Source organism: Saccoglossus kowalevskii, chromosome 21, assembly GCF_978046115.1.
Source record: "Saccoglossus kowalevskii chromosome 21, keSacKowa6.1, whole genome shotgun sequence".
NCBI classification, from domain to species: Eukaryota; Metazoa; Hemichordata; class Enteropneusta; family Harrimaniidae; genus Saccoglossus; species Saccoglossus kowalevskii.
Genome location: NC_140661.1, coordinates 24,223,689 through 24,428,947, shown reverse-complemented (window position 1 = coordinate 24,428,947; position 205,259 = coordinate 24,223,689). Strand labels below are relative to the sequence as shown.

General features: G+C 36.0%; 6 protein-coding genes across 6 annotated transcripts; 4 read left to right on the top strand and 2 right to left on the bottom strand.

Moving 5' to 3' along the window:
• Positions 1-17,443: 17,443 nt before the first annotated feature.
• Positions 17,444-25,585, top strand: LOC102803493 (macrophage mannose receptor 1-like). Its single transcript, XM_006815802.3, has 12 exons — positions 17,444-17,500; positions 17,626-17,693; positions 18,130-18,230; positions 18,874-19,137; positions 19,621-19,769; positions 20,775-20,874; positions 22,133-22,383; positions 23,004-23,169; positions 23,799-24,038; positions 24,326-24,496; positions 24,940-25,020; positions 25,287-25,585. The coding sequence occupies exons 1-12, from the start codon at positions 17,444-17,446 to the stop codon at positions 25,583-25,585; spliced, it is 1,947 nt and encodes a 648-aa protein (XP_006815865.2).
• Positions 25,586-34,950: 9,365 nt separating this feature from the next.
• LOC144350683 (macrophage mannose receptor 1-like) lies at positions 34,951-43,911 on the top strand. The gene is made up of 15 exons (XM_085495097.1): positions 34,951-35,102; positions 36,401-36,447; positions 36,567-36,731; positions 37,863-38,071; positions 38,677-38,744; positions 38,973-39,073; positions 39,574-39,834; positions 40,242-40,387; positions 40,475-40,574; positions 40,959-41,206; positions 41,328-41,484; positions 42,214-42,453; positions 42,827-42,991; positions 43,132-43,188; positions 43,643-43,911. Exons 1-15 carry the CDS (start codon positions 34,951-34,953, stop codon positions 43,909-43,911), a joined length of 2,385 nt encoding a protein of 794 aa, XP_085351223.1.
• Positions 43,912-48,618: 4,707 nt separating this feature from the next.
• Positions 48,619-57,945, top strand: LOC144350682 (macrophage mannose receptor 1-like). The gene is made up of 13 exons (XM_085495096.1): positions 48,619-48,687; positions 48,947-49,051; positions 49,163-49,229; positions 52,213-52,365; positions 53,208-53,416; positions 54,118-54,151; positions 54,517-54,777; positions 55,095-55,194; positions 55,403-55,514; positions 56,392-56,548; positions 56,708-56,947; positions 57,155-57,325; positions 57,842-57,945. Exons 1-13 carry the CDS (start codon positions 48,619-48,621, stop codon positions 57,943-57,945), a joined length of 1,782 nt encoding a protein of 593 aa, XP_085351222.1.
• Positions 57,946-78,367: 20,422 nt separating this feature from the next.
• Positions 78,368-124,077, top strand: LOC100376672 (atrial natriuretic peptide receptor 1-like). The gene is made up of 21 exons (XM_085495095.1): positions 78,368-79,022; positions 93,739-94,040; positions 96,894-97,029; positions 100,129-100,223; positions 101,478-101,616; positions 101,988-102,072; positions 104,699-104,807; positions 107,299-107,367; positions 109,151-109,231; positions 112,338-112,445; positions 113,214-113,285; positions 114,594-114,786; positions 114,986-115,138; positions 115,445-115,619; positions 116,662-116,808; positions 117,637-117,760; positions 121,405-121,473; positions 121,707-121,881; positions 122,568-122,666; positions 122,988-123,079; positions 123,532-124,077. The coding sequence occupies exons 1-21, from the start codon at positions 78,368-78,370 to the stop codon at positions 123,646-123,648; spliced, it is 3,195 nt and encodes a 1,064-aa protein (XP_085351221.1). The 3' UTR covers positions 123,649-124,077.
• A 1,881-nt stretch (positions 124,078-125,958) lies between these two features.
• LOC144352827 (uncharacterized) lies at positions 125,959-131,110 on the bottom strand. The gene is made up of 5 exons (XM_078009710.1): positions 131,015-131,110; positions 130,582-130,640; positions 128,570-128,704; positions 128,218-128,280; positions 125,959-126,234 (listed from the first exon to the last, which is right to left on the bottom strand). Exons 1-5 carry the CDS (start codon positions 131,052-131,054, stop codon positions 126,175-126,177), a joined length of 357 nt encoding a protein of 118 aa, XP_077865836.1. The 5' UTR covers positions 131,055-131,110; the 3' UTR covers positions 125,959-126,174.
• Positions 131,111-132,958: 1,848 nt separating this feature from the next.
• On the bottom strand, positions 132,959-194,422 carry LOC100376822 (atrial natriuretic peptide receptor 1-like). The gene is made up of 21 exons (XM_085495094.1): positions 193,768-194,422; positions 177,763-178,064; positions 174,935-175,070; positions 171,605-171,699; positions 168,864-169,002; positions 168,412-168,496; positions 165,315-165,423; positions 147,466-147,534; positions 145,352-145,432; positions 141,938-142,045; positions 141,099-141,170; positions 139,349-139,541; positions 139,002-139,154; positions 138,514-138,688; positions 137,284-137,430; positions 136,782-136,905; positions 135,305-135,373; positions 134,902-135,076; positions 134,468-134,566; positions 133,979-134,070; positions 132,959-133,516 (listed from the first exon to the last, which is right to left on the bottom strand). The coding sequence occupies exons 1-21, from the start codon at positions 194,420-194,422 to the stop codon at positions 133,403-133,405; spliced, it is 3,192 nt and encodes a 1,063-aa protein (XP_085351220.1). The 3' UTR covers positions 132,959-133,402.
• Between the last annotated feature and the right edge of the window lie 10,837 nt (positions 194,423-205,259).

Sequence of the window (205,259 nt, the reverse complement as noted above, 5' to 3'; positions counted from 1 at the left end):
ATACGGTACGCAAGCTGAAGTAAAAAAAACGCGAAAAGGGGGTGTTATTTAGTTATTTGACGCGCATATCATGCATGTACTGTGTTTAGGGTTGAATATTTAAATAAAGAAATAAAGTTTGGAAAAAGGAATCTCATGAATTCATTTTACCTCAACTTGGAAACAGTTTGATTTTAGTATGTATATAGGGTATCTATTTTCAGTTTTTGCACTTGTATTGGGAAATAATTTCACAAAAATAAGTACGTGTTTAGATGGTGTTTTGAAAAGCTATGCTTCAGCATGCGTACCAGGTCTGACAGTAAGAAAGGCGTTCGATCACGCGGCATCAATAGCAGCAGGTAGTGTCTCTACCACAGAGATATTGGATTTCCGATGGAGGTTTCTGGAGAAAAAAAAACGGGTATTAGAAAGGTTATTTTAATGTCAAGCTACAATTTCAATTTTGTAGTAATTTAAAAATAGGTGAGGCATGTACCAAGGGGTTGGGGAACTCTGAATACTTTGTTAAGCTCTTCAAACAGCGATGCTTGGACATTGATATTCAAAATTGGCAAAGTGGACTCGAGTTATTTCCGAAGTTGTGTTTTTATAGAAAATTTAAATATATATTTGGTCAAGAGAATTATTTAAAAACAGTCAAAAAAGACTGTTACAGTGAAGCATTGTGTCGCCTAAGAATTTCTGCCCATTGTCTACGTATTGAAACTTATAAAAAATTCCATAATACACGCACAGAAAGAGTTTGTATTTTAGGTAATACCAATTGTGTAGAGGACGAGTACCATTTTTGCATTATCTGTCTGTTTTACCACAGGGAGCCCAGGAACTATGATCAACTATGATTGGCGAAGAACCAATCAGAAGACTGGTTACGAACCAGTTGAGCAAGGCTAACCTCGATGTGGTTGGTAACCAGTCTTATGATTGGTTGTTGACAAATGCTGAACAGGCCACGCCTCCAAACTGTGCCGTGCGATCGGGCAAACCGTTAAGTATTCGTAAATGGAGTCAATTTGTGTAGTTTTCTTGATTTATTCTGCAGATATAGGTAGAATATAGGTAAGGCTTTGGTGAAATTTGAAAGAACAACTAATAATCTTCAACCTGGTATTTTTTATAGATTTTATTTTTCATTCTGTTCGTCTGTTTTTTCCAGTTTAAAAAATATGAGCTGGCTGGAGCCTTCATCTCTTGTCTATTTCTTACACGAGATACCAGCCGACCCCCCCCCCCCGCTCATAGGGAGTGCGTACAGTTGATCATAGTTCCTGGGCTCCCTGTGGTTTTACCAAGAGATCTAAATACGTCCCAAGTTATTATGATACATTTCTCTCACCCGAAACATTTATATCGCTATTACAATTACAAAATGTAGCAATCTTGCGTAATATTTCTAAATTTATTTTTCTCGCACAAAAAAAACAACAACGTAATACAATTATTTTGGACTGACAGTTCATGTTCTTTTCATATTTTCTTGTTTGTTTGTTTCAGTCACTGTAAAATGACATTGTCCTCTGAAAAATGTTATGTAATTACAATGAGTATACCTTGAGGCCGGAGGCCTACAGTATTTTGAATAAATTATTATTATGAAAAAGTATTATTATGTCAAGCGTTATGTGAGCGATTGAATTCAACCAGCCAATCAACGAACATAGAGTAATGACGTCATCAAAAAATGTCCATTCGGTCAGTCTAAACCTTCAAGTTTTGTACCAGTTGGAATTGTGAAAATTATATGGCAATAAGTTTTTTGTATCGTCGGTACTCCCTGAACCCTCGCAAACACTGTACCAGGGCCAATAAGGATCTTTATATTGATTGGATGACAAATATCAGCATTTCGCAACTGGGGACGCTTCGTCATTATCGTCAAGTACTTACAACTTCAAGTTGGCAAGGCCAGGTCTTTCGTAGCCAGTACGCTCAGTTTGAGTATAGTAGACTGTGGTCTGAGTGTAACTATTCAGTCTGATGTTTTAAGCTGAGACACCTTCATATCCAACTTGTGCGTTCATTAAGTCAGTTGAACAGACCGTGCGAAAGACACAAGTAGTATTTGACTCGACGAACAGTGACAATTTGTAAGAAGTTCCGCAGACTACAAATGGGGAAAATAAGGGTGGACTCGGCCCACGTTTGATACAGGAATTTGATAAAAGCTATTCTAAGTTATTACTTGTGGTTGGTTATTTGTAAGTCGGAGAAAAAAAATAGTATTTGGATTATTAACTTTCTTAGTAGACCGTAGGATTTTAACGCTTTGGAGAGAAGTCTCAACAATATGGTTTCCATAGCAACAATTCCTGGTATCTTTCTTTTATTTTGATTTTTGTCATTTATACGAGTAAACTTTTTGTTAAGAGAAAAATAACTACAATTTATACTGGTTTTAAATATCCTGCATTTGTATAGACTGCGTCCATCCTAATAAAACCCTTGTCATTTTGCATTGGTGAGTATGAGCACAGACGCTATAACTGATTGAAAAATTATGTATAATGGTTTTGCAATTAAAATTAATTCTTTCAGATAGTGACGTACTAATTGTTGAGAATTGATATTTGACATTGACAACGATTTCTGGTGCTTTAAAGTAAGATATGCACTGGCATGTTTAATTGAGGGATATGGTACACATTCAATGGAGGTCAATTTTAACAAAGTAAAAGTATCACAATGCCATATTCCCTTCTAAAAAATTGTCATTTCTACAACAAAAATTTAAGTTAGAATTAAATCAATCATTTTTTGTAGCAGACGTTTAGTTGGTGCCTATCTAGAAATACACAAGATCTCGCATTGAACGTAAAATCAACAATTAACAGCATTGAACTTTTTGAACTTGCTTAAATATTTCATTGTCTGAGCCATTTCTGTGGCAGCTAGTTTTATATTAAATTGTACATTTAAAGGGCGGCAGTCGTCGTGCAACGCATGCGCAAGATATACATGTATGGGTCTCATATAAACAAAGATGGTGACTTTGACTGCACAGATCAACGAATACAAGCCGAGACGTTACCAAGCTCTAATTAGGTCTTTTTAGGTGATTGCAAGGCACCGTAGGATTCATCAGCGGTAATTAGTGCAAGTTGCGCCCAGGTCAAACCTCATCCTTGTGATTTCCATTAGATGAGCGCATTGGATTGTGGGAAAATCAATGTTTATCAACAAAAGTGTTGCACATGCGCAACGCGACGACTGTCACCTTTTAAAGTCAAATGTGAACGATCACCCAGCACTGAAAATTTTTCAAATGTTTTGGACTTATTTCATGCAATCGAATACGTTTTAATAGTCATTATAGTAACTTTATAATCTAAAATGTATAAGTTAAATCCCATTGCTGTAAATGCAGTATAGGCTTGACAATCTCTGGCAGTGTGTACCTCCATCAGTTAATGGTAGTTGAAAAATAATAATGAAGGTCATGTGGGGGTCATCATCATGACAACCAGGAGTGAACGTCCCAGGTCATCAATGATATATCTCCAATTGTGTACCATCTACTACGTCCAAGTCCACCCACTATTTTATTGTTCTCCAAACTATTGTTTTATTGCTACATTATTGCAAGCATGATCATCCTTCGCTATATTTTTCTTGTTTTCACATTGGCCTCAGGTAAGCTCTTCAATATGGAATATACTGGGATTACCTCTGATAGTAATTTCAAAATGCAAAACGTCTCGTAAAATTGAAGGTCATGGATGAGTGCATACTCTGTAAACTTGCTGACTAACAGATTTTTGCATTAGTTGATATCTTGAATTCTACCTCGTTTTTCTTCGGGCAAATCACATGATCAGTATTTGTAAATATGTAAGAGGAATAATTTTAAGCATTGTTTAGTTACAACAACTTGTTATGTGAAATACCTAATGTAAACTTTGTAATATTCTCTGCTTCTCAATGTCCATCTTCTGAATTTTTAATGCCGTCATGAAGACAACATTTTGTAAAGATTACTATGAGAGCTTTATAATATAAAATTTATAAAGTGTTACAAAATATCATGATTTTCACTCACAAAATTCACAAAAATTGGAAGCATGTTACAGTGGTAGATACAAATTGCATCTGCTACGCAATGACTAGTGCTACCATATGCATACTTTCAGTATGTATTTAAAACAATGGGAATCAATGTTTGTATGTCTCCTCAATAAGTAAAACTTTCTGTCCAACTTGACTGGTGTCTTTAATCCTTAATTTACCAGTAGAGCCAGTTAAAATAATTGCAATAAGAAATCAGCATCTTGAAGTTTTTGTTTTTGTTCTATAATTAATCATTTTCAAATTATTGGGTTATAATTTTTCATAACATAAATCCTTGTTGCCCGACCCTGGATTTTTGCTACACTACACCCCCTTAGTCAAATACAGTTATCCAACAAGTTTCCAGGATCAGGCTGTCTAATAAGGTTAGTGGCCTAATAAAAACTATTTAAAAACACAACACTATAAACCTTAAAATTTGAATTTAATTTGCAGAGAAGATTTTAGTTACTATGTGTTGTAAAAGTTAAAATTTCACTACTAAAAATTGTCATCTGAAATTCAAAAATATTATCTTTTAGCTACTGATATTAGTGGTATTGATAATGTACAGGAGGCTATAGGCCGGCGGACTTTACCATTTGTTTACAACTGACAAGTATGAGCATGACAGTGTGATGTCTAAGCTGATATGACACGCTAAGATTTGCTGTAATGCAACTTGCTGTGCTGATTTGCTGGCTCATTGACAGTGTTCCTGCGAAACACCTGTACTAAAATTGTATCATGTGTAATTTGGTAGAATAAAATTCAAACGAAACAAAATAAGTGTGAAAATAAAGGAAATCATGGCCATTTTTCTTTCTGACTCAAGTCACTTACCAGTTACATACAATTTAATTTTTTCATGAAGTCAAAGCCCTTCCAGCAGATTTAAACAAACTAACTCAACTTGATTTGGAGGATTCCATTTTGCTAGAGGTCACTCAGATGCATGACAAAGTATGTCACAATCAATTATCTTGCAATCTCCAATGAAAACATTGCCCATAGCTCTTGTTTTAATAACCTGAGATACTCACATGTACATGTAAATAACAGTAGAAAAAAATATGTTATCTTAATCTTTGGATGTGATTAATTTGATGCCATTCATCCAGTTATATACTGCACATGCCAGCAAAATGTAAACAAGTACATCCTCCTATTGGTTCAATGGATGAAATTACAATACCATGGCTCACAGTGCAGTGATTTGGGACTGCTGCGATCCCCACCCACGCCTGACAGAATAGTGTAGTATATTTCCTCTTATCTCTGACATCTTTTTGTCGGCACCAATCAGATTTCAGAAACTGTTGAGTGGGGATCGCAGCAGTCCAGGGCGCCACCTCCACCAACTTGTCAGTCTATGACTTGAGGATGTTTTCAACGATACCACAGAAACTGTGAATATAAAACAGTCAATCAATTAATAAATTTTGTTAGTCTGTTTAGTGATTAAATAATCTGATTTCAGTGGAAGACTTCAAAATTTTAAATTGAATTTATTAACTAGCCAGATACTGAGGGTCAAGTAAATAAATATTATGGTGACAAGTGCTTGTTTTACTTGTTGATTATAAGGAGATATGTAAACTTTAATGCAAACACTGTAACTATCTGTCTACTGTATATGTACACAGTCACTCCACAGTCTATAGAGGGACTGTGATATGTAGAACACTTGATTGCCAGCTTCGCTATCCTCTATATTTGACTCTGTATCATTGATTTAGGAATTTTATTAAACAAGGGAACAGGGGCACAGCGCCCTCATGCCATGGCCATGCGCCCCCTTACCCTGGGGAGCAGATTCTCTGGGAACCATAAAATTCTGAATGACCAGGGATCACATGTGGCCACAGTCTTCAACTGTGACCTGTCTGATAGTAATTTTGGCCCCAAGGAACCTATAGAATGCTCCATTTACGTTAGAATTATCAAAAACTCCACACCCTGGTAGGGAGAACCCTATCTCCCCCACTTGGTGGCGCCACTGAATTGCAGTGCTCCCTCTTGCAGTTTGTTTCTAAAGAAACCCATGATGAATGCCACTATTACTGTTTCAATTTACTGTGTATTATGTATATCCCCATGAAAATGAGCCCAGTAAACTGGTTTCTTTCAAAATTGTATTCCATCTATAATTAGTTTTTGTATTGGGACCAGGTGAGCATAATTTTCTGTTGCCCATAGGTTCATCAAAAATCTCTGATGTCCATGATGTTCTTGTTTGGAGTACAGAGAAGTGGAGTGGGGTGATTTCATATTTTTGTCAGCATTGTACCGCATTCAATAATCCATTGTTTTTATTTTGTCAATATTTCAAACTCATTTTTGCCAAGTGCTTGCATTAAATGGAGGGAGCTTCACTGCTGGTATATAATTGCATTTTCTGTTTTTACAGTTTTGTTTTTATGTTTATAATTTTTCTATGCCATTTGAGCTTGGACTTTGAGGTTTTTATAACCATTTTTCTCATCGTTTTTCAGTCTTTGTGATATCCAGAGCTGTTGAAAGTGATTCTCATCAAGAAGTTAATTCACTGTTGACGGAAGAGACTTGTTATGATAATTGGATAGAATATGGAGATTATTGCTTTAAAGTAAGTATGTAATTTTGTTATAACAGCTTTTGCATCATGCTTATATATGCAGCTATTCCTCAATGCTTCGTTACTTTAAATTTTGCTGACTTGAAATACAGATTGTTGGCATCTCTTCCACATTGTTGTGAAATTTACTGGAGGTCCATCATGCAAATCATAATCAGTAATAGGTTTCATATGCATTCTAAATTATTTTTTGTTTTGATGAAATTTGTTTCGTCAAATGAAAATTTCACCAAATATAACTGAATGCACCAATGTTTGATTTTTTTTCTTGAGGATTCCTAGAAATGTGAGAAAGCTTAGAGGTGCAGCAGCACCTCTAAGCTTTCTCACATTTCTAGGAATCCTTTTGTTATGTCATTATAGGCCTACTCACGAGTATATGAAGAGAAACTTAACTGGTATGGTGCAAGATCATTTTGTCGTGGCATGGGTGCTGACTTAGCCAGTTTTCACAGTCAGGCAGAAGAACAGCAAGTTATTCAGCAGACAAATAAGTAGTGAGTTATTATTTGAAAATCTTCTAAATCCCTTGAACAATAACTTTTCTCTTCAATTTCATCGAAGATATGTTCATACAGGTGACTGACAATCATCGCCCATCAATTCATCTATCTGTCAACAGTTAGTCTTTTGACTTCTTGAGAACAATTAACCTGATTGCTTTTATATTTGATATGGACATGTATCGTATTTGTTTGGGTGTCATCAATTATCTTCATTTGAGATAGCTCAATATATTTAAGTGTTACAATATGCTAGAAAAATGGATAACTGAATTACACACACACACACACACACAAATTGTTTAGCAGAAAGGAGGTACTTTAATACAAAACTAGGCCTGAACATAGGCCTCAAAGTACCCTAGACTACAACAGGGCAGTAAGTAATTACTGAAACTGACTAAATTCACAAATCTGTTAAAAGTTTTACAATTCAGAAAAGGGGTGTGGGAAAATAAAATTACAAGAAAATGGGGAAGATGTTGGAAGGTTGAAAAATATAAGACAGCCAGAAAAACAAGAATACTGAATCAGACTGAGAATCTGCTGGCACTAGGTGGCGCTATATACTGATGGCTACAACAGAGAAAACTGAACAGGCAAATCTATATATGTGCAGCAATTAACCAAATTTATACTGAAAACAAATTTAACACATGTACTATGCTTCATATATGGATACCTTAGGTGGACCTCTATCACATTTGTTCAATTTGTTCTGATATCATATAAATTATTATTATACATCTGTCACCGTAACGCCATAAGTTACAGCGTGCCGTAATTTTGCGGTATTTTACGGGTTATTTTCATACTACCATATTAGGAAGTGCGAATTCCAAATATGGAATAATTACGTGCGTAAGCGTCCTATAATAATAAAAACAAACATGGCTGCCACCAGGATTTGACCGGACTCCACACAAATAAGTTCGCTGATTCTGTTCTAAACTTTTTGGATTTCGGCATGTATAATAATAAGGTTATTACAAAGATACCTCAAAGTATGCACTCAGACAGTACGCTGTCGCATCGACCTCCGCTGCGCGTCGGTCGATACTGCATGCCGCTGTACTGTCTTCGTGCATATTGAGGTATCTTCGTAATAACCTTATAGCATTCTTAACTATATAACTATTAATACATAATACTTAGAGGCAGTACTGTAAAGTCTGTATTAGAAGCCACAGCTTCTATTAAAAATGGTACAGTATACCAGAGCTAGAGGATGCACATATGAGAAATGGTGAATTTTTGGTTCTCAGTTTTTCAAAAAGAATGGGTGCGACTTCTATTAGAGATGCGGCTTCTAATACAGGTTTTACAGTACCAGCTATTTTGTGATGGATTGGGATTGGGAAATTATAAGTTTGTCATGTTTTACTTACTCATGAACCCCTTGAAGTTTAAAATGTATTTTATTTCAGTTATGAGACATATTGGTATGGTTTAAATGATATAGACCAAGAAGGAAGTAAGTGTACTGTACACATGACCTACTGATCCATTTTCATACCATTCATATCTGTTATCTGTTAAAATATTCTATTCAAGATGCCCGAATGGTGGCCATTTTAATGCTAAAATTTCTTCAGACATTCTTTAAAAGTTAATTACTGTAAGTATGCTACTATAACAGTATAACAACCTGTACATCATCTAAAAGCTTAGGTATATGTGAATACAGGTCTACAACTATGAATTTAGGTAGAATTCAGTATTTAGGTATTTTGAGCTGACAGGGCAATATTTTGAGTAATTTGAACAGCCAGCTGGGTATTTCGGTCAATCAGTCTCACATTATATACCTTGATAATTTGAACACTGGTAATTTTAGTCAATCAGGTCCATATTATGCACCTGGGTAATTTGAACACTCTGATATTTTGGTCAATCAGATCTATATTATGCACCTAGGTATTTTGGTCAATCAGGACCATATTATGCACCTGGGTAATTTGAACACCAGGGTATTTTGGTCAATCAGGTCCATATTATGCACCTGGGTAATTTAAAAAACCTGGGTATTTTGGTCAATCAGGTCTATATTATGCACCTAGGTATTTTGAACACCTGGGTATTTGGTCAATCAGGTCTATATTATGCACCTGGGTAATTTAAAAAGCCTGGGTATTTTGGTCAATCAGGTCTATATTATGCACCTGGGTAATTTGAGCACCTGGGTATTTTGGTCAATCAGGACCATATTATGCACCTGGGTAATTTGAACACCTGGGTATTTTGGTTAATCAGGTCCATATTATGCATCTGGTTAATTTGAACACCTGGGTATTTTGATCGATCAGGTCCATATTATGCACATAGGTATTTTGGTCAATCAGGTCCATATTATGCACCTGGTTAATTTGAACACTCGGGTATTTTGGTCAATCAGGTCCATATTATGCACCTAGATATTTTGGTCGATCAGGTCCATATTATGCACCTGGTTAATTTGAACACCTGGGTATTTTGGTTGATCAGGTCCATATTATGCACCTGGGTAATTTGAACACCTGGGTATTCTGGTCAATCAGGTTCATATTATGCACCTGGGTAATTTGAACACCTGGGTATGTTGGTCAATCAGGTCCATAATATGCACCTGGTTAATTTGAACACCTGGGTATTTTGGTCAATCAGGTCCATATTATGCACCTGGTTAATTTGAACACCTGGATATTTTAGTCAATCAGGTCCATATTATGCATGTGGGTAATTTGAACACCAGGGTATTTTGGTCAATCAGGTCCATATTATACACCTGGTTAATTTGAATACCTGGGTATTTTGGTCAATCAGATCCAGATTATGCACCTGGTTAATTTGAACACCTGGGTATTTTGGTCAATCAGGTCCATATTATGCATCTAGGTATTTTGGTCAATCAGGTCCATATTATGCACCTGGTTAATTTGAACACCTGGGTATTTTAGTCAATCAGGTCCATATTATGCACCTGGTTGATTTGAACACCTGGGTATTTTAGTCAATCAGATCCATATTATGCACCTGGTTATGTTGGTCAATCATGTCCATATTATGCACGTGGGTAATTTGAACACCGTGGTATTTTAGTCAATCAGGTCCATATTATGCACCTGGTTGATTTGAACACCTGGGTATTTTAGTCAATCAGATCCATATTATGCACCTGGTTATGTTGGTCAATCATGTCCATATTATGCACGTGGGTAATTTGAACACCGTGGTATTTTAGTCAATCAGATCCATATTATGCACCTGGGTATGTTGGTCAATCATGTCCATATTATGCACCTGGGTAATTTGAACACCTTGGTATTTAGGTCTATCAGGTCCATATTATGCACGTGGGTAATTTGAACACCGTGGTATTTTGGTCAATCAGGTTCATATTATGCACATGGGTATGTTGGTGAATGAGGTCCATATTATGCACGTGGGTATGTTGGTGAATCAGGTCCATATTATGCATGTGGATATGTTGGTCAATCAGGTCTATATTATGCATGTGGGTATGTTGGTCAATCAGGTATATATTATGCACGTGGGTATGTTTGTCAATCAGGTCCATATTATGCATCTGGTTTTTTGGTAATGACATGCTATGATAAGTGTGATAACTACTTATCATTTCAGCTTATCAATGGAGTGATGGTTCAACAGTAACATACACTAATTGGGTATATGGTTCACCACCTTATGATTATGATGGTACCAGTGATTGTGTTAGCTACTATTGGCAAACATACAACTCTTACTACAATGGCTGGGACACTCAGAATTGTGACCTTGCAAAAAACTCTTGGGTGTGTAAGGTTGCAAAAGGTAAATAAATGCTAACTAAATTTTGATGCATTAACTATTCATTGCTTATATAACCTACTTGTTACATCATTTTATAGTAATATTTCAAGATGATACATGCATCTATATGTACATGTACAGCATCACAGACACAACCATTTGTTGACTCTCTCTGATGGCAACTAAATGGTAGCCACACAGTGGAGGGAAAATGGTGGCCACTAAAAGATGGTCTCTAAAATATGGTCACAAAAGGATGGCTCCTACAATAAGAATTTAAATTGCCACTAAATGACAGTCACCAAAAGATGACCACTGAATTTTTTTTGAAAAAAAATTACTTTTTGTACTTATCCTAACTACATATCTTATAAAATGCATTTCAATGTATAATGTATGATATATATTATTAAAATGTATGCATTGCATATCATTTGCATAAATAATGAGGTCATTCAACAAGTGTACACACATACAATGTACTTTGTGGATTTATGCCAACTCAGTTGACCTGTACAAATAGTAATCCACTGATTATATGTGGCATAAACTGCTTTCAAATAAGCGTTTTTTACCTTTCTGAACACTTGATTTTTATATTAGCTAAAACAATGTGTCTCAGATATTAAATAAAGGTTCTAGATAAAACAAATACATATTACAAATTACAAGTTCTTCATGTTCCATTTAGTAAAACCTATATTTTGTAAGTGAACATTTAAAAAATGTCTGAAGTAAACAAAAACATGGTATTAATTCAACATTTTTTTATTTTTGTGAAAATCAATATATTTGTAATTTTTAGTAAAAAACAAAACTCTGCATGGATAAGATGGTTCCCACTTCTCAAACAGGATTTTTGTTTGATGTGCTATTTTTAATTGTGTTATTATACATATCTCCTACATCAAATCCATGCCTTCAATAATAATAATAATAATCTTTATTGCATAATCATATCCTTATTTGGATATTGACTCGGAAAAAGAAAATTACAATAAAGACAAAAAAACTGAGGAAGTAGCAAAATGGAAGCACTAAAATAGCAAAGAATGAAAAAAAGAAAAGAAGTAGTTTATTTATTTATGGGCAGCTGGTATTTTTTGAAATGATTTTCTCTGGCACTGAAACAATTATAGATGTAGCTTGCTAGTTTTGTTATTTTTTTGGCTTTTGCATGCTTGTTAGCATTGTAACCAAATTATTAGTATTTGTGTTGTTGCAATGTATTAAATTTATTTCCATCAACATTTCATACAGCTTGCTGCTGCAAGGAATTATTTTGTATCATCCTATCTCTGTTTTGTAAATTATTGGCAGACTGCGCCTTGTTTATGTTTGATTTGCAAGTGCTGGTGTTAATAAAACCTTTCATTTATACGACTATATGACACAATTGTGTGATTGTTTCCCGTCATATTTCCATCAAATTAATACGCTATCCTGGCACCAATCATGCCCAGTTAAATGTGCATACACGTACTGTAGATGCCAATAAATTCTAAAACGTGATTTTTAGTTTTTATAATAGACCTAGCTGAGAAAATATTGAGAAAAAATCATTCATAAAAACATTTGAAATTATAATATTATATATATTTTGTGTCTAAGGTGTTGAATTAACAACGCCAACTCCACCTCCTCCACCAAATTACTGCCATGAAGACAACACAGGTACAGATTGGTTAGAATATAACGGCATGTGTTACTACTACAGTGATCTATCTGGTACTGATGAATCGAGTTGGACTGAAGCACGAGAGTTCTGTAATTCTCAAGGTGGTGAGCTGGCATCAATACACAGTGATAATGAAACCGACTGGATGTCTGCACAGGTATAATTTACTGTAAAATACTTTATTTTAGCTGGAATTAATTTTCGCTGAAAAGACTTTTTGGGTGTTTTGTAGGAAATTTATTTTCACTGATTTTTGACAAGTTGAATATAAAATATATAAAAAAAGGTATATTCACTGGTTTTTATTTTCACTGAATCATTCCTTCAGTAAAAATTAATTGCAAGCAAAAATAAAGTATTTTACAGTACACTATTTCAGTGATCTTTGAATGGTAATATTTAATAATGTAAATGAAGCTACACTGCAGTATAAGTTTATTATTATCAACATTGCTAGGGAATGTGCTGTAATTGCTTTGAATGTTTCTAATCATGTACTCTGTAGCATGAGTGTAAATAGTTATTTGCACTAATGTTGAAGGTCAAATTTAGGAATCAACGAAGTTCATTCTGGTGTAACTAGCAAGTGCTATTTTCATAATATGGGGTAAAATTTGGCTGAAATGAAATATTTATTAGATGTACCGGTAGATTTAAGTGGACAGAATGAAGACATTTAATATATACTGCTGATCATGAGAATCAGATATTAGTAATATGGTCTCCAAGATCTATCAATAAGATAATTGTAGTAAGCAGATGTATTGTTTTTATTATGAGTATAAATTAAAAAAATAATAAGCCTTTTTCAAATCTGGCTAGTATTTTATTTTGCTTTATAAACTTAATATTTATTACGGCACTATTATTTGGGAATTTTAATACAAATTAATTAATATTATATATGAGATCTTGAGTTGTTCAAGTTACAGACATCGAGTAACAAACATGATCAAGTTTAGTAACTTGAATGTTTATTATCAGTTATTAAACCGAACATTGAATTATGGGAAATATACAACATTAAACGAAACAAAAATTCTATGTTGCCTGTAACTTAAAGTTTGGTTAACTGTTAATTGAACATAGAGTTACAGTTTGGGCGTGGTTTCTCAATAGTGGGCGTGGTTTTTGACTCCCGTGTTTCTGAATTATGTGTGGTCATTTTTATAACTCAATGTTTATAACTCCAACAATTCAGCATTTCGTTATATATGTAGTATCCTCGGGGGCGGAGCTACGTCACGGACGTTCCACGTTGCTACGACGCGCACCACTGTACCATGCATTTCTATGGGCTCTGTGCGCGCTGCTGTGGAACGCCGGTCGAGCCGGTGAAAATTCGAGAAAACAACACAAACTCAACTTTGAAGTAATCCTGAACAACCAAATTTATATATGTTACACACGTAAGGCTAATCTTGTTACACTGTTCAGAGGAGTCTCAACAATCATCCCAAAATACCGTTTTCTGCGAGTTTTGGGCCTTTGTTTTCACCGCCTCCGGTTGCCAGGCGGTGAAAATGCCCGGATGTCCGCCCCCGAGGATTATTTGAGGATTTTTTTTAATGTAATTATGATGACTTTATATTTTTCTTGTCTATTTTTAGTCACACCTAAATTTTAGCCACTGATTTTTTGTGCGAAATGTTCAGATACTTTATTGCATTGTTTCAGGACTTTTATACTCACTTTTGCCAATCAAACACAGGATCATTATCTAGATCCTCAATGAGCAAGGTTATAATAGTTATGCTATCATGGTGTTTCTTAGCTATAACAAATAATGACAGACATGCCACCGTCAATATGCTGGACAATTTTGACAGGCTGAAATTAGAAAACTAATTTAAAATTAATGTCGGCTGAGATAGCTCCGCTGTTAGCAAGACACATTTCAATTAAAGAACTGAAGATATCATTAGAAAATGAACAATATGTATAGTATCAAAGCAATCGAACTTGCTGTTTTGAGCAAGAATTCTAAAATATCACTTTTTACCAAAATTAGATATCATTACAAAATGAACAAATCGGAGGGAGATTTACCTGAGGTACCTATATGTATAGTATCTAAGCGATCAGACAGAATTACAAAAATATTCACCAAAATTAGAGATTTGAAGATATCATCACGAAATGAACAAATCTGAGAGAGGTCCACATGTAGTACTTATATATCTATATACATACGTGAACAGAGAAATTAAGACACGACTACATGAGTAAAGTTCACTCTAAAGTACTGTTTTGTAAGGTACATGGAGTACCTCACTCATTAGGAGTTAAGACTTTATTAAATAAACCACCAAAACAGACTACGTTATAAGCGCTACAGATTTGCATAACAATGGAGTGTGTTTACGATATTAAAACTAGTTGTTGCATAGCAACGATTTGGCTCTGTGTCTACAGGAAGAAAAAAGCTCATTTCTTTTATTTAAACTACAGTAATGTGGTTGGAAAATTATAATATATTTCTCTCTAATACATAAGTTGCAACGTTTGCTTGAAGTATTGTATGGTGCAGCATGCGATAACACTCTCCATTTGATGTCGTAATCGATGTTATTGTCTTTTAATGACCAAGTGTATTTATTGAGCTCTGTTGCGTTTCTCAATGATTGGTTGCGTAGCGATGCAGTGTGGTTTCTGTACCGGGTTTTAAATTCATTTCCTGTCCCACATATGTTTCACACTTGTTGTTGTCTTGCCGTCTGATATTAGCTTGGTAAACCAAGGTCGATTGTAAACAATTTCCGTCTAAGGGGCATTCAGATTTCTTACGACAGTTACATAATCTGTTGATCTCGGTACTGGGTGTATTGGTGTTGGCCGCTGTAAGTTGTTGTTTGTTTTGATTGCAGATTATTTGCTTCACGTTATTCGTACAACTGTAGCTCAATTTGATGGTGTTACGGCTGAAAATTTTCCTGAGTTTGTTTCCCTGTTGGAAACACTTATCAACCAGGGTGAGGAATCTTCTCCTGACGCTGTTAGTGACATTTTTACTGAAGGGAGGGTTAAACCAGAGGATGTTGTTACGAGGTCTGTTTGTTCTTTTTCTTCCCGTGGGGGGTTCGAATTTGAGGTGATAATCATATCCACTTTGATTTAGAGCTGTCTGGTAAGGTGGCGCGGCTAGATCAAAGTGTTTTTCGTCTGATGAAAGATATGACAATCGTTTGTTGATTCCTGCCGGTATATTCTTTGTGATGGAGGGTGGGTGGTTGCTCTCTCTATGTACGTATAGTGGGTGGCTGTTGGTTTTAATATATGGATTGTAAGACTGTCAGTGAGGTTGAATGTGACGTCCAGGAAGTTGACAATATTTTTATTAGCTTTGACTGTGACTTTCAGACCGTGTAGTTTGAAAATACGACAGATGGCTTTTTTTATTCTTTCAGTTTCTTTGGGTGTGTTGTCTACAGCGGCTAAGCCATCATCTCTGTACAGGCCGATCATTTTTCCGCAAATATCATGTAGCTGTGACAATAAAAAGCATCCAACTAATTCACACGTCTCTGCGCCGTCGAAACTGCCCATAGTTACGTCGACTGAGCTGGTGCTCTTCTTCTGCCAGTAGTGGCCATTATGTGATAACAGAGACTTTTTTGAATGTAGAATAATATTTATTTCTTCTTCCGAAATATGGTCGTATGAAGAGGCGAAGTGTAACGCTTTGAGAAGAAGATCTTGGTTAATGGATGGGTAGAATTCTACTATATCAAAGCAAATAAAACGATGTTTTTCTTTGTATTGTGTTCGATTTTGTTGAACCATTCTATTACAGATGCGGTGTTTTTCCATTGCTCTTGTTTCTGTAATAATTTTCTTATTGATCCTGTCTAAAATTTGTTTACTTACTTTGTCAATTTCTGGTTTGGTAGGGTTGATCAATCTGCACGCAGGATTATTTGCAAAGTTTGGTTTGTGGTCTTTCAGGGTGATGAAGGCCTATTTGCGGTGACGTCAACGCGGTCATCGATGTCTAATTTCACTGCAATATTCTTGTCTTCTTGTCTAATTTTTCTAGCCGTATCTTCTGTGTTTTTTTGTAAGACTTAGTTATGTTTTTCTCCAGTAGTTTGCTGTACGTTGTTGGGTCCATCTTGTAGAAGTTTGTTGTTTTGTCGGCCGGTACAGTCAATGTGCTGCTGTTTTGTATGCGTTTGACGTCGCTGTTGAGATCATTGAGAAAATTACTACTCGCTGGTTTAAACTTGGTGGATCTGATAATGTTAATCATGCCATCCTTGAATTCTTTTAGTTCGTCTATGGGTGGAGGGTTTTTTGTTGAATTGAAGCCGTAGTTCTGCTTGGTGGTTGAGGCCTTGTTCGGGTGTAGGAAGAAGTAAGCTTTCCATCGCATTCTTCGTATGAAGTGTGCTGTTTTCTCTATAAGGCGGTGTAGATAATCTTTCTGGGTAGGTATTGGTATGTTCTTCGTGGAGTAGCCAAGATTTAATTCTTCCATGTCGGATAATCGTAGAGTGCTCGACGAGTATATACAAGGAGCGTACTTAGGAATATATATATAATAGCAAAGCAATCAGACTTACAGTTTTCAACAAGAAGTCAAAAATATCACTTTTTATCAAAAAAGACAAAAATAATCATTAAAATTAAAGAATTAAAGATATCATCACGATATGTACAAATCTGAGAGAGGTTCACATTTAGTACCTATATTCAACAAGAAGTTGAAAATATCACTTTTTACCGAAAAAGACAAAAATCATCATTAAAATTAAAGAATTAAATTTGCTGTCAGGTAATCCCTTACACAAACATTAATTGGTACGGAATATGCATTACCCTAATTGCATCTCAGATGATGTAAATGTTGTTATAGTAGCATGTTTAGTAAGATCAATTTTCAACTCAGTGTTCTTCTGTTGCTACCTCAATTATTTTCATAGTGAGATATTGACTCATTTTATACATAAATATGTTTTATCTAATAGTAATTTTCATATTATCATCCACAGATACGATCATCTTCCACTAACCATCACTGGATTGGTCTCAGAGAATACGGCATAGGATCAGGATATGAGTGAGTTTGTCATAGATTTTCCCTTCAATTGTTTACATTAATTGCATATTACATGATTCTTCGTTACAAACATGTTGATAATTGAAGCGTCTATGTTGGTGCAAGAAATTTTCAGTCTCAATTTTGTGAGCAGTGTAATGAGAGGTGTAATTCATAGACTGTATTGCTGTTTCATCCATATGATGAGGAAACCTGCTTCGTAATCTATTCAAGTTTATATTTTTCTCAACCACAGAGTTCTAGTTTGAGTCTCACCATCACAGTTTGCAATTTTGACTATTTTTTTATATAAACGATGTGTATCATCCTGTTTTGTTTTGTGGAGGATGTCTACCTTTAAGAATGGTGGTGACATTTTATTTGTGCTTGCCTAGGTGGTCAGAAATTTTATTTTTGCTTGCCTAGGTGGTCTGAAATTTTATTTTTGCTTGCCTAGATGGTCTGATGGTACAGCCTTAGATTATCAAAACTGGGATGCCGGTGAACCAAATGATTTCAATGGTGAAGAACAATGTGTTAATTTCTATGCACATGATCGTAAGTAATACATTTTTCTGCTAGAATTAGTTTGATTTTGCAGCAATTAAGTGTAAGTGCATGTAGTAATGTAAATTGATAAACTCTTGATATGAAATATGGTGATTTGGTTTTCTTTATTACATATTAGGCCAAAATACAAAAATTATTAAGGTTTTTGGTCACCTATATGTCAGAATTTTCGAAAAATTAAAATAAAAGTTTAGTTTTCATGAAAAATCATACTTTTAATGGCTAAATTAAAATGAAAATAACAAGCCCAACCATGTACATCGATTTTATAAAACAAATTGTTCAGAATTAAGCCACTTCATTGTAACATTTTCAAATTGTGAACACTAATTTTATATAATTAGTACTTGAATAATGTAATTATGTACATGTACTGTAAATTTAACAGAAATGAATTTATGCTAAAAACAATTCGTGTTTATAATCATATGCAATAATCATATTTTCACATTCGATTTGCTCCCTTCAGCAAAAAAAAAGTCCAGAAAGGTACCGAACTGTACCAGAAGTAATTTAAAGTTTTCATTAAGCGTTTTATGATTGGGACTGTGCTGACAAAATTAGTTCGATCCTTAACTGCGTTGAATGACATGCAATCACACCCATTGTTTTTCCTTATATCGATTTACAGAAGGTACCTGGAATGACAAAAACTGTGGTGAGAGAATACCATTCATATGTCGAAAATTTGAGCACATAACCCACCCAATTACACGTATACCAACCACGCCAATGCCTGGACCATGTCCTGGGGGAGGATGGATGGAATATGGAGGAAAATGTTATAAGATATATAGTGGTGATGGGAGTGATTCTTTAACCTGGGAGGATGCTCGAACTGTTTGTAGAGATCTTGGAGGAGATCTAGCTACAATACACAGTCAGGCTTTGCAATGTAAGTTGCCTTACATTGATTCCAGAAACCATGTACATATATACTGAATAAAGTCGTACTGAAAAAGTGGTTTCAATTATATTGGTTATCACGCTCCAATTAGTCTCCCTCAAACATGATATGAAATGTTTTGCCAACTTTTCTTCCAGAATTTATTAATTGTGTTCGCTTAATTCATCAATAATATTTACTGTCAGTTACAATTATGTTTTGGCCACATCCATGTAAATGATTGTAAAACTTTCTAAAACATTCAATTTTTTTGGTCAAGTGTCAGAAAAATGGAGAAAAATCAAATTTTATGAAAAGTCATAATTTGATATTTTTGGAAAAATAAAATAAAAAAAGTTGCCTGTGTCTGCTCATTTTGAAAAACAAGTTGAGCAGAAAAATGTTTTTCTTTGTGCTTACTTAATGAGATATCAGATTTTGAGAAAGACTCTCATGTAATTCCAAATTGTTTACTTTGTATTTTTTAAATAGCATTCTTGATAAGCAAACTACGTTACGTGTCATCAGCATTATGGATTGGTCTGAGTGATATATCTTATCAAAATAGATTCATATGGACTGATGGTACACCTGTAGACTACACAAACTGGGCTGCAGATGAACCCAATGGGTACTATGCAGTAAGTTTTTTTTTTGCATTGTGCATGTTTGACTACATTCTTAACTGTTGTCTTACACATTCCTGGATCGATAAAATTTAAACTTCATGCATACTTATCATTTATGTGTTTCATTCAAATTTACTATGGCTGAATATGACATCATTTTCATCAAAATCAAGCATTTCTCTCATGTTGGAACTAGATCACAGTTTTTAATGAAAGGATTTTCTTCAAACTTCTTGCACATAAAACACCATTGATATCGATGCATGTCATTCTGTTTTGATAGATTGGATTCAAAATGGCAACTGTATGTGTGGTTGCAGTTTAGTTTTAATGATCACTGTTCCAGAATCACTGATGTGCTTTGGCTGATTATGTTTAAACTTCTCACATACATGTACAAATACACCTGCATTTGTTTCTCAGCCTAATTCAGAATGACTGATTGGCAGATAATTACTCAGATCAGCTAGATATATGGAACATACATCACGTTTTACACATCTGATTCAAAATGGCCATTGGGTGGCTATTTTGTTTTAACAAATCCCCTTATCTCTGACATGTCTCTTGTGCACTTATTATGCTCCTGCATTTGTTTTAATTCAAGATGGCCAAATGGCAGCTATTTTTAGTGCTAAAAATTAATTAAAATTAAGCATTTCTGTCATTGCTAACAAGATCTCAGTTGTGTATTGACAAATTTCATTCAGGCTTAATTGGCACATAATTATATATTTAATATACTGTAAAATTAAACATACTTTATTTAATCCAACAAATATACCTTTTTTTCTATATTATACATTCAACTCGTCAAAAATCAGTGAAAATGAATTCCATACAAAGTACTCAAACAGTCTTTTCAGTAAAAATTTGTTCCAGCTAAAATCAAATATTTTACAGTCGTACCTTAAGGTTGCAATAGAAGAAAAACAAATTAGTAATTGATCTGTGTGTGCTTGTGTAGAGTAATTTTGTACATGATGTTTTATTATCATACAATTCTTTCTTTACCAGGATGACTGCGTTGAGATGATGTACATCTCCTCCCATGCTGGGCAATGGAATGACATATCATGTGACAGTGAAAGGGGATACATATGTCAGGGAGATAAAGGTAGACAATTCATCTTTTATTATGAATGCCATCAAATCACAAACATTACCACTAGCCAAATTTTAGAGATAATAGTGTTACTGGTAAATAATAATTGGATGAAATCGTCAAGCATTTCTGCCATTTTCTTGTTTTTGTTTTGTTTTTTATGTCTCTAAAACTTTCAAGACTCCAAATTTGTTATTGCTATTATATAATTTATTTCATGCTTTAACTATGTCTTGTGAATCTTAGCTTATCACTACTTTATTATATATCTTGGATCATAAATCCCAGACTAGACAAGCTTGAATAAGCTATTTCTGTGACCCCACCTGAAACAAAAATATATACTATATTACTATCATTGTAATTACTACTATTATTTTTTGTTTTTTTATTTATTTATTTATTTATTTATTTATTTATTTATTTATTTATTTATTTATTTATTTATTTATTTATTTATAATTTAGTCAATGTATACACTGTTTCTGGTGAAATAAATGTCATTCATTCATTCCATTTCATTTCATTTCAAGCATAATATGATAAATTTGTTAAATTATTATTTAAAATGACACAGTCATTACACAGTTGATATACAAGTCTCATGAAACATACAATGTATATTTAGTGCATGTAAATTGCATTGTTTACTGTGTTGTTTTAAAATAATATAGGGTATAAGCCTGACCTGAGAAAATAAGTTGGTCAAAGTATAAGGGTTTTATCATATTTAAAATCTGCTACACTAAAACTTTTATTTCAAATTTTATAAAGACACATTTTATATAACCCCTAAACATTAATTATGCTTCTAATAAAATTGGAATATAGAAACTGTGGCAGGATGGACTGTATAAACAGAGGCTTATAACTTTGGTTCTGTGTGTGCATGTATGTGTGCAGCCGTTTGTCTGTTTGTTTCTGCATTTCATGAAAAGTGTTTCAAAGTTACTTACTGTTTTAGCTTTTGTTGACCAGAAAGTGAACTTTTGATCCAAAAAATTATACTTAACATGCACAGAATCAAAAACAAAATTGTTGTGAATTTGTATGCTTTAACAATACAATTCTGTAAGTGAATTTTGTGAAAATCGGTCAAAGTGTTTCAAGGATATGATGCAGCAAACATTTTAGCCCTTTTTAACTAAAAATAACACTTTTTGACCCAAAAAACATACTTAACATGCACAGATACAACAACAAAATTAATTGAAAATGTATGCAGGTTTTTTTTCATTGACATGTATATGTTATAATTATTATTATCCAGATGTTGACCCATCAGCTCCTGACCCAACTTATCCTTCTGAAGATGAATGTCAAGATGACTACATCCAAGAGTATCTTGGCTGCTACAAAGTGGTGAAGTCTTCACAGACACATCAAAGTTCTAATGATATTTGTGTCAATGATGGCGGTAATCTAGTCAGTATTATTGATGCATATGAACAAGGTTTCATTGATACATTGGTATTTGATGTTGATAGACCATTATGGATTGGTATGGCATATAATGAAGAGGTGGGTACACTGTGTATTTAATATATTTGTTTACAAATTACTTTTATTTATTCATGAAGACATACATAGATAATAGCAGAGGCAGATACACATGATCAAAGCGATTATTGGAAATCAGTAATTATACTAAATCTGGTGACAATGTACATGTACAAAGATGCACTATGTACACCGAAAATTATTGGCCTAACTAACAATAGACAAACATTATTGTCATTTACGCACTTTCCATGAGTAGATTGCAAACAGTATCACTCACTGGACACCCTCTGTGAGCTGTCTTCAAACAGTATAATTATTTTCTGCACTCCCTCCGGGAATTCATTGCAAGCAGTACTGCTCTCTGCGCTCTATCCGCAAGCTGATTTCAAAAAGTATTGCTGTTTCCACACTCTGCAAACTCTCTGCAAGCCAGTTGTAAACAATATCACTGTGCAATAAGTATGCAAATGCACAGTCTCATCACAAACTCTTTGTATGATAAATGATCGAAGTAGTCACTGCATATATTTTTTTGTTAGGGAAGTGCTCTTGATTAATACAAACAATATATCAATACTTTAGAAATGGTGGGCTCTCGCATCTCAATTGTTCATATTCCCTATATATTGTAATTACAGAGTAGTGAGTACAAATGGATTGATGGGACACCAGTATATTATACCAACTGGGGATCTGGTGAACCAAGTGGTGGTGACGATTCTGGATGTGTACAGTCGACAACTGATGGTTGGGATGATACAAATTGTGCTGAGCTTACTGGAGCTATCTGTAAAATTTATTTAGGTACAGTACTATGAGGTTATTACAAGGATACTGCAAAGTATGCATGAAGACAGTACAGGAGAGGATTGACCAACGCGCAGTGGAGGTCGATGTGACCACATACTGTCTGAGTGCATACTTTGCAGTATCCTTGTAATAACCTTTTTATTATTATTATACATCTTTTCATCCCAGGAATACATCATGGAAATGCCGAAATCCAAAACTTTTAGAACAGATTTAACGAAATACTTTGTGTGGGGTTCAGTCAAACCCTGGGGGCTGCCATGTTTGTTTTTTTATTATTAGAGGGCGCTTACGCGCGTAATCTTTACATATTTGTAATTCACATTTCCTAATATGCTAGGATGAAAATACCCAGTGCAATACCGCAAAATTAACGACACCCTGTAACGTATGGCGTTACGGTTACAATGTTAAACCTTACTGTAAAATACAATTATATATAATAGTTTTCCACATTTAGCTAATAAAATGAACATACAAGAATATCCAAGAAGTGCCTGAAGTACATAAGTCTTATTAGAAACCATTCATAATTATATTGAACAGGAACTTGTGATTAATTCTTATTTAAGTTATATTAAGTATTCCTGTCCATTTAACCATTATCTTTCTTTGATTTACAGCACCTCCTCCAACCACTCCTGAATATGTCGAGGGCCACTGTCCTGCAACATTTGTTAGCTATGGTTCAGATTGTTATTATTTTGGAGGTGTGAACGACTACAAATCATTTTCAGATGGCCAGCTTGAATGTATTAGACTAGGAGCAGATTTAGCAAGTATACACCACCAACAAGAAAATGACTTTGTGTTTGCTTACCTAAATAGTATGGATGTATACTTAGGGTTAACAAGAACTGGAAGTAAGTTACTTTCTACTTAGCGTGTGGATCAAAGATGAAGGTCGAGGTGTATGAGAGGAAAACGTCTGTTCAATAACTATGTCTGTTCAATGTACAATAACTCAAACAGTTTTTGTCTAATTTTTTTTCAAACCTGGAAATTATATAAATCAATTTGGATCCATGTTTTTTAAAATATTGGTTAAATTTGTCTTTTCGCCTGTGTGTTGACATGTTACTGTTTTGGGCATGCATTCTTGACTGTTCTTGCACTTATTAATAAAGACTGTAAATAATGCTTCCTGTAGATGGATGGAAATGGGTTGATGAGAGTGTCTTACAGTATACAAACTGGGCAGTAGGTGAACCTTCTGATAGCAATGGTGAGGAGGACTGTGTTGTTATGCTTCATAACCAAGGCACATGGAATGATCTTGTTTGTAGTGGATATAAAGGATACGTATGTAAACGACCAAAAGGTATCTATCATTTACTCATTTATAACATTTTACCATAGTATTACAAATTTGGTTTTATCGCCATATTGAAAATCCATTCGGGATATAGATTTTTGATATAGCCAATACCAAAATCTAATTCCTTCCAATCTGTGTTAGAAGCTACAGCTTCTATTACAATGGTGCAATGCAAGAGAGGTGATGCGGCTTTTATTACAATGGTGCAATGCAACAGAGGTGATGCGGCTTCTATTACAGCATCTACACATATGAGAAATCTTGAATTGTTGGTTCTCAATTATTCAAAAAGAATGGTTGTAGCTTCTATCAGGGATGCAGCTTTTAATGCAGATTTTATGATAGTACGATTTTGGACTAAAATTTATTTATTTATTGTTTAGCTAGTTGCTAAAAAACACTTGATTTGTTTTTATGTGACTTGATGTAATATTTGTATTATACAGATGGTGACCCAGTTGAATCTTCAACAATAACCAATAACCCTGGTGACCCTGTTATGGATGACCCAGACAGTAATAACAGTGGTAAGATTTCTATTGCATGTCTTCAGTACTTCCAGTTCATGGGAAGTCATTCTAGCTTTCATTGATTTCTTTGGTCTATCAAACCTGCAGGATAATTTCAAAAGTATTTTTATTCATTATCATCATTTGAGAATATGCTGCATTAAACATGTAAGTTTTCAATTTGTATGCTTCTGCATATCCTCCTTGTGCAAGCTCACAATTATGCATGTGGATATCAACTATGCATTACTCTTCCAATACATTAAATATGATTTGTTTTTCAGATGTGAATGTAGCTGGCATCATTCTTGTATGTGAACTAATCATTGTTGCCATTGTTGGAATAGCTTTCCTTGTACGATGGTTTGTGAAGAAACAATGCTACGGTGGCAAACAAGGTGAATTCATGAGTGGCCCAGCAGCGGACTTCAGTAATTCTATGTACGAACCATCAGTAAATTCCACGCCATCTACAATACCTAGTATCAGTGCAATGTCCGGCAGTCCAGTTGGTCCTGTCTATGACAATCCACAACCTGTGCCACAGTATCCAGAGGACACAATATATTTTAGTGTGGCTTGAGTCTATTCTGTGTGAGTCCCACTGATTGATAATTATGTCTATGCAACTTATGATAGGAGGAACAAATACACATGCTGCTTGGTTGTGAAGACCCATGTATCTATTTCACCTTGACAAGAGTTTGTGAATTATCAAAAGACAGATTATAATGTTGTAAAAGTTTCCTTGAGATCTTTGTTTTAAATTGTTCAGTACAAAAGGTAAATTTTTATCTGAGGTTACAACTGTTATGGGAAGTTTACAATTCAAAGTTCAGACACTAAAGTGAATCTAGTACAATGTTGTAAACCAACAATTAAAACTTGCTTACATCTGTGTTGAGAAATATATAATAATACAGCAATTTTTAATTCAGTAAACAGCTCAAATGTCTGTCTTATGGAGTATGTTACATTGCCAGATTGTAACCTAATGTTTTTGCTGGGAAATGATTGACCAGCTTTTTTATATCATTTTGTAGTTACCTTATCATCCATATTGTAGACACGTACTACTGGGTTATTGTTGTGAAAAATGAATTTTTATTTTTGATTACATGTGTTTATAAACAAGTTACAATTTCTGTCCTATGTAGTCCTGAAAATCTACTTAAATTAAAGTTCTGATAGCATCTGATATCCATCAGTGATGCTCAATGACACTCACAGTTACGGTTAGACTTTTCTTTTTAGGTATTGTGAAATGCAGCATTTTTACGAAGTAAAATCACATTTATTGAAGTTATTGTTCATACACATTTTGTAATTTCATTCAGCTGCTTTCAGTCATATTTCTAAACACACGAAACTCAATCATATTGAGAATATAATTATGTTTTGTTTATAATATTTATGTGTAATTGATATTATGAAAATCATTATTGGTGTGCATATGGAATACATATCGTTATGAAATATTCTTAACATATTTCTGTATTCACATGTCAAAATCAGTTGTTTTCAGGTTTCTTCCCCTCCAAAAGAATTTCACAATGCCCATTGATACATGGAAGTATATGCAATAATTTGGCAGGAACAAAATCTCGCTCTCGTTCTCTTGTCAATTTGGATAACATGGCCAGTCTGAAATGTAATGAATCAATAATAAGAAAATGTATACATTCAGGACCTTAACCATCCAACCATATAGATTATACATATTAGGTTACATGTCCATGGCGATTTATTTCGCAATTGGATCAAAGATGGTCGACTGGCAGGCATCTTGTTTTTTTTATGCGGTATCTTGGACGTGTTCTGTAAGTTTTTATTCAAATTTGGCACATACATGTACTTTATACATGTTAGGATGCATGTCCAAGACAAGTTGTTTCAAAATCTGATCAAGGATGGCCGATTGACAGCCATCTGACTTTTTGGCCTGACTACTATATTTCCACAATTTGTGTACCATTTTCATTCATATTTGGCACATACATCATACATATCAGCGTGTTTCATAATCAGATCAAAGATGGCCGAATTAAGGCTGTTTTTATTTTTGGCCATATTACTACTACACGGAACACATGTTTTGATGTAAATAAACAATCTGTTGTATACGCCACTTGGAACACAAGTTTCAAGGACACGCTCGAGACAACCCCTCTGCTTTAATATGACGAGCACAAAGAGAACTTTCAAAAATTTAACGGGGACTGTGTCATTTTCAATGACTTGTTGTAATATGTTGTGGGCATTTCAAAACATAATGGAATTCATCCGTAATTGAATTTGTGTTGCATCTTGTACAGATCCTGTGTTCAACTTTAACCTTTGGCCTTAAGTGCCTGCCTTTCTCAATCATTAAGGGATGGTCACTTATTCTTAGTTTGCATATTCTTTTTCTTATTCCACCGTCCTTAACATTATTTAATACTCCTCTATTTTAAATTCTGTTTTGAATAATTTATATGTTCTTAGTTTATTCTGTTCCCCTGTCCCATCTGTATTTATATTTTTTCCAATTTGAATCATAGTCGGTCTCTAAACGTTTACAAATTTCTTGAATGTTATTTTCATTCCCATTCCAAAAGTTACCCACTTCTTTTTTACCAGTAATTTCTTGCATTGACTTAGCCCATGAGGATTGATTTTCCATCGTACTCATCATTGCCTCATGGACTAAAGTATTTTTGTTGTGCTTGTTCTTAACCAAAATTTCAATAACATTTTCTTAAAAAACAATGACAGTGGGTATCTACGTAATTCTCCTTTTACTGCTAGATTGGTGGATGATTGATTTATAACAACTTACATAATTTTAGATTTAATTTTTCCACTGGTGTTTTGTCAGTATATTTTTCAATTCCCCAAATTTCACACCCATATGTTAGTATTGGTCTAATGACATGGTCAAAAATACTGATCCATGTGTTACATGTTACATCCTTGTTTTACACCCCCGAGTGACTTAAGGTAGAGATGCAGTTTACCTGACAGGTATTTTAATTAATTAGGAAACCAAGATGACCTCCCTTGTCCACAAAACTATATATTTTCGGAAAGCTTATTGTATGAATTTTAAAATTGTTAGTTGTCTGTACGATTGTTGTAACACTGTTCAATGAAAAAACAATGCCCCGACGGTGTTTTGAAGATAAACACATTGTCAATCATTTGTGAAGTTCTGGGATGTGCATTAAAAAGAAGCTGAGATAATTGTTAATTTGCATAACAATTCACTCAGTAAGAAGTTTGCTAATGCTAATAATTAAAATGGCTGTAACAGTTCCAAATTTAAGTGTATTATCGTTTTGTTAAAAGTTAAATATAGTGCATAATATGGAGATCCCGTCATTTCGTTTTTGAGTATGTTCCACTATTCACAATTCTACAAAATGTTAACAGTTATAGTCAAGACTGTTTGGATAATAATAAAAAAAAAACCAAAAAAAAAAAAAACCTGCATCTCTACCTTAAAAGCTCTAGTTAATCCTCCTTTTAATTTTATACTGTAGTTTACATCTTCATACATGCTTTTAATTACATAACAGAAATTGCCATTGATATTGTTTCTTAATAATTTATAATACATCCCTTTACGCCAGACACTTTTTTTTTAAATCAACAAAGCCAACAAACCCTTTCTACAAAATGTTAACAGTCTATAGTCAAGACTGTTTGGATAATAATAATAAAAAAAAAAACTGCATCTCTACCTTAAAAGCTCTAGTTAATCCTCCTTTTAATTTTATACTGTAGTTTACATCTTCATACATGCTTTTAATTACATAATAGAAATTGTCATTGATATTGTTTCTTAATAATTTATAATACATCCCTTTACGCCAGACACTATTTTTTAAATCAACAAAGCCAACAAACCCTTTTTTTTAATTTTCTTGTGCGTTTCATTATTATTGATGTATTTATCTATATTTGTTTGTTTAGAATAAATAACCTGGTCTGAAATCAGCCTGGCATGGGTTTAAGATGTTATTGCACTCAACATAGTTATGAAGTCTATTATTGAGAGGGCTATCCCTCTATAATTATTCGGAATATTTTTATCACCCGATTTGTGCAATGGTTTAATGTAACTTGTACGCCAACTTTCTGGAAATTGTTTAAGTGTTATAATGGTATTAACAAGTTTCATAATTGGTGTAACTAGAGCAGATTGCCCATATATAATCATTTCATTGGTGATTCTGTCATCACCGGGAGATTTCTTTTTTATGTAATCGTTTAATTGCTTTAATTATCTCATCAACAGTAATTTCCCTATTTAATTCTTTATTTGTTTCATTATTTTCTAATGCTTTAATTGTTGTTATAATGGTATTAACAAGTTTCATAATTGGTGTAACTAGAGCAGATTGCCCATATATAATCATTTCATTGGTGATTCTGTCATCACCGGGAGATTTCTTTTTTATGTAATCGTTTAATTGCTTTAATTATCTCATCAACAGTAATTTCCCTATTTAATTCTTTATTTGTTTCATTATTTTCTAATGCTTTAATTTCCTCATCTAAAATTGAATCATTCTTACACCATATTAAATTTTTTAAAATGTTTAATCCATTCATCTTCACTGATACTTTCACTAATATCATTGTTAGATGGTAATGAATTAGTATTTTTTAATTCTTTAATAATGTTCCAAGATTTTGTTGGATTATTTCTTTCACTTCCATTTATATCATTTAATAGTGTCTCTTGATGCACTCTTTTTTCAGTCTAATTAGTTTTTTGTATCCTTTTTTCAGTTGAAAAAATATAGACCTTATGTACGGTTCTCTGGGATGTTTTACTAAAAATTTACCCATGCCAGTTAACTCTCGTTAACATGGCATATCATACCATTTATTTTGTTTGGTGCTTTTTATTATTATTATTATTATTATTATTATTATTGTTATTATTGTAGACTTATATCTGTCTCTATGCTGGCCATCTTCTGTAAACATAACACTCTTCCAATGACTCAATATTGACTCGCGTTATTTCAAATCAACAATACATAACGTTTTCTTAACATTTTAAAGTACCATGGCAACTCAATCGGTTCTAATTCATCTCAATATTTTAGTTAACAGCACATTCAGATTTGTTGGCAAATTTAACATATTAGTAATTTAGTTTTGGATATAATAATCACACTTAAGTATCTTTGTAAGACATGTAGTTAAACCCAAGTGCCAAGAGATTGCATAGTTAGGATGCAATACATCAGGAAACCATTCGCCTGATTGCAATAAGGTGCATCACAATAGCTTTCCTTTGAAGCATGGCTTGTGTATAGTATTTTCACCACAACAATGTGTGACATACAATATGAAGAGAGGGGATCCTTTCTAAAAAAAACAATAGTCTTCATAAAAATAGTCATTTACAAGATTTTAAAATTGAGTCTTTGCTTATATTGGTGATTGTAGAAACATAAACACAAGGTTGGAATCATCCAAAATATTTATATCAGTGCATCATGGAATACGTTTTTGTCATCTCTGTCAGCGAGGGTTTATTTGTTGGTAGGAATTCACAGCTATGAATGGTCGGTGTCAGTGAATCTATGTAAATCGAATGATGAAGTTTGTATATGATACACTTGTAATTTTCTTAAATAACTGACTCGTAGCAATCAACAATATGTAAATCTGTGCACAATTTTTATGAATGAATAATTCGTTGACACTTCCGCGTCATGTCATCAGTCTTGACCTAAATTATTGTAGCTGAAATTAGCCTGTGAATAATCTTAATCTCATAGCTGCACACACAGTGCCATTTGAACACAATTCTGGATAGTGCAGCGATATACAAGTAGGGTTGTGCAAAGTTCTGGATGTTGACTATATAAAATACTTCCATACACTCCAGAGGCAGCCAACCACTGTGTGCAGAAATTGATCTATACCCTCTTACGTTGTGGCTTGAATGGTAGCTCTGATCCCTTTAATACTTCCTCAATTGTTTCACCGTAGAATGAATGGCTGAGATAAATAGTTTCTAGATCAATGTACTCACCAGCAAGGATATGTCATAACAGCAGCATGCGACCCTCCAGCTTGATATTGTTGAGATGGAATGACTGGCTTGGTTGAGGTTGATATGGATGGCGGTTTATCAGTTCTCTTTATTATGTGTGCAATGTTTAGGTCGTAATCATTGTAGTTATTTGACTGCAGTGCATCACTAACTTGTACCTTGTAACTGTGATCTTGTTAGATCGTGTTTCTATTTTGATATAAAACTAAAAAAAAAATATTTTCAGTACACTGGAAAAATGAAGTATATGATAACAATAGAAGAAAAGATAACAGAAGAAATAAGAAGATTATTTGACAAACTTTAAAAATAGTGAACTCCGGGAATTAATTAGTAAGTTTCGTTTAATGGAGATTCAACAAACACTGTAAAGGTGTACATGCTGCATTCTACATCGTTTCGATCCTATTTACTGGCTTCTTTGCCAACCGTGTGTTGTTTCCTTGTCTATTATATAGTTGTTTTGCTTGCAACGATGTGATGGTCTTGATCAGATTCCCGTAACATCGTAGTTTGTTTTTGTAGATGTAGATTTTTAAATCTACATTTGTGTGCACTTCAGGGGATGCCAATATTCAGTTGTGTTGTTGCCGGTTATACATGATTGGCAAAACATATTGTTTTTTTCCGGTAAACTTTCAGTCGATATTATCTCGAATAGGTGTCATCGAATCATCAAAGTAATTCTCAATTTGCCATGTCATTGTAATGAAAACTGCACCATTGCACCATCGTTTAAATATTGTTTACATACCGTATCAGTAGTGATATTTCACACTAAACGTCATAGCTGTGAATGATTTGTACCATAATTGTGTTATAAACGTGAATATCAAACTGTCATCGTAAATAAAACTTCTGGTCTTTCAGTAATCTACTTATTCCAATTAATCATGTTGGTATATTATTCAGATTAAATATTTACTGACAAATATTGACATATTTGAACTAGCATACATCAGTAGACTAGAATGCGTATAGTAAACAATAATGCCTTACGCCTACTATATACTCTTTATACATTTGTTTTAAAACATAAAACATCGTAGTTGTCATACTGTGTGGCTTACGACTATGACGCCTTCAAACAATATTTGATATTATCATTTGCAGATAATATCATCCACCTTGTAGAATATTGAACTTGTACCCCAACTATTCTGTTATAACCACGATGACGTAACTATCACATGGTTTTGAGTGTATAAAAACCTTCAATACCCGGCAATTGCTGTGTTATCTCGATATCTGATTGCCCAACCGCTGTCCGAACCGATTACTGACAATTGCAAATCCGCTTCATCGTTTTAAGACCGATGATCTGTTCACGACTTTTAATAATTTAAAACTATTTATACTTAGTCTGCACTCAAATTATATGTAACTGAGTTCTGAAAATAGACATGCTGTACGTATGACCTGATTCGTATCATACTTCTCGGTCACTGAGCTCATCACCTCGGACAGATGACACTTATATATAAGTTACTTAATAACTTTATTTGTACGCAATCCGCCCACCCGTTGTATATCTCATTCAAGCTTGTAAACTACTATGGCGATATACCAGGCATTATTGTGCTTCTTACACATATTTTCAGGTAGATTCTATGGTTTATTCTATTACGATTTCAACGCGGTAAAAATTCTCAGTCAATATGTATATGTTATTATTTTCACGACTGGGTTTTCTCGCCAGAACTGCAAACATTCAATACTAAAAAGTGGGCGTTCCAGAATTGTTCTAAATCCCACAGTACTGAATCAGTGCATTGTTTTGAATTTTAAAGCGATGAATTACATGCAGTTTTTATTTTAATATTATTACGAGGTTGTAACACCTGCGAGAGATCATAACTAAATGACTACAAGATGTTTTCGACTTACATATATAATCATATTAGTGCTTCTGTCGTCACCGATTCGAAATACGGTCATAATTGCAGCGTTTCTGTTTGCTCGACTAAAAAAGCAGTTTGAGATGTTGTTTTATATAACATTATGTCAATTCTATATGTTTACTATGATTTTCAAGGGTGTGCACTTTGAACTTTACATATATGTCACTTAAGAAATTTGCGCACAGTGAACAATTGGCCTGACCCACGGTGCCAGGAGTACAAACTTCAAGTATCCCACTCGTACACTCACCGACCCCATCTCCAACCGCATGTGATAATCTGACCAGTATAACTTGTGTGACTTTGATTATCAAAATGACAATAACACTTTGATAGAGCCAGTTCTCCAGTAAACACCGTTGGTCAAGTTCATGTACTAATAATAACAATAACATGCTTCTTGACACCTCATTAACGTTGTTTATCTTTTGTTATTTCAGTATATTACGTAACATCGGAGATGGTAATATCGGACACGTGCCCTGGTGGATGGATAGAATATGGTGACAATTGTTTTATGGTAGACTACATATTTGTATACAAGTATACAAATAATAATACTAACACTATTATTATTATTATTTCTATACTTTTAATATGCGTGATAGATGCGTGCAGTTCAAACCTCGAGACAAATTGCCGCCATTTCTAATTTGATATCAACAACACATGTAAATTTGCTACATTCAAGTTTCTGTACTTTCTGCCATTCCAGAAATCTACTGTCAGCGACCATTTTAAATGTTTTGTCAACAACGTAATGGCTATTTATATATACATTTCATTAGTGGCCTTACAATATCAGACGAATGTAGAAATTTGATATTAACACGAGTTAATAAATCTAATATTATGGCGTCCCGAATTCGATGTCCTGTTTATTCTATATATCTACAGCTTTAAAATGCCAAATACAGCGCAGTGATTGCAATGTATGAGCGCTTGTTGAAGCGCATGGACCAATCATATTACAGGAATTAGTGTTACAAAGTATGCAAATTAATATTACACTAAACTGCCATAATACAGACAAATATTAAACTGCTGATTTACTAAATTGCCATGATATATGGACTAAATGATCTTATACACTGCTAACATACTAGATCATTTGATTGTTTCTGGTGCAGGTTTTATTGCGTTCAAAAATGTTCCATTTCAAACTGCGCATGCACACACATAATGATTTCTCGAAATGCATACTAATTTGGAGCAATAGTACTAGATTGAATAATCAACGTTCCTCTACATTCTCCATGAATTTCGTAATTTACTATGATCACGTTGAAGAATAAATATGTGATAACTTTTAATAGCTTGTGTCTCAAAGACACTTTTACATAATTTTTTTGATTATTTTTTCAGCTCGCAGCGATAGAATCACTCAATTTAGAATGACCATGATGGCTATCGGAAAGCATTTTGGCACAATTTTTCTGAAAAGACGTGTTTTTCATTGCTCATGAATATTATATTATATGATTGGTTGAAAAAATCACCTATTATGGAAATTAGGCGATTATTTAAACAAATCGTGTCATGCAACTTCCCCCTGGGTGAATGTGATAATTTGCCCGATTAGCCAACATCTTGTAGGCTCGTTCGCAATTGATTTAGTACGCGCACGGTCACCGTCTTCTATATAGTCCAAACAAACAAACTAACTCAACGTTTTCATTATCTGTCATTTCTAAGCAGTAGTGCGATATACACATATAATTTGGATTGTACGATGAAGACCCACAGTTCATTGATGGTATCTTCTACTTTATTTCTACTTTATATCACCGGATACACGTTGACGTGCTGTGTGGTGATTTATTGTCAAATAAAACATTGCGTCTACATATGCTTCAGTACCTCTAATTAATACTATTGTTTGTATGTGACACGTATGCACGTTCGTATTCTGCGGCAAAGCATAAATTACACTTGTTTACATGCCAAAAAAACAACACATATCCTGAAAAATACTCCAACGCAATAATTATGTTCTCTTACATCAAGGTATACGACAAATCTTACGACGACCGATTAAACTGGCACCACTCACAGTCTTACTGTCGTTTAATGGGATCTGAGTTGGCAAGTTTTCACAGTAAAGAAGAAGAGGATTACGTCATATCACAAAGTGGTGCATGGTTAGTTTTATTCTCATAACGTAACTGGGTGAATAATGCTATCTTGAGATTTGCTTTTTAGCTGAACTGTACCGATTATACTGTCTGTCTGTCTGTCTGTCTGTCTGTCTGTCTGTCTGTCTGTCTTTCTGGATGTCTGTCTGGATGTGAGCGACTTCTCAAAAATCGTTGAACCGTTTGACTCCATTTTTTGTTGTGTAGTTGCGTTGTGTAGATGGAATTAGTAGTTGATCTGCCAAATATTATGCAAATTGTACACCAACAACTATAAAAATGTTTAAATGACTTCTAATTCGTACTGATATTGATATTGCGCATGTATTGGGTCGACCTTTATTAACTTTGTTAATTATGTGACAAAATCTTCATTGCATCTTTTAGTGCATATTTCTATTATTTTTGCTATTTTCGACTTCTTCTTAAAAACTACCAGCTCAATTGCCTTGATACCTTGAGTGGGCCTAAAAATTTGTCCATTTTGTGATGATATCTTTAATTCTCTATTTTAAGAAAATACCTTTATCATTTATAGTAAAACATGCTATTTTCGACTTCGCCTTGAAAAATACCATCTCAATGACTTAGATACTTGGTATGGTTTGTAGCAAGTTGATAACAATTGCCATACAACTGCGATATAAACTACCATGGCTGTGATTTAGAACATTGTAGAAACAATAATCATGACAAATCTCATATATCATTATATAGAAGATTATCAACTTGGATTTTAGGAAGACACTCTACAAAGACAGTGGAGCTATCTAAACCACGAGGTCGCTTGTCTTAGTAAAGGGTAAATCATTAAAAACTCTGAAGTATAGAATTGTTGTGCAAAGTATTATTTTTTCTTTTCACCTAATTTTGAGATGTATATGGCTGATAACTACCACTATCTAAAGACCTGCTAATTCAATTCAATACATATATATACCTGTATAGAATTAATGCTAGAACTGATAATGATAATCATAATCTGGGAATCTATTTGTTGAATTATTGTGATTGGTCAGCAAGTCTTTTTATTTTATTTGTTCAACATATTCTATGCTATGTGCAAACATTGGGAGTCGTTCCTGTTTAGTTCATCCGTGTAGGTATTTATGAATGTCTGTGTATATGTGTCTCTTCCAACATTATCTCAAGAATCAATCATCGGATTTCAATGCTGCTTTGTGATAATGCACAGACTTGATGAATTTTCAGTAGAATTCTGTGCATATTTTATTATGGCAAACATATTTGAGCGTCACTCCAATTAATCTGATTTTTGTCATTTTACGTTATTCTTATTTCAGGTCCACCTGGTTTTGGTATGGATTGAATGATATCGTGGTGGAAGGAAGTAAGAAAAGCGACAATATTTATTCCGTGTGAACATTTTGTTAAACCACTGTTTCTCAGATAAATTATTTGCAGGGTGTTGATTTTGTCATTATTATTTTTTTACTTACCACTAATTAGCCTTTGAATGGAGTGACGGATCTAATATAACGTACGTGAGAAACAATCCTCAGAATATGGAATATAAGGACTGTATAAGTTGTTATTTAAATAGTGCAAGCACAGAATGGTGGATAGAAAACTGCGATACAGTGGTGAATTCGTGGATTTGCAAGATACCTAAAGGTGAATATGTTGTTTGTATCGATGAACGTGAAGTTGTCATTCTTTAGGCATTGAGGTGCAGATTCAATCTTTGTACAGAAGTTATAAATCGCCGTAAACGTTGACTGCGAGCAAAAATTAAAGCGGGAGGGTCGTCACCTGCGCACGCGCGGGAATTGAGTCCCAAGCGACGATAACGACACATGATAAAAACGCAAAGGCTCATGGGTAGACGCTTGTTTGTAAACAATGACACGCTATGGCTATCTGACGCATGCGCAGGTGACGACTCCCCTGAAATGAGGTACATCTGTTGCATTCATTTTTTTTTCATTTTGGGGTAGCATTGAATAAAACATCAATTAACTTGCACAAGGCAGGTTGACACTGTGTTATTATTCAATGCTAGAAGTAGCCAAAAGTCATCGAATCAACGAACAGTAATTTGATTAGGCGCTCTTGTTTTCTTTGAGAAACTAGTGTTTTATCGAATATGGACCCTTCCCACCAAACTTGTTAATACGGCAGTATCTGTAATGCACAATATACGTGGGATCTGTGAATCATCCCACATATCTTGTCTGTCTGTGACCCACAGTACTTTGGCTAGCTCCTGTCCTAATAGCAGTGAATAAGGAAGGGTATGGCTGTGATCATGTACGCTTATTATGGCATCATTACCGTAAAAAATATGATGCCTAAAATATTGAAATACGAGTAAACAATACCTGGACCAATCATCCAACACACCTTACCCGTATTATACTAGTAGTATATATTTAGCTCATTTCCAATGGCATCAATTTCAATTCAATTGACGTATTTTCGCGTGTACTTTGTTCATGTGACTGAAATACAAGAATCATGACTATCATTACTTTCTATAATTATCATGAGTAATACTTAAAAAAAAATACACAATAGATAGCGAAGTGTTCTTGGTGTGGTAATTGAAATAAAAGACTCCCACGCATCATTGCTAAAAGCATAGCTCTGATGTAAATGTTTGTTACCATATGCCACATTGATCGATGGGTTACCTTTTAACAAAATATTCCTGAATACATTCTGAACGTATGACCTCGTATATTTATTGATATACATTCGTATATACTATTGTAAACCATTGACTTAATACATCACTCCTCACAGGGCAAGATCTAGTCACCCCTCCACCCCCAGACTACTGTTACCAAGGCAACACTAATTGGCTGGAGTATGATGGAATGTGTTATTACTTCAGTGATTTGTCTAACGCAGAAGTAATGGGTTGGAATGACGGACGCTCTCACTGTAATTCACTGGGAGGTGAACTGGTGTCAATTCATAGTCAAGAAGAAAATGACTTTATCGACCTGCAGGTAATATTACAATATATTGAAAACCTATCTAACACAATGTTTTTCAGATGTGTTGTATTGTAAATGGTAAATGTCTACACAACCAAATCACTATGTTATTTGAACATTATTGCTTATTACTATTTACGTCATTTTGGCGTCACAGTAACGATTCGTCACAGAACAGTTCTAGTATGATATTTGGTATATATCCTTTTTAATAATGTTCACGTTATAAGATGGCGCACTTTTGTTATTGCGATTTTTTTTCTTTTTTATCTTGACCCCCAAATATCAATAACGACGTTGTGCACTGCATAGGTTCAACAAAACAAATAAAATCACTGCAGAATGCGAGGTAGTGTTGATCTGGGCATGTTTGATATGTTTAATTGACATGCACAGGCGCATGTGCATGCTAGTTGGCGAACGCATAAACAAACGACGTCACAGTGCGTAGGGTATTATACTCTGCTTATTGACATTCAATGTAGTATGAAATTAAAATTTTGTATTATGTATACATATGAATCATTTATAATTGTAGAACGATAAAAGAGCGATATTGATATTGTCTCACATCACTCAACAGAATTACACAATTATCTAACTTCTTTAAATATTAGATTAAAGGATCACAATATACCCATTATTGGATAGGTCTGCGAGAATATGGGATAGCAGCTGAATACTTGTAAGTAATCTGCATGCACCGCATGGTGTTTATCTATATTTGAGCATATTATCACGTGATTATTTTTACGTTATTTCCTGCACAATCGTTATACTGGGTGTGGTGTAAATTATATTAGCCAAAAAGCAATTGATCGATTGTGTTTTTAATAATTGTGATAAATAAAAGGCAGTAAATGCATCATTATACGGAAGTCATTAATATATAGTAATAAACATCGTATCATAGATGGTCCGATGGAACGCCAGTGGATTATGTCAACTGGGAGACCGGTGAACCCAATGACCATAATGGGGAAGAAGATTGTGCTAATATATATCCTAATACAGGTAGGATTGTGTCCAACACGCGCCCACCAATTGTTAAAATGGCGGTGAAAATGTTTGGATAAATTTGATTAATACAGAATTCTGATTCCGCGTCACGCAGATTGTCACTCATACTCAAATGCTGCTCCAAAACAGCTACGTTTGGATAACGGTTTATACGAACTTAGATATTGTCATGCATTTTGTTCACGCATTTTATACGCTCGTACTATATCTCCCAACTCTCCATGGTACCAGACCACTACGATGACTGGCACTTCTATACGGCATGTTAGCCTACTGTAAAATGAAATTATTTAATATTAATTGTTAAAAGTAGCAATATTATAATATGTAATGCATCACTGCGTACCTTGTTATGCTCAATTACCTTGAACCTTTTACATATATAGTGTTTGATATCGAGGTAAGATTTTGGAAGCATTTCTATTACATATAAATGTCAGTTTCTAGAAAACAATATTTCCCATCATTGACATACCTTCAAATCATTTATCCAGCAACATGGAATGACGCACACTGTGCGGATGCTTATCCATTCATATGCAAGAAATTTAACCATACTACCAATCCTATCACGCATGTGCCAGTCACGCCCATGCCTGGTTCCTGTCCCGGGGGAGGATGGATGGAGCATGATGGGAGATGTTATAAGATTTTCGGCGGCGATGGGAGTGGTATGTTAGCCTGGGAACCGGCAAGGACTGTGTGTAGAGGCCTCGGTGGAGATTTAGTCACCATACATAACCAGGCATTGCAATGTAAGTATCAGTGTATATGGCCCATTGTTATTAATGTAGTAAAATTACACGACTTCTTGTACTTGTTTGGATGTGTGTTTGCAGTAGTACGAAATATACTCATTTCATTTGGCCATGCCAAATATGGCATTAAACGAAACGCCGCAATGCTGTATTATAGCTTCGCAGGGAAACTAACTCAGTTAGAAATATAATGATCGTTAAACTATCAGCTATTATATTATTATTATTTGTAATATTTCCTAAATGTATATGTATGCGGAAATTGATGATATGGATTCTGGTGTAGTGTTGAAGTTTGTAGAAGAATCCATTTTTATATTTATGTAGAGGTTGATGGTCATGTATATGATATAGATGTATTTTTTGATGTAATTAACAACTTAATTTTTACTGTTAATCTTAAGCATTTTTAACCAGCAACTTACGGGGCCTGGCATCTCCATTGTGGATTGGTTTAAATGCTCGTACAACTAGTGGTACTTATAAATGGACTGATGGCTCATCAGTGGACTATACTAACTGGGCAGCTGGTGAACCAAATGAATATTATGTAAGCATGGGTTTAACTTATACTCACTAAAGATTATACGAAAATATTATTCTAGTATTTATGTATTCATATCACTTTGTTCACTAGGACGCGTGTGTAGAAATGTACATACTATTAACAACAGCTGGCACATGGAATGATCTGAGTTGTACAGAGGAGAGAGGTTTTGTCTGCCAAGGACGGAAAGGTTTGTTGTGTGTTACAATGGTTATTATGAGTTTTTTGAACACATGTGCATCAAGTTCTGTCCTATAAAATGCCCACAAATAACCAATGTAGATGGTAAAGCGATCTCGTTTTGTGGTTATGTATGATGTTCCTCCATAGAAAATATATACAGGTTTTATTTGTCGCAAATTACGGACAACAGTCTTCCTAATTTAAGTTGATGTTCAAGTGCTATGCTGCTCGGAAAGTTACTTTGACATGACATTCATATTTTGTGTAAATGTAGTCCCAGAGGCCCCTGCACCAGTTCCACCGGATGGCAATTGTTCACAAAGGTATTTTACAGTTTTTACACAAACTAGCGCTTTGGTGTAACGATCTTTGAAATTCCTATTTCTTATAGATGTCGACCCGGCGGCCCCTCCGCCTGTCACGCCGGAACACAATTGTCCGGAGGGGTATGTGAATTACTACTTAAGCTGTTACAAAGTGTTGACGTACTCCCACACACACCAGACTGCTAATGATATTTGCATCAGTGAAGGTGGTAATTTGGCAAGTATACTTGATGTCTACGAGCAAGGATTTATTGACACACTGGTGTATGATGCCGAGACCCCGTTGTGGATCGGACTTTCATATCAAGAAGAGGTAGGTGGTTCCACTGCTTTATAGGTCAGTGCAAATATCAGCAAAACATGGCATTTTAGATAGTACCATGTTTATATAAACAGTCATATCGTAATATTATTTAAATTTGCTTGCTTTGCAGTATAATGAATACAAATGGATTGATGGTGCCCCAGTGTTTTACACCAGTTGGGCATTTAACGAACCAAATGACAATGGTTGTGTACAGAGTACAACCACTGGGTGGATCGATACAAACTGTGATAGTAATACTGGTGCTATATGTAAAATATATCTTAGTATGTAAAGTATGCAATAATTATATATGAAACATTACTAACTAGAATGGCAATTTACCATTTTACTTGAGGCTAATCTGTGGTGTTAACCATCGACTTTCATATTTCTTTGGAATGTCAGAGCAATTAATGACAATCACAATGGCTAGTTTCACGTATCCTGCTAGCAACTTACTGTAATACATATTTGCATCACTAATCATCCTGGACGACCGGTGACGACATTTCGTGCGTATCTGGCTTTCACTGGCAATGATCGCAGAGGCCAGTTTTTGTTGTAGAGTACCCATCACGTATAGAATCAAAAATGTTAAGGGTTTGGGGAATTCTGCGTGATCTAATTATTTTTAGTTCCATAGTTTCGGGTTGGAAGCAAAGTATTCCCAAATATTAATGGGAGAACGCAACTCATTGATAAACATTCAGTCCGATATTTGATTTTCATAGCTGCTGATAATAGAATGCGACAGTGAATGGAATATTATTTTCCTCAGCTCTGTTGGCGGGAATTCATTAACTGTCTATAGATTGATTGTGTCTTCATCATTAATATACAGAAATTGCGTCCGCATATAGCGTTTGAAAACGCCCAGCTTATACTGAATTATGACAATCTTTCTCGGTAGTGTATACGTGAGGCATTTTAATAGACATCTCTATTTTTTTCTAATCTAAAACGAGTCATTAAATGTGTATTAGTGGAACTAATGTATTACGCCTTTTTTTCAGAATCACCCCCTACAACCCCGGATCATATAGAAGGGGAATGTTTGATTGGTTTTGTTCCTTACGGAAGTGACTGTTATTATTTCGGTGGTGTCAATCGTGTCGAGACATTTTCGGAGTCGCAGTTTGAGTGTGCTAGACTGGGTTCAAATTTAGCATCTATACATCACAGTCAAGAGAATAATTTCATCTTTAGTTATCTCCATAACGAGAATGTGTATATTGGTCTGACAAGATCTTACAGTGAGTTTTATTTATAGGTATTTATATGATTTTGTGTAATTTTCCTTTTCATCAAAACACTGTTTTATACATTTCACATGTGAAAAGAAGGGGATATAGATAACACATGTTTGTATATGGAATATAACTTTTTAATTGACATCCATGGAAAAAGAAACACTTTTACAAGTAACGGATTGAATTTCGGACTCTACCTAGTGTACCCATTGCCCACCACGTATATGGGATATAACTTTTTAATTGACATCCATGGAAAAAGACACACTTTTACAAGTAACGGATTGAATTTCGGACTCTACCTAGTGTATCCATTGCCCACCACATTGCCCACATTCGTATAGTTGTCAGAGATATACATTTTGCCAATTTACAGATGGGTGGAGGTGGTTAGATGATAGTCCTATACAGTACACAAACTGGAACGCAGGTGAACCCTCAAATGGCAATGAAAACTGTGTTACAATGCTCAACAACCACGGTACATGGAACGATGTAGACTGTTCCCAAATTAACGGATTTGTATGCAAAACTCCGAAAAGTAAGTATCTTTAAAAATAGAATATATATCGTAGATGTGGAGTGATGTATTATACATATTTTTTTATTTATTTATTTGGATGACAACCTAAATTTGTTTCATCGTAGCAAGAATTCAAATGTATATTACAATATTTTCAGTTGTACCGACGTTTGAAACTTCCACCTTGCCGATAAATATTGAAGATTCGAGTGACGGTATGATATATTTTTACACAAATTTTAGTTAGAGATATTATGATACAGCTGCTGTAATTCTTGGTGTGTTTTAATTTCGTATTGATAGTATTTAACCAATCATTGCGGTACATTCGTCTGTCTGTACTGAAGTCGAAACATTAAAAATGACGATGTGGTTGTTTTACGGTATAATCATGTCAGTTTCACTGTTGGAAACTTGATTATAGTATATTGCAGTCTTGGCAGCAACTACTTTCACCACCTGACACGTGTCTGAAATAATACACGGATACATTGCGTAAGCCATCGAATCTAAATGTCTTATGTTACATGGTTAACACTGTGGTACTGCACGTGGTACTATAACTGATGCTTATCGACATACTTGCGTGTTGTCATCGCTATTCGTATCTAATATGATATTCATCTTAAATTCTCATAACTGGAAAAATTATTCATTTTTTACTTTTAGGTGTAAATGTCGCTGCGGTGATTCTTATGGCCGAGATTGTTATAGTCGTCATATTGGCAGTCGCGTTTTTTGTACGATGGCTCATAAAGAATGGTCAGTCAAAGAGAAATCAGGCGAGCTTTAATCCTGGGCCGCCTGCAGGACTAGAAAATGCAATGTACGAGGACAACGGCTTGTACACACCCTCAACCACGCCCTCAACCACACACACCATTTATGCCAATGACACGGAACAAGTACAGGATGGTACTTACACAAGTCTGGCTTGATAGAGGGCGCAGTTATCGGGACATAATATCTGACTCAACGGAATGTTTATTTACTAATACACATTGCTATATTTCTTGCCGACACGTGGCAAATATTCAGATATGTATTTCTACCTATTATAAGTGATTGGAAGTAGTCTTCTTGAATATATGTTCGCCACATGATTACGTCACACCTGAATTAAAATATCAACAACTGTGATTTACGCTGTGTCCAATTTGTGTTAGCTGCAACAATATATTCCAAGCAATATTTTGGTCCTGGGTTATTATTTGAACCACGTGACCCGAATCCAGAGATTGAATCCTTGCTTGTGTGAGTGTGTTAGTGTCGGTAAATAAGCAACCCTAAAAGTGGAGTCGATGAGATCTTATTTACATTGGAACGTACCAGTCTGGCAACAGTCTCGGACAATTCCATTCCTAACTGTTATGTTCTAGTTATGCGCATATTTATTTAAAATTGTTCGCATTATTAAATTTAAATTCAGAAATTTACTCAGTATTTTGCAAAAAATCAGAAAATATTTAACAATCACTAGCTTTAGATATGTTGAGTCAGTAATTTGGCAAATCAAATTATTTGATGTTCCATGTTATTCCCACATCGCATACTTGTGTATTCTACAAGAATAACGAGTACACGTATTAACACTGTACACCGCCGCCATGTCTGGTCCGCTACTGTTTACGCCCGTTCTTTTTCTCGTGACCAATTTACCAATTGTGTGTTGTAGTGTTGATGCAGTTGCAATAAAATGGCGAAGTGAAATTCTCTATAAGATTTTTTTTTGCTTTTATAAAAGACATAATAATAAAATAAGGCCCGATGTTAGTGTATATATATTTCATATATTTCGATAGCATAATTCGCGAAAATATTAACTAAAAAACACAAGTAAACATGGCCTACATTTCGTGGTATAAAATACGGTAAAGGTCAGAATACAGTCTGTGTGATCAATGGTCGACACAAAAGGTGACCCACAACTCACTGCTGACACGTGGTGATTAACATGACAGGATCAACGTTGTTTAAATACACTGAAGTCACCGATAACAAAGACAACCAAATCAGTCCCAAGGAGTGTGGATGTTGTTTATACAGCTACTACATACTGGTATAGAGTTAGGCCAAGTCACGTGAATGACAACTTTGGTCACATGTTGCAATACACTAATCTTTATGACCTTCATAAAAATAACATTTACACGGTAAAGCTTATGTCACATTTTCCTCGCCAGCTTGCTTCCCTCTTTTCCCCTTTCACCTCAACCACCTCCTCACGCCTTCAATCAAATGTGATGTTATATTATAAATTGCTTTGTTGAACTTCAAAATTACAAACAATAATGCAAGTTTGATTTACATTACAATCTACTCAGCTCAGCACATTATATGATATGATCACTGACATCGAGACAGCCTTATTTTAGAAGAAGTTTTAATGTGGGAACCAAAAATATATTATGCAATAGAATATTTTATGATTTGACAAAATTAAAAGTCGGTGGTCGTCGCGTCGTGCATGTGCGACATTGTGTTGGTAAACATTGATTTTCTCACAATCCAATGCGCTCTTCTAATGGAAATCACAAGTACGTGTTTTGACCTGGGCGCGATTTGCGCTAATTACTGCCCGAGATTTCGATACCTTCCAATCACCTGAAAAAATGCCTAATTAAAGCTATGTAATGCTTGTACTCGTTGTTCAGCGCAACTGTCATATCGCCATCTTTGTTTATATGAGACCCATATCCCGCGCATTTAAAGACGGGTTCCAAATAAAGCTACGAGGACTAGAACGAGAGCTTTCTGTTTGGCCTACCACTCGATGAAATGCACAAAACAAAGACACAAATACCGCTATTCAAAGTACATAAATCCTGAGGAGGGATTTTAATATAAATAGAAATAAACAAAATGTTGAGATTTTGTTGTAAGTGTTCGGTACTATGTTTTGTTTCGATACCTATAGAACTGTTGTATTTATGTTGTTTAGCAACGTAGGCAAGTCGTATAGTAACATAAATGACAATTCAGTGTTGTTTATTTTAAAAATTCTTAATCGCTCTGGCCATTTCTAATCAATCAGTCTGTTGCTCAGTCCATAAAATTAGTATTTGTCTACCCATACAACTGACAGGCACGTCTTAGTCACTTCAAACCCCCAGACTGGGACATAGCTTTATTATACCGAATCTACTTCACCTTTGTCACGATAACGACTAATGTAAACTTCACCACCCCTTTAGCGTTGTTACCGATAAAGATGCATTCCGATCGTAACTCGCCCACAGTAGTAATATATTATATATCTCATATTCGGGAGTATGGCTAAACGTTGTATAATCTACCTGTTGTTGTCACTTGCGTTGTTAGGTAAGTATTTAACTTAACATATTCATTGTGTTAGCAAGATATCCACCATCGTTCTTTCCTCAGAGTGGGTGGGTGTCCATGCATTCAGGCTACAATACCGTCGAATACTGCGTTGATGTACTTGAATAATAGTCAGCAGTTGGTAGACTTTGCTACTTTTGACAGAGATCAGCACGTGTCGCAAGTCCTTTCTCAAATGAGATACCATACCAGTAAAAAATTTCCTAAATTCTCGAAAAACTTTTTTAAATTAAACACAGTGGTTAAATGATGTGAACAAATTCTTTCAACCTTTATGCAAACGTAGCAAACGTTAGCAAAGGCAACATCATGTCACTCATTACTAATTATCTCATGTACTTTGATGACAATGGTCCATGATCTTTCCATCCTTTATATTGGAATATTTTAATATGAACAGACTGCATATTTTACACGGTAGCTCAACACAGTATGGGATTTGATCCTGCCCTTAACCTATATTATTTTAGGAAATATTTAACAACGTGTCACATGATTATTTGTAGTATTTTATGAATTCTTTCGGTGATTGACTTACTAGAGAGGTCTGTATTTGGAGCTAATACACAACGATCATATGACCCAGAAACAAGTACAATCAATCATTGTCGCAAACAATATTAGTGAGATGAAACTTACACTTATTTATTTAAATCGACAAAACACGACAAAGCAAGTTAATAAATTTCATGTCACACTTTACGCGTAAATCTCGCCTAGCAACAACACACGCCATTCAATACCAGCTGTATGTGCTCCAGTGTGCTAACTATTTACACAATTAATATGCAAGTCAGCTAATTATTATTCAATAACTAATTGAAAAAAACACTATTATTATACATCATACACAAAGAGCACACTGAGAACGTTCAGCTAATTAATATGCACAAATCTAAATTAGCATATACTAAACAATATAAGCAATTCATTTGAGTATCGAGTTTCAATCCATTTGACATGCAAATTAGCTAATTAATATGCACATTTCGTATAGAAAATTGGAAAATAAATCGTTATTTTAACAACCGCACACTTGTTAAACTCCAAAATATCCAGTTCAAACAATAAATCATTTTAATCACTGTAATGTTAAATCATGCATATTTGCAAGTAGAACAATTTGACGAGGTACTATTGCTGTAGGAGGCGGTAAGCATGGGAACGATGGTCACATGTAACGTTTTGTCGTAAGCGATTCCACGTTCAAACACTGCGCGTGATATAGATATTATCCGGTCGCAATCTAGATACAAATTCAACACTCGTGTTAATTTTAGACACCATGAATGACTTGTAACCCTTGTGTATTTTATAAGAAAATACGAAATTTCGACGCAACGTTCTTGCTTAGGTTAGAACTCTATCAGGAAGTCGTTGTCAGTGGTCGGCCTTCGAACCTTGTCACGTTCAAAAAGTTGGTTTTGCAGTACAGTGTAAGTAGTGCACCTGCGATATCTTGAATTTGTAAATATATGTGAACAAGAAAGACACAATCCGAAGCGTGTGTACATATTTAACCAACACAATCAGTTGAATGCCAATCTTAAGATACGGTTTACGTTTTGTGAGTCATGTGTAGACCGCCCTCATGTAACCCGACTCGGTTAGAGTTTTTAGAACAAAGAATCAAATGTCATAACCAGGGTATTTGCGTAGGTTCACAATATACCTAAAAGGTAAAAAAGCTAACGCTTTAAGCCGTACACACATGTTACGTGAATTCTAAGCGTAGGTTGGCACTTCCCCCGAGTGCTGTCTAGTTCACTTTGTGCGATCGCATTACAACGCAAATAGCGTGTCCCACCAGTGTGACGTGCTCAGTGAAGGATTAACACTGTAGAAACCAGGTCACCCATCTTGTTGGTTACTGAATATGATATATTAAAAGCCTTATGCATTTATCATGCCGTGACAGTGAAAACATGTATTATGTCATTAACAATCTAAATCATTTTTACCTCACTTCAGTACTAAGTATAAACAATGCCAATATATATGCCAATATAAAAAATATATAATCTATAATTATATATTCCCAAATTGTTATATAATGTAAGTTGCCATGGAATTGTACTGTATACAGTGCAACACGTCATCAATATGTGATAAACATCTCCTGATTTATTATGATTGGAAATTATTGGACAATCGGACACTTCGAAAACATATTGATAATGACATCCGGTATATATCACATATCGGGCATCGATCGCCAAACCACAATGCCAATACATCGGCATACATAATGTATCGCATTCATGTACTTTTACATGGAATTGTCTATTTCTGTAGATCACGTAATGTCAGAGATGGTAATATCGGACACGTGCCCTGATGGATGGGTAGAATACGGTGATAATTGTTTTATGGTAAACTGGATATTTGTATATTAGCTTAACATTGTGATATCAATTGCACATTTAGTTATCGCTAGGTAACTTCCACCAGTTCAACACATTTGTGTGATACTTACATTTATTTACGACAGTGCAGTGACGAATTTAGATAACACAGCTAATATTTGATTTCTCCACGGTTATGGGGCATTATCAACATGCATTATCTCGCACAAAAAAGGGACACTAAATCACTTTAACACTTCCATCCACTTTGTCCCTTAATTTCCAGACGTATAAACAACATGATAAACGTAACTGGAACGACTCCCAGGCCTACTGTCGTGAGATGGGAGCTGAGTTGGCGAGTTTTCACAGCAGAGAAGAAGAGGACTACGTCATATCACACATTGGAGGAATGTTAGTTCCATGTTAACATTTAAATATATACAAGACCTCGCTAAATTGTCGACTTTTAATATTTGTTCCTTGTTTCTGTAAACTAAAGTGTTTCACTATACTGTCTACCAGGTACTCAATTTGGTGTGGACTGAATGACATTGAGCAGGAAGGAAGTAAGAAAACATAAGATTTTAATTATTTTTATAATTTGTATTATTACACACCTGTCACCGTAACGCCATAAGTTACAGCGTGCCGTAATTTTGCGGTATTTTACGGGGTATTTTCATCCTACCAAATATGGAATGATTAAGCGTCCTCTAATAATAAAAACAAATATGGCTGCCACCAGAGTTTCACCGGACTCCACACAAAGAAATTCGCTTATTCTGTTCAAAACATTTTGAATTTCGGCATTCCCATGGTGTATACTTGGAAGGAAAATATGTATAATAATAAGATTATTACGAGGATACATCAAAGTATGCACTCAGACAGTACGCTGCTCATCGACCTCCGCTGCGCGTCGGTCGATACTCTAGCTGTACTGTCTTGGTGCATACTTTGATGTATTTTAGTAATAACCTCACATTAACACATTAAAAGCGCTTCCGGTTTGTACCAGTGTATTAAAATGTGATATTAACATTCTATTACTAGCTTTTAAATGGAGTGATGGGTCGGACGTAGATCACCTGCGAAGCACTTCAGATAATACACAATACAAAGACTGTATAGTTAATTGGAATTCGAGTTTTATAGATTGGTTAGTAGAAAGCTGCGATGCACTTAATTCGTGGGTTTGCAAAATGCCTAAAGGTGAGTATGTAGTTCGAGATTCCCTATTTTCATCTAACATTCTATCCTCCCACTACATAACCATATTGTATCAGATTGAGGAAATGCTTTGGGACACGAATGTACAGTGATGACCATGTATAACTTGAATCATGAAGATGTGGGTTTGATTTCTCTTATCGGTGTAAATTCACTTGCAATGTATATATCATCTATTTCAGTCATACTATCTCAAGTTTTAAATCTGTCAAGCCAAGAAATCGCAATTCCAGATACAGAAGAGATTTAATGTAATGGTGAGAAACAATATGCTAAATAATTTAAAAAATGCATATATTCTGAAATTCTATGGAATTCATATGCAGCCCATCCTCAATATGTAATGAAGTAAAATATGAAAACATGTAGAACCAATAAATGTATAAAAAAAAACGACACCCGAAGCATGCTTTATAATTTCCCGACCGGAGACAAATTCCAATCTGTATGTGCTTTGTACTGTGAACAACCAATCACAAGCCACCTGTGCATATTTAGATTTTGGCTGGTCAAGTTTACTGTTCCATGGTGTAATTCAACACTAGCCGGGGGCCTCGGTGGAATTCTGCATATCATATTTCAACTTACAAGAATACATTATATTTCTATCAGTAATGATTCAGAAGTTAATATTCAGACGTTTAGGTAAATAATAAATTTCTCCAGGGGCATTATTACTGTACAATTACCTACTCGATAATTTCACGATCCTGAACTGCCCAGGAGCATATTTATTTACACTCGGTCATTAATAATTCAACCACTCTAATTCTATGTTCATGTTTTCCATTGAAATGATATTCATAGAGTAATATCTATAATTATATCAAACTACGCACACTAAACGCGCATATTACCTGTGTATAATTTGTTTCTAACCAATTTGTTCCAATACAACGAAAAGTCATCTAATTATATCGAATGAACTTTCAGGTGTCAATCAAAGTCATAATGACTTGATAAGTTAGTACTGTATGACAAGTCATGTATATGTCAATAATTATTATTATTGAATAATTTCATAGCTAGAGTGGAAATGTAACGAGAGTAAAAAGTGTTATCGTGATGCCTATTACGGTTGTCAACATTTAAACTAATTCTCCTCGTGTCTAAATTGATCATTTCGAAATTGACACACAGAGCAAAAATTGCACAAATCGCGTAATAATTTCTAGACTTCTAAGATCCAGTAAATATATTATAAGACAAAAAAACATGTCATATGTATATGAGATTGACGTAAGTTTTCATTTCAGTAAATTACATGACGTCAGAGACGGTAATATCGAACACGTTCCCTGATGGATGGCTAGGTTATGGTAACAACTGCTTCAAGGTAATATACCCATGTCGGGTCATGATGTATTTTGCCGCACGCGTCTAGATAGATTTCTGTCTCGACAACCCGCGACATTTATTATTGTTTAGTACTCCACTTCATGTACTCAATATTATTAAAATATATGGAAATGCTCTCCAAGCAGAAATTAGCCCCTGAGAGAGAACCGTTCTGGCCAAGGTTTGTTTATTATGCCATCAGGTCATCGTATTGTCAACCGCTGGGACCTCCACACGCTGACGAAAGTGCGATTTAACCCGCGGGTCGAACAAAATGGTTAATTAATTTACTCCGAGATTACTTTGTGTATTCAAATATAGTATATGAACACAGAGACATTTGTTTAAAAAGATTAGGAATGTTGTGATCTGTAATGAAGGCTATTTCGGTGAAAAAATACCTCTAACCGCGGACGGGAATACACGGATTGTTTCTGTTAGCGAGTGTATATTAAAATGTGGCGTGTTGACCAGTTGAAAAAGACTGTGTGTTCCATGTTAATTGACAGAGGCGCGTACAATTAGATATATGTATTGTTATAGGTGCAATACACTGGCTCTCGGACAGTTCAAATCAGACGGCATTGTCTAACAGACCTCGTTCTTTAACTTAAAGGCTTATGGCGAATCTAGCATAGACCGACTCAACTGGCACAACTCCCTGTGGTACTGTCGTTTAATGGGCGCTGACTTGGCAAGTTTCCAGAGTCCAGAAGAAGAGGACTGCGTTATGTCACACATTGATACATGGTTAGTTCTGTTTTCATATTCGACAATAAATTAACTCTCTGATTTTTAACTAAATTATTTTTTATCATGCCCAACAGGTATTATTGGTTTTGGTATGGATTGAATGACATCGAAGCGAAAGGAAGTAAGACAAACTAATTATTTTCATAATGTGTGTAAGCACAGATAGTCACGTAAGAATTACTCAACTTTGCAATGTGTATCACCAATATAAGTGTTTCTATCAATTAGATTTTGAGTGGAGTGATGGGTCTAACGTCAGTTATAAAAGAGGCTATCCGTATAATACAGAAAGTCAGGACTGTATAAGATTTTATAGTACAGACTGGTGGATAGAAAACTGTGATTCTGTACAGAATTCGTGGGTTTGCAAAATATCTAAAGGTAAATATATGAATCGAGATCTGTACTTCTCATGCATTGTAACTTTATTCCACAAAATAGACATGTTGTGTTTTGGCGATGTAATGCATATTGATGACCGATGTGTACCGTTTAATATATATTACTTTTAAAATCCGATATACATTCCCTATATAACATATTTATTTTCACTTATGCCATGCCCATAGAAACTGCGTCATCTACATACATATCACAGCTACTTTAAACTGTTATGCCTCGGTTGTAGGCAAGACTGGCAGCAATTTTCTGTGACATAGAGCTCACCTTGAGAACCGGGTTCACCTCGAATCAACGGGTTGTGATTTTCTCGTTCCTTTAGCTGCTTACTAACTCCGTAGTGTATATTTCTACTAAACCTGACAAAATGTTTGGCATCCCGGCTGATAAGGACAGACAAAACCAGCTATATATTCTGGTTCGGTATGGGTTCCATAGCGACGTATACGACACGAGTAACGTAAATTGTTTACACACAATTCGAACGCGCGCTTCGCAGCGACCCTTTAAGCCGATGTTAAAGGGGGGGGGGGTCGTCACCTTCGCACGCGCGGGAATTGAGTTTCAAGCGACGATAACAACACACGCTAAAAACGCAACGGCTCATGGGTAGACGCTTGTTTGTAAACAATGATACGGTATGGCCATCCGACGCATGCGCAGGTGACGGTTCCCCCGCTTTGAAAGTGGTGTTCTTGTTAGCAATGTCGGTTGGTGTGCAACGTCATACTTCTAAACAAAGCCTGGCATAGAAGTGAGGTCCTAAGGTGTTTGTGCTTAGAATATTTATTGCTATTATATTAAATTTGAAACGTTTTTCATAGGGCAAGATCTGGTCACCCCTCCACCACCTGACTACTGTTACCAAGGCAACACAAACTGGCTGGAGTATAACGGGACGTGTTACTATTTTACTGATTTGTCTAACGCAGAAGTAATGGGTTGGAATGACGGACGCTCTCACTGCAATTCACTAGGAGGTGAACTGGTGTCAATTCATAGTCAAGAAGAAAATGACTTTATCGACTTGCAGGTAATATTGCAATATTCTGACAAGTTTGAGTGTGCCTACATATCTGACACGTTTGTGCAAGACACGTTTATCGAATTCAACTCGCCGTTTCAGCACAACTAAAATATTCTTTCGTGAAATAATAAATATCAAAGATGGTGCTTTTTCTATTATATACATAATAGATATCACCCTTAATATGGCCTTTAGGTGACGGAGAGTGAACTGAGATTTAACGTCAGGTAATGCGCGCTTTAGGTACCAATAAATCTGGGGTTCGCGGTCACGATCCATTCAAATCTTCCCGACACTGTAGCAATATTGTTTCCTGTATCCTTGTTAATTGTCAAGAATTTACTGTGTGCATTGAATTTCATGTGGCATTGAGTTTGTTTCGATGTTTTTATGTATTCTGCTCCCAAGTGATTGATTCTGATTACGGCAAATACAAACGATCAACGCACACCGAGTAATATTACATATTAAAGCGGAAGATAGTCACCTGCGCAGGCGCAGGAATTGAGTTCCAAGCGATGATAACAATACACTTTAAAAAAGCAAAGGCTCATGTGTAGACCCTCCTATAGCCATCTGACAAGCTATAGCCATCTGACGCATGCGCAGCTGACGACTCCCAGCTTTAAATTTACATATACAACACCAGCCTCACCAGCAGAAATGTGTATTTGTTTTCACAAATATTTTTTCTTCATACAATTTAGATAAGAGGTTCACATTACATTCAGTACTGGATAGGTCTGCGAGAATATGGGATAGCAGCTGAATACTTGTAAGTAATCTGCCATCAGTTTTTCATTGATAGTCAGATTGACATTGGACTTGATAAGGACAAATACACAATAAAGCTCAATTGAAGTTGTATTTTTCAAGGAATAAACGAAATGAAAATAATAACACGTCAAGAGTTTATACATTTATACAATATCTCACAGACCCGTATGATAAATATATTTTCTTCATCCAAAAGTCTGTTTGAAGAGTGTTTACTCGCGCATTTTACCATTGTCAGTTTGATGCGTGCATAGGGCCTGGTTGATTCATTTAAATAGCATTGTTCGTTGGCTGCATATATTGAGTCACTGTTCTTATATTATGCGCAGCGACGTGGAATGATGCACACTGTGCGTATGCTTACCCGTTCATATGTAAGAAATTCAACCACACCACCAACCCTGTGACGTATGCGCCGACCACGCCAATGCCTGGACCCTGTCCCAGCGGAGGATGGATCGAGTTTGAAGGCAAATGTTATACAATTTTCGGCGGCGATGGGAGTGATTCGTTATCTTGGAAAGATGCTCGAACTGTTTGTAGAGATCTAGGAGGAGATCTAGCTACAATACACAGTCAAGCTATGCAATGTAAGTGACATTTTCAGTGTTGGTCACATTAACAACATGTTTATACGGCACATTTAGTTATTGCACGAGTTAGTGATTGAAAATGACACAATATAAATACTGTTTACATAACAAACTAGACAAATCGCAATATATTGATAAACCATTCGAAGTTAGATTTCCAAAAGTCAAGAAGACGAGTCGTTGTTGTTGAGATTAACAATCTGCAAAAAAAAAATACACATTAATGACCTTTGCATGTAAATATTAGGGTTTATTAGTCTGCAAGTGTGGATTCACTGATAGTTAACATATGTTTTTTTACTTTTAATTTTAAGCATTTTTAACCAGCAACTTACGTGGCATGTTATTTACATTGTGGATTGGTCTAACGATCGTACAACTAGTGTTACATACGCATGGACTGATGGCTCATCCGTAGACTACACTAACTGGGCAGCTAGTGAACCAAACGGATATTACGTAAGTGTGAGACGACCAGTCATTTTTTAATTTACCCAGCGGCCCCTCCGCCAGTTACACCGGACCACAATTGCCCAGAAGGGTATGTGCAATACTACCTAGGCTGTTACAAAGTGTTGACGTCCTCCCACACACATGATACTGCTAATGATATTTGCATCAGTGAAGGTTGTAATTTGGCAAGTATACTTGATGTCTACGAGCAAGGATTTATTGACACACTGGTATATGATGCGGAGACACCGTTGTGGATCGGACTTTCGTATCAAGAAGAGGTTAGCCTATTTTATATCCTTACACATCGCTATACACCACACACTCTTACATGCATTTGACTAAAAAATATATATAAACTAAATCTTATTCTTTGTCAATGTAGACCAGCTAAAAGTCCTGCTCGCCGGTCCGGCTTATTTCACTTTAAATATGCACATTCTAACTTGATAATTTTGGAATATTGGACCCGCGCATTATCATATTGTATTGACGACATTAAGCCGGTCATTAACAACAGTACCATTGACGTAATCACTTTGATGTCATATTAGTTGAAAAATCATATTGTTGTTCCGAATAAACTTACAAAATTATGACACCAAAAAGAAAAACAACACACCACAGCTTTTGTATGACTACACTCATTCATAATACCGCCAATAGTTTTACAACGATGAGATGTTCGGCTCAAAGTACATATACAACGTCATCTACTTGTCGTTCGTCTAATTTCGGTACAATTACACACCGTAATTCATTTGTTTTGACAATATAATCACTGCAGTGACTAAAGTGAAAAGACCAGTCACGTGACTTATACAGATATTGACCATAGATAATGAATATGTTAAAAATGATAGTAGGTAATCGTAGTTCTTGGTAATTATTCAATATATTGGTAACGTAGCAACCAAATATTTACACGTTTCATGACAAATGCATAGAATTAAGCCAGCAATCATTAAATTTCCCCATATCTAGGTAATATAATCATGCATTTTTCGCCCGTAAAAAGAGTCTTATCTCTACGAACGTTTCATGTCTTTATTATGATAAAAATAAATGTTATATACTATCTCGCAATGTAACAATATTCATATGGAAAATAACATCATTTAATTTATGGCACCGTTTTATTATTGTTTTTTTTTACAGTCTGCCGAATACAAATGGGTTGATGGTGCCCCAGTATTTTCCACCAGTTGGGCATTCAACGAACCAAATGACAATGGTTGTGTACAGAGTACAACCACTGAGTGGATCGATACAAACTGTGAAAGTAATACTGGTGCTATATGTAAAATATATCTTGGTATGTGAAAGCGGCAACGTATTGTAACTAATTTTGTAACTTTGAATACGACTGTGGAATATATTTTTTTAGACTTACCTGGACACAGATTATGTGTTCCTTGGTCAATATTTTCGAATCGAACAACGTAATACATATGTTTTTATGTCTTTCTGACAGAACCACATCCGACAACCCCTGACCACATAGAAGGAGAATGCCCGATGGGCTTTGTGCATTACGGAAGTGACTGTTATTACTTCGGAGGTGTCAATGTTATCAAGACATTTTTTGAATCCCAATTCGAGTGCGACAGAATGGGTTCGAATTTAGCAACAATACACCAGGGTCAAGAAGATAATTTTATCTTTAGTCATCTACAAGACGAGAATGTGTATATTGGACTTTCAAAATCTTACAGTAAGTTTGTTGTTTGATTTGTACAATGATATATAAACATGATTTTCCAGTTAACACGGCGTCACATGAGTATTTGTAATCTTGTTTATGTGTTGTCGTGGTGGTGATGAGCGGAATGTATTTTATAATTGCCTGCATTCATGTATCTGGACAAAATCGTCGTATCGTGTCAATTGCATGTGGACTTGTATATTTTGCAATTCACAGACGGTTGGTCTTGGTTAGATGCAAGTCCCATACAGTACACTAACTGGAACGCAGGTGAACCATCAAACACCGACGACGAGGAAAACTGTGTGATAATACTCAACAACTATGGTACATGGAACGATGTAGACTGTTCCAGATTGTCAGGGTTTGTTTGCAAAACTTCAAAAAGTAAGTGAGACAGTGGCAAATGTAAAGCAATATATTACGTATATTATTATCATACTACAATCAATCCAACTCTTCGAAAAATGTTGCTTGTTCTGCAACAACACTACATATAAATAAAACTCTGTTGACATATCAAATAAAACATAAAACCTTTCAAAATATCAAATTATATATTTTGACTTTTAGTTATATTATACTTTAAACTCGGTGATAAATAATTTTGAGTATGACAAATTTTGTACATTTGGATTACATCATAATAAGATATTTTGGTCGCACTAATTCGAATAATTTGTATTATCATCATCATGTATTATGACATAGATGTGACAAAGCCATTTTTTTCCATATATAATTTGAGATTGTGACGTCAACGACTTGCCTCTTAAAAGGCGCCTGTGTGCAAATGAGTAGGGTGTGATACGCGGTAACTGACACGTGCCCACGAATAACGATTTTGATGTTCCGTTCCAAGCATTTCCATGTTTCAAACATGATAAATATACTCAATTTCAGTCGTTCCAACGGTCTTGTCAACTCAGGAAATAACAAATCTGGATACAGTGGAACCACAAAGTAAAGGTGGGCATAAATACATCAATTCACTAATTGCTAAGTAGTATTGCACATAAAGATTACTGATGCTTTTATTTATTTATTTATTTATTTATTTATTTATTTATTTATTTATTTATTTATTTATTTATTTATTTATTTATTTATTTATTTATTTATTTATTTATTTATTTATTTATTTATTTATTTATTTATTCTTTCTAATATAATATATTATAACCTGCTCTTGTATAGAGTAGGTCAAAAGCCTAAACCACAATATTTAGTGATGCACGAGTCTGTACGCGCCAAGATAAAAAGCACAAAAGAACTGTGCGGCAAAATAAAAAACAAAATAACAAAAGTTTATACATTTGTTTATTTTCCTCTCAAGAGTAAATTTCGCAGCCATTCTGCTCGTCGATCGTAATAGTGATATTTTCGATCGTGTTTTACTGTTATTACAAGAAACGTGTTTCACGCGCTGATCCGAAGACGAATTTTGTTGATGGCACATCACCGGGGATAGTTGGTTTCCACAACCAAATGTACACCACTGAGATTGTGAATGAACAGAATAGTGTCAATGACAAGGGACACATCACAGAGCCGGCTGTTATGAATGTGGATGACCAAATGTACGTGGTATTAGCTTAAAACGCTCATTTATGAACACTTTCCACATTTTCTTATGTTTTTACAGTTGACCATATAACAAATATTTCTGGAAATTGTAATGTATATTATAATGTTATAAATTGTATTTGATATTCTGAGCTAGTAGAGATTTTTGAAGTAGATTATCGGGTATTTTTTACTTGACTATTTCATTATTTCACTCGGTCAATTCACCAGTATCTCGTGTACAATCCCATGTAATAAAGCGGACGTGTTTTCTGTATTTAGATCGTTGTCTCACGGGAAAAAACACTACAAAAAAATTCTAGGTCTTTGGCACCAACTCGCTGTCGTATTTCGAGATACTGAGCATCATAGTGTATAACATGCACTTACATTAATTGCCATGTTATGGATGCTGCACATTTTACGCGTCACTATGCTAGCTGTATTTTTGATTGATTCATGATTGTGCTATGTCGCAAAACGTTTTCATATTATTATCCCGTGTACGTTTTTATGCCCTAGAGCAGGTAATTTCACGACTAGCAGTGCGAACCCATGTAAACCTTTAATCCTCTTATTGCTAGTGTTTTCAGAGTATTTTAATGATGCGTGGATGAGCACAATCTTTTTTCGCTCAGTGTTTGGAAGGATAACACAATACTGAGAGCGAGAGACCGTATGCAGTTCAATTGAATACCATCAACATTTATTTTAACCTCACATAAAGCAACGATTGTTAAAGCAAGCTTGACTGGTTTGTCGTCGAAATTCTCAAAGTATATTCTGAATAAAAGTGATGTTGTCTGATAATATTTTCATGCATGAATGTATCATTAAAAACATCTTGTAATATAATACTAGTATTTCAACTTTTCCTGTTGTCACACGTAGTATTGGCGTTGACTAGGTAACTGAGTTTACTATTATTCAGTAGTTAAGTGATGTACAAAATGCTGTTTTATTACCGGTTTATTGACCGAGTGTGGATCACTTTTTGGGTTAGTATTTATGTGGAAACTGGTTGCCATGGTGTTTGCCCGATGCCATGGTATGTGGCTTATTTTAGATTGTTAGAATTCGCCGTGTACAGGAACGAGACATGGGTTGGTGATGTCTTTCCTAAATTTGAAGTTTTATGCTAATTGAGAGTAGTCGACCTTTGACCTGGAGAGGCGAGTTGTCGGATTTGTTGAAGGAACGCGCTAAAAATAGGACAGGAAAATAGTCGGAAAATCTGAACTTGGTTACAGTTAGCGGAGTGAAGATTCATCTAAATAAGGCGAATAGCTGCATTGGTTTTTACTGAACACTTGTGGGAGAAAAGAGGAATCATCTGAGTCGCCGCTGGAGTCAGCTGTGAGACTGAGGGAGCCCTGAATCCTATGACACGAATTTTCCATGATTGAAAGACTTTGCGCTTCTACAAGCCACGAGGCTGACGTTGGAACCCCGATTGATTGCCTGCTGTTGTGTGGTAAACTTGGGACATCGACGAGTAATCAAGACGGCGTGGGAGTAAGTCGAAAGAAGACTTTGAGGTAAACCGTCTGATTCATGTGTGATAGGCCGACTTCGCCATAACCGAGTATCACATTTGTCACGATAATAAACTGTAGTGATACTCAGGTCGACGACGAGTTGGATTTGATGTAATGACCGTTTATTGAGGGGAGGCAAGGGGGTAGCTGGTACGGTTTTACGGGAAATAAAAAAGGCGTTTTACAATTTACAAAGGAAAAAAATTCGTTTTTACAGTTTACAGTGTTAAAAAATGGAACATTGAATGGTCCGAAGAGCTCTCCGGCTCAATAGTCTGGTTCCCTGCCCAAGTTTTCACCGCTGAAATGGGGCAGGGAACCAGACTATCCGGCTCAAATTCTCCGCCATTGCTGCGCCGTGTGAAGAGACGCATGCGCATATTACCCTCGTAATGCTCTTCATTCGGTTAGAGGGCCTTTTACGTCTTGACATTCAATTTTGTAGTGAATTTTATCATCTAGTCGTTTTACAGTTTCTATAATATAATTTCCCTGGATTATTCTTTACGATTTTTTTATTTGGATGTAAATCCTTGTACGTACCGAGAAAAATAACACATTTTTACAGTGTACGAAAACAATATTTGACCGATTACGTTGTACGTCTAGCCTGTGATTACAGAATTACGGAATTCATTTTTTCAATTTACGTAGTACGAACAAAAAAATATTGCAATTACGTTGAACGAAAATAACCCTTGCCCCCCCTCTTTATTAGCGAGCTTGAAATCACTCTCTCCCTTGGTTATTTCCCAACCGCTCCTGTTTCGGTTTCCCTGGATTAATTATTGTTTCAAAGTTGTTGTGCTGAGATATTGTCCGTGTCGGATCTTGAGTGCAGACGCATTTTTGATTTGTGGATTATCTGCCGCCAAAATTGTATTCGCCAGCGCGCGAATTTTGTACACAAGTTGAACGGAAAATATGTCAACAACATGGTTGTTGGTTTCCACTGATTTAGTTTGATGTGCATAAGTTTGACATTTGCTGACTTTTGTTGAACTTGTGATTTGTTATTTTTCTGTACGAGTTGTTTTGTGGCATGCGTTATTACTATTAGTGAATATTGTGACGTCATTATGACTATTGCCATATAAGGAGTTGCACACAGTTTGTAGCTGATCGAGACTGTACTGGTGCAGAGCGTGGTGTGGTGCTGACAGATAGTTTGTACAGTGGTATTTTCAAAGAGACATTTGGTTGCTTGTTTTCACTGAACTGTAGAGATATTTTTATGCTTTGAGTGCTGTTTCAGTCACGACTGTGTAGTAGTAGCTGTGGTTTATGACTAATGTTGCTGTCGATGTATTGAAGTTGGCAATCTGATTAAAATCTGATGTAGTGTTCGGGCTTTTATTATTTTGGCTATAAATTTATTTTTATTTTATTTTTTATTACTTTTGTTATTAATGCCTTTTTATTTCATTATTTTACTTTGATTTTGATTTTGTGATTTTTTGTAATTCCGCCGTACATACATCTGAACCGAAATAGAAATATGCATCCTTGTTGTTTGCTTTATTTTATGACCGGAAGTCTGAAGAAAGCACGGTGAAGATAATCTTGTTTGGGATCAGCACTTAAACTTTAGAAAAATTACAGCCCAATATAGAAACTTGTAAACAAACGAGTGCATTATTAGTCCCCGTTCGGACGTAGTCCGAAAACGGGGACTTATGTTTTGCGTTGTGTGCGTGCGTGTGTGCGTGCGTGCGTGCGTGTGTGTGTGCGTGCGTGCGTGCGTGCGTGCGTGCGTCCGTGATCACCTGTATCTCGAACATGCATGGACCGATTAAGTTCAAACTCCACTCATACATCACACATTATATGGGACATATGCACATGCATTTTTATCATGATCCGATTAACGATAGCCGAATAGCGGCCATTTTAAGGCCGAAAATGCATCAAAATCACACATTTTCACCATTCCGTACCCAGATCTCAGTTATGCATGGACGGATTTCGTTCAAATTTGGTACATACATTAAACATAATAGGACCTTGATGCACGTCATTTTTCTTTTGGATCGGGTTTGAAATGGCCGACTGGCGGCCATTTTGTTTTAAAGAATTCAGTTCTGGATCCGTATCTGAGACATGCTTGGATTGATCGAGTTCAAACTTCACACACACAAGGTACATCATGTCACAAATATGTATGTGCATTTGTTTCATGATCTCATTAACGATAACCAAATGGCGGTTGCTTTAAGGCCGAAAATGCATTGAAATCGCACATTTTCACCATTCCGGATCCGGATCTCAGTTATGCATCGACGGATTTTGTTCAAATTTGATACATACATTAAACATAATAGGACCTTGATGCACGTCATTTTTTTCGAATCAAGTTCGAAATGGCCGACTGGCGACCATTTTGTTTTAAAGAATTCAGTTCTGGATCCGTATCCAAAACATGTCTGGATTGATCAAGTTCAAACTTCACACACAAATAGATATGTGCATTTGTTTCATGATCCGCTTAACAATAGCTGAATGATGGCCATTTTAAGGCTGAAAATGAATCAAAATCACGTATTTTCACAATTCCTAATTTCCGAGTTACTATTTGTCGCACGAAATTCGATAGAGGGCGTTCTCAAAGTACCCGGATGACAGTCCGTTCAACGTTCGTGGTGGGGTTGAAATTTAAGCGGCGTCTGCTGTAAGCAATATACTAGTAGTTACTGTTGCCGAAGTCTTGTTTTTTGCAAACGTTTTGCAAGAATTGGTCAAAGTGGTTAACTGGCATTGTAATGCCCCAGGCCATACCCGGGGTTCAATTCAAAACAAAATTAAAATCAAAATTAAAAAAAACAAAAAAACAGCGAAATATCCTGAGATGAAAGGCGTAACTTTTCATACATTTCTTTCGTCCAAGAAATCAATACTTCAACGCCAGTGAATTCGAATGCGTCGTCGGGAACCTGAGTGGACGCCAAGCTATATTCCCGGGTTTGTTCACGGAATTTTCCATCTTGCGCCAGTATTTTTTAGTTCAATAACTGGAGACAGCCGTCTTTCAACCCCAGTTATACATCGATTGAAAAACGAAGACTCTGTCAGCTTCCCGAGACGAGCGCAAACGAAAACATTGAGCCGGATTTGATGGAAAATTCGCTCGTTGCCGATTCCCACATCGATTTTCTTGTTCAGAATCCTTATGATGGCATTTGTTGCGAAGTTGAAGTTAAAATAACCACGGAAGGAAAAATCGTGTGTCCATTTATGGTAACTGCATCTGCTGATCGCCTGGTGAATAAAATATTAAATCTAACTTACTCTACACAGTTACACCAGAAACTATTTTAGAGTTTGATTTAATAATAAACCATGGCTTGTAAGGATTTTCCTTCATGGACCATTGCCGAATACACTCTGCCATAATGAAAATAACTTCTGTATTCTGCACATGATAAAGCTTTACGAAAATGATGAAGTAATTAACCATTATCAAGTCGATATTCTTTCAGTCCAGTCACTTCGATGCAACAAATATGCGAACATATCAGCTATTTCAAACAAAGGCAAAGTATGAAGGTTTTTTTGCCAAGATTTTACGTTACACAGATCTACCAGAGTTATCGTCGACTCACCGTGTTTTACAGTACGACGATTGTTTGACTCTTGGCGAACATTTAACATTTAAGTTCAACAAGTTTAGCTTTATGAACATTGCTGCAAGTTATACTACGATCCTGAAGAAATTTGCGGAGTTCTGGAACTTTTTTGCTTATCCAATCTATTGATTTACGCATGTAAGAATATAGAACTTCAATAAAAACAACCCCACTCAGGCTCGTCATCCGGGTATTTTGGATGCGCCCTCTAGCGGAATTCCGTAGAAAACTACCAACTCGAAAATTAGGAATTCCGGAACCGGATCTCAGTCATGCATGGATGGATTTTGTTCAGATTTAGTACAATGTGTTGTACATATGCAGGTGCATTTCGGTCATGATCTGCTTTGAATGTATATGTCACTCAAATATGAACGGAACGGGGACGTGTCATTGACAATGACTTGTTTTATTTTATTTTTTATCATACTAGCTGAAATACATATATATTTTTTTCAAAATAAAATTACATAATCAATAAATCATTTGAGTCACACCAAAGACATTATTCTGTATTTAATAAGTCGTAAAGAATTTATTGGGATGTATACTGAATAGTGGTTACATGTGAATGAAGTAGCAGTAAACGAACACATAATACCTGCACAGAGAGAACCTTGACTCAATCACAAGCTCAACTTGTATATATTATTGCTTTCCAATTTTCAGTTATGTTCAAGATTCGGCATTGAATCATTAAAATCTGAACAGAAGAAAGTGTTAAATTATCTATTGGCAAAGAGTGATGTCCTTGTCATTTTACCTACAGGGTATGGAACATCATTAATTTACCAAATGTACCCACTCTTGGTTGAAAATGAATCTGTCATTATTGTTTCACCTCTGGTTTCTCTTATGAAAGATCAAGTAAGTTGTTAAATTACTGTAATTACATGTCATGTCCACAATAGAATGTGCAGTTGCATTTTTTGAAGAATATTCATTGGAAACCTGTATTTTATTATTTTGATAGAAGCCCAAGGTACTAATTTTACACTTCCCATGTTTTTTAGATGTATATTAGTCTGCAGTCACTCTTGCCTGAGCAAAATGTGTAGCTTGTAGCAACAATCTTTTGTACAGTATCCAGAAAATGTTTTAAAATCATTTGTTTCCATATCTTTCAGAGTTTCACATCTCTCCAGATTTGGGGGGTCTAGGATGCGACCCCGTACAAAATTGAGGTCCAAAGTTTAAATTTAAGGGTCCCTTGACAAGATTGGGCACGTTTTCGTATCTCCATGATATAGTTATGTATTGTGTGTTCAGCAGCCAACTGTAACTAATGTAACCCTGTCTTTCTGAATAAACATACAAATAAATGAATTTGTATGTTATTTATGGAATGGTAAATTTAATATTTTGGTATATTTGACATCAGTGTATGTTAGAATTTAATAAAGTAACAATAATATTAAAAAAATACTTTTTTTCAGATATCAAAATTGACCACAAATGGTTTTAATGCAGGAAAGGCTGTTGACATAAAGGCTGGTACACCTTTACCATCCTATGTGTTTGGTTGTTGAACTTTCGTTTATTGCCCTTCAATAGATGTTACAGGGGAATTGTATCAATATTTTAAAGAGGAATTCCCAGATGCAGTAAAATATATTGGAAGATATCACAGTGAAACAGATAGCGACATTCAAGCATCACATCTTGATGAAATTACATCAGTCACATTCTTTGTTAAGAATTATCTTCTGCACCACTGCACTTGGGATGAGGATTGATGTAAAATCAATACAGCATGTGGTGCATTATAGGCTATCATTTGACATTGAAAGTTACATTCAGGAAACTGGACGTGTAAGGAGAAGTAACAAACCATTGCATGCAATATTGCTCTATAATGGGCTAATGTTGAAAGATAGTTGTCCAAAGTTACAAAAATATCTAAAAAATAATGTAGGAGGGCTGTTTTATTTTAGGAATTTATATCAAATGAGGAAAGTAGCCTCATTAAAAGTAAGAAACCAAATCACACATTAAGTGCAGATAGATGTGGTCTCTGTGAATCAGAGGCAAACTACTTTGAAAAGCATTTCTTATATTACTATGCAGACACTGAGAGTGACAGTGACGAAGTGTCAGATAGTAGTCGTAGCTATGAATCAGATGCTGAAATTTCCAATTCATCAGAATCAGTTGAAACAGGGGTTTGACACTGCTGGTTGTATCCCCAAATTACAATATTTGCTCTATTAGTTGCGCATCAGCAGATAAAATGCACTAAATCCAAAGATTCCAAGTACTTGCTTGTATTTTGACTTCAAATACCAATGCTATTCACCTAAATAAATGCTCTAATAATAGTGCAAATATTAAGGCATTTGAATTTTTAGCACAGTGGATCATCTGGCATCCAGTCAAAATATTTCACTATAAGACTGATAATTCTACAAATTAGGTACAAAAAGCATGTGGGGGGGGGGGTGTTCTGTCATATTTGGTGGTATTTTAATGTTTGTTTTTCGGTGATTTGTATTTTCTATCCAAAGTTTACATATTTACTATGGGGAAGTCCTCTCTTATTTTTCTTCAACTAAAAGTAGTAATAACATTATCATTTTTACATTTGTGAAAGTCAACTGGTTTCTTATTTGACAAGTTTTGCAGGAGTACATTTATGAATTAAAATATGATTTACTAGTAATTACTGAGTTATTCCAGTTTATTTTATTGTATGTAGATGCAACAAACATTTGTACAGAATAGCCTGAAACATTTAGACAGTTTAATTCACAAAATGTTTTCATGAGCAGAATGAATTCTTAAAATGAAAAAAAAAATAGATTCCTGTACAACTTCAACTGCCCATATTAACTAATACAGCCATATACCCTATATTAGAAGAGCTATGGTAATAATTACATGAAATGACAAACCTCCAAATTTGTTCTGTAAAAAGGGTAATATTTCAATCCCAGGGATTGCATGCACTTGATGCTTATTTGTCTTCCATTGTAATCTCAAACATATTTACTCCAAAATAAATCCAATTAGAAACTTTCCCCTTTAAGATGTGTCCTTTTTCATATATCAGTGGCCATCGTGATACTTTTAAATTTCTCATACTATTCATAGAATGATAATGTTGGTGTCAAAACTACCATTTTATGGGTCAACAAATATATTTCTAAAAGTTTCAGCTGTCAAAGGCTAAAGAAACTGGCTGCTTACCAAGCAGATCATGTCTGGTCACAAATACCTATTCTGTGGGGCTGAAAGTACGAATGATTCACGATTGTAATCTTTCTGGACTAAACTACCTGAAGCATCCTTTTCTTGCCAGTAGCAGATTCACTATGGCTTTAATAAGGGGTGTAAAACATGTGCAAGAGTTGATCGACAAATATTCCGTGCACCATGTTTTCGAACTGCAAGGAAGCTTGTAGTAACAAACAATTTAAGATTACAGTTTAACAGTGTCTCATGTTACAATTGAAACATGATCACATTGCTGCTTACTGTATTCAGTAATTGTGTATGCCCTACAGATTTCAGTTAATTTGTTTTATTCATTACAATTAAATTATTGTATTCGAACCATACTAACACTTTTGTCAAACTACATAAGGGTATGGGCTTCTAAAAGAGAGGAAATACGGTACTGTCAAACACTAAATCTTAATTGCCGGAAAGCTAAATGTCATCTCTCCAACCAAAACGGTATTCAGACATGAACGTTTTACTAAATTAGCATCTTAATTAAGGCAGAGGGTTCTCTGAACATAGTAAATCAACTACAAAAACATTTTTTACACTCCTAATTCACATATACATGGATTGCAATACAAAAGTCTGACTTATTTGCCCCCACATATCTATATATAGCAATCAAATAATTTAGTTTTGTGTCTGTGTAACATCTCCGGCAACTTCTTCTCTGAATTTTTATAAATATCTTAAATGAATATCTGTTGCTAGTTTTTTACATTTAATTTTCCTACCGGGAATAAATTCAATAGCCATATTTTGCTGCAACTCTTCAACTACTTTCAAAAGGTGAAAATCTCTCTGTGTAAGTTTGTGGATTCCTATTCTATGACGAAAAGCCATATGCACATCGATACTTCTAATCATAGACATTTGAATTTTGTAAAGAGGGGCTTGGTTCATGTACGATTGCTTTGATTGATTACCTTAGCAAAACGTTTTTACCTCCCTTTTAATAAGTTCTATATGTCCGTCAATGGCTTCATTGTTATTAGTCCCACCACGGACATTGACAGTGCGATTCCATACAAGTCTATGAGCTTGACCTTCACTGATCTTACCCTGCAAAAGGGTCTGTAATTGAATACAAGCTATCAAATACTTCAACTTATGGGTTCTATTATAAATTCCCAATTCGTATTTACTTGATCGTACAGAACGTTCTCCATCTCCAGCATCTATGGGAGTGTCCAAATTGTGATGTAGCAAAGTTAACCTAAATAGAGGAAATCTGGTAATTAAAAATGTCATCTTGGACAACACTAGATGTAGCTGCTCTTGATTTTGTAACTTCAGGCACAACACTATGGATATCCTTTTCATGTGCTACTGCACTCAAGTTCACATACGATTTTTCACAGTGATGATACTTTTACCTGTCAAACATAGCAAAATGTAATAATGGTTTGTCAGTTTGAATTTGAAGTAAAAAAGTATTTAATGTTCAGCACTTTTAGCTATGCATGCAATAAAAATTCACATTGATACATTAAATTAAAGAGATATGAGCATCACGCCACAGTAGTTCACAGGCTTGAAAATATGGTCGCAAACTGTATTTACCGATTTTCATTATCTTCAACATCTTTCAAATGCTCACGAACATCGGAATATATATATTCTTTCTTCAGGAAGTATTTATCTACTATACAGTTACACACTTCTTTATACCATTCAAAAATGAGAACAGACCATTGTCTATTAGAAGCACATTAGTACCATTTTTTTATTATGGTGCAATAAGTAAAACAAATTAAGCTGGTGCATGTACATCCTTCTAATAAAGCAAGTATGGTAAACAAAATTATACAATTAAACAAAACACAAACTGAGAACTGAATAAAACTGCCCTACCATAAATTATGATGCCTGGTATTCTGAACAAAGCTAGAAATCTGAAATCAGTCTGAAGCGTGTTTACCTTTTTATTGAATTCTTTAAAATGGCTACACTTTCCTTGACAACTCTTAAATAAAGTTTTAAAATTATGACATGTTAACTCTTGACATTTACTCATGGTTATGGTAAAACACGTCATACATGTATGGCCATTAGCAAAGCGGATAATGCCCAGTGAACACCATATATAATCTGATAGCAAAAACAGTACATCTGTGAATGGTCAAGATGTCAGCCATAAATTTAAACACTATGAAATAAAAATATTGCATTAATTACCTAACTTATCCTCTGTAGTAGTAGCATTTGATGGAAAATCAATATCTGTATCTAAGGTATCCATTTTTAATTCCTTTAGCAGCATTACACATATTTGAACATCATTGACCAAGTAGTAAAACCACTTGTTGGCTTTACTTTATCTGTTACATTTGTGTATTTTAACAGATTGCGCAAATACACAACAGTGCACACGTCTACTGCACTTGCTTTCATGTATGTATGTTTATGTGTAGCCTACAAGAAAACAAAATAAATAAATAAATAAATAAATAAATAAATAAATAAATAAAGAGCTTATTAACGCTTTGCTACGTGACTCTCCCCCACACTCTGTTAGGCCTTTTAAGTGGTTTTCAAACGGTTGCATCATTGATTAGTAAAATGATTCTTATGTTTTTCTATCATGGTTAAATATACATCTTTAAAACATGAATTTTTCCAAATTCGTCACATTTTGAGGAAAAAAATTTACAGACACACATTGTCATAAATTTGCCTGTGGGATGATCACATTGGCATGTCCTACTTGATATTAGATTAATAAATGTTACATGTATGTATCTCAAGAAAGTCATTTCCCCGTGGAAATCTTCGCATTTTGGAATAATGCCATCAAGTCGTTTGATTGAAGTACTACTATCATCCATATTTCTCTTGGCTTCTTGTGCTCTTTCATCGGTAAGCCTGTCGCCACCTGAAAATTTATGACAGTACCTTCAGCTGTTATTTCATGGACAATACAGAAAAAATGATTAGTCTTGATACAATAATATTCATCTGAATAATTTACTTCACAATTAAAACTAAATTTGCAGTGTGTATATTATTAGATAAAATTTAAAACTGCTTTTACATTTTGGAAGTTATTTAGAATGTAATAATCCCATAAATACTGCTGCCTTTCAATTACAGCATACTGTATGTTGGTCAAAACATTTCAATCGTTGGGTGCAACCATGGGTTTATCAAAGTACACACCTGCTCACAGAATTGTACTGTTATTCCAGTGCTTTTCATCAGTAAATGAAAATAAAAAAAACACAAAACTAAGCCATTGCAATAATGAAATAGGAAAATTGCTAGCAGTGTCACAATAATCTTGATTACACAAATAATTATTACCTAAACATACAAGTAGATAGGACTGAATCTTTAAAACAAAGGCATTTGCTGATTAGTAAACAAAGTAATAATACAGCACTGTTCTATTGAAGATGGGCAATTTTCAGCTCAGTAAAACAAGCATTATATTTCACGTACCAAAAAATATTGGTTCAGCAACTTCAACCTCACCAGTCAGACTTATAAAGCTTGGTCCATATTTCTTGGATATCATTTTTAACAGTTTTATCATATCCTTTGACTTGGTTTCATTGATGTCATACAATCCAATCACAAACTGAAAAAAAAAACTTATTAGCAATGTTCTCTATTATTGCCATTGCCATAATATGAAATTAAGCATACCAGATGGCAGGACATATGGCAGACATGTTACACATTCAATGTTTTCAGGAGTATTTTCCAGCTGTGAACTTTTCACTAAAATGAACAAACAATCTACCAGAGTGTGCCAACAATGACACCGTAGTGAGAAGGTAAAATGCCAGGTTAAAAGTCTGCAAGCAGGGTTATCCCATGCTAGCAACATCACACAGTGCAGGTACGGTAGTTAGCAAGAAAGGGTGAGATAGGGAATTTCACAAGTACATGGATTGCAACCACCAGTGGATGAATCAAAATTTAATTGTAAGCATTTTAACAATGCAGTAACTTGTTTCTCAATTTGGGGTCATAGAAGAAAAATTGCTAATTTATTGATCACCCAGTGTGGTTAAAATAATAGTTCATACTACTTAGCCTTCATTTCAGTTATATTCCTGTAAAATAAAAACAACATTAACCTAAATAAACATAACCACCCAAAATGCAAATAGCAATAATCTTTATCTGAATGTATTCATATACACTAAACCACTATTTCTTTACATGCAAAAAATATAGGACTTCAAATGGGTTTTGCATTTCATGTTGTGTATTTTAGTATCAATATTGGATAAGGTATGTACCAACTTGATTTGAACATGTCTTAAAATATCTGAAATTTCTATTTTTATATTTTAGTTTAATGTGTAAACCACATTAAAAAAATATTTTAGCATACTGTGGTATACTGATAAGAAGAAAACTAGCACAATAAAATGTAGAGCAAAATACGATTTCACATCAATTTCTTACCTGGATAGACTTTTTAGCCATGATATCAGTATATTTATGAGGCAGAACATTTGGGTAATGTTTCTTGAATGAAGTTTTTAAAGCTAGTATATTTTCTACTCCAGTCTTTCCTATGATGTGTGATAATTCAGTAATAAGTATTTTCTATTCTTCAACAGACGGTGAAAAGTCTGTGTATTGAATGTCTGTCACTGATTTCTGTGGTTTTGTATAATCCAGATTGGGTACTGGTATTCTATCAATGCACAACATCAGCATAAAGAGGTGGAGGTCCTGACTACTAGCAGTAGAGCCCATGTACGTGGGTATTATACTTTTATCCCAGTTATCACTAGCCAATGAAAAATTGCTCACAGGGTTTGCCTCAGCTTTAGCACATGACGCACAATTAACTCGGATGTCTCTGCATGAATATTGGCATCAATTGAGTACTGACTCACGGGGAAACCATTTTCAATCAATGTCACCAATGTACTAAGGTCACTGGCAGCTGGCCCAGAGAGTTTAATTTCTTGCAGCTGGGCTCCAAGAAGGCTCTGATTCATAGACTGTGAGAGCATAAGCGGACCATGACTGATTTGATGGAGAATTTGGTTGCCAACCTTTATTACTGTACTATTCCTTGTCCATGAACTTAAAAGGTGTTGCGTATGTTCATCAATGTTCTTACTTATTTCTTTAGCATTTTTATCTATGATACTTGGATACACACTATACCCCATCTTTGCAATTCGTCGGTGTGACTGAAAATTAAAAATATATTAATAAATCAATCAGTAATCTATTAAGTAAAATAGATTTGCTGTCTAACCAGTATTAAATTTACTTCTAAAACATGTGTTGGCAAATTGTGTTTACATTTAAGAGCAGTTAAAGAAAACTTATAAAGCTATCGATGATCACTAGAAGTGTCCAGATGTGTAATTGGTAGTTATGTCATTCACTGATAAATAACATTTCAAATACACTTATTATTCAAAAAACAAGCATCTGATTCTCTGGCACCAAGTTTCCAAACAGCAAACTGTCTTGGCAGTCTAATTTCCTAGCTGGGTTTGCAGAAAATTGTGATGATCACTATAAAGCCACAATTACCTTTTTAATTAGTAACAAAGTACACTTACTTGAGATAGTCCACCACCTTTTATAATAAACCCCACATGATATGCCAAGACTGACATAGTTTGAGCAGCATGTTTCAAAATTGGAGATAAACAGGGAACTGTGCGTCTGGCCCCCTTTTAAAACAGTGAGGAAAAAATTATGCTTCCCATTCGTTCACTTCGGATCCAAAATATTGGTCCGATAGCCTATTTGTGTTTGGTTGCCTGGCGACAAGTGGATGAGGGCGAGGCACTGTGTTCAGATTGTTCCATTCACCAATGAACCTTGTCAATTTATAAATAACCCTGTTATCGCTTTCTGAACACTGTATTGTTATTCTAGTTATTTCCATTCGATACGATGATCGGAAGCTTGTCGTCCATGCCATAATAGTAAATTCCTATGGTACTCCAGAATCCGGTGTTTGTTCTGTTGTCGACTACTAATCATTTTGCACAGTTGCTAGGGCTGGTAGGTTTTGAGGCTTTGAGGAATTTACGAGAAATGTTATCCGCATTTTTTTTTCGAACAAGTTTGCTTATTTACACGATTAACACTCGTGAATGACGGAAGTTTAGGCAAGCTGATCATTCTGAGCACGAACAGTAGGAATGCCAAACTATGCAAATTATATTTCAATCGATAATTTTCGCGTCAATAAAACACGGAACGCCCATCCCATCTACAGTTAAAGACTTCAATCTTAAAGTACTGGCGGTAATCAAACATTGAATTGATCCTGCCTTGAAAGAACTAAATTTCACTTGTCTGAGAATATATTTTGAAGAATGAATGATTGAAGAATAGACTTAGAGGGCTATAATTAAGACATGTGACAGCGCCCTCTATTTACCTTTTCTCATTAATCTTTATAGGTATTGCTGTCGCAGGGTTCCCCATATCAGAACCATCTACGATTGATGCACTTCAATCGTAATTTCACGTACATCTTAGATTGTACTGATCACAGGCCACAAATCACTGTTTACCCAAACTATTTAACATGCCCTTAATGTTGAGTAATATTGTTGTGGCAACACCACAATGATCTGTTTTCTTATGCTCTCGCTTCTGTTGGCTGCGTTTAATTCAATCAATCAGCTGTGTACGCGTTTGGCCACATCTATGGATACAATGATTGTGAATTACAAGGCAATTTGAGCCAGGAGTTTATTACAATTATAGCCCTGAGATTTCTATTTCTTTTTCTTACAATTTAGAATGGTAATTGTCTCTTATGTAATTCGATTAGATTTGGTAACGATCTGGATCTAATTACCATGGAAACATGTTTTTAGAATTCCTCATCTAGGAATAGGGAAGATAGGGTCAATGTAAGGATACGTAACTTTGATTGTATGTATATTTTACATATAACAAGTCAAACGATCGATGACAGACAGAGTCGATGACTCGCCATAGTATCAGAGCGCAAGCATTACCACGAAGCTTGCGATATAAGTTGAAATCGAGTTCACAATTAATTCTTCATACGTCAATATCATTCTGTAAACAACCCTTCTTTAGATACTGGTTCACTGAGATTATTTGCATATGAAGCAGCGACGAATTTTCATTAGTAATACAAATATTCATTGACGTTTATTATTTCGAGTTTAATTTTCTTTATTACAAAAGTCAACACAGCGTGCTCTTGATACCTTAAGCTAATACCTGAAATGAGTTTCTTTGTCCTTCTTTTGATGTGTTATTTGCAACATTCTCAAACGCTGTGTCCAAAAAAGAAACCAATCATTTCAGTCGTATGGTACCAACGTTTTGTGGATATCGATATTCTTTCCGGGGTTGAAATCTACATGGGCGCGAGCATTGGCACAAGTATCATACGTCATTCGTGTCGACAGAGGTAATGTACTGTTCCTAAGGGGTCGTTATACGTAACGTGTATGTCATTTGTATATCGTCATCCACTCATTAAGGTATTGATGAATACAAATATGTCATATCCCAGTATAACTAAATTCAACAACATATCTAGACAACATTTAAAGAAGAGAACATCCCGAGTCAGATAGGAATATACATATCCTGGTTTTACAGTCATGACGGGAAAAGTGTTTGCTTACCCTGTGACACAGACTCTTGATCACACAATTTAACCAAGTCTTGCGATTCAAGTGGATACCGTGATTACAGTTGGAAAGCGACAGCCATTTCTCCCTCAGATTTATTTATTACGAACATGCGCACACACATGACTTTGACAGTTATTATAACCTTTCGCACAGTTAATTATTCAAACGTACGTATGAATTAGTGCACATGCGCATACAAACATTGAAGCTATTTTGGTAGACATTTTGTCAGTGTAATTAGTCATGGCTCATGCCAGAGTGAAGGTGACTATTTCTAATGTATTCTACGTTCAAACGCCTGTGTTAAAGTCATACCATTGTCTACGTTAAACATCCAACTGTACATAAATAGTATATGCTTTTGTGAGTTCGTGTTTTGTTTTAGTTTCATTTTTAATTCGTCCATAATATTCCGTATGATCACGTGACTATGATCGAATATGAACGACATCACGTATTTATAGAGCTATTTGATAAATGCTATCGAATCTCATAACCTCATACCATGAATTCGAATCAATTACAACTTTTAATTGATAGCTGCATCAATTTGTCTAACCGATTCCTGAAACACGATTACGTATCGTTCGTTTTTCAGATCAATATCACAATCGCATGGCATAAATGACTGCCAACAAGCAATAAATCAGATTAGAGACATTTTGAGGACGACCATTATATATATACATATTAGTTAACTGTATTACGTAATATACTAACGCAACGTACTAGTATTACGATTATACATATTGGTGAGGATATATATCAGGACTGGTTTGCATTATATAATTATAATTTGTGTACATCAAATACTAAAAACAGATAACATTTATAAAGTCATAAAATATCGATCTCGTTAAATACAAATGTCCGCCGTGATCTCGTTGGGAGCGAGATAGTCACGACACTATCAAATAGCATTTTATTCTCCCGTCATCGTACCCACGGCTCCAAATGCCATGGTCACATCCACAGTCAGCTTGCGTACACGTGATAACACAATAAATACGATATTTACTATATGGGGCCGCCATCTTGAATGCAGCATGAAACTAAATAAGAGACAAGTTGTGAAACGCGTTTTTCAGAATCCTACAAATCTGGACGAAAATACCAATCTTTCACAAATATGCGATCCGTTGGGGGTTATATTAAGCCAACCGATAACAAAATGTGGCTGAAAGCACGTTGGCGGAGGACATAAAAATCGGACCAATTTCCTTTTCCTTAGCTTCAGTTTTTTTATTTACCAAAACAACTTTAATTTGACGGCTCTTGTTTGAGAATCAATATAAGAAGCGGCTTAGAGTGACTTATTGAATATTAGATGACTCAGTTGTCGCACGTTCTCATTTAGCGTTAATAAACACATCTTGTATAAATCGATGTGGCTTTTTAAATCTTATATCATATACATTTTATAAACTGGAAAATAAAAGTTTGTAGTGGTTATTAGAGAACACTTTCACCCATTTCTTAACTTCCAAAATTACGGATATATCTGTACACTAGAATATATGGTTATACGGTTTGACAGTCCATTGAATGAAGCAAGGAAAATATTGCCAGAATAATTCAGTTTCTAATATGTCATGATAGCGTTTCAAAATCGATATACATTTCTAAACTAACTAGCGTACATGGGGATACATACAGGGAGATTTTTTTAATGCGATGACATTGACGGAATAAATACAAGTCTTCGCAATTTCAATATATAAACAGAGAGATAATCCTTCTCAGAGTGACGGTATCTTTCCATCACTCACCAGCCTGGTCTAATCATTGTGGGACATGTTGAATAACATGTCAATTGGTAAAGGGTATATGGCTATATGGTTCCATGTGTTCCACTTATTATTGTCTATCCATTTATATAATTATGCATCTAACGTACGTTTCTAATTTCGGAATCTAAATGTAGGCTTGACATATTTAGAGCGCCCTCTACTTGTCTGAATCACCTGAAGCAGTGATATTGATCAAGGCTTAGAAACATGTTCTAATAAAACATCTCCCCTTTTTGTAAACAGTCACCGAAATGGATTATTGTACACAATCAATGCATAACCCGGTGATTTAAACCGCCTTTGACACGCTAGCCATTAAAAACAGATGCAGCCGACATGAAGAGCTGGCCAAGTAGCGTAAAAGCTTGTCACCAATTCAATTTAGCAAAAGAGTAACGAGGGGAATCACTCGTGTGAGCCCTTTCATATTGTGTTTGTGCCCATATAGACTCTCTTGCTTCTCTGTCTGAAAATAAAGTTGTCTATATCCGCTGTGACCTTCTAAATTCAGAGTAGCGAGAGGTCGAGTTTAAATCTAACAAGAGTATCTCCGGAAACACTTGACTTTGTTTTTCAAATCCAAGTTCAGTGCTGTAGTATGACATTTTCAGGAAAAAATACACTTTTAGTGTGACTAATTTGGAGTGAATAATTTTTATTATGATTGTCATTAACAATTAACTCTTTTATCATTATACCGAAATTTAATAAGCCATCTATAGACCTATCATAAATCGCTGCGAACGCCGTCTAGAATAATTGCATTATGAACATACAGGTACGGTAGTTGCTCAGTGAATTGACGTTGATTGCCCCTGTCATTAAAAAAACATTTCGTGAAAATTACACCTTCATTAATAGGAACCATTGCTCTACGGCTACAAATATCTCAAACACAACGTTATTTACCTTTATTGCGCTCTGTTCCACACTGTTAATCCGTGAACATAAACTCACAGTATACATAAATATCTGACTTGTTTGTACCTATTCTGCCTATTCTTCATGTTACCTGACCTGCTTTGAATACTTTCTAAGTTTCATCAGTGACACGGTCGTCAAATGTGGCGACAATTTGGCCCTGTTACTTATAACTGGTTAAGTCATTAGATTAACATCGTCTGTAGTGTAAACACGTGTAGATTGTATAATTATAATTCTGTTCACGTGCGATCTCAAACCAAGCAGACTGACTGTTCACCGGAGTCACATAAGATAACTCAACTCATGTGTCGGTACATTAGTTTTGCATGGACTCTGATTCTGAAAATGAACCTCTCTCATGGCAATACTCATTTTCAATTCAATGTTGGTACCTTCAATAAGATATTAGCAAATATAATGGAATTACTATTTCGCCCAATATATTGAAGTACAAAACAATGTTACATAAAGTGGTTTAACACATGGTTAGTTTTCAATGGCAGCTTACAAAATACGTCTTTCATCAAATTCAAAAGTGAAAACGGAATATCTTTATCGATTTATTCCCACAATTAGAACTGGAATTACATTTATCTATCTGAAACTATCAATGCCAAATCGTTTTTTTCTTCTTTTACTAAAATGGCAGAAAACGTGTAGGCACGCTTACATGCACGCTTTATAGTTAGCCTGGTTGTCATAGTGACAGTCGATATATTTCCACTTCATTCAATACTTACAAAATTGCGCGAGGTTTTGCGAGAAGTGGAAGCAAGCGTATTTAAGTGTGAATGAATAATGATCTCATGGATGCTAACGACGCTGGCGAACACACGAGTTTAAAGGTACACATGTACAGCTTAGCAAAGGCTGTGTTTACGAATTGCTAACAATATCACAGTAACGGATTACATATACATTAATGTAAGTTTCAACCAATAATACCAGTTGGCGTTTGATGTAAGAACATTAACATGTATGTGTGTTAAACTGCAGTCACCGATTTAGTGTTATCATGCAACGTCAACACTTCCGTCTGTGAGTACGCAGTCGTAAGCACCGCTAAGTGACGGGTGCTGTTATATACGTTCATCGGTGAATGCTGTTTATTTTAGTTTCTAAACTCGCTCGGTGAACAGCGTCAAGGATGGCGATGCTCGTGTTTTTCTTTCTCGTCACATTGGTAGGGGAATCAGGAACCACCGATTACCGCATTTTGCTGACACTTTCAAACTGGGACATACCATACAGTTTAGGGAGAACCGGCGCGGCGTATTTCATAGCGCTAGAGAAAGTGAACAGTGATGATTCGCTTTTACCAGGACACCGCCTTGTATATACGCGATATGACTCCGAGGGATACGATATAGAGACCATACGGGCAATTCTGAATTTTACTGAAACCGAGAAATATGCCGCGTTTTTCGGACCTGTGTACTCTGTGGAAGCAGAACCCATTGGAAAGCTGGCAATGGTTTGGAATACACCTTACATGTGCAGTAGTTGCCCCGATGATATGTTTGCCATCAAGAACTTCCGATTCGAAACCATGATTCGAACGTTCGGTACTTTTGGACAACTTGGTGGCTTTGTCAAGGCAATCGCAGAGAAATTTAACTGGGATCGTTTTGCAGTGTTGTTGGAGCTAAACACCAAAGCCCGTCTGAACCTGTTTTCGCAGCCTGTGATGTCTATTCGAAACGTTGCTATGAAGAACAACCTGACGATCGCAGAATTCGTGAATTTCAATGAGAGCACGGACACAGTTACGATGATGAGAGACGTTTCAAAGATAGCACGTAGTAAGTACATCATATGTATTATATATAGCAAGCTTTTTACGGGAAAATTCAGATTCTAAAGAGGGATTCAATAATACATACTACCAGGCTTAGGTAATTCATTTTAATCCAAGTTTTATGTAGACGACCAGGGAGACGGCAACACCATATAGCTGTATTTCCTATATGCAAAATTTCTTCTAACCTAAATTTGCCTTAGCAAATGTCTGGAATTTTGTCCAAGGGCACAATAATATCGCATAGTTTTTTTCCATTCCTGTTTCATTTACACGCTTTCATGGGCCTAGTGAGCAGCCAATGCTAACCAAATATACTAGGGCTCAGACGTGTGTGTAATCATCTGTAAATGTACTTACTTATACAGTACCCAGAATCTCAGACAGCCATTCATTCAAAAGCCGTGTTTATTGACTTTTGAACATTTTCAGGAAGCATAAATGCAGTCGAGCACCGAACATTAACATCGTTTTGCTACTAATGACAAGAACTGAGTCAATCAGAATGGATGTAAATAATTGCATGTTTTCGAGCTTTGACTGATCAATTATCTCGATAGTGATTATATTTTATTAACACCGTTCTATTGTTAACGGCATATACTACTACATTAGCTATGGGATACACTCACCGCTAAATAATTGCTTCACTGGTTGAAATAATTACACGTTGCAGGAGGTTTTCACGGTGTTCTTTAGAAAATGTTCATATGCGCTGTTCAGCATTTCCCCTCGCCCACTGGATAACGACAATGATTCTAATAAATACATCATTAACTGTTTATACAATGTAACATATTTGTTTTTTTCTATTGAATTATTAGAAGTACTCCAAATCACGCTTAAGGCAATAGTATCCAATTATATTGCATATGCTTTGTCTGTGGCTTATCTATATACCGGTATTATACATAGTATAGTTATAATTGTCGCACTATATATACTATATGTATACAATACAAAATATGGGTTTTCGCACACCGCCGGTAGTAACATTTATAATTATAAACCTGTTTGACTGATACAAGGTTGTAAAAACTGAAAAAAAAGGTTAACAGCATTTGTCAAACAAATTTTATATTTAGTATATACACAATACGTCACAGCACAGTTTGTATGAATATATCACTATGAAAAATATATCATTTTACTGACAATATACTGCGTCTGGTATTCAAACATATTCTATACACGGGGGTTACTATACTGTTTTAGACGATGTTTCATCATCAAAACCTTTAGATTTACTAGGCTCAGAACATTTCAAATAAACTCCGATTTGTTCTGGCTGGCTTCATATTTGTGTTTAAAGTCTCATTCTGATGAACATTAATTGATCATCAAATAAATGGTTTTAAAATTAAACCATATTATGTGTGAAAAGTTTATATGTGATCTCTAGATCTGATCGTGAACTTACACCTTCAGTGGCAAAATGAGCTTGCATAATTATTATAGTAATAAAGGGTATTTCGAAATTGCATATTAAAATAACAGAATACAAGATAAATTACATTTTTTAATTGATTTATGGTGCAAATATATATTGTAAGGAACTGGTGGAGTGTATGTCTGTATATATGTGTTAACAAGACAGAAACACATTTTGTTCTTTAAATGTTAGGTTAATACTCGCTTTAGCCGGGGTTGATATTATAAGATTTTAGCACAGACAAGCACATATTGTAATTTCCCCAGAGTAAAAGCGTGACCATTTGTTGAACGTATATTCTCATGGTTGTTCAAACGACGCCGATTCTTTCCTCCACTGCGTAATATACAAGCTTTATACACGCGAACGGCATGCTCACATGACCAATATAATATTTTCGAACAGGAGGTAAATCTGCTCACTCAATACACGCGTGTAATCCTGCAGGCACGTGCTATGTGTGATTAAATCTGAGACTATAGAAATAAGTTGCAAGCTTGTAGCTAGGTCGGTCGTCACAAAGAATTCTCAAGATGTCCTGGGGCATCATCATTTTTAGTATTGCATGACGCGATTCCCTCATGAGCAAGTATTACTCACTTCTTTTTAATCATGACTGAAATATCGGGATAATATAAAATCACGGATGTGTGCTTTTCGCGGTAATATTTATAATAATATGTACAAAATTATTAAATATTCACATGCGGCTTGAGCATTCAGTTAGTAAATATGTTTAGCCTGGAGTGAATATTCAGTCTAAGCTGTCACAGATCAGCAATTAGAGCATATTTAAAGCAGGATGGTTAATAAATGTAATACTTCTAGAATATATAATTGAAACTTTCAACCAGTGTAGAGCGTATCTAAATTCCAATTAAGTGATCATGATTCAGAAATTGAAGAAAAAGAAACATAGAAAAAGGCAGAATTTTGTAAAAAAATGCTACCTATATAACTTTAATTACTAAAATGTATAATAAACAAGTTTTAGATGCAACGTACAATATAATGTTAATATTAATATAGAATGTCAGCATAACGTATGAATAAATTAAAATCAGAGAAAAAGTAATATATTAGTAGATCTTTCGAAAATTATTTTTGCGATTGCAATTGTCTAGGCCTGTTATTTGCCACATTTAAAAGCGCCTTCACTAGACACAATTTTTGCAAACTGTTTATGATCATGACACATGAAATAATGTCTCAATCGGGACATGTTGTAAGTCTTTATTGTCACAACATTATGAAATTGATTTCACTAGTTTGAAATCCAAATACTGGAAAGTGCTTGCATCAGAGACAATTTTTAAAACCATAACATTGTAACAAAATCATTATCAATACACATTTTCTGCTTAACCGAGTGTGTTTAGTGAAATTTAATCCTTCTCATGAAACTGTAGAAGCAATACCTAATAATTATGAACATCGACACACATAAACTGAAACAAACAAACAAACAATAACATATTTATTTTTCATAGATTAGATCACAAGAAAGCCAGTCTTGCGCCTTTTTACCAACTCGGGCATTGATTTACCATCGTGCATGATTAATGTCATCTGTCACTGAAATTATGATAGATACACGGTATGCACATGCGCGAAATCAGGATTATATAAAGGTGTTTATTATTGAAAATACTAAATTCAATAAATTTATCGCTACGTGCACAGTATGTCTACTGACAATGGTGATTGTGTGAGCATTGATTCTATATACTTATATATGTATGTATATATATATATAGTCGATAATAAGCATTGTGGCTATTGAAGATGCGTACCGTAGACAAAAGTGTCCTTGAACTTGTTTTCACTTATAATACTTGAAATAATTCATAAATGTCCTTTAACTAAACACTTAAATGACACATTTATTTTTTATTTTGAACAATTTTGTATTTACAATGTGTTTTAATAATTTCGACAAACACTTTTCAAAAAATGACTGAAATACTACTGTTTTGATGGAAAATACAATAATACAATACACATGTTTTTAATTCAATCAGTATGCCTTCAATTAAACAGTTTTTATGTGTTTTATTGAAAATCATGTTCCTGTGATTTACTCATTTCAAAACGTATCAGCACTCGTTCGAACTGCACCATACATGGGGTAACCTACACCGTCAAAATGACGAGTTTAAGGTTAGTGACGTCACATTTGAACGGCTGTTTACATTGGACGCAGATTCGCCATATCGCCGCGACGGTATTAGAATCCTATCATTAACGCAAACGTTCCTATAACGCAAAACATTTTTCGTTGGCATTTAGGGATATAATCTCTCATTAAAGTATGACTACAAGCCGGAAAAACATGTATAATACTAAGATTATCACGAGAATGTTACAAGATGTGCACTTAGGCACAATAATGTAAAGCACACGGAAACTTACAGAATTCTTCAGAGGATGCACTGGAAATCTCCCTAAGCTGAAAGACTATTTCGATATTGACATGCCAAACAAAAAAGCTTTGCCAAATTGGTCACTGCAATCCACTCCTAATGGAATTTAATATATCATAAACAACTATACAATATCTCATGGTTGCGGACTCGTTGAAAAAAAGGATCATTGAAGCCATGCATTGGTGGTGTAGGTTAAACAAGTGTATGAAGTACAGACAATGCTAATATAATCATCACAATGCATTACATGCAATGACCAAGACAGTTTTGCTTTTGGCAATGCAACCCTATTACATGTTGTTAGATAGTACTTAGGTATATTACATTAGCAGAGAGAAAAACAAGCTAATTCACAATTCCAGAAATAAACACGCCTAAGGACCGTAGTAAATGTGTATGTTTCTCTGTTTATATAAATACAATCTATCGAGTCGCTAGGTAAGGTGATTACGATGTTCATGACTCCATTAACGACTGATGAACACGGGGTATTATTATATTTTCAGATACTGGTCCATATGTACTTTTGGAAGATTATATTTGTTGTTGTTGAATCTAATTGTACAAGTGTAGTGATGTCGATATAATAATTCAGTACTAGGACTTATACGCACCAATGCACGTTTTTACACTCGGCTAGTTTTACGGATTCACTACGGATGACGACATTTTGATACCACATTTTATTTAATTGCACCACTATTTAGGTGCTTTAATTCCAAACTAGTTCAGTATATTGCATTCATTGTAAACGGTTGCAGGACACGTAAACATATTACTCCCTGAAGTCTAAAAAAGAACATCGCTGTTAAACTAAGTAATGAACTAGATGTATCAATGTAGTCCTGTTCATTTCACATAGCTACTAATCTATCAGGTAAAATAAAACTTGCGTAGTCGCAATGATAGAATTTTCATAGACAATCAACATATCATATGCTTCTACTATAACATGTACCTAGTGTTGTCTAGAAATACCGTAGTATCCATATCAACGTAACTGGAAATAAAATGTGATTTTGTTATGCTTCGAAACACATAGAAACTCGTGTTAAGGTCTCTGGACAATTGTTAGAGAAACACGATAACTTCCATAATTAGTAATGATGAATGTCTTTCATATCTAGGTATGGGCTGAACAATTGATAAGCATATTTCAGTAATGGTAATTTAGTGGCGATTCAATATAATTTACTGATTGGACTTTATTTTGTCTTTTGTTCCATGTCTATGAATTTGTAAATTCGATGGATTAGGAATTTAGACATCGAATTTTATTTCTATTGCCATTATATTTAAAATATTTATCCCATAATGTTGATGCAAGAATACGAATGTTTGAAGTCGGATTAATCGCTCTCTCCCCATTATTTTCACACTTTAGACATACACTGTCTATTTATTGCATCCGTATTACGAACACCTACTTGTCGGTTATGATAAAATATGATCTAGGAAAACAAGCGTGATATGTCACTTGTATGGTATATATAACTAATACATGCAAGGTCGATAACTTGAGCATTTGTTTATTTGTTCTATTCCGATTGATGTTATAGATTACTCAAAACAAAAATACGCATTTGTTCCGTCTAATCAGAATTAGACGCCGGATTTTTTCTATCAGATATCGATAAGTAAGATTATTGTGTAATGAACAAATATATACTAGATTAAATTGCCCAATGCAGCATATGTATCTTTAGGCGTTGTTGCCAATCCCTGACATAATTTGATCATTATCTAAGAAATGTCTACGCTGTGTATACTGCTTGATACTATAAATACAATTCCTCAAAGATTATTAAGTTATGCTGGAAAAGTTTTCCGTCCAAGAATTACATAGGTAGTAAAATTTACACTAATAATTTTTTCTCTGAGAAGAATTGTTTTAAAACAAGCTATATATTTTATGAAACCTCAACATTCACAGTATTTAAACATTGATATTACGTAATATTTACGTGAGTACAGTGATGAAATTCAAATATGTTGTTCATTTTGATGAAATATTCAAAATGAAAAAAAAATCCTTCTCAATTGATTGATTATATATTTTGACGTTAGAATTAACCAAATTTGCATATCAATAAATGAATAAGTTGAGTTGCTGCATTGGATTTTTAAATAATCATACAATTTTCTGTGATTAATATTTTTACGTCCAGTAAAATGTAGAAAATTGATAAGCATCTAAAAATGTTCTAAAATTAACTCATACTTAACAGTGTGATTTATTTTTTGACCCCCAAATACATGCAAATATGCAAACACTACAATATTCAAAAGTACAATCAATGATTAAAAACCGATGTAGATATAGGATACAATTTCTTCAATTTGTATATTTTCTTACATTTTTTGTTTATTTATGAATATTTTGATATCGGTCGCCTTAACTACCGGGATACGATATAACAAACATCTTAATAACAGCAAGTAAAGGCATAGAAAATAGTCAATGAATAACAAAACAAATACATACATGTGAATCTAATTTTATTGTAATCAGATTGAAGTAAAATCTCACGATGAATGTATCGTAAGTGCAATTGCAAAATCATACTAAAAATGGTTTGACCAAAGAAGTGAGTAGCGATAATCTCAGTTGTGACATCCACTATAACGTATAACAACATTACTCATTATACTAACATATCTTATCAAAGACGTAGGTGTTGTTATTACGAGAATACAGTATCGACTGTCACATAAACGGAGATCGAGATTACGAGAATAACGCAACGTTTGCTGCAGACATTATCGATAGACACATAACGGAGATCGATGCAGCTATATACTGTCTAAGAGTATATTTTTCTATTATTCACCTTTCTGGGCCATACGACCAGAACGTATGCATCTAAGCGATGGGCAATGTAGTGTGGCCGCCATTCAGTACACAACTACGCTAATATAGTTCATGGTGTGTATTCTCTTAGTAATGATTGATTCATACATCTCATTATATACCTTACAATTGTGACATGCTCTAACGTGTGGAAATTAAAATATATATTATTAGCAAGCGCGTAGTAATGCCTGGCAAATACTGTGGAAATATAACAATATTGAAACGTACAACAGGCTCACATTACATAGATTGATTCTACAACATAATATATTATAACATTGTCTAGCATATTACGAATAATTCCTAGCACAGACTATGCTTAATTAATACATGATGTCGAGCAATACACATTTATGCAAATATACACCAATAACACAAATTGAATCAATACAAAATTTAAAGAGGGGTTTTCGCGCACAACGTGTGTTCAAATTTTGTATACGCATGTGTACGTTACATATGGCCCATAACAAACATAACGTATTGCGACGACCACCCTTTTATTTTAATAAATATTAATGAAAACGGCCAAAACAAACATATACCGTACTGATTGTAATTGGGCAACTGCCAAGGATTTAAAGCCGTAATCACGTTATGGCATGGAAGACAAGATCAATAATTTAATTTGTCGAGTTTGGCGGAATATCCCTCAAATTTTCGCACTGTAGTACAATTATTAATGTTGAATCGATGACTGTAAACAATGGAATAAAGTGATGCCAATATTTTAAGAAAGAACAAATCACTGGAATTACTCGACTAATTTAAAGAAACTGCTGACTCGGGTAATAACATTTGTTATATGACTCACATCAAATGGTTTCCAGCGAAGTCTACGAGACAATGTAGCTTTATAACTATTCATTGTTATAATTAGTGTCTAGTGTTTGCTTACACTTAACTCCTACACTAAGATCTATTTCTATAATCACGAACAATCTAGTTTTAAATCCGAAATCAGTTTGGGTCTCGGACTTTCTGAATTGATAAATGTTAGTACACGGCTTGTTCGACATGATCCGATCAGCGCAAGTATCGCCGCTACATTCTATTTTAATCATGTACTAGATAGGTTTGATTGTTAGCATTTGTGCGTACCAATTAGTTACAGTTTTACATGTCTCAAATGTAAACTCTTACTAAATTCATTTGAATTATTTGATATAATTTAACAATATACACAACATTACTATTCTTGCTGCATATAACAGTTCTTTATTTCATCCTGCTTTAACTATATGGAGAAAGACGGTATTTTAACGCTTTTCAACAAAAATATATTTCGTAATAACTAGCAAGTATTTATGAAGCTTGTGTTTATTCAATCGTCTGTAAGCATTTATTAGTATACCTGTCGATGTACATCCACGTAAAAGATAACGTAACTGAAAAATTTTCGAACTGTTATTGTTATGTCTATGCATCAATGTGGTTCTCTGAAATGAGACAAGGTGTGATAATAACGGAGGCAAGTTCAATTGCAAGATTAATTGATAGCAGGACAAGACATAATTTAAATATATCCCTCACTTGACATAACTTTGTGTTTTCACATGTAGTCATCATCTCGAAATAACACTTCGCGCCACATCATACATTCGAATGAAATTTACGTTGTTCAGGGGTTTATATTACCGTTTATTTTTTATAACAACCTATATTGTAAACGCTATGTATAGAACATGCGCAAACCCTCCAGGATTTGCGCTATACTCACTGGTAAATTAACGCTGCCCAACAACTCACCAACAGCGTCGAACTGCCTCCGGTAAATAGTATAAACCTTAATGTGCTTCACTGGCCTCCATTAGGTGCATTAAGCAGAAGTATTGTGGTGTATTATTTGCGAAAGTTTCTTTTCAACAAGATTTAAAATATAAAAACATATTTTTTCCGCACAGGGAAATCAGTATTATGTGTGTTCTTTTCAACTATGCATAGTGACTACACTTTGTTATAAACGAAGACATATGTCAGTTTATTAGATTTATATATAGAGCCATTTCTCATTCAAGTGCACTCTCGCAATGGTGAATTGGAGTTTATTAATACGTAGGAGATGTATGAATCGCGTTCTACTCGTGCTGTCTTTTGTGGTGATATAGTCAAAGTGCTTTCCCGCTGTGTACAAATAGCTGGACTCACATGAAAGGAACTTGAGGTCTTTTGACGATGTGCACGTTTTCTGGCGATTCTGATCTGCGATAACGGATGAAAATACTTCTATTTCTCAGCGGTATTTACAAGAATTAATCATTAAAAGGCAAGCCGATCTACGCTTTTATGCCGAGACTCTTCAAAGAAAGGTATTGTCAGCAAATCAAACTGTTTGAATTGTGCTGTATTTAGTAGAATATACAGTAGTGTTGTACCAGCCTTGTTTTGATCTGAATGTGGAAAAACAAATCAATATGACATTTCGAGCAGAGGAGAAGTATTGATTTCGAAATAAATATATGCAGTGATTCGGGTTAAAACACGGTTTTTCACACACCACCTAATGTCATAACATGATATGACATTTTTTAGGTTATAAATTGCGAAAATATGTTTAATATGTAGTGATCTCATGACACTGCAATGCTATCGTATCAGAAACAATCAGGGTGCAATACAGTTTGCATTTTATGCAAAAAAATTTTGTTACTCCGTAAAACAGGAAGTAATCTTGCCTTCCTGTTTTACGGAGTAACAAAATTTGCCAAGTACCGATATCCAATTGATTGAATTGTCTTTGCTATTTGTAACATTTAAAGAATACTAGCTATAAAACATATTAGCTGTATTTGGGTAATATAATTTAGGCAATATAATTGCGCACAGATTCACCCATTAACAACGTTTTGAAAATTTATAAATAATGTTACAAACAAGAAATGTATGTACGCTTTCATTATAAGAGCAAACATACTTTTAATTCCAGTATACATCTAATCCTATTTCACAAAATGGTTATTTTCCAAATCAGTGAAGCAACATATTACATTCTAATTGTTATACACGTGAATCGATCAGAACACAATCAGAACACGTAAAGTTACAGCAGAGCATACACTGATGTTTTATGGCTAAACTTCTCAAAGATGATATCATTTAGATGAGGTCGTAGATTGGTTTCATAAAAAAGTGTGTCGCATGACTGACCTTGATGTTTAAACAGTTCGTAACATGTGACTAACTGACTCATTCCGGTGTTACGTAACATTATGTTTGGTCTAAAACACACAATTGATGTGATAAGAAGCAAACTATAACAGGTTATATTAATGTTTTATAGTGTTTTACAATTTGAGTTTTAAATTATGGGTAAAATAAAGGTGTATAAGAATAAATTTCATTTTCTATCAATATACATTTTTAAAAATGAGAAATAAGTATAGAGAATGTAAAAAATATGTTAAATACATAGAAGTACTTATTAGAGTGAATTTATTTTTAAAAGGCTTGGGGATTTTGTCAAATTATGATGAGCAAATCATTCGAGCCTTTAAACATGATGTGACAAATGTGATCGTTTATCTAGTTGATAACTGTCGACACCCTCGGTCGACACTCATCTGTTATAATATGAAGAATGTCTGATCAAATCTATGTGAATTTGTCTAAAGAGCATTTACTGTATGTTTAATATAATTAAAATTTCATGTACTAGATTCTATTTTTCTACTTTTCTTGCGATATCACAGTATGAAATAAATAAATGCCGCAACGTAGTTATATATAAATTTCCACAACACTTAATATTGAACAATTGCGCGAAAATATTGTTCTATATAACTATATTGTTCATTTCAAAACATCACATCAAAAAACTTCTTTTTTGCACGAAGTCGGCAAATAGCAAATTGTGATATCTCAATTCTCAATCTGATTCGATAAGACAATTACAAAGGAATGATTTCGAATAAGGTAAAAGCGATATTACTTTTTGACTTTGTATAGGATACTTGTGTCTCCTAACATAGAACAATCTCTATTAACAGTTACATTTTTACTGAAACGTACTAATGTCATATCCTGAATTATTTTAGTGAAATGTGTCCAGTTAGTGTCTATATGTGTCCAGATAGTGTCTATATCGAGTGTTTGAACAGTGAGAATTTCCAGTGCAAACAAATACTGCGAAGCCAGTGGTTTGCTGTTCAACAGAGAATTATCCATACACATGTTTTGGAAAGGAAAATATAATTTATAATATAAAATGTATTCCTAAAATTTAATATTGCGCTTATAACGTTTTAAATCACCTTCGGTAAAGGTATGTTCTAATTACCGCGCATCTAGGTTTGATATATAGTCGTGGCTACGGGCCATTGTTAAAATGTCAATAACATTACGCGAAAAGAACAGAATAAAAGAAATGAAATTACAGAGCCGAGGTCCAAATATCGGAGAGACCTAATCTTGTATTATATAAAAGGAGAAAGTATTTTTTTTCTCTACATAAATTCTTTTCATGGTACCATGGCTAGATATATGTGATATATTCATACAAGGGGGAAGCAACATTTCCCCTCTAGTCATTATGCTTGTGATTATTTAATTTAACTTGGCTTTGTCAAATGGAATCGTTCAGAATGTCAAACAGTACGTGTTACGTCATAGCTACATAGCATTTGACCTATGACTACTTGCAATCGAAGTATAATTCACATGTCTCCGGTTCCGATTATGGACATTGATAACACTTTGAGGTGGATTGATCTCCTCTTCTCAAAAGCCTTCTTCAAACTTGTCTTTTAAGAGTTATGATTATTCTCAATCGAATATCACGTGCATTGCATCTAATATATTGTGTATACTGTTTGTGTATATTGAAAATATTGCTGATTTGAAAATAATGGAAATTTGTCTGAAATTCCTGTTGAGTGATATTTGTTTTATTCTAATGGGATATGTTTGAATTCGAGTTTTACACGTACCGTTTTATCCACATGCCACGGCATTAAGAATTCGATGCAAGGCGCAATGTACGTGTACTTTGCTGAAATAAAATATTACAAATAGAATGACCTCTACTTATGTCTTGTATATGAAACTAAAACCTCGTAGTTCATTCACATTTGTGTCATGTGAATGAACAACGAACACGAGAGTATATCTCGAGCATTCTTACAACAATAGCAATTGACGTGCTGTCAAAGGTCTGAGCGATCATAAAAAAATCAACCTTACAATGACAGACTAGCGAAAAACTTCTATTATAATTGAGTGACGCATACACTCGTTGCTATATGATTTCGAATTTGAGAAGCATGGCTATTCTACTTAATGTTACGAACTGTCATATGCCAGAAAGGTTAATAATGACAATTATTACAGCGCTTAGCCACTTTCCATTGCAATCGAGAGCACTTACTCAAATGTAATTGAAACTCTGAAATGAGGGTACAATAAAACGCAAAACGCAGTATATTAAATATGATTGAAAAAATACGATCACGTCGGCGTCAGTCGTGGTGTAAAAGAAATGAACAAAGGTAATTTTCTGTAACTACACATGGTAACTTGGGAAAGTGTTCATGGCAATAGACTGTACACACGAAAAATGTTTAACACGATTTACCAAACGTCAAAGTAAAACTGTACAATAGAGTTTGGAGAAAGCTACAGCATATGCTGAATTTACCCTAAGTGTGCGTGTCTTCAACAATAGCAAAAAGCTCTTCAGAAATATATGAATATATGCTTCAATCAGTATCGCGTATTTCCGATTAAACTACAGCGGTTCTGACTGACGTTTTTTTTCGCGACACAATATTGTTTTGTTTCGTATAACGCCGTCGTCTCTGTGTGTGAATGTAAAGGAATCACTGATGTATTGTGGTATGCTTCGCACGATTAGTCGCTATTTCAGCATGTTTCCGCTCGTATTATTGATGGTCACGTCTTTCTCTATCGCGGGTAATCATGTGATGTGCGCAGTAATTTCTACAATATTGTGTGTTCTAAAACTCCTGATAAATAGCCGCATCACCCCGTAATGTAACACCTAATGTAATAGCTTATGATTGGTAATTCGTTTGAAGATTGTGATGAACAAGTGCTTACATCATTGCGCATGATACCAACAAAATTTAATAAAATAAATAAAAAAACATAAGTGCGAAGCGGCACCCTTGTTTTACGTCATACCTTGCAAATGTGTAGCATCGCAAACCAATACAGGGGTATTTTACAGGGAGTACATTAATGAAACAAACGAATAATATAACAAAAGAGAAAAACCATCCGACAGACTAAATCGAGTAGATGTACATACACTCGCTGTATATTAAATCAAATGCATTTGCAAGTATAGTTGCTAATAAAATGAATAAATAAATTGCACAATAGAAAGGTAGGTAAATTTATTATATTACGTGAAATGCCAGGGAAAAAATGAGAATGGTCCACTATGGGTGGCATTAAAATAGATGCAGCGGGGACAGTCTCCAGTTAATCCGGAAAAGGCCCTAACATATCATTTTTGTTACTGCTGTTAGGGGAAATTGTTTGCATTATTTATTTCTCATACTGTCTTTCTATGAACAAGAAATTAATTAAACCAGCAAATTTGAAGTCTTTAATATTATGAAATTGTTTGTTAAAATGTTGCGCAACTATTGTTGGTTTCGTCGTCTTGGTACTCGTCCAGTTCCCCCACATATAGTTGGTTGGTTGGTTGGTTGCATTTGGTGCAAATTATAATATAAAATTGTGTACAGATTATTTGTCTATAGGATGATTTAGTTATGTGATTGGTAATTCAAATACATGAATTGAAAATGTTTGCATTTACCCCAAGTCTCGCAACGTCAAGTTCATTTGTTGGTATGGTTGGCTCCCAGTGGTCTAGCTATTTTCTTGACGTCTAGACCCTGCTCTGGAAGACTCTTCTGTGTCTGCGTTGAATTCAATTCTGTGCCAGTGTTGTTAATAGTTGATAGTACTTTATGGAAATTAGGAACGTATTTAATAACGGTACGCGTTCTTTATGTGAAGCTTGTGTTCGTGTTGTGTTGACTATCTCTCTCTGATTCATGGTGCCTACTTTATTGATGTGAGCGGAAACATTCCAAGGTTGTAGTAGCGAGTTGTGAAATGTTTTCTGATTTTATTAATTATCGTATTCAATAGTAGGTATGTAAAACATATTCGTTTGAGTTGGCTTAATGAAATGAGTACTAGGTTGCCTTTTTTTATTATTTTTTTATCATTTGTGTAGTGAGCAAGATGGACATATTTCCCAACTGGCTGTATATCTTGATTACATTTTCTGATAGATATGCATCAACGTGTGTCTGCTATATGGTGTGTAAGGTGAGAGACCTTTAGTGTTGAATGGGTCAAAGTTCAAAAGGTTGATAGTAGCAGCACATCATGTTTCCTAGCACTGTATTAATAATGATGTAACCCCGTGAATATATGCGGGATGTAAGGTTTTGTTTTTATGTATAAATTTTGTCTCTATAAATGTGTTGGTGGCATTATATTGAAGCATTATATGTTTCAGTGAATGTATATTTCACTTCAGAATTGGACGACAAACAAACAAACAAACAAACAATTGTCTTGTCTATTACAAACAAACACGGATTTGTGAAGACCTATTTAGTTTATGCTCTGATGTGCTACTGACATTCATTTGACCCTCTTACAAAAATAATACCACTGTGTGCATCATTTCACCATATTCTATCGTTCTTCTCAATAAATTTGCATGTGTGTTTTGACATTTGACATCTATCTACATCTTGCGAGCTTTTCTGTTTATCTGTCATTCAATGTCATAAACTACGTGATGGCCTTTTAATCAAATTCCCTGAAAATGCACATTTTCAACCTTTCCCATCTTGTCTCAAGCGTGTGCTGATTACCCGTGAAAAGTAACGAGAATATTCTTCGAAAACGTTACCATTATTTACTTCCATTTCGTGAGACTGTTTTTAATTACTTGATACTTCATTAGTATCATTATTTGGCAATACAATTTAATGACAATAAACTGTATTTACCTTTGTAGTCATTATAATAGCCGCCAAGGGTGAAACGGTTCGAAATTTGATGCTGAACGCATATGATCTTGGTCTTATCAATGGTAGTTATGCTTTCTTCTGCATCGAGTTCTTCAAACAGAAGGATACCTTTGGCGATTTCTCGTGGATTAGTCAAGATGGTCGAAATGAGGACGCCAAGAAAGCATATGAAGCTTTGTTTAAATTGTCTTTCTACAAGCCAGCAAACAATGAATTTAATAAATTTGCCGATGAAGTGAAGCTACGTTCAAAGGCTGAATTTGGTTACGAATATGGACCAGACGAAGAGGTAAAGTAAATGTATATATAATTAATCTTTATGTAAGATATTACACTAATATAGTTGTCAGCATCAAATTCTGAAAATTTACGTCAACACACTTAAACTTTTAACCTACCACAGCGCTCAATAACATCAAAAGCGACAGATAATGGCCATTTGCAAGCTTTCTATTTAGAGCATTTACAATTAAGATCCTGGCCTCAGCTTTCAATCCATTACGATCAACTTGACGGTACACATCAAGAAAGTGATGCACAGATAGTTATGTTACCAGTGCTGTGTAGAATAATCATGCAGCAATTGTCACATCCTTTTCAATCTTCGGTCGTAATGGAAACGGTCGCCTTAGAATTTGTCATTAATTTGTCATTGTTGTTGATCTGTGGAAACAGTGCTGGTAACGAAAACAACAGAATGCATTGCATGAATCTCCAACATAAATCAAATAAATTTATGCACTTCTTTGTTAAATTCTCGATTACGTAAAATATACATAAATACACACAGACTGTGGGAAACATACCAGACGTCGGAAGCAATGAGATCGTCGGGAGTGTAACGAGTAACAAACACGATAATACATTCAATTATACTCTGATTTCAGAAATTCATTAGTATACGAATTTGGAACGTATATTATTCATAAATCAGTCACGCACATACTATACAGAGTAATTATACGACATAATATATATATATATAGTTCTCAGTTGGGGTCGGGACAATAACATGTGAATCATTGGATGTTATATACAATATCCGTTCTATTCTATCACATTGATGTTAGTGCTTTTAATATTTAAAAAAAAGGATTTAAATTCCTTTAAACCAAAAATGTATCATCTGTGAATCGCTTTATCATTTAAGAGGGTTATCCTTAATATCAATCTGATTATTTTCTGCATTTTCTATGTATTCATGAATGTACATTTACATACATTTTCAAAATTACAGGTACATTTACGAACATATAAATTCGAAACGCGAGATTCGAACTCGAAGTCGGCATAACCGTTATATGTAATGAATCTCTTTGAAAGATGTCCTTGATTGTATGTTACTCGAGATAACGTGCATTTCAGCAACGTAATGTTCCATTCAAGGTTCATCGATTGAACGAACGTCTAAGAACTTGTTTTACAATCAACTATGAATTGATTTCACAACTATTGATTATACATACTACTTCAACTCAACTTATTACATTGAATGATGAGCAGGACTCTAAAGTTACATTTATTCTGTCTTAAGTAATTATTATTTTCTGTGCATAGATATATCACACTGACAGTGAGCTAACGGTGAGGTATTGTTTGTTTTGTAAACAAACAAAGCAAATAAGTTAAGCAAATTCTAAATCCCTTATTCCGGCGTGTCTTGCCAGTCGAAAACACTTGACAGATTGGAACACGTTTGAAAAAAACCCCCAATAACATAGACGCGTTTGTTAGGAGATTTAGTCCAATAGTAAGATTCAGATCATGTACTAGAAACTATTGAATCTGAGAGTACTAGTCCAAAGGGAGCCTGGAGTATCGATCTTACGCACACCACTGTTTAGATAATAACATTCCTCTACACTTGTACGTTACGATATGAGTTAATCATTACCCAGTATACATTGCGCAGAATTAATGCGTCTTTAATGCATATATTATGAATATTCATCTGCTATCTTCGCTTCACATTATTTGTTAGCATAGTCGACATGCCTATTTATTTTTTCCTAAAATCCAAATCTATTATTGGCCTTAACTATTGAAAATTTACTCAATGGGAAGGCCTATTCCACTGGCCAAGATTCATTCACTAACGAATGCCACTTTGGGGAACACTGATTAAGAGCCGCAGGTGCTTGTATTCGACCGAGCCTGGTTGACGCCAGGATAGCGCATTAGAATTGCCATTTGATAGAGAGATGTCCACAGTCCTGTCATGTAGTCCCAAACATGAATATGACTTCTGTGGTAAAATGCACGAGGTGTCAGTACGAGCACTTGCAATTTGCACATACAAAAAAGGTCAGTAGAGACAACAGTGACATTTAATGTCCGGAACTGTCGTCTGGCACAAACAAACTCTAAAAAAGTAATTTAGAAAAGTACGTTACATAATTTGTATGATGTACGTTACATATTCAAACATTGGATGAGCATGGTCATTACTTTCATGCCATATGTGTTCATTGAAGAGCGGACTTTCATAATAGATAACATGTTCGATGTCACGATCATTATATACTATATATGAACATTTGTATTACGAAATACCGAAACAAACATGAACACATGCATGATAACAAAAACAAATAGTTTGCTTTCTATTTTACATATAAGGTCCCAAATCGCCGGTGAAATTTTAATAATTTAACATACTTTCATTTTTCGATTTTTTAATCGTCAATTGCACCCCTTTATGTGTTTGGGTGATTATATTAAAGTAACAGGTGGGTTGATTACATAGGTTCTACGATTAAAGCAGAAAATGGAGCTAGATCACTCAGCAATGTTAATAAATATATAAGTATAAAAAATGTAGATCTGTCGACTATTAACACGTTACAAGACGGCTTCGCGAACGAACTATATTACCCCAAGGGCATCTCACGCATTTATATTATCTAAACCAAGATAACTATGAATAGAATAGTGATCCAATTATTCCACGAAACGTCGTAGGCATACCAAACACGGCTCTGTTATTCGCAGTATAATCTTAGACAACGTTTGCTGACTTCTGGTCTGATCATACTAAGATAAAACTCCATTAGTTTTCAACGTTCTTTACCCAGGAGAATGTCGAGGTTGTTGTTTTAAGTTGTGGAGTATCTTTATTAAATCGTGTTGTATTTCCTTGTAGGTTTCAGTTCTTACAGCAGTTGCTCACGACACTGTAATACTATACGCTATAGCACTTAATGAGACGTTGTCGGAGGGTGGTGACCCGTATAACGGGACAGAGCTTGTCTCGCGACTTTACGGAAGAACCTTCAAAGGTAGTATATCACACTGTTATCAAATCGTAAAAGGCATACATATCGTTTACGCTGCGTCGTTTCGTAATTCATATGTGAGAATCACTCGGTTTTATAAATTGAACAATTATTCACTAACACCGCTGTGTATTGGCCGTAACTTGAACCTAATTTTCTTAATGCACTATATAATTAGCAATGACCGTGAACCACTTTGAACCATGTATTAAATTAAATTACAACACCATACGCAAATCAATATATTAATTTATATTCCTATAAACACAAAACGAACGACTAAAAACATATATTAAAACGAGGTATATGTATCATCGGTGGATAGTTGAGTACTTTTGCAAATAATTTGATTTTTATAGACAACTAGCTTGTCAGGCATACGTCTTGGCATCACATCCATTGAAAGTAAATGCTAAGGTTCAACAGTGCATATTACAGGTATCAAATAAAGCTATGACCCATGTGTGTGTATACACTGTTATGTGATATACCTACGTATGGCGTGACTTATTTAACATGGTCGTCGTCGGACAATTAAATTAATTATAAAACTTGGGTCGCCATTTGTGTTTCAGTGAACCTCATTGGTCGGTGCTAAACACAAAGTGACAATTCGGTCTGAAAACTAAATGAATAAAGTGCTTTTCTATTTTACACGGAGATGATTGATTAGGCATAATTGTATACGTAATCACTATAGCAACTTTCTAATGGGTACAGGTGGCTGCGTTTCAGTTGCCCATTACGAAACATTTGTCCAATCATGACTTTTTAAGGTAGGTCATTCACCTGATATGTAATTGCTTTATAGTGGCGATAGAATTCGACTTAAATTCATACAAATCCAGCAGGAGAGTATTAGAAACATCAGAAGTACTGATTTACAGATATAAAAGCACAATTCTGTTCAGAATCGAGTAAATAATATTGAAACAATCAGCACGTAGTTGCCTAGCCCAGTGTACTGTGCATTGATTTGCATAAATACAAAATGTATGTTGTACGCTCTGCCATTTAGTCATGATTAATTCAATTTATTTATTTAACACTTTATTTAAAGAGGGTAGGCCAATTTACAATAAAGTAATTTTCATTGGGCCCTCTGTAGGGACAAAACACACACTATACACACTATAAGCTTCAGCCATTTACAACAAATTTTTCACTAAGATAAATTTTGTAAGTTTTCTTAAAAATGCCTAATGAGGTTGAATTTCTGACATGGAATGGTAAGTTGTTATATAGGGTTACCCCTCTATACTGAAACGTCCTCTGACCCATGTATGTGACGCGATTTACATTGCATATGCATTCAAGTGTGGCCACTTTACAATTAGCATATATATTATAGCTTTACGGGTCCGGAGTATTAGTAGAACACTCGCTCGCGTAACCAAAAGTCGTCTGAATGTTAAAGGGGAAGTCAAGGCAAGCAACATAATGCTCCTTAAAAGAAGAACTTCCTAAATGTAGGAGAATGCAATTAACAGTTTTTATATCACTTTTATACTCTAGATATTCAACTTTTCATCAGTATTATGTAGTCCGCCATATTGATTCTCCAGAAAAGGAGTGTGGGGTGACGCATATCCACAGTTGTGAAAAATTGAGAAAATGTATTCATCAATAACGTGAGAAATACTGATGTATTTTTTTGCACATTTTTGTTGTGCATATTACTCATGTATATAATTATAGTAATGGAAATTAGAATGTTACTAATACACAAAAAGTGAAAATATTGTCAAAAACGTGAACAAAATCATTATTTTAGTCGCACAAATAGAATGAAACTTGTGTGTCCCAGTTTTGTGGTCAACAGGTTATATACCACCAATGTAATCTACTCACATCGATAAATTGTATACAACATGAGAAAATTAAGCATTTGGTAGAAAAACACAAAAATGAATATTTTCAGTTCTGTTGCCATGACAATTATTTTATATGCATGTTTGGAACTGGTACATGGTGGATGTTCTAATCTTCCAGCCAATTCAACTTTTGAAGTTATAGATAACATAATTTTCTCAATTTCTGACAATATTTGGAAGTATTATGTTGTTAGCCTCGAATTTTCCTATATATAGAAGTCGAGTGGTTCTGTTCTTAAATTAAGTATTCTCGGCGAGAGTCAGAATCGTACTTAATATATACATTGATATTGACTTAGACTATTACGGTACATCAAATCCTAGACCTTAGAAAACACGGACATGTAATTCCTGTCTACGACAAAGTATAATGCAAATTGTGTGAATAGCGGGTTACATGTTTTCTTCAAGTTAATCCAATTAATTTTTACAACTACTGAATTTATATGTTTACTTGTTACGCTTCTGTATATATGTGAACATTGATGCTATGTTAGTTTGTCACAGTGAAATATCGTGGTTCTAAATATTATAAAACAGCCCAATGTTATAATGATACACAATTGTAAGGCAATGTTGTTTACTTGCCCGTTATTGTTGAAATATTGGATTAAATAATTTTTCCATCGACGTGCGACATCGACATCTTCACTCTTATCCATGAAATCGACTTGGCAATTCAGTTTTATTAAAATGTAATTATTTTGATTATATTTAACCACGAAGTTTGCACGATCTGTGTAGCTGCACCATGGCAACATCAATTATTTGATGGAACGTGTCATGATAAATCATCGATATTGATATAGGTTTGTTAAGTGTTTCGGATAGCTAAGCTGTCATGTAAACAGTTGGTCGGCTCCTTGATTTAATATATGTAGTCAAACACCACATATAAATAATATCTGATGGATTATGGGTAATCCGGTGGATTATAGCCGATTATTGGACAATATGTGATGCAATAGGCATGTGAGTGTTCAGACGCGGCGAACTAAATCTCTTCAAAAGGAGTGCAAGATCGTTTTGATTTGAACATAATCCATTAAAAATAAGGCGGCGTAGCGTCTGCGCCTTCATATTGTCTGATGAAATGCCGCTTTGTTCATCTCATTTTACACGCTCCAATTTAGATTCTGCAGAACCATGTATGTGTCGTTGCTTTGTGTCCTTTGCATGACATACAAAAATAATAATTTTAACGCTTTTTTTATAATCTGATTTCCAGGTATCCAAGGCAATGTAACCATCGATATGAGCGGCGATCGCGATGCCGATTTCATGATGTATGACATGACAGATATAGAGAATGGCAAATTTGAGGTAATTGCGTTATCTTATTTTATCGGTCAAAGATTGAAGTATTTGAAATAATAATTTTCATAATCTCACTGCTGAAATTTAAATTTCAATACTATTGTTAAAAACAAAATATATCCACTTTTTTCAATTTCCATCTGTAGATTGTGTCATGCTATTTTGTGAGAATATCCCAGCATTATTATCAATTTTTTTCGCTGTAAAATATTTCTAAACAAGTGTGTTTGTTATTATTTCGTTAATAGAATAGTATTTGATGCTTGATGAAAAACGCCGTTTGGAGCTTGCGATGAATCATAATCCAGCAGCCATATCAGTGTGTAACATAAAAAACAGAGATAAACCATATTGCCTCTTTAAGCGTGTACGGCTCATTGATTGTATTTCTGCCATGTAGAGAGTCGAAAAGATTAGTTTCACTGACGAAACAACACGTGTAATTCTCAGTTATAACTAACCAAATTACGGTGATCGCGTCCACCATATGCCAACATTTCTATAGAACGATTGTGGTGAAACCAAGTAGTGCTATCCGTGAGGTTATATTTATAAAATAAAGTGATATGCACTCACATGATTACGTGAAAGTATGACAAGGATGGAGATATCATGGGCAAGACGTTAACGTACTCGCAGAATAGAAAAAAAGACTGCGTATTATTTGATAACATGTTATCTAACAATGAATGAGAACGCATTTTAACTAAAGCCGAATATTAGTATTCGTATTTTAATATATGTGTAAACTCATGATGTCACTACGCGTTATACGTTTCCATCATTTTTGTTTCTGAATCAAATGTGACATTTTGGCACAAAGTATTGTACATCCCTACGTGCCTTATTTTCGCTACATCGCACGATCGTGTCCAAACATGATTCGTTGCTCTTTTGAATTTTCGCTAAAAACCGTAGTTTATTGCAATGACAATTGATTTGTAATTATGCTGAAGTAAACATTATGGGAATTAACAAATCATGTAAATTCCCATAAACAGAGGGGCGTTAATTTTAATTGCCAACAGACATCCAGTCAAATGTCTGGATATAGACGACTATAAAAGCAACAATAAAATAATAAAGAACATCATGAAATGTATCGAAGTGAAGGAAACAATCATATATGTTAATATATATGATAATATATTTCAACACCACTGATAAATTTCAATGCAACATAGAGCAAAAATCACTGTATATTAATAACTTGGCGCAGACAATAATAAGCGATTACGTTTCTTTAATTAAATCTTTCAGGTTGTGGGTAATTACTTTGGAAATAGAAAGGTTTATGAAGAGGTGGAAGGTCGGCCCATTCATTGGCCTGGTGGCGCCACTGGTCCCCCGGAAGATGAACCTGAATGTGGATTTCATGGCGAATACTGCCCAGAAGAAGGTTTGAGCAATTTAATCATTCATCTATCACATTAGTTGCATACTGTTAGGTAGAACATCGAATAAATCCACATTTCCACATGTCTATAATTAGTACATCACATTAATGTGGGGTTGAGGCAATATAATTCACACTCATTGAATTTTATATAAAAATAACCGGAGGTACACGCAATTGCCATTTACAATTGCGACAGAGGCCTGGAAATAGCAATAATGATTAATAGGTTGATAAATTTTACATATAACCCTAGAAGGTGTATAGTAAACCTTGTCGAAACTTCTGAAATGGCGTGAATGTTATTACTCCACTCTGTCTTGTATTTATAATTAATGTAACCGTTAATGTAACCGTTATATCCACTGGTATAGAGCCTGTTAATCCAATGTACGTAGTTGCTTCCATCTTTGCTGTATGTTTAGTCGTATTGGCAGTCATTATAGTGGTGATGTACAGGTGAGTATTATTTATTTTATACTATTTCTGAGTTGTTTTCTTCTTTTGTTTATATGCCAGCATATATTGACCGTGATTGAAGGTGTATTATCAAATATTACTATTAAACTACAGCTAAATTGATCCGCTTTTCCATCCAGTCCCTCCGCCGGGATTAATGCGACAAAGGTTTTGCAAAATAATTCCATGATAACATTATATAAATTGTGTTACGGTTGAATGTAATGGAAATAGTTCAATATAGATATGCTGATAAATTCATAAATTGTTTGTATGTAAAAAAGGCGTGATTTACCATAGTTGTATATTTTGAAAGTGACGTTGGAGGCAATTGCTAAGAAAAGTGGAGCGAAAAAAAGTATCACTAAATTTTAACATATGACAAAAACTAATTTAATAATATATGGGTAAAAAAAGTCTATTTTGCCAAACAGAAAAGATATCATCCTCAGCACATAGCAAAAGCACGACCTTGACATTTCCAAAACTGAACCCTTTTTCAGAAATTATTTAAGTACTGTATATTGGATTTTGGTTTACTCCAATCAATTTTTATCTGACAGTGATATGTTTTTTTTTACATTAACATTATAATATGAATAATTCCATTTCACCACTCATGTGATCGTCGTGTCTCGTTGAACAGACACGGTGATATAACAAACAGGTGGTATATAAATACAACGATGTCGTACAACGATTTGATACAATTTGTATTGATATACTAGATATATTCATTCTGAAACCACGACCGAATTTTGAAAACACTGTAATAAATCATTCCAGTGTCGTTAGATGTCGTGTAATTACACGTAATTACATGTGACCCGATCTCGCAACACCGAGCGCACTGACAATGTTATAAACATATTTAACGGTTCTATATGTCCATAATAACTGTATACATTTAGTCCTCTTAAATGTAATATATGCGCATGCATTGCGTTATATTACCAACAATGTTCGTACATTGTCATGGATACGCGTGTTTTCCGGTATTGACAAACTCGAAGCATAATTGCACGAACGACGAATGGAATTAATGACGACGACGACGTCCCATTAAATCTAGCTATTCAGCGCGCTTTATATGAACTGGCAGCTCTTATGTGCGACGGAAAAGTAAAAGGCGAGATAGTTTTAACCCCTCTAGAAAATGATTTCGTCTTTTGTACAACCACGTCTTGTATGTGTTTCATTCAGGTCGGCAAACTTACTAGTAATGAGCACATGTGAAAAAAAGGAAATAATTGTTACGTTTCGGTTATTATTATTATTGAAAACAAACTGCCGGTAATCTATAACATTTTTGATCTATTAAAACGAAAAATGCAGCTCTGATGTTTATAGGCTTTGTGTTATAGTAGTGGTAAACAATTCATCTATATATGAATTTCTATACTCAGAAGATGCTATTTTCTTCCGCTGTCTTGTATATATGTACACTTAGACAATGAAGCGTGTGTGCGTATTTTTTCCCATTTTCTAAAAAATGACTAATTAACATCAAATGGAATTTCACAAACATTGCTAAATATTGAATGTGACATATTTTCTATCTCTTGTTTCTGAATGAGTGTTATAAACTCCCGGACATGTTCGGTAGGAACATTTCACGGTTTTAAAACGAGTATTTCTATTTACGACTTCTATTGAATATTGTGACGTGGAAGTTGAGAGATTCCCGTTTAAATTTGGCGAAAAGACACAAGAATAATCAGATTACGAAATTGTAATTACGTATTAATAATGTTAATTAAGTAAACAAGTACCGCGTACGTGCTACATACATGTACTGCACCAACTTACGTAACTACAATTGAAAAACAATGTGATAATATAGAAATAAGCAATATAAATCAATAAAACATGAAAAAAAATGAAAAAAAAGTACTAAAAGAGAAAAATATATATTTTAATTCACCAAAAGGTGTTGCTGTCTAAGGTTTGTGTCATTTTCCTTAAATTGGGCAACTGGTATTTGTACATTCAGGTTTGTATTCAATTTTTAAAATGTGTTGTAGTCATTCATATTCATGTAATTTATAATGTGTTTAGTAGTCTCTTCAAATAGCCCTTATTGCGATTTTTCGTAAAATGGCATTTAATAATAAAATGATACTCATCTTATGTAAACACAATTCGCAGATTCATTTTCCTATTTCGGTTTTTGGTTTGCTATACCTCCCCGTTTCAATTTTAGTTGTATGGTTACTCAGACGGTACCTACTGAAACATTCATGTAGTTCGGAAGCTGTTGTTAGCATCTGGTCAGTGTTTGCTCTATTCTAAACAATGCTGCTTTTAAGTGAAATTCGGGCTAATACTTTCTAGCTTTGAGGGAGGCCCGGTAGTTGAATAGAAGAGGCTTTACCAATGCCTAGTGCTTCATCCTCGACCCGCATTCTGAGTTAAACCCTGTCAGACAGTATGCGTCTGCTGTAAGGGCATTTTTTGCGACATATGTTACGTGGTTCCGAATACATTTTGCCGATCAACGGATTAAATAATCATTTATTTCATTTGTGTTATAGTTTATATACCACGTTGCACCCGGCCCACGAAACACCAACAATGAATAATAATAAAAGGAATAATGTTAATATGATATTTCTAATTTTCATAGAAAATATAAACTACAACAAGCTGTTGCAAATATGTTATGGAGGATCGATTTTGATGATCTGGTACTACATGGAATGAAAATAGGAACCACTCAGCAAACCCCGCTCAAGGTAGGTGTTTTCTTTTGCTAGTCCATTGCTTACATGTGCCAGGCATTGAACTTTCATTCTGAAAAACGAAATGTCTAGATATACACACGTGATACGTTCACAAACCAAAGAGAAGACACGCTTGTAGGAAGACATTCTAATAGCTAAAGATTCCATCAGTATCTTGGAGACGCATATTTCCAAACTCAGTCGTAAGAACAGTAACTGATGTGCTAGAGGCGACAACGCTAAAGAACTCGGTCGAACGCACGCACATGCTCTTCCTCACGGGCATTATTTCAGTGAATGACATTAGATTTAAAATTTGGATAACCTTTCCCTCTCAGTACATTTGCAATGTTCAATTCTGCTTTGACTATTAAGGTATGCGGTTATGACGCATTAATATTGGCCGAGATAGTATTTAACTGTACCATTGACTGGATTGACGGGAAATAACCAAGTATTTCACTCATACATAATCACAAATGCATACAGTGTTGTCCCTGAACGACAATGTCCATAGTGTCAATTAACGTTAAAAGAATGCAATAATCTGTAATCAGTGAACAAAGAAACGTCTTTCTCAAATCAACTAAGCGGATGGAACTGAATGAACGAACATTATATAATATAACCATTGAATAAATGCACTATCATAGAAAGCCATACCCAGGGGATTTCACTGCCGCGTTTTTTTCAAATATCAAATGGCAAAAATCCATTACAAAATTGAAACTGCTATTATGACGTATCTAGTCACAAAATTGATTTGCTAAGGGGGGGGGGGGTGAAAAATAGACAGCCAATATAAAATTGGTACGTCTTCCGATTACATTATGTTTACGTGACTATGTAATTTCAATCATATCAAATTATACTGGAATATATGAACGGGTCGATATGAGAATTATAACCAAGTCGAACCGATGACTATTTTTCCAGAGTTCTCTGTGAATATTAATAATGCGGCACGCTGTGAAGGCTGTACGCAGAGGTTAATACATCGTAGTGGCAAATAGCAATATCTCTAATCGTGTGAAAGACAATGTGTCAAGTCACTCTACCTGAAGTGTCTCTAGTGGGATGCTTTAATGTACACCGAACACTGTTGTTGCCTTCGTAGTTCAAGGAGGGAGATGACCCGAGTAGTCTATGAAATAGGCTGACGCGATTATATTGTATGTTGAAACACATACAGAGGGAATAATGAGTAGTTTTATTCGTTCACTCTCAGTAACGAGTTTTTTTGCATCATCTTAACCAGTTTCATTTCACCATGCTGCACCTTACCACAGCCCTCAACTACCAGACCTCACTTCACGTCACTTGTTCAACCTTACCTTAACTCAACTTAACTCAACTGTATCGTAGTCAACTCGCCTTACCTGAAATTATACGATCCTACATCAACATACCCTGGCACCAACTTACCATACATCACGTCACCTTACCATACATCACATCACCTCACCAAACTCCACGCCGCATTGTCATACCTTACCATATACCGTATCCTTACTATACCTTATATGTTCTTGCTATTCCTGACGCCACTTACATCAGGTCACTTTACCATTGACACCTCACGTCACCTTACCATACATCACGTCACCTTACCATACATTACGTCACTTTACCTTGCCATACACCACGTTACCTTACCATACACCACGTCACCTTACCATACCTCACTTCATCTTATCATATATCACGTTACCTTACCATAAATCACGTCACCTTACCATACATCACGTCACCTTATCATACCTACGTCACCTTACTATACATCAAGTAGTCTTACAATACCGCACGTCATCTTATCATACATCACCTTAGCATACCTCACGTCACTTCATCTTATCATACATCACGTCACCTTACCATACATCACGTCACCTTACCATACCTCACTTCATCTTACCATATATCACGTTACCTTACCATAAATCACGTCACCTTACCATACATCACGTCACCTTACCATACCTTACGTCACCTTACTATACATCAAGTCACCTTACCATGACTCAAGTCACCCTAATAAACATAACATCACCTTACCATTCACTGGCATAATTCTTGTTACCTTGCCATTTAACAAATCATATTACCAAACTCCACGCCGCCTTGTCATACCTTACGCTACCTTATCATAACCCGTGACTCTTTACTATATATTCCTCTCATTACTTTACTGTGTCCAAGGTCATCTTAATACACCTTACCATAACTCACGTCTCTTACCATACCTCACTTTAACATAACTCACGTCATCTTGCCAAGTCTCGATGTAGTGCATCATGAACGTTTTCACCTAAATATACATTGATTCATGCAAACATTACCAACCACGCATTGACCTTCCTGGTATTGATATGTGTTATTGATTTACTTCTTCAGTAATCCACAAAGAGAATCAGTCAACTCATGGTTGACCTATCCATAACGAATGCCTTAGTGGCTTCTCGTCCTGACACTCGTACATATTTTTCTTCTTTTCTCATTTCAGACATCTGCTGTATCCTTGAAATCAACAACAGATAACGACCACGTGTTCACAAAGACATGCACTTACAAAGTATGTGTTACCAATTGCAAACCTTTGACTTTTCTTGGCACATGCGCCATAACCCAGTGGCGTTCCATACAGTGTACACATTTAGATGTTCTCTGAGTGTGTGTGTGAGTGCATGATCCGAAAGCGACTTGTATAATTTCTTCTCACAATCAAATGTATTATAATGGCATTTTCCCCACAAGCAATAGGCTGACGTTTCTATTTTTGGTTGCATTCTTGTTGAATATAACATTGGTTGTAAATGACATCAAAAAGAAACACTTCCAGCCTCACACGCCAGGAACAACAATTATAGTGCACTGTAATGAAAAGTAAATCATGAATAAGAACGGATTGCAATTGATTTTTTTTATATTTCCCGATCTACCAGTTCAAAGCTAATCGATGTTAGACACAATGAGACGTTTACCTCAGTGCGAGAGTAAAGTCTTATTAAAGTGTCGACGTATCGTGGTTTGTGGCTATTACTCTTAGTAATTTCTGAAACATTAATCTTTAAATAGTTTATAACACGTCACACATTGACAAAAACCCTTCGACTCAGATCAAGATTAATGCAACAGAAAATTACAAACTATTTCTATAACATCTATGGTCGTTAGGCATGTAGAGCAATTTTGCTCGAATTATTTACATTGATTCACATTAAAGAGCCATAGTAATCGCATCGCAACGTGTATTCAACGTGTGTAAACTATATATCATTTGATTTTATACCAAGTTTTGAACGCACGCTGCATGCATGTCGAACGAACACAAAATACTCTTAAATACAAAATAAATGTCAGTCTAGACTACAGTAATTGGGGAAAGCAATCAAACGAGTAATCGTGGATAAATTAGCGATGAAATAAAACATTTCCTGCTGACTCTTTTTCTCCTAACTGGTATGTCAGCAGAGTATTCAGCAAACAACGCGATAACGATATATTGTGAATCACTTTGCGATGCAGGGCAGTTCAAGTTTATTCTCAATGTGCGTGTTTATAGAGTAGCAATGCACAGACAGTTATCCTCTGCAAACATGCAGAAGGCTTAATCAAGTAAGATTGTCTTGCACAATGATTTTAAGGGGAATAGTCATATGAGGATTTAAAATTCGAAGATAAATATTTATTATTATACATCTATCACCGTAACGCCATAAGTTACAGCGTGCTGTAATTTTGCGGTACTGGACTGGGTATTTTCATCCTACCATATCAGATAATGCGAATTCTAAATATGGAAAGATTACGCGCGTAAGCGTCCTCTAATAATAAAAAGCAAACATGGCAGCCCCAGGGTTTGACCAGACCCCACACAAACAAGTTCGCTCAATCTGTTCTCAGTAAACTTTTTGTATTTCGGCATTTCCATGATGTATCCTTGGGAGGAAAAGTTGTATATTAATAAGGTTATTACGAGGATACCGAAAGGTATGCACTCAGACAGTACGCCGTCGCACCGTCTTTGATTATGTTCACTCAAGTGACCAACATGTTTCAGGGGGTGTAACTTGTAGCGAAGGAAGCACGGTAGAATAATTCCTAATTTGTATTATGCATGTTCGAATTGAGAAGAAACTAAAAAGTGAATCGCAATGCCACAAGGATTACAGTATCCCCAAATCGCGATACACTGACGACGCTCGATCACTTTATGAAGAAAATAGGCTACGGGCACTTAACAATGAATCAATCTGGGGGAAATGACAGAATATTACCTCGATCAACGTTATCACCTTCGAATTGCACTTTCATTACTGATTGTTATGAGCCTAATTCCATTCCTCTCTCCCCAGGGTAATGTTTACGCTATAAAGTTCTTCAGTCCAGGAAAGCGGATCGCACTAACACCGCCATTACTGTTGGAATTAAAACAGGTAAGTCAATCTGATCACCGGACTGACGAGCTAGGATACTGTAGCATAGATTAGTACAAAGTGCATTGTACGTGCATTATTACACACAGTTCCATTCAAGCATGAATTATGAAATTTTTTTTGGATATTATTGAATTTGTATGACCCTATGCCCCTATATAGAGCTCTTACGTAGAAATACGTACAATCGGGTCACGGAACTCAAACATTCTTGTTATGCATTGCAAGAGCGTTTTTATCAGATCTCGATTCACGCTGATACTTGTTTCTGCTAATCGCCTTGACAGCTTGTCGTGTCGTATAAATACAGCATCGAGCACTTTGGCCGCGAGGCGGTGTACCCATCTCGTGATGTGTTGTTTTCCATGCTGTATTATCTATCGCTTTGCTTCTGAAAATACGAACACAAGACACATTGCACCACTTGTTAAAGGGCGGTGGTCGTCGCGCAGCACGTGTTCAAAATCCATGTAAACAAACAATGTATTTTACACGCGTTGTATACGTCACTATGAGTTCCATATTGAACAGAACGCGACGCGACGATCACCGCCCTTTAAATAATTTCCATTCCCTGCAAACGTCAGGGCATGGCGTCCAGTCATAAGATAAATTTTAAAAATATAATAAATGAGTAATTACAGTAACTAACTGCCAAATCAAGTTCATGTTTTACTTGCGTTTTTGGAAACAAGTCACTGTAGTAAAGATATGAGAAGTTAAAAATATAAAAACATAAATTTGACTATAATCTATTCGTTATATTTGAAAGGTGTATATAACTCCCAGTATCTTATATTCCTCTAGGATTCACCAGGAGTCAGCTTTAAGTTGAACTCGTTTGACATTTATTTGATTACAGCATATCAAAATAGTTATTATATGCCTAACTTACTCAGTAACTTGAGTTTGACCTGCCACATTTTCTGAAACCTTAGAATATTACATTAAAAGTGTAGCACTCATGTATTAGATTATTAGCGATTATATGCATAACTAAGTTAAGTAATTCAAAGTTGCTATGTACATTTCATCCCTGATTTTGTTTCACGAGATAGCAATGTAAATTTGCGTTGATATTCGCATATTTAAATTGGAGCAGAAGACCACATATGTGTTGACTATTGCTGTTAATGCAACTATTCATTTTGCGAAATAATATAAAATATAAAACGTTTAAAGCGAGGGAGTCGTCACCTGCGCATGCGTCCGATGACTATAGCGTGTCATTATTTACAAACGAGTGTCTACCCATGAGCCTTTGCGTTTTTAGCGTGTGTTGTTTTCATCGCTTGAGACTCAATTCCCGCGCGTGCGCAGGTGACGACCCTCCCGCTTTAGCGGCACGGTGTTGGGTAAACACCATATTTTCACATTAATATTTTTATTTTAAACTACAATCAAATAATAGAATTAATGATCAATTTAGATAAAAGGATTGAACATTATCAGTGTTTTGATTATAGCACATTTTGCAATATGGCATGACGATTAAGTACATTGCAGATTAGGGTTGTCTTTATTATTCGATTGAAAAGCACACATTGCGTAATTGGCGCGGTTTCATTTTGTTCATATTTCACATGAAAAGTGTGCATGCTGTTCCGTGCATGTAGTACTTCAGGGTCGTATCAACAGGCCAAACATGTAGTAGACGAATGTCCCATTTTGTTCATATATAATGATTAAATATGTTATGTACATGTACGATATGATTTCAATACAGCAACTATTATGTGATATGACAAGTCACTTAGAAACTGGTTATATGACATGAATGCATGTCTGACTGGGCATCCCTATAACATGAATGGTCAAGGAAAGAAGGTTTGTGTGGAATGTCGTTGTATGGAACTCCAATCAAATGATTGCTTTCATGAATCGTTGAAATTGGAAAGGAACGTTCATTCAATTGAATTTCAATACTGTTAAACAATAGAGCGGGATAAAGAACAATCCATGAACAAATTATCGAATTCTCCTTACAAAAGCAAACATGACACAAGCGGTATTCTAAATACAATCAAAGTGCACGTGACATGAATATTTTGTGCTTATGTTAGCTCAGAGTGGCACGGTAGTCACATGCTTTGTACTCAAATAGATAAACCCATGTCACCAGTTATATGTCTCAAATGTGCTGACGTATGATTAAGATTCACTCTAACATGTATTACTATACATCTGTCACCGTAACGCCATAAGTTGCAGCGTGTCGTAATTTTGCGGTATTTTACGGGTTATTTTCATACTACCATATACGGAAATGCGAATTCCAAATATAGAATAATTACGCGCGTAAACGTCCTCGTAATAACTTCATAGTATACACACCCCTACAAAGTTTTAAAATTAGCTCAAAGTGTTCTTCGTGAAAGTTCTGTTTTATGAACTAACAGTAATAACACAAATAAGTTGAATAGGTGGATAAAACATATTTTCGACTAGAATGTATCTACTTGCTGTTTACTAAAAGAATGTATGTTCGAATGTATGCTATATATGACTAAATATATATATGTGTGTATATTAGTTAGAATACATGGAGCAAGAAGAAACATACACTACACTGGGTACGGGCACTGCATTGGGCTATAAGGAATGTTCTAGAGGGAAAACATAATTTGAGTAAAAGATTTATTCTACCAACACAGTTAATGTCATAGATATTGTATCCATACGTATTCACATGCACTGATGTAACGTGATTTAGCATTTAATGAGGCTTTTACTATATTAAGCCAACATAATCTGTAACAAAATTAATAATTAAGTAATTCTAATTAGATTAATTTTTTGTAAGGTCGATGTAATCGAATACATCCACATGGGTATAGTAAGATACCCATTCATAATTTCATTTCATTAATATCCAAACCATACTCTAATTCCATCTTAAAATATACTTCGAATGCTCTTTATACAGTGTATAATATTTATATGTATTTCAGAACCATAATGTGAACTATTCATCTTGAAAGAATTGTGCAAGTGAGAGAGTAAGAATTCATCCGAAATGTCAGCAATAAATGTGCCTATTTTAGTCCGATGTTTTCTCATTTAACTCACTTCATCATAGATTACCTTTATTTTTATTTGTCAATAGATGCGAGACCTGAGTCATGCAAATATTACCAGGTTTATTGGGGCTTGCTTCGATGACACTGAAAGAAGTTGCATGATTACCGAATACTGCCAAAAAGGAAGTCTACAGGTAAGCATTTCTCCCTGTTAGAGTGTCATTGTATAATGTAAATTATAGTTTATTTTCATGAAATGGCGTTTTTAGGGTCTGGTCGGGTTGGCGGTGGTTGTATGTGCAATGCTATAATTTCCGAATATGCGACTACGAGTTAGAAACTTTTCTTTTTGAAACGACTTCATCTATATGTTTCAAATCTTCCGGCACATACAACTAGTAACCTGTTATTTTCATTAATATAACTTGTGGCAATTTGGCGCTAAATAATATAGAAATGAAACTCCCCATGGATAGCATCAGAAAGAACTGAATTACATTATTCCCTGGCGTTCTGTAGCCAAACTCTTAGGCCCTTGGCCCTCATACTTCAGTGGCCCACCGAAGTCGCGAATTTCCCCCTAATAATTACGACCAGAGTCGATACTTGTCCTCAAAAACCCGTCTATTCTTGTTTTAAATTGAATTGCAAATCTATAGATTTACTATTTGATTAACAGTCCTGGTCACAATGAAGACCATAATTACTCTGTCGTTTGAAGTGCGCAATTAATTTGATTGACCATTTTTACAGGGGGATTCATAGCGGATCGTAGCGGGTAATCATGTTGATGGTGATCGCTGGAGAGACTTGATGTCGGGGAATGTGTCATTAGGCTCCGTCCTCACGGGAGATCGTGACTAGCAGCTCATATTCGTGTGATTGGATTAGACAATCACCACGTGCCTCGTTTCACACATCCGTGACATCGTTGTTTTAACTACATCGTGTTTCAATTTCAGGATATTCTCGAGAACGAGGTCATCAAATTGGACTGGATGTTCAGATATTCTCTTATGCTTGACGTGTGCAAGGTAAATTTCATAATATCATCAGTATTGGTATTTCAATCGTATCAGATGGTCAATCACGTGATCTAAGCCGTGGAATAAGACGGTTCATACATGTTTCATTTGGTTTCACATATTTGATGATCATTGTTTTTTTTTAAATTATTGTCTAAAAAAGAAGCCATTCGCAATTAACAATACTTACCATTAGTTCCCCTCTAAAAGTATGAATATAAAACAAAACACAGTTGGAAAAACAATAATTTGTAAACAAAATATTATATAACAGCTGCTGCATTTCCTACCGCCATTCTGACAGGAGGTAACAGTGACGTAATACACTCACTTCGTAGCAAAGCCACTTCTTTCCAAATATCCCCATACCACACGCCCACTTACTTCACCCAAATGGTCACTTCGCACTACAGTCATTTCGCACCACACAATAACTTCGCACCACGCAGTCGCTTCATCCAAGTCATTTCTTACCACCCAGTCACATGGCACCACGCGATCACTCCGTACGGAACTGATTAATAACGATTAAAAATGCATAAATTACCAATCAGCTGCCCGGGAGTATGCTTTTAATTACACATACACTCCTTATTTAATAATAAAAAATAATTCAAACCTAAGTTTCTGTTATTTTTTAAATGTTTTACGTAATTTAAATTAAACACGTTAGTGCGTAATAGTGTCAGATTTTTAAAATACGCTGTCAAATATTCGTGAAGACACCCCTTGTATCACAATGCAAAATACCCAATGTTTATTAATTATTTTGAAGTGTATGTTACATATTTACAAAATGTTATTCTGAATAAGAAATAGTGTGCACATGTCATACAAAGTGATATGGGACGTAGTGATTGTATAGTACGATGTGGCTTGCCAGGTTTTAACTGGGGTCACAATGACAGTGCAAATATTTTACGATTTCACTGAGCAACTTATTAGGTGAACACTTGGATACTGGTTTGCCGATTTTAAAGATATGAATTAGTTTTCGTTATATGGCAAGTGAATCCTGCACAACCTGGATAATAGAACGATTATAAAAGAACTGGTAACGTGATTAAAACCGTGAAACAAAAATGAGTTCTTTTAAAGATACTGAATACTGTATTAGCAGATATAGTCTTTAGTGTCTCCGCGTGAATACAGCCAAATAATCGACCCAATTCCCCGAGTTACGTAATGCTTCATTAAGTTGATTACGCTCCAGGCAATCCAATCAAGTACGTGTAATGTACAATTATTGCTTTAAATTCAACCAGTTTCAAGAAAATCGAGTATATCAGCACGTGCTATTTTCTATTTAATTTCCAGGGATTAGAATATCTTCAAAACAGTTTTCTTCGTTGTCATGGTAACCTGAAATCGTCTAATTGTGTCGTTGACAGCCGATTTGTCCTTAAGCTCACGGACTTTGGTCTCAGTGAGCTACGCCCACCTGTTCCCACCTACACAGATACAGGCGGTGTCTTTGATAACATAGCGGACGAAGAAAAGGTATTTAAAAGTAAGTGTTCCACAACGTGGTATTTTTTGTTTAGCTATTAGTATCGCTCATATGTCATTTCTAATATTATTGGGCTGGTTGTTTTTTTTAAAAGAGAAAACATGAAAACAAAATGTGAGGAATAATTTGGCGTTGAGGGCGCTATGGTCATTTTAAAAACGTGGTACATAGCGACAACTTGTTTGTTTCATTAAAACAGGTATGCTTTGGAAGGCCCCGGAGATTTTAAGAGGAAGCGTCCTTTCAAGCGGAAATCAGAAGGCCGATATTTACGCATTTTCTATCATTATGCAAGAGATTGCAATACGTTGTGGACCCTTCTACACGGATGAATACAACCTAACGCCAGCAGGTGAGTCGGTTTTGCTAACACTGTTCTGATGAATTAGTGCGCGGTTGCGATAAGAACAACCTACAAGGCTATTCAAACTGACGTCATCGTTGTATTGACTGTCGTATTGCTTTGTATGTGTTGTTTCTATAATGTTAACAGCGTTTAGTTGTGTCAGAAAAAGACTTCGTATGCGACATTGAATGTCTACAACTTCATTATGGTTGAAAGGCAAAACAGAAGGTAATGTCTTCACTCATGCCAGGATGAAATAAACAAGGCGTGCATGTCAGTACAATAACACATGTGCAATACCTCTTATTACAGAAATGATTGAGAACGTGAGATCTGTGCATTCTCCTCCATTTCGACCGTTAGTAGGGGGGCTCGACTGTCCGAAAGAACTCGAGGGACTGATGACACGGTGCTGGGCAGAGGACCCAAGTGAAAGACCAGATATATCGCATATTAAAGGCATAGTACGAAAACTCAACCCCGCAACGTAAGTCTCTCATATGTTATCGATGTTGACACATTTGATTGGCGCGTATTGCTGATCATGTGACATATATTTGTTTGTCGCTGGACGATTTTTTTCCGATCTCGTCAATCATATTTATTTTGTATTACTTTTTCCCACTTTTGTTCTTGTAAGATTTGTTTGCTTCTGTGTGTTCGTTGTGCAAAATTATCAACGTATATATTACATGGCACAACTGACTTTCCCATATTGTATTGAGCGGTAAAGTCGGGTAATATTGCCTGAGTCTGTGCACTCAAAAAAAATATCTTAAGATAATAAAACGATCGGCGAATTGCTAATTTATTTGAGGTTATCTAGTGATGTCATCTTTGCCTAGTTACAGTGTAACCGTCAAATCATGACAAGTGGTTCATTCTTATAATCACACGTATATGACGTAATGTGGCATGGCTAAATATAGCATGCGAAACTAGTGTTTTAAAACGCATGTATTTCTAATCCAGTGATGGTCTAGGGAAAGATAGCATGGATCAAAAAATGTTTCTATCAGCGGAAGTGATGTTCGACTACTAATCACCGGTTTAATTATTGCATATATCGTTCAGACGGCGTAGCCAGTGACTATATAATAATTATGATCTGCGGGAAATAGATAATTAAATCATATTTACATAATAACAAGGAAATTTAGATAAATATACAAAATGTAGGATCAACATTTTTATCGGGAAATATTGTGGCTTCACAATAGCTATATTTGCTAACGTGCTGTTTACTAATTTACTCAATAGTATTCGTGTAACTTAGCAACCCAGTAAATGCGTAAAGTGTATTCTGAAACCTTGCATGTATCCATCTACCGCGGATGAGTAATGAACTAGTCGATCGGCGATTGCGATTTTGCGCAGAGGACGTGTGTTTGTGTACATTAATGCATGTGATATTGCATCAGGGTATTCCTTCGGGAACTCTATGATGTTCATTTATAACGACTGCTTGGAGTGTTTTTATCTAGAACATAATGACGTATATAATTCCCGATATACCGTGTTACTTGTAGTAAAAAAGGTGACAATATACTGGACAATTTACTAGCCCGTATGGAACAATACGCTAACAATCTAGAAGGTTTGGTGGAAGAGAGAACATCACAGTATTTAGAGGAGAAGAAACGAGCTGAAGATTTGTTAGACAGACTTTTACCAAGGTAGATTTGTTGTTATGTTTTTTTCTGTAAAAGTAAGAAAAAATATTCCACTCGAAAACATCGTGTGTGCACACAACATATATGTCTGTAAGTTATTCTATTTCGATGCAGTGCGAATGACTGTCGGTCACTTTGTTCTTGTACATACTACTGTTACCTTAGTTGTTGTTGCCCATTTAACTGCATGCCGATGGATGTGTAGATTATTATCATTAGAGATACTTTGAATACTGGTCTTTATTTCATTGCGTTAGTAAAATGAATAAATAAAACAATTTAACAGAGAGTTGCGCAAAGTTATGTTTTTCCGACTAAGGCTTGACTGACAATAATATAATGTTGACAGTGGACGTAAGATAAACACGCACTGTTTGCGACAGCAAGCACCCGTTATGTTACAATCGTCAACAACAGATAAACATTATGCAAATATCCACAAAACTACAGTTGCAGTTATTTGTGTTAGCATTTAAGATACTAATTGGAGCAGCGTGTTTCCAAAATGTTGATCTTTTGAAAAAATTGGATGATTTATCACGGTGTAAAGTAACCGTTTTATCAATTTTTGAAAAATCTAGAAAAAAAAATTCCCTTCTCGCTACCTAAAGACAGATTCACGGTTTAATGAACAAGAGACAATGTGTCTTCATTGAATAATTAAACATGTAACAAGTTGTCAAACAATCCGGCAGTAGTTACTAATACAGCTGTAGTACACATCCTTTCCATAACTTTCTCGTTTCGTTGACTGCAGCTGTACTGATATTGAACACATATGCATTCATACTTACGATAGTAACGTGTGCGTTGTTTTTATCTCCATGACAGATCTGTCTCCAGTCAGCTAAAACAAGGCATGAATGTGCAAGCAGAGTGGTTTGATGAAGTAACGATATATTTTAGTGACATTGTAGGTTTTACTGCATTATCGGCATGCAGTACCCCCATACAGGTAATATTTATAGAAGTAATTATTACCATCCAAGCCTCGTGCGTCTTCGTGAACAAAGACCTAATTACGGCAACTGATACATTCAATTCAAAACCTATTTATTTAATTCAATTTTATTTCACAGCAAGATAAACAGGAAAACAGCTGTGAAGTACTTAAAATATACACCATAAAAGAACACATGGCTACAACATTATTAGAACGCTATAATACACTCGAGTTAAAATAAGTTAACAATTCAGACTTCCTGATAGAACTGTCATCATATGACAAATCAATAACCGTGTAAAATAATAAGACTATCCTCTTGTCAAATGAAAGTGCAATGTTGAAAATCCTGTAGTTATCAGTGCGCCTAAAAAGCTAGGTTTTTTGTTACGTAGATACCAAGATCTTTGGTGACAGTAACTCGCTGTAAAGCCGAGTCTTTGAATGAGTAATTATCACGAGTAATAAAATAGTTACATCGATTTTGTTTGTATTGTCATATTTACCAATTTGCGCCTGGTATTTGTTTTTCTCGTATATACGAAATAGCATCGAAGTTGTTGCGCTTGTACGTCGCTATGCATTATGGGTAATATATTTGGGGATGTCGAATAATGCCGATGACGCATATAGTTGTTCATTAGTGTGAGGGTAGACGGCAAGAATAAATGTACCATACCTACACAAGGCCTGTGATGAACGAACCACCTCTAGTTACAACATTCTTTCAGTGAACGTGACCAAAAACAATGGACCAGCGTCTCCACTGTGAATGGTTTCGGGGGCTTGAAGGGGAGCACAATCGACTTGTATGTGGTTGGACATTATGTATCACAGTTTTATATGCACTGTGTATTAACGTTTCAGATGATTGTGATTTAATTCACAATTCAATACGACTTAACAATATACATTCCAAATTTATAGACATAAATGACTTATACGAAGTGAATAAACCTAGCTTCGAGTCCAAATCCCATCGGTTCGTGTGCGGATTATTATCACATTTGGATTTATTACTTCTCATATGAAAATTGGTGCTTACAAGTCTTAGTAGGGGATTTGGATTATAACACGATCTAAATCCAACGTTAAGCCTATAAACGTTCCATTGGTTTTAGTGCCAAACCCCTTTGTTAAGTACAACAACAAATATTTCGTTGGTGTTTGTGAGCTCTTGTGTGATTGGTCAATGCATGGACAGCTCTTCCACTTCCGTGTTTTACTCCCTATCAATTTGGGCCATGTTTAACCGTAGACAGTATAGTAGTATAGTAACACCAATGTCAAACGCCGTATGCCCAACGTAAGCTGGGCTGGAATATTATGATGAGCAAGTAAACAATGACGTCATATTTACTTCGATGCGATGTCACTACTTTCGTATCGAACTACAAGTATCTTTCCGCAATACGCATCTTCCGAACACACAATAGCTATCAAATGTTCTCGTGAACGTGGTTCACTAGTTAACAAATGTGACTTTTAATATATATGTTCCTGTTTAATTAAATAAAATTAAAAGTTAGTTTCAGACGGCAGTAATGTTTCCGTACATGTTATATTCAGTCTGTACCCCGCTTTCGACAAAATATTTGAATATTTTTGTTTTCATGGTGCATGAATCTTATTATGTTATTGTTTACCGACTATGCTCGTTTTTTTATTTTTCTCTGCCACGCATTTTTTTTTCAAACAGACTTTGAATCCGTATGTTCTCTCGTCTGTCACCATCTTGACTATAGCTCACACTCTTTCAACCGGAATTCATGTCTAAGGTTGTACGCCGTTTTCGACAAAATACTCGAATATTTTAGTTTTCATGATGCATGAATCTTCTTATTATGTTATTTTCCACCGACTGTGCTCGTTTTTTGTTGTTGTCTGTCTTGCACTTATTTTGAAATTAACTTTCAATCCGTCCGTTTTCATGTCTGTCGTCATCTTGACTACTTATTCACACTCTTTCAAACGTAATGCATGTCTAAGTTTGTACCCCGTATTCGACAAAATACACGAATATTATTGTTTTCATGATGCATGAATCGTCAATTTTTTTTATTTTCACTGACTACACTTGTTTTTTGTTGTTGTCTGTCTCGCATAATTTTAATAGACTTTCATTCCGTTTTCACGTCTGTCGCCATCTTGACTACACGTCCAGTCTTTCAGCCTGAATGCACGTCTACCTACGTTATACCCTGTTTTTATTAATAATTTCAACAAAATAACTCGAATACTTGTGAATAAATGAGGCACGATTGTCTTTATTATTTTATTTTCACTATTTTCTGTTTTTTGCTAGCGTTTCAAAGGGTTTCTTTTACGTGTCGATCACGAAAACGCAAATCTTCGCTATTTTCGATGTTGATGTCCGTGCTCTGAATCACACACACACACAGTTGTTAACATGAATTGCTGTGTCTACTGCGTTTGGATCTTCTTCACTATCATTTCCACCGCCATCAAAATCCGAAAAAAAACAACATCGAGCAAATCATCTACACACGGGAACTCGTGATCAGCAACGGCCATTTAGAATACCCATGGAATACCGTAGGCGACTCTCATCATTCGCGATGTCTCTCTCTGCCCCAAGGAGTTAGCATTGCCTGTATCACGTTATTGTCTCGATAATCATGTTGTTGAAACGATATAGCAGCCCTGGATTCAAACGGAACACAGTCCCGCTGTACGTTCGCGAACGAAACAAAGTATGATGGTTTGGAAGTGTCGTTCGAAATTAAATAATGGTTAATACTCATTGAATCCTCAAACTTTAGCACTAAAACAACCATTTCGACAACTCATGTGCCAGTGTTCAGTGTTTGAACAAGCGGTCAGTGTTTTTAATGAGCTAGTGAGAAAAAAAGGGATAAAAACATGGTCGTTTTTCCGGTCGGAAATTAAGTGATATGTTATAAAATGTTATAAAAGCGAAATATTGGGCGAAATGAGTATTGATGCTAATTTATAGCTTGACATGCGTCACCAAATGGGGACATGGTTAGAGTTGGTAGTACCATGGAAGGTACTAATCCATGGTAGTACCAGTACTAGTATACGCGGGGAGGGAGTCCAGAGAGGGAACAGCCAGCATCCCTTTTACGGGAAAACGTGAAATCTCGACGGATTTGTTTCGTTCTCACATGTAATATTAGGTTTTGCGGGCTTCTGAGTTCAAAAATGATGACTAAAAAGCAAGCGTTTAGAAAAATACCTATGCAGAAGTTGGTTTGCCAGTACTTAATCCATTTTTAACACCTAGGCTACTCTATTGACATTGGTTGTTTATTTCATGGATTTGGCACTTGAGGTAGCTGATAAGCCGTGTCGAAAACGTGCACAAAACGACCATTCTGTGCACGTTTTCGACACGGATTAAAAACCAGTTGTAAGCACAAATTTTCATATGCTGTCCATATCTCCCTTCTTTGACAATGAAGAAAGATTAATTTAATTGAAGAAACAATAAAAAAGGATTGTTACTAATTCGCAAACTCACATCCACGACACAAACAAATGTAGTCGGTAAATAACTCAATACATTGTATTAGGACACGTCATACAACAACCTCCTCCACAAAGCAGCTTGATTTCATCAAGACACAGAGTTTTTTATTATAAACTATTCTTGTTTTCTGATTCTTTTACAGATAGTGGACCTTTTGAATGATCTATATACGTGCTTCGATGCAATTATCGATAACTATGACGTTTACAAGGTGAGATCTTACCATTCAGTTATTCACGGGATTTGATGTATGTATTGTTAGTTTGGGTTTTACAAGGTGATATAATTAATGCGTTCGCAATAATGAAGTTAGAGGTGTATTTTGAACGTATTTACTAAACAGGATTTATTTGTATAGCTGCACCGTTTATTATAAGTTAAGAACTTAAATACATCATTATTATTTGTTACGAAACTAAGATTTTTTTAAAATTCTGCTCTTAGGTTGAGACGATAGGAGACGCGTATATGGTGGTGTCAGGGTTACCTGTTAGGAATGGCGACCACCATGTTTGCGAAATAGCCAAGATGTCACTGACCTTGCTCGAAGCAGTTAATACATTTAAAATCAGACACATGCCAACAGAACAGTTGAAATTGCGAATAGGTGTTCATTCAGGTTTGTTATTGATAATACTCGCTTATAAATTAGATGTTGATTGAACTATGAAAGAATGAATGTTCGGGACATACATCGATCAACAGTTCACCGGATTTATTATATTATGCTTCTGAATACATACGATTTGATAAAACAATGAACTAACAAATGACAAACACAAGAATATTATTCAAATTTAAACAGTAAGGTTTCAACAATACACATTAATGTATTCTCTACTCTGAGTTATATAAAGTACATATAACTTTGGAAGTGAGTTGTCATGGTGACATATGGGTGTGTATCAGTTTTACGTGTTTTTACGTGTTAAATTTTTAATTCTTATTAACACAGATATATACTACGCCAACTATGTCATATCGTGCAAGGAAGGCAGTTCGGACTAAATTGTGACTTATGTATTCATGGAGTGTCATGGTTTCTTATCAATCATTAAAAATATTTTCGAACTTTCCATACTTTACGAGCGAATATACATGTCAATCTGAAGTAAACTCTTTATTTTTATCACGAAAGCTTGTTTAAGGTTGTTGTCGCTGCCAAAAAATACATAAACAAGTGAAAAGCCGTGAACTACACTCATACATCGGTCTAGGGGCTGTTTACGTGTGCATGTATATTCTGTTACTTTGAATGGAAAAATAACAGTAGCACTGAAAACGGTGCAATATATATATTTTTAGGTCCCGTATGTGCAGGTGTGGTTGGTCTTAAAATGCCACGGTATTGCTTGTTTGGCGACACGGTTAACACCGCATCCAGGATGGAATCGAATGGCGAGCGTGAGTAAACCTTCTATTTAAAGATACTGATATATGCTATTTAAAGATGCTGAATAGTAAATTGATTGATGATGAAATAGTAAGACTGGGTACTGTCATTGTTTCTCATCCGGGCGACTAAATGTGGTACAATATTGCTAAGGAAAATAGGGCATCAACAATGCTAGGGTGGCTGTGCTAGGATCTGAATGTGATATTGCGGAGACGTGAGTCTGAATAAACAAATATCTCGTTCACATGCCTTGTAACACGTACTTGATAAGAATTGTTTTTATTATTATTATTATTATTATTATTCAACATTTTCTTCTGCTATTTCAGCACGCAAAATACATATTAGCGTTACCACAGCAACGCTTCTCAGTAAATTCCAAGAATTTGAATTAACGCTCAGAGGTGAAGTCAAAGTAAAGGCAAGTATCATTTTGTTTATAATCTGGTAGAGTTTTAACGCATTACGTCACGGTGTTATCTGGACCACTTGTGACGAGCACAACAAATGTACAAGTACATTATTTGCACGTAGCGCTTTAAAGCACGGTCAATTTGTTACAAGTAACAAAATAATAATATTTTAAAACGTGGTCGTCTATTAGTGATCTTTTCCTCGTCAATGACCGAGTTTTTATGATAAATGTTTAGCTCAAGATGTCATATGGTTATTATGACGCATATTCAAATATATTGTACACAATTTATTTTTCAAATAGGATCACAAACAAATATTTTTGTTTATAATTATTGAAAGATATATGCTAGTTGGTTCTTTGCCTAGCAATTGAGGGCGCACTAGGAAAATAGTACATCGTATTAACGTATGTAAAAACATGAAAGGACACTTAATTGTTTATATTTATGTCAACAGGGCAAAGGTTCCATGACAACATACTGGCTAATATCTTATAAAGATCCTGACAGAGGAATTAGTAGCGTCAGAAGTAACGTAATATTGAACAATCTGAACTCATCGTGTTGTAAATGACTGTATCGATTCACCCATTAAGTTGGGCAATCAAACCCGGAATTGTATCGGAATGTCACACGTGACCAGGGATTTGTCTCGACGTTTATATTACCCACAATGCCTGAAAGATAACGACATGGACAACATTTAAGGGACGGGACCAAACATATCTGGTTTCCAGCGCCCTTGTTGCAAAATACTGTGACCCTGTGAAAACACCACTGGTTATTTTGCGTGTAAATACATATATTATTCCTGAAGACAACGTGTTGAAAATTGCAAATAGTCATAATGTACATACTTCATTGCGACACTCAATCGAGTACGTGTGTCACCATAAACTACGCATTTTCATAACGCCTTATTTGTTCTTGTGAACATAATATGCCATTCATCCAAATATATTGTATATTGTTGGTTTTGAAATAAATGAGTCTTGATATTACACTAAGGAACGAGATTGAACACTTAACACATCACCACAACGAATACCCTCATTTTACCTGCACTATATATATATATTATACAGGTGGGTGAATTGTATACCTTCATTAATTAAAGCATAACTAGATACTCACTGCTTGTAATATTAAATCTGTTTAATTCGTTTAAAAGATTCCTCTAATTAGTAAATAGCGCCCTCACTCAACAATATTTAGAATGAGTGGTTGGTCAAAAGTTTGATGAGTCAGGTGCATCTATTGGCTAAGCTTGTTGTACATATATGCAAATGAGTATAGGAACCATTAATGCTGTAGGGTGTACTGGGAGGGGTGGAGGATTTCATGTTTGTAATGACTGGTTGTAATGCGGTATCTCGTTGTTTTCAAGATGCAGCCTGATATTTGTTGCTTTCTTGGTTGTTCAATTGTGGCTAAAATTTGTGTGGTGGGTGGAAGATGTGTTTATTGTTTGTTGAGTCATTGTTTAGACACCCTGCAGCTTGAAATGGTATGGTCCAAATCCAAATTCGATATGACGGTGTTGGATATCTGTGCGATATGGCAGTGTCGTCTAAAAAAACATGTCATCAAAATGATTTCTGTTTATTTATTTACTGTTGTAGATCCTGAGAACTAGCCATTGAATATGATGTCGGGAATAAATGGTTTTCTGAACAAGCTTTATTAATTATTGCTGGCAATATTCCAGTATGAATTGGGAGCAAACTGTGACACCAAATCTAGTCGTTGTAATGTTATGCTTCTTAAATAGAAATATTATGTGTATTTTTGTATGTGGAAAAATCGCTGGCCCACTCAAAAATATAAAGAAGTGAGGTTTGCATTTTTTTTTTCATTTTTTTATTTGCGAAAAAACTGGTATTTTACAGATTGTAAACAATAAAACACTCACAGTGTAAGGCTAGTTCACCAACATGTCTATTCTCTTGCTTGAGTGTGAAAGTACATGGTTTAGTGACTACCTCTTATGTTTTTAAATTTTAGAATTTTGTTTATTTGGGAAGGTTAAAATTAAAATAGACCATAATAGTATATTGATGTGGGAAAACGTTGGCACGGTATATGTATTATTGATAGATATATATATTCTGATATGTGTATACACGTCAAGATTGTGTTGGGCAGTAAAACTTGTCAACTGTCTTGAAGGGATACGTAATGAAAGCAAATGTTCTATGTAAATAAAACATAGACTAGAACAATATATTAGTATACCTTTCATAATTGCCACCAACTGTTAGAGTTACTCGGCACAGATTATGTATAAATATATCGGCTTGCATTCTTCATATAACCTGTTCTTGTATTGAGCTCAATTGGCACATACCGATGTAGTAAAGTGTAGTAAAATACGTTGTGTCAATGACTTGACGCTAGTATGAAAAGTTGCCTTTCCGTATGATATCTTATTGTAATTCAGAATCAGGAAACAAGTGGTCTTAATTATATTCTAGTAATAGACCAAATGGCCGCCAAGATTTCGTAGACAGTGCAGAGCCACGAGACTTGATTTTGCCATCAAATATTGTTCCATGCTTTCCCATCATTCCTTATTTGTGTTTGGAAAGTGGACGTAATGAGTGGGCAGTAGTCAAAATCAAACGCACTTTGATTTGTTTGGTTGAATATCTGATCCGATATCATTCAACTGCGCATGTCACCGCGATTTAATGCACGTTGTGTAGTGGCACACACTTCTTTGAACGAATTCTCTGTTAACTAGGCGAAATACTTCGTTCAAATTTCCACTGGATCCAACAAATTAACATACTCAACATGGAAGCGAACTGCTAAAAATTATTCATAAACAGGCCTAGGGTTGATCCAAACTTATATATTGCGTGATGAGTAAATCAGAAATTAATTTAGTTAAGTAAGACTAATTCGGAATACAGATTTTATTGTTGACAAATACTAGACAATACAGTAACTCGGGCTGTTTTAAATATTTTTTCTCTGTATGCAAACTATTCCTAGCCATATTTACAGTATACCGAAATTCAGTGGAACGGTGAACAACATGATGATGCTTTAGAGGATGTTCCTGGTGATATCGTTCCTCTAGTACATGGTGGTGGGGTCATTCTATGACATTCTGATTTGTGTCAACATTGTTTATTTTGTTCAAGCACCACTGAGGCTGTGAAAAAACAATGAAAACATTAAAGACATGAATTTCAAAATACGTAATACTATTCATATTACATATCCAAACAAGAGTAAGGCATTCCAATTAATTTTGATATGCTCTTTTTTATAAAAAGTGGAAAAGAAATTATGTAATTATTAATCATGCAATAACGATCACAAATGGAATGTTTAATTTTTATTTATTTTGAGTTATTTAAGATTACATAACGTAAGGTATACTCTCTTACTATCTTCCGAGTAATAAAATCAACAGTTTTGTGGAAAATTTTTTTTGCGATACCCAGAGAATATCAATGACGCCTAGTTTTGATATCAGGCATGTACACAGTAGTTTGAGTAAATGCGAATGTTCGGGTAGGTTGCCAACACATACAGTTTAACCTCAGATGTATCTATAAGTTATTGGAGCCGACTATGTACTCATCTCCAAAACTGAACATAATGATCAGCCGTTTATGCCTTAAAATCTAACGTCTTGAAATGCTCCCAATATTGCCTATTTGTGTCTCAGGATAGCCCTATATATAAATCTTTAAGTGTTTGGATTACGACGTCATATAGCAGTGGCGGATCTAAGAAGGCGGGGAGGGGTTCTTTGGGTCCAGACCCCCCCCCCCGTTGAAAAATTTATTCAATTTGTTCTTTGTATACAATAAAAAATCATTAACTTAGTCTGGCGATATCAAAGTTTAGACTCTCCCCCCATAAAATATCCTGTATTCGCCCCTGTATAGCAAATGAATGGATAATTTAATTCTGCTTCGAGAATAGGTAAATGAAATAATTACGATTCCACTTTTCACCTTTCCGTTGACAAAATGATTGACACGCAAAAATAAAATATTTTTCTTCTCAACTATTAGCCTGTCATTTACTCATTTAAGCGAATCAATCATTTGGGAAAAGCTCTACAGATTATGTATTAACCACAATACTAACAATTACATTTCACTGTATTTAAAACACCAAGAGTTTTTATTATCACCATCCTTTATTCCAGATTGAAACAGCCATATTTCAACTTATTGCACTTGTTAGACAGTGGAAAGTGGCAACCATAAATAAAAAAAAAAACAATATCCACTCACAATACGTACAAAATCTAGAATTACAAGATAGAATCAACATTGTCATAAAAACTTCATTATGGGAAACACTAACTATTGTTTTGACGAAAAATTCAAATCAGAAAAATAAAATATTCCCTAAATATATAGTGCTAAGACAAGAACAAAAAAATCAATTACATTCTAAAAATATGTTATTATGTTGATATGGAAATAAATAATTCCAAATAAAAATAAAAAACATATGCGAATGATTGATTCAATATTTAAATGATTTAGACTGAGAAAAAAATACAAAATAGAAAGACATAACCACGAAAAACCAGCAAAATAAGCCGCACACTTTTCGAATAATTTCCAGTTACATTGACACTCCTATATTTTTGACAACCATTCCAAACATTCACGTTTATGCAAACGTTTCAGTTTTCCTGCCTGAAGGCAGTTAGAATACATCGGTGTACTCACTGCCCTTTCTGACTGACATTTAACCCAATCAGAAACTAGCCTAGTCCCTTTTAGCGGAGCAAATTTCTAGACCAAACCTTAAAACCTTATTATTATTATTATTACTATTATAATTATTTATTTTTTTATTAAATCTGCATATTGTGAATGACACATAAAGTATAAAGTACTAATTTTTATTTTGGAGATTTCAATCCACCGACTGACTATTCAAGTAAGACTGTTTACGTTTAAGTAACGTCTTTTATGTGACATTCTGGGAATGTATAAAATGGTGAGAAATACTAGCAACCCTCATGTACGACTGCCTGAAATTCAATGATGCTGATTCATATTAATTTAAGATTTGGACCTAACCCGAATTATTCACAATTTAGTCACAGTCTAGTCTGGCTTCTGCTGAATGCCGTTAATTGTATAAAAGAAAGTGCACTTACTCGTCCGGGGTAAACAATATCATTCAACGAACCACTTCCGTTTTCATGATCCGGGGAATCAATCTGTGGGAGCAATACGCATGCGTCATTGGTCGGCACGTCGTTTTATCTAATCTGGTAAACAGTTGTTTTCACGTGAAAAATCAGCAATGATTTTTATTAGAGATAGTTCATTATATTCTTACACGTATCATTTCTATATTATGACCTTTAGTTAAAGTATAAAAAATAAATATTTCATAATTGTTTATTTCATTTGGAGACAAATCTATTTTTTTAATGTAGCAGTTGCGATACGATGCGTTTTACCCCCCCTTATTTTCTCGGACAAATACCTCTAAATTATACTTACATATATTATTGCGGCATCACACCAACCACCGTGTTTTATAAGCAAGTCTTGTTCACCCTTACACTTCTTTCTATCAGCTGCCTGGCATAGCAAACATTCGTTAGGATATGTGGCATCGTCAGTGCCACAGTCAGCCTGTGGAAAAGACATACTTCAGTGGGTTCGTCTTACAGAATTCCTTAATTGTGAGTGCAACGCATTTTAAAGCGGAATGGTCGTCACCTGCGCACGCGCGGGAATTGAGTCCCAAGCGACGATAACAACACGCGCTAAAAACGATGACACGCTATGGCCATCTGATGCAAGCGCAAGTGACGACTCCCCCGCTTCAATATACAACGACGCAATATATACACATGCTAATACCCCTTTTCTTATAAGTGGCGGCCTCTAGCTAGAATATGCGTTCGTGACGTATTAATGGCGTAATCGGGTAAAGTAATGTAGTTGAAATAACAAATATGCATGATTTTGAGTGAGTGTAACGCATTTTAAAGTGGAATGGTCGTCACCTGCGCACGCGCGGGAATTGAGTCCCAAGCGACGATAACACGCGCTAAAAACGATGACACGCTATGGCCATCTGATACATGCGCAAGTGACGACTCCCCCGCTTCAATATACAACGACGCAATATATGCACATGCTAATACCCCTTTTCTTATAAGTGGCGGCCTCTAGCTAGAATATGCGTTCGTGACGTATTAATGGCGTAATCGGGTAAAAGTAATGTAGTTGAAATAACAAATATGCATGGTTTTGTATTATTAGACATTTCTGTAAAGTATATTTTAATTTGTGTACGAATACAGACCAAAGCGATACAGATACTGTTTTACCGTACGTCATCTGAGTGTTTCGTCGATAGAGGGCGATATATAATGACAAATTGTATTCATTGATTGCGTAAAAGTTCATGATAGTAATTCAACATATTCCTAGTGAAGCTTTCAACTATGAACAACAGGGTTGTACATGTTACTTGAACTCTGCTGCTCCTAACAATAACATTACACACAGTACACAGATTGTCAAGAACAAACAGATGACTGATGTTTACACTGAGATTGTTAAAAATTCATAGTACATGCAAAATATGGCATAACTGAATCTTAATTCCATATGAATTTTGAAATTACGGTATTAGTAGTCACCATGAGGTGCTTATGTGTTATCCAATTATTTACACGTGTGAAGCTATGGACGTTAATCTTTAACTTCCGACAGTGCGAACAATATATATAAATGTCACATAACTGTATCGACTTATATGATTAACATCTGAAAATGAATAGAGGAAAATTGTACAGACACCAAGCTAGCTTTACAAAAGTGTAAGTACACCAGAAACAAAATGAAGATTGCTAATGCTGTCTCTGTGTCATACGGCAATGTTTGTTTTTAAGGAATGAGACTTTATAAACAGGGAAAGGGCCAAAAGGTTTCAAGTCAGTCGGAACAAAATAATGATGACCCTTGCTCAAAAGTAGACTAACATTCGAACCCAACCATGTATATTGACTTTTATCAACATTTGATCAAATTAAATATGGCTGGCCGCACACCATTTTACTAAGTTCTGATACCATTCATCAAAGATTATGCAAATATTAATTCATTACGTATTTTTTTTATTTATTAAAATTACAGAATCACACGAATAAAAACTATTACAGAGTACGCAAATATTCCTTGCCATAAGAGGAAGTAATTACAGAAACCTTAGCTGTTTTTTTTCTATATTGTTTTGTACGTGATAGATTAACTCATAATCTTCGTAGTTTTAAAAGGAAATTGAAACTAGATTTAGAGCGAGAAGAAAAAAGCACGCTTACAAGAGAAAATGGCTGCCTACTGAAAAACAATAAAATGTATTTGCGAGAGTTGCCATCGATGAGGTCTGGCATTGTGTGGTCACGGTGAGACATTGATTAATGGTAATTTATAATTAGCATATTTGATACAGACTGGTGCTTTCTAAAAAAAAAAAACATGTGCTGGTTATTACTCACCGTGTGTGGAGAAATGTCATTCTCATTCGCTTCAGACTCTATGAACGATGACAGCAGCACTGCTCACTGAATGCAAACTACATTAGTAATGATCGTAACGGTGGTAACATTGGCAAAACCCAGATAATTCGTACGTGTTGAACAAGCACATAAAGCGACATTAGCGTATGTCCGATAACATCATCAAACACGCCATATTGTCCAACTCATATTACACGAAAAAGCGAAAACACGCTGTGGCCGTTCTGCTTCAGTAAGCAGCTACAAATGACAGGCTAGATCGAACAGAACATTGCATGTGCAATGACTACCAGTTTGATACAGTGCAAACTCGTATTTTAACTAACAGAAAACGCTTAGAGACGACCGACCTTCTCAATAAATCGTTGTGAAGAGATAATGGATGCAAGTAAGACATAATCAACTTAGTCACCTTCAATAATTAGCAGCATAACCAAGATACTGTACGCCATGGTGGTAAGATGTTAGTGAGCTGACCGTCAGTTGGCTCGTCGATGACTGGTGTGGGTCCTCTACTCGCAAAACAGCGACACTCAGTCAATATAAAGACCAAAGGTGGGCGTAGTTTACATAATATTATAAAGTTAATATGACCTTTTGATAATATTGCTGACATACGATAATGCATATATTGTGTTTTAGGTGCCATGTATGTTTTGATTGTAATCCAAAGTTGTAGAATGTGACACAAACCCCAATTATTGTTTACACACATCGTAGCGGATATGACGTCATGAAATAAAACATAAATAGTATACCAGAAAAACATGAGATATAATGGTATAAACTATCACGGTTTTTGTTCTACGCTTAAATTTTATTGTAAGAATGATGTACGAGTAAATATCTGTTTTGCTCAAATTTTATTATAAGCTTTGTCTGTCATTGTTACTAAAAACTATTTAAACAACTATGCCTTCTATCTGATTTTCAAATGGACAACCCTTAATTTGAAATATTATTCAACATTCTCGAGAAATAGGAAAAATGTAATATAGTATGATAAATTAGACAAATTGTAGTAATTTTAATCACGGATTCAGAAGTAACCCTAATAAATCTTCTTACATTAACGATATTTTCTATCGATCCAGGTTTTCAATAATTATAGCACGAACTGAGACCGAGCAAAAAAAATTGACACTGTATGTAATCTGACCCTTATTTTGTTTAAAATGTATAACCTGCATATTTCTAACATTAAACATCCGTTGAAATGACCTCAGAATGACGTCACCCGGGTCAAATTAACATCAAACAAAATATAGTTAACAGACAGTAAGACAGTTTAGATTGACGTCATTCTGATTTGAATATGGCATGTAATAATGAATTCAACACGTCACCACGGGCCAACCTTCCCTCTCACCCAATGGTATGACCCAATGACGATGTATACAACCATGCAGGAATGTACAATAGTGTATTGAACTTTTAACGTCAATAACACCAATATACTACTGGTATATATTCTACATTTTAGCTATGCTTTTGTCTCGAGCAGTCCACAAAACGCAGTGATGTGCGTAGCGTGTTCCTTCATGTTATTCACACCGCTTTGATACAAATGGCGTTTGCAGTATCCTATACAAAAACAAGAAAAATGTAGAAAGTTGTATTTCAGCTTGCTTCCATCCATCCAAGGTTTCGCTGAAGGTCAACGTCTAGCCTTTCAATAACTCGCACCATATTTAGAGGCTGGTGAGCGTCTCCTACTAGTAAGCTTGGGGTACTAGTATTAAAAACCAGAGCAGGCTTCAAGAAAAGCCGCTAACGTAATTGGAACACGGGCGGCTGGGTACACCTGATACACTAACTCATTATGAAATACATTTGTATCTATACATTCTTGTTTCGCTGTGATTGTACCGTACTATCATGTCCAGTGAATGGTGGTTATACAAGTAATTGTTTTGTATTTCTGGAAATTGTCCATTTAAGGAGTGCGAATTCGAATATTGTCATCTCTACCTTTTCCGTAGCAACGTTGTTCCTTGAGTGAATCTGTTGAATGTAGTTTATTAGTGCCAAAAATATTAACAAAATAATATTCTTTTATTTTTATTTTGAAAGCAACCACTTATATTTGATATTATGTGTTTAGTACCCTTGTATGGAATAATAATAATATGGGGTTCTATTTAATATGTTGGTGGTAGTGTAGACAATATAATTATATACATGTCTCGTGGAGGATGGGTCGTATATATAAATAGACACAATGCCTAGAATGTGTCTTATTCGAGAATTGTGACGTGACAGTTCTTGACAAATCTTCTCCTGGACATAGAATTTACAGTACAGGTAAAATGAAGGTGTTCGTTGTGGTGGTGTGTTAAGTGTTCAATCTCGTTCCTTAGTGTAATATCAAGAGTCATTTATTTCAAGACCAAACAATATACAATATATTTGGATGAATGACATATTATGTTCACAAGAACAAATAAGGCGTTATGAAAATGCGTAGATTATGGTGACACACATACTCGATTGAGTGTTGCAATGAAGTATGTACATTATGACTATTTGCACGTTTCAACACATGTCTTCAGGAATAATATATGTATTTACACGCAAAATGACCAGTGGTGTTTTCATGCAGTCACAGTATTTTGCAACACTGGCGCTGGGAACGAGATATGTTTGGTCCCGTACTATAAACTCTTTCCATGACGTCACGTCGTTATCGTGCAGGCATTGTGGGTAATATAAACGTCGAGGCAAATCCCTGGTCACGTGTGACATTCCGATACAATTCCGGGTTTGATTACCCAACTCAATGGGTGAATCGATACAGTCATTAACAACACGATGAGTTCAGATTGTTCAATATTACGTTACTTCTGACGCTACTAATTCCTCTGTTGGGATCTTTATAAGATATTAGCCAGTATGTTGTCATGGAACCTTTGCCCTGTTGACATAAATATAAACAGTTAAGTGTCCTTTCATGTTTTTACATACGTTATACGATGTACCATTTTCCTAGTGCGCCCTCAAAAGCTAGGCAAAGAACCAACTAGCATATAGCTTTCAATAATACAATAATTATAAACAAAAATATTTGTTCGTTGTGATGCTATTTGAAAAATAAATTGTGTACCATATATTTGAATATGCGTCATAATAACCATATGACATCTTGAGCTAAATATTTATCATAAAAACCCGGTCATTGACGAGGAAAAAATCACTAATAGACGACCGCGTTTTAAAATATTATTATTTTGTTACTTGTAACAAATTGACCGTGCTTTAAAGCGCCACGTGCAAATAATGTACTTGTACATTTGTCGTGCTCGTCACAAGTGGTCCAGATAACACCGTGACGTAATACGTTAAAACTCTACCAGATTATAAACAAAATGATACTTGCCTTTACTTTGACTTCACCTCTGAGCGTTAATTCAAATTCTTGGAATTTACTGAGAAGCGTTGCTGTGGTAACGCTGATATGTATTTTGCGTGCTGAAATGGCAGAAGAACATGTTGAATAATAATAATAATAATAATAATAATTCTTATCAAGTACGTGTTACAAGGCATGTGAACGAGAGATTTCATTTTCGAACGATTTGATATTTTGTTAATTTTTCGTTCTCGTTCACCGTTGTTGTTTTTCCCAGAAAAAAGGGTGGAAGTGTTTCCCCTCAAGTAGACTATTTTCGAATTACTAGTATTTCAATCTCAACAATATCACATCCAGATTCTAGCACAGCCACCCTAGCACAGTTAATGCCTCATTTCTTAGCAATATTTGACCATATTTTGTCGCCCGGATGAAAAACAATGACAGTACCTAGTCTTACTATTTCATCATCAATCAATTCATAAATCAGTATCTTTAAATAGAATGTTTACTCACGCTCGCCGTTCGATTCCATCCTGGAAGCGGTGTTAACCGTGTCGCCAAACAAGCAATACCGTGGCATTTTAAGACCAACCACACCTGCACATACGGGACCTAAAAATATATTGCACCGTTTTCAGTGCTACTATTATTTTTCATTCAATTATACACTGTACCAAAATTACGTCCGCGCACAATTCCTCTATCACGGGACTGTGGTCCGCGGTATGACAAGAACGCACACGGATATAACAGGTATAATATACATACACACGTAAACAGCACCTAGACCGATTTATGAGTGTAGTTCACTGTTTTTATCTGTTCATAGTAATGTTTGCAGCGACAACCTCATAACACTAGATATCGTGGTAATAACAAAGTGTTTATTCATTTCTTCGTAGTTCAATCAAACCTATAATTAATAGCGAATGCTGTTAATAACAAACCTGAATGAACACCTATTCGCAGTTTCAACTGTTCTTTTGGCATGTGTCTGATTTTAAATGTATTAACTGCTTCCAGCAAGGTCAGTGACATCTTGGCTATTTCGCAAACATGATGGTCGCCATTTCTAACAGGTAACCCGGACACCACCATATACGCGTCTCCTATCGTCTCAACCTAAGAGCAGAATTAAAAAGAAATCTTAGTTTCGAAACAAATAATTTAAGTTCTTAATTAATAATAAACGGCACAGCAATACAAATAAATCCTGTTTAGTAAATACACCACCGCCTAAAATACACCACTAACTCCATTATTGCGAACGCATTAATGATATCCCCTTTCGAAACCCCAACTAACAAAAAATACAACAAATCAGTGAACAACTGAATGGCAATATCTTACCTTGTAAACGTCATAGTTATCGATAATTGCATCGAAGCACGTATACAGATCATTCAAAAGGTCAACTATCTGTAAAAGAGTCAGAAAACAAAAATAGTTTATAATCAAAAACGTTGTGTTTTGGTGAAAACAAGCTACTTTGTGGAGGAGGCTATTGTATGACGTGTCCTAATATTGAGTTTTTTTTACCCAATACAACGAAACTCGCGCAGACACTACTTACTCGTTACTTATCGTGTACTAGGCAGTCCGAAAGCTGAAGGACAACATTCGTTTTTGTCGTGAATGTGAGTTTGCGAATTAGTAACAATTCTTTTTTATTGTTTCTCCAATTATATCAATCTTTCTTCATTGTCAAAGAAGGGAGATATGGAAAGAAGAAACAAATCCAAATGTGATAATAATCCGCACACGAAGCGATGGGATGTGGACTCGAAGATTACATAACACGCCGCGATTCGTTCACTTCGTTTGAATCGTTCATGTTCATACATTTAACATGTATTTTGTTAAAAAATCGTATTGAATTTAAATCACAATCATCTGCAACGTGAATACACAGTGCATATATGATTGTGATACATATTGTCCAACCACATACAAGTCGATTGTGCTTCACTTCAAGCCCCCGAAACCATTCACAGTGGAAACACTGGTCCATTGTTTTTGGTCACGTTCACTGAAAGAATGCTGTAACCAGAGGCGACTCGTGTATCACAGGCCTTGTGTAGGTATGGCACATTTATTCTAGCCGTATACCCACACACTAATGAACAACTATATGCGTCATCGGCATTATTCTACATTCCCATGTATTACCCACAATGCATAGCGACGTACAAGCACAACCACTTCGCCCCCTTTTTCGTATATACGAGGAAAACAAATACCAGGCGCAAATTGGTAAATATGACAAAACAAACAAAACTATTTCATTACTCGTGATAATTACTCTTTCGAAGACGCCGCTTTACAGTGAGTTGCTGTCACCAAAGATCTTGGTATCTACGTAACAAAAAAAAATTTAGGCGCACTGGTAATTATGGAACCGTTGTATGGTTACCGCGTTAAAGGAGCTCTCCGACAACGTATATATTATATCATATATTTGTGAAATAAATCCAGCTGTCTAATCTATTACAATATTTTCAACATTCCACTTTCATTTGGCAAGAGAATAGTCTTATTATTTTATACGGTTGTTGATTTGTCAAATGATGACAGTTTTACTGGGAAGTCTGAATTGTATACTTATTTAAGCTCGAGTGTATAGCGTTCTAATAATTTTGTAGCCATGTGTTCTTTTATGGTGTATCTTATAAGTACTTCACAGCTGTTTTCCTGTTTATCTTGCTGTGAAATAAAATTGAATTAAATAAATAGGTTTTGAATTGAATGTATCAGTTGCCGTAATTAGGTCTTTGTTCACGAAGACGCACGAGGCTCGGATGGTAATAATTACTTCTATAAATATTACCTGTATGGGGGTACTGCACGCCGATAATGCAGTAAAACCTACAATGTCACTAAAATAAATCGTTACTTCATCAAACCACTCTGCTTGCACATTCTTGCCTTGTTTTAGCTGACTGGAGACAGATCTGTCATGGAGATAAAAAACGTACATTTTTAATTATCCAATAAAGGCACATTGTTATTTGTCCGTTAAACCGTGAATCTTAATCGAAACAAAGACCAGTATTCAAAGATATGTGGTTACACACAATTCTTGCAATCCGGATAGAGTTTCTCTAATGATAATAATCTACACATCCATCGGCATGTAGTTAAATGGATGAAAAACAACTAAAGGTAACAGTAGTATGTACAAGAACAAATTGACCGACAGTCATTCACACTGCATCGAAATAGAATAACAGACATATATGTTGTGTGCACGCACGGATGTATTCGGATGGATAATTATTTTTTCGTCCTTTTACAGAAAAAATAAAGAAATAAACTACAAAATAATCTACCTTGGTAAGAGTCTGTCTAACAAATCTTCAGCTCGTTTCTTCTCCTCTAAATACTGTGATGTTCTCTCTTCCACCAAACCTTCTAGATTGTTAGCGTATTGTTCCATACGGGCTAGTAAATTGTCCAGTATATTGTCTCCTTTTTTACTATAATGAAAACACAGTATATTGGAAATTGAATTATGTTCTAGATAAAACACTCTAAACAATCGTTATAAATGAGCATCTTAGAGTTTCTTAAGGAATACACTGATGTAATATCATATGCATCGATGTACACACACACGTCCTCTGCGCTAAAACTTTACAAAATCGCAATCGCCGATCGACTAGTTTATTACTCGTTTGAGGCAGATAGATACATGCAAGGTTTCAGAATACACTTCACGCATTTACTGGGCTGCTAAGTTACACGAATGCTTTTGAGAAAATTAGTAAACAGCACGTTAGCAAATATAGCGATTGTGAAGCCACAACATTTCCCGCCAAGTTGTTGATCCTACATCCTGTATATTTATCTAAATTTCGTTGTTATTATGTAAATATGATTTAATTTGCTATTTCCCGCAGATCATAATTATTATATAGTCACTGGCTACGTCGTCTGAACAATACATGCAATAATTAAACCGGTGATTAGTAGTCGAACAACACTTCCGCTTATAGAAACATTTTTTATTCCATGCTATCTTGCCCTAGACCATCACTGGATCAGAAATACATGCGTTTTAAAACACTAGTTTCGCATGCTATATTTAGCCATGCCACATTACGTCATATACGTGTGCTTATAAGAATGAACCACTTGTCATGATTTGACGGTTACACAGTAACTAGGCAAAGATGACATCATGACCTCAAATAAATTAGCAATTCTCCAATCGTTTTATTATCTTAAGATCTTTTTTGAGTGCACAGACTCAGGCAATATTGCCCGACTTTCCCGTTCAATACAGTATTGGAAAGTCAGTTGTGCCATGGAATATATACGCTGATAACTCTGGAGGGTCAATAATAAGACCACATCTGCACAAGGAACACGCAGAAGCAAGCACATTATTCAAGAACAAGGGTGGTAAAATGTGATACAAAATAAATATGATAGATCGTCCAGCGGCAAACAAATATATGTTACAAGATTCCAAATTATGTCGTCTATACACTACATCACATGATCAGCATTACGCGCCAATCAAATGTGTTAACATCGATAACATACGAGAGACTTACGTTGCGGGGTTGAGTTTTCGCACTATGCCTTTAATATGCGATATATCTGGTCTTTCACTTGGGTCTTCTGCCCAGCACCGTGTCATCAGTCCTTCAAGTTCTTTGGGACAGTCGAGTCCCCCTACTAACGGTCGAAATGGAGGAGAATGCACAGATCTCACGTTCTCAATCATTTCTGTAATAAGAAGTATTGTACATGTGTTATTGTACTGACATGTACGCCTTGTTTATTTCATTCTGACGTTAGTGAAGACATTACCTTTTGTTTTGCCTATCAATCATAATATCGTTGTCGACATTCAACTCATACGAAGACTTTTTCCAGTTCTGACACAACTAAATGCTGTTAACATTATAGAAACAAAACATATAAAACAATACGACAGTCAATACAACGATGACGTCAGTTTGAATAGCCTTGTAGGTTTTCCTTATCGTATCCGCGCACTGATCTATTCATCAGAACAATGTTAGCAAAGCCGACTCACCTGCTGGCGTTAGGTTGTATTCATCCGTGTAGAATGGTCCACAACGTATTGCAATCTCTTGCATAATGATAGAAAATGCGTAGATATCGGCCTTCTGATTTCCACTTGAAAGGACGCTTCCTCTTAAAATCTCCGGGGCCTTCCAAAGCATACCTATTTTAATGAAACAAACAAGTGGGTAGTACCACGTATTTAAAATGATCATAGCGCCCTCCGCGCCAAACTATTCCACACATATTGTTTTCATGTTTTCTTTAAAAAAAAAACAACCAGCCCAATAATATAAGAAATGACATCTTAGCGATACTAATAGCTAAACAAAAAATAACACGTTGTGGAACACTTACTTTTAAATACCTTTTCTTCGTCCGCTATGTTATCAAAGACACCGCCTGTATCTGTGTAGGTGGGAACAGGTGGGCGTAGCTCACTCAGACCAAAGTCCGTGAGCTTAAGGACGAATCGGCTGTCAACGACGCAGTTAGATGATTTCAGGTTACCATGACAACGAAGAAAACTGTTTTGAAGATATTCTAATCCCTGGAAATTAAATAGAAAAAAGAACGTGCTGATATACTCCATTTTCTTGAAATTGGTTGAATTTAAAGCAATGAATTTACAAATACACGTACTCGATTGGATTACCTGAAGCGTAATCAACTTAATGAAGCATTACGTAACTCGGGGAATTGGGTCCATTATTTGGCTGTATTCACGCGGAAACACTTATCTTACTCGTAGCAGTGCTGTGCATCGCAGCTAAAGACTATATCTGCTAATACAGTATTCAGTAACTTTAAAAGTACTCATTTTTGTTTTCGCGGTTTTAATCGTGTTGCCAGTTCTTTTATAATCGCTCTATTATCCAGGTTGTGCAGGATTCACTTGCCATATAACGAAAAGCTATTTCATATCTTTAAAATCGGCAAATCAGTATCCAAGTGTTCACCTAATAAGTTGCTCAGTGATATCGAAAAATATGATCGAGTCGTTTGCACTGTCATTGTCATAGTGGGTGTAATACTCCTGGTTGTTTACCATCTCGATGCATGTCCTCAATCTAAGCTCGGTAATAGCACTCTCATCTCCGACACAGGCAACAGATAGGGCGTTGAACAGGCAGTTACCGCCACCCATTACACTCACTGGTTTCAGACATGCGTCACCACCAGCCTTTTCCCATATCTTCAATGATGTACTGTCAACTACCTTTTCGCCCAACATGATCCCATTCTCCCGCATACTGATCTTCTCCACTCGTCTAATATAAATATCTTCCATCCTAGCAACATATCGTTGCTAAAACATGACAATTCACTCGATACTTTACAATTGCTACGTTCTATATCACGTTGTACGACACTATTATGCACACTATTTCTTATTCAGAATAAGATTTTGTAAATATGTAACATGCACTTCAAAATACTTAATTAAGCATTGGTTATTTTGCATTGTGATACAAGGTGCGTCTTCACGAATATTTGACAGCGTATTTTAAAAATCTGGCACTATGGACCAACTACCGTGTTTAATCTAAACTACGTAAACCATTTAAAAAATAACAGACACTTAGGTTTGGATTATTGTTTATTATTAAATAAGAAGTGTATGTGCAATTAAAAGCATACTTGCAGGCAGCTGATAATTTATGCATATTTAATCTTTATTAGTAATCAGTTTCGTACGAAGTGACGAAATGACTGTAGTGCGAAGTAACCATATGGGTGAAAGTAAGTAGGCGTGTGGTGTGAGGTAAATTGGGAAGAAGCAGCTGTATCACGTCACTGTTACCTCCTGTCCAGAATGGCGGAAGGAAATGCAGTAACTGTTATATAATGTTTTAATTACGAATTATTGTTTTTCCAACTGTGTTTGTTTTATATTCATACTTTTAGAGGGGAACTAATCATTATGGTAATTAATGTTAATTGCGAATTTTGTCTTTTTTAGACAATAATCTGAAAAAAACAATGATCATCTAATATGAATAACCAAATAAAATATGTATGAATCGTCTTATTCCACGGCCCAGATCACGTGATTGATCAACTGATACGATTGAAATACCAATACTGATGATATTAAAAACTTTACCTTGCAAACGTCAAGCATAAGAGAATATCTGAACATCCAGTCCAATTTGATGACCTCATTCTCAAGAATATCCTAAAATTAAAACACAATGTAGTTAAAACAACGATGTCACGGATGTGTGAAACGAGGTACGTGGTACTTGTCTAATCCAATCACACGAATATGAGCTGCTTGTCACGATCTCCCGTAAGTACGGAGCCTAATGACACATTCCCCGATATCAAGTGTCTCCAGCGATCACCATCAACATGATTACCCGCTACAATCCGTTATGAATCCCCCTGTAAAAATGGTCAATCAAATTAATTGCGCACTTCAAACGACAGAGTAATTATGGTCTTCATTGTGACCAGGACTGCTAATCAAATAGTTAATCTATAGATTTGCAATTCAATTTAAAACAAGAATAGGCGGGTTTTTGAGGACAAGTATCGACTCCGGTCGTAATTATTAGGGGGAAATTCGCGACTTCGGTGAGCCACTGAAGTACGAGGGCTAAGGGCCTAAGAGTTTGGCTACAAAACGTCAGGGAATAATGCAATTCAGTTCTTTCTGATGCTATCTATAGGGAGTTTGATTTCTATATTATTTCGCGCCAAATTGCCGCAAGTTATATTAATGAAAATAACAGGTTACTAGTTGTATGTGCCGGAAGATGTGAAAATATAGATGAAGTCGTTTCAAAACGAAAAGTTTCTAACTCGTAGTCGCATATTCGGAAATTATAGCATTGCATATACAACCACAACCAACCCGGCCCGCCCATATAAACGCCATTGCATGAAAAAAAACTATAATTTACGTTACACAATGCTACTCTAGCAAGGAGAAATGCTTACCTGTAGACTTCCTTTTTGGCAGTATTCGGTTATCATGCAACTTCTTTCAGTGTCATCGAAGCAAGCCCCAATAAATCTTGTAATATTCGCATGACTCAGGTCTCGCATCTATTGACAAATACAAATAAAGGTAATCTATGATGAAGCTCGTATATACTTATATCTTCAATGTAACTTCATCAAACAACGGGAGATTATGTGATATAATAATAAATAATAATAAATTTATTCATAATACTGTAGGCCTCCGGCCTCAAGGTATACTCATTGTAATTACATAACATGTTACAGAGGAAAAATGTCATTTTACAGTGACTGAAAAAGAACAAGAAAATATGAAAAGAACATTAACTGTCAGACCAAAATAGTTGTATTACGTTTTTTTGTTAGTCGTACCGTCGCGCCCTGTTCAATATGGGACTCATAGTGACGTATATAACGCGTTTAAAATACATTGTTTATTTACATGGAATCCGAACAAGCGCTGCACGGCGACCACCGCCCTTTAACGGGTGGTGCAATGTAACCTGTATATATATATATATAGTCTTAGCACATGGCCAACAGCCCTCGACCAATCAGAGTGGCGATAAAGTGTGGTTCTATTTCACCCTGAATTCACTTAGATCACGGCTGAAAAAACGCAAGAAAACAAAGGATTGTCATTGCAACAATTTATTCATAACACCAAGATCAGATATAAAGTATCCATTGAGTTACAGAAAACGTCTAGTTCATTCAACTGACACTACTGGCAGCACGTAGGCCATCGTTGCAACATTTTGACAAAATGTAACCATAATGTACTAAAATGTTATTTCACATGTTTGATTGCTGTCAAAATGTCATCATTTCATTGGCTATTACGAATATTTTCTCGGGCTGATTAGCCGGTGCTAAGTCGGTTTGATCACGCCACTCGGTGACTATGAGAATTAAAACTCAGGCCTACGTCTACTTCAAGTTCTCATAGTCACCTCGGACCGTGATCTAACCTATACATATATAGCCTAAGAGCATTACATTTGAACATTAACATTTTCTTCTAGTAAATAGCAAGTAGATAGCATTCTAGTCGAAAATATTTTGTATCCACCTACTCAACTTGTTGATATTATTATTGTCAGTTCATAAAACAGAACTTGCACGAAGAACACTTTTAGCTAATTTTAAAACTTTGTAGGGGTGTGTATACTACATGTTAGAGTGTATCTTAATCATACATCAGCACATTTGGGACATATAACTGGTGGCATGCGGGGATATCTATTTGAGCATGTGACTATCGTGTCACTCTGAGCTAACATATGCACAAACTATTCATGTCACGTGTACATTAATTGTATTCAGAATACCGCTTGTGTAATTTTTGCTTTTGTAAGGAGAATTCGAGAATTTTTTCATGGATTGTTCTTTATCTCGCTCTGTTGTTTAACAGTATTCAACTTTAATTGACTGAACGTTCATTTCAATTTCAACGATTCATGAAAGCATTTGATTGGAGTTCCGTACAACGACATTCCACGTAACCCTTCTTTGCTTGGCCATTCATGTTATAGGGATGCCCATTTAGACATGCATTCATGTCATATAACCAGTTTCTAAGTGACTTGTCATATCACATAACAGTTGCTGTATTGCTGTATTGAAATCATATCGTACATGTACATAACATATTTAATCATTATATATGAACAAAATGGAACATCCCTCTACTACATGTTTGCGAGGTAACCATCGGCATGCTGATACGACCCTGAAGTACTACATGTGAAATATGAACAAAATGAAACCGCGCCAATTACGCAATGTGTGCTTTTCAATCGAATAATAAAGACAACCCTAATCTGCAGTGTACTTAATAGTCATGCCATATTGCTAAATGATACACAGGCACTAGATAGGTTACAGGTGCTATACGCAAAGTACCGATAATGTCCAATCCTTTCATCGAAATCTATCATTAATTCTAATAATTGATTATAGTTTAAAATAGAAAATATTAATGTGAAAATGTGGTGTTTACCCAACACCACGCCGCTAAAGCGGGAAGGTAGTCACCTGCGCACGCGTGAGAATTGAGTCCCAAGCGATAACAACACATGTTAAAAACGCAAAGGCTCATGGGTAGACGCTTGTTTGTAAACAATGACACGCTATGGTCATCGGATGCATGCGCAGGTGACGACTACCTCGCTTTAAACGTTTTATATTTTATATTATTTCGCAAAAATGAAAAGTTGTATAACAGCAATAGTCAACATATGTGTGGCCTTCTACTCAATTTTAAATATGTGAATATCAACGAAAATTTACATTGCTGTCTTGTGAAACAAAATCAGGGGTGAAATGTACATAGTAACTTTGAATTACTTAACTTAGTTATGCATATAATCGCTAATAATCTAATACTTGTGTGCTACACTTTTAATGTAATACACTAAGATTTCAGAAAATGGGGCAGGTCAAACTCAAGTTACTGAGTAAGTAAGGCATATAATAAATTATTTTGATATGCTGTAATTAATAAATGTCAAACGGCTTCAACTTAAAGCTAACTTCTGGTGAACCCTAGAAGTATATAAGATACTGAGAGTTATATACATCTTGCCAGACGGTGAAAATGCCCGGATATCTGCGCCGAGCATATGCAAATGTATGTTATATATTTAACTTCTTATATGTTTACTACTTTTAAGTGTTTTCCAAAAAAAGCAAGGAAAGCAATAAAATGAACTGATTTTGCAGCTAGTGACGTGTAATTACTCATTTATTACATTTTTTAAATATTATATTATGACTGAACGCCATGTCCTGACGTTTGCGGGGAATGGAAGTTATTTAAAGTACAGTAGTCGTCGCGCTGCGTTCAGTTCTACGTGGGACTCATAGCGACGTACGCAACGCGTGTAAAATACATTGTTTGTTTACATGGAATCCGAACACGCGCTGCGCGACGACCACCGCCTTTTAACGGGTGTTGCAATGTAACCTGTGCTCGTATTTTCAGAAGCAAAGCTAGAGAAAATACAGCATTGAAAAACAACACATCACGAGATAGATACAACGCTTCGCGGCCAAAGTGCTCGATGCTGTATTTATACGACACGACAAGCTGTCAAGGCGATTAGCAAAAACAAGTATCAGTGTGAACCGACATCTGATAAAAACGCTCTTGCAATGCATAACAAGAATGTTTGAGTTCCGTGACCCGATTGTACGTATTTCTAGGTAAGAACTCTATATTAAGACATAGGGTCATACCAATTTAAATATATCTCAAACAATTTTCAAAATTCATGCTTGAATGGAACTGTGTGTAATAAATGCACGTACGTTATATAGACGAAACACTTTGTACTCATCTATACTGTAGCATCCTAGTTCGTCAGTCCGGTGATCAGATTGACTTACCTGTTTTAATTCCAACAGTAATGGCGGTGTTAGCGCGATCCGCTTTCCTGGAGTGAAGAACTTTATAGCGTAAACATTACCCTGGGGAGAGAGGAATGGAATTAGGCCCATAACAATCAGTAATGAAAGTGCAATTCGAAGGTGATAACGTTGATCGAGGTAATATTCTGTTATTTCCCCTAGATTGATTCATTGTTAAGTGCCCGTAGCCTATTTTCTTCATAAAGTGATCGAGCGTCGTGAGTGTATCGCGATTTGGGGGTACAGTGATTCTCGTGGCATTGTGATTCTGTTTCTTCTCAATTCGAACATGCATAATACAAATTAGGACTTATTCTACCGTGCTTCCTTCGCTACAAGTTACACACCCTGAAACATGTAGATCACTTACGTGAACATAATCAAAGCATTTGTAGTGTTACGTGAACCGTAATTGCTGTAAATTCTCCACATTTGTAGCGTACATTGTGCATCTCCATCCGTTCAATTAAAATATTATTTTTATCCGTAGTCGTCTGTTACTAAGAAATGATTGTATAAGCAATCACAGTTGTTTATTTTAGTGGCATTACTTTTATTCATATGAGTGATTTGGACGTTATTAAGATGATACCGAAAAGTATGTACAAAGACAGTACAGCGGGAGTATCGACCGACGCGCAGCGGAAGTTGGTGCGACGGCGTACTGTCTGAGTGCATACTTTTAGGTATCCTCGTAATAACCTAATTATTATACATCTTTTCCTCCCAAGGATACATCATGGAAATGCCAAAATACAAAAAAAGTTTACTGAGAACAGATTAAGCAAACTTCTTTATGTGGTGTCTGGTCAAACCCTGGGGGATGCCATGTTTTTTTTATTATTATTAGAGGATGCTTACGCGTGTAATCAGTCCCTATTTAGAATTCTCAATTCCTAATATGGTAGGATGAAAATACCCAGTGCAATATCGCAAAATTACGGCACGCTGTAACTTCTGGCGTTACGATGACAGATAAATATTTATCTTCGAATCTTAAATTTTCATATAACTATTATCCTTAAAATTATTGTGTCCGACAATCATATTTGGTCAATGACTGTCTGTGCATTGTTACTTTATAAACACGCACACTGAGAATAATGGTAATTTGGTGAGATTAAAGCAACTTGAACTGCCCCGCATCGCCAAGGGATTCACAGTATATCATTAACACGTTGTTTGCTGAAATACCTGTTAGGAGGAAAAGAGTCAGCAGGAAATGTTTTAATTCATCGCTAATTTCTCCCCCGATTAATCGTTTGATTGCTTTCCCAAATCACTGTAGTCTAGACTGACATTTGTATTTAAGAGTATTTAAGGATGTGTTCATTTTGCAGTCGTCATACAGCGTGTGTTCAAAACTTGATATAACATCAAATGGTATAGTTTACACACGTTGAACATGTTGCGAGGCGATGACTATGGCTCTTTAATGTGAATCAAAGTAAATAATCCGACCAAAGTTGTTCTATGTGCGTGGCGACCATAAAAGTTATATAAATAGTTTTAATTTTCTGTTGCATTGACCATGATCTGAATCGATGATTTTTGACAATGTGTGACGTATTATAAACTATTTGAAGATTAATGTTTCAGAAATTAAATTAAGAGTAATCCCTACAAACCACGATACGTCGTCATTTTGAACAAACACTTCAATGAGTCTTTAATCTCGCATTGAGGTAAATGTCTCATTGTGTCTAACATCGATTGGCTTTGAACTGATAGATCAGAAAATATCAAACGAATCAATTACAATCCGTTTTTATTCATGACTTATTTTTCATTACAGTGGACTATAATTGTTGTTCCTTGCGTGTGAGGCTGGAAGTGTTCCTTTTTGATGTCATTACAACCAATGTTATTTTCAACAAGAGTGCAAAGAAAAGTAGAATCGTTAGACTATTCCTCGTGGGCAAAATTCCATTATAATACATTTGATTGCAAGAAGAATTTATATAAGTCGCTTTCGGATCATGCACTCACACAAACACTCAGCGAACATCTAAATGTGTACACTGTATGGAACGCCACTGGGTTATGGTGCGTGTGCCAAGAAAAGTCAAAGGTTTGCAATTGGTAACACATACTTTGTAAGTGCATGTCTTTGTGAACACGTGGTCGTTATCTGTTGTTGATTTCAAGGATACAGCAGATGTCTGAAATGAGAAAAGAAGAAAAATATGTCAGGAGGAGAAGCCACTAAGGCATTCGTTATGGATACGTCAACCATGAGTTGACTGATTTGCTTTGTGGTTTACTGAAGAATTAAATCAATTACACATATCAATACCAAGGTCAATGCATGGTTGGTATATTTGCATGAATCAATGTATATTTAAGTGCAAACGTTCATGATGTACTACATCATTTACAGCCTACTCCGTGCCCATGTTATAAGATACAACAGAGTATATTTGTAGGACGGTCGAGTGCACGACGCTATGCAGTAAAGTGTTTTGTGTAATTGCCACCGATTATTAGCAGCGTTCAAAACTGTTGCTCATTAGTTACTACAGTGTATCGAAGTTTTTGTGACTTATATGTTAATGTGAGGTATGGTAAGGTTGCGCGAGACATGACAAAAGGAAGTATGGTAAGGTGATGCGATGTGTGGTAAGGTAACGTGATGTATAGTAAGGTGACGTGATGTATAGTAAGGTGACATAATGTATGGTAAGGTGACATGATGTATGGTACGGTGACGTAAGGTATAGTAAGATGACGTGATGTATCGTAATATGACATGAGGTATGGTAAGGTGACGTGATGTATGGTAAGATGGCGCGATGTATGGTAAAATGACGTGAGGTATGGTAAGCTGACTTGATGTATGCCAAGGTGACGTGAGGTGTGGTAAGCTGACTTGATGTATGCCAAGGTGACGTGAGGTATGGTAAGCTGACTTGATGTATGCCAAGGTGACGTGAGGTATAGCAAGGTGACGTGAGGTATAGCAAGGTGACGTGAGGTATAGCAAGGTGACGTGAGTCATGGTGAGGTGACGTGAGTCATGGCAAGGTGATATGATGTATGGTAATGTGACGTGAGTTATAGTAAGGTGACGTGAGTCATGGCAAGGTGATATGATGTATGGTAAGGTGATGTGCGGTATAGTAAGATGACGTGATGTATGTTAATGTGACGTGAGTCGTGGTAAGGTGACGTGATGTATGGTAAGATGACGTTAGGTATGGTAAGGTGACGTGATGTATGGTAAGGTGACGTAGTGTGTGGTAAGGTGACATGATGTATGGTAAGATGACGTGATGTATGGTAAGGTGACGTGATGTATGATAAGTTGGCGTGAGGTATAGTAAGGTGACGTGATGTATGGCAAGGTGACGTAGTGTATGGTAAGGTGACGTGATGTATGGTAAGGTGACGTGATGTGTGCTAAGATGACGTGAAGTGTGGTAAAGTGACGTGAGGTATAGTAAGATGACGTGATGCATGCCAAGATGACGCGAGGTATGGTAAGGTGACGCGAGGTATGCTAAGATGAGGTGAGGTATGGTAAGGTGACGTGAGTTATGGTAAGGTGACGCAAGGCATGGTAAGATGACGTGAGGTATGGTAAGATGACGTGATGTTTGGTAAGATGACGTGAGTCATGGTAAGGTGACGTGAGGTATGGTAAGGTGACGTGAGGTATGGTAAGGTGACGTTATGTATGGTAAGGTGACGTGAGTTATGGTAAGGTAACGGGAGGTATGGAAAGATGACGTGATGCATGCCAAGGTGACGTGAAGTATGGTAAGGAGACGTGAGGTATGCTAAGATGACGTGAGGTATGGTAAGGTGACGTGAGGTATAGTAAGATGACGTGATGTATGGTAAGGTGACGTGAGTTATGGTAAGGTGACGCAATGCATGGTAAGGTGACGTGAGGTATGGTATGGTATGGTGACGTGATGTATGATAAGATAACGTGAGTCATGGTAAGGTGACGTGAGGTATGGTAAGGTGACAAGATGTATGATATGGTAAGGTGACGTGATGTATGGTAAGGTGACGTGATGTATGGTAAGGAGACGTGAGTTATGGTAAGGTGACTGGAGGTATGGTAAGATGACGTGATGAATGCCAAGGTGACGTGAGGTATGGTAAGGTGACGTGAGGTATGCTAGGATGACGTGAGGTATGGTAAGGTGACGTGAGGTATAGTAAGATGACGTGATGTATGGTAAGGTGACGTGAGGTATGGTAAGGTGACGTGAGGTATGGTAAGCTGACTTGATGTATGCCAAGGTGACGTGAGGTGTGGTAAGCTGACTTGATGTATGCCAAGGTGACGTGAGGTATGGTAAGCTGACTTGATGTATGCCAAGGTGACGTGAGGTATAGCAAGGTGACGTGAGGTATAGCAAGGTGACGTGAGTCATGGTGAGGTGACGTGAGTCATGGCAAGGTGATATGATGTATGGTAATGTGACGTGAGTTATAGTAAGGTGACGTGAGTCATGGCAAGGTGATATGATGTATGGTAAGGTGACGTGCGGTATAGTAAGATGACGTGATGTATGTTAATGTGACGTGAGTCGTGGTAAGGTGACGTGATGTATGGTAAGATGACGTTAGGTATGGTAAGGTGACGTGATGTATGGTAAGGTGACGTGATGTATGGTAAGGTGACGTAGTGTGTGGTAAGGTGACATGATGTATGGTAAGATGACGTGATGTATGGTAAGCTGACGTGATGTATGATAAGTTGGCGTGAGGTATAGTAAGGTGACGTGATGTATGGCAAGGTGACGTAGTGTATGGTAAGGTGATGTGATGTATGGTAAGGTGACGTGATGTGTGCTAAGATGACGTGAGGTGTGGTAAAGTGACGTGAGGTATAGTAAGATGACGTGATGCATGCCAAGATGACGCGAGGTATGGTAAGGTGACGCGAGGTATGCTAAGATGAGGTGAGGTATGGTAAGGTGACGTGAGTTATGGTAAGGTGACGCAAGGCATGGTAAGATGACGTGAGGTATGGTAAGATGACGTGATGTATGGTAAGATAACGTGAGTCATGGTAAGGTGACGTGAGGTATGGTAAGGTGACGTGAGGTATGGTAAGGTGACGTTATGTATGGTAAGGTGACGTGAGGTATGGTAAGGTGACGTGAGGTATGGTAAGGTGACGTGAGGTGTAGTAAGATGACGTGATGTATGGTAAGGTGACGTGAGTTATGGTAAGGTGACGCAATGCATGGTAAGGTGACGTGAGGTATGGTATGGTATGGTGACGTGATGTATGATAAGATAACGTGAGTCATGGTAAGGTGACGTGAGGTATGGTAAGGTGACAAGATGTATGGTATGGTAAGGTGACGTGATGTATAGTAAGATGACGTGATGTATGGTAAGGTGACGTGAGTTATGGTAAGGTGACGCAATGCATGGTAAGGTGACGTGAGGTATGGTATGGTATGGTGACGTGATGTATGATAAGATAACGTGAGTCATGGTAAGGTGACGTGAGGTATGGTAAGGTGACAAGATGTATGGTATGGTAAGGTGACGTGAGTTATGGTAAGGTGACTGGAGGTATGGTAAGATGACGTGATGCATGCCAAGGTGACGTGAGGTATGGTAAGGTGACATGAGGTATGCTAAGATGACGTGAGGTATGGTAAGGTGACGCGAGGTATAGTAAGATGACGTGATGTATGGTAAGGTGACGTGAGGTATGGTAAGGTGACGTGAGGTATGGTAAGGTGACGTGAGGTATGGTAAGCTGACTTGATGTATGCCAAGGTGACGTGAGGTGTGGTAAGCTGACTTGATGTATGCCAAGGTGACGTGAGGTATAGCAAGGTGACGTGAGGTATAGCAAGGTGACGTGAGGTATAGCAAGGTGACGTGAGTCATGGTGAGGTGACGTGAGTCATGGCAAGGTGATATGATGTATGGTAAGGTGACGTGCGGTATAGTAAGATGACGTGATGTATGTTAATGTGACGTGAGTCGTGGTAAGGTGACGTGATGTATGGTAAGATGACGTTAGGTATGGTAAGGTGACGTGATGTATGGTAAGGTGACGTAGTGTGTGGTAAGGTGACATGATGTATGGTAAGATGACGTTATGTATGGTAAGGTGACGTGATGTACGATAAGTTGGCGTGAGGTGTAGTAAGGTGACGTGATGTATGGCAAGGTGACGTAGTGTATGGTAAGGTGATGTGATGTATGGTAAGGTGACGTGATGTGTGCTAAGATGACGTGAGGTGTGGTAAAGTGACGTGAGGTATGCTAAGATGACGTGAGGTATGGTAAGGTGACGTGAGGTATAGTAAGATTACGTGATGTATGGTAAGGTGACGTGAGGTATGGTAAGGTGACGTGAGGTATGGTAAGCTGACTTGATGTATGCCAAGGTGAAGTGAGGTGTGGTAAGCTGACTTGATGTATGCCAAGGTGACGTGAGGTATGGTAAGCTGACTTGATGTATGCCAAGGTGACGTGAGGTATAGCAAGGTGACGTGAGGTATAGCAAGGTGACGTGAGTCATGGTGAGGTGACGTGAGTCATGGCAAGGTGATATGATGTATGGTAATGTGACGTGAGTTATAGTAAGGTGACGTGAGTCATGGCAAGGTGATATGATGTATGGTAAGGTGACGTGCGGTATAGTAAGATGACGTGATGTATGTTAATGTGACGTGAGTCGTGGTAAGGTGACGTGATGTATGGTAAGATGACGTTATGTATGGTAAGGTGACGTGATGTATGGTAAGGTGACGTAGTGTGTGGTCAGGTGACATGATGTATGGTAAGATGACGTTATGTATGGTAAGGTGACGTGATGTATGATAAGTTGGCGTGAGGTATAGTAAGGTGACGTGATGTATGGCAAGGTGACGTAGTGTATGGTAAGGTGATGTGATGTATGGTAAGGTGACGTGATGTGTGCTAAGATGACGTGAGGTGTGGTGAAGTGACGTGAGGTATAGAGTAAGATGACGTGATGCATGCCAAGATGACGCGAGGTATGGTAAGGTGACGCGAGGTATGCTAAGATGAGGTGAGGTATGATAAGGTGACGTGAGTTATGGTAAGGTGACGCAAGGCATGGTAAGATGACGTGAGGTATGGTAAGATGACGTGATGTATGGTAAGATAACGCGAGTCATGGTAAGGTGACGTGAGGTATGGTAAGGTGACGTTATGTATGGTGAGGTGACGTGAGTTATGGTAAGGTAACGGGAGGTATGGAAAGATGACGTGATGCATGCCAAGGTGACGTGAAGTATGGTAAGGAGACGTGAGGTATGCTAAGATGACGTGAGGTGTGGTAAGGTGACGTGAGGTATAGTAAGATGACGTGATGTATGGTAAGGTGACGTGAGTTATGGTAAGGTGACGCAATGCATGGTAAGGTGACGTGAGGTATGGTATGGTATGGTGACGTGATGTATGATAAGATAACGTGAGTCATGGTAAGGTGACGTGAGGTATGGTAAGGTGACAAGATGTATGGTATGGTAAGGTGACGTGATGTATGGTAAGGTGACGTGAGTTATGGTAAGGTGACTGGAGGTATGGGAAGATGACGTGATGCATGCCAAGGTGACGTGAGGTATGGTAAGGTGACGTGAGGTATGCTAAGATGACGTGAGGTATGGTAAGGTGACGTGAGGTATAGTAAGATGACGTGAGGTATGGTAAGGTGACGAGATGTATGGTAAGGTGAAGTGATGCATGGTAAGGTGACGTGTTGTATGGTACGATGACGTGATGTATGGTAAGGTGACGTGAGGTATGGTAAGGTGACGAGATGTGTGGTAAGGTGAAGTGATGCAAGGTAAGGTGACGTGTTGTATGGTACGATGACGTGATGTATGGTAAGATGACGTGAAGAATTGTAAGGTGACGAGATGTATGGTAAGGTGAAGTGATGCATGGTTATGTGACGTGTTGTATGGTAAGATGACGTGATGTATGGTAAGATGACGTGATGTATGGTAAGGTGACGGGAGTTATGGTAAGGTGACGGGAGGTATGATAAGGTGACGAGATGTATGGTAAGGTGAAGTGATGCAAGGTAAGGTGACGTGTTGTATGGTACGATGACGTGATGTATGGTAAGGTGACGTGAAGAATTGTAAGGTGACGAGATGTATGGTATTTTGAAGTGATGCATGGTAAGGTGACGTGTTGTATGATAAGATGACGTGATGTATGGTAAGATGACGTGATGTATGGTAAGGTGACGTGAGGTATAGTAAGATGACGTGATGTATAGTAAGACGACGTGATGTATGGTAAGATAACGTGAGTCATGGTAAGGTGACGAGATGTATGGTATGGTAAGGTGACGTGATGTATGGTAAGGTGACGTGATGCATGGTAAGGTGACGTGATGCATGGTAAGGTGACGTGATGCATGGTAAGGTGACGTGATGCATGGTAAGGTAACGTGATGCATGGTAAGGTGACGTGAGTTATGGTAAGGTGACATGAGTTATGGTTAGGTGACGGGAGGTATGGTAAGATGACGTGATGCATGCCAAGGTGACGTGAGGTATAGTAAGGTGATGTGATGTGATGTATGGTAAGGTGACGTGATGTAAAGTAATGTGACGTGATGTATGGTAAGGTGACGTGAGGTATAGTTTGATGACGTGATGTATGGTAAGATAACGTGAGTCATGGTAAGGTGACATGAGGTATGGTAAGGTGACGAGATGTATGGTAAGGTGACGTGATGTATGGTAAGGTGGCGTGTAGTATGGTAAGATGACGTGATGTATGGTAAGGTGACGTGAAGAATTGTAAGGTGACGTGAGTTACGGTAAGGTGACGTGAGGTATAGTAAGATGACGTGATGCATGTTAAGGTGACGTGAGTCGTGGTAAGGTGACGTAATGTATGGTAAGGTGACGTAGTGTATGGTAAGGTGACATAGTGTATGGTAAGGTGACATGATGTATGGTAAGATGACTTAATGTATGGTAATGTGACGCGAGTCATGGTAAGGTGACGTGAGGTATGGTAAGGTGACGTTATGTATGGTGAGGTGACGTGAGTTATGGTAAGGTAACGGGAGGTATGGAAAGATGACGTGATGCATGCCAAGGTGACGTGAAGTATGGTAAGGAGACGTGAGGTATGCTAAGATGACGTGAGGTGTGGTAAGGTGACGTGAGGTATAGTAAGATGACGTGATGTATGGTAAGGTGACGTGAGTTATGGTAAGGTGACGCAATACATGGTAAGGTGACGTGAGGTATGGTATGGTATGGTGACGTGATGTATGATAAGATAACGTGAGTCATGGTAAGGTGACGTGAGGTATGGTAAGGTGACAAGATGTATGGTATGGTAAGGTGACGTGATGTATGGTAAGGTGACGTGAGTTATGGTAAGGTGACTGGAGGTATGGGAAGATGACGTGATGCATGCCAAGGTGACGTGAGGTATGGTAAGGTGACGTGAGGTATGCTAAGATGACGTGAGGTATGGTAAGGTGACGTGAGGTATAGTAAGATGACGTGAGGTATGGTAAGGTGACGAGATGTATGGTAAGGTGAAGTGATGCATGGTAAGGTGACGTGTTGTATGGTACGATGACGTGATGTATGGTAAGGTGACGTGAGGTATGGTAAGGTGACGAGATGTGTGGTAAGGTGAAGTGATGCAAGGTAAGGTGACGTGTTGTATGGTACGATGACGTGATGTATGGTAAGATGACGTGAAGAATTGTAAGGTGACGAGATGTATGGTAAGGTGAAGTGATGCATGGTTATGTGACGTGTTGTATGGTAAGATGACGTGATGTATGGTAAGATGACGTGATGTATGGTAAGGTGACGGGAGTTATGGTAAGGTGACGGGAGGTATGATAAGGTGACGAGATGTATGGTAAGGTGAAGTGATGCAAGGTAAGGTGACGTGTTGTATGGTACGATGACGTGATGTATGGTAAGGTGACGTGAAGAATTGTAAGGTGACGAGATGTATGGTATTTTGAAGTGATGCATGGTAAGGTGACGTGTTGTATGATAAGATGACGTGATGTGTGGTAAGATGACGTGAGGTATGGTAAGGTGACGTGAGGTATAGTAAGATGACGTGATGTATAGTAAGACGACGTGATGTATGGTAAGATAACGTGAGTCATGGTAAGGTGACGAGATGTATGGTATGGTAAGGTGACGTGATGTATGGTAAGGTGACGTGATGCATGGTAAGGTGACGTGATGCATGGTAAGGTGACGTGATGCATGGTAAGGTGACGTGATGCATGGTAAGGTAACGTGATGCATGGTAAGGTGACGTGAGTTATGGTAAGGTGACATGAGTTATGGTTAGGTGACGGGAGGTATGGTAAGATGACGTGATGCATGCCAAGGTGACGTGAGGTATAGTAAGGTGATGTGATGTGATGTATGGTAAGGTGACGTGATGTAAAGTAATGTGACGTGATGTATGGTAAGGTGACGTGAGGTATAGTTTGATGACGTGATGTATGGTAAGATAACGTGAGTCATGGTAAGGTGACATGAGGTATGGTAAGGTGACGAGATGTATGGTAAGGTGACGTGATGTATGGTAAGGTGGCGTGTAGTATGGTAAGATGACGTGATGTATGGTAAGGTGACGTGAAGAATTGTAAGGTGACGTGAGTTACGGTAAGGTGACGTGAGGTATAGTAAGATGACGTGATGCATGTTAAGGTGACGTGAGTCGTGGTAAGGTGACGTAATGTATGGTAAGGTGACGTAGTGTATGGTAAGGTGACATAGTGTATGGTAAGGTGACATGATGTATGGTAAGATGACTTAATGTATGGTAATGTGACGTGATGTATGGTAAGGTGACGTTATGTATTGCAAGGTGACGTGGTGTATGGTAAGGTGACGTGATGTATGGTGAGGTGATGTGGGGTATAATGAGATGACGTGAGGTATGGTAAGATGACGTGAGGTATGGTGAGGTGACGTTATGTATTGCAAGGTGACGTGGTGCATGGTAAGGTGACGTGATGTATGGTGAGGTGATGTGGGGTATAGTGAGATGACGTGATGTATGGTAATATGACGTGAGTTATGGTAAGGTGACGCGAGTCATGGTAAGGTGACATTAGGTATGGTAAGATGACGTGATGTATGGTATGGTGACGTGAGGTATGGTAAGCTGACGTGATATATGTTAAGTTGACGTGAGTTATGGCAAGGTGACGTGAGGTATGGTAAGGTGACGTGAGTTATGGAAAGGTGACGTGAGTTATGGAAAGGTGACGTGAGTTATGGAAAGGTGACGTAAGGTATGGTAAGGTGACGTGATGTATGGTAAGGTGACGTGAGGTATAGTAAGTTGATATGATGTATGGTTAGGTAACGTGATGTATGCTAAGATGACGTGAGGTGTGGTAAAGTGAGGTGAGGAATAGTAAGATGACTTGATGCATGCCAAGATGACGTGAGGTATGGTAAGCTGACTTGATGTATGCCAAGGTGACGTGAGGTATAGCAAGGTGACGTGAGGTGTAGTAAGATGACGTGATGTATGGTAAGGTGACGTGAGTTATGGTAAGGTGACGCAATGCATGGTAAGGTGACGTGAGGTATGGTATGGTATGGTGACGTGATGTATGATAAGATAACGTGAGTCATGGTAAGGTGACGTGAGGTATGGTAAGGTGACAAGATGTATGGTATGGTAAGGTGACGTGATGTATAGTAAGATGACGTGATGTATGGTAAGGTGACGTGAGTTATGGCAAGGTGACGTGAGGTATGGTAAGGTGACGTGAGTTATGGAAAGGTGACGTGAGTTATGGAAAGGTGACGTGAGTTATGGAAAGGTGACGTAAGGTATGGTAAGGTGACGTGATGTATGGTAAGGTGACGTGAGGTATAGTAAGTTGATATGATGTATGGTTAGGTAACGTGATGTATGCTAAGATGACGTGAGGTGTGGTAAAGTGAGGTGAGGAATAGTAAGATGACTTGATGCATGCCAAGATGACGTGAGGTATGGCAAGGTGACGTGAGGTATGCTAAGATGACGTGATGTATGGTAAGGTGACGCAATGCATGGTAAGGTGACGTGAGGTATGGTAAGGTGACGTGAGGTATGGTAAGGTGACGTGAGGTATGGTAAGGTGACGTGATGTATGGTAAGATAACGCGAGTCATGGTAAGATAACGTGAGTCATGGTAAGGTGACGTGAGGTATGGTAAGGTGACGTTATGTATGGTAAGGTGACGTGATGTATGGTAAGATGACGTGATGCATGCCAAGGTGACGTGAGGTATGCTAAGATGACGTGAGGTATGGCAAGGTGACGTGAGGTATAGTAAGATGACGTGATGTATGGTAAGGTGACGCGAGTTATGGTAAGGTGAAGCAATGCATGGTAAGGTGACGTGAGGTATGGTAAGGTGACGTGAGGTATGGTAAGGTGACGTGATGTATGGTAAGATAACGTGGGTCATGGCAAGGTGACGTGAGGTATGGTAAGGTGACGTGATGTATCGTAAGGTGACGTGAGGTATAGTAAGTTGATATGATGTATGGTAAGGTGACGTGATGTATGCTAAGATGACGTGAGGTGTGGTAAAGTGAGGTGAGGAATAGTAATATGACTTGATGCATGCCAAGATGACGTGAGGTATGGTAAGGTGACTAGAGGTATGCTAAGATGACGTGATGTATGGTAAGGTGACGCAAGGCATGGTAAGGTGACGCAAGGCATGGTAAGGTGACGTGATGTATGGTAAGGTGACGTGATGTGTGCTAAGATGACGTGAGGTGTGGTAAAGTGACGTGAGGTATAGAGTAAGATGACGTGATGCATGCCAAGATGACGCGAGGTATGGTAAGGTGACGCGAGGTATGCTAAGATGAGGTGAGGTATGGTAAGGTGACGTGAGTTATGGTAAGGTGACGCAAGGCATGGTAAGATGACGTGAGGTATGGTAAAATGACGTGATGTATGGTAAGATAACGTGAGTCATGGTAAGGTGACGTGAGGTATGGTAAGGTGACGTGAGGTATGGTAAGGTGACGTTATGTATGGTAAGGTGACGTGAGTTATGGTAAGGTAACGGGAGGTATGGAAAGATGACGTGATGCATGCCAAGGTGACGTGAAGTATGGTAAGGAGACGTGAGGTATGCTAAGATGACGTGAGGTATGGTAAGGTGACGTGAGGTATAGTAAGATGACGTGATGTATGGTAAGGTGACGTGAGTTATGGTAAGGTGACGCAATGCATGGTAAGGTGACGTGAGGTATGGTATGGTATGGTGACGTGATGTATGATAAGATAGCGTGAGTCATGGTAAGGTGATGTGAGGTATGGTAAGGTGACAAGATGTATGGTATGGTAAGGTGACGTGATGTATGGTAAGGTGACGTGAGTTATGGTAAGGTGACTGGAGGAATGGTAAGATGACGTGATGTATGGTAAGGTGACGTGAGTTATGGTAAGGTGACGCAATGTATGGTAAGGTGACGTGAGGTATGGTATGGTATGGTGACGTGATGTATGATAAGATAACGTGAGTCATGGTAAGGTGACGTGAGGTATGGTAAGATGACAAGATGTATGGTATGGTAAGATGACGTGATGTATGGTAAGATGACGTGAGGTATGGTAAGGTGACGTGAGGTATAGTAAGATGACGTGATGTATGGTAAGATAACGTGAGTCATGGTAAGGTGACGTGAGATATGGTAAGGTGACGAGATGTACTGTATGGTAAGGTGACGTGATGTATGGTAAGGTGACGTGATGCATGGTAAGGTGACGTGATGCATGGTAAGGTGACGTGATGCATGGTAAGGTGACGTGATGGATGGTAAGGTGACGTGAGTTATGGTAAGGTGACATGAGTTATGGTTAGGTGACGGGAGGTATGGTAAGATGACGTGATGCATGCCAAGGTGACGTGAGGCATAGTAAGGTGATGTGATGTGATGTATGGTAAGGTGACGTGATGTATAGTAATGTGACGTGATGTATGGTAAGGTGACGTGATGTATGGTAAGGTGACGTGAGGTATAGTTTGATGACGTGATGTATGGTAAGATAACGTGAGTCATGGTAAGGTGACATGAGGTATGGTAAGGTGACGAGATGTATGGTAAGGTGACGTGATGTATGGTAAGGTGACGTGTAGTATGGTAAGATGACGTGATGTATGGTAAGGTGACGTGAAGAATTGCAAGGTGACGTGAGTTACGGTAAGGTGACGTGAGGTATAGTAAGATGACGTGATGCATGTTAAGGTGACGTGAGTCGTGGTAAGGTGACGTAATGTATGGTAAGGTGACGTAGTGTATGGTAAGGTGACATAGTGTATGGTAAGGTGACATGATGTATGGTAAGATGACTTAATGTATGGTAATGTGACGTGATGTATGGTAAGGTGACGTTATGTATTGCAAGGTGACGTGGTGTATGGTAAGGTGACGTGATGTATGGTGAGGTGATGTGGGGTATAGTGAGATGACGTGAGGTATGGTAAGATGACGTGAGGTATGGTAAGGTGACGTTATGTATTGCAAGGTGACGTGGTGTATGGTAAGGTGACGTGATGTATGGTGAGGTGATGTGGGGTATAGTGAGATGACGTGATGTATGGTAATATGACGTGAGTTATGGTAAGGTGACGCGAGTCATGGTAAGGTGACATTAGGTATGGTAAGGTGACATTAGGTATGGTAAGGTGACGTGATGTATGGTAAGATGACGTGATGTATGGTATGGTGACGTGAGGTATGGTAAGCTGACGTGATATATGTTAAGTTGACGTGAGTTATGGCAAGGTGACGTGAGGTATGGTAAGGTGACATGAGTTATGGAAAGGTGACGTGAGTTATGGAAAGGTGACGTAAGGTATGGTAAGGTGACGTGATGTATGGTAAGGTGACGTGAGGTATAGTAAGTTGATATGATGTATGGTTAGGTAACGTGATGTATGCTAAGATGACGTGAGGTGTGGTAAAGTGAAGTGAGGAATAGTAAGATGACTTGATGCATGCCAAGATGACGTGAGGTATGGCAAGGTGACGTGAGGTATGCTAAGATGACGTGATGTATGGTAAGGTGACGCAAGGCATGGTAAGGTGACGTGAGGTATGGTAAGGTGACGTGAGGTATGGTAAGGTGACGTGATGAATGGTAAGATAACGCGAGTCATGGTAAGATAACGTGAGTCATGGTAAGGTGACGTGAGGTAGGGTAAGGTGACGTTATGTATGGTAAGGTGACGTGATGTATGGTAAGATGACGTGATGCATGCCAAGGTGACGTGAGGTATGCCAAGGTGACGTGAGGTATGGCAAGGTGACGTGAGGTATAGTAAGATGACGTGATGTATGGTAAGGTGACGTGAGTTATAGTAAGGTGAAGCAAGGCATGGTAAGGTGACGTGAGGTATGGTAAGGTGACGTGAGGTATGGTAAGGTGACGTGATGTATGGTAAGATAACGTGGGTCATGGCAAGGTGACGTGAGGTATGGTAAGGTGACGTGATGTATGGTAAGGTGACGTGAGGTATAGTAAGTTGATATGATGTATGGTAAGGTGACGTGATGTATGCTAAGATGACGTGAGGTGTGGTAAAGTGAGGTGAGGAATAGTAATATGACTTGATGCATGCCAAGATGACGTGAGGTATGGTAAGGTGACTAGAGGTATGCTAAGATGACGTGAGGTATGGTAAGGTGACGCAAGGCATGGTAAGGTGACGCAAGGCATGGTAAGGTGACGTGAGGTATGGTAAGGTGACGTGAGGTATGGTAAGGTGACTTTATGTATGGTAAGGTGACATGAGGTATGGTAAGATGACGTGATGCATGCCAAGGTGACGTGATGTATGCTAAGATGACGTGAGGTATGGCAAGGTGACGTGAGGTATAGTAAGATGACGTGAGTTATGGTAAGGTGAAGCAAGGCATGGTAAGGTGACGTGAGGTATGGTAAGGTGACGTGATGTATGGTAAGATAACGTGGGTCATGGTAAGGTGACGTGAGGTATGGTAAGATGACGTGAGTCATGGTGAGGTGACGTGAGTCATGGCAAGGTGATATGATGTATGGTAATGTGACGTGATGTATGGTAAGATAACGTGGGTCATGGTAAGGTGGCGGGAGGTATGGTAAGGTGACGTGATGCATGCCAAGGTGGCGTGAAGTATGGTACGGAGACGTGAGGTATGCTAAGATGACGTGAGGTATTGTAACGTGATGTGAAGTATAGTAAGATGACGTGATGTATGGTAAGGTGACGTGAGTTATGGTAAGGTGACGCAAGGCATGGTAAGGTGACGCGAGTTCTGGTAAGGTGACGTGATGTACATTATGGTAAGGTGACGTGATGTATGGTAAGGTGACGTGAGTTATGGTAAGGTAACATGAGGTATGGTAAGGCGACGGGAGGTATGGTAAGATGACGTGATGCATGCCAAGGTGACGTGAGGTATGCTATGATGACGTGAGGTATGGTAAGGTGACGTGAGGTATGGTAAGGTGATGTGATGTATGGTAAGGTGACGTGAGGTATAGTAAGTTGATATGATGTATGGTAAGGTGACGTGATGTATGCTAAGGTGACGTGAGGTATGGTAAGGTGACGTGAGGTATGGTAAGGTGACGTGATGTATGGTAAGATAACGTGAGTCATGGTAAGGTGACGTGAGGTATGGTAAGCTGACGTTATGTAATGTAAGGTGACGTGAAGTATGGTAAGATGACGTGAGGTATGGCAAGGTGACGTGAGGTATAGTAAGATGACGTGAGTTATGGTAAGGTGAAGCAAGGCATGGTAAGGTGACGTGAGGTATGGTAAGGTGACGTGATGTATGGTAAGATAACGTGGGTCATGGTAAGGTGACGTGAGTTATGGTAAGGTGAAGCAAGGCATGGTAAGGTGACGTGAGGTATGGTAAGGTAACGTGATGTATGGTAAGATAACGTGGGTCATGGTAAGGTGACGTGAGGTATGGTAAGATGACTTGAGTTACGGTAAGGTGAAGCAAGGCATGGTAAGGTGACGTGAGGTATGGTAAGGTGACGTGATGCATGCCAAGGTGGCGTGAAGTATGGCACGGAGACGTGAGGTATGCTAAGATGACGTGAGGTATGGTAACGTGACGTGAGTTATAGTAAGGTGACGAGATGTATGGTATGGTAAGATGACGTAATGTATGTTAAGGTGACGTGAGTCGTGGTAAGGTGACGTGATGTATGGTAAGGTGACCTGAGGTATGGTGAGGTGACGTGTTGTATGATACGGTGACGTGATGTATGGTAAGGTGATGTGATGTATGGTAGGGTTACGTCATGTATGGTAAGGTGACGTAGTGTGTGGTAAGGTGACATGATGTATGGTAAGGTGACGTGATGTATGGTAATGTGACGTGATGTATGGTAAGGTGACGTGATGTATGATAAGTTGGCGTGAGGTATAGTATGTGACGTGATGTATGGCAAGGTGACATAGTGTATGGTAAGGTGACGTGAGTTATGGTAAGTTGACGCAAGGCATGGTAAGGTGTCGTGAGGTATGGTAAGGTGACGTGATGTATGGTAAGGTGACGTGATGTATGGTAAGATAACGTGGGTCATGGTAAGGTGACGTGAGGTATGGTAAGGTGACAAGATGTATGGCATGGTAAGATGACGTAATGTATGTTAAGGTGACGTGAGTCGTGGTAAGGTGACGTGATGTATGGTAAGATGACGTGATGTATGGTAAGGTGATGTGATGTATGGTATGGTTACGTCATGTATGGTAAGGTTACGTTTTGTATGGTAAGGTGACGTGAGGTATGGTGAGGTGACGTGATGTTTGGTAAGATGACTTGATGAATGGTAAGACGTGATGAATTGTAAGATGACGTGAGGTATGGTAAGATGACATGATGTATGGTAAGATGGTGTGATGTATGGTAAAGTGACGTGAGGTATGGTAAGATGACGTGAGTCATGGTAAGGTGACGCGAGGTATGGTATGGCAAGGTGACATGATGTATAGTAATGTGACGTGATGTATGGTAAGGTGACGTGATGTATGGTAAGGTGACGTGATGTATGGTAAGGTGACGTGAGGTATGTTAAGGTGACGTGAGGTATAGTAAGATGACGTGATGTGTGGTAATATGACGTGAGTTATGGTAAGGTGACGCGAGTCATGGTAAGGTGACATGAGGTATGGTAAGGTGACGTGATGTATGGTAAGATGACATGATGTATGGTAAGATGACGTGATGTATGGTAAGGTGACGTGAGGTATGGTAAGGTGACGTGATGTATGGTAAGATGACGCGAGGTATGGTAAGGTGACGTGATGTATGGTATGCTTTATTAAGGTGGCGTAAAGTAGCGTCAGGATAGCAAGAAACGGTAATTATAAGGTATAATAAGGATGCGAGAGTTGTGATAAGTTGACGTAAGGTATGAAATGCGGCGTGGCGTTTGGTGAGTTGATGTGATGTATGGTAATGTGATATGATGTGATATATGGTTAGGTGACTTGATGTATGGTAATTTAGTGCCAGATGTATGTTGATATAAGATCGTGTAATTTCAGGTATGGTGAAGTGAGAACAATACAGTTGAGTTGAGTTAAGGTTAGGTTGGACAAGTGAAGTGAAACGAGGTCTGGTGGTTGAGGGTTGTGGTAAGGTGCAGCAAGGTGAAATTAAACTAGATAAGGTGATGCAAAAACACTTCAAATTCCAATTGCTACTGAGAGTGAACGAATACAACTACTCATTATTCCCTCTGTATGTGTTTCAACATACAATATAATCGCGTCAGCCTATTTCATAGACTACTCGGGTCATCTCCCTCCTTGAACTACGCATGCAACAACAGTGTTCGGTGTACATTAAAGCATCCCACAAGAGACACTTCAGGTAGAGTGACTTGACACATTGTCTTTCACACGATTAGAGATATTGCTATTTGCCACTACGATGTATTAATCTCTGCGTACAGCCTTCACAGCGTGCCGCATTATTAATATTCACAGAGAACTCTGTCATATACTGTGTCGGATAAATAGAAAAAAAATCATCGGTTCGCCTTGGTTATAATTTTCATATCGACCCGTTCATATATTCCAGTATAATTTGATATGATTGAAATTACATAGTCGCGTAAACATAATGTAATCGGAAGACGTACCAATTTTATATTGGCTGTCTATTTTTCAACCCCCCCTGAGCAAATCAATTTTGTGACTAGATATTTTATAATAGCAGTTTCAATTTTGTAATGAATTTTTGCCATTTGAAATTTGTAAAAAAAACGCGGCAGTGAGATCCCCAGGGCATGGCTTTGAATGATAGTGCATTCGTTCAATGGTTATATTGTATAATGTTCGTTCATTCATCTCCATCGGCTTAGTTGCTTTGAGAAATACGTTACTCTGTTCACTGATTACAGGATTATTGCATTCTTTTAACGTTAATTGACACTATGGACATTGTCGTACAAGGACAACACTGTATGCATTTGTGATTATGTATGAGTGAAATACTTGGTTATTTCCCGTCAATCCAGTCAATGGTACAGTTAAATACTATCTCGGCCAATATTAATGCGTCATAACCGCATACCTTAATAGTCAAAGCAGAATTGAACATTGCAAATGTACTGAGAGGAAAAGGTTATCCAAATTTTAAATCTAATGTCATTCACTGAAATAATGCCCGTGAGGAAGAGCATGTGCGTGCGTTCGACCGAGTTCTTTAGCGTTGTCGCCTCTAGCACATCAGTTACTTTTGTTACGATTGAGTTTGGAAATATGCGTCTCCAAGATACTGATGGAATCTTTAGCTATTAGAATGTCTTCCTACAAGCGTGTCTTCTCTTTGGTTTTGTGAACGTATCACGTGTGTATATCTAGACATTTCGTTTGTCAGAATGAAAGTTCGAGGCCTGGCACATGTAAGCAATGGACTAGCAAAAGAAAACACCTACCTTGAGCGGGGTCTGCTGAGTGGTTCCTATTTTCATTCCATGTAGTACCAGATCATCAAAATCGATCCTCCATAACATATTTGCAACAGCTTGTTGTAGTTTATATTTTCTATGAAAATTATGAATATAATATTAACATTATCTCTTTTAATATTATTTACTATTTCATTTATTATTATTTGTGTTACGTAAACTGAGAGCAGCGTGTTATATAAACGATAAAAAATGAAATAAATGAATATTTAATCCGTTGATCGGCAAAATGTATTCGGAAGCACGGTAACATATGTCGCAAGAAATTGCCTTGCAGCTGACGCATACTGTCTGACAGGGTTCAACTCAGATTGCGGGTCGAGGATGAAACTCTAGACATTGGTGAAGCCTCTTCTGTTCAACTACCAGACATCCCTCAAAGCTGGAATGTATTAGCCCGAATTTGAATTAAAAGCATTTTAAAGCAGCATTGTTTAGAATAGAGCAACACATCGTGAAGTCGATACAAACAAACACACACACACACACTGACCAGATGATAACAACGTTTCCGAACTACGCGAATGTCTCAGTATGTTCTGTCTAAGCAACGACAAACTACAAATTGAAGCAGGAAGGTATACCAAACCAAAAACCGAAATATGAAAAAGAATCTGCGAATTGTGTTTAATAAGATGAGTACAATGTTATTATTAAATGCCCCTTTTACAAAAAATCGCAAAAAGTACTATTTGAAGAGACTACTAAACATATTATAAATTACATGAATACGATTGACTACAACACTTTTTTAAAAATATATGGGTGATACAAACCTGAATGTACAAATACCAGTTGCCTAATTTATCAAAAATAACACGAACCTTATACAGCAACACCTTCTGGCAAATTAACATGAATATTTTTCTCCTTTAGTACTTTTCTCATTTCTTTTATTGATGTTTTATTGATTTATATTGCTTGTTTTTTATTATCACCAGTTATTGCAATTGTCGTGCTTTAGATTTATTGTTGTTTCTGAGGAATTTTAAGTGTTTCAATTGACGTCCAAACCAAAAGTGTTTAACAGTTGCTGCTTTCAACAGAAGTAAAAGAGTTTGATTTACAACACATAATATACAATATATATTTGCAGTATCTATACAACTCATAAACTGAATTAACTATTAATATGTACAGCTATCGAGTCGAAGACCCGTCGTAGCTACGTAAGTTGGTGCATTACATGTATGTCTCACTTCCGGTCACGTAAGTAGTACTTGTTTACTTAACTTACATTATCATTACGTGATTACAGTGTTATTGTCGTCATCTGATTATTCTTGTGTCTTTTCACCAAATTTAAACGGGAGTCTCGCAACTTCCACGTCACAATATTCAATAGAATTATACGTTTTAGAACCGTAAAATGTTTCTACCGAACATGCTCGCGAGTTTATAACAATCTTTCAGAAACAAGAGATAGAAAATGTGTCACATTCAATATTCAGCAATGTTTGTGAAATTCCATTTGATGTTAATGAGTATTTTTTTAGAAAACGAAAAAAAGGGGAAACAAATCATTCACTACATTTTTTTAAGTACACACACACACTTCATTGTCTGAATGTACATATACAAGACAGTGGAAGAAAATAGCATCTTCTGAGTATAGAAATTCATCCATAGATGAATTGTTTACCACTACTATAACACAAAGCCTATAAACATCAGAGCTGCATTTTTCGTTTTAATAGATCAAAAATGTTATAGATTACAGGCAGTGTTCGTTTTCAATAATAAAAAATATCTGAAACGTAACAATTGTTTCCTTTTTTTCACATTTGCTCATTACTAGTAAGTTTGCCGACCTGAATGAAACACATACAAGACGTGGTTGTACAAAAGACGAAATCATTTTCTACAGGGGTTAAAACCTCGCCTTTTACTCTTCCGTCGCACATAAGAGCTGTCAGTTCATATAAAGCGAGCTGAATAGCGAGATTTAATGGGACGTCGTCGTCATCGTCGTCATTAATTCCATTCGTCGTTCGTGCAATTATGCTTCGAATTTGTCAATAGCGGAAAACACGCGTATCCATGACAATATACGTACATTGTTAGTTAATATAACTACGCAATGCATGCGCATATATTACATTTAAGAGAAATAATTGTATACAGTTATTATAGTCATATAGAACCGTTAAATATGTTTATAACATTGTCAGTGAGCTCGGTGTTGCGAGATCGGGTCACACGTAATTACGTGTAATTACACGACATCTAACGATACTGGAATAATTTATTACGGTGTTTTCAAAATTCGATCGCGGTTTCAGAATGAATATATCTAGTATATCTAGTATCAATACAAACTGTATCGAATCGTTGTACGACATCCAGTCGATGACGCTGTGCATCTAAAATTGTATTTATAACAAGAAGGATACAAGGAAATGCCACCACCTGTTTTGTTATATAACCGTAACTGTTCAACGAGACACGATGGTGAAATGAGTGATGAAAAGGAATTATTTATATTAATGTGAAAAAAAATCCATAATACTGTCAGATAAAAATTGATTGGAGTAAACCAAAATCCAATATACAGTACTTAAATAATTTTTGAAAAAGGGTTCAGTTTTGGTCAAGGTCGTGCTTTTGCTATGTGCTGAGGATGATATCTTTTCTGTTTGCCAAAGAGACTTCTTTTACCCCTATATTATTATTATAATTAGTTTTTGTCATATGTTAAAATTTAGTGATACTTTTTTTCGCTCCACTTTGCTTAGCAATTGCCTCCAACGTCATTTTCAAAATATACAACTATGGTAGATCACGCTTTGTTACATACAAACAATTTATGAATTTATCAACATATCTATATTGAACTATTTCCAGTAGATTCAACCGTAACACAATTTATATAATGTTATCATGGAATTATTTTGCAAAAGCTTTGTCACATTATTCCTGGCGGAGGGACTGGAAAAGTGGACCAATTTAGCTGTAGTTTAATAGTAATATTTGATAATACACCTTCAATCACGGTCAATATATGCTGGCATATAAACAAAAGAAGAAAACAACTCAGAAATAGTATAAAATAAATAATATTCACCTGTACATCACCACTATAATGACTGCCAATACGACTAAACATACAGCAAAGATGGAAGCAACTACGTACATTGGATTAACAGGCTCTATACCAGCGGAAGATTAAAATGAAGTTTACATTAATTATAAATACACGACAGAGTAGAGTAATAACATTCACGCCATTTCGACAAGCCTCAATATACACTTTTCTTGCGTTATTTGTAAATTGTATCAACCTATTAATCATTCTTGCTGTTTCCAGGCCTCTGTTGCAATCGTCATAACTGTAAATTGCAATTTCGAGTTTCTGTGGTTATTTTTTATATAAAATCCTATGAGTGTAAATTATATTGCCTTAACCCCACATTAATGTGATGTACTGTTATAGACATGTGGAAATTTGGATTTATTCGATGTTCTACCGAACAGTATGCAAGTAATGTCATAGATGAATGATTAAATTGCTCAAACCTTCTTTTGGGCAGTATTCGCCATGAAATCCACATTCAGGTTCATCTTCCGGGGGTCCAGTGGCGCCACCAGGCCAATGAATGGGCCGACCTTCCACCTCTTCATAAACCTTTCTATTCCCAAAGTAATTACCCACAACCTGAAGGAGTTATTTATAGAAACGTAATCGCTTATTATTGTCTACGCCAAGTTATTAATATACAGTGATTTATGTTGTATGTTGCATTGAAATATATCAGTGGTGTTGAGATATATTAACATATATATTAATATATGAATGTTTCCTTCACTTCGATAAATTTCATGATGTTCTTTATTATTTTATTGTTGCTTTTATAGTCATCTATATCCAGACATTGAACTGGATGTCTGTTGACAATTAAAATTAATGCCCCTCTGTTTATGGGAATTTACATGATTTGTTAATTCCCATAATGTTTACTTCAGCATAATTACAAATCATTTGTCATTGCAATAAACTAAGGTTTTTAGCAAAAATTCATGTTTCGGCACGATCGTGCATGTAGCAAAAATAAGGCACGTAGGGATGTATAATACTTTGTGCCAAAATGTCACATTTCATTCAGAAACACAAATTATCGAAACGTATAATGCGTAGTGCCATCATGAGTTTACACTTGTATTTAAATACGAATACTAATATCCGGCTTTAGTTAAAATGCGTTCTCATTCATTGTTAGATAACACGTCAGCAAACATTATATTATACCAGTGTATCACTGTCATCAATGCATCATTGTGATTGGTTGGGAGCCTGTTTTAATTTATGCAAGTCATGGTTAAATTGAGCATAATGCACAGTTTCGGTGTTCCAAATAAGGCCCAAGATTATGAATGAAGTTCAACTCGTGAACAAATAAAGGGAAGGGAATTTAAATTTTAGGGAAATTTTGGGGTAATATTGATAGCATGATTTGAAGATATTATATACATGATTTATTTTGGCAGTGGTTTAATAAAAAGATACAACAATTTTTGCAGGATATTCTTTGCGACATGTTTTCGTTGTCTGCAAACATAGACATGGCCGACTATCATATTCGGGAGCTGGAAACACAGGCTAAAATGTATGCTACCGGCGGCGAAAATTGTCCCGTTGAAGCATTTCAAAATGCATTTGTCCAAATTGCCAAATGCGTTGTTTCAGGGCCCCCGTGTAAATGTAACACACACTGACAGTCTGGTATTCGTGAAAATAAATTGGGATCTATGATGAATGAGATTTCGACAGCAGCAAATTTGATGACAATTCATACACATCATGTGTTCGGCAGGAGTTGAAACCAGACACATTTATGTATTTCACGGCCTACACTAACAAAGTCACCAATAATCAGAGTCAATGAATATCCAGTATCCTGTCTCGCAGTTTTTGGTATAAAAACAAATCCTCTGATAGAGAAGTGACCGTAACGATCGAAGCGGGTGTTTCCGACAACGTCATCCGTACCCCAGAAAACACCGGCATATTAGCGTCTGGACCAACTCCCGCAGAATCTGGCACCGCTTCTATTTCTAAAACCCACAATCAAAGTACACATGCAGCATCTGCTTTGTTCCATAACTGCACCTTTAGTGAACCGATTAATTTCAGCATAACAAACACAAAATAGAAAATTCGACAACGATATTAAGTCCACAGCACATATTTTCAAAAATGGCGCACAGTGCTGATAATTGATGATAATTTATTCACAGCTATTCATATGTAAATTTAGCGTTCAGCTTGTTCAGTTTATTCAATTTCTAATTATCTGCTAGTTTCTTGCGTTGTAGAAATAAACTTCCTTTGATTGTGATGATATCTAAACTTGCTGTTCTGTGCGTTTCTGTGTACTGAGCGCGAGTGTGTGATAAGAGATTAAATATTGGTTCCAGGGCCCATTTCATCTGATCAACGTGTCGACCAGCCGATGCTCATTACACGTCGTTCGAAAACGACTCTTTCCGATTTTGTAAAAAGGCCGAGAGTGTCGAAAATGCTACAGAAATGAAGTTGGTATAATATAATAGCAATAAACCACCGCCTCCGGCTTAAATATACAGTCTTTTTTTCTATTCTGCGAGTACGTTAACGTCTTGCCCATGATATCTTCATCCTTGTCATACTTTCACGTAATCATGGGAGTGTATATCACTTTATTTTATAAATATAACCTCGCGGATAGCACTACTTGGTTTCACCACAATCGTTCTATAGAAATGCTGACATATGGTGGACGCGATCACCGTAAATTGGTTAGTTATAACTGAGAATTACACGTGTTGTTTCGTCAGTGAAACTAATCTTTTCGACTCTCTACTTGGCAGAAATACAATCAATGACCCGTACACGCTTAAAGAGGCAATATGGTTTATCTCTGTTTTTTATGTTACACACTGATATGCCCGCTGGATTATGATTCATCGCAAGCTGCAAACGGCGTTTTTCATCACTCATCAAATACTATTCTATTAAAGAAATAATAACAAACGCACTTGTTTATAAATATTTTACAACGAAAAAATTTGATAATAATGCTGGGATATTCTCACTGTTTTCGTACAAAAATATTCCCAACAAAATAGTGATAACACAATCTACAGGTGGAAATTAAAAAAGTGGAGATATTTTGTTTTTAACAATAGTATTTAAATTGAAAATTCAGCAGTGAGATTATGGGAATTATTATTTCAACTACTTCAATTTCTGACCGATAAAATAAAAAAAACGCAATTACCTCAAATTTCCCATTCTCTATATCTGTCATGTCATACATCATGAAATCGGCATCGCGATCGCCGCTCATATCGATGGTTACATTGCCTTGGATACCTGGAATCAGACGATTATAGAAAAGTGTTAAGATGATTGTTTTTGTAAGTCATGCAAAGGACACAAAGCAACGGCACATACATGGTTCTGCAGAATCTAAATTGGAGCGTGTAAAATGAGATGAAAAAAAGCGTGACTAACAAAGCGGCATTTCATCAGACAATATGAAGGCACAGACGCCACGCCGCGTTCTTTTTAATGGATTATGATCAAATCAAAACGATCTTGCAATCCTTTTGAAGAGATTTAGTTCGCCGCGTCTCAACACTTACGTGCCTATTGCATCACACATTGTCCAATAATCGGCTATAATTCATCGGATGACCAATAAGCCATCAGATATTGTTTCTATGTGGTGTTTGACTACAGATAATAAATCAAGGCGCCGTGCAACTGTGGTAATTCTTTACATGACAGCGCAACTATACAGTCCGAACCACTTAACACTTGTGATAGTCCAACAACAAAGCTATATCAATATCAATGATTTATCATGACACGTTCTATCAAATAAATGTTGTTGCCATGGTGCAGCTACACAGATCGTGCAAACTTCGTGGTTAAATATAATCAAAATAATTACATTTCAATAAAACTGAATTGCCAAGTTGATTTCATGGATAAGAGTGAAGATGTCGATGTCGCACGTTGATGGAAAAAATATTTAATCCAATATTGAAACAATAACGGACAGGTAAACAAAATTGCCCTACAACTGTGTATCATTATAACATTGGGCTGTTTTATAATATTTAGAACCACGATACTTCACTGTGACAAATTAACTTGAAGAAAACATGTAACCCACTATTCACACAATTTGCATTATACTTTGTCGTAGACAGGAATTACTTGTCCCTGTTTTCTAAGGTCTAGGATTTGATATACCCTAATAGTCTAAGTCAATATCAATGTATATATTAAGTACGAGTCTGACTCTCGTCGTAAATACTCGACAGAACCACTCGACTTTCATATAGGAAAATTCGAGGCTAACAACATAATACTCCCAAATAAAAGAGCTCCGCAAATGTAACTTTTCATTCACTTTCCATTCTCTAGATATTCAACTTGTCATTAAATCATGAAATCCACCATCTTGATTCTTCAGCAAAAGAGCATGGGTATATGACATCATATTCACTATTGTCAGAAATTGAGAAAATTATTTTATCTATAACTTCAAAAGTTGAAGATTAGAACATGGTGGCATACATGTACCAGTGCCAAACATGCATATAAAATAATTGTCATGGCAACAAATCTGAAAATTTTCATTTTTGTGTTTTTCTACCAAATGCTCAATTTTCTTATGTTGTATACAATTTATCGATGTGAGTAGATTACATAGGTGGTATATAACCTGTTGACCACAAAACTGGGACACACAACTTTCATTCTATTTGTGCGAATAAATAATGATTTTTGTTCACGTTTTTGACAATATTTTCACTTTTTGTGTATTAGTAATATTCTAATTTCCATTACTACAACTATATACATGAGTAATATGCACAACAAAAATGTGCAAAAAATTGCATCAGTATTTCTCACGATATTGATGAATACATTTTCTAAATTTTTCACAACAGTGGTTATGACGTCACCCTTTACCCACACTCCTTTACTGGAGAATCAATATGGCGGACTACATAATACTAATGAAAAGTTGAATATCTAGAGTATAAAAGTGATATAAAAAACTGTTAATTGCATTCTCCTACAATTAGGAAGTTCTTCTTTTAAGGAGCATTATGTTGTTTGCCTCGACTTCCCCTTTAACATTCAGACGACTTTTGGTTACGCGAGCGAGTGTTCTACTAATACTCCCGTAAACCTATAATATATATGGTAATTGTAAAGTGGCCACACTTGAATGCATATGCAATGTAAATCGCGTCAATTATTTTCCTGGAGTCAACTGTACATATACCGTGTTGTGTTAGCTACATAACTATACATAGCATGGACATTCCTAGTGCAAATGCTTGGAGTACACGAGGAGATATCGTACCAATTAAACTATTGAATACGTTGGCCGACGTTGGTGCTCGAACATAAACCATCAACTACAGCAGGTCTTTAAGCCTTTGAAAACTGAACTGATGGACGTTCTCAGCAACTGGACGTAATTTCTATTTCATGTACTACGCACTGAATTAATCATGACCAAATGGCAGAGCGTATAACATACATTTTGTATTTATGTAAATCAATGCACAGTGCACGGAGCTAGGCAACTGCGTGCTGATGGTTTCAATATTATTTACTCGATTCTGAACAGAATTGTGCTTTTATATCTGTAAATCAGTACTTCTGATGTTTCTAATACACTCCTGCTGGAATTGTATAATTTTACGTCGAATTCTATCGCCACTATAAAGCAATTATATATCAGGTGAATGACCTACCTTAAAAAGTCATGATTGGACAAATGTTCCGTAATGGGCAACTGAAACGTAGCCACCTGTACCCATTAGAAAGCTGCTATAGTGATTACGTATACAATTATGCCTAATAAATCATCTCCGTGTAAAAAAGAAAAGCACTTTATTCATTTAGTTTTCAGACCGAATTGTCGCTTTGTGTTTAGCTACCCAAGTTTTAGAATTAATTTAATTCTCCGACAACCATGCTAAACAAGTTACGCCATACGTAGGTATATCACATAACAGTGTATATACACACATGGGTCATAGCTTTATTTTATACCAGTAATATGCACTGTTGAACCTTATCATTTGATTTCAATAGATGTGATGCCAAGACGCATGCCTGACAAGCTGGTTGTCTATTTTCAAAATCAAATATGTCGGAAAAAAAAAATAGAATAAAAAAGTACTCAGCTCTTCACAGATGATACTTGTACCATGTTTGTTAAAATTCAGTTTAAATAAATTAACGCATGATTATATTATATATTTTCTGATTTATCCAAGTATTTAATATTAGTTGTTGGTCGTTCGTTTTGTGTTTTTAGGAATATAAATTAATATATTGATCTGCGTAAGATTTTGTAATTTAATTTAATACATGGTTCAAAGTGGTTCACGGTCATTGCTATTTATATAGTCTATTACGCAAATTAGGTTTAAGTTATGGCCGATGGACAGCGGTGTTAGTCAATAATTGTTCAATTTATAAAACCGACTGATTCTCACATATGAATTACGAAACTACGCAGCGTAAACGATATGTATGCCTTTTACGATTTGATAACAGTGTGATATACTACCTTTGAAGGTTCTTCCGTAAAGTCGCGAGACAAGCTCTGTCCCGTTATACGGGTCACCACCCTCAGACAGCGTCTCATTAAGTGCTATAGCGTATAGTATTACAGTGTCGTGAGCAACTGCTGTAAGAACTGAAACCTACAAGGAAATGCAACACGATTTAATAAAGATACTCTACAACTTACAACAACAACCTCGAGATTCTCCTGGGTAAAGAACGTGGAAAACTAATGGAGTTTTATCTTAGTATGATCAGACCAGAAGTCAGCAAACGTTGTCTAAGATTATACTGCGAATAACAGAGCCGTGTTTGGTATGCCTACGACGTTTCGTGGAATAATTGGATCACTATTCTATTCATAGTTATCTTGTTTTAGATAATATAAATGCGTGAGATGTCCTTGGGGTAATATAGTTCGTTCCGAAGCCGTCGTGTAACGTGTTAATAGTCGACAGATCTACATTTTTTTACTTATATATTTATTAACATTGCTGAGTGATCTAGCTCCATTTTCTGCTTTAATCGTAGAACCTATGCAGATTGCATAATGTTTGAAACCCACCTGTTACTTTAATATAAGCACCCAAACACATAAAGGGGTGCAATTGGTGATTACAAAAATGAAAGTATGTTAAATTATTGAAATTTCACCGGCGATTTAGGACCTTATATGTAAAATAGAAAGCCAACTATTTGTTTTTGTTATCATGCCTGTGTTCATGTTCATTTCGTAATACAAATGTTCATGATCGTGACATCGAACATGTTATCTATTATGACAGTCCGCTCTTTATTGAACACATACGACATGAAAGTAATGACCATGCTCATACAATGCTTGAATATGTAACGTACACCATACAAACTATGTAACGTACTTTTCTAAATTCCCTTCCGGACATTGAATGTCAAATCAAATGGCAATTCTTATGCGCTATCCTGGCGTCAACCAGGCTCGGTCGAATACAAGCACCTGCGGCTCTTAACCAATGTTCCCCCAAAGTCGTATTCGTTATTGAATGAATCTCGGCCAGTAGAATAGGCCTTCCCATTGAGTCAATTTTCAATGGTTAAGGCCAATAATAAATTTTAGGAAAAAATAAATAGGCATGTCGACTATGCTAACAAATAATGTGAAGCATAGATAGCAGATGAATATTCATAATATATGCATTAAAGACGCATTATTCTGCGCAATGTATACTGGGTAATGATTAACTCGTATCGTAACGTACATGTGTAGAGGAATGTTATCATCCAAACAGTGGTGTGCGTAAGATCGATACTCCAGGCTCCCTTTGGACTAGTACTCTCAAATTCAATAGTTTCCAGTACATGATCTGAATCTTACTATTGGACTAAATCTCCTAACAAACGCGTCTATGTTATTGGGGTTTTCTCAAACGTTGTCATGTTTTTTCGACTGACAAGACACGCCGGAATAAATACCTCACCGTTAGTTCACAGTCAGTGTGATATCTCTATGCACAGAAAATAATAATTACTTAAGACAGAATAAATGTAACTTTAGAGTCCTGCTCATCATTCAACGTAATAAGTTGAGTTGAAGTAGTATGTATAATCAAAGGTTGTGAAATCAATTCATAGTTGATTGTAAAACAAGTTCTTAGACCTTCGTTCAATCGATGAACCTTGAATGGTACATTAATTTGCTGAAATACAAGGACATCTTTCAAAGACATTCATTACATATAACGGTTTTGCCGACTTCGAGTTCGAATCTCGCGTTTCGAGTTTAAATGTTCGTAAATGTACCTGTAATTTTGAAAATGTATGTTTATGTACATTCATGAATACATATGCAGGAAGGAATAAGGTTGATATTCAGTATAACCCTCTTAAATTATTAATTATATAATTTCGACCTTTCTTGAATAATTACTATTTTTGCAACGGTTACTTTCTTATCGATAAAGCGATTTTCAGATGATACATTTTTGATTTGAAAGAATTTAAATACTTATAAAATATTGAAAGCACTATCATAAATGTGATATAATAAAATAAATATTACATAGAACATCCAATGATTCACATGTTATTGTCCCGACTCCGATTGAGAACTATATATATATTATGTCGTATACTCTGTATAGTCTGTGCGTGATTGATTGATTCGTGTATCGAAATGATTAAGCTTGCATTTATTGATTATACGCCAGCCACCGAAAATAAGGTTACACTAATGAATTTCTGAAATCAGAGTATAATTGAATGTATTATCGTGTTTGTTACTCGTTACACTCCCGACGATCTCATCGCTTCCGACGTCTGGTATGTTTCTCACAGTCTCTGTACATTTCTGTGTACATTTCAACAAAGACTAGAAGATTCACTAGACGTGCATAAGCATATCTGATTTATATCTAACTGTTAGAGATTCATACAATACACCCGTTGCTTTTGTTACCAGCACTGTTTCCACAAAAATGACAAATTATTTCTTCTAAGTCCACCATTTCAATTACGACAGACTATTGAAAAGGATTTTGCAATTGCTGCAGTTACCCGATAATATTTTATACAGTACTGGTAACATAACTACCTGTGCATCACTTTCTTGATATGTACCGTCAAGTTGATCGTAATGGATTGAAAGCAGAGGCCAGAATCTTATGGATAGAAAGCTTGCATACGTCCATTATCTGTCGCTTTTGATGTTATTGAGCGCCCTGTTGTTTATTGGGCGTTGTAGTAGGGTAAAGGTTTAAGAGTGTTGACGTGAATTTTCAGAATATGATGTTGACAACCATATTAGTGTAATATCATACATAAAACTCAGCATAATTATATATACATTTACTTTACCTCTTCATCTGGTCTATATTCGTAACCAAATTCAGCCTTTGAACGTAGCTTAACTTCATCGGCAAATTTATTAAATTCATTGTTTGCTGGCTTGTAGAAGGATAATTTAAACAAAGCTTCATATGCTTTCTTGGCGTCCTCATTTCGACCATCTTGACTAATCCACGAAAAATCGCCAAAGGTATCCTTCTGTTTGAAGAACTCGATGCAGAAGAAAGCATAACTACCATTGATAAGACCAAGATCATATGCGTTCAGCATCAACTTTCGAACCGTTTCACCCTTGGCGGCTATTATAATGACTACAAAGGTAAATAGAGTTTATTGTCATTAAATTGTATTGCCGATTAATGATACTAATGAAGTATCAAGTAATTAAAAACAGTCTCATGAAATGGAAGTAACGTTTTCGAAGAATATCCTCGTTGCTTTTCACAGGTAATCGGCACACGCTTGAGACAAGATGGGAAAGGTTGAAAATGTGCATTTTCAGGGGATTTGAATAAAAGGCCCTCACGTAGTTTATAACATTGAATGACAGATAAACAGAAAATCTCGCAAGATGTAGGCAGATGTCAAATGTGAAAACTCACATACAATTTTATTGAGAAGAAAGATAGAATATGGTGAAATGATGCACACAGTGGTATTATTAATGTAAGAGGGTCAAATAAATGTCAGTGGCACATCAGAACATAAACTAAATAGTTTTTTACAAATCTGTGTTTGTTTGTAATAGACAACAAGACAATTGTACAGATAATGAGTTTGCATACATAGAATGGCGACATGTAGATACACACACTGACGACACAGGGATACCCACAGTTCTCAGTTTCATCACGCTTACCTCACGCTAACAATTTAACTACATACACTTAATAAGTTACCGATTGTTTATCGTCCAATTCTGAAGTAGAATATACATTCACTGAAACATTATTATATAATGCCATCACCACACATCTATAGAGACCAATACTGTGAGTGCGTGTATACAAACTCGGGGTTACATCATTATTAACACAGTGCTAGGAAACATGATGTGCTGCTACTATCATCCTTTTCACCTTTGAACCCCAAAGGTCTTTCACCTTACATACCACATAGCAGACATACGTTGATGCATATCAATTAGAAAATGTAATCAAGATATGCAGCCAAGTGGGAAATATGTCCATCTGGCTAACTACACAAATGATAAAAAAATATAGAAAAAGTCAACCTACTCATTCCAACCTCTCAGCTACAAATGAATGTGTTCTACAGACCTACTATCGAACGCGATAATTAATACAATCTGAAATCATTTCACAACTCGCTACTACAACTTTGGAATGTTTCCGCTCACATCAATAAAGTAGGCATCATGAATCAGAGAGAGATAATCAACACAACACGAACACAAGCTACACATAAAGAACGCGTACCATTATTAAATACGTTCCTAATATTCATAATGTACTATTAATTATTAATAACACTGACACATAATTGAATCCAACGCAGATAAAGAAGTAGATTTCCAGAACAGGGTTCTAACCTCAAGAAAATACTCGTCAAAGCTAAATAACTAGGAGACAACCATACCAATATATCAACTGGACGTTGTGAGCCATGTGGTAAATGCAAACATTTTCAATTTATGTATCGTAATGAGATTGTCAAAACTACCAATCACTTAACCAAATCATCATATAGTTGGACAGATAGTCAGTACAATATTTTATATTATAGTTTGCACCAAATGCAACTAACAATATGTGGGGAAACTCTATTGTGTAACTTATTTATTCATTCTATTGGCAACTATACACGCAAATGCATTTGATTTAATATACAGCGAGTGTATGTACATCTACTCGATTTAGTCTGTCGGATGGGTTTCTCTTTTGTTATATTATTCGTTTGTTTCATTAATGTACTCCCTGTAGAACACCCCTGTTTTGGTTTGCGATGCTACACATTAGCAAGGTATGACGTAAAACAAGGATTGCGCTTCGCACTTATGTTTTTTTATTTATTTTATTAAATTTTTTTGGTATCATGCGCAATGATGTAAGCACTTGTTCATCACAATCTTAAAACGAATTACCAATCATAAGCTATCAAATTACGTGTTACATTACGGGGTGATGCGGCTATTTATCAGGAGTTTTGGAACCTACAATGTTGTAGAAATCACTGCGCACATCACATGATTACCCGCGATAGAGAAAGACGTGACCATCAATAATACGAGCGGAAACATGCTGAAATAGCGACTAATCGTGCGAAGCATACCACAATACATCAGTGATTCTTTTACAATCACACAGAGAGACAACGCCGTTATACGAAACAAAACAATATTGTGTCGCGAAAAAAAACGTCAGTCAGAACCGCTGTAGTTTAATCGGAAATACGCGATACTGATTGAAGCATATTTTTCTGAAAAGATTTTTGCTATTGTTGAACGCACACTTAGGGTAAATTCAGCATATGCTGTAGCTTTCTCTATAATCTATTGTACAGTCTTACTTTGACGTTTAGTAAATCGTGTTATACATTTTTCGTGTGTACAGTCTATGATTGCCATGAACACTTTCCCAAGTTACCATGTGCAGTTACAGAAAATTACTTTTGTTCATTTCTTTTAAACCACCACTGACACCGACGTGATCGTATTGTTTTCAATCATATTTAATATACTGCGTTTTGCGTTTTATTGTACCCTCATTTCAGAGTTTCAATTACATTTGAGTAAGTGCTCTCGATTGCAATGGAAAGTGGCTAAGCGCTGTAATAATTGTCATTATTAACCTTTCTGGCATATGACAGTTCGTAACATTAAGTAGAATAGCCATGCTTCTCAAATTCGAAATCATATAGCAACGAGTGTATGCGTCACTCAATTATAATAGAAGTTTTCCGCTAGTCTGTCACTGAAAGGTTTTTTTTATGATCGCTCAGACTTTTGACAGCATGTCGATTGCTATTGTTGTAAAAATTTTTGAGATATACTCTCGTGTTCGTTGTTGATTCAAATGACACAAATGTGAATGAACTACGTGGTTTTAGTTTCATATATAAGACACCTATATAGAGGTCATCCTATTTGTATTATTTTATTTCAGCAAAGTACACGTACATTGCGCCTTGCATCGAATTCTTAATGTGGTGGCATGTGGATAAAACGGTACGTGTAAAACTCGAATTCAAACATATCCCATTAGAATAAAACAAATATCACTCAACAGGAATTTAAGACAAATTTCCATTATTTTCAAATCAACAACTTTTCAATATACATACACAGTATACACAATATATTGGATGCAATGCACGTGATATTCGATTGAGAATAATCATAACTCTTAAAAGACAAGTTTGAAGAAGGCTTTTGAGAAGTGGAGATCAATCCACCTCAAAGTGTTATCAATGTCCATAATCGGAACCAGGGACATGTGAATTTACTTCAATTGCAAGTAGTCATAGGTCAAATGTTATGTAGCTATGACGTAACACGTACTGTCTGACATTCTGAGCGATTCCATTTGACAAAGCCAAGTTAAATTAAATAATCACAAGCGTATTGACTAGAGGGGAAATGTTGCTTCCCCCTTGTATGAATAGATCACATATATCTAGCCATGGTACCATGTAGAGAAAAAAAATACTTTTTCTTTTTATATAATACAAAATTAGGTCTCTCCGATATTTGCACCCAGGCTCTGTAATTTCATTTCCTTTATTCTGTTCTTTTGGCGTAATGTTATTGACATTTTAACAATGGCCTGTAGCCACGACTATATATCAAACCTTGATGCGCAGTAATTAGAACATACATTTCCGAAGGTGATACAAAACGTTATAATCGCAATATTAAGTTGATTTTAGGAATACATATTATATTATGAATTATATTTTCCTTTCCAAAACATGTGTATGGATAATTCTGTGTTGAACAGCAGACCACTGGCTTCGCAGTATTTGTTTGCACTGGAATTTCTCACTGTTCCAAACACTCAATATAGACACTATCGAGACAGTGTCTTCCAAGTGCATATCACCAGATTGATTACAACTGGACACATTTCTCTAGAATAATTCAGGATATGACAGTAGTACGTTTCAGTAAAAATGTAACTGTTAATAGAGATTGTTCTATGTTAGGAGACACAAGTATCCTATACAAAGTCAAAAAGTAATATCGCTTTTAACTTATTCGAAATCATTCTTTTGTTATTGTCTTATCGAATCAGATTGAGAATTGAGATATCACAATTTGCTATTTGCCGACTTTGTGCAAAAAAGAAGTTTTGTGATGTGATGTTTTGAAATGAACAATATAGTTATATAGAAAAAGCAATATTTTCTCGCATTTATTCAATGTTAAGTGTTGTGGAAATTTATATATAACTACGTTGCAGCATTTATTTATTTCATACTGTGAGATACAAGAAAAGTAAAAAAAATAGAACATTTTCACATCATGTTTAAAGGCTCGAATGACTTGCTCATCATAATTTGACAAAATCTCCAAGACTTTTAAAAATAAATTCACTCTAATAAGTACTTCTATGTATTTAACATATTTTTACTTTCTCTATACTTATTTCTCATTTTTAAAAATGTATATTAATAGAAAATGCAATTTATTCTTATACACCTTTATTTTACCCATAATTTAAAACTCAAATTGTAAAACACTAACACATTAATAAAACCGGTTATATTTTGCTTCTTATCACACCAATTGTGTGTTTTAGACCAAACATAATGTTACGTGACACCGGAATGAGTCAGTTGGTCACATGTTACGAACTGTTTAAACATCAAGGTCAGTCATGCGACACACTTTTTTATGAAACCAATCTACGATCTCATGTAAATGATATCATCTTTGAGAAGTTTAGCCATAAAACATCAGTGTATACTCTGCTGTAACTTTACGTGTTCTGATTGTGTTCTGATCGATTCACGTGTATAACAATTAGAATGTAATCTGTTGCTTCACTGATTTGGAAAATGACCATTTTGTGAAATAGGGTTAGATGTATACTGGAATTAAAAGTATGTTTGCTCTTATAATGAAAGCGTACATACATTTCTTGTTTGTAACATTAATTATACATTTTCAAAACGTTGTTAATGGCTGAATCTGTGCGCAATTATATTGCCTAAAATATATTACCCAAATACAGCTAATATGTTTTATAGCTAGTATTCTCTAAATGTTACAAATAGCAAAGACAATTCAATCAATTGGATATCGGTACTTGGCAGAGTAATCTTGCCTTCCTGTTTTACGGAGTAACAAAATTTTGTTGCATAAAATGCAAATTGTGTTGCACCCTGATTGTTACTGATACGATATCATTGCAGTGTCATGAGATCACAAAATATTAAACATATTTTCGCAATTTATAACCAAAATGTCATACCATGTTATGACATTGGGTGGTGTGTGAAAAACCGTGTTTTAACCCGAATCACTGCATATATGTATTTCGAAATCAATACTTCTCCTCTGCTCGAAATGTCATATTGTTTTGTTTTTCCACATTCAGACCAAAACAAGGCTGGTACAACACTACTGTATATTCTACTAAATACAGCACAATTCAAACAGTTTGATTTGCTGACAATACCTTTCTTTGAAGAGGCTCGGCATAAAAGCGTAGATCGGCTTGCCTTTTAATGATTAATTCTTGTAAATACAGCTGAGAAATAGAAGTATTTTCATCCGTTATCACAGATCAGAATCACCAGAAAACGTGCACATCGTCAAAAGACCTCAAGTTCCTTTCATGTGAGTCCAGCTATTTGTACACAGCGGGAAAGCACTTTGACTATATCACCACAAAAGACAGTACGAGTAGAACGCGATTCATACATCTCCTACGTATTAATAAACTCCAATTCACCATTGCGAGAGTGCACTTGAATGAGAAATGGCTCTATATATAAATCTAATAAACTGACATATGTCTTCGTTTATAACAAAGTGCAGCATAGTTGAAAAGAACACACATAATACTGATTTCCCTGTGCGGAAAAAATATGTTTTTATATTTTAAATCTTGTTGAAAAGAAACTCTCACAAATAATACACCACTGTATACTACCTACTGCAGCTAATGGAGGCCAGTGAAGCGCATTAAGGTTTATACTATTTACCGGAGGCAGATTGACGCTGTTGGTGAGTTGTTGGACAGCGTTAATTTACCAGTGAGTATAGCGCATATCCTGGAGGGTTTGAGCATGCTCTATACATAACGTTTGCAATATAGGTTGTTATAAAAAGAACGGTCATATAAAGACCTGGACAACGTAGCTAGGAGGCGCGAGGTGTTTTTTTTCGAGATGATGACTACATGTGAAAAAAAACATAGTTACGTCAATTGAGGAATATATTTAAACTATGTTTTGTCCTAATATCAATTAATCTTGCAATTGCACTTGCGTCCGTTATTATCACATCCTGTCTCATTTCAGAGAATCACATTGATGCATAGACATAACGATAACAGTTTTAACATTGTTCAGTTACGTAATCTCTCACCTGGATGTACATCGACAGGTATACTAATAAATGCTTACAGACGATTGAATAAACACAAGCTTCATAAATACTTGCTAGTTATTACGAAATATATTTTTGTTGAAAAGCGTTAAAATACCGTCTTTCTCCATATAGTTAAAGCAGGATGAAATAAAGAACTGTTATATGCAGCAAGAATAGTAATGTTGTATATATTGTTAAATTATATCAAATAAATCAAATGAATTTAGTAAGAGTTTACATTTGAGACATGTAAAACTGTATCTAATTGGTAAGCACAAATGCTAACAATCAAACCTATCTAGTACATGATTAAAATAGAATGTAGCTAGCGGCGATACTTGCGCTGATCGGATCATGTCGAACAAGCCGTGTACTAGCATTCATCAATTCAGAAAGTTCGAGACCCAAACTGATTTCGGAATTAAAACTAGATTGTTCGTGATTATATAAATAGATCTTAGTGTAGGAGTTACGTGTAAGCAAACACTAGACACTAATTATAACAATGAATAGTTATAAAGCTACATTGTCTCGTAGACTTCGCTGGAAACCATTTGATGTGAGTCATATAACAAATGTTATTACCCGAGTCAGCAGTTTCTTAAAATTAGTCGAGCAATTCCAGTGATTTGTTCTTTATTAAAATATTGGCATCACTTTATTCCATTGTTTACAGTCATCGATTCTATATTAATGATTGTACTACAGTGCGTAAATTTGAGGGATGTTCCGCCAAACTCACCAAATTAAATTATTGATCTTGACTTCCATGCCATAACGTGAACCCGGCGTTAAATCCTTGGCAGTTGCCCAATTAAAATCAGTACGGTATATGTTTGTATTTGCCGTTTTCAAACGAGCAAACAAATAAAGCGATCATGCTTGACCTATTTTTCATTATATTATAATATTTGTTAAAATAAAAGGGCGGTCGTCGCAATACGTTATGTTTGCTATGGGTCATATGTAACTTACACATGCGTATACGAAATTTGAACAGACGTGTGCGAAAACCCTCTTTAAAATTTGTATTGATTCAATTTCTGTTATTGGTGTTTATTTGCATAAATGTGTTGCTCGACGTCATTTATTAATTAAGCTTAGTCTGTGCTAAGAATTATTTGTAATATGCTAGACAATGTTATAGTATATTATGTTGTAGAATCGATCTATGTAATGTGCACCAGTTGTACGTCTCAATATTGTTCTATTTCCACATTATTTACCAGGCATTACTATGCGCTTGCTAATAATATATATTTTAATTTCCACACGTTAGAGCATGTCATAATTGTACGGTATGTAATGAGATGTATGAATAAATCATTACTAAGAAATTACACACCATGAACTATATTAGCTTAGTTGTGTACAACTAAATGGCGGCCACACTACATTGCCCACCGCATACGTTCTGGTCATATGGCCCAGAAAGATGAATAATAGAAAAATAGACTCTTAGACAGTATATAGCTGCATCGATCTCCGTTATGTGTCTATCGATAATGTCTGCAGCAAACGTTGCGTTATTCTCGTAATCTCGATCTCCCTTTATGTGACAGTCGATACTGTATTCTCGTAATAACAACACCTACGTCTTTGATAAGATATGTTAGTATAATGAGTAATGTTGTTATACGTTATAGCGGATGTCACAACTGAGATTATCGCTACTCACTTCTTTGGTCAAACCATTTTTTAGTATGATTTTGCAATTGCACTAAATCAGATTTACATGTACATATTTGTTTTGTTATTTATTGACTATTTTCTATGCCTTTACTTGCTGTTATTAAGATGTGTGTTATATCGTATCCCGGTAGTTCAAAATATTCATAAATAAACAACAAATGTAAGAAAATATACAAATTGAAGAAATTGTATCCTATATCTACATCGGTTTCTAATCATTGATTGTACTTTTGAATATTGTAGTGTTTGCATTTTTGCATGTATTTGGGGGTCAAAAAATAAATCACACTGTTAAGTATGAGTTAATTTTAGAACATTTTTAGATGCTTATCAATTATCTACATTTTACTGGACGTAAAAATATTAATCACAGAAAATTGTATGATTATTTAAACATTCAATGCAGCAACTCAACTTATTAATTTATTGATATGCAAATTTGGTTAATTCTAACGTCAAAATATATAATCAATCAAGAAGGATTTTTTTCATTTTGAATATTTCATCAAAATGAACAACAAATTTGAATTTCATCACAGTACTCACATAAATATTACGTAATATCAATGTTTAAATACTTTGAATGTTGAGGTTTCATAAAATATGTAGCTTTTTTAAATTAATTCTTCTCTGAGAAAAAAATATTAGTGTAAATTTTACTACCTATGAAATTCTTGGACGGAAAACTTTTCCAGCATAACTTAATAATGTTTGAGGAATTGTATTTATAGTATACACAGCGTAGCCATTTCTTAGATAATGATCAAATTATGTCAGGGATTGGCAACAACGCCTAAAGATGTGTATGCTGCATTGGGCAATTTAATCTAGTATATATTTGTTCATTATAAAATAATCTTTCTTATCGATATATGATAGAAGAAATCCGGTGTCTGATTCTGATTAGACGGAACAAATGCGATTAAACGTATTTTTATTTTGAGTAATCTATAACATGAAACGGAATAGAACAAATAAACAAATGCTCAAGTTATCGACATTGCATGTATTAGTTATATATACCATACAAGTGACATATCACGCTTGTCTTCCTAGATCATATTTTATCATTACTAACTAGTAGGTATTTGTAATACGAATGCACTAAATAGACAATTTATGTCAAAAGTGTGAAAATAAGGGGGAGAGAGCGATTATTCCGACTTAAAACATTCTTGTTCTTGCATCAACATTAAGGGAAGAATATTTTGAATATAATGGCAAACTAGTGTCAATAGAAATAACATTTGATGTTTAAATTCTTAATCCGTCGAATTTACGAATTCAAATAATACAAGTCATTGTCAATGACACGTCCCCGTTCCGTTCATATTTGAGTGACATATACATTCAAAGCAGATCATGACCGAAATGCACCTGCATATGTACAACACATTGTGCTAAATCTGAACAACATCCATCCATGCATGACTGAGATCCGGTTCTGGAATTGTGAAAATACGTGATTTTGATGCATTTTCGGCCTTAAAATGGCCATCATTCCGCTATTGTTAAGCAGATCATGAAACAAATGCACATATCTATTTGTGACATGATGTACCATGTGTGTGTGTGAAGTTTGAACTTGATCAATCCAAACATGTCTTGGATACGGATCCAGAACTGAATTCTTTAACAAAATGGCCGCCAGTCGGTCATTTCGAACTTGATCCGAAAAAAAAGACGTGCATCAAGGTCCTATTATGTTTAATGTATGTACCAAATTTGAACAAAATCCATCCATGCATAACTGAGATACGGGTCCGGAATGGTGAAAATGTGCGATTTCAATGCATTTTCGGCCTTAAAGCGGCCCCCATTTGGCTATCGTTAATGAGATCATGAAACAAATGCACATACATATTTGTGACATGATGTACCTTGTGTGTGTGAAGTTTGAACTTGATCAATCCAGACATGTCTCGGATACGGATCCAGAACTGAATTCTTTAAAACAAAATGGCCGCCAGTCCGCTATTTCGAACTTGATCCGAAAAAAAAAATGACGTGCATCAAGGTCCTATTATGTTTAATGTATGTACCAAATTTGAACAAAATCCGTCCATGCATAACTGAGATCCGGGTCCGGAATGGTGAAAATGTGCGATTTTGATGCATTTTCGGCCTTAAAATGGCCGCTATTCGGCTATCGTTAATCGGATCATGAAAAAAATGCATGTGCATATGTCCCATATAATGTGTGATGTATGAGTGAAGTTTGAACTTAATCGGTCCATGCATGTTCGAGATACAGGTGATCACGGACGGACGCACGGACGGACGGACGGACGGACGCACACAGGGCAAAACATAAGTCCCCGTTTTCGGACTGCGTCCGAACGGGGACTAAAAAGACACAATTCAAAATAAAGTCCAATTAGTGAAAATATTAATCGCCACTAAATGGCCATTACTAAAATATGCTTATCAATTGTTCAGCTCATACTTGGATATGAAAAACAGCGTGTTTCTCCAACAATTGTCCAGAGACCTCAAAAAGAGTTTCTATGTGTTTCGAAGCATAACGAAATCACATTTTATTTCCAATGTACGTTGATATGGGTACTACGGTGTTTCTAGACAACGCTACGTACATATTATAGTAGGAGCATATGATATGTTGAGTGTCTATGCAAATTCTATCATTGCGACTACGCAAGTTTTATTTTACCTGATAGAGTAGTAGCTATGTGAAATGAACAGGACTACATTGATACATCTAGTTCATTACTTAGTTTAACAGCGATGTTCTTTTTTAGACTTCAGGGAGTAATATGTTAAGGTTTCCTTCAGGCGTTTACAATGAATGCAATGTACTGAACTAGTTCGGAATTAAAGCACCTAAATAGTGGTGCAATTAAATAAAATAATGCGGACAGAAACATGTCACAAATCTGTCATGGTCAAAGTAACTACCCGTTTAAAGATGGTTCTTGGATATCAGCAATGTGGTATCAAATTGACGTCATCCGTAGTGAATCCGTAAAACTAGCTGAGTGTAAAAACGTGCATTGGTGCGTATAAGTCGTAGTACTGAATTATTATATCGACATCACTTGTACAATCAGATTCAACAACAACAAATATAATCTTCCAAAAGTACATATTGACCAGTATCTGAAAATATAATAATACCCCGTGTTCATCAGTCGTTAATGGAGTCATGAACATCGTAATCACCTTAACTAGCGACTCGATAGATTGTATTTATATAAACAGAGAAACATACGCATTTACTACGGTCCTTAGGCGTGTTTATTTCTGGAATTGTGAATTAGCTTGTTTTTTCTCTCTGCTAATGTAATATACCTAAGTACTATCTAAGAACATGTAATAGGGTTGCATTGCCAAAAGCAAAACTGTCTTGGTCATAGCATGTAATGCATTGTGATGATTCTATTAGCATTGTCTGTACTTCACACACGTGTTTAACCCACGCCATCAATGCTTTGCTTCAATGGTCCATTTTTTGCAACGAGTCCGCAACCATGAGATATTGTATAGTTGTTTATGTTATATTAAATCTCATTAGGAGTGGATGGCAGTGACCAATTTGACAAATATTTTTTGGCATGTCAATATCGAAATAGTCTGAGCTTGCTTAGGAAGATTTTCAGTACATCCTCTGAAAAACGTATTACAGTTTTCATGTGCTTCACTCTATTGTGTTAATGAATCAAATCGACCCCGTACTGCCCAGATGCACATATTGTGACATTCTCGTGATAACCTTAGTATTATATATCTTTTTTTCTGCTTGTTGTAATACTTTAATGAGAGAGTAATCTTTAAATGGCAAACGGAAAATATTTTGAGTTGTAGGAACGTTCACGTTAATAAAAGGATTCTAATCCCGTCGCGGCGCTATGGTGAATCTGCGTCCAATGTAAACAACCGTTCGAATGTGACGTCACTAACCTTGAACACGTCAATTTTGACGGCGTAGGTTACACCATGTATGGTGCAGTTCGAACGAGTGCTGATACGTTTTAGAATGAGTAAATCTTGGGAACATGATTTTCAATAAAACACATAAAAACTGCTTAGTTGAAGGCACACTAATTGAATGAATTAAAAACATGTGTATTGTATTATTGTATTTTCTATCAAAACAGTAGTGTTTTAGTCATTTTTGTCAATAATAAATGTGTCATTAAAGTGCTTATTGATAGGACATTTATGAATTATTGCAACTAAGTTTATGCAAGCACCATAAAATACATATATAAATATAGAGAAACAATGCTCAAACATGTCACCATTGTCAGTAAACATACTGTGCACGTAGCGATAAATTTATTGATTTTAATATTTCAATTATAAACAGCTTTTTATATTCATATATTTTGTGCATATGGTGTATCTATCATAATTTCAGTGACAGACGAAATTAATCATGCACGATAATGATATTATCAGTAAAGTGGCGCGGGGCTGGCGCTAATTTATTGTGATCTAATCAATGAAAAATAAATTTAAATACGTTATTGTTTGTTTGTTCCAGTTTATATATGTCAATGTTCACAATTGGGTATTGTTTCTACAGTTTCGTGAGAAGAATTGAATTTCACTAAACACACTCAGATAAGCAGATAATGTGCATTAATTATGATTTTGATACAATGATATGATTTTAAAAAGTGTCTCTGATACAAGCACTTTCCAATGTTTAGATTGTGTTTTGCATGAAAGCCCTTTTCGAACTGTGGGGCTAGTGAAATCAATTTTCCTATTGTTGTGACAGTAAATAGTTCATTAATGTAATAAACCTCGGTTGACACATTATTTTATGTGTCCTGATCATAAACATTTTGCGTCAAAAAATTGTGTTTTCGATGAAAAAACTTTAAAACATGTGTATCTAATAAAGGCACTTTTAACAGTGTGTGATGATAAACACTTCTCAATACATGTTTCCGATGAAAACACTTTACAAAATGTGTGTCTAGTAAAAGCATTGTTTAACAATAGTGTGATAATAAGCTCTTTTCAATACGTGTTTCAGGTGGAAACAGTTTACATAATGTGTCATATGCAAAAACACCCAGAACATTTGTTTTCATACACTTTTCATAATTACGCAGATTATAAACAAGTCAAGTAGGGTCAAGCTTATAAACACTTTACATGTGTTACCTTAAAAAAATAAAAATATTTTATTTAAAAAAAAAGAATGATAATATAAAATTCATTTGACATTGGCCTAGACTGGATTAGACTAGAAAAGACTAGATTAGACTGGAATAGAATAGAATATACATCAGGTTGATGCCGAGAAGTATTAATATTTGATAACAGATCCAGGCAATTGCAATCACAACTGAAAATGATTTTCGAAAGATCTACTAATATATTACTTCTGATTTTAATGTATTCATACGTTATGTTGACATTCTATATCAATATTAACATTATATTGTACGTTGCATCTAAAACTTGTTTATTATACACTTTAGTAAATCATATAGGTAGCATTTTTTTTACAAAATTTGTCGTCTGCCTTTTTCTATGTTTTTTTTCTTCAATTTCTGAATCATGATCACTTAATTGGAATTTAGATACGCTCTACACTGGTTGAAAGTTTCAATTATATATTGTAGAAGTATTACATTTATTAACCACCCTGCTTTAAATATTCTCTAATTGCTGATCTGTGACAGCTTAGACTGAATATTCACTTCAGGCTAAACATATTTACTAACTGAATGCTCAAGCCGCATGTGAATATTTAATATTTTTTTACATATTATTGTAATCATTACCGCGAAAAGCACACATCCGTGATTATATATTATCCCGATATTTCATTCATTATTTAAGAGAAGTGAGTAATACTTGCTCATGAGGGAATCGCGTCATGTAATACTAAAAATGACGATGCCCCAGGACATCTTGAGAATTCTTTGTGACGATCGACCGAGCTACAAGCTTGTAACTTATTGCTATAGTCTCAGATTTAATCACACATAGCACGTGCCTGCAGGATTACACGCGTGTAATGAGTGAGCAGATTTACCCCCTGTTCGAAAATAATATATTGGTCATGTGAGCATGCCGTTCGCGTGTATAAAACTTGTATATTACACAGTGGAGGAAAGAATCGGCGTCGGTTGAACAACCATGGGAATATACGTTCAACAAATGGTCACGCTTTCACCCTGGGGAAATTACAATATGTGCTTGTCTGTGCTAAAATCTTATAATATCAACCCCCGGCTAAAGCGAGTATTAACCTAACATTTAATGAGCAAAATGTGTTTTTGTCTTGTTAACACATATATACAGACATACACTCCACCAGTTCCTTACAATATATATTTGCACAATAAATCAATTAAAAAATGTAATTTATCTTGTATTCTGTTATTTTAATATGCAATTTCGTAATACCCTTTATTACTATAATAGTTATGCAAGCTCTTTTTGCCACTGAAGGTGTAAGTTCACGATCAAATCGAGAGATCACATATAAACTTTTCACACATAATATAGTTTAATTTTAAAACCATTTATTTGATGATCAATTAATATTCTCAGAATGAAACTTTAAACATGAATTTGAAACAACCAGTACAAATCGGAGTTTAGTTGAAATGTTCTGAGCCTAGTAAATCAAAAGGTTTTGTCAGTGAATAATCGTTAGTTTTTTTTCAACAACTTTTGAAAAATGCTGTTAACCCTTTTTTCCAGTTTTCACTACCCTGTATCAGTCAAATATATTTATAATTATAAATGTTACTATCGGCGGTGTGCGAAAACCCATTTTTTGTATTGTATAGCGAGACATATAGTATTATATAGTGCGACAATTATAGCTATACTATGTGTAATACCGGTATATAACTAAGACACAAACAAAGCATATGCAATATAATTGGATGCTATTGCCTTAAGCGTGATTTGGAGTACTTCAAATAATTCAATAGAACAAAACAAATATGTTACATTGTATAAACAGTTAATGATGTATTTATTAGAATCATTGTCGTTATCCAGTGGGCGAGGGGAAATGCTGAACGGCGCATAAGTACATTTTCTAAAGAACACCATGAAAACCTCCAGCAACGTGTAATTATTTCAACCAGTGTAGCAATTATTTAGCGGTGAGTGTATCCCATAGCTGATGTAGTAGTATATGCCGTTAACAACAGAACGGTGTTAATACAATATAATCACTATCGAGATAATTGATCAGTCAAAGCTCGAAAACATGCCATTATTTACATCCATTCTGATTGACTCAGCTCTTGTCATTAGTAGCAAAAAGATGTTAATGTTCGGTGCTCGAGTGCATTTATGCTTCCTGTAAATGTTCAAAAGTCAATAAACACGGTCTATGAAAGAATGGCTGTCTGATCATGAGATTCTGGGTACTGTATAAGTAAGTACCTTTACAGATGATTACACACACGTCTGGGCCCTGGTACATTTGGTTAGCAGTGGCTGCTCACTAGGCCCATGAAAGTGTGTAAATGAAGCAGGAATGGATTAAAACTATGCGATATTATTGTGGCAACATATTATATATTTTGCCCTTGGACAAAAACTGTCAAATTTCCAAACATTTGCTCAGGCAAATTGAGATTAGAAGAAATTTTGCATATAGGGAATACAGCTTTATGGTGTTGCCGTCTTCCTGGTCGTCTACACAAACTTGGATTAAAATTACCTAAGCCTGGTAGTATGTACTATTGAATCCCTCCTTAGAAACTGAAATTTTCCCGTAAAAATCTTGCTATATATAATACATATGGTGTACTTACTACGTGCTATCTTTGAAACGTCTCTCATCATCGTAACTGTGTCCGTGCTCTCATTGAAATTCACGAATTCTGCGATCGTCAGGTTGTTCTTCATAGCAACGTTTCGAATAGACATCACAGGCTGCGAAAACAGGTTCAGACGGGCTTTGGTGTTTAGCTCCAACAACACTGCAAAACGATCCCAGTTAAATTTCTCTGCGATCGCCTTGACAAAGCCACCAAGCTGTCCGAAAGTACCGAACGTTCGAATCATGGTTTCGAATCGGAAGTTCTTGATGGCAAACATATCATCGGGGCAACTACTGCACATGTAAGGTGTATTCCAAACCATTGCCAACTTTCCAATGGGTTCTGCTTCCACAGAGTACACAGGCCCGAAAAACGCGGCATATTTTTCGGTTTCAGTGAAATTCAGAATTGCCCGTATGGTCTCTATATCGTATCCCTCGGAGTCATATCGCGTATACACAAGGCGGTGTCCTGATAAAAGCGAATCATCACTGTTCACCTTCTCTAGCGCTATGAAATACGCCGCGCCGGTTCTCCCTAAACTGTATGGTATGTCCCAGTTTGAAAGTGTCAGCAAAATGCGGTAATCGGTGGTTCCTGATTCCCCTAACAATGTGACGAGAAAGAAAAACACTAGCATCGCCATCCTTGACGCTTTTCACCGAGCGAGTTTAGAAACTAAAATAAACAGCATTCACCGATGAACGTATATAACAGCACCCGTCACTTAGCGGTGCTTACGACTGCGTACTCACAGACGGAAGTGTTGACGTTGCATGATAACACTAAATCGGTGACTGCAGTTTAACACACATACCTGTTAATGTTCTTACATCAAACGCCAACTGGTACTATTGGTTGAAACTTTACATTAATGTATATGTAATCCGTTACTGTGATATTGTTAGCAATTCGTAAATACAGCCTTTGCTAAGAAGTACATGTGTACTCGTGTGTTCGTCAGCGTCGTTAGCATCCATCAGATCATTATTCATTCACACTTGCATACGCTTGCTTCCACTTCTCGCAAAACCTCGCGCAATTCTGTAAGTATTGAATGAAATAGAAATATATCGACTGTCACTATGACAACCAGGCTAACTATAAAGCGTGCGTGTAAGCGTGCCTACACATTTTCTGCCATTTTAGTAAAAGAAGAAAAAAACGATTTGGCAGTTATAAAAATTGATAGTTTCAGATAGATAGATGTAATTCCAGTTCTAATTGTGGGAATAAATCGATAAAAATATTCCGTTTTCTCTTCTGAATTTGATGAAAGACGTATTTTGTAAGCTGCCATTGAAATCTAACCATGTGTTAAACCACTTTATGATATGACTGATTCTCGCCTTTAAATACGATTAAAACAAAAACATATACACTTAAGATGATATTAAAATCCACGATCTGTGGCTTTGTTTTGTTCTTCGCATTTTTATAATCTGTGTAATACTGGGCGAAAACTACTCTAAGTAGTTACAAGTAGGGTATACACGGGTCACATGGCATGAAGCTCTGCTAATCGCATGGAAATGGCTAGAAATGAACAAAATGTAGTCTAGCTGTCTAGGTGCTGCTCATATGAGCGTAGCCTAGACAGACCCCATACAATTTGTGGACGCTCGGGTGAATTTGTCCTTAAAATCCTTACGGCGTTCCTGAAATATGTTCTTGGAGAATGAGGCGTTGGAAGTCGAGTAGAGGAGATATGAAGCAATATTTCACTGCACGCTCTGTAACAATGTTTTGTACTTCAATGTATTGGGCAATATAGTAATTTCATTATATTTGCTAATATCTTGTTGAAGGTACCAATATTGGATTGAAAATATATATTGCCGTGAGAGAGGTTCATTTTCAGAATCAAAGTCCATGCAAAACTAATGTACCGACACGTGAGTTGAGTTATCGTATGTGACATTGGTGAACAGTCAGTCTGCTTGGTTTGAGATCGCACGTGAACAGAATGATATTATATACAAACTACACATGTTTACACTAGAGACGATGTTAATCTAATGACTTAGCCAGTTATAAGTAACAGGGCCAAATTTTCGCCACACTTGAAGACCATCAGCAGAATAGGTAAAATAGGTACAAACAAGTCAGATATTTATGTATACTGTGAGTTTATGTTCACGAATTAACAATGTGGAACAGAGCGCAATAAAGGTAAATAACGTTGTGTTTGAAATAGTTGTAGCCGTAGAGCAGTGGTTCCTATTAATGAAGGTGTAATTTTTACGAAATGTTTTTTAATGACAGAGGCAATCAACGTCAATTCACTGAGCGACTACCGTACCTGTATGTTCATAATGTAATTATTCTAGACGGCGTTCGCAGCGATTTATTATAGGTCCATAGATGGCCTATTAAATTATGGTATCATGATAAAAGAGTTTAATTGTTAATGATAATCATAATAAAAATTATGCACTCCAAATTAGTCACGCTAAAAGTGTATTTTTTCCTGAAAATATCATACTACAGCACTGAACTTGGATTAAAAAAAAGTCAAGTGTTTCCCGAGTTACTAGTGTTAGATTTAAACTCGACCTCTCGCTACTCCGAATTTAGAAGGTCACAGCGGATATAGACAGCTTTATTTTCAGTCAGAGAAGCAGGAGAGTCTATGTGGGCACAAACACAATATGAATGGGCTCACACGAGTGATTCCCCTCGTTACTCTTTTGCTAAATTGAATTGGTGACAAGCTTTTACGCTACTTCGCCAGCTCTTCATGTCGGCTGCATCTGCTTTTAATGGCTACCGTGTCAAAGGCGGTTTAAATCACCGGGTTATGCATTGATTGTGTACAATAATCTATCTCGGTGACTGTTTACAAAAAAGGGAGATGTTTTATTAATGCATATTTCTATGCAATCGCCAATCGCCCCTTCAGCCTTGATCAATTTCACTGCTTCAGACTAGTAGAGGGCGCTCTAAATATGTCAAGCCTGCATTTAGATTCCGAAATTAGCAGCGTACGTTGGATGCATAATTATATAAATGGATAGATAATAATAAGTGGGAAAAAAACACATTCACATTGCGTCGTGTATCGTGTTTCCATTTTACACGCGCTTCTTACGTCACATGAAACCATATAGCCATATACCCTTACCACAATTACTAGACCAGGCTGGTGAGTAATGGAAAGTTATCGTTACCGTCGAAGAAGGATTATCTTTCTGTTTATCCCCACTGTTTTCTAAATCCGTATTTATATATTGAAAATGCGAAGACCTGTATTTATTACGCCAATGTCCTCGCATTAAAAAAAGTCTCCCTGTATGTTTCCAGATGTATGCTAGTTAGTTTAGAAATGTGTATTGATTTTGAAACGGTATCAATGATATATCAGGACTAGAATTATTCTGGCAATATTTTCCTTGCTTCATTCAATGGACTGTCAAACCGTATAACCATATATTCTAGTGTATAGATATATCGGTAATTTTGGAAGTTAGGAAATGTGTGAAAGTGTTCTCAAATAACCACTACAAACTTTTATTTTTCATTTTATAAAATTTATACTTTATTAGGTATTTTATGCTATAAGGTTAAAAAAGCCACAGCGATGTATACAAGATGTGTTTATGAACGTGTGACAACTGAGTCACTCAATAGTATATAAGTCATTCGAGGCCGAGGCCGCTTCCTCTAAAGATTCTCAAAAAAGGGTCGTCGACTTAAAGTTGTTTTGGTAAATAGAAAAAAAAATAAGGTAAAAAAAAGGTAATCGGTCGGAGTATCATGCCCCTCCTCCGCCAACGTGTTTTTGCACTCACGAGGGAGAATTAAGTCACCTGCTTTTATAATCACGTCGATGTTTTCAAGGATTTCGAGTGACAAACATTGTCACGACGTGTGAACATGGGAACAAGGTTATTACATGGGAACGAGGATATAATAAAGGAATGTAGCTGAAAGATACTTACATGCTCTATCTAACATTAACGTTTTAAATCTGTGTCAAAATTGACCCAAAAACATTTACTTTTGTAAATTCCCCCTTTTTCATTATGATAGTAGTAATTCCCTGACCTACCAACTCTTCCCTAACATGTATTGTATTCGAACAAATATGTATCAACATTGAGTTCCGCTCATCCGTGTTTAGTATTGTTCACACATGTCACAATGACAATAAAGACTACACAACTGTCACTATCCAACATGCACTCAGCTGTTAAATTGTCGTCTACTGTCGAAGTTTACTCAGGTATGCATTAAGGACGCCGAACAGAAGAATATACCTAACTCGCAAATGACAGTCGAGATGAGGGCGAAAGAACGTCAAAACTTGTCGCCGTACCCGCTGTTTCCCTGCCCGATGTAACCATGGTATTTGGAGCCGTGGGTCCGATGACGGGGGAGAATAGAATGTTATTTGATAGTCTCGTGACTATCTCGCTCCCAACGAGACCACGGCGGACATTTGTGTTTAACGAAATCGATACTTATATACAAAACTTTTAGACGCTTCAGCCTGGGTCATGCTTAGTGTAGGACTATTTAAAATCACGCGGAACATTTTAATAGGTTAGAATTGTATCCTCAGTGAATGCACATAATAACTATATCATTATATCTGTTGGTTATGATACAATAAATACGTCCGTGGAGTTATTTTGGTCTTAAAAACGTTTTACTGTATAGGAGGATTTATTTTGAAGCTAATATCACTCGATGGATGCAGCTATCAATTAAAAAATGAAATCGATTCGAATTCATGCTATGTGGTTATGAAATCCGATAGCATTGGTCAACTTGCTCTATAAATACGTTTATACGTGGCATCGTTGATTACCTTTTTATTATTCGATCATGACAAGTGGCCACGTAATCATATAGATGTTATGGACGAATTAAACAAAACACGAACTCACAAAAGCATATCATACAATTTACATGCAGCTGGGTGTTTAACGTAGAAAATTGTCCATTGCTTGACTTTAATATAGATGCTTTAACGTATGATACTCTGGCATGATTCATGACTAATTACACTGACATATTTGGTATGCGCATGTACACTAACTTATACGTACGTGTGCATAATTAACGGTTATAATAACTGTCAAATTCACAATATGCGTGTGCGCATGTTCGTCATATATACATCTTAGAGAGAAATGGCTATCGCTTTCATAATGCAAACACGGTATCCACTTGTTAAATTGTATGATCAAGAGCCTATGTCACAGGGTAACCAAAATACTTTTCCCGCCATGACTGTAAAACCTGGATATGTATATTAATATCTGACGCAGGATGTTCTCTTCTCTAAATGTTGTTTAATTATGTTGTTGAGTTTAGTTATATTGGGATATGACATATGTTTTAGTCATCAATACCTTAATGAGTAGATGGCGATATGCAAATGACATAAACGTTACGTATAACGTCCCTTTAGCAATAGTACATTACCTATATCGGTACGAATGACGTATTATAATTGTAACAATGCTTTTGTCTATGTAGATTTCAACCCCGGAAAGAAAATCGATATCTACAAAATACGACTGCAATAATTACTTTCCTTTATGTACACAGCCTTTGAGTATGTTGCAAATAACACATCAAAGGAAGGACAAAGAAACTCATTTCTGGTATTAGTTTAATGTACTATTGGATTGTGTTGACATGTGTTATATAGAAAACTAAATTCGTAATAATAAACGTCAATGAATATTTGTACAACTAATGAAAATTCGTCGCTGCTTCATATTCAAATAATCGCAGTGAACCAGCGTCTAAACTTCTCTGATTACAAGGATTGTTGACAGAATTATATTGACGTATGAAGAATTAATTTTGAACTCGCTTTCAGCTTATATCGCAAACATCGTGGTAATGCTCACACTCTGATACTATGGAAAGTCATCGACTATGTAATCGGCCGTTTGACTTGTGTAAAATATACATACAAATCGAATTTGTGTTGATTAAAAATTCATGCATTTTAATTATGAGATCTGGCTTGATTACGTAATAACCAAATATGTATATTTACACAAATTGTCGGGTTTACTGAATCAACTTTATCAACATAGGTGACATTATCGGTAATTATGCAAATGCGAAACGAATATGCAAACTACTCGAAGCATGAGCATTTATACAGATGACGCAAACCCAACCACAGCTCAGTTACAAATTACGTATCCTTACAGTGACCCTATCTACCCTATTCCTAGATGAGGAATTCTAAAAAAACATGTTTTCATGGTAATTGGATCCAGATCGTTACCAAATCTAATCGAATTACATAAGAGACAATTACCATTCTTAATTGTAAGAAACAGAAATAGAAATCTCAGGGCTATAGTTGTAATAAACTCCTGGCTCAAATTGCCTTGTAATTCACAATCACTGTATCCATAGATGTGGCCAAACGCGTACACAGCTGATTGTTTGAATTAAACGCAGCCAACAGAAGCGAGAGCATAAGAAAACAGATCATTGTGGTGTGGCCACAACAATATTACTCAAAATTAAGGGCATGTTAAACAGTTTGGGTAAACAGTGATTTGTGGCCTGTGATCAGTACAATCTAAGATGTACGTGAAATTACGAATGAAGTGCATCAATTTAGTACTATGAGAGCGTAGATTGTTATGATATGGGGAACTCTGCGTCAGCAATACCTATAAAGATTATGAAGAAAAGGTAAATAGAGGGCGCTGTCACATGTTTTAATTGAGGCCCTCTAAGTCTATTCCTTAATCATTCATTCTTCAAAACATATTCTCAGACCAGTGAAATTTAGCTCTTTCAAGGCAGGATCAATTCAGTGTGTGATTACCGCCAGTACTTTAAGATTGAAGTCTTTAACTGTAGATGGGATGGGCGTTCCGTGTTTTATTGACGCGAAAATTATCGATTGAAATATAATTTGCATAGTTTGGCATTCCTACTGTTCGTCCTCAGAATGATCAGCTTGCCTAAACTTCCGTCATTCACGAGTGTTAATCGTGTAACTAAGCAAACTTGTTTGGAAAAAAACGCGGATAAAATTCCTCAAAGCCTCAAAACCTACCAGCCCTGCAAGTGTGCAAAATGATTAGTAGTCGACAACAGAACAAACACCAGATTCTGGAGTACCATAGGAATTTACCATTATGGCATGGACGACAAGTTACCGATCATCGTATCAAATGGAAACAACCAGAATAACAATACAGTGTTCAGAAAGCGATAACAGGGTTATTTATTAATTGACAAGGTTCATTGGTGAATAGAAAAATCTGAACACAGTGCCCCGCCCTCATCCACTTGTCGCCAAGCAACCAAACTCAAATAGGCTTTCCGACCAATATTTTGGATTCGAAGTGGATGAAGGGGGGAGCATAATTTTTTCCTCACTGTTTTAAAAAGGGGGCCAGACACACAGTTCCCAGAAGACGGTTATCTCAATCCAAATCAAGGGAAATGGTATTGTGTCAAACCAGCTCTAACCGTACCCACAAACACGATAGCACAAATAATGAGACCTTAATAATTTCAAGCAATGAACAGTATATTATCAAACAACTAGCAATCATACAATGCAAGATCAGCCAACTGCAATACATCGACAGCAACATTAGTCATAAACCACAGCTACTACTACACAGTCGTTGCTGAAACAGCACTCAAAGCAAAAAAATATCTCTACAGTTCAGTGAAAACAAGCAATCAAATGGTTCTTTGAAAATACCACTGTACAAACTATCAGCCAGCACCACGCTCTGCACCGGTACAGTTTCGATCAGCTACAAACTGTGTGCAACTCCTTATATGGCAATAGTCATAATGACGTCACAATATTCACTAATAGTAATAACGCATGCCACAAAACAACTCGTACAGAAAATAACAAATCACAAGTTCAACAAAAGTCAGCAAATTAAAAAGCTTATGCACATCAAACTAAATCAGTGGAAACCAGCAACCATGTTTTTGACATATTTTCCGTTCAACTTGTGTCCAAAATTCGCGCGCTGGCGAATACAATTTTGGCGGCAGATAATCCACAAATGAAAAATGCGTCTGGACTCAAGATCCGACACGGACAATATCTCAGCACAACAACTTACAATAATAATAAACAATAATTAATCCAGGAAAACCGAAACAGGAGCGGTGGGGAAATAACCAAGGGAGAGAGTGGTTTCGAGCTCGCTAATAAACGGTCATTACATCACATCCAACTCGTCGTCGACCTGAGTATCACTACAGTTTATTATCGTGACAAATGTGATACTCGGTTATGGCGAAATCGGCCTATCACACATGAATCAGACGGTTTACCTCAAAATCTTCTTTCGACTTACTCCCACGCCGTCTTGATTACTCGTCGATGTCCCAAGTTTACCACACAACGGCAGGCAATCAATCGGGGTTCCAACTTCAGCCTCGTGGTTTGTAGAAGCGCAAAGTCTTTCAATCATGGAAAGTTCGTGTCATAGGATTCAGGGCTACCTCAGTCTCACAGCTGACTTCAGCGGCGACTCAGATGATTCCCCTTCTCTGCCACAAGTGTTCACCAATAACCAATGCAGCTATTCGCCTTATTTAGATGAATCTTCACTCCGCTAACTGTAACCAAGTTCAGATTTTCCGCCCATTTTCCTGTCCTATTTTTAGCGCGTTCCTTCAACCAATCCGTCAAATCGCCTCTCCAGGTCAAAGGTCGATCACTCTCAATTAGCATAAAAACTTCAAATTTCGGAAAGACATCACCAACCCATGTCTCGTTCCTGTACACGGCGAATTCTAACAATTTAAAATAAGCCACATACCATGGCATCGGGCAAACACCATGGCAACCAGTTTCCACATAAATGCTAACCCAAAAAGTGATCCACACTCGGTCGGACTCGCACTACTAGTCGTAAAATTACCTGCTATAAGCCATAAAAACGTACACGGGATAATATGAAAAAGTTTTGCGACATAGCACAATCATGAATCAATCAAAAATACAGCTAGCATAGTGACGCGTAAAATGTACAACATCCATAACATGGCAATTAATGTAAGTGCATGTTATACATCATGATGCATATGCTCTATAGCTCAGTATCTCAAAATACGACAGCGAGTTGGTGCCAAAGACCTAGAATTTTTTTGTAATGTTTTTTTTCCCGTGAGACAACGATCTAAATATAGAAAACACGCCCGCTTTATTATAAAAGATGGTACACAAGATACTGGGGAATTGGCCGAGTGAAATAATGAAATAGCCAAGTAAAACAATCATGATAATCTACGTCTAAAATCTCTACTAGCTCAGAATATCAAATGCAATTTATAACATTATATTATACATTACAATTTCCAGAAATATTTGCTATATGGTCAACTGTAAAAACATAAGAAAATGTGGAAAGTGTTTATAAATGAGCGTTTTAAGCTAATACCATGTACATTTGGTCATCCATATTCATAACAGCCGGGTCTGTGATGTGTCCCTTGTCATTGACACTATTCTGTTCATTCACACTCTCAGTAGTGTACATTTCGTTGTGGAAACCAACTATCCCCGGTGATGTGCCATCAACAAACTTCGTCTTCGGATCAGCGCGTGAAACACGTTTCTTGTAATAACAGTAAAACACGATCGAAAATATCACTATTACGATCGCGGTGGTTTCAACGACAAGCAGAATGGCTGCGACATTTACTCCTGAGAAGAAAATAAACAAATGTATAAACTTTTGTTATTTTGTTTTTTATTCTGCCCACAGTTTTTTTGTGCGTTTTATTTTGGCGCGTAAATAAATAAATAATTGATGTATTTATGCCCACCTTTACTTTGTGGTTCCACTGTATCTGGATTTGTTATTTCCTGAGTTGACAAGACCGTTGGAACGACTGAAATTGAGTATATTTATCATGTTTGAAACATGGGAATGCTTGGAACTGAACATCAAAATCGTTATTCGTGGGCACGTGTCAGTTACTGCGTAGCACACCCTACTCATTTGCACACAGGCGCCTTTTAAGAGGCAAGTCGTTGACGTCACAATCTCAAATTATGTAAAGGACCAATATGACTATATATGGAAAAATGGCTTTGTCACATCTATGTCATAATACATGATGATGATAATAATACAAATCATTCGAATTAGTGCGACCAAAATATCTTATTATGATTTAATCCAAATGTACAAAATTTGTCATACTCAAAATTATATATCACCGAGTTTAAAGTATAATATAACTAAAAGTCAAAATATATAATTTGATATTTTGAAAAGTTTTATGTTTTATTTCATGTGTCAACAGAATTTTATTTATGTGTGGTGTTGTTGCAGAACAAGCAACATTTTTCGAAGAGTTGGATTGATTGTAGTATGATAATCATATACGTAACATATTGTTTTACATTTGCCACTGTCTCACTTACTTTTTGAAGTTTTGCAAACAAACCCTGACAATCTGGAACAGTCTACATCGTTCCATGTACCATAGTTGTTGAGTATTATCACACAGTTTTCCTCGTCGTCGGTGTTTGATGGTTCACCTGCGTTCCAGTTAGTGTACTGTATAGGACTTGCATCTAACCAAGACCAACCATCTGTGAATTGCAAAATATATAAGTCCACATGCAATTGACGCGATACGACGATTTAGTCAAGATACATGAATGCCGGCAATTATAAAATACATTCCGCTCATCTCCACCACGACAACACATAAACAAGATTACAAATATTCATGTGACGCCGTGTTAACTGGAAAATCATGTATATATATCATTGTACAAATCAAACAACAAACTTTACTGTAAGATTTTGAAAGTCCAATATACACATTCTCGTCTTGTAGATGACTAAAGATAAAATTATCTTCTTGACCATGGTGTATTGTTGCTAAATTCGAACCCATTCTGTCGCACTCGAATTGGGATTCAAAAAATGTCTTGATAACATTTACACCTCCGAAGTGATAACAGTCACTTCCGTAATGCACAAATCCCATCGGGCATTCTCCTTCTATGTGGTCAGGGGTTGTCGGATGTGGTTCTGTCAGAAAGACATAAAAACATAATATATTACGTTGTTCGATTCGAAAATATTGACCAAGGAACACATAATCTGTGTCCAGGTAAGTCTAAAAAAATATATTCCACAGTCGTATTCAAAGTTACAAAATTAGTTACAATACATTGCCGCTTTCACATACCAAGATATATTTTACATATAGCACCAGTATTACTATCACAGTTTGTATCGATCCAACCAGTGGTTGTACTCTGTACACAACCATTGTCATTTGGTTCGTTAAATGCCCAACTGGTGTAAAACACTGGGGCACCATCAATCCATTTGTATTCATTATACTGCAAAGGAAGCAAATTTAAACAATATGACGACATGACAGTTTTATATAAACGTGGTTCAATCTAAAATGCCATGGTTTGGTTGATCATTGCACTGACCCGGCAAGCAGTGGCACCACCTACCTCTTCTTGATACGAGAGTCCG

What these genes read in the sequence shown, in the direction of transcription:
- LOC100376672 (XM_085495095.1), top strand. Translation starts at nt 78,368, where the DNA reads ATGGCGATGCTCGTGTTTTTCTTTCTCGTCACATTGGTAGGGGAATCA. An exon ending in TACTGTTGGAATTAAAACAG is followed by an intron (nt 109,232 to 112,337) that starts GTAAGTCAATCT and finishes ATTTGTCAATAG; the next exon opens with ATGCGAGACCTGAGTCATGC. An exon ending in TTATGCTTGACGTGTGCAAG is followed by an intron (nt 113,286 to 114,593) that starts GTAAATTTCATA and finishes TTTAATTTCCAG; the next exon opens with GGATTAGAATATCTTCAAAA.
- LOC144350683 (XM_085495097.1), top strand. Translation starts at nt 34,951, where the DNA reads ATGTTCTCTTACATCAAGGTATACGACAAATCTTACGACGACCGATTA. An exon ending in GATTTGCAAGATACCTAAAG is followed by an intron (nt 36,732 to 37,862) that starts GTGAATATGTTG and finishes CACTCCTCACAG; the next exon opens with GGCAAGATCTAGTCACCCCT. An exon ending in TGTCTGCCAAGGACGGAAAG is followed by an intron (nt 40,575 to 40,958) that starts GTTTGTTGTGTG and finishes TATTTCTTATAG; the next exon opens with ATGTCGACCCGGCGGCCCCT.
- LOC102803493 (XM_006815802.3), top strand. Translation starts at nt 17,444, where the DNA reads ATGCATTACCCTAATTGCATCTCAGATGATGTAAATGTTGTTATAGTA. An exon ending in TAATTTCTATGCACATGATC is followed by an intron (nt 18,231 to 18,873) that starts GTAAGTAATACA and finishes ATCGATTTACAG; the next exon opens with AAGGTACCTGGAATGACAAA. An exon ending in CATATGTCAGGGAGATAAAG is followed by an intron (nt 20,875 to 22,132) that starts GTAGACAATTCA and finishes ATTATTATCCAG; the next exon opens with ATGTTGACCCATCAGCTCCT.
- LOC100376822 (XM_085495094.1), bottom strand. Translation starts at nt 194,422, where the DNA reads ATGGCGATGCTAGTGTTTTTCTTTCTCGTCACATTGTTAGGGGAATCA. An exon ending in ATAACTATGACGTTTACAAG is followed by an intron (nt 135,077 to 135,304) that starts GTAAGATATTGC and finishes TTCTGCTCTTAG; the next exon opens with GTTGAGACGATAGGAGACGC. An exon ending in GAGGTGAAGTCAAAGTAAAG is followed by an intron (nt 133,517 to 133,978) that starts GCAAGTATCATT and finishes TTATGTCAACAG; the next exon opens with GGCAAAGGTTCCATGACAAC.
- LOC144350682 (XM_085495096.1), top strand. Translation starts at nt 48,619, where the DNA reads ATGTCAGAGATGGTAATATCGGACACGTGCCCTGATGGATGGGTAGAA. An exon ending in TTACATTCAGTACTGGATAG is followed by an intron (nt 54,152 to 54,516) that starts GTCTGCGAGAAT and finishes TATTATGCGCAG; the next exon opens with CGACGTGGAATGATGCACAC. An exon ending in GACTTTCGTATCAAGAAGAG is followed by an intron (nt 55,515 to 56,391) that starts GTTAGCCTATTT and finishes TTTTTTTTACAG; the next exon opens with TCTGCCGAATACAAATGGGT.
- LOC144352827 (XM_078009710.1), bottom strand. Translation starts at nt 131,054, where the DNA reads ATGGCGTACAGTATCTTGGTTATGCTGCTAATTATTGAAG. An exon ending in TATGCTGCTAATTATTGAAG is followed by an intron (nt 130,641 to 131,014) that starts GTGACTAAGTTG and finishes TTCAGTGAGCAG; the next exon opens with TGCTGCTGTCATCGTTCATA. An exon ending in ATGACATTTCTCCACACACG is followed by an intron (nt 128,705 to 130,581) that starts GTGAGTAATAAC and finishes TCTTTTCCACAG; the next exon opens with GCTGACTGTGGCACTGACGA.